The sequence below is a fragment of the Myxocyprinus asiaticus genome, chromosome 35 (assembly GCF_019703515.2).
Source record: "Myxocyprinus asiaticus isolate MX2 ecotype Aquarium Trade chromosome 35, UBuf_Myxa_2, whole genome shotgun sequence".
NCBI lineage: Eukaryota > Metazoa > Chordata > Actinopteri > Cypriniformes > Catostomidae > Myxocyprinus > Myxocyprinus asiaticus.
Window position 1 is genome coordinate 11409246 of NC_059378.1, and position 233804 is coordinate 11643049.

The 233804-nt window shown below is 38.2% G+C and overlaps 2 protein-coding genes and 1 pseudogene across 7 annotated transcripts; 2 read left to right on the forward strand and 1 right to left on the reverse strand.

Annotated features, from left to right (window-relative positions):
* Positions 1 to 45786: 45786 nt before the first annotated feature.
* Positions 45787 to 50621, reverse strand: LOC127426163 (protein FAM72A-like). 4 transcript variants are annotated; one of them, XM_051672758.1, is made up of 5 exons: positions 50489 to 50621; positions 49925 to 50120; positions 49729 to 49806; positions 49264 to 49388; positions 45787 to 47944 (listed from the first exon to the last, which is right to left on the reverse strand). In XM_051672758.1, the coding sequence occupies exons 2-5, from the start codon at positions 50068 to 50070 to the stop codon at positions 47850 to 47852; spliced, it is 444 nt and encodes a 147-aa protein (XP_051528718.1). In that variant the 5' UTR covers positions 50071 to 50120; positions 50489 to 50621; the 3' UTR covers positions 45787 to 47849. The 4 variants fall into 4 exon arrangements, 3 of the variants coding, with proteins under 3 accessions (XP_051528718.1, XP_051528717.1, XP_051528719.1); XR_007894749.1 differs by having other exon boundaries at positions 48061 to 49388; positions 49925 to 50621; XM_051672757.1 differs by having other exon boundaries at positions 49925 to 50621.
* A 478-nt stretch (positions 50622 to 51099) lies between these two features.
* LOC127426136 (SLIT-ROBO Rho GTPase-activating protein 2) lies at positions 51100 to 205954 on the forward strand. 3 transcript variants are annotated; one of them, XM_051672701.1, is made up of 24 exons: positions 51100 to 51175; positions 51621 to 52122; positions 126320 to 126512; positions 142507 to 142669; positions 152967 to 153029; positions 159216 to 159431; positions 162723 to 162851; positions 165478 to 165699; positions 167565 to 167666; positions 168481 to 168678; positions 173000 to 173084; positions 176503 to 176530; positions 177063 to 177093; positions 179608 to 179668; positions 180057 to 180134; positions 180291 to 180425; positions 180556 to 180661; positions 184253 to 184477; positions 190697 to 190776; positions 191090 to 191297; positions 192292 to 192438; positions 193017 to 193335; positions 201031 to 201500; positions 201854 to 205954. In XM_051672701.1, the coding sequence occupies exons 2-23, from the start codon at positions 52056 to 52058 to the stop codon at positions 201496 to 201498; spliced, it is 3324 nt and encodes a 1107-aa protein (XP_051528661.1). In that variant the 5' UTR covers positions 51100 to 51175; positions 51621 to 52055; the 3' UTR covers positions 201499 to 201500; positions 201854 to 205954. The 3 variants fall into 3 exon arrangements, with proteins under 3 accessions (XP_051528661.1, XP_051528663.1, XP_051528662.1); XM_051672703.1 differs by having other exon boundaries at positions 191117 to 191297; positions 201031 to 205954; XM_051672702.1 differs by lacking the exons at positions 51100 to 51175; positions 51621 to 52122 and adding an exon at positions 122865 to 122993 and having other exon boundaries at positions 201031 to 205951.
* A 2803-nt stretch (positions 205955 to 208757) lies between these two features.
* Positions 208758 to 232402, forward strand: LOC127425853 (inhibitor of nuclear factor kappa-B kinase subunit epsilon-like; annotated as a pseudogene).
* The last annotated feature ends 1402 nt before the right edge of the window (positions 232403 to 233804 follow it).

Below are 233804 nucleotides of genomic sequence, written 5' to 3' on the forward strand. Positions count from 1 at the left end.
TGGTTAAAATCTGCATATATACATTTCCAGGCAGTACACACTTGACTCAACTGCACATTCTAGTACAGAAACTGATTGTGTGGTGCAGTGCACACTTATTCATTAGACGGGACGCATGTCCTGGGCATAATAAACACGGGTGCGGATTTACTGTATGGAGAATGGAGACTTCACCCGCAAGTGTTGAGCCAGGTGTGGGAGAGATATGGGCAAGCTGCCACAATGTATCTCTTCGCATCGCCTGAAAAATGCTCACTCACTGTCATCTGAACATGCTCACTCAGTGTCAAAAGAGAAACCGCAGGAGAGACTCAGTTTGTGTGCGATTGAGACTAAACGGTAGCCAGAGAAAATAATAGTTTTGAGATTTTAAATTTCAGCAAATCAAACTTCAGCATTCAATTTGGTTTATATCTGTATGTATAGTATCTAATATTGCATTGGCAATGAACGCTTAAGTTTATCTTGCCAGTAAAGCTTGATATAAATTGAATCTGCCCATTGGATGGTGTTATTAAAGTCCACTGAAAAACACCAGAAGATTTTGCCGAAACTTTAATTACAGCATGCCCACTGATTTAATGTCATGTATACATATACTTGTATCAAAGCTTTATACATGTAAAAATGTGTCTAATGTAACTCTTTCCACAAAAATAAATAAATAAATATATTAACATTTTAACTAAGTAAATATATTTAGGATTTTATTTAAAGTTTGTTTTAATGTACCATGATTAATTGTGATTAATTACAGGAAACTGTGCGATTAATTAGTTAACCTTTTTAATTGATTCACAGCCCTAGTTCAAACATACTATTTAATTTACTTGAGTGAGAATCCAAAACAATAATGCCAGCAAATCCTTTTACGTTGTCTCAAATACACGCTTTCTAATATTGTTCTCAGGATTAATCATGGTTCATAGACAGGAACAGTAAATATTTAAGATTTTGCTATTTTGTTCAGATTGAATTAGTGTTTATCTCATTAAAAGCTCATCTTGAACGATGAAGCAGCCATGCCATGTGATTTCAGAAGTTTAGTAAATAATCCATCCCCTTGCCTTTGAAGTCTAATGACCTAGAATGGATAATGCTGTTTAGTACCCTCTGAAAGTAATGAGAGTTTGATTCAGTGATGTGTTGGTGAGCTGGGAAGACACACGCTGAACAAGAGAAAGTTTATCGGATACAACAGCTACAATAATTTTAGCTATATTCCCTGCCAAAACAGGCAAAGAAGTAAGAAAGAAACCCACCATCCTAGTATTTTAGTATCTGAGCTAACAAGTGTAAATGGCTTCAAATACTTACCCTGTTTTTTAGATTCCCAATATATCAAGCATTTCAAAGCCACAGTTATGTCAGGGGGTCTGTGGACATTAATGACCCTTTCCTACCTTTCAGCAGAGAACAAAGACCAGTGACCTTATTGTGTTTCCCCCCTCACAGACCACAGAATTAAGGTCAACAAGTGGACAGATGTCAGAGGGTCAGTGGTGGTGGATGGAGAGCATTGTTGCTGGAGAAAAAAAAGGTCCGGCCAAAGAATGACTAATGCACACATCTAAATCCTCACCCCACCCACAACACCAGCACTTCTACCACCTCAGACTTCCTCCATATCTACACCTCCCCATATTTCTCACTCCTCGTTTCCCCCTCCATCTCCTGTGTTTCCCTGCATGGTCCAGGCAGCAGTGGTGCAGCATGCTGTCATGCCTGGTAACAAGCTGATCAGAGCAGGCCAGGCTACCTCGTACAGACAGTAGCAATTATTGCAATCAACAGCTCGGTCCAATTATAACTTCCTGCTCATTATGCCCAAGGGGCCCCGTGGTCCAACTTACAAGAAAATTAAGCGGCCGCCTCGCTTTGCATAGCTTAATTTGAAATGACAGGGTGTGACATCAAGGGCTTCTGACCCTGCCAGCAACTGGCCCCATGTGTGGCAACAATTTACACTGCCAAATTGCTCCCAGGCAGCCCTTGGCCGAGAAAAGAAAGGATGAGCCCCCACCAACATGCTGGTACATCCCAGTACAGGAATCTTATGGCTCTGTGATTATGCTCTGCTCTTCTCTAGTTTATGGAGGAAGATGCAGAACAGAAAAATGGAGATCCATTTGAACAAAAGCTAGACTTTTACTAACAGGTACTCAAATTACAGACCTAAATGAAGTATACAGATATACAAATCCCTATACATGTAGACAAAGTCAGATATGATATGTAATGAAACTACTGTGGTTGGGGAGGATTTGCCCAGTAGCTGTACTCTATGAAAATGTATTAAAGTGCTTATAAGGTAGCACTGTATTGAAATACCACTTGCTTACGCTTCTATTTCTTCTCCACAACTTTCTGTAATTAAGTCAGTTTGAACCGCTTAATGTACGGACTCAATTTAAACTTTGTTTTGTACATAATTTCTGTATTAGGTGTGAATTAGTACTAGGTTTTTTTTGAAAAACAAATATATTTTTAATAGTTTTACATCAGTCACTTTCACACATACAGCCTTTTCCAGAAAACATACTGCAATTTTCAGTTTAGAGGTCAAGTGTTAACACAACCTATTCGAAAATACAGGTAAATTTAGCACTGGCTAATGAGAAGTTGTAACATTACCAGAAAAGTTTTGATGCTATGTGTGAGTTGTAAGATTAACGGTTTGAGCATGAGCTGACGTAAAACGGAGATAATTTAGTAACTCTGGAGTCAAAAATGTTTTCATCAAATTGGAAATATATTGAAATTATTCCATTTAGACAGAGGATATAACAAATATTTAATGTTTTAGAGCCGACTAAAGAGGAAATCTCGTAGTGTATAATGCTCCACGACTCAAATCTGAATTCATAAGGTGAGCAGCCAATGGAAATCGACCACGTGACCACAACACTGGTCCATGAAGAAATGGAGATGGCAAACAAACTCTCAAAGTGGAGTTAAACATGTAACACCACTCCCCTCCAACTCGTGTCGCAGTCTTCGTCTTTACACCCAAGACCGCACACAAATGCACTCGGCCCGTATCTTTTGAGACTTGGAACAGAAAAGCAGCAACAGAAAAACAGCAACATCAACAGCAGCGATCCCGTAAATCCATGTTTGTTTACACTGGTCAGCATCTCCTAGAGCAGGGGCTTGTGTTTCCACGTGAGTTTGTGATCGGATTGACTTGACGGCTGGAGAGATCCTCAGTCATTTAATGTGATGCCCAGTTTTTGTCTCTAGCCATTTGCATAGTCGGGAAGTGTGTGATACATAGTATTTTTAGATACTTTAAATAAAATAAAAAAATGCTTCTCTTCATCCGAGTGGATGAAGAAAATTTTTGACTGATAAAATAACTAACTACATCTCAGAGTTTAATGGCATTTTGGTGCTGATGAGTAAATTGTCACACAACGGTAAAAAAAACATGGAAACGGTTGCATGTGAATAGCAGATGTGGTAGATTTACCACTAAAAGTAATCCAACAATTTTACTGCAATTTACCAGGCTACATGTGTGAAAGGGGCTATTGTTAGAATGTTTAACATTCAAAATCAAACTGAAAGTGATGACTTCACTGTAACATTTGCATACTGAATTGCAATTGGTCTTTTTTTTTTTTTTTAACACATATTTGCAAACTGAATTGCGATTGGCCCTTTCCTGCATTTATTATTATTTATTAATTTATTATTATTATTAATTTATATTGCATATTACTATTATGTTACTAATAATGTGTGTGTGTGTGTGTGTGTGTGTGTGTGTGTGTGTGTGTGTGTGTGTGTGTGTGTGTGCGTGTATACCTTATATACAGTGCATTCAGAAAGTAATCAGACCCCTTCATTTTTTCACATTTTGTTGTTGCAGCCTTATGGTAAAATGCTTTAAATTATTTATTTTTTCACATCAATCTACACTCCATACCCCATAATGGTGGTGTTGTAGTGGACTAGAGCACTAAACTGATAAACAGAAGGTTGTTGGTTCAATCCCCACAGCCACCACCATTGTGTCCTTGAGCAAGGCACTTAAATCCAGGTTGCTCTAGGGGGATTGTCCCTGTAATCAGGGCACTGTAAGTTGCTTTGGATAAAAGCATCTGCCAAATGCATAAATGTAAAAAAAAAAAACTGATTTTTGATAACTTTGCAAATTTATTAAAAATAAAAAACAGAAATATCACATTGACATAAGTATTCAGACCCTTAAGTCAGTACTTAGTTGAAGCACCTTTGGCAACGATTACAGTCTCAAGTCATTTTGGGTATGATGCGACAAGCTGTGCACACCCGGATTTGGGAATTCTTTGCCATTCTTCTCTGCAGATCCTCTCAAGCTTTGTCAGGTTGGATGGGGACTGTCAGTGGACAGCCATTTTAAGGTCTCTCCAGAGAGGTTCGATTGGGTTCAAGTCCGGGCTCTGGCTGGGCCACTCAAGGACATTCACAGAGTTGTCCCTAAGCCAGCATTGTCTTGGCTGTGTGCTTAGGGTCATTGTCCTGTTGGAAGGTGAACCTTTGGCCTTGTCTGATGTCCTGAGCGCTATGGAGCAGGTTTTCATTAAGGATATCTCTGTATTTTGCTGCATTCAGCTTTCCTTCAACACTGACCAGTCCCCCAGTCCCTGCCACTGAAAAACACCCCCACAGCATGATGCTGCCACCACCATGCTTCACTGTTGGGATGGCATTGCGCAGATGATGAGTGGTGCCTGGTTTCCTCCAGACATGACACTTGGAATTGAGGCCAAACAGTTCAATCTTCATTTCATCAGATCGGAGAATCTTGTTTCTCACAGTCTGAGAGTCCTTTAGGTGCTTTTTTATGTGTCTTGCACTGAGGAGAGTCTTCGTCTGGCCACTCTGCCATAAAGCCCAGATCGGTGGAGCGTTGCAGTGATGGTTGTCCTTCTTCAAGTTTCTCTCATCTCCACATATGATCTCTGGAGCTCAACCAGAGTGACCATCGGATTCTTGGTCACCTCTCTTACCAAGGCCCTTTTCCCCCAATTGCTCAGTTTGGCCAGGCGGCCAGCTCTAGGAAGAGTCCTGGTTGTTCCAAACTTCTTCCATTTAAGAATTATGGAGGCTGCTGTGCTCTTGGGAACCTTCAATGCAGACGGATTTTTTTTGTAGCCTTCCCCAGATCTGTGCCTCAACACAGTACTGTCTCTGCAGGCAGTTCCTTAGACCTCATGGCTTGGTTTTTGCTCTGATATGCATTTTCAGCTGTGAGATCTACTATAGACAGGTGTATGCCTTTCCAAATCATGTCCAATCAACTGAATTTGCCACATGTGGACTCCAATCAAAGTGAAGAAACATCTCAAAGATGATCAAGAGAAATGGGATGCACCTGAGCTAAATTTCAAGTGTCATAGCAAAGGGTCTGATTACTTATGTCAATGTGATATTTCAGTTTTTTCTTTTTAATAAATTTGCAAAGTTATCAGAAATCTTGCTATTGCTTTGTCATTATGGGGTATGGAGTGTAGATTGGTGAGAACATTTTTTTTAATAATTTAAAGCATTTTATCATAAGGCTGCAACATAACAAAATGTGAAAACAAATTAAGGGGTCTAAATAGTTTATGAACGCACTGTATATATATGCTCACTTAGCACTTTATTAGGAACACTATGGTCCTAATAAATTGCCCAACGTGGTCTTCTGCTGTTGTAGCCCATCCGCCTCAAGGTTCGATGTGTTGTTCATTCTAAGATGCTATTCTGCTCACTACAATTGTACAGAGTGGTTATCTGAGGTTATCTGAATTACCGTAGCCTTTTTGTCAGCTCGAATCAGTCTGACCATTCTCCATTGACCTCTCTCATCATCAAGGCGTTTCCATCCGCAGAACTTCCGCTCACTGGATTTTTTTCGTTTGTTTTTGGCACCATTCTGTGTAAACTCTAGAGACTGTTGTGCGTGAAAATCCCAGGAGATCAGCAGTTACAGTAATATTCAAACCAGCGCGTCTGGCGCCAACAATCATGCCATGGTCGAAATCACTGAGATCACATTTTTTCCCCATTTTAATGGTTGAACATTAACTGCATTAAAAGCTCCTAAATGAGTAAATGTCAAATTACCTCACTGCATTCACCAAAAAAAAACTGAGTGGCAACAAAACACAATCATTGCTGTGAATGGTAGAAATTAATTTCACATTCAGATTTCACATTATCTTCAACTTACAGGTGAAGAAATAACATTATGAAACAGGTTTTTAAATCATTGCAAATTTTTGGTAAAAGTGTAAAGAGTCTTGTTTGCTTGTTTTTACTTGTGCTGAATAAAGGAGGCACGTTGGTGACAGTAAAAATATTCCCTGATTAGAACAAAGTGAAGGAGAAAAAAGTGATATATCACAACTCCTGCTGGCTCTCTCACGAGGCTCCTCGCTGTTTGGTTTCTTAATTATTATATTTTTCCCTCTATTAGAGAAAAAAGAGGGAAATAGGACATTTTTGTGAGTATCTTGGTGCAGCATGTTTCATTAATGTGAGGCTGATAAATTGTAGCCATCGTAATTAAAGTTAACTGATTGAGGACATACGTAGAAATGTTTTGTTAGCAGGCTAAGAGACGGATGAAGGCAGTGAGTAATTGCTTTGGATTAATTATTTGGATTTGGGGTACTTGTGAGTACACCGCTCCTGAGGGGGTTCTGGGATAGCTAAGGGCGGGATGGGGTGGGGGTGGGGGGTGTTCTGTATGAGAACGTGTCCAGCGCTTCTGTCTCACTGTGGGAACAGATATCAGGACAGAACCTCTGTTGTGTCTAAAACCAGGCTAATCTAGTTAAAAGTGTCAAAAAAAAACAAAAAAACAAAAAAAACTCATAATCGCACACTAAACCTATGACAGACAAAAACACATGACTTGTTTAGAGAGCTTAATCCAGTTGGAGAAAACACTTGGGATGAGAAAAACTAAAGACTTAAGATACTGAAGTTATAAAAAAAAAAAAAAAAAAAAAAAGGTTTCTTGGCCCTGTTGCTGGGGGGAAAGAAAACTTGATTTGTAATTCATTAAATGTAGGTCTGCCTATAATTTCAGTCCTCAATAAATTGATCTTCACACACAGGTCAAAAGCAGATTAAATGAAACAAGGCTACAATTTATATCTTTGTTTTAAAACTTTTTTATTTCATTGGCTTAGATTGTAGCATATTGTATGTGTGCATCTTTAAAGGGACAGTTCTACTGTGGAACCTCAAAAGTAGATGTCACCATTCACTTTTTTTTATGGAAAAAATATGCAATGAACGTGAATGGTGACTGAGGCTAACACTCAGCCTAAAATCTTCCCTCGTGTTCCATGGAAGAAAGAAAGTAAGTCATATGGGTTTGGAACAACATGAGGGTGAGTAAATGACAATTACATTATTTTCATTTTTGGGTGAACTATTCCTTTAACTGCTGCTGTGTACCTGTGTGTAAGAAACAACTAAACAATAAAAGACAGAAAACAGCCCCCTTTCACTTCCCTACTGGTTGAATAACTCTGCCCAAGCATTCAACCATAGCCTACCTTTCACCCACAAAAAAAGAAAAAGAAAAACAGAGGGAAAAACAGAATGAAAAATGCAGGTAGAACCATCTGTGCAAAATATCCAACCCAGATGTCAGGGAATCAGCCACCAGACAGGATCACCTTACATAAGTAGTTTACCACGTGAAGAAATAATTTAGCCATATTAATTGACGGTAAACTTTCCCAAGAATCCAGAGCCCTGGCTGCTGCCTCACAGGTGGGTTCTTTCACTCACAGGAACCAAGTGGGTAAGCGGACTCTGATCAAAGGGGAGACTGACATAAATAAAGAGCCTGCAGGAATGCATTGTGCAAACAAAATATGAACAGGGCCTCCAAACATTCCCCATGAGTGTGGAGAGAGTGAGAGGGCAAAGGCTGGGAGGGGGGAGTTAAGAGAGGAGGTAGTAAAAAAAATAAAATAAAATTATACTCTTTCATTTTAGTCTGTCCTTTTACATTGCCAATATCTTGTCTGCACTTTTTTGCTCATATGGTGCAACTATTTGACAGAGATGAAGACAGTGAATGACAAGTGCACTTTGAAGTGAGCAGATAACTGTGCATCAGAGCATGGTATATTGGGTTTCCCTCTTTTGTTGTGGTGTAGTTTTAATTTCTAAACACGAACATGGCATGTTTGAAATAGCACTGACATCCAATCCAAAATATCCCAGTAACTGATAGGGAAGCTCTGACCCCCGTGTGCCTCCTTAGGTTTACTCTACACAATACACAATGCAAAAGTGCCTCCCTGATACACAACACTGGCTGTAGCCACTGTTTGTCTCCATGTAAGGCATGAAGTCCATGAAAGAAAACAAAGTGCCAATGCTTGCATATACAATACCATAAGCGGATTTTACGGGTGATGGGGTGAGGTCAGTGAGCCTACTGACAAGCTGTCTACTTTTAGATTTTCCAAAACAGAGTAAAAATTGAAAGAAGCGCAAACACAATAAATAAAATAGGCAAGTATATATGAATACTTGTAAATGAACACCTTTTAGCAAGTTCAAGGAACCGCTAAGAAATCGTCCCCAGGCACTTGAAGATTTTATTATTTATTTATTTATTTTTTACTATTTTTTTAAAAGTTTTTGAAGATCTCTTAAGATTTTATCTACTTTTGTGACACTTTCTTAACACTGCACAACTCAGCCCAGAAGTTGAGTGCAATAATGACAGAGTGTGGCTCTAAAAAGTCGATGAAAGGGAATATGGTAACTGCAAACATTAAAATTTCCCAAGACAATCAAGATCAGACGGTCATTGCCGAGAGACTCCAAAGCAAGTATGGGCTCTATATTCAGGGAGTAGACAGGCTCCCCCTGATAATATACCTAGCCCTAGTGTCTATGAAGAGAGGTGCATCAGAACCCCCAGGAAAGGGTGACAGCCCCCTCAGGTGTGTGGGAGAGGTGGATCTGCCTGGTGGCAACCCTGGGGATTTACTCAAGTCAAGTCATTTTTATTTGTATAGTGCCTTTCACAACACACGTTTCAAAGCAGCTTTAAAGAATATCATGCATTAACAGAAAATTAAACTTTAATATCTATAAAGTCGAAGAGTCATCATTGTGTAGTTTGATTAAATATGATTGTAAATTGTGTATAAAAATAAATAATTAAATACAACCCCAATTCCATAAAAGTTGGGACAGTATGAAAAATGCTAATCAAAATTGTGATTTGTAAATTATATTCACCATTTGCTATATTGAAAGCACTACAACTAAACATTATATGATGTTTTACCATGTGAATTTCATTGTTTTTTTTGTTTTTTGTACAGTAATTTCAAATCAGATGATTGAAACACGAGACGGGGCAATTTAAGACTAATAACAATTTGACGAGTTAAAATAACAAGGCAATGTGAAACAGATGTTAAACAGGTGAGGCAATCGTGTCATATTATATAAGGATCTTCCAAAAACCCCAAATCAGAGGACTTAATGACTACAGACCCTTCACTCTGATGTCTGTGGTCATGAAGTCATTTGAGAGACTGGTGTTGGCCCACCTGAAGGACATCACTGGACCTTTTCTAGATCCCCTTCAATTTGCTTATTGAGAAAACAGGTCTGTGGATGATGCAGTCAACATGGGATTGCATCATATTCTGCAACATCTGGACAGACCAGGGATTTATGCAAGGATCCTTTTTGTGGACTTCAGTTCGGCTTTCAACACTATCATCCTAGCTATTCTCCGGACTAAATTACACCAACTCTCTGTTCCCACGTCCATCTGTCATTTGATCACCAGCTTTTTGACGGACAGGCAGCAGCTAGTGAGACAGGGGAAATCAACTTCCAGCACATATACGATCAGCACTGGTGCCCCCCAGGGATGTGTGCTCTCCCCACTACTCTTCTCCCAGTATACCAATGAATGCACAGCCAATGACCCCTCTGTCAAGCTCCTGAAGTTTGCAGGTGACACTACTGTCATCGGCCTCATCCAAGATGAAGGAGGTTGAACAGTTGGCTCACCGGTGCAGTCAAAACAACCTGGAGCTGAACACGCTCATAACAGTGAAGATGATAGTGGACTTTAGGAGGAACACCCCAACATTGACCCGCTCACCATTCTAAACAGCACTGTGGCGTCATTCAGGTTTTTGGGCACTACCATCTCAAGAGGACCTGAAGTGGGAGACCCACACTGACTCCACTGTGATAAAGGCCCAGCAGAGGTTGTACTTTCTTTGCCAGCTGAGTAAATTCAGCCTGCCACAGGCGCTGCTGATACAGTTCTACTCAGCAGTCATTGAGTCTGTTCTCTGCACTTCAATAACTGTCTGGTTTGGTTCAGCTACAAAATCGGACATCAGAAGACTACAAAGGACAGTTCGGACTGCTGAGAGGATTATTGGTTGCCTCCTGCCCTCCCTTCAAGAATTGTACACTTCAAGAGTGAGGAAAAGGGCTGGAAAAATCACTCTGGACCCCACTCACCCAGCCCACTACCTTTCTGAATAGTTGCCTTCTGGAAGGTGCTACAGAGCACTGAGCACCAGAACCGTCAGGCACAAGAACAGTTTTTTCCCTCAGGCTATCCATCTCATGAACAGTTAAAACTGCCCCATTGAGCAATAATTACCTCTTCTATTTAATATATATATATATATATATATATATATATATATATATATATATATATATATATATATATATATATATTATTGTTTTATTGTGTATTTCTATAGATACTTATATTTTTTTTTTTATTCTATTTTTTTATTATTATCTAATAATTGTCTTGTTGTATCGTTTGTGCACTGGAAGCTTCTGTCACCAAGACAAATTCTTTGTATGTGTAAGCATACTTGGCAATAAAGCTCATTCTGATTCTGAAAAACAGCCTAGTCCTTCAAGATCAAGGATCATTCGAGCCAACAGATGCTTCAGCAAATAATCCAGCACTTTGAGAACAATGTTCCCAAAGACAATTTGGAAGGATTTTGGGCATTTCACACTCCACAGTGCACAATATAGTTTAAAGATAAAAGACGAAAACCACTTCTGAATGCACATGATCTCTGATCCCTCAGACATAACTGTCTTAAAAAACATCTTTCATCTGTAATGGATATCATGAACATGGGCTTGTGATTACTTTAGTAAACCTTTGTCAGTCAACACCATTCGCTGCTGCAAGATGCAAGTTATGACTTTACTATGCAAAGCAGAAGCCCTACATCAACACTGTCCAGAAGCGCTGCCGACTTCTCGGGGCTCGGTCTCATCTGAGATGGAAAGTAGAACAGTGGAACTGTGTTTTTTGGTCCGATGAGTGCACATTTCAAATAGTCTCTGAAAAATACAGCTGTTGTTTTCTCCATGCTAAAGAGGAAAAGGACCATCCAAGCTGTTATCAGCATCAGGTCCAAAAGCCAATGTCTGTATGGGCCAGGGGTGTGTCAGTGCCCATGGCATGGGTAGTTTGTACATCTATGAGGGCAACATTAATGCAGACTGATATGTGCACATTTTGGAGCAGCATATACTGCCATCCAGCACCATCTTTTCAAGGGACGTCCCGGCATTTTCAGCAGGACAACTTCAAACCACATACTGGCCGAATAAGCAGAGAGTGCGGGTGCTAGATTGGCCTGCCTGCAGTCTTGACCATCTCCATTTGAGAATGTTTGGTGCATTATGACGTGCACAATATGGCAATGAAGACCCTGTACAATTGTGGTAAAACATCATATAATGTTTAGTTGTAGTGCTTCAATATAGCAAAGGGTGAATATAATTTACAAATCACTCCTTTTTGTTTTTATTAGCATTTTTCATACTGTTCTAACATTTTCAGAATTGGGGTTGTAATTAAATATAAATTAAAGTATTAAATATTATGTATTTAGAACCCCAGTGAGCAAGCCGAATGCAACTGTGGCAAGGAACACAAATCTCCATAAGATGTTTGTTAATGGAGAAAAATAACCTTGGGAGAAACCAGGCTAACTGTGGGGGCCAGTTCCCCTCTGGCTAAACAGCATGAATATAATGCTAATATTAGTTTTTTATATGCAGTAAAAGTCATGGTTTGAAATTATTAAACTAATTAAATGTTAAGGGCCAGTGTTTAAACAAAGATTTTTTATGAACTGTAAGATTAATTACTAATGTCTTTGAAGTTCATTCTGGATTAACTGCAGAAGATCACATAGATGCATTGTCCTTTGTTAGTTGACTGATGAAGGCTTTTGTTGGCAATTAATTGATAGTTTATGTATTCTATTTTAAGAGTGTAGTCCATCATTAGACCAAGGTGATGCAGGCAGAGATCAGTGAGGTGCATCGCAGTTCAACCGGCAGGTCGTTTCGGTGAGGTCTATCCTAAGTCCAAGGTGGAGGCAGTGGCATATGAAGTATCCCATGTCTTATGGTTGAAGCTGGCATCAGTTCATCCTCTGAAGTCCAACGGAATAGACTGAAGTGATGTCTGGCTGGCACCGGCTGCATTTAGTCGTCATCACTCAAAGACACGTAGCAGTGGAGTCCGACACCAAGCAGGAACGGAGCTGGATCTGGCCGGCTGGTCGATATGAATCCCGAGGTTGAGACAGGGAAACAAATAGATTAATATTAGTGTAGATTCCATTCAATATTTTGCAGAGTTATAGAGCATGATAAATGTTTCTGGTTCCATCAGACCTAACTAAAGCAGCCTAATTGTGAGTTGATGGATAAATTAGGTATATGCCTGGCTAAATTGATGAGTCTTTAGTTTAGACTTAAACTGAGTGAGTGTGTCTGCATCCCGAACAGTGTTAGGGAGATTATTCCATAGTTTAGGAGCCAAATAGGAAAAGGATCTACCTCCTGTTGTGGATTTTGATATTCTTGGAACTATTAACAGGCCAGAATTTTGTGATCGTAATGAACGTGATGGAAAATAACATGGTAGAAGGTCACGTAAGTACTGCAGAGCTAGACCATTCAAAGCTTTGTATGTAGCAAATAAAATTGTAAAAGTAATTCAAAATTTAACAGGTAGTCAATGTAACGATAATAAAATGGGTCTAATATGATCATATTTCTTGGTTCTAGTCAGCACTCTGGCTGCTGCATTTTGAACCAATTGAAGTTTTTATTGAACTTGCTGGACATCCTCCCATTAATGCATTGAAATAATTTAGTCTTGAGGTCATGAACGCATTAATTAATTTTTCAGCATCAACAACAGAAAGCATGTGTCGTAACTTAGCAGTATTTCTGAGGTGGAAGAATGCTGCTCTACAAACATTGGAAATTTGATTTTCAAAGGACAGATTGGTATCAAATATAATCCCTAAGTTCTTCGCTGTAGAAGGCGATGTAACAGTACATCCATCGAGAGTCAAATTATATTTTAGGGCTTATATCTAGAGGTTTTTGTCCAATAATTAGTAACTCTGTTTTGTTGAAATTGAGTAGAAGGAAATTTCTGGCCATCCAATCTTTGATTTCATTTACTATGGAATGCCTGCATTCTCTTGGCCACACTGGGGCAAATAAAACCACAAAGAAACACCCTAGTTATCACTTGAAGTATGGCAGAGTATGTTTGAAAGAGTAAGTAAAGAAAAGGAAACGAATGGAGAGATGGAGAGAGTGCATCCTAGACATTACTGAAACTTGTAACTTAAATGCTTTTATCTCATTTTGGTTCATAATATTGTAAATATATTTGGAAAAACTACTGATCTTCTACAGTACAATGAAAGGAACTCAACTCTCAGATGTCTGTCACATTCCCATTAGAGTTCTCTCCTCAGAAATGTCATGCTCAAAACACCCCAAGGTTTACAGTGGTCCATGAAAAAACATCACCTTTTTAAGAGAGAATAAAAAGCAAGGGAGGGAAAAAAAGAAAAACAGAGCATGTAAAATCTAATTAGGGAGGCGGCAATGCAACAGCAGTGTTTACTCTGAAACAATAAACAGTGTGTTGCTCAGCATCCCCAGATTGGAGAGGTGATATTGTGAGGCAGGGTAAGTCGATATTTTGTTTGCTTGCGTTGAGAGTTTTCTCAGAGGCCCCTCCGAAACTGAGAAATTCCTGCGCAGATGAATGGCAAATTAGTGTATACGTGTCTAATCTAATAATAAAACTCACCGTGTATGTCTAATCAAAGCCACACTCACACAAACAAAAAGCTGCCTGACCATCTCCAGAAAACCCAGATTTCCTTGCAATTTTACATATTAGCTACCTTTAAACATCTTGATTAATAGAAATGGGTCAGGGTGGTTGCTTAGTAGCTCAACAACTGAGCTAACAACGTTTTAGCTTGAATATATATATATATATATATATATATATATATATATATATATATATATATATATATATATATATATATAAAATATACAGTGTATTTATATATGCTTTTTAGATTGAATATTTATCTAACACTATCTATGCTTTAAGGTGGATCAATTTAGGGGTGCAAATTCTTAGACAGGGTTTAGCATGCTGACATGCCAACAACAGAAGTAACTGTTGAGATTTTACATATTAATTAGTCAACATTAGCCATATTATGTCAACCTATATATATATATATATATATATATATATATATATATATATATATATATATATATATATTCAAGCTAAACGTTGTTAGCTCAGTTGTTGAGCTACTAAGCAACCAAAACAGCGCCGACCTGCTGAGGTATGACTCTACAAGACCCCTGAAGGTGTCCTGGTATCTGGCACCAAGACATTAGTAAGTTGCAAGGTGAAGCTGCCATGTATCGGATTTGTTGGTCCAGCACATCCCACAGATGCTCAATCGGATTGAGATCTCTGGAATTTGGAGGCCAGGGCAACACCTTGAACTCTTCATCATGTTCCTCACACCATTCCCGAACAATGTGTGGCAGGGCGCAGTATCCTGCTGAAAGAGGCCACTATCATCAGGGTGAATACCATTGCCATGAAGGGGTATACCTGGTCTGCAACGATGTTTAGGTAGGTGGCACGTGTCTAATTGACGTACACATGAATGGCAGGACTGATTGTTCATTACGTGCAACGCATGTCCCGGACAAAATAAACACAGGAGCAGATTTACTGTAAAGAGAATGGAGACTTCCCTTACAAGTGGTGAAACGGGTGTGGGAGAGATACGGGCAAGCTGCCGTATCTCTTTGCATCACCCAAAAACGCTCACTCACTATCATCTGAACCAGTGTTAAAAGCGAAACCGCAAATGAGAGAGGACCAGCGTGTGCACAAAAGAAACTGTATAGCAGCCATAGAAAAAAACTGTTTTGAGGTTTAAAACATAAGCAAATTAAACTTCAGCATTCAATTTGCTTTATTTACCTGTATGTATAGTGTCTTATACTCATTGGCTATGTACACTTAAGTTAAATCTGCCCATTTGATCATATTATTAAAAAAGTCCATTGGAAAACGGCAGAAGATTTTTCCCAACTTCTAATTACAGCATTTCCACTGATTTTATGGCATGTAAACATATACTTTTATCAAAGATTTATACCTGTAAAAAATTGTCAAATTAACTATTCACAAAAAAAATTATAAAAAATAAAACATAAAAAATAATACTTTAAACGTACATAAAAAAAAACAACTAATTAAAATAAATGAAGACTAGATAGTTGCAAGTTCTTTTTGACAAAATATAAAGTAAAAATATTTATGGTTATATTTTAATGTTTGTTTTAATGTACCCTGAATGATCGCAATTAATCACAGTGTGATTAATTAGTTAAACATTTTTAAAATTGATTCATAGCCCAAATATATTTATATGTTAGTATTAGCCATATTGACATTGGCTATTTTGCAGATCTATCATGAGCATTGCATTTTTAAGACCACACCTCAAATTAAAGATTACACTTTTATAAAAATAGCCCTTTCATTCCATTATTTTGCACTATGTCCAGTTTTTATGTTTTTGGATGTAAGAATGGTAAGCTTCCTCTGCGATTGTCCCTTAAGAAAAGCATCTGATCAGTGTCTACTGTAGTTGACTTTTCAGACTAGTTTAGACAACTGACTGACTGGATAATTTTGAAAATATGTTATTTTGCACATCCCTATTCATGATATGGCACTAATAGACGATATCAAAACTACTAAAGCATGAACTTTACAGGCTATATGCAACTTTAGATAATTCAAGCAGCTTCAGTGCTTAAAACATGTGCACTACCGTACAGAGGCTGCAAAGACTTTAAAGAACGAATGAACTATAGTCACTGAGCCAGCCAGAATGCAGCCCAGAACAAAGCCCACACCAATCATCCAGACGTGTGCTGTCCACCTTCAGAGCATCTTTAATTCATGATGCCCCAGCTCCAATGACTGATTTTAATTGATGACATGCTACATAATGTGGCATTAGTGAGGTTTAATAAGGAACATGGCTTAATAAATTCCCTGTCGTGCTACACACATATTAATAACTTTGAAAAATGACATTTTCTTCTTGCCTCCATTTTTGAACACTTTTTTTTTTTTTACTTAACTTTAGGAAAACCTTACTTCCACAAAGAAGCTGATCCACTCTGCTCTCAGAGATCCCTGTTTGGTTATTCTGTAATGTCAAGGTCAGGATGGCAAGCTTATGGGATGTGAACAATGACATTTTACCAAATTACAGAAAAAAGAAACACTTTTATGTAGGTTTAAAATACCTTTTCAACCACTACTAATGTTATAAGTTTCATTTAATCTATAGGCAAAATAAACACTCACTCAGCACCAAATGTAAGCAAAAACAGCCTTTGGTGAGCAATAAACACAATATTTTCACTAGTTGACCAACAACTTTATTAGGAAATGCAACAATACATGGTTTCATCAAATTATCAAATAATAGTCTTACCCTTGCTGATGAAAGTGACATGTGTGATTTAAAATCAAACCATCTACTAATGAAGACATCCATGACTATTACGACTTGCATGTCTTCTAACAACTTTTAAATGTACCTTTATAAGTTTATCTAGGATGCATACATTCTTTTTTCCCAGAACTTTGTAGGGCTTTACTGGTTGTTTAGATCAGGGTTACTATCAGAAATAATTGATAATTATTTCTTTAGTTATTAATTAATATTTAAATCAATTAATTGAATGTAACTCATTAAAACCTCATATGGGGCTCCAGTAAATGTAGTGCGCTACGTTTAGGAGCGGGTTTGGTTATTAGCAATAGTTAATAATTATCAAAGATAATTATTAATTATTAAAATCAATAGAACATTCATGAGAATCAGTGTTAGCTTTTTTAATCTTTTAAATCAACAATTATCAAAGATAATCATTAATCATTAACATCTATGATACATTAATTAAAATTAACGCTAGCTCATTGATCCTTCAAAATCAACAATCGTCAAAGATAATTATCAATTGTCAAAAATCAATAGAATATTAATAAGGATTAACGTTGACAGGGCACCACCCTGGAATCAGGGACTAATAACCAGATAGTATAACAGTCTCAATATTAGATTGTTTTCTTAGGAAAATTGACATCCGAAGAATATCGATTTTCAGAAAAAAAAAACAATGAATGAAGGCTTGAATCCGAGCACTGACATCCCGTCAGCATGACACAGGTGTATGCAAAACAAACCAAAACACTTCTCTTTGTAATATAACAAAGTTTATTTATGCAGTAATATCAATTAATAATTAATACAATGCAGTCAATAAACTTCTGACAACTACAAACTAAACAGTGATATGATTAGATATGGAAACTAAAGTAATCCTATAACACATAAGGTGTGTGTGTGTGAGTGTGTGTGTGTGTGTGTGTGTGTGTGTGTGTGTGTGTGCGTGTGTGAGTGTGTGTGTGTGTGTGTGTGTAAGGAGGGACGCGCACAAAATGGCGGACGTGACTCTCGTGGAGAGTATGTCACGCAAGACTTCTGGCCAGGGAATATGGCCGCGAATGTGGGCGGAGAGAAACCAGTCAATGGTAACTTAGGGACAAAGCTGAGCTTTATCACAAAGCTATCTACTAGCCAAAAATGTGTGCCAGAAAGTTTGTGATGGGTCGTGTGTGTGTGTGTGTGTAGTTAGTACGAGAGAGAGAGAGAGAATTAAGTGACCGCCCCAAAGCCGATTTCGCGATCGTGGGAGAGAAAGCAGCTGTTAGTTTATCACTCAGAGACGCAGTGGACGGCTCGTAAACCGCCCCGCGGTCTTTGATTCTTTAATGGATAAACTCAGTTTGCCGGTCTCACCCACGATGGCAGAAATGCACAACAGTCCAGTGTGGTTGGACCACAATACAGCAAATCAAATTCGTGATAATTAATACGCTGAGTATTTATAATGAGCGGACATGGCCGTAAACTGTACAAGCAATAACCTTGATACACAAGAATAACACACTATAATATTCTATCTCTGCCCAGACGTAAACCTCTTACTTGAATCGCATGAGGATGCAGAATGTGTGTTCATCCGACCTTTAACTCAGACTCGGTTCCTCGAGGCTTGGGTGATGACGGGAGGCCGTTTCCTCGCTCTGTCGGTGGGCGGTACGGCTGCTGATTCTCAGCGGGCGGAAATCTTTTCTCTTCACTTCTGCAGGCAAACGGATGAAGATGCGGATTGCTCGGCGGTCTCCTTCGGATCCGTTAGAGTGTTCGGTGAATCACAGAGTAATCTCAATTCGTCCAGCGAGATGGAGATTGTATGGCCACAGTTTCAAGTCGGACGTTACTTCCTTGTGCCTCAAGGCTGCACTTGAGAGTAGCGATGAGCTGCGTCTACACACGGCGAGCAAAGTTGCTGGAAGCAAATCCCGGAGGCATTTCAGAGGTATTTCTCCTCCTGATGATGTCATGGTTGAGGTGCGTTCTGTCGTGTGCCTCAATAGGAGTTGAGAGTTCGATCCTTTAGTGAGCAAGGCTTCATGGGATTTGTAGTATGTTTTTGACTCCCTTTGGCACGATTTTTATCAGTATGATTTATGACTTGGTATGTGGGCCTGAGTTAGGTTTTAGGACTGTGTTAGGCCTGCCTTTGTCTTCTATCTGAATACATGAGGCCCAACAACTTCATGAGGTGAAAAATATGTGAAATGTTCCTCACCAAAAAAAAAAAAAAAAATTCTATCATAACTTAATAACCCTCATGTTGTTCCGAACTTGTATAACTTTCTCTTTTCCATGGAATACAAAAGGAGATGTTAAGCAGAATGTTTGCCACAGTCACCATTAAATTTCATTGCATCTTTTTCCATACAATAAAAGGGAATGGTGACTAAAGCTTACATTCTGCCTAAAATCTTCTTTTGTGTTCCATGGAAGAATAAAAATCATGTTTGGTCTTCATGCTTTTGTGACAGCTTTCATTTCGCTGAGAGACAGAGACTAGCTTTGGACAAAATTATCTGAGTCACATATATGCAGCTAAATAATTCCTTTGTCAAATCAAAAAGAAAAATATCTATATATATATATATATATATATATATATATATACACCGATCAGCCACAACATTAAAACCACCTGCCTAATATTGTGTAGGTCCCCCTCGTGCCGCCAAAACAGCGCCAACCCGCCTCTCAGAATAGCATTCTGAGATGCTATTCTTCTCACCGCAATTGTACAGAGCGGTTATCTGAGTTACCGTAGACTTTGTCAGTTCGAACCTGTCTGGCCATTCTCTGTTAACCTCTCTCATCAACAAGGCATTTTCATCCACATAACTGCTGCTCACTGGATATTTTTTGTTTTTGGCACCATTCGGAGTAAATTCCAGAGACTGCTGTGCATGAAAATCCCAGGAGATCAGCAGTTACGGAAATACTCAAACCAGCCTGTCTGGCACCAACAATCATCCATGCGATTATCTAATCAGCCAATCGTGTGGCAGCAGTGCAGTGCATAAAATCATGCAGATACGGGTCAGGAGCTTCAGTTAATGTTCACATTAACCATCAGAATGGGAAAAAAATTTGATCAGTGATTTGGAGCGTTGCACGATTGTTGGTGCCAGATGGGCTGGTTTGAGTATTTCTGTAACTGCTGATCTCCTGGGATTTTCACACACAACAGTCTCTAGAATTTACTCAGAATGATGCCAAAAACAAAAAAAATATCCAGTGAGCGGCAGTTCTGTGGACGGAAATGCCTTGTTGATGAGAGAGGTCAACAAAGAATGGCGAACTGATGAGTCTATGGCAACTCAGATAACCACTCTGTACAACTGTGGTGAGAAGAATAGCATCTCAGAAGTGCTGTTTTGGTGGCATGAAGGGGACCTACACAATATTAGGCAGGTGGTTTTAATGTTGTGGCTGATTGTGTGTATATATATATATATATATATATATATATATATATATATATATATATATTTATTTATTTATTTATTTTTCTTCAAACACCATTGGTATAAGTTTATTTGAGACCCTGACTGTAGGGGAATTGTGTTTAGAGCACTTTGCTGACAAATGGTCATCGCATAAGACTCATGGAGTTTTTTCAGCACTTATCACATAATTGCAAAGTAAGTTAGTGGTCACATTTAGGTTGCTTGCAGTGTGTCTGTATGCGTGTTTGTATAAGTTAGATGCAGATAGCTCCTCTTAAACACTCCCGGACAGCATGTTGTCGGCACGTGGCGTAAGTGGACAGAGAGCCACAGACAGCAGCACTCTAACCCAAACACTCCTGAGAGAGGCTTTTACATGTCCCAAGTAAAAACAAACCTCTGTCAGAGGCCTTTGAGGGTTTACAAAAACACACACATACTCATGCGAACACTTTAAAAGGCACTTTTACGAGAGATTACAAGTGGATGAGTCACGGGATGGTGGACTGTCCCAACACCACGGGCCTTGTTGGTACCTAATCATCATGAACAGAGTAAGAGAAAGAGGGAGAAGGGCTAGCAAGATGCCATTGCATTAGTGCATATTTGCAAAGAGAATGACCATAATAGGATACAATTCCCCCCAAAAGCTGCTTACTATAAACACATCACTGTGAAAGTAACTGTGGACTCTTTCTAGTGCAGTCCACACACTTAGGAAGATACCCTTCGAATTGTTCCTATTTGTAAGTACCAAACGCTAGGAATGTCCTAAAATATCGATATAGCAATTATTGATCGGCACGATATTTTCGATATATTTTTGAGGCATGGATATATTAAAATTAGTCGACATTTAAATTAGAAGCCAAATTTGCGTGCTTTCCAACTCACTCAGTTAGCCTCTGTTTAACAGTCTGGTGTAATAGCGGAGACCACAAGAGGGTTACATAACATTTACTGAAGCCTGTGGCGGTCACACACACACACACACAGGATGAGCTGATACGGCACAGCAGGTGGCAGTCCAAAATTATAAAGGTTTTTGTACTTCTTAAGAATGAACTAAGTGACATTGATGAGTTTGCAGGTTAGTGTATGAAACTGATGTAACTCCACAAACTGAACACGTAAAAATTATTATGCAATTTCTCTGTATGTAGCCTTGAATAGGTCTTTCATTCAAGCTGTCAACCCACAAAATGACATACTTGTAACTGAAAATACATATTGTAGGCTATATGAAACATACATAGAGTATACACAATATATTATCCAGCAATGTGAAAAATTAAATAATTTTTGTCCTTTGATAATGATTTGGGTTGTATTTAATGGAAAACCATGCTTTTGTTGCGCTCTGTGGCACTTCAGAATTTTGACGCAGAGCATTGGCGGTGCATACGTATCTTTGTAGAAAATAATTTTAGAATGCGTCATGTCGTCCGCCAGACACATCTGGTGTACCTATAATTTACCCTACCACTCACACTTTACCAAAGTTGTGTTGAGAAAAATGTTTGAAGAGATAATGACTATTGTTCAATGAGCAGCCCAATTTATATCTGGAAAAAAGCCTCGATATATATTGATAATCATCGGGAAAATCTTCAGATTATCGATGCGTGAAAAAAGGCATCGATCCCAAGCCTACAGAACACTTATTTTTTCATAAGAAACAGCTCATTATGAAGGCCAGTCAGACTGCATGAGTGTTTTTGGATGCCTAAGAGGTCCGATGACAGGTGTTGAAAGAAAACCTACTTGTTTGGAAATGATGGCTAAATCACCTCTGCGTACTGGCTTCGGTTCAGTGCTGGTATAAGGCCTGAGCCTCTAAGCTTTTTTTTTTTTTTTTCAAGTTCATTGTTTAAATTCTTTTATACATTCCTTTGCATTCCATGGATTTCACTTACATGCTTAGCTGTGTTCAAAGATCAGAGAGTGTCTTCAGTCCCAGACAATTTACTCCACTCACCGTATGAGACTTCCTGACCTCCAAAATGAAATACCACCAACCTCCACGGGACAGACGAAAACAGAGAGAGAGAGAGAAAATAGAAAGAACATGGAAAAATAAATACTCAAAGGTCAGGGCTAAAATTGATGAGTGGGCCTCAATGGGAGAAAATGCACCCAATCACAACAAACTCCCAAAACCCAAACTCCATCTAACACAAGAGTGAGAAGGCCCAGAACAAAGAGCTTGCAAATCAGGGGCTACAGGACCCACCTGTCTACCAGGTTGTTTTAATCACATCTGTAACTACCATAGTAGGACGTGTTAATGACAAACATGTGCTTGGTAAAATGTAGGGCAATCAAGTGTTTCTCTTTCCCTCTGGTCAGGAGGGCTATTACACCAGACCCCCAAAGGCTTAGGCATGGGCTTTGATAGTTTCCCTGACATTGGGATCTTTGGCTGACCTTCATGAGAGCCAATAAAGAAAATTCCACATAAGGATTTTCAATTTAGGACCAAAATGGCCAAACACCATAAAAATGACCAATAACACACTAGGAATACTTTATGCTTTTCACTCTTGTTACAGTATACGCAGTGTTTATTGCAATGCCGAAAAGGTGTTCGGTCAGTCAGGGCAAAATGAAATTCAACTTGGTTGAGCACATTAAAGGCTGTCAGGTAACTGCTTTTAAGTTTTGATTTTCAGGATATTGGGCCGGGAGAGAACAAACACAAATGCCATAACCATGCAAAAAAAAAGAAAGAACATAAACAAGGAGCAAAGGGTGAAAAGATCATTGGCAAGGCTCTGGCAAATGAATAGAGTTAACCAGTATAAATTAGGGGATGCATCAAGGTGAAGGCTGGAGAGATGACAAAGAATGAGGATGATTTGTGTAATCTCCTCAATGAAATTGACTTTTAAATACAATATTCAATTTGCGAGTGTCTTGTTTTGGATAATAATAACAAAATAATTTGCACGAGACATAAAAGCAAACATCAAAATGGCAAGAGCCCAGCTTAAATAGTGGAACGCTATTCCATGAAGCTTTCCCAAGGTACAAACACTCTTTTTGACGGCCTTCACTAACAAGTGCATATTGAATTAGTTCTGCTCTGGCCTTTCAGGTTTTATAATAATAACAAGGCAAAGCTTTGAATCTTGACAAGGTAGAAGCTTTGAAACATACAAGTACATAAAATCCAAAAACAAGCAGGGGCCTTCATGAAATGTCAGTAAGTGCGCCTGTTTTGTATACCGTCTGTCACAGCTGAATGTCATTAACGTATACAGGACACGGTCTAAATGTAATCATCCATGGCAATGAGCGAAACGGCAGCTTATTGTTTAAATAACAGTGCCTCTAAGTTTGAAAAATTTAATTATGCCTCGATTTTTCCACACAAACTATATATTTATAATACATGTGTTTATGACCCTAGCGAGCCCGACAGGACCAGGTAGTTGTCTCTAGCATTATTGTTAGGCCGAAACATTAAGCTCTCTATTGAGTGAGAGGGTAATCATTGGTGTTCATACTACAGCAGCAAAAATCAATGCGTCTCTCCGCCAGGCCTCATTAGGGCTAATAGATTGCCTCCTTTGTGATGATGGACCTGTTGCTAGGCCATCACCAATGAAACACAGGTGCGGTGTGGCCAAGCACTGCGAGAAATGTTAGCGCTGTAATCAGAGTGTTTACACCAACTTGTCGGGGAAAAAGCGGGCGCATTCTCTTAGGCACAGGCAAGAAAAACAGCCAGAGATAGAGCAGAGACCAGCACCAGACCCAAAATCACTCTTATTTCTCCCATCAAACAACGACTGAGAATTATACAAAAGTGTGAGACAGGCTAGTCAAACAAAAAGAGGACAAATGAAAGGGGAGGAAGCACAGTCATAAAATCCAGGAAGGTAGTGACAGATATTAAAACAGCACAGTGATCTTGGAAGGTAATATGGCAAGATTAGTGTGAGAGTAAAGCGAAGTTGGAGGGAGAGGTGCGGAGCCAGCAAGTTTAATTCGCCAGCCTGAAAGACACTAGTGCTGGTGAGAGCCAGCTGTGCAACAAAAAGGCACTGTGTTCCAACAGAAACCTAACAATGCATTTTCTTTTTCAATGCAGACAGATAGCAATCTCTCTCCTTCTGTCTCTACCACAGATTTATTTAAAGACACATATTAAAAGGATGGGGAAAATGAAAATTATATCTTCATTTACTTACTCTCATTTTGTTCCAAACCTTTATGACTTTCTTTCCTCCATGGAACACAACAGAAGATGTTAGGCAGAATGTTAAGTCTCGTCACCATTCACTTTCATTGTACAGAAAAAGATGCAATGAAACAGAATGGTGATTGAGGTTATGAGTCCTGAAAGGGATAGTTCACCCAAAAATGAAAATTCTCTGATCATTTACTCACCTTCATGTCATCCCAGATGTGTATGAATTCCTTCTTCTGCTGAACACAAACGAAGATTTTCCTCAGCTCTGTAGGTGGTACTGCAATGCAAGTGAATGGTGACTAGCGATCCAGCTGGTTTTGGGTGAGAACACACCATAATGTACTCCTTTTTCACTGTAAATCTTTTCAATGCAGTCTCTATGCACGATCATGATTTCAAGCTCGATTACACTTCCCAGTGCTTGACTCATGTGCAGAATGCTAGATGATACTGTAGGAAGTGTAATCGCTTGGAATCATGATCGCCAAGGAGACTGCTGTCAAGATGTACAGTGAAAAAGGAGTTATATTTTTGTCTGTTCATTGATTTTAAAACTGGAGTCTTATGGATTACTTTTATGCTGACTGTATCTCCTTTTTGGAGCTTTTGGAGTTCTGGTCACCATTCACTTGCATTGTGAGGACCTACAGAGCTGAGATGTTATTCTAAAAATCTTTGTTTGTGTTCAGCAGAAGACAGAAAGTCATACACATCTGGGGTGAACTAACCCTTTAACATTTTGCCTAACATCTCCTTGTTAGGAAGAAAGTAAATCATATGGGTTTGGAACAACACAAGGGTCAGAAAATGACAGAATTTTCATTATTGGGTGAAATATTTGTTTAAACAAAGATATGTTATACTGCCTCACGCCAAACAAATAATAGTTAAAATGTATTGCTTCTGAGTCAGTTTCTTTTCTTTATAGCACTCTTGGACAGATAAAACAGTGACGACTTGAACACTATTCACACAGCTTGTTTAAATGTTGGATACTTATTGTTACTATCTGTTGCTCTGGAAGCGTAACTTTTCCGCCATCAGTCTTGTTCTCACTTAGACAAGAGAGGCATTTAATGTCAGATTCAAGCATGCCTCTGCACTTGAGCATTGAGGAAAAGGCTGGAGAAGTCATATTTCAGCTAAGATTTATGGAAGGAACTTCACCACTTTACCGGTTTTAACATCCCTGAGCTATTGAAATGAACAAACTGTTCTCCAAAGATGTGCTCGTGAAGGCTTAGGAGAGGAATTGCTTTATCACTTTCAGTGACAGCAACAAATCAGTTGGCTCCTCGTCTACAGTGTTCCGCAGCACAGGAACACACACTTGCGGACAGATATGACAGCAGGCAATTTTACAATTTCTACACTTTTAAAAGAACAACACCATCATAATATAAACAGAAAGACCTGTGTAGTCATACTGATTTGCAAGTGTCTTCTGTTTGTCTGACAGAATGAAATGAAATCCCTTGCCCCTCTGAGGCTATCAACACACATATACCTTCAGAATACATTGATCAAAATCACTCATGCTTAATTTGAATATAATGGAGAGCCTCTCTTGGATGAGGGAGGCTTAATTATAGCTCTCTCCTGTGAACTGTTCGTACATTGACAAGCTTAATGTGAGGCTACTCTCACAAGCAATCTTCCCTGTCCAGGTTCTTGCCACCAATCATCCACACACTACAATTTGACTGCCTTAATATACGGCTCCTCACATCAGTGGGAATAAAAAGAACGACTCCCTCCTCAGACGCACATCCACCTTCCTTTGTGTTTTTTTCTAATGAAACTGAAGTTTCATCCCAATTTAATGCGACGGATCACGGTGGAGCTTCACAAACTGTTTCACAGGGTTCAGAATTGTTTGATCACATTGGCAAATGAATGGTTTATAATGCAAGGACAATTTCAGATGTCTGTAATGAGACAAGAATAATGTGAATTGATAACTGACAAGCATCCTGTGGCCCATGTTCTGAGTCACATCTGATTCTGTTCCTCTTCTCTCATCCCCTTTTTCTTGACCATAGCCATCTTTACACTGCAAAGGTGGCACAGATGCTGCATCTGAAGTGGCATTTAGGCAGGGCCTGTTCTGAGCATATGGGGGCCCTAACCAATTCCAGGCCCACCCATGAATAACAATACAGTCAAAATTGGAATATATTAATAGCACAAAATGGCAAAAATGTAACAATAAATAAAAAACTCAAAACTTTTATTAATAATTAAAAAAGACCTTTCTTTGCAGGGCCTTCTGGTGGCTCAGGGGCCCTAAGCGGCGGCTTATACCGCTTATAGCTAGAAACGGCCCTGCATTTAGGTGTATTTACACAGAACATTTAATGCCGCTCAAAGCAGGCATTTACACAGCGATTACAACTGCATAAATAATGTTATGATATTAATGTTTTAAATATACAATTATGAATATAGAAATATGAAATGAATGAGAATATGAAGTTATACTTTTAAATATGAAGCTAAATTATGAAATATGCATGGTTAGTGCACATGCTTCAAACACTTTGAGCCGTGGTGCTCATGCAAAAGATCCAGGTTTAATTCCCGCCTATGTAATGTCCTGAATTCCCAAAATCAGACTGTGACGACACAACTCAAACTGAATCTCAATAACATTTATGCATTGGAGTTGAAAAATTATCTGTGAAAATACCCTAGACTTCTGTCAAACATTTAGCCAAGCAAAACACAGTGTCTATTAATGCAACTTAAAATGTTATTTCACTTGTACATATTGAAAAATGAAAATCCAATGAAATAAAAACAGACTTTACATGAGTGCTAGTAAAATTCCACAAATCAGAAGCAGTGTATATTTTATGGTGAAAAACGACTATGCCGGAGGGCATAATAATCTATAACAGTACTGTATGTTCATCCTTCATCATTCACCTAATCAGTATCCGTACAGATTTACACACACTTTTCTTCCTGCCAGTGAGATGATAACTGTTTGTCTTCATTCTACACACAGAGGTGTTTGCGCTCATGCTTTGTGAGTACAGCTTCATCACCAATTGTGCTAACTGTCACACCAACATTTTCTATATCTGTCGTTTTCTTTTCATTTCTTTTTCTCAAGAAAGGCAAACATTTTTACAGGATTTTTGTTTGGCCATTCCGCAAAAGGTTGGAAGTGATAGTGAAGATAAAAAAACAAATGCATTACCGTAAATTCATTTAAGGGGCCCGGCAGTATTTATAAACACAGTGAGATGTTGTTTAAAATATCTGACTTAACAGATTACAGATATAAACTTTTTACAGGGGGAAACGAGTGGCGAAATATGCTATGTTTACACGGGTGGAGGAAAGGTACACACGCGTCTCCTCGGAGCCTTGAGTGGCACGTTAAAAAATGAAATAAACATTCATTAAAATAAACAAGGGGTGCTTGTGCACAGTTGGATGACAAAGGGTCTACCTTCTGGGGAGGGAGGGGTGGGGTTGAGGAAGGTGTGCAGAACAGAGTGTAAGGGACCTGGACACATAACATGCTGTCTTCCACCCTCGGGTGCTGTTGAAAGAACCAGTCCAGGATGAGATTCAAGCTGTTCGGAGTCTGGAGAGAGAGAGAGAGAGAGAGAGAGAGAGAGGGATAGAGAAGGAGGGTGGGAGAAAGAAAGGTATAATGCTACAACACTAATAAGAAATGCCTGAAGGGCACTAAAGGGCCCTGGAACTAAAGGATGCATACAAAAGCATTTCTTCGGGGTAGGAAGAAGGGAGGAACACGAATCACATTCAATTAAGGTGAGGTTATAGTTAGGATGGAGAGAGAGCGAGCAAATATTGCCTAAGCTCTGTGAGTATGTGTTTGTATTTGTCTGGCATGTTTGTTGTTTTTGTTCTCTAGAGGAGAGCGCCGTGAAGCTGTTGCTTTGGGCAAATGGACTTCCTGATCACCACTTACACACATAATGGCTGCCTCTATCCTAAAAATGACAGTCCATGCCAAGACCACCTGCCAAGCGGCAGTATGCGGTCACAGATCTAATCTCAGTGAATTATAACGGCCCCTAATCAAACACAACCAGTTGTAATCACTACAAACATAAAATGTACAGATTTCACACCAATAGCGTAGCCAGAAACGTTTAAGTGAGTGGGCCAAGAGAAATTATCGATTGCATGAGATCTGTAAACTTTTTATTTTATTTTATTTTATTTTTTTTATGTTTAGCTAAATGTTTGTAGGGCATATTTAGGACATTTAGCTACTTAAGGTGCATGGTCTACTTTAAGAATATTGAAAGATCAATCAACCTGTCACGTCTAGATGTGTTTTTGTTCATGTTTTGTGTTAATGTCTTTTATTTTGAAAAGTGTCTCCATGTCATGTTATTTCCTTGCCATGTCATGTGATTCCCTGTTTCCATGTCAAGTCATGTGATTATCCTGTTTCCCTCATGTTCATGTGTTCTGTTCCCATTGGTTATAGTCTTGTTATTAGTTCTGTTATGTCATTGGTTCATGGTCATTGTCTTGTTATCTTGTTTATTAGTTCAGTCTTGTGATTGGTTATCATTGTCATGTTTCTCCCTTGTCCATGTATTTAAGCCTCATGTTTGCCATTGTCCATTGTCAGGTATTGTTTTTGTAGCATTGTTGGTGTAACCTCGTGTCAAGTCCAGTCCAGTCCATGTTGATGTTTTGTTCACGTTTGGATTTACTGTTTTTGGATTTCACGTTTGTATTAAACTGCACTTGGGTTCTTCACATCATCTCGTCTTTGTCTGCCTGTCATTTCCAGCCACCATTACACAACCATATTCCTGTTTGAGTACATTCAGACAGTTTTTTTATTTTACATGCGTAACATATGGAACATTACAGGGCCTTGTGGCTGAGAACATATATTTATTATTATATGGGATTCCGTGGATTTACATTAGACATTTCTTTAAATTTAAAAACAGAATAGACACTTTAACTATAGAATAGACTAATTTTGGTAATTTTTTTCACAGCAAAATTTGCTGTCATATCTGGGTAGATAAAAATGACATAAATGAGTATTGTTGATATTTCTCTGCTAAGGTTTACAGTCAATAATAAAAAATAAAAATTCTCTGATCATGTCACTGCCTCACAACTCTACTCTAATTTATTTTGGGAGAGATGATGCTGCTGTGATAGTGTGGTAAGAGAGAAAAAGCATAAAGGAATCAGGGTCTGAATAGTATTCAGAGCTATCTATACCTGTAACTTTTCTATGACATACACAGTTCATAACTATAAATTCACACGTATGATATTTGGAAATAACCATTGTATTTTAGTCGTATGGAGGAGAAAAATACTGAGAAAATATTTTAGCATTCAAAATAATTTATTTTAGAGTAGCTTATTTATGCCATCAGGAGCTCCTTTTATGCAATGAATAGAAGTTATAAAGAATAAAATTCATAATCAGTTCATACATATGATATTTGTAATTAATAGGGCTGACAATTGATTAAAATATTTAATCAACAGAATTACATGGTATGCCGATTAATTAATCGAATATTGTTATAATTAAATTATAAATAAAATATATATTAAAAAAATTAATTAATACAGATAATTAAAATGCATTACATTATTTTGGCACACAAGTAAAGCATTACAAAACATACAAAAAGTGGCTTTAGACTGCAATATATTGTCCATATTATTGAAAATAAGTCAATCATTGGCCTACAGTCCATAGCAATGCATTTTGTAACTGAATTCACTAATCAGTCCTAGATTTATTATAAGGTCTTGTTTAAGGACGCGTCAATACACACCTGCATCAGATGGAGAGTCTCGGTTGCATTGCATCATAAACGTACCATTTTTTAGGTTGCTGTGTCAAGTTAAACGAAGTTTGAAACTTAGAAAAACACGTCTTGAGATCCCTGCATTAGGATTTGTGCTCCATCAAGCTGTGTTTGAACGCAAGAACGTGTTTTTATCTTATGTTGTCTGCCCTTGGTACGTTTGGTTTGTTCTCTGTCTGTATAAGCTGTGCGTTGCCTATACAGCGAGTTTCACTTACTGCTCCCTGAAGAAAACAAGTGGTACTCCAAGTTTAAATTACAGTCTGGGCCATAATTAGTTGCGTAAAAAAATTTTTAACACATTATTTATTTACCGAACTAACGTGTTAAATCAACTGCCCTAGTAATTAACATTATTTTATCTTAAAAAATAAAGTGGATGGAGTTCAGAGTTTTAGGTTTAGAAGTTATGTAATATTTAGCCTAATACAATTCATGATAATCAATTCACATATATGACCTTTGTTACAAATATTTTACTTGACAGGAAAAATAAAGTGGTTGGAGCTGCTGCATGATACGGGATGCCCATCAACTCAACGTGTGTCTCATCGTTGCATTGGGTGTTCTGTTTAATTAACTTCATTATAATGAAAGTTATCTAGTTTTGTTTTTTGACCAGCTGATGTTTTGATAGCTTTAATGCTGACATTATCCAGCCCAAAATCTTCTGACACAAGCTTTTGGCTGTTGGTGGAATAGGGGCTAAAAGACATTGATTGGGTGGGTGAATGCACCAGTCCACCCAGGCCCACCTGAGGCTATACCAGTGTTTCACACTAACCACGAATCACAACTGGCAAAGGCAGAGCACAAAAACTTGGTCAAAAAAGCCAAGTACATTGTTTATTGATTTTGGCTTCATCTTTATGCAAGGGTAGTTGACATGAAGTGCTTTAGTGAAGCTGACCTGTTCTGCAATGTGATGCTATACTCCATCTAGGGCTGCACAATTAATCAAAAAAATAATCGAGATTATAGTTATGGTTGGTGCAAATAACCAATCATAAATTTTTTTTTTTTCATTTTCTGTGCTGATTTAGTTGGAAAATGGAAACGTGAAATGGATTTAAACATGGTAAAATGTGTTAAATTGAGGCCACATCCACACTAATACGTTTTAGTTTGAAAATGCATCTTTTTCTCTACGTTTTGGCCTTCCGTCCACACTGAGACTACGTCTTTGACAGCGAAAACTGAGCTTTTCGAATATGCCCTCCCAAGTGGATAAATTTGAAAACATCGGCTCTCATTGGAGTGTGGACGGGGAAAACAGAGAATAACGTATTTTTTGTAACGTAGTCATGTGATCCATTCAACCCAAAACAATCAAGATGGCGGCGCATGTTGTACTGTTGTTGTTGTGCCTGTTATTTACTTTGATAGCATTGTTAAAGATAAATATTGCTTTGTATAACCTTCACAATGCATTCCCTCAAAGGCGAGGGGAGTTGCTGTCCTACAATGGAACACAAGGACAATTGCGTTTCAGATCGTACATGGAACGGCGATTTTTCAAATGCGCAGTAAGGTTTTTGCGCTGATTTAAGAGTTTTCATAGGTTTCAGTGTGGGCAAGTAACTTTTAGAAAATGCTTGAAAATAGCAGTGTGGATGGAGAGCGTTTCGAAAACAAAAACGTTGTTTTCAATATATCTCGATTAATATGGACGTAGCCTGAGTTGAGTCTTACGGCTGCTGAAATTACTTTAAAAATAATATTAAAAAAATAAAAAAAGACAGAAGAGGCAGGGAATATGTGGAAATTTGTGAATGATGCATGTCCTTGTGAAAATCAGCTGAGTTTTCTATGGAATTCTGAGTGCAGAGATTCCGTACAGCTAAGTCCTGTAGAGTGAATTCAGGGCAGTTTGATACATATTTTATGTCTCACATGAACACAGTTCTAACTTATTTTGGATGTGAAGCCTAAATACAGAATATGGCATGCAGTTGCCCTTAACAAAATATTTTTTATGTAAATTCTATTAATTAAAATTAATAATCGCAATTACCATATCAAGGGAAATAATTAACAACTATGATTTTTTTTTTCAAAATCAAGCAACCTTAACTCCATCTAAAATTTTGCTAATTCTTTTACAATTATGCATGCAGTTTTTATTTTCTCATTAAATGAGAGACTACACTGAATATTTGTCACAATGCATGACCATTCAAAATGAACTAATATAGGTTATGAAAAATGTGTATATTTTAGGTTTTTCCTAGTTCAATATACATCTTTCCTTCCCATAAATTCATAGAAATTTAAACATAAAATCTTGATGATGATAAATAATAAAAGCTCACTACCCACCAACAAACAGAAATTTAGCAGAATGGTTCTATTTACCACCTACAGTATATTCAGCATTATTCAAGTAAATATATAAGTACATAGAGCAAAGTTGTTTGAAAGACTAATATTAATATTAGGCAGCATTACTTGTTCATCATAGCACTACTCTTTAGCAGTCATGGAGAAACAGCCTGAAAAATGACCAAGACATACTGATCATAGAGCGTAAGGCAGAGGGAAAGACAGAGAGATTATGAGCGAAGGTGGAAAAGAATAGGTTGGAAAACAGACAGGTGTTGCTCTGAAAGCACACCCAGCTGTTTAATGTCTCCCTGACATTTCTGCTGCAAGCAAGCCAGATCCTCAATCCCTTCTTTTTTTCATCCTCTCCAACCAGCCCATTGGGGACATACTGAACAGAAAAGAGAGAAAGAGACAGCAGCAGGAGAGCAAAAAAAGTCAGATGAGGTCCAGAACGAGGCATGATTCTGTTCTGTCTATAACTCAAGCAAGGTTAGATGACCCAGACAAGCCAGAGGTCAGGGTTCAGCAGGGGGGCAGGGAAACATGTAGCCATAGCTGTGGCTGGATTAGATTTCACTGCAGCCTGGATTCTTTCTTTCATTCTTTGAAGGTTACAGTCGGGTGTTTGTAAAGTGCCTTGGAGAGCACCTTCATCCTGGTGTTGCATGCTTTACAGATAGCCCCCAAAATACCCAACAGATACAGAATAATGGTATCAGGCAGTCAAAACCTTAAAGTCCTGAAAGTGCAACAACAATTGCAGAAAAACTCAAATTCATGCACCCACACCGGTAGGCTAACTTGTTCTCATGACTCTTGTCAATGCAACAGCTTTCGAAAAGGTATTCTCCAACAATACAAACAATAATAATGAAAAGGTTTTAATGACAACAATCAAACGCTAATTAGGAAATAAAATCACTCTCCTATAACAAGCCTTGTATTGTGTTATTCTGGTGTGCAGGTGTATACGAGAAAATTAACTTGCAGTTCAGCTGTTTTTAGGAAACAACCCAAAGTAAACAGCAGTCATTTAAAATCTGGCTGCTTTACTTTATTTTCACAGCATGTGTCTACCTTGCTCGAGCTGTTTACATATCTGTCACAAGCTGTACATGGTGCTGCCAGGGGTCCACACAACCCTACACACACACACTTTACCCTTACTCTTTCTTTCCTGACATACATGCACACACATACGCAGCCCATCTCTCCCTCCCCTTAGACCTTTTCAGGGCTGCAAACATTTTAAATAACTCGATCAGCTCTAAAACAAATAGAGGTGGAATTGCTACCCCATGTCACATCTGTGTTCTGTTACTGGTGACAGGAAAACGAAGGGGAAAAGGCGACTGCTTTTGAAAGGCTGCCACTTTACAGAGACGTTTTCAAAAACACCATTGACCAGGCACGAAATTAGAGCCAATATGCAATGTCAGCAATGCCATTTTCCCCATAAATAAAAACATTTTGGTTAGGTCCTTCTGGCCTGGAAATGCACCAGACTGCCCTGAATGTTGCCCAGGACATTTCTTTTTTCACAATTGAAGCTATAGCATTCATAGCATATAGAAATGAATGCACAAAACATTACATGTGGGACTTTGTTGCAGAGATAGCAGGCAATAAACTTGTTTTTCCCGATCTTGTTTAGTTTTTTTTCTTTCTGGAAAACTATAGCATGCTGGCCGTGGTTGATCAAACAACTATCATCTGACCACTAGGCAAGAGTGACAGGGTGTGTGTGCGTGAGTATAAAGCATGCACTCTGACACTATGAATCATTGGCCAGATGTAGTGTTGGGTTACACACCCGGCTGGGACTATAAGGATGAGTGAGTCTTCACCCAGCTGACTCCTCTCTGCTGGACCACGAGAGTTGTTACTGGACAGAAACACTCTGAGGAGCCTAATTTTAACAAGAAGGAAAAATACTTTTTTCCCCCTTCTGCCCATGCACGCGAAAGTGTGGTGAAAAAAATAACTTTTTTGGTAATGCTTTAGTTGATTTTAGTTGCTTTGGTTGATATGATGAATGGGAACTGTGACGCTTTAATCTCCCAATGTCCACGCTGCATATTGCACTGACAAGTTCTGTTAAAAACCACCCTTAAACTCAGAGAACATAAAATAATAGTTCTCACACAAACATGAAACCCATCTTTGTGAATGCTTCACCTGTGCAAAGAATGACTCAGATAGGGCAGAGCATCTTTGTCATTGCTATGGAACTTTCATATAGCTCCACCTAGTGGCACAGCTGGATTCCCTCACAATCTGGTGAACACATTCAAACCATATCCTGCTACATTTGTATTTGTAACAACATCAGACATTTAATAATGTGTTTTGTTTTAATATATCTCTAAGCGTCCAAAATTTAACAATGAAAGTCTGCTTCCTGGCACAACTCCAGGATTTCTTCCTCCATTCGGAAGCACTGTCAAAACAGAAGGCCACAACAACTGTTTGTCATCGCTACAGCCCCTGGGAGCATCACTACTTTCTCTGAACAGGCATCTGGCTATTGTTAACCACAGCTGCTTCGCTAACCCTAAACTGTTGACATTCGGCATAACTTTCACAATTTGGAAAGATAGCAGGGATTACAGGCTGTTAGAACACAATGTACCTTTGCAACTCTGAGGCCATCTTCCAACAATGCTTTTGTCGCAGGTTGCAAGATGTTCTAAGGTTGAAAACCAGACCAGCAATCATTATTGATTTATTGGGGTAATGTTTTTATTGATTTTAAAGGTATAAGAAAGCTCTGAGGGGGGCAAAGAGCAATTTTTTTTTCTATAACCCTTATAGAAGAAATAGAGGGACTTGCTAGGCTATAGCCACCTGCAAATTACAACTTAGTACTTGAAGAGTTAAGAATGTGTTTCTTTCAGGCTATTGTTGAAGTACGCGGGTCAGGGGGTGGGGCGAACAGATTCTGGTAAGAGCCTTTAATCCACAGGCTGTCAGGCTCAAACCCTGCTTGACGCCCTATTGAAGTGTAACAGAACAAAACATTGGGCCCCTTGCTAAGCTCCTGCCTGGGCCCCATTCACAGCGACAGGAGAGCAAATTCTTCAGCTGCAAAGCGCCCCTTTAAAGGGGAACACACAAACTTCACAACAATGCAACACAGAAGAGGAACATATAAATGGCCAATCACTGTCGAGAGCGCATTTGGTGTGGGTGTGTGGGTGTGGGGGGGTCATGACATTTGTCATCCATAAATGTTTTACTGCTTTTCAAATCACAATTCCACTCTAAACAACATTGAAACAACTGCAGTAACACATATGTTAGAATAAAAAAAAATATGAAAATGTACCATTGCATTTAAAGCATTTCAAAGCTCTACTGTTTAAATTACTAATTATTTTCATTTAAAATAGATTCACTAAAAAACTGAAATTACACATATTTTACATTTTATACTACTTGAAGTAATCCAAACGAATAGGTGGATTTTAGAAAATGTACCAAACCTTTCAATATACAAAAAAAAAAAAAAAAAAAAAACTTCAAGCTGTATTGACCTTGTGCCATTTACATTCTTTTTTTTTCTTTTTTAAAGTAAATTAATTTTTTTTTTTTTTTTTGGTCTATATGTTTAGTCACATTTCAGTTGGTGGGCTGGAAAGTTTCATTTTTATAAGGAGAATGAAGAGAAGACCTTGCATTGAAAATAAATATTTTTGTCCTTTAACTTTAGAGGGTTGAATATAGCTACGAAGGCAGTACATTTCTATACACTTGGCCTGATTCAGACAATGGGGAATCAGAAATGGAAATACCAAATGTACAACAAAATATGACACGTTTTATTACATTGTAATTAGTGAGGATTATTTTACTCTCTTACGAAGAGAGCAATAATTTGATGAAAAAGAATTTAATACTCAGATTTTTCAACTAATGAAACCCCTCTGGAAATGTTTTGAATGTTAACTATGTATTGCTGTATTCAAATTAGACACTAAATTGTGCTATAAGTAGGCTCTTGCCGTGTTCATTTTTCTCAGACTGCAAAAATGAATTGAAACTGTCTTTGAAAACAAATAAATAAATTAATTAATAAAAATAAATGTAATGTAATATAATGTATGTGGAAATTCTATAGTATTCTTTCCAGTGATTTGCATTTAACTTAAAATCTGGTGCACTACACTAAGAACTGCAGTTGATGCAAGGTGGCCTGTAAGAATGCTTCTATGCATATTAGGCAAAACTTGCACTAATCACATAGAGCCACTACACAACCACATCTCCAGTGCTCTATGTTAAGAGATGCATATTCATTATACATGTATTCAAATGCACAGACATGACCGACTGACCCAACCCCCTACACATGAAAATAAACCCCCCTACCGCCTATTACCCCTTTAATTATAACACGGTGCTCCAGTATTAAAGGTTTGTTTAGATAAAGAAGAGCATCTGGTGAGATTAGCACTACATTATTCTTATGAATGAGAATGAAATATTAAACAGAGGACCAACAGGAATATGGTGACATTTAGGTTCCATCTCCACCATAAAAACCTCAAGCTAATATTAGCCAAAATTGTGTTGTGGCATGTTGATAGTTTTTAAGCAATAAATCAGATCTGTTTTGCATATTTTATACACACTGAATTTATGTCTTTCTCTAACTATACTCATGGCACTTATGGATCTGTTGGGTAAGAATTATGCTGTTTACTGAATGCAAAATCTGTAAGTAAATGTGTATAATCAGGCAAATACAATTACTGATTTATAATAATAATAATAAGTACAAATTCACATATTAATACACAATATAATTTATGTATTTACAGTAGGCCTATATATACAAAATGATAAGATAATGATAAGTACTAACAAAAAACTTTATCAATAAAATGCCGTTTGTGGTCCTTTTTATATCGATTTTCCAAGCCATAAAAATGTCTCTATATGGCAACACATTACTCAAAATAGAAGTTCAGATTCACTGAAATGAACAGGGATATTCAAAAATAATATATTTTAGCGCGATTCCCTGTATAGAAAATAAGCATGATTTAAAAAACGATAAAGAACTTTAATCCTTAATCATATAGACGATTATTCGCAAGTTTAGAATTATTAAATGTTTTTTAAATCAGAAAATTTTCCCACGCAATCCGACTGAAAAATAAAACGAGTTTCCTTATATATTTCTCAGGCTTTTGTATTTAACTTCTAATTGGATTTGTAAAGACAAAAATAGACAGCTTATCTTCTAAACGAACAGATGTACATGTAAAAAGAGCAGTAAATTCAAACAGTATATGCAAAGATCCTCGTCCATTGTAATGTCGTTCACTATTTTGCTGTACACAATTACTATTTCAAGATACTTACAACGCTTGAACGTGCATTTTGTAAACAACTGAAGTAAAATACCTGAGAAATATATTTTTTCTAATTATCATTCAGTCTACAAAGCCGGCAGAGCAAACGTGACTTTTTCAAATGTCCTTTGTTTAGGTTTAAGCGTGAACAGTTTTCCGAAAGTAATCAAATGTTACGTGTGTCTGAGCTTACGGTAAAAGCGGACGAGGCGATGGTTGAGTGGACTGGACCAGAAATAACTGCAAGGTTTGCCAGCATTCTTGTATTATGGCGGCCTCTAGCGGTTAGGTTTCACATCACATCAACATTGCGTTACCAGTGGGATATTCATCCTCTTTCCATTGGTACAAATGGTTTAAAAATACATTTAAAAAGTAAATAAATAAATAAATAAATAAAAACCGTCGAGTTAGGTCAATTGTTGTGCTGAAATAACTTTGTGGATTGATCCATACACTATTATTATATCTGCATGTATTAGCAGATCCAGTTTAATACTTTTTAATACCCTTTTGAAGACCTTCTCACAAACACAGTTGTCTTTTGTTCCAAACTGCAAATAGACTGTGTTTGATACAGTTTTACTATTAGCTATGTAGCAGATATTCAAATTAATCTTTAATTATTTGTATTTTGTGTAAAGCATATGAATATAATGTTAATTTCACTATATTGGAGGATATCCTAAAATAATCTATGTTGTAAAATATTTTATTTTTACATTGTAATTCATGTTCGTATTAATTGTAAAAATGTGTTTATTAAATCTAGGACTTTTAATTTGGAAATAAAAAATTGATGTCCAGAAGCGCGCACGCACACACGCACGCACACGCACACCAACGCATAGGACAGCGCCGGTTACAGCTACTTATGTACAAATTGTGACACGTTCCAACATTTGAGTCAGATGTATGTTTTGTTTTTTTTGTTTTTTTGGACAATAAATGTTGTATTTATGCTTTTTAAATGTGTGTGTGTGTGTGTGTGTGTGTGTGTGTGTGTGTGTAGAGAGAGAGAGAGAGAGAGAGAGAGAGAGAGATTGCGGCAGCTGGCCATTCACACAGAGCGGGGAACAACGCTCCCTCCAACGCATAGCACGAAAACGCATGAATGAACATCTGAGGTTACGGTACAATTTATTGAAATGCCCAGCCTGTTAATGTTGGAATGACAATGGAGAAAATGAATGGGGAATATCACACACACGAGGATCAATTCTAGTTTTCATTTGTGTACCCTGCGGGTAGACACTCAGAGATGGTATCCACAAGATCCTTTGAAGCAATTACCATTGGTGGCATTGGTGAGGTAGTAAGAAATAATATATATATATATATTTTTAGAACATATCTAATTTAAGTGCATAAAATAATACATGAACAAACAGTAATGAACCTGAAATCAACAGCAATGACATTGCTAGGTCAAAGCTATAGCTGCACAAATCCCTGCACATTTACTTTTAACCCTTACTACTTAATAATAGTCCATCACCTATTCCTAAAATGAGGTGCAGGTACTGTTGTAACATAAGCAGAACATGCAAAAAATGTTCATCTATGAGACTATTGCGTTTCGGGGTAAGAATATGATGATATTGATATGAAAATGATCAATAAATTATTAACAGTTTACTGCATTTGCCTTATTAATATGTAATCATGTAATCTATAAAAAAGTAACTGTAGTGTGATTACGAGTATTTTAAAATGTAATTTAATCCAACTACAAGAACTAGATTTTTTTGTAATCTGATTACATAATCTAGATTACATGTAATCTGTTTCTACCCAGCACCGATATCGACAGGTAAACTTTCTGAAAGTGTGAATGCGTCATTTAAAAATAAATAAATAAATGTATAAAATCAAAACCAAAACACATTGATGATTAAATTAGTCATTGACATATCAACATCCAAAGACACTGTGACATTTATTAAAAGATCGCTTTAATATTTAAGGGGTATAATTCAAGTAGCTTCTGCTGACACATATATATATATATATATATATATATATATATATATATATATATATATATAAACTCCTTGTTTAGGGAAAGGGCATTAACAAACCAAAGGAACCCAGCTAATGGGGTGAAGGCAAATTTAACCTGCATTTTATGAATAACCAGCAGATGGAGCTATTTACCATATATACGCACAACTAGTCAATTAGCCTAATTTTTAATGTGCATTCAAAGGTGCCACCACTGGTGTAAAAGAGTTGTACTTGCTTGTTTTGATTATTGGAGGGTTAAACATTAAAAAAAGGGTTTATTTTACAAATTGCTTGTTTTGATTATTTGGGGGGTTAAACATTAAAAAAAGGGTTTATTTTACAAATGATTTTGCTTTACACCCTTAAATTGATCAAATAATGTGAAAGTAGTAGGATATAATTTGTGTTTAGTGTCTAGTGCCATGGGGTCATAGTGGACACAATGGCATCATTCCTTGTGGAATCGAATCACACAATTGAATGTGATTTTAACTTCAATTTTATTCTATTTTTTATTTATTTATTTTTAATTATGAAGGTCACATTAAAACTGACTTCGAAAACTTTTCCCATGTCCTTATCATTTATTATGTTACTTTTCAAATGCCTTTTATGTTGGCTATAGATTGTATTGTTTTAGCCTTTTCCCACACCTAGACCTTCGATATTAAAACTATAAAAATCCATAATGAAAGTGCAATTTATTACATGTTTAAAACTATGATAATTTAAAACAAAGAATAAAATAAACAAACCATTTTATTGTGTGAAAATGATTTCAATACAATTTTCAAAAATTACAAATGGAGTAGTGGTGTCATTTCCACAACACAACATTTTTTTTTCTTTTCTTCCAAAAATCAGGTTACTTGTTAACCAGGTCGACAAAAGATTCAGCGAAGAGCATGCTAAGGTTAAATATGAGACATTGATGTTGAAGATTGTAATTTTGACTTGTAAGCAGAATAGTTTTATTAGCTGTCATTTTCAATAAAGCTGGAATTATGCCAAATTATGCAAAAAGAAAAAAATATCTTGGGTTTATTTAGGATACATAAAATGATAGCAATGTAATAATTCTTTGCAAGACAAAAATAAATTAAAAAAAGACAAAAATGACATAAATCTCATGTTATGCATGAACATACTCTGTTGGATATTGTTAGCAGATAAATTAAATTAAATGTGAAAAAGTTTTAACATGCCTTTAATTTGTAGTAGTTCAAGTGCCCTAAGTTGAAGTAACACCCAGCTATGTGTGCCATAGTATGGTACAGATGAGATGGTCTTAAATTCCTGTCAGAATAATATAATTCCGTTAATTCTTGTGTGGACACACGTTTAAGACATATAATCTTCTGCAACATTTATGCTGATTGAAATCTTAGCATACAGATGTTTTCTTGTTTCTATGTTTAACCATACTGTTTTTTAGCAACCTCTTTAACACTTAATTGTAAAACCTACAAGTGTAACAGTAAGTGAGCTATACTCTGCACTATACAAGACATATTTAATCAGTTTTGACCTTTTACAGACTTTCCAGAACTCCCTGTGGACAACACTATTCAAAATCGTAAATTTCACACAAACACTGACAAATCTTTTCAGTTCCCCTTTTCTTAAAATGATTTTTTTAACTCTGTTGACAGCTTCAAATACCAGTGAGTGACAGCACATTGAGCAGCCAAACCAATCCCCATACTGTCACACACCTTCTATGAAAGTATTCCTTTTGTAGACTTTCTGATGGTGCTACATGTTGCGAAGAGAGGTCTACCTGCATGCCATAAGCTTGATGAATCTCTATGTGCATGTTTGAACAAATATGCATGCTAGTAAATTAAATCACTGTAACAGAAATGGGCATCAACCTAGGCCAAAGCTTAATTGTTCTCTGTAAATTCGCTTTGGCATTTTTCCATTACCATTGCTCAATACTGCTTTAATACAGACATTATTCAAGACATTATGCAGGTCTATACCACTAGACCAGTCAGCAATTGAACTTGAAATATTGATTGTAAAAATTCCTGGTGTTTGTTTATTAGTTGAGGTGTGCTTAAGATGACAAATGCTTCGAAAGATGGGCCTCAAATATTAAAAGGTGCTTCTCAAGCAACATGTCTGGACAGATATTAACATTTCCCAGGGCCCAAAATATGACTGTAGAGATAAATGAGTTTATTCTGAAGTGGAAAATAACCCACGGTTTTGAGCTGCTGAAATAACATGCTTTTAGCAGTTCTAAGAATGCTCCTTATTAACACATTCCCCACATCTTCCTTTTGTGGGCAAACATGTTTGCTGATTTGAGATTATGGGCATGGACCTTGGCCTGATATGGCAGGAATCAGATGTAATGACATAGCAAATAAATAATTTACCAATATGATACTTAAACTACAATGCCTTCAGAGAGTAGCCCCTACCCTCAAACCTCTTGCTTGCCTTTTCTTTTTTCTTTTCTTCCTTTTTTTTAGACAGAGAGAGATAGGGAGTGAGAGACAGAGTTATTCTTTCATTGTTGATGTTCTTTGGGTAATTGTTCTGCTGGATACATTATAGCAGTAATTAAATACCCACTGAAATCAAAATGAAAGCTTTTCTGCTTTTAGTCCATATCAGTTAACTTTAAGGTAATACTAGTGCACTTCTAAACACTGACAGAATTAGTTTTCAGATGATATGAGCATTTCAAATCTGTAGTGTCTCTCATCTGCCTAAAAAGACTCACGATGCACCCCAAACCGCACTTCTGCACTGTTCTATGTCATTTTGTAGTGCAAGTAGTGCGATTACACTGAAAATGCAACAAAAAGAAGCATACTACGCGTTCCCGGATGATGTACATCTTCAACCATCAAAATTGTAAAAAATGTGGAATGTTGGACTCACCGCTCGTGGTTTGCTGTGCATAGTGGAAGGGGTGGAGTTTGTGAAAAAACTATTAATTATGTTTTCTTTTGTCATTGCAACACACCAAAGAGAGCATAATTGATGGGAATGAAAACTTTGCGAAGGCACTGAATATGCAGTTTTCTGAACTTGCAAGACATATCCGACAAAATGTTTAACACACTGAACTTCGATGACTCCAGGAAACATATACATGCAATATCCACATTAAAAAGTTTAATATCAAGACATTCAGCATACAAAACAACCCAAAGTTCAAACCAATAACATATTGTCAGTGCAGATCAAAAGTATACAAACCTTCTTCTCATCCTCACATGGTGCAAATTAAATCATCTCAGTATAAATACAGTATCATGTTTGTTAATAAATACATTCAAAACACAGATAACTTAATGCAAATAAATTATCTGTTTATAAGTTAAAATGCAAAACATACTTCATCGTTTCATTTTGGTCATAAATGCATACTAAAGATTACTTCAAGGCATAAAGGAGCCAATCCCTAAAAATACTTCACCTGAAAGCCATCACAATAGTGGATCCTTATTCTTTTTGCTACTGTTTTTACTGAAAATGCAAAACCACAATTACAAAACAGGCATTGTTGTGGTAAAACATTACAGTGGGGAATCATGCTTTTTTTAAACATTTCAAATAAACTGGAAAATAATTACACAGTGAAATGGTAAAAGGGGTTGTGGAAAAATTGCTACTGAATGACTGCATGTCTTTGTAAAAAAAGTTTTACAAAAATAATGAGAGATTCAAAACCATGAAGCTTAGATATTGTTTGTCCTTTATGTCACAGTTTCATGCAGAAATATTGTCTACAGCAATTAAGTGCAGTTGTTTTTTTCCTGTTGGTTATTCTCGTGATTGCCTTTATGACAGTCAAATATACTTAGCAAAGTACCATATAGTATGCCATCAAAAAAAGTTCAATCAATGTTGTTGAAATGTCAAATGCCATTTAGCTGAGACCTAACTACTCTACTTAAAGCTGCCATGTGATCTTCAGCCACATCAAACACCAAAGCTATGAAAAGTACAAAGGCTAAATATAGAAAATAATTTGTTGAAATTTAAGACAGGACTATGCATGGACAGGCCTTGTTTAGAATAAAAGTACTTTGTTGTATCAGTTTAACATTATGCAGATTGATATCCAGCTTGATGGTATAATTAGTAACATTCAATTATAATAGACAAATATGCCTGTAAACCATTAAAACATGGTAAATGTCAGCAATATTCTTCCTAATCCTTTCTTTCTATCTACTGTATCTATCTATCTATCTATCTATCTATAACCCCAGTTCCGAAAGGTGGGACAGTATGAAAAATGCTAATAAAAACAAAAATGAGTGATTTGTAAATTATATTCACCCTTTGCTATATTGAAAGCACCACAACTACACATAATATGTTTTACCTTGTGAATAGTTTTTTTTTTGTTTTTTTTGTTTTTTTAAATATACAGTAATTTCAAATCAGATGATTGCAACACACTCCAAAAAAGTTGAGACAGGGGCAATTTAAGACTAATAACAATTTGACGAGTTGAAATAAGGCGATATGAAACAGGTGAGGCAATTGTGTCATAATACTGTATACTGTATATTGAGCCTCCAAAAACAGCCTAGTCCTTCAAGAGCAAGGATCGTTCAAGGCTTGTCAATTTCCAAACAGATGCTTAAGCAAATAATACAGCACTTTGAGAACAATGTTCCCCAAAGACAAATTGCAAGGATTTCACAAAGCAAATGCAAAGCATTTAACCCTCTACAGTGCACAATATAGTTAAAAGATTCAAGGAATATGGACAAATCTCATCATCTTAGATGGAAAGTAGAACAGTGGAACTGTGTTTTTTGGTCCGAAGAAAAACACAGCCGTTGTGTTAACCAGGCCAAAGAGGAAAAGGACCATCCAAGGTGTTATAAGCATCAAATCCAAAAGCCAGTGTCTGTTTGGGCTAGGAGTGTGTCAGTGCCCATGGCATGGGTAACTCACACACCTGTGAGTACACCATCAATGCAGACAGATATGTAAAAATTTTGGAGCAGCATATACTGCCATCCAGCACCGTCTTTTCCAGGGACGTCCCTGCATTTTCAGCAGGACAACGTCAAACCACATACTGGCCGAATAAACCGAGAGTGTGGGTGCTAGATTGGCCTGCCTGCAATCCTGACCATCTCCAATTGAGAATGTGTGGTGCATTATTAAGCACACCATCCGGCAATGAAAACCCTGTACAACTGTGCAGCTAAAGACCTATATAATGGATGAATGGAGGAAAATTCCACTTTCTAAACTTAAACTTGTGTCTTCAGTGCCCAAATGCTTAATAATTGTGTGATGAGGAGCAGGGTGTGGCCGGGCCATGATGATGCATGCCTGACGCTGAGTTGCCTAATCAGCAGGAGAGCGATAAGGAGGGGCCGGGACGCCAGTTGTATAATGTTCTGTCATTAAAGTGTTTGTTGCTGTTCAGCCGGTTCCCGCCTCCTCCTTCCCATGCTGTAAAACTCGTTACAAAATGTTATTAGAAGAAATGCTGATGTTTCACAGTGGTAAACAGTACACTGTCCCAACTTTTTTGGAACGTGTTGCAATCATCTGATTTGAAATTACTGTACATTAAAAAAATAAACAATGAAATTCACAGGGTAAAACATCATATAATGTGTAGCTGTAGAGCTTTCTATATAGCAAAGGGTGATTATAACTTACAAATCACTCATTTTTGTTTTTATTAGCATTTTTCATACCATCCCAACTTTTTCAGAATTGGTGTTCTATCTATCTAAAGTCAGAAGTTTACATACACCGTAGCCAAATACATTTAAAATAGTTTTTCACAATTCCTGACATTTAAGCGAAGAAAACATTCCCTGTCTTAGGTCAGAAGAATTTGAAATATTCAGCTTTTATTTCTTTCATCACATTCCCAGTGGGTCAGAAGTTTACATACACTTTGTTAGTATTTGTTAGCACTGCCTTTAAATTGTTTAACTTGGGTCAAACGTTTGGGTAGCCTTCCACAAGCTTCTCAAAATAATTTTCTGGAATTTTGGCCCATTCCTCCAGACAGAACTGGTGTAACTGATTCAGGTTTGTAGGCGTCCTTGCTTGCACACACTTTTTCAGTTCTGCACACAAATTTTCTATCGGACTGAGGTCAGGGCTTTGTGATGGCCACTCCAATACCTTGACTTTGTTGTCATTAAGCCATTTTGCCACAACTTTGGAGGTATGCTTGGGTCATTGTCCATTTGGATGACCGATTTGCGACCAAGCTTTAATTTCCTGGTTGATGTCTTGAGATGTTGCTTCAATATATCCACAAAAATGTTCTTCCTCATGATGCCATCTATTTTGGGAAGTGCACCAGTCCCTCCTGCAGCAAAGCACCTCCACAACATGATGCTGCCACCCCATGCTTCACGGTTGGGATGGTGTTCTTCGGCTTGCAAGCCTCACCCTTTTTCCTCCATACATAAGGATGGTCATTATGGCCAAACAGTTCAATTTTGTTTCATCAGACCAGAGGACATTTCTCCAAAATGTAAGATTTTTGTCCCCATGTGCACTTGCAAACTGTAGTCTGGCTTTTTTATGGTGGTTTTGGAGCAGTGGCTTCTTCCTTGCTGAGCAGCCTTTCAGGTTATGTTGATATAGGACTCAATTTACTGTGGATTTAGATACTTGTCAACCTGTTTCCTCCAGCAAAGGTCCTTTGCTGTTGTTCTGGGATTGATTTGCACTTCTGAGCGGTATGATCGCTGCGTGGTCCCATAGTGTTTATACTAGCATACTATTGTTTGTACAGATGAACGTGGTACCTTCAGGCATTTGGAAATTGCTCCTAAGAATGAACCAGACTGGTGGAGGTCCACAAATTTTTTTTTCTGAGGTCTTGGCTGATTTATTTTGATTTTCACATGATGTCAAGCAAAGAGGCACTGAGTTTGAAGGTAGGCCTTAAAATACATCCACAGGTACACCTCCAATTCAGTACACCTCCAATCAGAAGCTAATTGTCTAAAGGCTTGACATAAGTTTCTGGAATTTTCCAAGCTGCTTAAAGGCACAGTTAACTTAGTGTATGTAAACTTCTGACACACTGGAATTGTGATATAGTCAATTAAAAGTGAAACAATCTGTCTGTAAACAATTGTTGGAAAAATGACTCGTGTCATGCACAAAATAGATTTCCTAAACGACTTGCCAAAACTATAGTTTGCTAATATGAAATCTGTGGAGTGGTTAAAAAATGAGTTTTAATGACTTCAACTTAAGTGTATGTAAACTTCTGACTTCAACTATATCTATATATCTATCTAGTAGCCACTTGGTTTCCTTGGAAAATGCATTTGTACCAAAGCACACCTGGATTAACAAAACTGAATTTAAATTGATGTAACACTGATGCTAATCTTAATTTGCAGCCTCCAGTTACTAAAAGTTGTAAACAGACATCACAGGATAACATCATACATATTAAGAGTCCTATTGCCTTGTTTTGTGCTACTGCAACCTTAAAGCAAAGACAACGGAAACTTGTTTACTTCTTTGGTAGTGGCACTCTTTCACACAAACTGATCTGCAACGATGCTGAAATGATGGCTAACTATGAATTTTGAAGGGAAATCATAAGACTGCAAATTAATAAAGGTGGGATGGTAAACACAGGCATTTTTCTTTTGTCTTTTCCCAGTCAGCTAAAGACTGGACAATGTGCTTTAAATGGAAAACTGTGAGAGTGAAAGCCAACAAGTTCACCACTGTCAAGAGTCTACTTCCTTTGGCCATCTGCTGTTTTATCTGAGGTACTCTTCTTCTGAGAAACTGTCCAGGCTCTCATCATCACTGTCCTCCAGCTCTGGTAGATCTCCCCACAACAGCAGATTCTGCCCTATGAAAGAGACAATCTTCTTTCACTGAATGCACCAAATATACAGTACTGTGCTAAAATCTTAGGCACATTAGATGTTTTAGAAAGGTGGTCATTTTATATCTTCATTTTAATACCCATTTTAAATTTCCAAACATTTCCTTTTGCATATCGAATAGAAGTGGAACAAGGAGTCCTGCAACGGATGGCATGGCCCCTACAGAGCCTGGATCTCAACATCCAGTCAGTCTGGGATTACATGAAGAGACAGAAGCAATTGAGACACCCTAAATACATAGATCTGTGGCAAGTTCTCAAAGATGTTTGGAACAACCTGTCTGCCACACACACATACCTGTACAAAAGAGACATGACAGATGGAACAAACATAACAAACTAAATCAAAAGTACTAAGACCTAAAGGTTTAGTAGAATGAGAATACGTTGATTTCAGAACATTTGACCACCAAGCTGTACTGAGCAGCTATGAGTAATTGGAAATTCATTCAAATTACTAGTAATTATCATAATAGATATTAATATCAATTGTAAAATATGTTATACTTAGATACAATTTCACAGAAATGTTGATTAAAAAAAAGATGTCTTCACATGTATCACACTGGTTAAAAAGTATTCATGGCTTATTATATATGATATATTTATATATACACACACACTCACAATACAAATTTTTTCACAACTGCTTAGAACTACTGCACAGTACTGTATGCCCAAATATATGCTCTTTAAGTGCAATTAAGCTTCATTAGATTTTAATTACAGATGAAAGGGAACATCATTAGAACCATTCTTTTCTAGTAGTTCAATTAAATATTTTAGAGTAATCAGAGAAATGTTCATTACTTTTTCCATGATTTTTTTTTTAGATATTACTAAATTTCATGCCTGTGCAAATTCTTTGATATAAACAGGTTTTTCATTACTGGAAACTCTAAATACTGTATAAAAACTTGTGCCCACTACTTTATTTAAAATCCACACTTGCCTGACCTGAACCATCTAGTGAGTGTGAGTCGACCCATGCATCATCAAAAGATATAACACATTTACGTGAAAAGCAAAAACATAGAAAATCACATGGGTTTGAAACTAAATTAAAGTGATTAAATGATCACAGAATTCTCATTTTTGGTTGAAATATCCATTTAAACGATTCTCTAAAAGTGTTTTGCGTTTATATTTCAATCTCAGTGCATATTTGAGCACCCAGTCCTCTGGGATTGCGCTCTCTAGCTGACTGAAAAGCTGTTTGAACATAAGCACCTCTGCTTAAACAGACAGTGGTTTTGCAGCAAATGTGGACAGGTGTCTCAAACCTGTTGCATCCAGTCTATTGATGGTGGACACAGCCTCACTGTTGAACATCCAGAAGTGACCATTGTTGCAGGAGAGCAAGCAGGGCTTGCATGGGGCCACCACGTGATATCCCACAACATTTCCACTGAATGTGCAGAAAGAGCCAGAGAGACAGACAAAAATACCTGATTCAAAATGCTTTGTGAGACACAATGAAACACAAAACAGCACATGGCTCAGTGAAAACAATGGACTGAGCATTTAAGCTAATGAGGCAAAATAACACAAATTTGATGCCAACCTGCAAGTCTAGATACACAAGTATGCTGCCATATAATAACATATTGTCATCTATGCTATTACTAAACTATATGTTTAGAAACAATAGCGGTCTCAAACTCTAGAGACACATCATGAGTAACTGAGTCATATTCATGTTACAGAACATTCCACATACATCATAAATTAAACAGTGATCTGTTTACCATTTCAAACAGGCAATGTCCCTTAATTTGCATTTGCAGCTCTCAGTGGAATAGCAGCTTGCCACGAAGTCAACTGTCCTAAAACGGGGGGGGGGGGGGGGACAGCTCTGGCATGTTTATGTTCATGCTTTGTATTAACCATAAACATACAAAATATGTGATTTCTGGTGTCAGTAACTGATCACGGAAGCCTCACCTGTTTGGGGGTATGTCGGTTGAGAACAACTCAGTTTCCGTATCGGCTAACAGAACAGCTTTCATCCCTCTCATACACAGCAGACTATCACAGTATATACAGTTGACTTGGGTCACACACTTATTCTTGAAGTTTGAAGTAGACATGGTTGCAAGTTGTTATCTCTTCAGTAAAAATCCTCACAAAACGCCGGGTCCTGCTTGAATAAAATGTGAACTACTAAATCAGCCGAAAGTGAATACTAGCTGTGTGACGGTTAGATGTTTTAAAAACATATGGACCTAGCAGTACATTAAAACCTGCACCTGGTTAACCAGCTATCTCTAGTCTATTTTTCACCTGTACAACGTCTGCAATGTCTCCAATTCTGAGTCTACTGATCACAAAACAAAATTAAACCCCAATCAAATTAACTTTATAAATCTAAATTCGTTTCTAAATCAGCTCATGCTTCAATTAGAACACAGAATAGCCAAGGGAACTGTTACCATTGCTTGAAAGGAAGCTAGCCAGCTAAAATATGAAGCAGTTATTCTACCAAGCATGCCGTACAATTATTCTGACCTGTTATCGGATATCAAATCGTTCGAGATCTAGGCTGCAGAAAAACACATTGTACACCGGTACAATATTTCCGCCGTTGCAACAATGCTTAAGCTTGCTAAGCTACGTTTGTTTACGTTCGCGTCGAAGCGGATATCCACTTCCTGAAACATTTTCAAACCGCCTCGTCTCTAAGTCTGATTGGTTCAAAATGACCATATCTCACATATGATTGGTCAGTTAAGATTTCCTGTGGTGATTGGTTACAGCGCTTTTCCGCAAACCACAAAGCCTCTACAGAAACTTTGTAGCACACACACACAAAAAAAAACGTGTGATTGTAGTAAGTATAAATGGAAGAAAAAAACCATCGATAATGGTCATTTCCGATTTGGTATTAGTATACCATATGAAATAAATGATAAATTAAGTGAAATAAAGCATCGCCAAAAAGGAAGGCTTTAAAAATGGCAGTTGTAATTTGCAGCGTGTACTGATTTGAAAAGATAAAACAGTGTTAAGCCCATGGAAAATACGTTCGTTTCGTGCTCGTGTGTTACAACCAATGACAATAGAGGGGGGTTGTTCTTTATCTTCCATGAAAAGAGGCGGGGTTTGAGTTTGGGAAAATTCAGAGAATAGTGAACAGTCTTGGGGGGAGAATTTTAGTAAATGAAACTATTTTAGAAATGGAATTCACCTCTCAAGGTAAGTGATGGGTCGATTTAACTGTATTGTATACAAAATAGGCGCATTAGGCACAAGACATTTGCGTTAATCTTATATATATATATATATATATATATATATATATATATATATATATATATATATATAATGAAATGTGGGGATCTCCTCAAGGAAAGCCCAGAACTATGCAGAGAGTGACTAGGTTTAGGTAGCGATCCTTAAATGTCTCTGAACTCGTTCTTTTGGAACATACTCTTTCAGTTCAATAGGGTCAGAATGGAAAGCACTAATAATTTCTCATGCACGGCTTGCTCTGATTTAATGTTAAAGTACTCTTCAAGGGCCTGCGTTTTAAGGAATTGAAACGGAGAGAGATAGAAAAAAGCTTTGAGGAAGTTTACTGAAAGGAACTAGTCTTTAGAAACTTAATCCAGTGAATTTTGTGTCTGCCCTGTCTGTGTAGTGTGATGCTGGAAAGCCCGAGGGTGATGTTAAGAGCGCTTTAGGTCTAATCCATGCCTTCATCGTTGACTGAGAAGACTCTGTAGCCACACACACACGGATGGTGTGTCGTCGTCTGACCGCTGGAGGAAAGCAGAAACTTTTGAAGGCACTGCGTCTGATAGTGCGGATCGTGTGTGTGTGTGAGTGAGTGAACGGTGGAATGAAACTCATCTGTTCTTTATTTCTCGCATGCTGTCGGAATATTTGGACACATTGCACCTAGGAAGACGACGACGGCAACTCCAACCAACAATGCGGCGAGACTAATCATCGACAGGAGACAATAACCATTTCCATTCTAACATATTCATCCTTGGATATCTGTAGTGCGGCGAAGAACCTTTTGTTCTACTGTGTTTCTCGCTGTAACGGGACTTGTTTCATTTAGATCGATATGACGTCTCCGGCTAAATTCCGAAAGGACAAGGAGATAATAGCCGAATATGAAACGCAAGTTAAAGGTAAGTGAAAGAGGTCTTTAATTGGATGTACATCATCTATAATGTGCATTCTTACACAGTCACTATTGTGCTTCACATTGGTTACACTGTATACATACGACAGCGGTCCTTACGGGATCAACACAATCGCAATAACTGTATTTATTATATTATTTATTTATTTATTTGTATTGATTTATTTTGACTTTGTGAGAAACAATTGTAGCGCATCTCCACATGTGGCAATGTGTCTAAAGGGGATGATAGATGTGCGATCGCTCAGTGAGTCGTAGCCGTAGTGATCCAGTGTTATTTCGCCAATGTGTGAAATAGATAAACTAACTCAAACCTTTTGAGTGCAAAAGGGCGATAATATGTCATTAATGTGACATAAGTGCTGCTTTTGTGTATTGCTTCGTCTCAGTCAACGTGTAGGTTGTACGTATAGACGAAGCAGGGCGTTTTCTTTCCCTGCATGTCTCTATAATACCACTGGTGTGGTGCTGTTTTAAACCTATTGATTTTTGGAAACATGTCATGTTGGCTTTCTGAAGCTGACATGGAGGTTTTACAGTTGGTCGTGGATTAAACAACACGTTGAACACAATTTAAAGCAGTCGTTTCGTAATTTATTATTAATGTTGAGTTTTAACTGACAGAACTGCTTGACTGAACTAAAGGTGTGATTCCTTGTGACCGTACGTTTGTGCTTATAATACTCTTAATTCATTGGCTACTATTGGTAGTACGCCCAGATAACAGTTTGTATTTCATTTTCGACGGGAATGAAAACGAAAGTATCAACGGTCAGCTGTCGAAAATATATATATATATATATATATATATATAAAATACAGAAATTGTTCAAATTCGATGTTATCTGGACCCTTACATTTTATACATTGCATGCCATTGAAGAGGATCCCTCAGCCTCGTTTTCATTCCCGTCAAAAATTCAATATGGCGCTACGCTAAACAATGTCTAAGACTGTGAGCGTGGCTTTTATCTTTTTGGGCACAAATGTATTATTTCATGAAGGAATTGTCACAATACATCCTGTATCTCTTTACTCAGCCAGATGTGGAGACCTTTTTGTTTAACGTGAGGGGTTCTGTTCCACATCTATCTGATGAAATGAAACAAAGTTGTTTTGTATTAAAGAAACAAATGTAATCATTTGTTCATTAATAAAGCTCTCTATCATGTTATTTACGCCTCCCGAAAAGGCATGTATGTGTCGCTGTATGAGTGTTCTCTTGCGTATTAGCGCGGTCACTGGCCCTTGAAATATGCCTTTGAGTTGCAATGCCTGTTGTTGAGTGTGGGGCAAATCTTTGATTAGTTAGAGGCAGTGAGTTTATCTTTGATAGTTTTATTCCAATAGGTCATTGAGACATATTATTGAACTACTTTTAGGGTCTCTAAATGCAAGTTTTGTAATGGAAATAGGGCCTGGCTCTTGATTTGTATTTTTAATATTGATTTATTTTTCAACATGAGTTGTAGCATTTTTATTAATCATAGTATTTCATCACTGGCCAAGTGTTTCTCATGAAGTTGTCTTCCCATTACAGCTCGAAAATAGTACATTGTAATGTTTTTATTATCATTAGCAGCATTTCCAATATCGGACCAAATGAGGGAGTGCTAGTACATGCTAGGGCCAGTTGCATTCCCACTGTCACTTCCATGGCTTCCTTGTGCCTCTTCGGGGCTTCCTCGGGGCCAACGGCCAAGCGCCTTTGGCCAGCTGATTATCCTTTGGGCCAAAGAAGGCCAACTGGGGATTGAGTCGGAGTTTAGCTGAGTCAGGTCAAAGGGTCAGCACCAAGATACTCATTTCCCAATTTTACATCTCTAGTTACCAGCTTATCTCAACAGCTCAACAGAGAATGGAAAATCATTAGTACTGGTCAGTAGACAAAATCAGGGCTCTACTGAATATTTGGGCTGATGAAAGTGTGCAACGTCAGATCGACGATGTCTGCCAAAACAAAGAAGTATATTGTCGCAGAACCTGCCAAGTTGTGTATCCAGTGCACAATGTTACAGGTGCGAAGAAATTTTTTTTACGTGCAAAGCACAAATCTGTGTTCATTTTGTGGGCTAGCTAGTCTCCAAAGTCTGATAGCTTGAGTTTCCCTCTTGCTTGTGAAATAGGTGGAGTGTGTGACGTTGGCACCAGGGTGGCATATTAAGGGCAGGTTTGAGGGCTATAGGCCCGATTGTGGTAATGCAGATTGATTTTGGTCTCGCGACTCAAGGTATGAGGCTTTTGGCCCCATCTGGCCATGTGGTGGAAAAGTGGCTATTGCAATATTGTCAGTATCAATAGTAGTCATACTATTTCTTGGCAAATTTTTACAAGCATTTGTGAAGTTATTATACTTGAATCAACAGAGGAACTGCCTTTTAAAGAGGTGTTTATGCTGAATAATGACCTCATTCACATCCTGGGGGAACTTTATGTCCAAAGCATTGAACTGCTCTCTGCCAGTAGAGATTGTGTTTCACCTTATAAAATAAATGTAAATCTATAAACCTGTTATTAATTTTGCACTATTGTTCCTCCTCCAGCTCATCTATGTCTGTGTTCATTATTATATCATCATTGAGTAGAGTCTTTTCCTTGCCAGATTTAACCCCCAGCTTCCCCAACAATGAAATCCGTGTTACCCTATCTCTTGTCTGCCCTGCATGAGAAAGAGAGTAAATGGTTGCATATCATTTTGCTCAACAATTTTGAGCTGACAGGCACTGGGAAGAAACAATAATATGCATGATTTCTTCTCTCTGGAATTGCAGTGGCAATAGAGTGAAAAATGGCCTAGATTTTGAAAGAAGCCATGCCTTGTGAAACATCTATGATTTGCCTAAATATTCTGTCACGAATTAGTGGCAAAAAGAGGTAACAGTAATTGCTGACTGATTTCTTTGCAGAGGCAACCAGACGTGAGAGAAAATCTGAAACCCAAGAAGTTATAGAGAAACAGATCAAAGATGTGTACAGTTCTTATTGGATTATCATTGTTTAATATCAGCTTGATGCTAAACATACTGTTCTTTGTTGCAACTGTGTTCTGCGTTCTCAATGCCCTTCAGTTCCTGGAGTTCTCACGTAAGAGAGTGAGCTATGATAAAAATCAAAGGTCTGTGCTTCAGGCAAACAGGAATCTCAAGACTCTGACTCAGTGCTGCATGAACCCTACAACAATGTTTTGCAAATGTCTGTTTGATTGACTGACATGTAGAGTAATTCCTATTGGCTTCACAGTGGTCTCATAAGTAAAAAACCTAAAGTAAACTAATCCACACCAATAGTGTACTTCTCTAGGTTCTGATCTAATTATTTACCCATCAATCTTGCAGAATGTATTTTGGCTCTGTGCTGCAATGTGGGTTCCACACTGTGCCATTTTATTTCATCTTTTATCTGCTGTATGTGATTGCCTTCTTCATGATTATAACAGGGAGTCCACCCCCACTAAAAGCAGATGACTGATGAGTGTTCTTCTAAAAATATTGAAAGTATTATTATTATTTTAGAATATAGGAAAAAAAAAAAAAAAAAAAAAATATATATATATATATATATATATATATATATATATATATATTATATTTGCTATTCAATTATGTATGATTCCTCAAAACATCTGGTTCTCCATTCAGATCTTTAAAAACTGAAGCACAAATGAAACCAACTCATCAAAAACTCATCAGACAGCACAAAGCAGGAGTCTCATACCTGAAAGAGCTAAGAGAGAGATTGAAGACTGGGCTTGACGTCTTGAGGACTGGCAGCAAACATACTGCTGTGTTTTTCAGCACAAATGGCTGGAAGGATTGGATAATGTAGCTATAATCCCCAGACATGGGGAGTGAGCCTGTCAGCAATTGAAAAGTGTCCATGCATATAAGGACTTTTTGAAGCTGTGGGAAACAAAATGATTGACTGCTCTAATTGGCACCAGTAATGCAAAGAAATGCCTGGAAGATACTTTATCCCTGTTTCATCTATGCTTGTTGAGTTTTTTTAACCATGATAAAGGAAACAGAAGGTTCTGGAGAGATTGTTTTAATGAACATTTAAAGGTGCTATATGTAAGATTGACAACAAGCGTTTGAAATGGGTACTGTAGTACAAATTCAAAATATTGGAGAGTTGTCTGCCCTGCCCCAGACTCAAAGCTCATGCGGGTTGCCAGAATGTTGATATGCAAGTTAGCCAACTCAGCATCCGTTTTAAAGGATTTCTGGGCTTTAAGCTGTCTCCATCTTCCGAAGGCATCACCAATATTCATCCTTGTTTTACTACACCTCTGGTCTTGGTGGTTTTTAGACGGATGGTGAGGCTTTTTAGGTCGGGTGGAATCTGTTATCTCTGATCCAGTTCGTTTGCTGGCTTCCATGACTGCAGCACGCAATGTTGTTTGCCTGCAAACTAGTTCAAATCTGTCAACCTGGCAGTGTCGAAATATTATTGGTGAGTGGGCAGTGGGCGGGATCACACAGGCCAAAACATAAACAGAAATTCCGGGCTTCAAAGTAACTTCAAAGTAGAATATACTGGCTGTAGCATTGTTATCGGAGAAGCCAGTATTTCAACTTGGCATGCTTCCTAATTCTCTAATGGCATATTATGGTCATTTTGTGATTTAGTACAGTAAAAATATTACATATAGCACCTTTAAAGATAAACATTCATATGACATTAGCTGCCGTAATTTATGGAGAGAAACTGCATAGTGCAAAATGGATTAGAGTAGGCAAATTTGGTTGATTAATTGATTTTAATAGTGATTTTGACACCAGTGTATGTAGGTCGCTGTTGCATTCTGTTTGATGTGCTAGTGCAATCATAGGCTTTGGGGGAGGGTGTGAAAGCCAAGCTCAGATTCACACTAACATTTTCTCTCTTAACATATTTCAGCAGAGCTCCTCACATTTCCCAGTTTGAATGTAGGTAATCACTAAGTTCATCCCGTTTTATTGCACGGAAAGCTAAACTCTACTCCTTGCTTTTGATCAGGTTCACACAATATTCTGGATGGCATCTGCTGGATTCTCATCTCAGTCATTGGCTGCGCATTTCTCATTTTACAACAGCATGTGTTTTTCCAACAAACATGGATGAAATGGTGGAGTCTTCAACCCCTGGGCAGCTGTTTGCTTTATCTAGCAAAAAGAGACAGAATGGGAAATAAAAAGGAAAGCCTTCATTTGGTTTCATTAGCAGTGATTTTGTGTATTCACACACAGTTTTTTGGAGCATGCTCTTAGCAGACAGACAGATTTATTGATTGGTTGTGGAGATGAAAAATGCAGAGGCTGATCTAATGAGAAACATCACGAGAGATGTGTGTTAACATTAGTGATATATCAGCCAGGCTGACTGATCGACCAATATTTGGCCATTTTTAGATATTTAGCATCAGCTGTGTTCACCGATTAACAGAAGGGATACCTCCACCTTGTGCAGTTACAAACCCTACAGACAGTCTTCTCAAAGGATATTCATGTTTTGTTTTGTGTTTTTTTTTGGGGGGGGGGGGGGGGTTACCGCCTGTTAAATCAGTGTTTTACAGAAGACTTATACAATATATACGTACATACCTAAAGGTTCACATACCTACACAGACTGATCTTACTGTGAATTCGGCAGCAGTAAGTCTAAAGTTTTTCAGCTGAAATTTCAGCTGTGCTTACTGAAAATCCAACCATTGGCCCCAGTGGCCGAAGCTGGAAGTGTTGTTAAACGTATGGGCTCATATGGTGCCTTAAGCAGTTTCTGTGAACGCGATTACTTCGTGGTTCCCACAGGACCAGAACCAGTGTCTGAGGCTGCAACGCCATTTGTTTGCACTATCAGTCGCATCACAGGAAAAGATAAACACATTCAAATGAGTGTAAAAATGTCAGATGGGAGATGTCACTTGTCAGTAACTCGGCAGAATGGGATTAACAACAGGGTACCAGAACATTCTTTGGCAACATGTCGACTTCCCATGTGATCGTGTTCACTTACATATGTGAGAAGATACATACAAAATCCACACAGCAAGAAAAAGTGGATTCTAGAAGCCCACCGATGTCAAAAGTGTCATTTTATTTCAGCAATTTTGTGTACATTCATTTGCTGTCATTAAATGCCAGCTTCATATCAGCCATCGGCCACCCTGCTCTCTAAATATTGGCATAGATCATTGAAAACCCATTTCAGTTTACCACTAGTTAATTTCCCTTGATTTTGACGGATTTTCTTTGAGTGATATGCCAGTGTGGTATTGTTTGTTATCAGTGACCACTCCAAGGGTCATGGCTTGGTCACTTTACAAGAAAGTGGCAAAGTGCCTTCCACGTCCCTCCTCCCCCATCCCAATATGTTCAGTTAATCTGTGAGGTTGATAATCATAAAGTCATTTAGTTTTATGGCTCTTCCGCAAAAGTCTTTGTTTACCCACACTGCAGCTGCAACAAATCGTTACACTTCCACTAATCCCTTCTTGTCCTTTTTAAAACCCTTCCCCATAAAGAGCATGCCTCAATTAGAACAGGCCAGCATTGATCTGTGGCTGCCGCTATGGCCAGGTCTCTCCACTTCAGCCAGGGCATAATGAGTCTGTGGAATGGATTGTGTGTCCCGTGCGGTGCTAGAATACAGAATGTAAATGTATTTTAAGTGTAAATGCTGACTTGGTCTCAAATAATCTTCCCCAGGAAGGATGTTTGTTTAAGGGGAAGTGGAGAGGAAGAACAGGGAGACAGTGCAGAGCACACATGTATTGTCGCTATTGTGTGCCTCTGAATTGGAAACTCACCCCCGATTTTTGGACTTCCTGTCCAGAGACCAGCCCAGAGGGAGTTGACCTGGATAAGGGTGAAGGTCTCTCATTTGACAATAAACAAGGGAGTTGTAATCAGGAAGACACCATTGAATGTGTAGTTTGGTGCTGATTTCAAACACTTGGTTTAATTTATTGATTTGGATAACTGGTGGGTTCATATTTGAGGCCATCATTTGAATTACATCAATAAGAAGGAAAAGTGACTCACTCTTGTAGGAAGTATTTGCAGTTTTTCCTGTACAATTGTAGTAGTTCTCCCATTTGTCAGCTCATTAATCAATTGAGCCACTCTGTTTCCAATAACGGTTGTAAACTAAAGGCTTGTTTCCCTTTGAACTGCTGGGATAATTTCTAGTTCAGTCCACCAATGAACAAACACAACCTAATGTTTATGGATACAACGTAAAGGCCATAATGGGAAACAGATGCCTGAACCCTCTAAATGCACATACTCAGACACTCAAACTGTTACCTGACAAGTCTAAGAAGGAAAGAAACCATTCCAAAATCACACCCCTCCAAACTCCATTATGGTGTTTTTACCGCATCAGCATAGTTTATTGCAGAAAATGAAAATGACTCTATTGACTTTCTGTATCCCCTAATTTGTCTTCCACCCTGCTCCTCATTATCAATTTATTAAACCACTTTAGGCAATGAATGCCAGGTGATTTCCAACCCTGAATGTAAACATTCTGCCCAGCCTAGATCAGAAACAGACAGAGCGAGTGATGGAGAAGAAGAGAAAGATCAAGGTGTTCGCGCTGTTTACCCGCTGTCTCCCAGGCTGAACACCGCTCAACCTGCTTCCACTTAAAACCCGCTCAGGGACCAGCCATTTCCAAGCCATCTTCCTACAGTTCATTTTAATTTTTATTAAAGATATTTGCAAGCATCCAAATGGAACACTCACACACATGCACATTTTCATGGCTCATCTCATTGATGGGTATCTCTGGGCTAAATAATGTGATTTTACTGTCAGTTCATGCTGAATGTCCTGCAGTTTTGCTCACCAGCAGACCCTCAGACAGGCAAGGTAAAGTCATCAAGCACTTTCCTGGCTTAGGGTTAGGGTTTTAGGTTAGGGTTTTGGGTGAGAACAGAACAAAATAGAACTCCTTTTTCACAATAAATCTCGACATCAGCAGTCTCCTTGGAGATCATGATTTCAAGCTTGATTACACTTCCTAGCATCATCTAGTGCTCTGTGCATGTGTCAAGCACTAGGAAGTATAATCGAGCTTGAAAGCATGATCGTGCCTAGAGACTGCAATGGAAAGATGTCAGGTATCCGATCGGTACATTCCTAATTTCTACTTGATCTAATCAGAACTAATCTGATTGGTTTAGTTTTCTTAGTGTAACCTAATGTATTGAGGTTGATTGAGTGATTAATATTATTATTATTTTTTTTTTACCTGAATAAATCTAGTTAATTTACATGTTACCATATGAAGCACGTTTTTTTAGGTACGCATTTTTTAGTCAGCTTGAACAGTGACTTGATCTGAATGAATCTCATGGTATTTGTCTTTATATTTGCATACCACCAACGGACACATTCCACCATCAGTTTGTCCGCTATGCAAAACCAGAATGAAAGTTCTTCACAACAAGCCTTGACAACATCATCTCTGGCTCTGCCGAGCTTCGCTGGGAAAAGAGGTTACTTTTCAAAATGAGGACGCATTGGCATTTGTCTAATCAGTCTTCCCCAAAGGCTGTTTTCAGTTCCTCCTCTCATTTAAGCCCAGCCATTGTGACAACTGAGTCCACGTCTCACACGGCAACAGACCTGAGACCTGTAGGAATGTGCAACATGAGTCAGGATCACAGTCTTCGGAGAGCGCTGGTGTCTTTTCTCTCTCCTTCTCTTTTCTTTCCAAATCTGCTGTGGTTCTGGTCAAACAATAAAAGCATTGTGTAGACCTGCAGAACCAAAGAGGCCTCTGTTCTTCTATTGTTCTTGTCTTCTTGGCCTGCTCACTCCTACTTTTCTCTCGAACCCCTGAAATGATGTAAGTCAGTCAGGATGAAATATGACACATTGGTTCTTTTGAGTTTTCTTCTTCTTTCCCCTCCAAAGGCAGGCTTTTAATAATTGTTAACACATGACGTTTTAACACATAGTTGACCACACGCGCATGTTGTTTCTCGGCTCTATATTCATTTCCATGTGAAATATTTCAATATAGAGACAGTTTCATGAAAGACCACGGGCTATATTCCCTATACACTAATTGTAATATACTTTATGTATATCCACATGTCTTGGCACTATTACCAGTAAATACTATCCAAAATATAGACAGACTTGCACTAATAGGTTGTTTTTCACGTTTAAAAATGGACAGGATAAGTCAGGAGCTATATAAAGCCTCATATATAAACATATCCATATCCTTAATTAAAATGTCAATAAGTAAAGAATAAAGGCAGCAGTTCCTCAAAATAAAACTGGTCTAAATGAAAAACAATTGAAACTGAGGTATTGAATGTCTGAGAAGTCTCTTGGGCCAGGAGAGGAAACAGATTTCTTTGTGTTAAGGCCTTCTTTGTTTCACTGCCTCTGATAGGCAGGCTCAGTTGTAGTTACTGACCATTATGTGGCTTTCTGGCCCATTTCCTTTTGGTTTAATCCACCTTTGTTCAGAGTAAAGGGAATAGTTCACCCAAAAATGAAAATTCTGTCATTATTTACTTTTCCCCATGTATTTGGAAACCTGTATGACCTGTATGTATTCGTGAAACACAAAATGATTTATAGTATTGTTATTAATAGTAGAATGTCTAAGTTGCTTTTTTCCATTCAATGAAAGTGAATTGTGATCATGGCTGTCAAGCAAGACTTTCAAGGCAAGGTTTTCAGTGAAGAACAACATCAGAGCTATTGAATGGCTACAGAAGACTCTGAAAATAACGCATGAGCCATGTGGACTACTTTTATGATACTTTTCTTTGTGCTTTTTTGTCATTGACAGCCCCTGGTCCCCATCCGCTATCATTGTGTTGAAGAGAGCAGCTCAGACATCCTGCTTAAATTCTCCTTTAGTGTTCCAAAGAAAAACAAATATGAAAGAATTTTCTTTTTTAGGGAACTATTTAAAGTAAAAATTTATGTGTGAAGTATGATGTAATGTCTTCCATTCTCACCTTAACATTTCAAATGACTTGTTTTTGTCTTGTGCTGTAGACTGGAAGAAAGTATGGCTTCTAACAATAAGACATCTACCTTAAGTTTTTGTAAATTTATGAGAAGAGGAATTATGTTTAGGTGTGTCTCTCTTCAGGATAATTAAATGTTCCCTCCATCTCAATACCACAGAGATGTTTTTCCCCCAAACCAAAACTTTTATAGTCATCTTTTTTCCCATAAAGTCTGCTTGCAAAACTGTTTTGTAAGTCTGATAAGCGAAATAGCTTCTCTGCAATATTTTTCATTTATCTTGCCATTCACTGCTATTTTTTTCACAGCCAGGATTCTTATGCTCTTACTAGCATCACACAGTTTTAGATTTATGTGGTTGTTTATGAGCTATTGAATGACTTCTTTAATTCATTAGAAAACACAAGAAGTGAGAGCTTCATTTGAAGGGTTGTCAGCTTTATTGATATTACGCTGAATTAGTCTCTCAGCTCTGTGAAAAGACCTTCTAAACAAGATGAACTCGCATCACAAACGTCCCTTTCTCATTGCAGCTGAATATGGTTGTCACCAAATTCACTTCCAAAATATTCAGGTAGTGACAACTGCATTTTCATTAAAATCACGTAGTGTGTACGGAACTAAACTGAACATCTAGTATTTAATAAAGTGATGCTGCTCACTTTTAGATACAAGTGTGTTTACTTGCACACAATACGCTGACAACTACCAAAAATCAGTTACCAATAATTCAAAAAATCAGACAACGAATGAAAACCGCATTTACATGAGATTTAAAATGATCAAGTTATTCTCTGCTTTTGACGTCAAAACATAAACAGGCATGCGCACACCATTTGTGCACATTGGGTAAACTGGTACGAACACTGGTAAAGGTGTTTGCATGCAGAGCAAACCTAAGTGTACACTACATGACTCAAGCTCATCTCCTTCGATGTTTTGAGTCTGCGACTGGTCTGCGACGAGAAGTCTCAGATCTTACGACCAACAGTCTTGTAGAGTGCGCACTCCTGCGATACGCCCTGACAAGTCGCAGACGCCACAGCCAACGAAATACAGAGAGCGCAAGAGGAGAGCAAGGTACTGGGAAGCAGGAGACATCACCCACAATAAAACATCACCCACTTCTCCCTACCCACTGTCTTTATTATTTTCAGCTGTTTTTTCTTTGCAAAAAAATGCAAAAATGGACAAGAGCCGATCTTTCAAGTTTGCTGGCATGTTATGAAGAATAAACTGCACGAGTTTGTGAATTAATTTCATTATCTAAATTTTAAGAGGCATTTTGGACCATCCATTTAAAATTGTACGACGCTAAAGTCAGCTGTATCAGCCTTTTTGTTTTTGCTAGTTGTGTACGATCTGAAGAGTTAAAAAAGCGAATGCATGAACATGCACAATAGGGACACAGATATGAGAAGCAGGCACATTAGAAGCTCAGCTAGGTACTGCACTAAAATAACTCTAAACGTCATGTTTGTGTATGGTTTTTAGCGCTTTCTTTTTCTTCTTGTTTTTACCCTTTATTATCATTCAGTAAAACACACTGATGTAATGATTGGTGTATGTCTTCAAGAAATCAGAGACTCTCCTCGAAATCCATACACAAGTGGTCAAAAGAGATGACCAGGTGTAACGATGATGTGTCTAGCTTGTACACTTGTACACGGATCACCCAAAACACAGGTGTACACATGGCCTCAATCAGGTATGAATGGTCATGTAGTTGATACACCCCATCTACATATAAAAATCTAGAGTTCTGGCAAACTAGTCACAAATTTGCCACTCATTATTTTTATTTTTTGCCACTCATTATTTTCACATGCAAATGAGCTTTTGATTTGCTGCAAATGTTTGCCAGAAGTTTGCAGCTCTTCACTGGTAGTGGTGAACCTGCAGCAAACCTTTGGCAACAATGGACAATTTGCTGCAGGTTTGCGGCAAATTTGCCATGAACTCTCGATTTTTGTAAGGGCAGCCTGTAGCCCTTACCCTGAAAAAGAGAAACTGTTTATGGCATTTACATGATTTTACACATTGTCGGCTTAAAGCATTATCATTGTAAGGTCGTTCATGTAAACACGCTCACTGATAGCTTGTATAGAATTTGTGTCTCCTCCATGAGTGATGCTAGCAAATCACAGAGAAGGTGGAATGGGTCTTGACAACGTTACAGCTCTGGTTGCTTATATTATTTTGGTAAAATTGATCTACCAGCACTCCCCCATTTCAAGTTGTCACACCCAAAACTTAAAAATTATGAGTGCTTACAGTATAAATGCTGAAAGACAAACTCTTTTCTGTATGTTAAGAATATTGGCAGAGATATAGCCCCAGTGATTAGCCCGAATGCATAGCACAGACTACAGTATCAGGTGTAAGATATCGGCAGGGTTTTCAGCATTAGCTGTGAGGTAAGGCAATGCACTGTTTCCACAAGCCTTGCAGCAGGGACATGGCTTGTCTGACTGGGTCACACTTCTAATGCTTTTTTAATGAAGCTATCCATTACTTCTCTTTGTTTTTCTCGTAATATGTGGTCTGATCCAATTTTTGGGGAGAGGAGACAAGCCAAGCTAATGCCTCATCTGTATTCTGATGTGCTTGCACAAATGACTCGAAGCCATTTCAGGTGTTCCGAAAAACCATGCAGGCTTATACAGTTGAGTTTTTGTTCCCCTCTTCATCAACTCTATTTTGCTTTGAACTTTAAGATAATGCTACACTCTGTGCCAACACTGCCCACAGTTACACACATAAACTCTTCAACCTGCGTTCAACTTCTCAAGCTCCCAAACAAAGCCTTAGGGAAATAAAATCATTAGCTCTGGATATCTGTCTGTGCACATACTGCGGACTTGAGTGTAAACATTCAATGGGGTGCATTTTACTAAACAGTAACACCACTTTTGTACATGGTATTTAAGCATAAAAACCTGCATCCTATTCACTATTCACCACACATTTTCTGCATTTTAAAGAGCTGATTCAGGTGTCTGGATTGCAGTGGTAGTGTGATGCTGTACAGTACCAGTAAATTATGCCAGATCGAGGTAGACTGCTGCATCCTTCACAACCTAGCACTCAGAACTGACCTGTAAGATCGTGAATTTCACTGTACACATTGCGTAAAATTGTTGACCGAGTTGTACCTTTACCTGATTTGCATAATTCCTTTAGTGAGTTGGGCACTGAAAACAAAGTAGACAGCACATGCAAAGAAACCAAAACTATCATCGGGTGGAATTAATTCTGAGTGAATTCCCCCTTGTGTGTTTTGGATAACCCACCCTTGACGAGGAGCCTTTGGGGGTCCTATTAAGATGGGGACAGGCGGATCTCAGCCTGCTGTGGGCTTTCAAGGCTCTGGCTCTCTTTTACTCAAACCAGATGTCTGCTTACCCTGCACATGAATCCATAATGAGAGCCAAACCTGAGCCGCTCATTCCTTTGCTTCATGCAAGGCTTGTTTTGCACAATATTCCTCCGTACATAATAATTTAGGGGCCCATTTTAAAGGTGGAAGGCGGTTGACCTCCCTTGAAGTTCCCGTACAGCCCCACGGCGTGCTTTGTGTGCTGTTACATGTTTGTGCTGTGCTGGTATATCCACATCAAGGCTTTGATGAATTTCCATTTCAATTAATGTAGACACAGAGATGATTATTCATATTAGAGTTAGGCTAAATCAGGTATGTCTCTATTAAACTCCAAGGTGCACTGAAAGAAATGTTTATCATTTTGATTACGGCAGAATTGTATCGCCCTGAGCTATAGCATTTTGCACAATTGCTCATTCTTTGAATCTTCTTTTGAATACAGAAGTCTAGTTATGAAACACAGACTGAATTATTTTCTGAATTTGATTCAACTTTACATGTGGTGTCTGTAATTCCTGTGTATTAGCACCAACATCTGAATATGCATTTTAAAGGTAAATTAAAGCTCATGCAACTACACTTGTTTATATAAATCCTGTTTAAAATAAGCACAGAAAAATCATACAGAAAAATCAACCATTCAAACCTATGTAATTGCTCGTTTTTTTTGCTGTTCTGCTGTAGCTGAAGTGGTCTTTCATGTTTACTGAATGTGTTTAAGCATGCCGAGAGGTGTAAGACTCCTTCAAAGCTGTTGGACAATCAATAATTTCTTGCAGACACCACCGCTACTGACTTTTTATATTTAAAAAATTCAGTCAAATGTGTCAGCAAAGTGATTTAGTTGTAGATCTGCAGAAATTCCTTGTGATTTCAAATCCACCCAATGCACTAATCTGCTTTATCAGCATTAAGACATGTCAGTTATTTCTGCTGTTGTTTTACTAGAAAGAATAGTTCACAGTTAATCAGTCCCTAAATACAGTAGTTCCAGACTGCAGTACCACTCAGCAGTGTGGTCAATGATCAAATGTAAATCCACTGGCAAGTTAGAAGTCTCTATTGTTTTTCTTTTGAAAGTTTATTGAGGGAAAAATGCCTTTGCTTTCAACCTCCCTTCTTTATGTGCTCTTTGGTATTTTGAGTGCCAGGTGACATCCTGCGTCTACACATTTCACACCTTAACTTAGTGGCAAATGAGGAACTGAAGCCCTCTGCCGTACCAGCCCTTTAACTCAGCTCAGCTGATCTTCTCCAGATAAGGTGGAACGGGGTGACATTTGGGGCCTTGATTTATCTATGTTCATTGCTTCTGAGTCCTGATCCTGGAGGCCCCCTAAAATTGCACATTTTAGAGCTATCAGTAATATGAAACACCCAGTACAGTGCTGGGGACCTGAGGAGCTGGATTGAGAAACTGATGTATGTACTTTGAAAAAAAAATAGTATCTTTCCATCATTAGACCGAACAGTAACCTTACAAGACTTTTAACAGTAATCAAGCATGAAACTCATAACACTGTAATTCCTCAACAGTAGACCATCAGCGATCAAGTTAAAGTTCTGTTAATCCACTATTATTAAAACAGACTTATTTCACCAGGTGATGTTAGAGATGTGCTGATGGAGCACGTTTCCAACACTTGATTATCTAATCAAACTAACAAAATATGAGCAAAAAATGCATGAAAGTGAATATCAAAATATGGATAAATATGATCAATTACAAAAGATATAGATATAGCAAATCCCCACAAGGTGTCAGTTGTTGTTTATATTTCTCCTCCAGAGGCAGCGGTCATATTCTTGAACCTTCCAATGCTGCCCACCGGAAAAATAATGTATCTGTGAACTACCGTCGATGATTTTTACCAATAAACGATACTTCCAAAAGCAACTATCGGCGGCAATTAAAGGAATAGTTCCCCAAAAATGAAAATTCTCTAATTATTCACTTACCCTGATGCCATCCCAGATGTGTATGACTGTCTTTCTTCAGCAGAACACAAATTAAGATTTTTAGAAGAAGATAGAGCTCTGTCAGTTCCTTTAAATGGAATTACAGGGGTGCCAGCACTTTGACAGTCCAAAAGTCATATTTAGGCAGTATAAAAATAATCCACAGGACTCCAGTCGATCAATGAATGTCTTCTGAAGCAAATAGATGTTTGTGTAAAAAAGAAATCGATAATTAAACCGTTATAAAATGCGCTTCTTGCCAGCTGCTGACGTGAAGCGTGACATAAGCGCGTCGGCGAGTTCACGCGAGAATTCGGAAGCGGCGCTTATTTACAACAGAAAAATGAACATCAAGCGAGAGTTCGGCCATTTCAAACGGAATCAGAGCCTTGGGTGGAAGCACCGATTTAAAGTTAAAAAAGTTTTAACTATCGATTTGTTTCTTGAAAAACCTATCGATTCGCTTCAGAAGACATTAATTGATCGACATGGATTACTTTTATGCTGCCTAAATGTGACTTTTGGACCGTCAAAGTGCTGGCACCCGTGTAATTCCATTATAAGGAACTGATAGATCTCTATCATCTTCTAAAAATCTTCAGTTGTGTTCTGCTGAAGCAAGACAGTCATACACATCTGGGATGGCATCAGGGTAAGTGAATAATGAGAGAATTTTCATTTTTGGATGAACTATAACTTTAATCGGTAAAACGGATACATCGGTCAACCTCTAAGAGACTAGTCTTGAGTTGCAACATCACTAATGCCATTCCACGTGCACGGTTCTCCTGTCCCGAGTATGGTTACGATTTTTACCAATAACGGAATACTTCCAAAAGCAACTATCACCATCAAATAACCATAAAACTGATAAATCGGGAGACCTCTATAAGAGACTAGTCTTGAGTTGCCACATCACTAAAGCCGTTCCAGGTGCACGGTTCTCTTGTCCTGAATATGGTTGGCAAAAAAGACAAACCATGAACAGTGTTCTAATGGAAAAGCTACTCATACCGTTACTTACACTGCCCAAAACTGTTCGGCTTGATGTTAGAAACGAACATATTGACAGCCTTCAATGACTCTTGGGAGCCAAGTACCACTTTTTCATCAAAATGGACAAAAATAGAAACAGGGTGTTCATCACCTGTAGACATGTTGCAATGCATGGGGCAGCTTTGTTGATTATAATGGGAGTGATTTGTGTGCAGTTTAGTTTAGTAACTAAACTATGGTAAAGGTTTAAACCTGTTTTTCTGCAAATATCACCCATTTATTTGAGCTGCATGTCTACAGATGTAAACATGTGCTCTGTCTCTGTCTTTCCCTCTGATTTTCCTCCTTTGAGTGTTCCATCCCCTTTACTTTACAAAGGCCCCAATGGAGAGGTTAATGCTCTGGACACTAAGGGGGCCCAGTCATTTGACCCCACCAGAAGTCCCACACAGGAATGCTGAGAGTATAGAAATCTCTCTCTTTATATCTCTGACTCTTATATTGCTACATGATTAAGTCACACAATAACTGTAAGGTATTTCTCAGGAGCTCACTGTACTGTATAAGTTATGGCAGGAAAATATGTCTGCCTCAAGCACAGACACTCTGAATCCATTCAATGTAATATAATCATGGAAAGGAGCACAGAGCTCTTTTGTTTTATGGATGGATTTATAGCAATAAGCATGTTTCATCTGATGCACGATAAGCATGGTTTTATTTCAGCTTTACTGTTGGTAATTCAAGGAATTTTCAGCCAAAATTTGGATTGAATAATAGTTATTAATCAATAAATTTTTGATCACTGTCCTCTATATGTGGGATACATTGATTGTATCAGATGGTACTTTGATATATACACCAAAGTACTGAATGATTACCTTATTCATGTAGCATGGTATTTACATGGAGCTCCAAGTTTAAATTTTTTAGTTGATTACATCAATATGTGGGGTTATCCTCATTTTTAATCAACATTTATTTGTATTTGTTTAGATATGTTAGTTGTTCACATTTGTATTTCTAAGTTTTCAGAAAAGACTTTGAAGGGCAGAAAACCCTGTCTGAAAATATATAAATCATATATATATATATATATGTATGTGTGTGTATATATATATATATATATATATATATATATATATATATATATATATATATATATATATATATTTTACTTAGGTTGAAGTCATTAAAACTCTTATTTTTTATTTTTTTTTTCTCCCCAATTTGGAATGGCCAATTCCCAATGCGCTCTAAGTCCTCGTGGTGGCGTAGTGACTCGCCTCAATCCGGGTGGCGGAGGACGAATCTCAGTTGCCTCCGCATCCAAGACCATCAATCCGCACATCTTATCATGTGGCTTGTTGAGCATGTTACCGCAGAGGCATAGTGCGTGTGGAGGCCCATGCTATTCTCCGCGGCATCCACTCACAACTCACCATGCGCCCCACCGAGAGCAAGAACCACACATTATAGCGACCACGAGAAGGTTACCCCATGTGACTCTACCCTCCCTAGCAACCGGGCCAATTTGGTTGCTTAGGAGACCTGGCTGGAGTCACTCAGCATGCCCTGGATTCGAACTTGCGACTCCAGGGGTCGTAATCAGCGTCAGTACTAGCTGAGCTACCCAGGCCCCCAAAACTAATTTTTTAACCACTCCACAGATTTCATAATAGCAAACTATAGTTTTGGCAAGTCGTTTAGGACATCTACTTTGTACATGACACGAGTCATTTTTCCAACAATTGTTTACAGACACATTGTTTCACTTTTAATTGACTATATCACAATTCCAGTGGGACAGAAGTTTACGTTAACTAAGTTAACTGTGCCTTTAAGCAGGAAATTATGTCAAGTCTAAAGGCAATGAGCCAATTAGCTTCTGATAGGCTAATTGGCTAATTGGAGTCAATTGGAGGTGTACCTTTGGATGTATTTTAAGGCCTACCTTCAAACTCAGTGCCTCTTTACTTGACATCATGGGAAAATCAAAAGAAATCAGCCAAGACCTCAGAAACAAAAATTATGGCCCTCCACAAGTCTGGTTCATCCTTGGGGAGCAATTTCCAAACGCCTTAAGGTACCACATTCATCTGTACAAACAATAGTACACAAGTATAAACACCATGGGACCACACAGCCATAACACATAATACATAGTTTTGTGCGAAAAGTGCAATATCAATCCCAGAACAACAGCAAAGGACCTTGTGAAGATGCTGGAGGAAACGGGTAGAAAAGTAACTATATCCACAGTAAGCGAGTCCTATATCGACATAACCTGAAAGGCTGCTCAGCAAGGACGAAGCCAGTGCTCCAAAACTGCATAAAAAAGCCAGAGTACAGTTTGCAAGTGCACATGGGAAAAAAGATCTTACTTTTTGGTGAAATGTCCTCTAGTCTAATGAAACAAAAATTGAACTGTTTGGCCATAATGACCATCGTTATGTTTGGAGGAAAAAGGGTGAGGCTTGAAAGCCGAAGAACACCATCCCACATGAAGCATGAGGGTGGCAGCATTATGTTGTGGGTGTGCTTTGCTGTAAAATAGATGGCATCATGTGGATATATTGAAGCAACATCTCAAGACATCTGCCATGAAGTTTGGTCGCAAATGGGTCTTCCAAATGGACAATGATCCCAAGCATACCTCCAAAGTTGTGGCAAAATGGCTTAAAGACAACAAAGTCAAGGTACTGGAGTGGCCATCACAAAGCCCTGACCTCAATCCGATAGAACATTTGTGGGCAGAACTGAAAAAGCATGTGTGAGCAAGGAGGCCTACAAACCTGACTCAGTTACACCAGTTCTGTCTGGACGAATGGGCCAAAATTCCAGCAACTTATTGTGAGAAGCTTGTGGAAGGCTACCCAAAACGTTTGACCCAAGTTAAACAATTTAAAGGCAATGCTGTTAAATACTAACAAAGTGTATGTAAACTTCTGACCTACTGGGAATGTGATGAAAGAAATAAAAGCTGAAATAAATAATTCTTTCTACTATTATTCTGACATTTCACTTTCTTAAAATAGTGATCCTAACTGACCTAAGACAGGCAATGTTTTCTACGATTAAATGTCAGGACTTGTGAAAAACAGTTTAAATATATTTGGCTAAGGTGTATGTAAACTTCTGACTTCAACTGTGTGTGTGTGATATATATATATATATATATATATATATATATATATATATATATATATATTTGTTCTATTAATGTAGCCTAGTTCTTTTATGCAGACTAACGAGGTGAAAATGTTGCTTAGTGCACTTTCTGAGAACTGAGGTCAATGGCGGGATGCCAGACTCCCCTAACAGGTGTCTGTACTGATTGAGTAGTGTTGTCAAAAGTACCGGTACTTCGGTACCAAGTTGATACTAAAATTAAAAAGATGTAACAATATCAGTGTTTCTGCAGTACCGGTAGTACCGAGCACTGACTCAGTCCAGTAGCGCGCAGTATGACTGACACACGACAGCTATAAAATGCTAATTTTGAGCATGTGCTTTGTTACTCCTTACACTGAAATTGACAATTTATCAAATGAAACTAAAATTGACATGTCCTTGTGTGATTTATTAAACCGCTAAAGGCTGCAATCTTCGTGTGGAAGAAATGTGTACTTTAATTGAATGTATAAATACAACCGCTCATACACTGGAAACTCCACAGACATTGAGAATCATTCACCACACATTGTATCAGATGACAGAGCAGAGCACTAATCTACTGTGAACCATGCAGCACATGTAAACTATATATTTATATAATTAAATCACAGCATCTGCACTTTAATCTCTCAACTCAACTTCATTTAAAACAAGTTGACTAAAGTCCTTTACATTAATAAAATTTAAAACATAACATTTCAAAATGACCACATACACAAACACCAGTAATCTAAAACACAAAATACAAAACACTCCAAAACTGTGTCCTACATTTCATTTGTCAGACTCAAAGTGTAAAGAGATGAGATTTCAGAAGTGACTTAAAAGTCTCCATGCCGCAAACTGTTTATCCGGAAAGTGAAACTTCCGGCAAGTTGAAGAAGCCCTGAAGTTGAAGAAATTGTGACAGAAATACATGTATATTGCAACTGTATAGTAAAATGTCATATTCACTGTAATGATGATGATAATAATAATAATAATAATTAGGTAATATATCACAAGCATGACTGCTGTTGAATAAAAGTTTGAAGAAAAAAAAAATGCAATGACATTTTTACTTGTTAAATCTTTAAGAATGAATTGATTAGACTGCCATTTTGATGATGAAATTAAATTAAACTAAAACATGGAGTTCTGGATAATAATAATAATAATAATAATAATAATAACAAAAAGGAAAACAAGATTTGGTAAAGAATAAAACAGATTTCAGTAGGGCGCTACTTAAAAACACTTAAGCATCCTTGATTGAAAAACACTTGAAGGAAACATGCATTTCTTTTAATTTATTATTTACACTGAAATGTAACTTTTTAAATAGGGTAAACGGGTGTGTTCAATAGTACATTGTCATATTAGCATATTTATGCTGTGGTACCAAAATTGGTATGGAGAACTGTGAAATTTCACTGGCATCGGTACCTACTACTGAAATTTTGGTACCGTGACAACACAAGTACTGAGTACATTAGTTTAGTGCCATTAGTTAACAGTATTTATTTGTGCCATTAGTAAAACTCGGGAAGGAGAGTGTGAACCATCTTGTGCTGGCTGTTGCTTCAAACTTCAAATGCATTTGTAGCGTTTGAGCAGAGTGACATCAAACAGCTTCCTGGTTGGAAGAGATTCCAGCCTCCCTTTACAGTTTTTCAGTTAAAATTAAAATTTTAAAGGAACAAAAGCAACCTGGGATCTCAGTTTTCTTCCTACCCAGCCAAACATTTTGAAGCAAACCTTTTGTGTGTGTGTGTATATATATATATATATATATATATATATATATATTAGAGGAAATAGCAGAAATGTTAAAGTTGATCTGTAGCTTGTATCTTCTTGGGGGTCAATGCATATGAAGTCGTATTACCTAGCAGTCAGTGTTTGTTTTCTACACCCCATCTGAAAAACAGATGAGGCAGCTATATCTCTGAACATTTGTGTATGTATCACACTGCTTGGGGCATCAGATCTGTGATTGTGAGTGTGTTTTCCATATACTAGCATTTCAGCTGGTGGCACAAAGCTGCCAAATGCAATCAAAGCCTTCAAATTCACCATTCATCTCTGCAGGTAGAGTAAAACTGTGCCTTTCTTCACAGTCTGTTGTATGTCAATCAATTTGTCTCTGTAGTTTTCTCTATATGAACATTTAGCAGTTGTGGTCAGCAGTAATTATCCTATTTTTCGATTTATTAAGAGGTGTTAAACTGAAATGTGTCTTGTCAATTGGTCAAGAAAGCTCAATTTTGTGTGTGTGTTTATGTGTTTATCTCTCTTTCTCTGTGGAAGTGCATTTCTCTCTTGCCCTTTAGCAGTGTGACAAGTGCATCAATAATTAAGAAGTAGACAAAAAGAAGACAATGTAGGCTGCGAGAGGAACTGAACATCTCCTTTCACTCTCACCTTTCTCCTCCCTGTTCTCTGGCTAGTACAGAGACATCCAATCCCAGCGTTTATTAGGTGAGGCTTTGCCCTTAGCTTCAATAATAAACAGTGCTGCCTGTTCCACAAAGCACTGGAGATTCATGAAAATAGGTGTGTGTGAGGAGAGAGGAGCTCTCTTAAAAGAAGGCTGGGGAGTTTTATGTTGGAGGATGGAGTGGTTAGCTTTATTTGTGTTGGCTAGCCCCTGTCCTGCACGAGGTCTCTGATAACACGGCCCCTCTACTGCTGGAATATCCGTCATGCGGTTTAATCTTATTTGTTCAGCTATAAGGAGCCTTGCGTTCCAGATCCTTCATCCTCCCCGTGATCTTCAAGTGACAAGAAGGAAAGGGTGTGGCTGTAAACAGAGGCCAGCCATTGTCTTGCAGTATCTTACAGTGGAACAGATATTTATCAGTTTGGGGAGGATACTTTGAAACTGTAGCTTGTCAAGCTACAAAGCTAATCATAATTTAAAGTACTTCGGCTATGCTGTAAAAGGTGTTAGCTTTTAATTGTTACCTTAAAGCTAAAGTATGTCATTTCTGCACCACCAAACAGAACTGCACACATAAACTTTGTTCTCTTCAGTGGTTAAACAAAGAGCGGGTCGCTCAAAGCAAACAGAGCTATTTATATTGCGCAACAGAAACACAGTGTTTACTCTTTTTGAAAAAATTAAAGCTGAAGTATGTTATTTCTGCACAACCAAACGGATTTGCAAAAATAAACTTCTGAGCGGGTTGCTCAAAACAGAGCAATTTTCATAGTGCCACAGAAAGACGGTGCTTACAGTTTTCGAGAAAATTAACCTATAAATGGCTTACTTATAGTTGTCTCTGCATATTAAGCTTAGATAGGAGAAAGTATTTTAACACTGAAAAAGTTACGTACTTTAAGGAGCTTTAAGGAGTTTTCTCTACCTGACCTAACCCTTAAAATTAGTTTTAATGATGTAACCTCATAAAGTCAGATTGATTCATACATATTAAATAATATTTTTGACTTGAATAAAACCAGTTAATTTAGATTTAACCACATGCAACACACTTTTTGGTTAACTTTTTTTCCCTTCAGTTTACAAGTTAAACCTGCCATAAAAAAATAAATAAATAAATAAATAAAAGTAGTTAGTTAGACTACAGATTGACAACTACATTGAAGCTATTTAAGGCTTCAAACAAACAAAAAAACAGATGGTACTACTTTATGTATCTGACACCAAAACATCTAAATTAGAGTGACAGCATTACATTGAACCTAACTTTACAATTAAAACAAATTTAATTATAAAATAATCTCTATTTTATATTATTGAGTTAAAAACATTATGAACAGCAGCATTTAACTAAATATTTCACGTAATAAACGACTTGTGGCGGGTTAAAACCAGGGTTATTATTGTGTTGAACTTTTAATTTAGTTTTTATTTCTGTTTTATTTTCAATTTGTCGTTCCAATGTTAAGTTTTAGTTTTTTCAGTGTTTACTAGTCTCAGTTTAGTTTAGTTATAGTATTTATGGCTGCAACAGCATTTACCGATATCATTTAAATATGTTTTACATTGTTAAATTTATCAGGGCAATCTTGTGTTATTGCCACCTATTGACATTTTATTGTTTAATGAAGGTGGAATGTAAAGGTTTTAAATTTGTATATTATACTGTAAATTTTAGGTAATTTTTATTTTATCTTAGTTCATTTTGGAGTCATGCAAAAGTATTTTAGTTTCAGATTTTTCCAACGATGTTAGTTTCTTTTTTTTTTTTTTTTTTGTTTAGTTAATGAAAATATTTTCATTTACTTTTCGTTTTCATTAATGATAATGACACTGGTAATCATTTATTTGATCTGTGAATCCAAAGGCCAATGTTTAGATATTGCCATAGAGCACCAGTGTTTACAATTTCAAGTGAATTCAACCTACACATGGCTTACTTCTAGTTATCTCTGCTTTATAATCTGGGATATGAAAAAGAATTTAAATGAAAAAAATTACCAGCTTTGTTACTTTTAGTTATTTACTCCTCAACACTGGTTTGTGTTAGTAACTGTTTTTATAGTAATGCTTTTTTGATTATTGCTGTAGCTGCCAGTGTCAGGAGGCTTCCTGTGCTTAAGATAGCATGGTACTGAATATATACGCAGTGCATCAATGCAGGCCTTTCTCTTGGAGACCCCAGACTCACGCTGTGTCCACTTTGCATTGTTTAATGATGCCTGTTGGGGGATTCTGGCATCCCGCCATTGACCTCTGTTCTCAGCGGCCCCGAACTAGTCAGTGCTGTTACTATGGCAACAGAAGACACCCAACCACAATGGCTAGAAACAATTTACTGCATTATCTTGCTGTAGAACAAAAAAGAATGGCACAACAGAGCTCTTGGTGCAGTCGGTGCAGGATGCATATCATCACGCTATTGGTCCATCTAAACTCTGTTTGCTTTGGGGGTTCACATGTTGCAGTATTATATGCAGTAGACTGTAAACATGAATGTGATACAGAGATCGTAACGCACCCTACAGTTCACCTCCCTCCACCAACTTTACAAGCCTGGGCTTGAGCTTTGCCTCATTTGGCAGTCTGACTCCATTGCTTTGGAATGAGCTTGTTTGCATTTTCTACCAACAGTAAGTAGGCAAGTTAGAAATTACCCATTGCCATTCTCTTTTATAAACATATCAGCTGCATTTTTTAAGGACAAAAGTGATGACATATTTAATTAGATTTTGCCTCAATAGTATCTTGCATCCGAGAGAAATACTATTATATGTCTGAAATTGCAGAGTGATAAAATGAGTACAAAGGAAAACATGCTTCAGCTTTTTTCCTCAACTGTCCCACCTCAGATGCTCTCGCAGGACCCCTCCTGCAGATCCAATATGTTGCGTCTGCAACGCAGTGGTCCTCCATAATCCTGTTCCACCCCTCCCATCTTCCTAAACCACATTAAACCATCTTGAAATGGATGTATATAGAGTAGATTAATGCTATAGGGACCTGTTTGTTCTCAGTAGTTTTTTAAGCTATATGGAGGTTAAATAGTATGCAGACATATGCTGATTCTCCAAAGCGAAACTGAGTCTCATATAGCCAATCACAGAGAAGCTCAGCTAAGCAGTTTGCCTTATAGGTATTTTAAGTAGCAGAGTTTTCCTGAGCCCTTGCAGTGGGAGCTTTGGAAGTTTAACTCATCTCAAGGGATCTTTTAAGCAACCTTACACGCAGCTGAGTAGTTGCCTCTGGAAACATAATGCTACAAACAAATAAATTGTCATTCAGCTCAAGTCTCCAGTTGATTCTGGCTGGCTTTGGCAAAGGTTAACAATTCCAACACTTCATAATATGCCCAAAATGTTACCTTCACTTATTAACATAATGTTTATTCACAAGTAAGCACTTTAGCATTACCATAATTACCATAATCACAGCAGGCTAATCAGGTTTTGTGGTACTCTAAATTGCATTTTGCCATCATGTGCGCAATGTAGAGGAATTTATCGCTTGTAAATCTGATTATTCAAGTTGGTATTATGCATAGTATTATGCAGCAACACTGAAACAGTAGGGAAACAGTCCCAAATGCCTCTTAGGAAAAACCTTGCTTATGTATAATCTGTTTTGAATGGATTCATAAAAGCCTGGTAGAAGTTTATCTGGCTAAGGGAGAGATGATCTTTGTGCTGGGCTGAATTCTTACAGTCTGCTAAGTTACATTAGAAAGTGGTCCCTGTTTACAGACATCACTGTGGTTCTCATCCATTTGAGTTAAAGCTAGGGTGTGTAATCCAGAAAGGCTAGCAGTTAGCAAGCTATCTTTGAAAGCATAGATCCCGCCCTCGCTTCAGAGGTGTCTCCAAAGCCACGCCTCCTCTATCACACATCAAGTAAAAACATGACATTGTACTCACTGTTTTGGGAGAGACTGATGAAATAGTCGAAACCGTTGGTGGTGATGGCCTTATGAATCCATGCACCAAAGTTGTGGATGTTGCAGTGTTTTATATAATAGTGTTTTATACTATTTATTATACAAAAAGTTTCATTTTACACTGTAGCTGCTGTTAGCGTTGAGATAATTCGTAAAGGTACACAAACTACATGAGCTAAATACTTCATTACAATAACAAAATATATAAAAACAAATCAAACCATGTACTTACCTGTCCAAAAGAAAAACAGCAACCATGGCGTCATTTTTCAGACCCTCTGAGTCCCATAGTTGCCTCCAGCGTGGAAAAGCAACGGCAATGTTAATTCTGCTTTTAGCATGCTCTTGATCCAGACGTTTTTCATTGTAGAAGTTTCTAACACGGTCTTTCTTTTCTTGTTTCCTTTTACTGGTGGTTCAGGAGGAACATAAGGTAGCTGCCTTCCATTCTCGCGCTCGCTCTGCACAGCGTCAAGGAACCCGCGCTGATGATGTGTGATTTTCTGCATGAACAAGTTGTGCGGCGGTATGCAAATATAGACTGACAGATAGGAAGGACATCCTATCATTACATTTGGAACGAATGCAATGATTGGATGATCATTTTTTAGTCTTGTCCCTTCCACAGAAGATATATATATATATATATATATATATATATATATATATATATATATATATATATATATATATATATATATATTATTATTATTTTTTTTTACATTTAGACCACTTAAATTATTGATTGCTATCAGGATGTGAAGAGACTTTCAACTAGTATAACAAAAAAATTTTCTGGAAAAGATTGCACACCCTAGCTTTAAAAGCCAGATAAATTCTCGCAGTCTTTCAAATATAATCATGCCTTGCTTGCCTCATGCTGCAGACACACATGGCTGTTTAGTTTTCTGTAGCACATTATAGTTTAACCTACCCCTGATTAAACCCAAAAAGAAGATTAATTTCTCCTAATATAGCCCAAAGTTCCACACTGTTGATTGTGCTTGAACTACAGCTGACACGTTGCATCACTACATGTTCTCCTCCTCCTTTTGTTTCAGTGTAAATTAGATCTCTGCAGTTTGTGCCTGTGTTGTTGCAATATGAAATCTGGCATCTCTCTGTAAATGCCATGGTATTAAAGAGCACGTGCAGTCACCTAATGGTGCCATCCATTTCATTAAACAAACAGGTGGTGTGATTTCTGGAAGAATGTGTCCTGATCACTCCCTCCTGCATTGCAGCTTTCTGTGCTTGAGGCTGCAGAAACTAGAACATCTCTAGACATTCACCAGCAAACAAGAAAAAATTAAACCTGCGTTGAAGTGAATTGTGGTGGATCTAGAAATTTATAAAACTGGTTGCAAAAGATTGCAGAACTTGCAGTTCAAGCCATAAATTAGCATGTCTTTCATGCATGATTAAAAAACAGGTCAAGTTTTAGATGTTGCTTCTGGTTTTTATTACTCAGAACTGCATGGAAAAAACATGAAACTCATATCTAAATATAATTCTTTATATATACAGTTGTGCTCAAAAGTTTGCATACCCTTGGAGAATTGGTAATATATGTACCATTTTTAAAGAAAACATGAGTGAGCAGGCAAAACACATTTCTTTTATTTCTTATGGGATTCATATTCAACTGTAGGTTATAACAGAATGGTACAATCATAAAACAAAACATTGCAACAAAGAAAAAAATGAAATGACCCCTGTTGAAAAGTCTGCATACCCTTAGTTCTTAATACTGTGTATTGCTCCCTTTAGCATCAATGACAGCGTGCAGTCTTTTGTAATAGTTGTCTATGAGGCCCCAAATTCTTGCAGGTGGTATAGCTGCCCATTCGTCTTGGCAAAATGCCTCCAGGTCATGCAAAGTCTTTGGTCGTCTTGCATGAACCGCACGTTTGAGATCTCCCCAGAGTGGCTCAATGATATTAAGGTCAGGAGACTGTGATGGCCACTCCAGAACCTTCACCTTTTTCTGATGTAACCACTGGAGGGTCAACTTGGCCTTGTGCTTAGGGTAATTGCCATGCTGGAAAGTCCAAGAGCGTCCCATGCGCAGCTTTCGTGCAGAAGAATGCAAATTGTCTGCCAGTATTTTCTGATAACATGCTGCATTCATCTTGCCATCAATTTTCACAAGATTCCCAGTGCCTTTAGAGCTCACACACCCCCAAAACATCAGTGAGCCACCACCATGCTCCACATTGGGGATGGTATTCTTTTCACTATAGGCCTTGTTGACCCCTCTCCAAACATAGCTTTTATGGTTGTGACCATAAAGCTCTATTTTGGTCTCGTCACTCCAAATTACAGTGTGCCAGGAGCTGTGAGGCATGTCAAGGTGTTGTCGGGCATATTGTAACCGGGCTTTTTTGTGGCATTGGTGCAGTAAAGGCTTCTTTCTGGCAACTCGACCATGCAGCTCATTTTTGTTCAAGTATCGTCGTATTGTGCTCCTTGAAACAACCATACCGTCTTTTTCCAGAGCAGCCTGTATTTCTCCTGAGGTTACCTGTGGCTTTTTCTTTGTATTCCAAACAATTCTTCTGGCAGTTGTGGCTGAAATCTTTCTTGGTCTACCTGACCTTGGCTTGGTATCAAGAGATCCCCAAATTTTCCACTTCTTAATAAGTGATTGAACAGTACTGACTGGCATTTTCAAGGCTTTGGATATCTTTTCATATCCTTTTCCATATATATAAAGTTCCATTCCCTTGTTACGCAGGTCTTTTGACAGTTCTTTTCTGCTCCCCATGGCTCAGTATCTAGCCTGCTCAGTGCATCCACATGAGAGCTAACAAACTCATTGACTATTTATACACAGACACTAATTGCAATTTAAAAAACCTCAGGTGTGGGAAATTAACCTTTAATTGCCATTTAAACCTGTGTGTCACCTTGTGTGTCTGTAACAAGGCCAAACATTCAAGGGTATGTAAACTATTGATCAGGGCCATTTGGGTGATTTCTGTTATCATTATGATTTAAAAAGGAGCCAAACAACTATGTGATGATAAATGGCTTCATATGATCACTATCCTTAAATAAAATACAGTTTTTTTGCATGATCAGTCATATTTTCAAAATCAATGCCAAAATTTCACAATTTCTGCCAGGGTATGCAAACTTTTGAGCACAACTGTGTATAAATATAATGTCCACATTATTGTTTTCTGCGCCAGGAAAGTGCAATGAAAAAGCATCAGACACAAGCACACTGTCTAAACAGGGCACATCCGTTGATGCAATGTGACGCAATGGTTTGACGCTCTCTACACTGGACGTGTTGACACAGATGTTCTAACCATTTATACAGTTCTGTGCAAAAGTCTTAGGCACATAACATGTTTCACAAAAACATTTGTCTTAAGATGGTTATTTATATCTGTTACTTTAGAGTGTCAATAGGAAATATACATTTTATTATCCCAAACATTCCTTTTGCAAATAGAATAGAATAGAAGAACAGGGAGCCCTGCAACAGATGGCATAGCCCTCACAGAGCCCCCCCCCCCCCCCACTGAACATCGAGTCAGTCTGGGATTACATGAAGAGACAGAAGTAATTGAGACAGCCTAAATAAATAAAAGAACTGTGGCGAATTCTCCAAGATGCTTGGAACATCCTATTTGCCAACAACCAAGAAAAACTAAGTCCAGGTGAAAGTAGGAGAATTGGTGCTGTTTTAAAGGCTCTTTTTCTGTTTACTGGACTTTGTATGACGTTAATTAATTAATGAAAACTATTTATGTCATATATTTTTTTAAGAAATCCTCACTTTGAAAGTTTTTCACAAGTGCCTAAAACTTTTGCACAGTACTGTATGTGTTGTTGGCTGTAGTAGTGCCAGTTAGTGCAGCATTTGATTTGATGGATAGATATTTTAAGGTAATGTAACTCTCTCGCTCACTTGAGTACTGAGATTTGTTACTACCATTGCAACGGTAGAACGGCTATTCATTATATGTTCAGTGGGACAGTGCACTTACAATGTGCTGGCCAAGCTTTTGCATCTGCATACTTGCGTGAAGTAGGATTCTGGCCTAAGGATCCTACAATCTGTGTGATTTTATATATATATAATATACAGGACTGTGCAAAAGTTTTAGGCAGTTGTGGAATATGTTGTACAGTGAGGATGTTTTAAAAAATAATTAATAGTTTTTTATTTATCAATTAGACTAACTTCATACAAAGTGCAGTAAACATTAGGGGTGTAACTGTTCAAATTTCTCACAGTTCGGTTTGTATCATGGTTTTAGGATTACGGTTTTGGTACGGTTCAGTATTTGCTATGTTCAGAAAAAAAAAAAAATTACGGCCAAATCCAAAGTAGGAATACTCTATTTGGTAACAAACACTTCCAACAGGTTTGCCCTTGTGACAAGGTCTCTTGCTTTGTCTTGAAGGAGAAAGCGTGGGCCAGGTAAACGGTCCATGTAAATCTTTATTTTACACACTTTTTCTAACACGCAAAGGATTGCTTTTCAGCACACTAATGACACACAAACACTGGGCTGCTGCTTGCGTCTCTCGCTTCCTCTCTTCCAGCGGTTCGGACTGCCCTTTTATCCCTGTCAGTCCTTACCGTTCTTCTTCTCTCGGCCTCGCTCTCCACAGACGTCGCTCTGCCATGCCCACATCACTACAGCCCTTAATAAAAATCATGGTTTTACTACAGTGACCATAGTTTAATCATGGTATTTGTAGTAAAATCATAGTAACCACAAAATCAACATGGTTAATGTCATGGTTACAATACTATAGTCAAATCATGTTTAATTTTCGTTATAGAGCTTAAAAAACAAAAAAACATCTAATTTCTAAATCAACATTTTAACTTAAATTTCACTATTACACTACATGCATCAACATAAATTGCATTTCAAACTCAACACAACACATAGCCTATTCCACATTCGGAAGCTGTACATCACTATAGAAGGAACCTTGCTATTAAAATGGATACGAGAACGGTCTGGGATGTCGCGGCTCGAGTGTTATAATCATAAGCTGAAATCCCACATCTTCATCAACAAAGTATGGCAACATAACTTCATGGCAATGAAAAACCCAAGCACTTTATTTATTGTTTCATGTCTGCGAATGAGTACTGAGTGCCTGCTTAAAAATGAAGGGAATGTGTGCAGTTTCGGCTCACCTGCGGCTCTGTTTGCGCCGCGCACTCATTCCCCAGGTGATGTCACCATAAATTATTAATCATATATCGATATATTACCAGAATATGGCACTTGTGTTGAGTGATTTCTGCAAACAGTCCCTGATTTGTAAATATTTTTTGACCATCACTATTGTAACTGACTACAAAAAGAAAACGTTCCCAGACAGGAGACTTGAATAGTGCAAGGGGCTCACTGAATAATGCTAGCGGCTCATTTTCATCGCTTGCAATTTTCAACTACGCAAAACGCGTGCAGAACTGTGATGTCATCAAGTTGACCTATGTGAAAAACAGGCGGAGTGTATCCATTTACAGATCCATTCAGGTGCATTAGCAGTGGTTGTAACTGTGTCTGTCTATTTGATGTTTTGTTTTTTGCCAAACCTTGTGCTCCAGATGTGTCATTAAACTTGAGGTGAACCGCGGTGCCAATGCTTACCGAACCGTGGGTGGTGAACCGTATGGTTTGTTTATTTACAGAGAACATTTACACCCCTAGTAAACATAAAAAAATCAAATTTAATATTTGGTGTGACCACAAATCTGTGTATCATTTGTTCATTCCATAAACAATTAAGAATCCAAAATCGGAAAAACAAAAAATGACTTGTTTCATGAATCATTTTCAAAAGCAATATTAAAAAACAAATAAAGATTTTTTTTTTGTACTTTCGATTTTATGCTCAAGTTAAAAATAGGAAATTGAAAAAATGGCCACGGGACACTGTGCGTTTTGATCATTTGATTTTCCATCTAAAAAGAAACTAAAAGAGATGAAAAATTAATTTGCACATGTGGGTGGCCCTGAAATGCCCCTTTCTTTTGATTGGTCAGCCTGCACTGTCATCTGTTCTTCCTCAATGCCATAAGACAGAATAGTTCACTACTGTTAAATTGTTCAGATGAATTCGTCTTAGTTAATATTACCGAAATACCAAAAATAACCATAAATCCACAAAACTAAATAAGCATAGACCTACACTGTAAAGAAATAGGCTTGCATGAATGCTTACGTGAGAGCGAGCGAGCACTTACAGGGCGTTTGGGTGTGAGCGGCTTGCTTATCATATGACATTCATGAATGCTCGTCTCTCAAAAGCTTGACCATTGCATTTGAAAGCAACATTTACACACAGCCTTCAGATTTGTCCAATAATAAAAGGCACATAATACTACCGCGTAGTAGCCTATTATTCTACGCCCCAGTATAGGCTATAATAGGCTACCCATATACCCATTTAAAAACATGGGTGTCGGAATGATCTAAGAGCTTGGCTCTTAAAATCATATAGACTAGTCCTATCCACTGTTATGTAAATAATTATTGTCTTATATTAAATATAATAATATCTTCCAATTTATTATTCGTAATTTACTGTTGCAGCTGTTATAATCACTGCCATGAATGCAGCCTATAAATTGAATCTGTCTCCTTGGATGCGGCCGTTAGACTGTATATTTCCTGAACCGCATTTCATTTTATTCATAGAACTGCAATATGTAAAATGACAATAAACCTGACTGAAGCAGCCCAGTTAACATGCATTTGACTAAAATAACGGAGAAATGCCATAATGTTTGTTATGATAGGCCATAATTGGCAGAAACGGTGCCTGACTTTTTTCACTCTTTTTTTAAATACTTTTTGCACTACATCATGTAGTAAATACTGACATATTACCATATCATAACATTATTTATGTTATTATGCGCTATTTAGCATGACCCATTCCTCCTCGAGTTTGGATTCTAGCAGGTAATTCTTTTTTCCCCCTGGTCAGACAGACAGCAGCAGTTATGGGAGGCGGCGGAGGCGAGGGAAGTTTTGTGCCAGTAGCCACTTGGAGAAAATTACCCTAATGAAATTGCTTTGAGTGATTCTTTTGTTACTGTTTACTGGTTTCTCATGTTAGAAAAAGCACAAAACAGCGATGCCAATTTAAAACGCTTATTTAAAGTAATAATTATTGAGACAAAAGGCATCCCGACTCTAGGTCTATCGGGACGAGGTACACGGCTTATAAAATCGTGACTATCCCAGGATTATCTGGACGTCGGCCACCCTAACTGCGAATGCCATACCCAACTGTATTGCATGCAATTGCATTAAGGAGCCAAATGGCTGTTTTGAGTCACCAAATCATTTAATTGCTTGATTTATATTGTTGTCCTGAAACAAGATAGAAAGCAGAAGAAAAGGAAGACTGCTGATAAACCATTAATCAGAGGTTTAATAAACAGTATATATAGTTGAAAATATACGCAAGTTTGCATTCGGAGGCTTGAGCCCTGATAGATCCAGGGGGAGGGGGGTTCAAAGAGGAGTAGTCTCTCGTCCAATGCTTACAGTTGATGGCGGTAATACACTATTTTAGCTTGCGAACCACCATTAAAAAAGAAGACTCACTCGCACTGGGTTTGTTGTTGCGTGCGGTACTGCAAGCTCGTCAGAAACAGAACAGGTGAAAAGCGGTGCAAAACATACTGGTGCACACTCTAAAGATGTATTAAATAACTCTCAAGATGATATCAGACGAAACCGCATGTGAACGCACACAACGCCAATGGCGACTAGATTTTAAATTTTCGTCGCAATCAATTATTTTTGGTTGCATTTGTGACCATTTTATTCGCAGTCTGGATCCAAATTGGCCCAGTTGCCAGGGAGGGTAGAGTCACATGGGGTAACCTCCTCGAGGTCGAGATTAGTGGTTCTCACTCTTAATTGGGCACGTGGTAAGTTGTGCATGGATCGTGGAGAGTAGCATGAGCCTCCACCTGCTGGGAGTCTCCGCGGTGTCATGCACAACGAGCCATGTGGTAAGATGTGTGGATTGAAGGTCTCAGAAGTGGAGGCAACTGAGACTTGTCCTCCGCCACCAGGATTGAGGTGAGTAACCATGCCACCACAATGACTAGTGGGAATTGGGCATTCCAAATTGGGAGAAAAAATAAAAATAAAATATTGCTTTTTTAAATGATTAAATAAGTTTTTTGTTTTCTGATTTTGGATTCTTAATTATGAACGAATGATACATGGATTACCACCCTATGCCTTTAAAACAGCACCAGTTCTCCAAGAGACACTTGCCCAGTTTAAAAAAATATATATATTTTTTTTAAGTTTGTTGGCAGATAGGTTGTTTCAAGCATCTTGGAGAACTTGCCACATTTCTACGTCTTAAGGCTGCCTCAGTTGCTTTTGTGTCTTCATGTAATCACAGACTGACTTAAAGATGTTGAGATCTGGGCTCTGTGGGGACCATTCCATCTGTTGCAGGAATATTTGTTCTACTTCTTTTCTATTCTATTTACAAAAGGAACATTTGTAAATCTAAAGTTTATATTTCTTAAAGCAGAAGATATGAAATAACCACCTTAAGATTTCAAGAGATTTGAAGACAAAAATAATTGTTCTCTTTAACTCACTTTTTCAGATTTTGTACTTAGAGGTATTTTTCCCTCTACTGACCATTTTCCTATTCCAAGAGATGCTTTGTTTTGGAGAGGTATTATTGAGCATGCCAGAGTAGATTTCTGCTAAGGTGTTGTAAGCTTTAGTTCGCTGCTCCCATTCAATCTACATTGGCCTACTTTCTGTGTGTTAGTGAAGCTGCATTATAAGGTGAGGACAATGGAAGCATCGCCTTGTGCAATGTGGCATAGTGTGACAGGTCATAGGCTGACAATTACCAACAAGGCAAAGGTTGTTTAAACCTTGTGGCCATTTTTCAACTCCAATACCTTGGATCCTTTTATATGGTGTCTTTGATTCACTCGCTGATTCTGACAAAGTCTGCACCTATTGCAGTTGCAACATACTCAAGCTCCGTGCTTGACTGTTTGCTCTCACAGCACCCCATCTCTCCTGGTGACTGCAGGCTTTCCTCCAACTCTAAATTGCTTTCGTATTTCACCTTGCATGTGGTGTCACAGCCGCCACCCTGCCCTGAAAAACCTGCTGCTCTTCAAGTCATTATAGCGACATGCAGCTGTTTCCCAGTCGAGTGGCTAAATCACTCTCACACACTGCAGGCTGCTGGGATGAGTTATACCACCCAAGAGTGAAGGGGGCAGAGAGAGGAGGCTGCTGGGTGATTAAGAGATTGCAGTCATTGCAACAACTAAGTCTGATTCAGCTTTTTCTTTTTGCCCTCTTCGTTCTCCATGGGTATGAGAAGGCTGTATATTACCATGTCGGCTCTACTCATTTAAAGAGATTGTGGAAGATAACTTAAGTTTTCCTCCCTATAAAGGCCAAATGTTTTGTTCCAACACCACAAGCTCTTCACGTTGGTTTTCTATGAAGGTAAAAAAGTAGCACAATTCGAAAGCTTGTAGATTTGAACTTGAGAACTTGTACAATATATATTTGTTCTTGTAAGTTGAAATTTACACACAGCCTGATGTGAAAACTTGTAAAATAAAGTGAAATTGAATGTTAGAATCAGCACTCACAGACAATAATTAAAAACCTTTGTTCTGAATTCAAAGTTGCAGGCAAATAGTCATGAATGTGTAAAATGACATTTACATAATATCAGCTTAGAAGTACAAATATTTATTTTACAAGTTCTCAAATTCAAGAGTTCTGGCAAACTTGCCGCAAATTCGCCACTCATTATTTTCACTTGCAAATGAGCTCATTGTCGCCAAAGGTTTGCTGCAGGTTCACCACTACCGGTGAAGAGCTGCAAACTTCTGGCAAACATTTGCGGCAATTCACAAGCATGTGATAATAATGAGCGGGAAATTTGCAGGAAGTTTGCAGCAAGTCAGAACTCTTGATTTTTTGTAAGGGATTTTACAACTTTGGTATCATGACGACATAATGCTGTTAAACCGTATAATCTGGTAAACTGTGTAACGCCAGAAAATCCCTGATTTTATCACACTAAAACCATGTTAACATGTATAATGTGTATGTCTTCTGCCTATACTTTTTACACAGTGTGTAATTGAATGCTAATGCACTGGCCATTCACTTATATTGTAAGTGCCTTACTGTAATCGCTGAAATTACTGAAAACTTCCCAGTTCAGAAAGGTTATTTATTAAATGTGAGCTTCAAAAACATGTTCTGAAATCATTATACATATGTGTAAAAAATGGGTGGTCATCAGTGCCTATTCGGTGTTCAGAAACTTGGCCTTCCCTGCCACGGCCAGGTAATAAGAGGAAATGTAAATGTAGTTCTATCAGGAAAATCTCAGGATTCATTCTATCAGGCATCCCATCCAATCACAATAGAGCCTCTGCTTTATAAGCCCTCTCAGCTGTCTATCATTGTTGGCATACTTCTATTGTTTTCACCCCCCTCCACCCCATCAACACTAGTTGAGGTCCCGTCCTGGGTGGGGGAAGCTCCACTCCCCTGACGTCATCGCTTCCGGCAGGATCTGACAGTTCAAGCAAGTATCCGAGTGCTGAACGGAAGGACGGGGTATACGCAAAATTATATAAGTATCCTTAAATTCGTATTAATCCCAATAATCTCGAGTATTTCTGATAGAAGTAGTATAGATAGTAAACACCAGAAGAACTAATGACAATAAAAAGCCAATTTAATTCTAAGGTCAGAAAGAGAAAACCTTGACTAACATTATTAGTGGACCTCAATAAAACAAAATAATAAAAATGTATGTATGATAAGACCCCTTTAATTAGCTGCACGAAGCAAACACCACTAAACATTTTTAAGATGAGAAATGCTTTATTGATTTAAGGAGCTTGAAGTACCTGACCTAAATCTTCACAAGAGAGCACCATGACTCTTTTATATCCTGTCTAGTTTATGATTACTCAGAAGCAAATGTTTTGCAGAGGATTTTGGCAACTCAGTGACTCTAAAGTCCCTGGGTCAGGTAATAGAATTGCAGTTACTGAAAAGGCTCCACATGTTCTTGGCACTTCGGGCACTTCAGAATGGGCGCTCCACTCCAGGGCCGACCTGCTCGCACAATGCAGGCCTGTGTGTGAGGTCAGGAAGGGGTTTGAAGTTTTACAGGAATTATAATGCCGGCCTTGTCAGAGCTTAGGAAATACCACAGTTCTGAATGAGTTATGGCATACAGTGCCTGACCTCTACTACGCTCCCCAGTCGTTCTAAAGGCAGGGTTTGTGAGCTACTGCCACAACCACTTAAAATTTAATTTGTAAGAATGTTATTACAATTATACAAGAAATATGCCTATTTTCTTTTTTCCTTTTTTTTGTTTTTTTTTTTGCATATTGATACTCTGTGAGGCGAACTCTCTAAACAGTTGTGGTACTTTTGCATGCAGTATATTTCAGCCCAAAAACCTGCATCTTATTCACTAACCACCGACAATCCAACTTAACCAGGCGCTAAATGTGCTGATTAGAATTGAGTCATCAAAACTGAGTCAAGCTCAGATAAGGACATAAAAACCTCAATGAAAGCAGCATAAATGTAGTCCATATGACTTGTGCATTGTATTCCAAATCTTTGGACAACACTGGCCAACTTTCAGTGAGGAATATGCTGAAATTTAAGTCGTTTTAAATTTCAAAAGCATTTTTATTTTTCGGTGAACTATTAATAATGTATTAACATAAAATTTTGCCGTGAGAGTGTGTTGCGTTTTGAACAGCACCTGGTTTGAGTGACCAGAAATGACTTGGAATGCAAATTTTATTGACCAGTAGCTATCCGGTTACCATGCTTTCTGACAATCACTTAAAAACAAACAAGAAACCAAAGTGAGTTTTTATTGATTGGTTACAGAGCTGGTTAATCTGTTTGTGGGTGGATTGCAGATAATAAATATATTGGACGTCTGTTAGCCGTCTTGTATGCTATCTACATCCGTGTTATGAACGTGTAGCTGGTTGTAGGATTAGGATCAGTCAGCTATTAAGGTAAACTTGATGTTCTTCCAATGGTTATTACTGTAGTAGACATATGAGAGGCTGCCCTGTGTCACAAATAGGATATTTCTGTTTGGAATATTGGGTTCCAAACTAGGACTTCCGTGTTGTCTTGAAAAACAGCTGTCAACCTGAAATTCTCCACTCTTTAAACATGCTCATGTGTTGTCTTTTGCAATGCATCAGATCCTTATTCTAACAGGATCAGAATCAATATATCTGACAATAGAAGTCTCAAGTGATTCACTTACTAGTTATGTTTAGACTAACTTTAGGTTTGCTTGGAAATGGTGTTTTCAGGCTAGTCTTTGTACAGTCAGGTGTTTTGTTTGGTATAATGCCAGCTCTCACACTACTTATGGCCCTTTTATGCTGAGAGTGAATGATCTTGCATACTCAAATCGCAACCTTACAGTTGTGTAACCTGAACAGGTTGTATTGATAGTCTAGCGCTCACCAAGTTTGAATGCAAAACTTGAAATCGAACCCCTTTTAACGCATTAAATTTTACGAATGGCACATTTCCGTGATCCGATGCTTGAAAACGGTCTGCATAAGCATGTGAAAAGTTTTTGTTTGATTGTTCGCTCTTCTCACCTGGCATTGTAGTCTTGTGTGTTTACATGTAACTGATTTTGCAACATGCCTGATTAATTCCATTGCCTTAATTTCCATTCTGAGATCAGCTTTTAAACTGATCTCGATCTCATGCTGTCTCTCTTCCCTGCTGTCTGTCGGCTCCTGTGTTGACACATGGCTTATGTTTGCTCAGATGTGGGTCTCGGTTAATGCACAGTGGGACTGTGTTCTAGTGCATGTAAGCACACTTACAGTAGAATGTGTGCTCTTTTCGAACAGTTTGCTTTGGTAAAGACAAATGTCTCTGAGGAAATATACCATGAAGTGTTGAGCTCAGGTAAACCGCAGTGGTCCACATCAGCTCACCGACACAGTTCACCACTGTTCCCTCATACAAACACAACCTCATGCTGGAATTCAGCATACGCCACTGCTTTGCAGGGTGTGTGTGGTGTCTGCTTTGAGCACAGTAATTTAATAACCTCTTTATTTATGTAGTATTAAAAGGATGTGTGGCTCTGAAGCCTTCTCGCCCCTGTTACTAAATCATCATTACTGTCTAACCAACAGCATGCTTTGAAAACTTAATGCGCTTTTCGACCGTGACTGACAGGGCAAACTAATGCCCTCCTCAACACAGTGACATTGTAGGTTAGAGAAATAACATTCCAAACCCACAAAGTTTCAAATTACCCAGCCAACACCATGCAGAAATTAAGATGCTTATACTGAGGTATGTGGCTTTTCTGAATATAAGGACCTGTGAGTTTGGTGTAGAGAGCAGTGAGGTCTATTATCAGCTGCTATATCGAACCAGTATGTGTTTGCTTTTTCAGTGTCGCCCTGGTTAAAAACTGCAGAGTGAGCAAAGTACGCAGCTACTTCTTGGAAAAGGCGTTAAATAGTTTTGTTAGAATACAAAATATTGAAAAAAAAATTTTACCCTCCATATAGTGTGTGAGAAAGTTTTAGTTGGCTTGGTATTATAAAGTTTGCTCAGAATATTTATACCTAGACAGGCAGAATGTAAGCTAGACTGGCAGGTAGTAGCTGTTCATGTGCTAGGCCAAATCCAGTCCATTTTTGTTTAAAAACTCCGCATTAGTCTGTGTATTTACACTGTGGTAATGCTCAGTTGATACAGGGTTCCCACGCATCCTGGAAAACCTGTAAGTTTGCAATGCAGTTTTCCAGTCATGGAAAAGTCATGGAAAATAAAAAAATATCCTAAATGTCCTGGAAAATAATAATTTGTCCTGGAAAATATTTTAGTATAATAAATCTGTTTGACTGTGTTGCTTACATGTACAAAAACGTGGTAACGATCGGGATATGGGATAGGTGTCAAATACACAAATTCATATCGCTTTGTCACTACTGGTGGCTGCGTGTTGTGAAGCAACGTCAACGGTTGATTGTCATGAATGAAGGAAGCCCTGTCAGGTACATTCTCTGCACATCTTTGTCGTCTCTCCTTTACTCTGATGAAATAGTTTAGGAATTGATCAAGTGCAAAATATGATTTTTTTTTTGTTCCAATATTGCAGTTGTGTTAACAACAAAAACATTTGAGTTGTAAACTTTAGACAATGACAAAGGTCGAAACACTGATTTAAAAAAAAAAAAAAAAAAAAAAAAATGAATTCAAACCCCAAGGTGGTAACATGGTGATTCAGCCTTTACACATGTGAATTAATTTTTAATAATTCAACGATTCAATGAATCACTGAATCCAGTCATAAAAATAGCATTAGTTAAAAAATGTGGTATGTCAAGGAATTTTACATAATTGGGATGAAAATGTATGTTTAAATGCATAATTAATCAAATTAAAATCGCGATATGTCGTGGTGTGATTATTTAAGTGCAAAAGGGTCAGATTTAATTAAAAAAATAAATTATCTGCATGTGCTGCGTGCTTCAAAATTAATGTTTGAAGCCTTCCGCGACAACACCGAGTCATGAGCATCAGGTCAGAATGTGTGTGTAGTTGATGCAGGGCTGTACAGTGCGACACTTTGGCTCGTATTTGCGATTATAATGTGTGAATAGAAATTTTAGCCCATTCGCACATGTGCAACAAGTTTTAGCTCTTGAAAAATCCACAAATAATGCCTATTAACAGCGTTGCAACAAAAAACATGTAAAATAAATCTGATGTCTACTTTGCTATTGCGAAATCTCAAAAACTCGAAATTCAGCACATGGCCATGGATGCGTTTTCAGGGTCAAAGTAATGTTCCCTTTGTGCTTTGTGCGTTTTAGTTAAATAAAATAATTCTCTTTTCACCATTTTGATAGTAAAATGTAATTAAACTGTTGAATACGGAATTCAGAAAAAAAATAACCATCCAAAAACCACAATATACATTATGACCTCTCACATGTTTTTGCTTAAATTTTACACCCGATGGGTACATAAAATGTCTTGGAAATGTCCTGGAAAATTGTGCCGTGAAAAGAGTGGGAACTGTGATACCTTAAGAATCTATTTCTACTTGATCTAACCTTTTAAAAACTAATTTTGTTATTGTAAACTAATGTACAGTCGGTTGATTTTAGACTGGATTACATTACATGACTTTTAAAACCTGAACAGATTTCAAAATACTAAGCATTATACACTTACCAACTTTGAAAATCACAGACAAAAACTGGGCATCACCAGGGCCGTATTAAGGTGTGTGTGAGGCCTTGGCGTCTCCAGTGAACGTGTTTGCATGCGCTCCTCCTGCGAACACCGCCGGGGGAGAAATTAGTGGTGGATGCCACCAAGGACTGGGGATCACATACTACCCAACTTTTAAGTCGATCCAATTCGGTCACAAACTCACGCAGAAACATGCGCCCTCCTGTTATAGGACATACATGACAGATGTAAACAAACATGGATACGGGAGCTGACTGCTGTTGTTAATGCAGGTGCTACTTGTGTGCTTGTTGCTCACATATGACTTCGAGATTTCCATTGTAGTCATGGATAGTCGGCTCAAACAAGTTTGATATACTCAGACTGGATGGAATCATAGTTGGAGGGTATGAAATCAGACTAGGCACCCATCATACACTACTCTGCTGAAAAGACCAGCTGGTCACCAGCTTATGTTGTGTTTTGGGTGCAGGTCCCCCACCATGGAATGCTGGTATGCTGGTGACCCCACCAGGCTTTTAAACTAGCTTAACCAGCTTCATTAAAAAGTCCATGCTGATCAACCAGCATCACCAGCAATGTTTTGTTGGTAAAAAGCATGGCTGTGCTGGTCCACCAGCTAGACCAGCACCAAATCAGCACTAACCAGCATAAACCAGCCTAGACCAGCATGGGAATGGCATGCTGGTTAAGCTGGTCTTTTCAACATGGTAGGCAATTTTTTCCAACTTTGACCTTGTTAAAATCTGGAGCCTGGACTGGAGCAGACTAGCACCAATTCGGCCCCACTTAAAATCGGTGTTAAAGTCGTGTAATGGATTAAACAAGTTAATTTAGATGTTCCCACATGAAGCACATTTTAATCTGACCAGACATTTTTACAGTGTACTTAGCTATACTTTGGGGACAAAATTATCCTCACAAGTTAGCTAAATCTGACAAAATCTGTCCCTTTTGGGAGATCTGGGGACATCTTCAAAGATAAAAATGGTTAAGACAAGGCGTTAGTATGTAGTAGTTATAATTAGCTTCACATAAAAATAGAAGTCTGTGGTATGTCCTTATTTAGAAAACAAAATAAATATGTGTGTGTTTGTTTGGCATTGTTAGCTCATAGCATGAGTGTGATGAAGAGGATGACAGCGAGAAAAAGACACGTCATCTCAGGACTCGTACCTGGCACACAAAGGCCCTAACCATGGGCTCGTCAACACCCTGAGTGGATGCGATAATGCAGGCATACAATGGGCAGACAATGGGCACCAGGCCGTTCTGTGCCCCGCTAATCCCGGTTCTGCTTTCTAAGCAGCCAGTGCTATAGTCTCCACAGCAGCAGGAGGGGGTGATCCGCCTACCAGCTTACCTCACACGTCCATAAACATCATCACAGAGCGTGAGGAGAACAAGACAAATGCTCAAGCTGACTGCAGGTGCTCACCAGCCAGAATGGCCATTTTGTTAAAGCTGAAGTGACATTTCTACAGCATGACCGTCTCCAAATGGAATTGCAGAAGTAAACATTGTTTTCAAACAGCATTTTCAGAATACTCCCTGTGCCTGTCATTCTTCGAACAAACTGATAGCTCTGCCCCAAACTCACACCATTGGTTGAGTTAATTCCTTAAACAATGTTTTGATAGCACCACAGAGCTAGTGTTAAAACTTTATGGGGAAATATTCCTACAAATGGTTTCCTTATGTTTGTCTCTGCATAAAAATTTGGCAAAGGAGAAAGTATTTCAACAGAATACAATTACACAGATCAGCATTATTTTACTAAATTTCCTGTATTTGTCTCTAGCATAATGTACATGTCGAGGAGAGAGATACAAGATCATATTCCTCCACTGATGGCCCACAGTACATCAGAATTAAAATGATTAAGTATAATTTTTTTGATCATTAATTAATGCATATTAGAGGCATTGCAGGCCCCGTTCATAGAGACAGCGACTTAAAAGCATTTCAGTAGAATGTTTTAAGATGCATCTGGTCTGTGAAAGCCCTGTGGTTAATATCTTTAATCAATACAGACATCAGAAGAGAGATTTGTGGAATGTTTGGAATGGAAAAAGATGCCTGTGCAAGTGAAATGGTTTTCATGGCAGTGAAAAGACTACCTCAGCAATGCCTTGTGCTTTTGAGTCAGATGAAGGTATGTTAGATATTCCTTCTGCCTTATTTCTGTTGGATATTATGAGCTTGTCTTTAAACACTCATGCAGATGGCAGTGAATCAATGAAAACATGACCTACTTGAAGAATATAAGGTCTTTCTCAGGGCTCCAGACTGCGACTAAAATGGTCACAAATGTGACCAGAAATAATTGATTGCGACAATAATTTAAAATCTAGTCGCCACTGGTGCCAGTCAATTTGTGTTCGTTCATATGCGGTTTCATCAGATATCATCTTGTGAGTTACTGAATACATCTTTAGAGCACGCACCAGTGTGTCTCATGCCGCTTTTCACCCGTTCTGTTTCTGATGAGCTTGCTGTACCGCACGCAACAACAAACCCAACGTGAGAGACTCGTGAACAAATGACTCTTTTGAACCGGATCTTTTTCATGAATCACCCAAAAAGAACTGCGGGTTTGAACTCAGGAGCTCAGGTTAGCAGTTTAAATCAGATTCACTTTCTCAGCAAATCAGCCGTCAGTGAGCTCACAACTCGGAGTGCAGACATTTCAAAATAAGAGTCCCATGCGTATTTCAGGCTTTTTTATATTTTAAAAGTCCTGTATTGTGTACCACTTTTTTTCTTCTGGTAATTATTAATTGGGATTGGGGTAGCACAATAAACTGCATCTGGGATTTCATTCAATTTGCACTCTTGTAGTCTCTGTGTCTGGGGCCATCCGGTAACAGTAAAGAAAGACTAAGGCAATATTTTAAAACAATTAAAATTGTGTGTGTATATATATATATATATATATATATATATATATATATATATATATATAATCAAGCTTTTGACACTTAGGACAATTGAGGGACTTGTACACAAATATTACACAAAGTGCAAACATTCATTGATGCTCTAGAAGACAACACACTTTATATATGCATACTATACTTTATGTAAATATCTGTAATGTAGATTCTGAAGAGCAGTACTAAATAAAAAAATCTCTTATATTTGTATAAATTATGAAAGGGGTGTGAACATTTATGAGACAAAGGGAATGCAAACTTATCTTCTCAACTATATATACTGTTTATTAAACCTTCGATGTATGTTGACTTTCTTTTCTTTGGCTTTCTATCTTACAATAACAATCTAAATCGAGAAAATCTGTGATTTGGCTACTAAAAACAGCCATTTGGCTCCTTAATGTTTCAGTTTAGGATAGGGATGCACCGAAAGCACTTTTTCTCTTCCGATCTCTGTATCGGCCGATACCGATCCCGATCGAATACCAGTGTTGTTTTTTTGCATAATCAGTTTAAAATATCTTTACATTATTGTGTGGAACTTTACATAACTTTAATATGTAAAGAAACACAAATATCCTAACTACACATTATTTCAATATAAATATATAGCTTATTAAGAAAAACTTTATTGTTAACTAGTATACTGGATAATGTAGCAGCAAAATTAACAGTAATTCCAGTATAAGTCATCAGTAGAAAAGAAGCCGTTTTTGGACTTTATCCAACTTGTATCTGGACATTAAAGGATTCAGATCTCTTTTTTTGTTCAATTCAGTTATAAGATATCAGCTCACTTTGCATTCACACTGTTATTTTTTGGAACCCATTCAACTTAAATATTATTATAATTTGTAAACTTTTAAACCCTCATACTTTTACTTTGACATTCTGAACTCTCCAGGAAGTCCTTTGTGTCTGTTTGTAGGCAAGTTCAAAGTAGTTTAATTTGCTTCTTATTCAATTCTGGTAAAAAAAAAAAAAAAAAAAAAAAGCACCTCCAGTGCCATTCTAAATGCATATTATAAGTGAACCAAACTTTTGAGCATCTACATCTGAGATGTTGTTCGTGAGTAGCACTCAAATATTGCGCACTGTGTGAATGCTAAAAATAGCCGCGAGTGTGTGTGTGTGTGTGTGTGTAAACAGAGCAGCGCCATTCAATAATGCGCTGGAGCTGCACGTGCATTTTATATATTTACTTATTAAACACAGCCTTTTGTGATTCACAGAGCTATTGCACGTCTTCAAGTGGCTTTGAATATAATGCACTAGTCATATGAATTACTTTAATGGTGTTTTAATGGTTCTTTTATGTCATTTTTTTGAGCTTGACAGTAACGAACATGACTAACACACAGTATCAGATTTGGATTGGGCTCGTCAGACCGATACCCGATCTGTCTAAAAGCTTCAGTATCGGAGCTCTCTTTCTATTTGTCTGTTCTCTCGTTCCTAATTCTGTCGCTTTGTTCCAGGACTGCCTACATAGGTGTAACGAGGCAGGTGAGAATTGAGGATCTAAATGCAGCTTTAATAAACAAAGATAAACAAAGCAACTCAGAATATAAAGAAAACAAATCACAGGGAACCAAATACAGAACATAACAAACACACGCGAAGACCGACAAACTAACCAGGGGAAACAAGGGCTTAAATACACAAGGAAAAACAAGGAACACCTGGAGAAACATTCAGGGAATGAGGAACACCTGGAGAACCAATCATGAAATAAAACTACAAAAGGACTACAAAACTAACACAGGAAACAGGAACGGGGAACTAAACAAGAATTTCAACTTAAGTCTAGACAAAATCAGGGAATACATGACAGAGCCCCCCTTTAAGGAGCGGATTCCAGATGCTACACAAAAAAAAACTAATTGTCCATGGGGTGTGGGGGAAAGGGGGAAACAGGTAGTTCAGGGGGGCACAAGGGGCAAGGGGAGCAGATGAACATGGTCAGGGAGGCTTGAGACCAAGGCGGAGCCAGAGGGATGGAGAGCCAGGGTGACGCTGCAGGCTCGGAGGACCAAGCTGGAGCCAGAGGTTCAGAGGACTGAGGTAGAGCTGGGGACTCGAAAGACTGAGGCAGAGCCGGTGGGAGTGAGGACCAAGGAGACCAGAGCAGATCAGGCAGATGGCCAGGAGACCAAAGAGACCAGATCAGATCAGGCAGAAGGCCAGGAGACCAAGGAGACCAGAGCAGATCAGGCGGACGGCCAGGAGACCAAGGAGACCAAGGAGTCTCTGGGGGAGCTGGCGGAGCCGTGGAAGACTCTGTGGGCGGAGACGTGGAAGACACTGTGGGCGGAGCTGGGGGAGACTCGAAGAAAGCGGGCGGAGCCGGGGAGGCTCGAGACAAAGAGTCTTGGATGACTGGGAAACGACCTCCATTGTTTGCGAACATGGGAAGAGACTCGGGAACGACCTCTGTGTTCGTGGGCACGCGCAGTGACTCGGGAACGACCTCTGTGGTAGCGGGCACGCGCAGTGACTCGGGAACGACCTCTGTGGTCGCAGGCACGCGCAGTGACTCGGGAACGACCTCTGTGGTCGCGGGCACGCGCAGTGACTCGGGAACGACCTCTGTGGTCACGGGCATGCACAGTGACTCGGAAACGACCTCTGTGGTCGTGGGCATGGGCAATGACTCGGGAATGACCTCTGTGGTCGTGGGCATGGGCAGTGACTCGGGAATGACCTCTGTGGTTGTGGGCACAGGCAGTGACTCGGGAACGACCACTATGGTCGTGGGCACGGGCAGTGACTCAGGAGCAGAGGCCTTTCTTCTCCTCCTCCTCTTCCTCCTCCGGATGGCCGAAGTTGGCAGTGCTGGCCCTGGGACGGACGAGGCCGTGGCAGGCGTGGAGCAAGGAGCCATGGAAGGCTTGAACGAGGGGGCAGATGATGCAGGTTTTGGCCTGGGGTTTCCACCATAATCTACTGTGTAAAGGGATTCACAATGTTCCAGAGCCTTCTCCACATATTCGCAGAGCATCCAGTAAGGATCAACCAGAGGCATCAGTTCCTTCAGTGCACTATTCAGACCGGTCCAGAAGAAAACCACCAGAGAGCGGTCTGGATAGTGCACTAAATTTGCTAGCTCTAAAAACTCATAAGATCCTCAACTGGATGGTCCCCTTGCTTCAGAAGCAAAATTCTGACAGCCGCTAGATCCATTTTTGGTCAGTCTTTCTGTAACGAGGCAGGCGAGAAATGAGGATCTAAACGCAGCTTTAATAAACAACGATAAACAAAGTAACTCAGAATATAAACGCAACGCTATGCCACACAACACAACACAACACAACACAAGGAACCAAGTACAGAGCATAACAAACACATGCGAAGACAGACAAACTAACCAGGGGAAACAAGGGCTTAAATACACAAGGGAAAACAATGAACACCTGGGAAAACAATCAGGGAACGAGGAATACCTGGGGAAACACTCAGGGTGAACCAACCATGAAATAAAACTACAAAGGACTACAAAACTAACACAGGAAACAGGAACAGGGAACTAAACAAGAATTTCAACATAAGTCTAGACAAAAACAGGGAATACATGACAGTAGGCAGCATTTTAAACCATCATAGGTGTGTTCCAGACAGAAGTCTGCTTAGTTTCGTTCTTGTCTGTTTAATTTTCTCTTTTGCACTTTCTTTTTTGATGATGTTGTTGTGAGATTGTAGATGTATATGATTGGAGACAGGTGATGGTATCAGTATCCCACGTCACACTTCCACTACAGAGTGGCTCCAGTGCCAGCTGTTATCTCCTGCATGGGAATGTGACATGTGATAAGCACCCTTGCGTCCCTGCACCCAGACTCCAAACTCATTTATTTATCCATACACATCGGTTTATATCGCCCTCTTCTTTCTTTTACCATGCCGTCCTCTCCAGACTCACCGTCTGCCTGTTCTTGCTCAGTCATATAACTGGATAAGATCTGCTGCTGCAACAGTGGGATCGTAGAATGTCGAAGTATTGGACTCTTTTTTTTTTCTTTTTTTTCTTTTTTTTTTATCCCCTTTTCTCCCAATTTGGAATGCCCAATTCCCACTACTTAGTAGTTCCTCATGGTGGCGTGGTTACTCACCTCAATCTAGATGGCGGAGGACAAGTCTCAGTTGCCTCCGCTTCTGAGACAGTCAATCCGTGCATCTTATCATGTGTCTCGTTGTGCATGACACTGCGGAGGCTCATGCTATTCTATAGAAATGTGAGCAACCCGTGCTTTCTGCTTTATATTGTGGTTTTCAGGGGTCAGAGTGTCGATTTTAACAAAAAATCATTCTGACTCATCCTTCATTTATTAAAAAAAGGCACTTACAATGGAAATGAATAGGGCCAGAACATAAATGTTAAAATACACAATGTTGCAGCAGTATACCCTCGTAAACATGACAGTGAAGTTGTAATATTGGATATAACTTTACACAGATAAAGATAGTAAGCACGTATTTTTTGTCTTGTGGCTATACTTTGGAGGACGTGTGTATTTTAATGTTTATGCTCTTGCATTGTAAGTACCTTACTGTAATTGCAAAAAAAACAACAACAAAAAACAATATCTTTTATATGTGGTTTACAGTTTGTGTATGACCTGATAATGGGTTATTTTGGTGATTTTCTCACTTGTAAAGTTGTTTAGTCAGAATGACACAGGCATAAGTAGTGGCTTAATCCTTTAGATTCTCCACACGGAAGTGGCACATAAACTGTGAGTTTAATGAGATTGACTATCTACTGAGAGGAACAGGATATCCCCTTATCAATCCTCTTTCCATACGTTACTTTTAGCTGAATTGAGAGGAACAACAAAAGTGTCATGTCTTCCGTGAGAAGTACCTGGATTCCTGTAAAGGATCAGGACATGATGTTCAGTGAAAAATAGTCTGAATGTCAGCTGTCAAGTGTATTCGTATTATTTTTGGTCTCTCTCACCATTTTGAACAGACCAGTCACAGCACCAAAACTAGACACCTTCATATACATTTTTTATCAAAAATGTAAAATCAGAAGTTCATGAACCTATTTTGCATCAAATATTGGTTTGAGTTTTGCTGCATTTGACAAAGTAAAAATAAACTTAGGAACTTAGTAGAGAACCAGGTGAAGGGTTTTTCTCACTCCTCTGCAAAGAAACAGACGTGACCACAAACTCAAAAGACTGGCAGAGTTCCTCAGTTCTCATGCCCTTACAAAAATCGAGAGTTCTGGCAAACTGCAAACTTGCCGGAAATTTGCCACCAGTTATTTTCACATGCAAATCAGCTTTACAGCAAACTCTTCATTGTTGCCAAAGGTAATCTGCATGTTCACTATCACTTGTGAAGAGCTACAAACTTCTGCCAAACATTTGCAGCAAATTGCAAGCTCATTTGCATGTGAAAATAATGAGTGGGAAATTTGCGGCAAGTTTGCAGCACATTTACTGCAAGTTTGTCAGAACTCTATATTTTTTTGTAAGAGTGAGTACAGGGGTCATGACTCAAGATATTTTTCAGGGTGCATAATAACAGTTATTATTTGTGTACTCTGAACTTGACCTCAGTGATGATGGGGGGTTAAAAATGTCTTTTAACACATCCTTGGGTCTTTATGTGTGTGTGTTTGTGGCACTAGCTGTTTTTTAGCACCAACAACTTCCTGCCAAAGCTTGTGGATTAACACGCCCCCTCCCAAATCCCTGGACCGGCGGCAAAGCTGATTATTATGCTTTGGCCATTTGTAAACACAGACTGTGACCATGTCTAAGTTCATCTGGCTTCATGGTGGAGTCTTGAATATGAACATGTATGTGTGTATGAGAAGTGTTTGTACTGGGTTGTCTGAATGTGGGAGTGAGAATTGTATGGCTGCCCAAAACTCTGAATGATTTGAGCAAAAGCCTCATGTTTTTCCTTCAACATCTGTTTGAACAGATCACTGGATTCACTTCCTTCTTGCATCTCTTAGCCTCCTTTTCTCTTGCCACCAGAGTACTACACTTGATAAGATGTTCCTCACAATTAAAAACAGTTTTTCTCACAGATAATCACCAAAAGTTAAATTTTAGCTCTACAAGCAGCTGTCATTGTAGACGAAGAGTGGCTGAGGGGTTTTTCTGTTCCCAAAGTGACAAAATCCAGTGGAGTATAAAGTTCAACTACCGGTAGATTTCTTTTTAGTGGTGCTTACCCATGTACAAGTTGTTGCTTTGATTGCATGGAACTCGTTTGGTTGTTTCTAGGATGTTCTGGGTGGTTGCTAAATGGTAAGTTACTGGCCAAAAGAGCCAAAACGCCAAGTCTTTTTGATATTCTGGTCATTAGATATAACTGGGATCTTTCATTCAGTGTAAGTCAAAGGAATTTGTTTGCCCGTTTTATCATCCACGAGGCTTAGAAAAGTAATAGTGCACCTCTCCCCAGCAAGCCTCACAATTTGATGCTTAATACTTTGAGTAAGGGGTTTGTTTAAATTTGTAACCGTTAAGTGTGATAAATAGTAATAGTAAACCCTTTAATAATCCCTTCGGTGCATTTTAGTTTGATACTTTCAAAGGTTTCTCATTAGTTTCTCATCTTTACCATGCTTACCTGGCCAGGTTATATTAGTATGAGTAAGCCTCAGTATGCGATCCTGTAATTCCTGGCTACGGTATCTGTCTTTCCAGATGGCTGGCTAGTTTTAGGGTATATAGAAGGATTGATGCGGTTCACAGGCACACTGGAGAGAAGAGCAGGGGACCAGACTGCAGCACAGATGGCTGTGTCCACTCATGGCATTGGGTCTGGGGAGGGCTGGTGAAGCTGGGTGAGGTAAGGAGGTGGCACCAGTGAAACAAGCCCTTAAGTCTCACTGAAGGTCAACTCATTATTATGGGAAAAAGAAGATCAGCCACATCATTACTGAAGATGTTTTCTTTTTAAGAGCAATTCTGTGTGCATGCGGTATGAAGCAGTTTAATGAAGTCCATGCAATATGTTTGAAACAGAGAACAGAGCACTAAAATTTTGTTTGCCTGGTATTATTATTAAGTATTGTAGCAGTATATTAGCTCTGGCTGGTTATGTTCAGAATAGCACACTAGCATACTACTCTGATTATTTCTGTGGTACAGTATATAATATGTATACTGTGCATAGTATGCAAATGTATGCAGCATACAGTGTATACTGCTACAGTATATAGTAACAAGTTTAACATTTTCCATTCATACAGAAAATTGCTTACGGCGCACACAATACATACTATATACGAAGGTTATGTAACTTTCACGTTTATGGCACCATCTAGTGGTTATTTTTGAAAAAAGTGGTTTCAATGTTTATATCGATCCATTTAAAATGGTGGCAAACTTGCATGAAAAGTGACTCTTACGTTGTAGAGGTCTGCAACCCGACCCGGGCCCGACGGGACCCGAGAACCCGCCGTTCGGGTCTGTTTTTCAAGTAGGACTTCGGGTTGGGTTCGGGTTTGTAATTAATGAAAAAATAAACAGGCTTTCCGAACTTGTTTCGCGCATGCGCGCTCACTCAGACACATGCGAACGGATGAGTTAGGGGCCATTCACACTGAATGTGTTTTTGCGTGGATCTGTTCTGTTTTCCTCATTGTTTAAACACATGCTGGATGAATGTCTTCGACATTTGCACAGCGTCTCACTTTTTCTTCAGTATCTCATGCAGGACTGGCATATTTTAAACACCATGTCAAGTTAAAAAGAACTTCAAATTTTCAAAAAGGCATGTTGAGACACCTGCGCACTGTTTCATTTTTTTGTGCTGCATCTAGACTGTTTTCAGCGCAGTTGTCACAAAGATTCAACATTCTAAACAAGTTCAGGCTGCATAGAGGGGACTGTTGCAGTGTTTCATATTATTCCAGATTGTTCTGCACCAGGTGAAGTTTCAGAAAATAAACGGTAAGGCAAGGCTTTTTTTGCCTTCTGCTCTAGTGTACTAAGGGGCTGCGGTGCCTTGTTCAGTACTGTTACGAATGTTGCCTATATGCTTACATAAAATATAGCCTAGTGCAACAGTACTTGCTATAAGAAGAAATTCAGGTCGGGTTCAGGCCTAAAATCTGACGATATCTATGGTAGTATGTCTCTGATCACTGCACGTTTCCCCCAAGGCTCTACTTCTCCTCAAATAATACATGAAAATTCTGTATTGTCATTGGTTGCCTTTGAGTGCCTGTCAGAAGTAAGGGGCGGAGTCAGTAAACATGACAGGGGAAGGTGATTGATCAGGAACGTTTCCTTTAATTGATTTGATTGAAGACTGCTGGGGCATGCATGTGACCTCAACCCTAAGTGAGAAAGAACAACACATTAGAAGTAGGATTGAGGGAGGAACGAGGCTGGAAAGAGGAAAAATACCTAGTTAAACTTTATTAACAGACACTTTGATGTGAACACACATATATCAACTACGCCAACCACCAGCTATATTGAAAACAAACAATATATTTTTTTTTTACTTAATCTGTAAAATTAAAACATTTTATAGTCATCTATTCAAGTGAAGCAGTGATTAAAGGTATATATCATATCAATCATATCAATATATATCAAGGCCAACAAATGAGCAAGAATTTGTGGCCTGGGCACTGAAATAAAGTTTGAGGGTAAAAACGGGATTTCGTTTTGAGGTTATTTTGTTTATGCTTTACTATTGGTTTGGGTTAGCTTAGTCTGGCTATAGGAGAGTCATCTCAATGTTTTTCTTCTTTACCACTAAATGGAACATTATTTCCATATAGTGCAGCCGACAGACTACAATGCAATGTCTCTGTGTACGTCACATTCAGTTTTTCTGTGAAGAATGTATTCTGATGAAATTGGAGGAGAGAACAAGGTCTTTAAAAGATTGTAATTTGAAGTTTAAGAGAAAAATACAGCAGTTTGTAAAACAATGCCCATCATCATTGGCAGACGGGCACTCACACACTTCTCTCATTCTCTGTCTAAGCAACCCATCATCTGCTGAGCTAATTGGCCCGGCTTCTCTTCTGGCAATTTCACAGAAAGAAAAATACATTTAATGAGAGCTCTTGTAAGAATATCTAGTGTACAGATGCCTTTACTCCTCTAACTGTGATGTGATCTCAAAGACAGTTTGGCTGCTGTCACAATGAAAATTCAATGAAAATGTTCAAATAGACTCAAACTTGACTGAAACAAGGATTTGAAATGTTTTTGCTCACTGTCAGGAGTGTGTGGTGCTTCTCCTGGATCTTTTACAAAGGGAAGTTTTATATTTTGTCTCAAAACTGGACATCTCAGAGCCTGTGATACCATCTTGTCATCAGGCTCTAGGCCCGCTTTTTAAAGCAGCCGTGTAATTAAAAATACTGAATTTACTTTCTTAATACACATTCTTAGTCTTATTTGCACAATTCAACATTGCATGTTATTCCAAAGAAAAAAAATGTGTCTGTAATTTTTGATCAAAATAACTTGCTCCGCTTCTGAAACAACTTTTCGGCTGAAGTCACCTAGGCCGTATAGGCTACTGGTTAATGTTGACCAATACCCAAATAGATATATAATACCCAACTAGCCATTTAGACTTTCTTAAAGGAATATTTCAGGTTCAATACAATTTATGCTCAATCGACAGCATTTGTGGCATAATGTTGATTACCCCAAAAATAATTTCAACTCATCCGTCCATTAAAAAAAGGAGGGAAAAAAAGGTTAAAATAGGCACATGTGAGGCTAATTATTTTATTGCACTTTATTTTTCTGTTAAAACTTGTGTATTGTTTGAGCTGTAAAGTTGTGAAAATCGTAATTTTTACGATCATTTTAGGGTTTTAGGCTTTACAGCGTTCCTGCTGTACATCATCATGGCAAGGAAGTTGTAAAACTGGATATAGCATTACACAGAAAAGTTTAATAAGTGTTTTTTTTCCACACTGAAATCATGTTAACACCCTTATTGTTTACATCTTGTGGCTATAGTTTTGAAACAGTGTTTATTTTCTAACGTTTACTGATTGGCCCAATTCAGATTTTTGCATGTTTTAAAGAAAAGGAGAGGCAAGTTGAAATATTTATTTTTGTGGTAATCAACATTATGCCACAAATGCTGTCGATTGAGCTTAGCTTGTATTGAATCCGAGGTATTCCTTTAAATGTTGCCAATAGGTCATTTTAGTAACGTATGTAATGTAAAAAAGGTTACAGGAATAATATACAATTATGATAGATGCCTTCAGTGATTAATTTGACCCAGTCAAAATGCCTCCTCAAAAGCAGGGGCTTGCAATGTTTCAGGAGGGAAGTAGTCCTTCACAATCGGCATTAAATTCACATTCAGGTCCGGCTTCATTCTGGTATGGAACGCCCACTTTTCACGATCCAGTCAATTCCCGATGGGTAAAATCCAGTTTCTTTCTTGTTAAATATCCTGTTTCTTGTTAAATATGTCATATTATACAAGTTAAATAGGTTGTGAATGCCATTTCACATTGATTTTAACATGCTGAGCCAATCACCCACAGAAGTCGTTAAATGACCTCAGTGACTTCAGCAGTCGATATTTGTTATTGGACTTCTGAAAGTGTTAACCGAACCATGTTCCAATCACTAATTGGAGATGTCCAGCTGCAGTCCCTGGCACTAGATTATAAAAGTCAACACTTTATGATTAAGAGAGAACAGCCAATCAAGAATTCGACATTGAGCCTAGAGTAAAGTTTGTGGAAGTCATCACTGCTGGCACTATACAGGCTTGTAGAGCAGAGTAAAGTTTGACTTCTGTTTTCCTAAAAGCCTAAGAATTTTCCCTTTACTCATGCCCAGAGTTAGTTGGCCCGAGGCCTTACTAAACAAGAATAGACTAGGAAATGGAATCTGCTAGTGTGGATGTAAACTAACTTTCTTTCCCCTTTACTTTCTTTCTCTTTCTCTATTTCTTTCTTTGTCTGTTTCACTCATTCTTTCCTGCATTCTTCATAACATGACCTCCTACCAGGCAATTTGGAGGCAAGTAAGCTAGCATTCCCTTCTCCTGAGCTCCACCACAGACAGTATGAGGAGGAGACTGGTCACTTGTAGAATAATGAATGCACAAAATCATAACGCTCAATATGGTGGCTGTAGGAATTGAAGTTATGCCTTTTATGTTAAAGGGATAGTTCATCCAGAAATTAAAATTCTGTCATCATTTACTCAATCTCCTGCTGTTCAAAACCTGTTTGACTTTCTATCTTTTGCTAAACACAAAAGGTGGCAGAAAAACTCTGTGTGTGCACCTTCCTTTGTTTCCACCATCTTGTTTTTTATGTGTCCTTTTTGTTATCCATTCTGTCTGTTCTGAAGATGTTTTTCAAGTTACAAAATCCTGTTAAATGTGTACACGTAAACTAATCTTCACATTGTACAGATGAGTAGGTGACAGCTGTTTTTTCACCCCATGAGCTCACATGGAGTAACGTCAGCTGTGTAGATGGACCATTTTTCCCAATAGTCTCTCCTCTTTTAAAGAAAAGCCACACTATGTTTCCCAATCCACACTGAACTGGGTTAGTGGTGCAGGAGGAAATATGGGTCACCATTATAAAGCAATTATCTCAGTTAAATGTTTTAATGATTAATCAAGGGACTTCTGCGAGTGGTTATGATTTTCAATCTCGCTTCCCTCACCAATCACGTGGAATGTGGTTTCCACAGTAACGGGTGTGATTATGGAAATTGGGGAGAATGAACGCTTTCATAATGTTCTGCCAGCTTGAGTTTATTTTTGAGCCTGATGTCTCACACACACACACACACACACACACACACACACACACACACACACACACACACACACACACACACACACACACACACACATCCAATCACACACTTCCTCCTCTTCTTTTGTTCCACCGGGATGTTTATTTTGTCCTGACAGCTGCCCTCTAATGGGAGCATGTCCCTTTTGATCTATTCATTCTGATGTTCATTGGTGTAGTTGATGCTGGCATGTCAACGTGGTGTCATTCGTTTGCCTGGATTCCCTCTTCCCCTTCCTTCATCTCTCCTCATCTCCTTACACATGCTCTATTCATTAGAGCCATGCTAAAAGATCCTTTAGATGGAGAAAATCATCATAAATGAGGCTCTGCCTCATCAGTATAATGATATTTGACATGTAATGGTGCCATAATGTTCCTTAAGTATCATTCATCACCAGTCTTGTTTAAATTTGAAGCTTTGTAACTGAAGTAATTTTCCCTTTTTCGACTTTCATCCTCTTGATTTTGTTTCATCATCATCGTCATGTCTTAGGCATGAATTCATTATGCCACATTAGGTATTAAAAGACCACAGGAAATGGCTTGACAAGCGCAGTTTTCTTTCCTGTGTTGACGTATTTTTGTATTGAAATAGGAAGTTGGTCCCATTCACTTCCGTTGTAAATGCCTTAATGTAAGGGGCAATTCGAAATGTATTTTTGTGGTAATCAACATAAACCACAAATGCTGACAATTGAGCTTAACTTGTATTGAATCCGGAGTATTCCTTTAAATGTTGTCAATAGGTCATTTTAGTAACGTATGTGTAAGGGGGTTCAGTGGAAAGGAGGCGGCGAGAACCGGCTTGACAACTTAAATAATAATTTAATAAACAACTTAAACAAAAACACACAACCATAAACACACAGTACAGCTGCCTGCAATTCTCTCTCTCTCAAACTGTCGTCCCCGGCCGCCTTTATCCCTCGCGCACCCCATCAGGCTGATTGGGGACCGGGCGTGTCTCATTCCAGCCCGGCCCCACCCTCCTCGGCTCTACACTCCTCCCCCCGGCATGACGTACATCCCCCTTCCTCTCCGGGGGGGCGTGCCTTGCGCCCCGACTGCCGGCGGGTCATCCCCGCCTTCCTCGACCTGGGAGGAGACAGGAGGGGAAGAACAACAACAAAACAAAATAGGTGAGGGAAAGGCCAACACGGAGCGACAGAGAGAGGAGAGAGAGAAAAAGAAACTCACCGGTTCTCTGATGCGCCGTCGCGTGGTCCTCAATCACTCCTTCACCCTCTTAGGCGGACGGCAGCCGCTCCTCCCCAGGCGGACCGGAGTCAGACCTCCGACCCCCAGCAGACAGAACGCCCCTCCGCGTTCCCGGCGTCCCGTGGGGACACTCCTCCACCCCTGGCAGCGGCCCTACCACTCCAGGCGGTCGGGGAGTCGCTTCCCTCCTCCCCCCAGGGACGGCGGTCTTCTCTCGACCCCTCCGCGTTCCCGGGGGATGGCAGGGCACTCCTCCGCCCCCGGCAGTGACTCCCTCGCTCCAGGCGGTTGGGGAGTCCTGTCCCCACTCGCCTCGCGGACGGCGGCTGTTCCCCACGTCCGGGTGGTCGGGCTACTCCGTCCCCCGTCGGATGGCAGCGGCGCTCTCCTGGGTGGACGGTAGTGTCGAGGACACTGCGACGGGAATCCCTCCTCCTTCCCAGGTTTCGGCACCAGTGTAAGGGGTTTCAGTGGAAAGGAGGAGGCAAGAACCGGCTTGACAACTTAAATAATAATTTAATAAACAACTTAAACAAAAACACACAACCATAAACACACAGTACAGCTGCCTGCAATTCTCTCTCTCTCGAACTGTCGTCCCCGGCCGCCTTTATCCCTCGCGCGCCCCATCAGGCTGATTGGGGACCGGGCATGTCTCATTCCAGCCCGGCCCCGCCCTCCTCGGCTCTACAGTATGTAATGTAAAAATAAAATTAAATTATAATAGATGCCTTCAGTGATGAATTTGACCCAGTCAGAATGCCTCCTCAAAAGCAGGGGGTTGCTATGTTTCAGGAGGGAATTAGTGCTTCACAATCGGCATTAAATTCACATTCAGGTCCGGCTTCATTCTGGTATGGAACGCCCAATTTTCATGATCAAATCCAGTTTCTTTCTTGTTAAATATCCTGTTTCACTCGGTAATATGTCACATTATACAAGTTAAATAGGTTGTAAATGCCATTTCACGTTGATTTTAACATGCTGAGCCAATCACCCACAGAAGTTGTTAAATGACCCTGGTGACTTCTCAATGATTTCCTTTTCAGCAGCCACTATTTGTTAATGGACTTCTGAAAGTGTTAACTGAACCATGTTCCAATCATTAATTGGAGATGTCCAGCCGCAGTCCCTGGCACTAGATTATAGAAGTCAACACTGTATGATTAAGAGAGAACAACCAGGCCACAAAACAGGGAATGAGGGATTCAAGAATTCAACCTTGAGAAGAGAGTAAAGTTTGTGGAAGTCATCACTTCTGGCACTATACTGGCTATACTTTCCTGTGTTGACGTATTTTTTTATTGAAATAGGAAGTTGAAGTGGGACATAACAAAAGGCTTGTCCCCCCTTTTTTTTTTTTTAAATGGCCAATAACCTTTAGTTTTTGTCATAGTTCAGCTGCGAACTAATTATTGACTACTTGTTAATGCTAGTCAGAAGTATGTGGTATTAGGGGAAGGGGACTTTCTCATTCTAGTGAGAATTTTATTGGACAAACATTTGGATACACCCATAAGTGCAAGGTATTTTTTCAGGCCATTTTCTCAGAAGAGAAAGACTAAATTTTTTATTTGCTAAAATATAATTTTGTCCACTTTTAATAGAACACTAACATGGCCTCAAAGCTAACAGACATTCACTTCATTTACATGCACTTTTAAGAGTGCTAAACTAAATGCTAACAGACCCAGATAATGTGATACATGTTAATTGCATACACAACGTTAAACGGACCACAATTGGCCTCTGCATTGTACTCATGCTCTGAAAGTAAGTGGTGGCGTACGACTTGTGTAGCCTATTTAAACTGGAAGTTGAATGCAAAACAAACAAGGTAGCGGTATCATAGCAAACGCTAGAAACATACATTCTTGGATACGTACATCATGCATACAGTGGACAACGTATCTGATTTGCATCAAAATTAAAGCATAAAAACCTTAAGAAGTGTGAATTTTTTTTCTTTCTTTTTTTTGGTATTGCATGCTAATATGATGCTAAAGGTCATCCAGAAAATGTCTACGTCACTTCTTCAGATTGACATCCTCCCTTCGAATATTCGATTATGCATTGTGTCACGTATACTTGGAGAGATAGATGAAGACTGTTGCTTGACTATGCAAAAACTCTCTGTAGCTCGATTATAACTGCGCATGTTAATGAACTGACTGACTAAAAGTCACAAAAATCTTGTGGGTGGACAAGTGCAGCGTATGATGAAATATTTTCTTTCCATGTATAATTTTACCTCCACCTCTCCTGAAACTACTGAAACTCTCATATCCCTACTTCCTGTTCCCGCTTTCCCTCGATAAAGAATGCATCTTTCATTTGAGGATTAGTTTTGTCATGTCTGGAACTTATAAAATCCACCCTGCTGAAATATGTTACTGAATGATAAACAGGCCAAAATAGGGACCTGAGGCATTGTGCCACATATGACTACAAGCCCAGTGGAAGCAACATGGAGTGAACACCCTCAAAACAGTAAAGATGATTGTGGACTTCAGGAGGAACAACCCCCACACACACAATTCTGAACAACACTGTGGCAGAAGTGGAGTTGTTCAGGTTCCTGGGTTCTACCATCTCACAGGACCTGAAGTGGGAGACCCACATTGACAGAGGTTGTAATTCCTTCACCAGTTTAACCTGCCACAGGCACTTCTGATACAGTTCTACTCAGCAGTCATTGAGTCTGTCCTCTGCACTTCAATAACTGTCTGGTTTGGTTCAGCTACCAAATTGGACATCAGAAGACTACAAAGGACAGTTCGGACTGCTGAGCAGATTATTGGTTCTCCCCTTCCCACCCTCCAAGAACTGTACACATCCAGAGTGAGAAAAAGGGCTGGAAAAATCACCCTGGACCCCACCTGGACCCCACTCACCCAGCCCACTACCTCTTTGAACTGTTGCCTTCTGGCTGGTGCTACAGAGTACTGAGCACCAGAACTGTCAGGAACAGGAAGTTTTTTCTCTCAAGCCATCCATCTCATGAACAGTTAAAACTGCCCCATTGAGCAATAATTATGTGCAATAACAAGCTTAGTCAATTATATTTATTTAACATATCCTACCTCTTCTGCACAGTACATTCCCTTGCACTATATGCATATAACAGATTGCATTTGTGTAGACGTATATTTTTGTGTCTTATTGTATATTTTTATATAAACTTTATATTCTTTTCACTTCTTTTTATTATTTTTTTTATTATTTCTGTCTTGTTGAATTGTTTGTGCACTGGAAGCTTCTGTCACAAAGTCAAATTCCTTGTACAGGTGCATCTCAATAAATTAGAATGTCGTGGAAAAGTTCATTTATTTCAGTAATTCAACTCAAATTGTGAAACTCGTGTATTAAATAAATTCAGTGCACACAGACTAAAGTAGTTTAAGTCTTTGGTTCTTTTAATTATGATGATTTTGGCTTACATTTAACAAAAACCCACCAATTCACTATCTCAAAAAATTAGAATATGGTGACATGCCAATCAGCTAATCAACTCAAAACACCTGCAAAGGTTTCCTGAGCCTTCAAAATGGTCTCTCAGTTTGGTTCACTAGGCTACACAATCATGGGGAAGACTGCTGATCTGACAGTTGTCCAGAAGACAATCATTGACACCCTTCACAAGGAGGGTAAGCCACAAACATTCATTGCCAAAGAAGCTGGCTGTTCACAGAGTGCTGTATCCAAGCATGTTAACAGAAAGTTGAGTGGAAGGATAAAGTGTTGAAGAAAAAGATGCACAACCAACCGAGAGAACCGCAGCCTTATGATTGTCAAGCAAAATCGATTCAAGAATTTGGGTGAACTTCACAAGGAATGGACTGAGGCTGGGGTCAAGGCATCAAGAGCCACCACACACAGACATGTCAAGGAATTTGGCTACAGTTGTCGTATTCCTCTTGTTAAGCCACTCCTGAACCACAGACAACGTCAGAGGCGTCTTACCTGGGCTAAGGAGAAGAAGAACTGGATTGTTGCCCAGTGGTCCAAAGTCCTCTTTTCAGATGAGAGCAAGTTTTGTATTTCATTTGGAAACCAAGGTCCTAGAGTCTGGAGGAAGGGTGGAGAAGCTCATAGCCCAAGTTGCTTGAAGTCCAGTGTTTCCACAGTCTGTGATGATTTGGGGTGCAATGTCATCTGCTGGGGTTGGTCCATTGTGTTTTTTGAAAACCAAAGTCACTGCACCCGTTTACCAAGAAATTTTGGAGCACTTCATGCTTCCTTCTGCTGACCAGCTTTTTAAAGATGCTGATTTCATTTTCCAGCTGGATTTGGCACCTGCCCACACTGCCAAAAGCACCAAAAGTTGGTTAAATGACCATGGTGTTGGTGTGCTTGACTGGCCAGCAAACTCACCAGACCTGAACCCCATAGAGAATCTATGGGGTATTGTCAAGAGGAAAATGAGAAACAAGAGACCAAAAAATGCAGATGAGCTGAAGGCCACTGTCAAAGAAACCTGGGCTTCCATACCACCTCAGCAGTGCCACAAACTGATCACCTCCATGCCACGGCGAATTGAGGCAGTAATTAAAGCAAAAGGAGCCCCTACCAAGTATTGAGTACATATACAGTAAATGAACATACTTTCCAGAAGGCCAACAATTCACTAAAAATGTTTTTTTTATTGGTCTTATGATGTATTCTAATTTTTTGAGATAGTGAATTGGTGGGTTTTTGTTAAATGTGAGCCAAAATCATCACAATTAAAAGAACCAAAGACTTAAACTATTTCAGTCTGTGTGCATTGAATTTATTTAATACACAAGTTTCACAATTTGAGTTGAATTACTGAAATAAATGAACTTTTCCACAACATTCTAATTTATTGAGATGCACCTGTATGTGTAAGCATACTTGGCAATAAAACTCATTATGACTCTGGTTCTGATATTCCTACAAAGTCACTGTAGTTTTGGCCTAATTTAGACTCCATCCTAGCAAGCTGTTCTTCCCATTCTCTGTAGAATTTTAGACAAATTCCCCTTGTATTGTGGAGTTTGTTCCAATATTCCTCCCCTTTCCCTCTCCCTCTATAGCACGCTGCACAAACTAACTTCCTGTCAGGTCCCTTCTGCTTCCTGTTTGCTTAGATGAATGGATGGTTTCCTTCAAGCTGGCTTCAGTGACGCAAGAAAAGTACTCCATCTGACCAGCCTCCTGAAAACAACTGGTCCCTTTTGTTCTTTTTTTTTATTGTATTGTATTCCATAAAAGTTGTGAAGACAATAGCATGGCTCAGAGCTGCTCAGTGCTCTTTTTCACACACAAACACGAAAAGAAAATGAATCTTCCTTGCTGTCTTCTCACACTCCAGCTGTGTGACAAAAACTATGCCTCTGAAATAAAGAAAGCAATGTACAGAAGAGGAAAATAGCGTACAGTGGCCCCAAAAAGTTTTTGGACACTGAAGCAGAAACTGCTAAAAAGTGAAAGTAGTTCTGTAAATAAAAGTCTACTCTAGTACAGTGCTGTGCGGTACATTTACGATCTTACACATTGCAGGAAAGTTGTCAATAGTCCATTCGTTTGAAGAAAATAATGTCATTTGGTTTCTTCCCTGAAATAACACATCTGATTAGTCAGATTTTCTGTCACTCTGCTAATACAAATGAATCACAGAACCCTTCAAAAAAATCCTGTGAAGGGACACGTTGTGATGAAGCTCTAAAGCGTGATTTGATTGGCTGTTATAGACCGCTTACACTCTATCAGGAGAAACAATGCAAGATATTTGAGGTAGTCTACATTAAATTTAAGTTGTTTTTGAAGGTTTATATTTCTGTATTTTAAAGCATTTATTTATTAAATGCATGTACATTGTGGAATAAATGGGGGAAAGAATGTTTCATAGTTTGAATAATGTTTCCGTCTCAATTCATGTCACCCCTTCTCTGAAGGGTTTGAAGGGCCTGACTGCACACCACTGCTGTAGTATCATTTGTTTGCCGATGACACTTGTATTTTTTTTAATCTAATGAAATTCATTCATTCATTTTAAATTGTAGCTTAAGTGTCCAGATACTGGGTGCCACTTTATAGAAAGCCTTCTACTCTTAAATTAATAGTTCACACAAAAATTAAAATATATTCTTTCTTTTGTCATCATTTACTCACCCTTATGTCGTTCAAAGTGCATATGACTTAATATTTTTCTGCAGAACACAAAAAGAGATATTTTAAAGGATGTCCTGTTTGCTTATTACAATACAATGGCAGTTGACTCACTTTAAAAAAGTTTAAAAAAGGACCCAAAAGTGTCATAAAAGTAGTCCATGCGACTCATGCAGCATATTCCAAGTTTTTTGAAGGCATACAATATTTTTTGATCAGAAACAACTCGATGAGAGAAGCTTGTTAATGTTTACATGCGAGAACTAGCATTTCTCCAGGTTTAAGGAGAGCTATTGTGAACAGGCTTCTCTCATGCACTCTTGAACATGCAAAGAGAGCTACATTGCAGCATCCTTTGAACCCAGTGCCAAATATTTCTTAATCATTAGGGCTTGAAGTAAATAGTTTTCCTGGAATCAATCTTTTACAATATTTTCCGAATTAAAAACACCAAGTGGGCTTGTTAGAGACACTAATATGACATCAACCTCTGCATATGCAGTTTGATCTTTCTGTCTGGTATGAGTGTTTCTGGGACAAAATCTTTCCTCAAGATTATTCCGATTATTCTGTTGCTTGACGAAGCCAACATACTCTACAAATTGTGTTCACATTTGTTTCAAAATCCCTAAACCGAGACCAAAATTTCTAACACTTACTCCTCCTAGAGCTTTCAAGCTGCATCCACCAAACTTGACACAGCGGATGATAAAATCTTTAAAAATCATTGATGAAAACATTGATGGAATGTTCAGACAGGCCATTCCAGAATGTTAATTAATTCAACAGAATGTTAATTAATTCAAACTGTAACTGTGAAAAAGCTTGTCTGCCATAATGAGAAATAAAAATGAAAAAATGCAATATGTAGGAGACAGTGTATTTACTTGTCTTGAATATACAATTTGTGAATACTTGTGAATACCTCAGACATCCACTTACCAACCCTGTGAGCATGAGTAATGTCAAAACAACAGGCTTGCTAGGCTGTTCGTGTCTTGTTTTTAAACTAACATGAGTTTAACTCCTCCTGTTCTCTCAGTGAGTGTTGTCCTCAATCCGTTTTAGATGTCGGAGTGCCCCTGTTGGCGCTAACCTCGCCTGCTTAGTCACCATGGCAATGGTGTTCCAAAACTTAGAGTATGGCCACCATTTCTTTAAGGACAGCCGTATTGCCGTCTACCTCCTGGTGATTTCTATCTCCTGCTTGATTTTAAAGCTCTGGCGACAAGCTGTGAGTGTGGAGCCTTTGGCCAGGACCTGTAATGAGATATGACAGATTTGGGGTGGGGTTTTAAGGGGAGCCAACTGAGACGCTCTTAGGGAAATGAACAGAGTGACAGCTGGGATGATGAGGGGAGGACAGATTTGGCCTTGAAGAGGCTGCACCAATGAACTGTTAATGAACATGGTTACACTGGGCATTAAACCTTATACCTTATTAATTTAGGTGATTTAGGCCAGTGGTTCTTAACTGGTTTTGTTTCAGAACTCAGATTTAACATTGGGCATCAAGAAATGACCCAACACAGTACCAATAATGTACAAAATTTAGATTTTCGGGTTTCATGCTCTCGACAGCCAATAATTCCCAATAATAGCTGATTGTGACTAACCTTAAAGGAAACAAGGATCAAAAAGTGTCATAAAAGTAGTCCAAGCCACTCATGCATCATGGTCGGTACAAACCATGTTTATCCTCGTTGTAAGTAAACTTGTATTTAATGTAGTCTGCCTCATATTTTCTTCAGATTCATCTACCTGTGATTTCGCCGACAGTAGGTTGAAAGTTCTGCCGTTTTCACCCCCAAATAATCTAATCGAAAATCATTTTGTTTTTACTGAAAAAAATGCTTTTAAAAGATTAAACTACATTTTCGTTCATCTTCATTTGATAAAAAAAAAATTTGATTTTAAAATACAATGAATACTGAATGAAAAGTTACACTTCACTCCAGGTGGTGCTTGGTGCTCAGAAAACCAAATCCTCCATTCATCCGAATTTAACTACCAGAAAGTTTTATATCTCATTGGGACAATTTTACTCTAGAATAGTTAATTTTTAATAAAAACTGATAATTGAAAGGATTCATACCTGGAAATAAGCTTCAGCAGTATTTATAAAAGTTTTTTTTAAATCCTCATCCAGTAGTAATAAATGACTTTGATTGTTGCATCCTAGCCAGTGCTGGAAAAAAAAAAGCAACAAGTATCACATGACAGCGTCGTCTACATGCTTTCGGTAGCGGATTAATAATACTGATAAACTTTAATAAAAACTGACCTTTCTACCATCATTAACTCACTCATTTACTCATCGTTCAAAATCAGTATTACTTTTTCATCTGTGAAACACGAGATTGAGGGACGAGATGATCGTGTTTGTGTCTGTCCAAGCTCCGAAAGCACACATAAAAGCGCCATTAAAGTCATCCATAACACTCGTGCCTTAGATTTCAATTCTTCTGAAGCCATATGATAGTGTTGTGTGAGGAACAGACTGAAATGTAACCTCGTCACTCATTTAAAACTGGCACGCACACAAGAATGAGCTTGTTTACATGAGCGCACCTGACATCAGTGCTTTGGACCGTCAAGAGCTGCATGCACAGGATGCGCTGCGGTGCCAGGCGAAAGTTTAAAAAGGCTGGAGAAAAGACAGAGGAAAAGAAATTGCGCACATCGTTCTTATGTGTATTTTTACTATTTTTGTTGTATGTGTGAAAGTGAACGAGATTTGAGGACAGGTCAGTCTTCCACGCCCCCCTTACAATATCTCCACGCCCCACCTATGGGGTGCGCCCCACACTTTGAGAACCACTGGTTTATGTGAACACTTATGTGAACTACTTCCTAGTTTCCATGGGACTAGATCCCGTGTCTCAGAAGTTGCTCGCGCAACGCCCTGTCAGTAGCTTAATAGAGAAAGGTAATCACGCTATAATGAATGAAGAAATGTCTGATGGGGGATGCCGCTTTTCAGTAATTCCGAAAAATGGGGTTGATTTTAGGGTACATGAACTTTCGGAAGCAACTTGCCAATATCCAGTATGATCATATTATTTTCTTTCAATTTACATTGTTGTGTTTATGGTTTTTAAGGATATCTTGGCTTTTCTCAACAACAAAAGATATGGGAAGGTCGGATATGGGGAAAATAATTATCTGGTGGTTGAGCTCTGATACGTTTCGTGTCTTATTTGTTGCTGGGTGTGCATTGCATTGAGTGGGCACTCAAGTTTTGTCTAGTCCAGTGTTTGTGTGAGAATACATGGCATTGCTTTATTGTCATTGTCATGTATTCTCTTGTCCTGTCATTTTCTGTTGACATGAGTGCATGTTACTTGTGTTTTCCTGGCGGCATGTGCTCGTGTCAATTGTCTGTGTAGGTCATGTGTTAGTACATGGCTTTGTTTGGTTTCCTCATTGCCATGTGCTTTTCTGTCATGAGTGATACCCCACCCTCTCGTTTGCCTTGTTACCTTGTTATCTGTTTCACCTGTTCTCCCTCCTTAGTCTGCTTATTTAAACTCCTCTTGTGTTCAGACTTGTGTCTCATATGATGGAGGAGATGATGAAGAAGAATGAATAATGGAATTAAGGAATTAAGGAGTACAGTATTAAGGAGTTAACAAATATGTCAAGTTGGAAAAACAGTAGAACTTTCTTTGAATTCATAAGGAAAACAGGATTGATAGGTAGAATGTAAGCTCTGTTCCACACTCCGGAGCAGAAGGTGGCGGTAATGCACCATTTACGTTGGATGCCACCCGCCGTTAAAAACCAAGAAGACTTGTGTCTGATTATTTTGTATTAATTACTGTTGGTGTGTTCCCTGTTTTACATGGTTGGTTTTTAGTTTGAGTTTTCAGTTCTTGTTTATCTCCCTTGTGAGTTATTGTTTGCATTTTGTTTATAATAAAACTTAGCAAAACTGCCTCCTGTGTTTGGTTCCTTCTTTACAAACTGTGACATTAAGCCTATTTGTTTTGCTATTGTTAGTGTATATATACACATATACACAATTTTATGTTTAGTTGTATTTCATTATTTGCATTTCGTTTTTTTTTTTTTTTTTGTTCTCTGTGACCCTATCAGAACAGATCTGCTACCAACCAGTTGAGAACCATTGCAAGCTGAACATTCCAGCTTGCAGTGTTTATCTCCTCAGTGTAATCTTCAGTTCCTTGTTTCTCTTTTGTCCAGTGCCAACTTGTCTGTCTGTCTGTTTTGCTTTCTCCTGCCCCTTCCACCTCATAACTAAGAGGCAGGAGAATCAATAATGCATGGCTGTGTAATACTCTGACTGGGCAGATATCTCAGCAGGAAGCTATGATGATTGTAGTTTGGGGACCAGCATATATTACTCAATGCTGTGCCTTTGTTCTGTTTTATAATAAGATCTGACCACTTTCCTGCAGCATCTGTGTCACAAAGATTACAGTGGAATTAGTTTTTTAACATAATTCTTGCTCAGCAAATACACACTGAAGATGATGGGTCACTGCTGTCTGATTACTTTGAGATCGTTTAATCTTTTGTGTTGCCTTAGTGTTTATGGGATGCTCAACTAATGATTCTCAGTCAAGTATGCACTATTTGAATGAAGGTCAATTGTCCTTGCTTGTTGATTCAGTGGAAAAATGAAGTGCTCTTTCTTCAAATGAATCCCTGTAGACGCCACAAATGCAGCTAGGTAAGGAAAGCTTTTGAGTAAACTGCAGAAGTGAAACCACTTCTTCCTCTCTTGTGTACAATGTACACCCGTCATATGTTCCAATAGATACGCACAACACACAAAAACATCTCTGTAGAGGTCACAAATATAATTGTCCTCTTTGGTCCTTTAAATAGTAAAGGCTCTCAATGCAATAATTGTATGAATAAAGGCTTTAAATGTGATAACGGCCCAAAATTTTTATAGTTTTTGGTTTTAAAAGATACATGTTTTTTTTTTTTTTTTTTTTTTAGTTCACACAGTAATTTGCCTGTTTTAGTCATCTTCTCTTTCTTTTTTGTGCTGTCTCAAAGAAAAGATGAATATAATTAGAATTTCTTTAAATCACTGATGTACAATATCTGTAAAATTACAAGACTGTCAGCTGGCTAGCAAAAAGAAAATACACAAAATTATTTACTGCCCTTAAGTTGTCCCTCACTGTGTTTTTACCCCCAGTAGAAGCTTAACACAATCTTTTCTTCAAGAACCTGAATGCTGCTCTTTTCCATACAAAAACAGTTCATATTGACCACTACTGTCAAGGTCCAAAAAAAAAAAAAAAAAAGCATTATTCATATACCATAAAAGTAGTCCATTCAACACAAAGCTGTTGTGTGGCCCCAGAAAGCTTGGAATATAGTGCACAAGTCATATGGACTACTGTTACGATGTCTTCATACTGAACCTTTAATGATGATTTATAGTATTTGTCCTTTATGAAGCTTGACAGCTCCTGCTCACTATAAACTGTTATTTTATGGAAAACAGCTGCTTAAAATATCTATTTTTATGTCCCAAGAAAAAGTAACAGCATATGGGTTCTGAACAACATAAGGGTGAGTAAATGAGTGAGTAAAAGTATATTTTCCATTTTTAGGTGAACTACTCCTTTAACTGGTGGCTCATCCTCAAAATAACGATGGTCTCTTTTAAAAGAACTCTCAGGAGATGCTGTACGAAATTCAGAATTAAAGACAAAGAAATTATTTAGAAAATCTTAAATTAATTTTTAATTATTACTTAATAATATTTGCATTAAAAATATATGACGGTGTCCTTGCCACAACCTAAAAACTCAATTGAAGCCACAAGTCACGGGTCTTACCATGTTCTAGTTCTAATCTGAGGGTGATAATGCTCTACATTGTGTTATAGATAATTTTCTAAGACAATATCAAGTTACATTTATTAAAAGCTACTTCAGAAACTTGCCAGATATCCACATTCATTCAATTCCTTTACAATATACAAACACTCAAATGACAATCTGGCCATATCTGATTATTACTTGAACCCCACAATGTATATTGTGGTTACAGCCCTGGTGTTTAGCACAGCTGTGAATGCTTCAGTGTTATAATGCCATTAGTTTTCTTGGAAAGTTATAACAGTAAGTCTATTAGCAGACTAAAGCCGTCCCCGTAAAAATTCAGATCGAACTCACTAATCAGTTAGTCAACCGTCCCTATTAGTTTACTAGTCCCTATAAGATACACATTGGTTCACATTAGCTACACATTATTAAGAGTTGCTCTTGTTTATTTCTTTTTCAATTTTTCTTGCAAAACTGTGTGACAACACAGTACTTTATAATACATAAGTTTCCCTGTGAGTGTGGTTTGATTATACTCTTTCCCTGCTGTAGATGACATTGGTAGCTTTTACTGCACTTCTCAAATCTCCATGTAAAAAAGAGGTCTTCGCCACATTATAACCCAAACACAGCACAAAAGCAACACAAATGGATAATTTTTGAACAATTTACACAGCTCTTGTCCATAAGAAAGCACCGTATTTTATTTTAGATCTAACTGTGCCATAGTTGATTTGAGAGCTGCAGTGAATGGGGAATGCTTTTTAAGTGAATAAAGAGTTCCTCACACAAATCTTTTTTATAGAAAAGAGCTGTGTAAAGATTCTTAAAGATTCTTATCTGCCTTTTGTGCTCCACAGACAAAATAACAGCTTACTGGTTTGGAAAGACATGAGGGTGAATAAATAATGACAGAATTTTCATTTTTGGCGAAATTTGCATTTAAACTTCAATTGATCCTTAACACACCTGTGGTGGTGCGTTTATTAGCTTGTCATGCCCAGCACAAACAGTCATGATTATACTTTTATATTACAGTATTACTACTCCAACAGAGTCTCAGTTAGTGTGAAGGGCTGAAATTGCCTAAGAGGGTTTGGTTTGCGCATAGACGTACATGAACACATATACACTATTTAAAATATATTTCTCTGTTTTCTTTGATTTCTTAGTTTTATCTCCATATAAATAAAAAATGAGGTCATAATTGCTTCACAAACCGTGAAGTCCTGACTGCTTGATTGGCCATGCTGTGTCAGGGTGTCTTTGCATGTTTTGAGACGCTTTGTCTTGTGCTAAAATTACAGAGCTCGCTTTGCAAGCAGAGGCATTATGATACACTGACTCATTTCTTTTTATAATAAATTATATAGAAAGCAGAAAATTACATGTGTCTACGGTATCGACCCATGTTGACAAGGCTTGACAGAAAGAAGGCTTGACCATTTATTTTCACAGACACCTAATTTAAGAGCCATCTTACAACATAGAAGTTGCCTCTCATAATGGTGCCATACGAAGTGGGAAAAGCCCTAGTCTGGGGTTTCATAGCGCTAGTCTTGATTGAACCATGTGAGCTTGTTATGTTTAGTTTAACTGAGAGACAGGAACTGTGGAAATCCCATTTTTCTGTCATGTCAGAGTGAAAGTGTGCTCTCAGCGTTAAAGCACAATAGATTCAGGACAGCTGGGTATCATAGCCCTGGGACTGCTGGGTATCACACCACACTCCGCTCTATTCTGTGGGCTGGGATATGGAGGCAAAAGTCAGCAGGTTTCTCTACAGCAAGGAATGCAAAGGTACTTTGGATTACATTTTGATTCTTTAGGCTAGGACAGTTTGTTTTCTTGTCATTTGGCTAGTGACACTGGTTTCACAGCTAACATCTGACTTGGCATCAATACATCAATTAAAAAGTGATCCTGCAGGTGTAAACTTTGAAATAGACTAGTTTGAATCTGAAAGTGCGAATTTGTAATCTTCCCTGTTTGAATGAAGGATTCTGAATTGCTTTGGATAGTTCATCTTTGATTGCCCTACTGTATCATATCATAATTTTTTATTTAGTTGGAGCTTTCATATGCAGGACTGGCAGCTCTATCCACAAAACCCAGGAGATCCCAGGAGCTCACATAAACACCTTAATTAAATATTTCAATAGGCTGTCTGTACTGAGTGGAGTAATTAGTTTGGAATGCTTGAAAGCTCACCGGATGTTGGACAGGGAGAAAGAGACAAAGAGAGAGAGATGAAACACTAATCGGAAATGAAAAGCTTGGATAAACTCTCGCTGTTTGTCATCTCTCTTTTCAGCTGAAGATGTCCAAGTTGAAACCTTGCTGACAAGAAAGCTATGATACTTGACTCTCATGATACTCTGCAGTGTACTCTTTTTCTTATAGTTCAATGATAATTATCAAAAATGATAATTCTCTCATAATTTACTCTAATGCCCCCTCAAACTCGTATGACTTGTTTTCTTCTGCGGAACACAAACTAAGATTTGAAGGATGAACGAGGTGTTTATGTCCATACATTGCAAGTCTGTAGGGTTCAAAACTTTTAAGATAAAAAAGGACATAAAGGCAGCATAAAATTTATATCACTAAACTGGTCTTCTGAAGATATACAATCGCTTTGGGTGAGAAACAGACCAAAATGTAAGTCTTTATTCACTAAAAATATAGACTGCCAGAGAATTCCTTGATGCAAAATTGATATTTTGATTCTTTGCTTGGATCAGAGTGTGATCATGTTTTAGATGTTATGAGTGGTCATTCATTCTGTATGGATTAGAAAGCTAGTCTGGACCAGTTAAGTTGTCCATTTTGGAGCAGACAGCGAACAAGCAAAGGCATTCCAAAGCCTTTTCATCCACTACAGGGGATAAAACTTTATGTTGATGTGATCAGGTTTCTGATGCGATCAGGCCTTACATCAGCAGATGCCTTTTGACATCAGATAAAACTGAAAAGACAATTTCTAGGCACCTTTTAGGAGACAAAGGGACCTGCAGAGAAGTAGATGGTGAATGCTTAACAACTATTTGTGACACAACGGTTCACTCAAATTGAACAATTAAGGTGTAAATTAATGCATGGGTAATAGTTCAACCTTTCAGCGTCATATTTGGACTCTTTACGTTCAAAACAATGACAGGATTATTTTAGAAGTGGTTCGGAAAGTGAACAATGCATATGTAAAACCTTAAAGGCACTTTTGTGAACTTTAAACTATGCAAATTAGTTCCACACAGAGACAGAAGGGTGGGCCACACTGTGTGTGCCAACTCTAATGTCAAAAGCCAATCAAAACACTGGATCAAAAAGGCGCCAAATTGCAAACTCCTCATCAAGAAGGGATAAAAGTACCCTTTCAACAGACACACACAGCTGGCGAGGTAGGAGGCAGTAACAGATTGACCAGATTCTGGGTCTCCCTCCAAGAAAGAGAGCAACAAATACACCAGGTTATGTGTCTCCCCTCCAAAGAGACACTAAAAGAGTATCCAATGTTTTGAGTCTCAGCTCCAAAGAGACAATGACTTTCCTGCACCTGCATGTTCCAGATAAAGGAACTTCTGCACCGACATCAGGGCTTCATCTGCGTGTTCCAAATTGCAAGGAAGCTCCCAGTGTTTCAGAAGCTAGGGCTGGGCTATATGGCTACGAAAAGAATCCTATATCTCGATATTTTTCAGCCTATTGATGATGTTTGATATATATCTCAATATTTATGTATTTGCTCTGAAATGCCTCAAAAGTGATTTTCTTTTAAATCACAGGAACCATTATTTCATCCAAACAGCCATTGTTGCCAAGTTGATTCAATATTTTTAATTCATTAAATAGAAATCTTTTTCAAAATACTAAAGGCATGTTTCCCCACAGTTTTTCACTAAATGAAAATGAGGGAAAATTAAATCTAATAATTTGCATTGATATGCACTTTTATATTTATATTTATATATTATTTACAATTATACATAGTAGCTTAATAAAAATAATTATTTACCTGCATATATAAAACAAAAAACAAAACAAAAAACAACAATTGTGAATGATCAAGGTGTGCAAAAAGTACTTTTATATTATGGTTTATATAAAAGTAATATAGGTATTTCCTATTAACATCACCTTCACCTGGAGCTTTTATTTTGACACTGAAAGTGTCAGGGTGTATTTGATAGTTTACATTGTTCCTCATCTGGTGAAACGCTGTCATCTCCTCCTTTTCTGTTTTACAATATTCTATATATCGCTCAGCCCTACCAGGAGCTAAGCATTCCTCAGCGCTTTGTTTACAAGGCTTTTTTAAATGGAATCCAGCTCCTTTCCCACTGCAATGCACACCAGCACGACCAGTAGAAGACATCACTATAGCAGAGCTCATCAATCGATCAAACAGAAAACCTTTTTATCTTTCCTTAAGATAATAGCTATATACTTGCATCTTTCTATCCTGTGCACTTAATTTTCTTATTCATTCATAGTCTCATTTAGCATATTAGTACCATTTAGTAGTTGTTGCTAGTTACTCTTGTTTATCTTTTGTAATTTTATTTTATTTTATTTATTTATTTATTTTTTCAACTATCTTCCTTGTTTTAATAATACAGTTAGAGGCTTTAAAGGTTAGGCAGAATTTCACAAATTCCTTCAGATTATTCAGATGACCAATTCCCTCCAATTTACATATTTCTAATTTATTGAATGGTCCATTTGGATCATTCTTATACTGTTAAATTGAGACTCCTTAGCTGGAGGGCCATCTTACATTCATATACATGCACACACTTACAACTTAAGTGATGTGTGATCAAAAATCACCACCTACTTTGGTGTCTTGTGTGATGTCCACTACATAATTGGGTGGCTGTGTGATTATCACTACAATTGAGATATCATTAAATAGCAATAGTAAAAATAAAAACACATTTCTATACATTTGAACTTGCATATTTGCAAGAGTGTGTTGATGGTGATGATGATGATAGCAGTTATTATATTTCTTTTTATCAAATGTACAAAATTGGTAATTGATTTAAAGCACCTTGTTTTTTTGTAAACCGATGTGTGGACTACTGTAATAATGCTACATCCTTCTCTCCTTCTCTGATTGGCAGAAATCCGTGCCCAGCTGGTAGAGCAACTGAAGTGTTTGGACCAGCAATGTGAGCTTCGTGTGCAGCTCCTGCAGGACCTGCAGGACTTTTTCCGCAAGAAGGCCGAAATTGAGATGGACTACTCCCGCAACCTAGAGAAACTGGCCGAGAGGTTCCTGGCCAAGACACGCTACACAAAGGACCCACAATTCAAGTAAGAGTAGATTGGGAGCTTATAGTATTTCACTGTATTTCTTGCAAGCCTTTTTGTTAGTATAGTGTGATTTGGTGATCCATGCCCTTAACATTTGAAATCCATATGTTTATCCATGCTTTTTGTACCTCACACACTCTCCTAATTACTTAAGAGCTGTTTTTCAGTGAAAGTTGAGAAGCCTAAACTCTCACTAAGGTCATGCGATATCCAATAGAAACTCCCTTTGGGGTTATTCATAGACATTAGGCCCTTTCCCACCTACAGTCCTGTACCTTTCCTTTAGTAACTTTCAAGATGAGAACTCTTACGAGGAATGGAACACCCGAGGAGACTTTTCCCCTGTTGCATTCACATTGCGAAAAGTTACCACTGTAGTTACGTAATATAGTATTGACCATTTTTGTTCTGACAAGGTTGGAACGCGCGATTCGATATAAACAGCAACAACAAAATCAACAACACCGACAGAGGATGCCAGGATTGGTGTTACACTTTTGTTAGGGCTGTTTTACATGAACTTTGGCTGCATCCGAAAATGTAGGCAGCTACCTAATCAGTTAATGGTTTAAATGACAGCGGTTTTGTATGAATGGAACTCTAAAGGAAACTGGTCTCATAACAGTTTAAAAAGCACCTTATTTCATCCTACCTCAGCCCCCGAAGGCAGGATTTTCCCATGTTCGAACGCAGTCTTTGTCTTCATGTTACAGTTTAAACTGGGCGTGAGAGCTCTGTGTGCTGCAGCCGGAGTGAGAGATGAGACGAGCAGTCAGACTACCATGCAGCTCATGTTGAAAGCACTATAAACATTTTTATTAACACAAACTTATGCAATAAAGACTTTTATGACTCAACATAAATTACTCTACTGAAATACTCACTCATTGACTTAAAAATACATCTTGATTCAAGTTAATCACAGAGTAACAGGCATGCAATACTTCCCTCATGTAAACTAGATTTCATGACGGTTTAGTGTATAATAGAGTTCATTTACCTAAACATCTGATTATTTATATCCATCATCCCAGGAAAAATTTGATATATTAATCCAGAAATCACTTTATTTTCTGTATAGTCACACAGTACAAACAGTATAGATGTAATGGAAAAAAAAAAAAACTCAAAGTGTGTCTCCTGATGAAGTCACACACACACACACACACATATGTGAAACGGGTGATCCTCTTTGTATAATTTGTTGGTTTTATTTTATTTCTGTTAAGGGAATTGTAAAATTAGCACAATCCTCTGAGTAGCAGGCTAGCGGCTAGTTGTTTACAGTGGCGGCTGTGGACTCCTCTCCTTTCTCACTGCTTTGTGCGTCATAGATTTTTGACCCATCACAGGCGGCAGCACCTCCCACAGTCTCCAACAGTTCCTATACGCCCCCAAAGTACCTACTCCAGAGTAGGAGCTAAAAAACAGCTCAGAGGAACTATATAGTTCCTTAGGTGCAAAAGCGATGAAAAGTACTAGTCCCGGGGGAAAGTACCTAAAACGGGCTTTAGTAATGCCAGTGGGAAAGGGCCTATTGACAATACATACAAAACCCCAAAAAGAGTGTTTCACAAGACGCCGCTGTTGTATAAGAGGCTTTGTTTTATATCACTGATGAGATAGAAGCGGGGATTTTGATCATGGAAAAATGTCAAGTATTTTCTTTGAATTATTTGGTTTTGCTCCAGTGGCCCATATTTGATCCTGATATTGTAGCAGTTTAGAGTTATTATGCTGTATTATGATGAAATAGCTGGTGTAGCCTTATGAGAAACAAGTTAAAATGCATAAGTGGAGCATTTGTGTTCTAACCCAATATACTGCATTTTTTACTTTGTTTTCTTACCAGTCGCCTGTTTTGTTTCTTTCCTATCTGATTAAAATGATTAGCTTGTAATACTGATCTTAAATGCATGTTTAGTGTGAACAAAACAGTCTTTTGTGTTGTATCAAAGCAGCCCTGATGTTGTTTTCATACATCGAACAGGATTTCCAAGCATTTTAATGCTCAGCTGCTATGAAAGGCAAGGGGCAATTATGCGTTCTGAAAGCCACAGTCAAGCTTGACATTGAAAGAGCATTATAAACAGGCATTAACTGAACAGAGCTTTCTCAGATTTCCTTGAAAAACTTGTTGAGAATGAAACCAGCTATGGCAGGTTTTTCTGTCTATTAATCAATGTAATATATGGACCAAGCGGATCTTTGTGGTTACGGTACACAGTTGAATCCTGTTGGTTTCAATTTAGTCTGTTTCTCTTGATCTCATTCACAAAGAATAGCAATACTTTGAAGCTGTTGGTATTTTCTTTAAGTATGCTTCACTACTGGCTCATATTTGCATTATGCCATTATGAGAGAAACAGGAAATAGTGCAAATGTCTTGTTAATTGAAGCAATATGTGATGAGATCCTTTATGATGCTAACAAGAACATCTTTCCTTTCCTGTGTCCGCAACAAAAAGTTTTCCGGCCACTATAAAGCAAACCTTTCAGCTACACTAAAGGGATAGTTTAACCAAAATTAAAATTCTGGGTGCTTTTGTAACCCCCGGGGCATTTGGAGTCGATTGGTGTAGGTGTGTGGGGAGCGTTTTTGGGGGCCCGTGGCAGGCTTAGGGTCAGGCCTTAGGGTTGGGTTAGGTTAGGATATAGGGATGAAAACCACCATGCTCATGCCGGATTGCCATAACTTTTGCCGGGAATGTGACAGAGGCACAAAACCGTGTCCATACCCCCCCCCCCCCATTTTCGAGGGCGCTCTGTCCAATGGCGCCACCGCCGAGTCTCTCCAAGTTCGGCAAGTGCCTCAACCTGATTGACCCTTGTAAGAAATGCCGTTTACATCTGAGAGACTCGGCACCAAGTCCTAACCCCCCCTTTGGTCCATATTTGTTATGACACATTGTTGACCCCTCCATCATATCACTGTGCTTTCTATGTAAATAGGTTAGACTGGATTTAACTGTAGAGTTGTCTTCCAGGTTTTAGTATGTATTCCAAACATTTGTCAGTCGACACAGGTTTTTTTTCTGACAGTTTTGCCACAGGCGCTGTTTTGACAGTGGGGAATATCCAACACTTGAACTTTCCCTTTCTTTTTTCATATGTTTCTCTCATTTCCCATCTTCACATTGTCTTCTGTGTCATTTCTTTTTTCTCTTCCTCTTTTCTGTCTATCTGTTCACTTTATTTTGATAATTTCACTTGGCTCTACAGCTCCCATAAGGCTGTAAGGCTCTTGGAGTTCTGAAGGGTTCAAGCCTGGGACAGTCAACATACGGTACTCTGTCAGCTACTAGAAATGATCAATAATTGGCACCCAGAGTTTGTGAAGGCATAAGATTTGTGCAAAGGTACTGTGCCCTTCAGACCACTGTGCACTGTGTGACCCCTATATACCTCAGACCCTGGGGGATGTTCAGTTTCTCTGCTCAGATAGAGACCTACATGCTGTAGTGTAGGCATGGGCTGTATAAGCAAAAAAATATATCACCATAATCTTAATGTGTTCAGTATTGTATCATGGTCTAAAATTTTTATGGAAAAGGGGTTCAGCAACTATTGTAAAAATAATGAAAAGTCCTTAAGACTTACAACTATATTCAAAGGTAGGCCTATCTTTGGACAGTTATGTACAACTGTAATGAAACAAATGTATCAAACGTGAATAATTTTGATGTTATAATACTTTATTTTTCCTTCTTTTTGGTTTATAACACAACATTGGTAACAGTAACTAAGGGAACGGGGCTTAACTGAGGGTCAGTTCCAAACTACAGAGGTTTTCCTACAAACTCTTCTTCATTTTCTCTGAATGTGAAAGGTGGTGGCTAAATAGTAAAACTTGCGTGAGATTCACCTAATCCTAACCAAACCCTAACCCTTACCGGTCTTGCAAGAGTTCTGGAGAAAAAGGTTTACTCTCTGGTCAGAACAAATGTAAAGACATTGGAATGCCTATTTTTTACCATGCAGTTGTGTTTTATAGATCTCTGAGAGGAACAATATTCAGAACAGTTTACCAGTTTATTACTTCTACCAGTATATCATTGTAGCCCTACTTTAGCGAAATATATTACAGGTATGATTGGCACTAGTAATATATTTACGATGAAGAATTGTGTCTTTCAGTAGACAGTAGATCTTGGAGATTCTTTTCCCAATTCCTCTCTGAGTTTCTGAGGACATTCTTCTGCTAGTCTCCAGAACTCCTCACAGCTGTCATTTTGTTTTCCCATAATAGACCTGCATTACACCATCCTTGACTTTCTGTATCTTAACACCCCCTCTCTACACCAAGTCTACAATAACCTATGCTCATGGTCACTCTGATCCCAGTGACCCCCACTGAGATAAAATTTCTAAACAGCTTGTCATTCCATCCAGTCTAAATGCCATTCCCTGCCCTCCCTGGATCCTAGGAACCCCAGCAATCCACTTCCAACATCTGCATGTTTAACAGGCAAAGGCAGCATCTGGTAAGATGATGCCATGATGGAATGTGAGGTATTTTCCGGCCCCCGCTCCTCCAGCAGAATGTGGCTGTCAAGGAGGCCCCAAATTTGAGGCTGCCAAAGTTGAGGGGCATCTATAGGGAACAATCCTTTGGAGGCCGCTGATATACTGGATATGTTGTTAGGCCAAGTCCACACTAATCCTTTTATAAGGAATAGTTCACTCAAAATTTCTCATCATTTACTCACCTTCATGCCATCTCCAACTCAAATGACTTTCTTCTGCAGAACACAAACAAAGATATTTTAATGGAGATATGATGTGTTTTTATTCTTACTATGCAAGTCAATGGGGTTCAACACTTTTAACCTCTAAAAAGAACATAAAGGCAGCATAAAGGTAATCCATACAACTCAATTGGTTTAATCCACATCTTCTTAAGCAATATGATCAGTTTTGGGTGAGAAGCAGACCAAAATGTAACTCCTTTTTCACCATAAATATTGACATCTGCAGTCTCCTTGGCACATTCTTGATTTGAAGCTCGATTACACTTCCTCACGCTTACTTTTTTTGAGACAACATAAGGGTGAGTAAATTATGAGAGAATTTTCATTTTTGGCAGAACTATTCCTTTAAGTTTGAAAATTCAGTTTACTGTGGAGAAAAACACTGTTTTAGCTAAAGTAATGCTTTTTTAAATGAAAACGTATTAGTTTGGATGTGGCTTAAGTCCGATGGTTGACTTGTTAACTAGGGAGATTTATTTAGTTTATCTAGATCTTTCCTTAATTTTGATACTTTCAGTGGTGGTGCTTTAGCTAAAATGAATAATGTGTTGTGCTTCAGCTGCTAGACAGTTTGCACAGGACAATCCTCTCTGAAAAGTGTGTCTTTTATATTCATCCCCTTTAAAGCACACCAGCTACAGCCATTCACATGCAGATGGACTTCTTTGGCTATTGTGTCACATCTCGCACTCGTTTTGGAGCATCCCGTCACAAATGTTGCGTTTTTAAGATAACAGGTAAAGTTCAAATAAGTCCCAAACTTTTCAAAATGTTTCAAAAAGAGTTCATTTGCACTCTGTCTAGCTGTTTTTGAAAGCAAGAACATGTCTTATGTAAACTCCCCCTAAGAAATGCCTCCTGTTGGGGTCAGGTGACCGGAAACCAGCCTAATTATACAGGGCATCCTTAAGATTCATTAGATGACTAGTAATTCAGACAACCCAATGACTAGTTGACTTTAAAAAATATGTAGACTCATATGTAGATTTGACCATCCCTAGTTCTTCGAGAGAGAGCTGAGCATTGTGCCTTCTATACTACTAGTCAAGGGTGGAATGGGTTTAACTTTAATGTGTGGTATAACAGTGTGCGTCATTTATTCGGCAAACCAGCGGGAGGCCCGATGACAAGTCACCCTGCAATAAAGGAACAGTATGGTTAAGAAACAAGCAGCTTGGAATGATAACACCGTGGTACTGACCTCATTCCTAGCATGCCTGGTTTCTCACAAATGGATTTCATACAAAGAAGCAACAGAGACTGACCACAAGCTCTGGGCTCATGACAAGTAAGAAGGGTGGTTGTGTCTGTGTAAATAATCTGTGTAAAGGGTGACTGTGTAAATAGCAATATCATGCAAATCTTAAATTAGCCAAATATTGAGCAATTAATCGATCTAGCTGATATACAAGTCTATCAGTAATGCTTTTTTGTCTAATAATCTGATCCAATATTACACAATGAGACCGTTCTCTACTTTTCTCTTCTTCCTAAGGAGGTCAAGAGGAAGAAATAATGTACGACCGAGGTTTCGGCATTCCAAAGTTTTTAAAGTTCTATCATGTGGTGCTGACATCTAATTTTCTAACATCTTGTAATCCACTGGTGATATTGTGCCTTTCAAATCCATTTGTCCATGTGCTGATGACCTTTGACATCAATATACATTTCGTAATGTTGCTTGTTCCGCAGTGTCCTGTCACGTTACTGGCCTTTCTATTTGTGTGGAGCTCAGGGTCAGTTTGACTTGAGGAAGTAAGTCTGTCTGGTTTGGTGTGCATGCCTGTGTCTGTACTTGTGTGTGTTTGTGTGAGATTGTAAGAGAAAGCAGGCAGAACAAGATTAATTTCCTCTCCATTCTGACTTGGTTGACTGATATCTTCCCAGCGTCATATTTGGACAGAAACCAGGACCTTGTAAATCACTCCTCACCTGAGTGAAGAATTCCCCTCAACACCTCTTCTCATGTACTTTCCAAATGCGAGACATGGGAATAAATCGGTGTCTGGCACTGTAAACGGCAAACAAAAATATGGCCACATGGCGTGGTCAGTTTCATTGTTTAGCCAGTCAGAAGACTTTGAGGCACTTTCTGTCTTTCAGTCATTTTGAGCATTCACAAGGCAGCGCATATATGGGAAACAAGAAGCTGATAGTGTAGTAGTTAAAGCGGATCAAGTTTTATGTTATAAGCAGTTGTCAGTCGTTAGATTGTCATGCGAGTTCACTATTTTGCTAACACTAAGATGAATACTACCTACGTGACCTTCGAAATCAATACAACTATTGTTGTGTATTTTTTCTGTATTTTTTCTCATTTTGCTTTTCTCTTTAGATATAGAACACTTTGAATATTAAGATAAATTGTCAAGATTTGCTTTCAGTATTCATTAAAAACATTTTACAGACCACCAGAGTCCATATTTGAAATCTGCTCATGGTCCATGCATAGAGTCGGGACTTCACACTTTTTGTGTAGTTCTATCATCCATCGGTTCCTTTCATTTTAGTCCAACCAAATGTCAAGAATTTCTTAATATCCTTAATCTTTCTGAATTCTTCAAATACCACCATGTCACATCCCTGGTGTATGTCACCAAGGAAGTGGCCCTTCTTGGCTTTGCTAAGCGTTCCTTTGGTGAAAGACTGGCTCTGTCCGCAATGACCTTGCTGTTAATTGGGCAATTCCTCAGCTCATGTGACCTCAGCTTTTTCATGGCCTTCCACACATGACCCGGAGCTCCCTTGTCTAAATGGCCATTTAAGAAGCCTTTCCATTAGCCAAGGGGCCAAGCTAATCTCATCAACGTTTCTTTGTTAGTTTCTCAAGAGGAATTGTGTTTCTCATAGGACTCCATCTTATGTGGTGAAGCATGTGTTTTGCTTCTTTACATATGAAAAGTAAATTAGTGTGTTTGGGAGATTTAGGATGTTTCTCAGGGTTGTCTGTGCCTCATATTAGATGGTTGTTTTCAATTAATGGTTTCAATTCTGTATTTTCAGTCTTTACACATAGTTCAGTGTTGCAAAGATTTCAAGAATGCCCACCCTTGCATTTTGTTTGAATATTCTTGTTTTGTCCATTTGATCATGTGTCCTTGACCAAACCCATATAAATTCCTTTCTTCGGTGGAACAAAATATTAGCTTTTCTGAAGAATCATGCTGGTCTTTTCCATGCAACGACAATTCATACACTTTAAAAATGTGTGTGTTAACATTAAAAAGTAACTTTCATTCAAGTCGAAATTGTATTTAATCTGACTAAATCTCACAAAAATAAGCAGAAATAGATCCATGAGGTAACAATGGCAGGTTACTACTTTTTTCAGTGTAGTTTATTGACACACTTTGTAAATGGAAAAGCCCAGTTTTGAATGAATTGTTTAGTCTGATTTGTAAACTGGAACAACCAGTTTGAATAGAGCCATCTCAAAGGAACGATTATTTGTTCACAGATCCGGTTCTCAAGTTCATCTCACAGATTTGATGATTTTTGGGTGATCTGTTTTTATTTTATTTATCTTTTTAACATCTCTCATCAGTCTGTGACTTACCACAAGGGACTTGCCTTACATGAACCCTTGTTGTGCAATACCTTCATTTTTACTTCACTTTTTCTGCTACATGCTCAAACTAGTTTCATTCTTCCCTGTTTTCAAATTTTTGCTTTATGCCAATGAGTTTTGCGACCGTTGGCAGGGCAACATCAAGATTTCATTCCTCACTTTAACTCAGCTGTACCCTCCAGACATCTAAATGCAATTATTTCTAGTTGCCACTATTGTTTAGATAGGGGGAAAAGTTTTCTAGAAAGATTTGAGGAGGGACACACTTGTTATGGGTGTTGTTGTACTGTTGAATTTGAAGTTGGATTGTAACAGTTACCTTTCTCATGAGGTTGTGATTTCAAATATGGAACTGCTGTATGTTTCCCTCTCACCTGTCAACCTCCAACACTACCACCAAAACATAAAATTGCACCTCGCTTTAAATGTACACTTGCATTAAAAAGCCTATTATGGGCTTTTATGCAAAAAAGTATAACAATAATGGGGCACAAATCTATGGAAAAATGGAAAATATAATATACAAAAATATCAAACCTTTGTTTGGTCAACAAATATTGTAAAATATTGCAAAATATTGATTAATTTTATACATTTATGACATTTAAAACATGCGTGACAACTTACCCTGTTTTGACATTAATGAGAAATACCATTATCCTGAGAACATAGTTCAAAATTTCAGTTAAAATCTGCCATCATCATATACAGTAGTTGACCCTTGCCTGAATGTATGTCAGTGTTGTTTTATTGGGTTTACTTGTTAACCCAACACCTATAGCAAAAATATGATGATATTGAAATTTTAGTTTGGAGGATCAAATTCACAAAAATGATTCTAAACAATATATTTTTTTTAAGGATTACTGGGCTATGTAAACAAAATGATGTCTTAACGTTTATTGCTTCCCTTTATTGCTTGTAGAAATACTTGGGCTGTCTGATGAGAAAAAAAATATTTTTTAATCTAATCTCATCATAAAAGAGTTGAGTGGGCAGAAATGAAGTGAGATGTGTCCTGTTCTTTTCTCCACACTGACAGATGTTGAGCAGGGGGAACGGGTTGTGATGTACCTTCACAGAGTCCCCCGCTGAGCTCTGAATGTTGGCTGATTTCCATTCTCTTTGAAGTCTTTGGGAGGTGCGTCTCTGTGGAAGTCTTGTCGGCAGGCAGAGCCAAAGGGAATGTCCTGTACAGAACAACAGGGTCCCCGCTGAGTGATTTGATTAATCCAGTGCACTCTTTAACATTGAAAACTGTGTCATTCAAGTGTTAATACATCTATTCTGTACATGTACATGGCTTGAGGTTTATTACCCAGACAAGACTAATGCAATGAAACATACAGGATATCCGTGGTGCTTCGTTTCACCCCAGAATCTTTAGGTGAATGCAGTTGTTTCCTTTTTATGTTTTTTTGCAATGCTGAAACAAGATTGCATGGAAATACTCTACAATAAGGTTGTATTTGTTAACATAATTAACTACATTAGTTAACATGAACTAACAATGAACAATACTTTTACAGCATTAATTAATCTTGGTTAACATTAATTTCTAAATACACTATATTGCCAAAAGTATTCGCTCACCCATCCAAATAATTGAATTCAGGTGTTCCAATCACTTCCATGACCACAGGTGTATAAAATGAAGCACCTAGGCATGCAGACTGCTTCTACAAACATTTGTGAAAGAATGGGCCACTCTCAGGAGCTCAGTGAATTCCAGCGTGGTACTGTGATAGGATGCCACCTGTGCAACAAGTCCAGTTGTGAAATTTCCTCGCTACTAAATATTCCACAGTCAACTGTCAGTGGTATTATAACAAAGTGGAAGCGATTGGGAATGACAGCAACTCAGCCACGAAGTGGTAGGCCACGTAAAATGACAGAGCGGGGTCAGCGGATGCTGAGGCGCATAGTGCGCAGAGGTCGCCAACTTTCTGCAGAGTCAATCGCTACAGACCTCCAAAGTTCATGTGGCCTTCAGATTAGCTCAAGAACAGTGCGTAGAGAGCTTCATGGAATGGGTTTCCATGGCCGAGCAGCTGCATCCAAGCCATACATCACCAAGTGCAATGCAAAGCGTCGGATGCAGTGGTGTAAAGCACACCGCCACTGGACTCTAGAGCAGTGGAGACGCGTTCTCTGGAGTGACGAATCACGCTTCTCCATCTGGCAATCTGATGGACGAGTCTGGGTTTGGCGGTTACCAGGAGAACGGTACTTGTCTGACTGCATTGTGCCAACTGTGAAGTTTGGTGGAGGGGGGATTATGGTGTGGGGTTGTTTTTCAGGAGCTGGGCTTGGCCCCTTAGTTCCAGTGAAAGGAACTCTGAATGCTTCAGCATACCAAGAGATTTTGGACAATTCCATGCTCCCAACTTTGTGGGAACAGTTTGGGGATGGCCCCTTCCTGTTCCAACATGACTGCGCACCAGTGCACAAAGCAAGGTCCATAATGACATGGATGAGCGAGTTTGGTGTGGAAGAACTTGACTGGCCTGCACAGAGTCCTGACCTCAACCCGATAGAGCACCTTGAATGAATTAGAGCGAAGACTGCGAGCCAGGCCTTCTCGTCCAACATCAGTGTCTGACCTCACAAATGCGCTTCTGGAAGAATGGTCAGAAATTCCCATAAACACACTCCTAAACCTTGTGGAAAGCCTTCCCAGAAGAGTTGAAGCTGTTATAGCTGCAAAGGGTGGGCCGACATCATATTAAACCCTATGGATTAAGAATGGGATGTCACTTAAGTTCATATGCATCTAAAGGCAGATGAGCGAATACTTTTGGCAATATAGTGTATATTAATACATTTTTTAAATAAAAAAGTGTAGATGTTTAGTGTGGATGTGGCTGTAGTCTGTGGCTGCTAAGGTAACACTTGCTCAAAAAACTGCCATCGTATTACCATGTATTTGGATACAGTATATACCGTGGAAATGCCATGGTCTTTAGTATACCTTAAAGAGGCCCTATTGTGCTTTTTGGGATTTTACCTTTCCTTTAGTGTGTAACATAGCTCTTTGTGCATGTAAAAGGTCTGCAAATTTACAAAGCACAAAGTCCACGCAAAAGGGAGTTATTCTCTCCCACAGAAAACACTGCTCAAGAACTACAAGAAACAGCTGGATTATAGTCCAGCCATTTCTTCCGTAAAGTATCTACATCACTATGTAACACATTTGCATAATGCATAATTGCATAAGGGCTACTTTGGCCCGCCCTCATACAAACGTAGTTACAGTAGAGGCCAGGATGAGCTGGTTAGTGTTGTCGCCATGTTGAGAAGACGCAGTTTTCTTCACTGCGAAATCAAAATCTCTTTGTTTGGACTTCCAAAGGCATACAAATTGAAGTGTCAGTGGTTAAAATGTATTTTTACCATTATTCCTCAGCAGTACTACCACAACCGATGCCGTATTTTCAAGTCGGTTACTCCTGAATGATGGTGCAGTTCTCACTCTGTTGGGACAATCTGGCGCTTCAGAATCACAGCCTGTAAGTAGGCTTGATTATTTGTGGATTTATCTGCTACCGAGAGTTCAAATGCACACATTCCAGCAAAAGATGACTAACTTAGATGCACTACGTGTCTTTTACTTGCTTTGTTAGGTTCACAGTAATCAACGGTGTACTTGTAAGAAAGCTACTAAATTAAAACTTACCACTTTTTCATTATCGTACTCGGGCTAGAGCTGGTACGGCAAAAACCGACGCCACTGTTACCATAGTTACAGTAGTGTTTACAGCTGCTCAGGAATACTCGGGAGCTGAAACTCAGTTATGGTAAGGGCCGTTACATTTCCGACACACGCTCTACGCAGATGACCAATCACAACAGACTAGGCCAGCTGACCAATCAGAACAGACTGGGCTTTTCGGAAAGGGGGGCTATAAAGAGACAGGAGGTAAATCGGAGCGTTTCGGCCAGAGTATGAAGAGAGGAGAAAAGCAATGTACAGTATGAGAAAAATAATGTGTTTTTTGAACATTAAAGCATGTAAACCTATTCTAGTAGACCCCCAAAATAAAATTATGAACCTGTAAATTGGCATAATATGGGCTCTTTAAACTTTGGAGTTCCTTGGAGTCATGTGTAAATACCGTAGTATATTAATATTGTAATCATTCATTACCATTCTATATATATTAAAACAGGTGTTTTCAAACTTTTTTGATGCCAAGGACCCCCAAATATTACATGTATAAACCTAAAAAAAAAATCAGTTTAATTGAAATTCGATTTTAGTCTTTAGAAAGCAGAATGAAACACTAATATTGCCAAATCAAATGTCTAATGATGTACTGTAAAATAATAAAATTGTTTTCTCTGAAATTTTCCATGGACACACAGCATCTCCTTGTGGCCCCCCTGGGGGTCCCTGGACCCCAATTTTAAAACCCCTGTATTAAAGCACCATCGTATTACCATCCGATTGCATCATTGTACCATGGTACCACTACAGTACTTACCAGGGTTAAACTTGATTGAATGTGCTCCAGTATGGTTTGCTTTGCTATAGAGCTTTAATTTTCAGGATATTTTCTATCTTCGACAAACAAGATTTTTAATGGATTTGAAATTGCTGTTTTACCATGTCAATTTCAAATAGTGACCTGTTGCAAAACGATGTACCACAATTGCAACAGGGAGGAAATTAACATTTAAAAGTGACAGCTCTAAAAAACATTTGAAACTACCTCTCATTATATCCATTTAATCCTCTCTGGGAAAGTAAAATGAGAGAGGAAATGAATTTGCCTTTGCCGGGTACTAGTTGTTTAGCACTTAAATCAACAGGTTTGCATAATGCTGATGGATAAGGGTGCTGGTTGTTTGGGTAGATGTGATAAATGGTGATTAGATATTGTTTTAGTTCTCACAGATGCTCGGCGCCAGAGTTTACATCAGGAACAAGGTCATGTGTTAGCTGCTTCTTTGTAAATAGTTTGCCTGTAAAACATTACCAGGGTGCAGAATGATTTCTGTCTTCTCTGGAGTCATTTTACAGTCATTCCTGATGGCCAGCTTAGGTCAGCATGAATTTCTTTGCTGCTCCAGGCTGGTTTATGCAGACTAGTGCTGGTTTAGTACTGGCAGACCAGCGTGGCCATGCTGTTCATGGTGTGTTGAAGCTTGTTAAACTAGTCACACCAGCATCCCATGTTGAGGAGCAACATCCAAACCCAACATATGCTGGTGACCAGCAATGCTAGTAATTTCAACAGGGTTCCTCTTATTGGTGCCTTGAGGATCAGGAGGATCTCTACAGACATTTCAGACTGTCTGGTCTGAAGACACATCAGGTTCTGCCCCACCCATTCAGAGGCATTTTGGCAGCAGGGTATAAGCCCCGCCTCAACGGTTTCTACGAGACCCGCAGCATCAGCTGTCTCCTCTGGCATTCACATGCCGCTGGGTCCAACCCTCCAGCATATGCCTTGAGTAACGCAGGGCTCAGCAGAATTCCTCTTCAGCAGGGCATCCAGTGCTGTATAGTCTTTGAGTTACCTCCAAACAGAGGGCAAAGGGTTTATCAGGACAGATCTAAATGCATCAGTGGGGTTTTCTCTGAGGAGGCAAGGGAGGTGGTGCATCCTCAAAAAATTGGGATGAAAAAAATAATCGACTGTGCATAAGTGAAAGAAAAAAAATATTACAAAATGTGAGCTCAAATAATGTGCATAACAGTCATAGTTCTAAAATGACACCCTCCACAGTGACACCGACAGATAAAGTTTCAGAGGGAGGTATTGCCTCTCTCGCCTCCCTTCAGCTCATTGCGATCTCATTGAGCTTCTAAAGCATGTGTGAATGTGAGTGGGGTAACTGGGGAATATACAGTACTGTGCACAAGTTTTAGGCACTTAAGATGTTTCACAAAAACATTTGTCTTAAGATGGTTATATCTTCAGCTTTAGTGTGTCAATAGGAAAAATACATTTTAGACTCCAAAACATTACTTTTGCAAATAGAAAAGATTTGAATAGAAGAACAGGGCACTCTGCAAGAGATGGCATTGGCCCCACAGAGCCCCCCACTGAACATCGAGTCAGTCTGGGATTACATGAAGAGACAGAAGCAATTGAGACAGCCTAAATAGAGAGAAGAACTGTGGCGAATTCTCGCCAGACATCCTCGCTATGCAACATTTTTCACAAGTGCCTAAAACTTTTGCACAGTACTCTAGGTGAAAATTCACATGTGAGGAGGCTATGTCTCCACTTTGAGTTGATGAGTCATTACCCTGTCATTCACCAGCCCACCTGTCATGCTCGATGTGGATCCACTGATTGCCGTGAATGGAGCGTACTGGTGGAAGCGGGCGGACTAATTACAGAGTAAACGACTAATCGACATGGACAACACCACTTCTTGTCACTTCAGAATATGAACTTGAAATGATTTGAAATAGATAAATAGCCGGTTTTAGTGAGCATTTCTGTTAATTTAAAAGCTTACCTTCATGCCATCACAACACCTGTGGCTTACCGAGGAGTAAATGATCCGAAAATAAGTTGCCTTAACTTTTTTGGAGCGTGTTGCAATCATCTGATTTGAAATTACTGTACATAAAAAAAAAAGTTCACAAGGTAAAACTCATATAATGTTTAGTTTAGTGCTTTCAAAATAGCAAAGGGTGAATATAATTCACAAATCACTCCTTTTTGTTTTTATTAGCATTTTTCATACTGTCCCAACTTTTTCAGAATTGGGGTTGTACATATATTGTGATCTATCATATTTTTTTATGGGTTTCGCCTGAAAATTATGTAAACATTAAAAGAAACTGAAATATGAATTTACTGTACATTAGAAGAAAAAAAAACAAACCCTAACACGGCACTCCTCATTTCAAAAGTCCACCACACACCACTGCTATGCATATATACCCTTTTTAACCATACCAGGACTGCATTGCATTCATGCAGCCTTTAACATCAAGGGCAAATATCTGATCACTGTAGGAGTCAGCAGTGGTTTTGAGGGGGATTTGTCTGTAGTGCTGATGTGTTTGTCACGCCTCATTTTCTTTTGCGTTTCCATCTGTTCATCTGTTTAAATGTTTTTTGAGGTGAAATAAGCACAGAAAAAGAGTCAATTACATAAAGGCTGGATTACACAACACAATTTTAAGACTGATCTGTAGACTTGATTTGCAGTCGGGCCAAGTCAGTGGTAGTCAGCTCCAGACTGCAGATTTTGGGCCAGTCGGAGTTGACGTATTTCACAGAAAATTATGTAAAATATGATGGGTACACACTTTGATTTCTTACCTTCCTTGAGACTTCGATTCCATCTGGTGTAGAAATATATCCTTAAGGTAACAGTTGCATGTTACCACTTTTATCAGTGTATTTCACATTCATGTCTTATGCAAAATATAATTCATGACCGATTTTCCAGCAAAGACATGTTCGACGGAGACTGAGACAGTAACACATCGCATCATTTAGTTACGAATCATAATCGAATCATTGTCAGTGCAAATATTTGCACCCTACTGCATAATACAATAAATTGCCTTTTAGAATTGTATATGATGAATAGCTGTATTCTTTTAAGATGTGTGACGTAATAACAGCCTGTTTCAGCTAGCCTTGCTGCACTCTACTGTTGATGAATGATCACAAATGTGGTTGTTGTTTGCTCTTTTCCGCAGGAAAGAGCAGAATGTGTTATCTCCAGTCAATTGCTGGAACCTTCTGTTGGCTCAGGTGAAGCGAGAGAGTCGAGACCATGCCACGCTTAGTGACCTCTACCTCAACAACATCATACCACGCTTCGCTCAGGTCAGCGAGGATTCAGGACGCCTCTTCAAGAAGGTGAGAGTTGGTTTAGATCAGCCTATTCCTTTATTAATTCTCACTTTCTTCTAAACTGAGTTCAGTCTGTCTTTCAGAATAAAGACAGAGTAAAAAATGTGTGAGTTTTTTTTTTTTTTTAAAGTGAAAGCACATAGAGTCACATGTTATAAACAGATGTGGCTTATTTACCGTGTTTTTTCATGAAACATAAACAGAATATGAAAAATGGTTTCACACGATTACTTGAAGGAATATTATGGGTTCAATAAACGTTAAGCTCAATCAAAGGCATTTTTGGCATGATGTTGAATACCACAAAAATGATTTTGACTTGTCCCTTTTTTTTCTTAAAAAAAAGCACAAATATGAGGCACTTACAATTGAAGGGAATGGGGCCAATCCATAAATGATAGAATAGTCACGGTTTCAACAGTATAGCCACAAAACGTAAGCAATATGCCTGTTAACATGATTTTATCGTGATAAAATCGCTTACTAACCTTTTCTGTGTAAAGTTATACTACATTGTTGCCATGGCAACATAACGCTGTAAACACTAAAACCTAAAATGATCTTAAAAACGATGAGATAACTTTAGTGCTCAAATAATGCACAAGTTTTAACAGAAGAATTCATGTAAGTGCTTTTTTAAATATTATAAGCTTCACATTTCTGCCTATGAACCCTCCAAAAATTGGCCCCATTTACTTCATTGTAAGTGCCTCACTATAACCTTGTTTAATGCGTTTTTTTAAATAAAAGTTTTTGTGGTAATCAACATTATGCCACAAATGCTGTCGATTTAATTTAACTTGTATTGAACCCAAAATATTCCTTTAAGCAGATGCTCCTGATTTAAATAAGCCCAAATACAATACAGATCTTGAGATAATCTTCACAGAATGAAAAGGGAAGTCAGCTACTCCTGGGTCCTGATGCCTAATGCAACCACTGTCAGTGTGACTTGTACATGGATGTGAATTTTCTGTTTTTTTCCTCTCATCAACGCAATTTTGACCAGGTGTGACTTATACTGTATTCAGGTGTGACTTATTGTCTAGAAAATACAGACAATTCTGGAAAATAACTTTGTACTTATGGTGTTGCTTGTTTTAGACTGATTAACATTTTTGACATTGAGACAATTATATTCTATGAGATGAGGTTTTCTGTAATACTCTAACTGAAATATCATATACTGTCTGTCACATTTGCTCAGATGATGTCAAAAGATATGACCAAGCCCCAGACTTTGGTGTCTCATTCCTGTCTGCTTGTCTAGACTGGTTAGACAGGCAGCAATGCTCATGTAGACCCAGAGCTGTGTACACTTTGCAAGAAGGGCTTTCCAATCCACTAGACTCACCTTGTAGGTTACCTATACTAAATTATACTCTTAAGAAAAAAATGAACAAAGTTCTTGGGAGATGAGAATGACAGTCTTTTCAGGAATATGAAATATTCATAACTTTTTTATTATTATAATTATCAGAAAATAGAAGTTAAGAAGAACTGTATTCCTAAGAATGTTCCATAAATCTGGTCCCTGGTCTGTCTAAGGTCAAATTCAGGCCTTGAGGCAACCTTATTTAAAGAGAATTATAAAATAGCTTTTATGTATAATTAAATATTTATAACTTTTTTTTTATTATAAAATTACAGTTGTTGCACTGCTACTGCACATGGCACAAATCACTTGTCACTTTTCACTTTTTTCTTTGATACTTAGCACCAGTTACAGCTTTATTATCCACAATGTACATATGTACATGTGTACACTGTATTTGACCCCTTGCTCGTACTGTTTTCGTATTTATTTACTGTTTATTGTTTAGTGATTTTTTTTTTTTTTTTTTTTTGACTGTGTTTTGTTTACAGTTGAGCAATAGCATTGGAAAGATTTATGTATACTTTTAGGTTCAATCCGATTTTGAGGAATTAAATACTATAAAGAACTATGAATCAAAGACAAAAGAACTACATTTTTCCTTCTAAACCAAGAGGGAGAAAGAACTCGCTTCAGTCTTAAATCTTTTTCATAGTTCATTGTATAACAGGCGGCAAGAGTCCCTCAGACCCCAATCAGCACCTCTTTCTCTCTCGCTGTCTTGTTCCTCACTTCCCACGAGAGAGAGATGAGCCTCCCTTTAAACATTCTCCTCAACTCTTTCTCTCTCCCATAGTCTCGTTTACTCAGACCTCTGTGCTGCAGAAATAACAGGCCTCTAATTGCACGCTCCCAGCTGGCTGCTCTCTGGAGGCTTCCTGGGACTCACTGAAGTCTGTGCGATTGGACTTACCCCACATCCCAGAGTCGTGCCGCTCTCACCTCTCTTAAAATCTTGATGACACGCTGGTGAAATTCTGCACTCTAAATGCAAATGCAGTCAAGGGAGCCGTGTCCGGAGGAGTCTTAAGACTGTTGAACAGGAGTTAGAGACACAATATAATAAAACTCTTTCAGAACACAAATATAGCAGTAAAGTTTTGGATGCACTGTCACCGTCAGAAGTGTTACAGTAGGGGTGACTGAGGGCAAATTTAACAGGAGGTAATTGTGACCCACTAGATTTCTTTAATAACAAAAAAGCAAGAGTGATGACCGATTGGGGAGTAACTGACTAAAAGTAGTAACTCTACTAACTTCACTGCATTTTTCCAGTAATGTGACAATAGTTCAGCTATTTTCACAATAGTGCAGCTTTTTCAGTATTAAGCTACTGTTAACAGTGAAAAGCGGTATAGTGTCACAGAACACTATTGTGCATGCATAAATGGAGCTGAGGCGCTAATCAAACGTGCTCACCTAAACTGTTCTCTCTCTCATATATAGCAGCGGGAAACCCAAATCATTTAAGTGAACCTGTTCATTCAGACAGTTCATCTAAATGAACAGGTTACACTAAACAATTCACTTATATTCAGTGTTGTGAACTCCAATTCATTTTAGTGAGTCATTTTAATTTGAAAAAGCATCTATTTCTCTACGTTTTGGCCTTGTGTCCATACTGAGAGAGCGTATTTGTCAGCGAAAGCTGAGCTTTTTCAAAACGTCTTCGCGTTTTGGTGTGGACAGAGAAGACAGAGATATCTGAAAACGATGACGTATTTGTTGTCATGTGACACAGTCATGTGATCCATTCAACCCAACACGATGAAGATGGCGGCCCATGTTGTAGTGGCGTTGTTGTGTCTAATATCCACTTTGATAGCATTGTTGAAGAAAACTGTTACATTGTACAGCCTTCACATTGTATTCCTTCAAAGGCGACGGGAAGTTTACTCTGAATTGCTGTCCGGTGACGGAACACGAGGACAATTGCATTTCAGACCGTACATGGAATGGTGATTTTTCCGCTTGTGCAGTAAGGGGATTTAAGAGTTTTCATTTGTTTCAGTGTGGATGAGCATCTTTTGGAAAACGCTTCAAAACGGCAGTGTTGACATAGAGCGTTCCGAAAACGAAAACGCGTTTTTTAAATTTAGCCAGATTTATGTAGACGTAGCCTTAAAAAGCTACTATTCAAGATTTTATCATGGCTGTAAAAATGTTGAACTTTTTAATCTGTAAAATAAATGTTAAGCATAATTTCATTAAAATATCTAGTTAAAGACCTTTTTTGTCAGCTGGTCACTTGGTCAGCTGGTTAATATACAGGTATAAATGTTTTTTTTTTGTTTTTTTTTACAATTATAATGTAGGAAGGTACTATGAAGATTTTTGAGCACTATATAAACAGGTAAAAACTATTCATCAAAACTTCCTAAGTATTAAAGCAATGATTACTTTAAGGTGCACTCTTATTTGAGACACAGTAGGAAATTTTCTTTTTTTTTTTTTTTTTTGCCCCCAACCACTGTTGCAATGTAACGGGTGGCAATTGTAACTCTTACACTTGTTAAATTAAATTCAATATTGTGATGTATTCTTTCTCAATGTAAAGTAAATATTATAATAGTACTGTAACTGTTGGCATATATTTTTTAGACCAAAAGATTCCAGGAAAATTTGTACAGTAGTAAAAAAAACTTTAAAATGTTGCAATCGACCTTGGTCTCCCCTATCATCACTATCATTATTAAAGTAGATGTGAAGTATATAGATCACAGAAGACCCTTGTGTATTTTGAATTGAATTATTCTGCTTTATTTAAAAAAGACACTGGAGTATTGGCTGTCCTTCGAACTCCAAATAACCAAAAACATAATTCATTCTTGTCTTTTTTTTTTTGCTGAAGTAGCTCCAGAGTGGAAAAGTCACTATGCACCAACAGCATTCAGAAAGCCTGGCCCCACCAAGCTCATTTTGGATGCTTGCATTGTTTTTGCAGAACACTTTGACAGACTTAAAATCGAGACAAAGAGGGTGCATCAATTCAAGCATGTGCTCATGTTGTTTTGTGGAATTAAAGGATTTAATGCTGTTCAGAAAAGCAGAGGCCTTTCTGATAGGAACAATCCAATGACATGTGACTAACATTTAGCGCTAGTAAGCCAATCACTCTGCAACATGCATACACACACTCTAAAGTGTCGATCCAGTCTTTTTGCTGTCCTATGACAGGTTTGTGCCAAACCAAATCTCCTCTAGGCTCACAGACAAAACCTGTGATCTTTTTCATTTAACTTGTGCAACTCTTCATTAAGGCTCATAAATCAATGTCCTCCCATCCCACTGTCTCTCCCAGTTGCCCAACAGATTTATAGCTTTTTATGGAAAATCAATAGTTTACTCCCATTTTTTGAGCTCTTTGTGTGTGTTGTGTGTGTGTGTGTGTTGTGTTTTGTTTGGAGTGAATCTCAGAGCAGATGGAGAAAAGGCAGTGCTGCCTGCTCTGACTACACTCCTGAAGATCCATTTCACCACAGGAGTGTTATGCTGCTTACAGGGGAAATATTATACTGTATGTGTGTCTGTGTGTGTGTGTGTGTGTGTGTGTGTATACGTTCTTAATGTAGCTATTGTTTGGGGACTACAGCTCAAATTTCCCCCAAAAATGTTTAGAATATAAAACGTTTTGAAGATGTTCTTGTTTGGAAAGTGATTAAATGAAATTAAGAATATTTATAAATTCTTTGTGTGTGTATGTGTGTGTGTGTGTATTAGGGGCAAAGTTACACTCGAGTAATTATAACTATAAATAGAGATGCAATAGACCCAACAATATTAAAAGAAACAGCAGACAGCAGAATAAATCCATTGACCAAGCATATTCCTCATAGCTGATCTGAAGTCAGTTTGAGTCTTGATGAGGACAGACTGGAGCCAGCACCCCAGTGCACATGTCTCCCCCAGCAGGTCTCCTGCTACAGCTCAAGCACAAAATGAGCTATACAGTCCTCAGCTGAGGAGACCATATGCTTATGAACTCTCTCCCACACTTCAGTATAACATTCACACATGACAGCTAAATATAATGAGATTAAATGCTCATTAATAAACTTTGATTTTGAATATTTGTTTGGATGTATTTTTAGAATACCCCTAAAAATCCTCTATCCTCTAGTCCTAATACTTTTTCCTTGTTTTAAGCATAAATATACCTAAATAAATGCAGAAAGGTGCTGTAAGTGATTTTGTTCATGGACAGTTGTGCAAAACTTTGTCCTACTCACTTAAAGATATTAATGAAATAAGTGTCATGAGATATCTCACCTGTCTCTGTGACAGCACTAGACTGTAAACATCAAATAAAAATGTGTCCACGGTCCGCGAACAATGACGCTTTCGACCTGTCATATTTAATATTTTGTAGGCTGAATTAGTTTTTTGTGTTTTTGCCCGATATACATTTCTATACTTACCCATCTTGGGCAAAATACAATTTGAGTTTCTAATACCTCACACATGAAACTCTGAATCTTCAACCAAAATTCTTGGATATTAACACACCCTCAAAAGACGGGTTGTGTCTCCATCTTCTGATTGACATCGCCAGCAGGTGGGTGTGCCTTCAAGACCAAGCCTATACAATCTAGAGGGGGTCCAATAGAATCTACTGTATGTAAAATCTTGAATTGCATAAGGCGCACCCTTGCATCTCTAGATGCAGACTTGATGTTTTTTTAGAATCCTAGCCCACACTCCCTCCTCCAAGACCAAATTTTAATCTTTCTCCCATACTCTCTTGATAGAAGTTAAAGCTCCATCCCCCAGACTCTGAATTAGCAGGGAGTAATACACTGATGCCTCATGACCTTTTCCAAAAGCAGTAATCACCTCTCCCAGAGTATCTGCCGCTTTGGGTGGGGGTGGGGGGGTGTAAACTACTCCCAAAAACACTACAGAGTAGGTGGCACAGCTGTAAATACTTATAGAACTGAGATCTGGGAATCCCAAAATGTTGAACCAAATTCTCACTCTCATATAGGTCACCAAGTGTAATAACCCCCCTCATGATCCACTCTGACCAGCGAAAAGGGGACTTATTAATACATAATTTGGGGTTCAGCCATATGCTCGAGGCAACATTTAAATAAAGGTCCGAATTAAACACTCTGGACGCTTTTGTCCATACCGAGTGCAAATGCGAGATAACGGTTGTAACTTAACTTCTCCGGTTAGTTTGATAGAAAGGCTTTGCAATGGCGAAATAGGGGCAAGAATTTCCTGTCCAATACAAAACCAGGCAGGGGCTCTCTCAGGTGAAAGGGTCCAATGTGCCAAATGTCTGAGACCCAATGCATAATAATAAAACAAAATCTTGGGTAGGCCTAGCCCACCTTTGTCAATCGGCCTGTGTAACTTACTGAAATGTAATCTGGTACACTTACCATTCCAAATGAAGGACTTCGCTATGCTATCAAATTGCATGAAATAAGAGAGGGGGACATCTGCAGGGAGAGACTGTAGCAGATAGTTAAAATTTGGAATACAATTCATTTTAATAACATTAACCTTCAATCTTGAAGACTTAATTATGCCTTCTGGATGCAAAAACATGTTTGAATAATGATATGAGTGATGTAGCTATTATTACTGTATATGCACTGCCTGGCCAAACAAAATGTGCATACTCTTAATATTTAGTTGGACCACCTTTAGCTTTGATTACGGCGTGCATTCATCGTGGCTTTGTTTCAACAACCTTATGCAACGTCACAACATTTATTTCCGTCCTGGGTTGCATTAATTTTTGGACGAGATCCTTTATTGATGGCGGGAGAGTCAAACCACTCCGTAAAGTCTTCTCCAGCAGACTTTCAATGGGGTTAAGGTCAGAACTCTGTGGTGGCCAATTCATGTGTGAAAATGATTCCTCATGCTCCCTGAGCCACTCTTTTTCACAATTTGAGCCCAATGAATCTTGGCATTGTCATCCTGGAATATGTCCGTGCCATCAGGGAAGAAAAATCCATTGATGGGATAACCTGGTCATTCAGTACATTCAGGTAGTCAGCTGACTTCATTTTATTGCCACATAACATTGCTGAGCCTAGACCTGACCTAGAAGCCTAGAGGCTTGTACAGTGGGCACTATGCATGACGGGTGCATCACTTCATGCACTTCCCTTCTTACCCTGACATGCCCATCACTTTGGAATAGGGTAAATTTGGACTCATCAGACCACATGACCTTTTTTCATTGCTCCACAGTCCAATCTTTGTGCTCCCTAGCAAATTGAAGTCATTTTTTTTATGATTAGCCTCACTAACAAATGGCTTTCTTGTGTCCACACAGCTGTTTAGTCCCAATCCTGTAAGTTCTTGTCGCATTGTGAATTCTATTGATGGTTTTACGATGTGACTTCACCAAGCGTTTTAGTGATCTCTGATAACAATCATTCATGATTTTTTTCCGACAACATTTCTTCCACAAAGCTGACGGTTCACTACTATCCTTCCAGGTTTTAATAATGCGTTGGACAGTTCTTAACCCAATTCCTGTGATTTCAGCAATCTCCTTAGTTGTTTTCTTTGCTTGATGCAGGCCAATAATTTGCCCCTTCTGAAACACAGTAACATCTTTTCCATGACCACGGGATACATCTTCTGACATGGTTGTTTAAGAAATGAGAAGCTACACACTGCATCAGTTAGGGTTAAAAGAATTGTTGCCAGCTGAAACATATTAATCACTGCAAAAATTATCCAATCATAGGCTCTTAAGGATCTGCTTATTTAAATCCAAATGGCGACTTTTGTTTTTGGCCAGGCAGTTTATAAGAGAACAACAGAGACACTGCCTCCTTAATAAGAAAACATAATATGTTCAAATGTAGAACAACTCAGTATTTTTAAACAAATCAGGTGAGTCCACTCTCTGCTACAGAAAATGGTTTAGGCACCATTCATTAACTTCCAACTGCAATAGATGGATCACAGGCTAGTTTAAAAGTTTTAAAAGAATAGATTGAAATAGATTTAAACCTTTTAGTGTGTCTTTCATTACTTAATCCTACTTTCTATGAATTTTAAAATGTTACATTTGTCAGAATGCCACTTTTGAACTGTTCTCAACAATACATTTATAATAAGTATCAAAATCAGATAAATGATCCATTGCACTTTTTTCTTAAGATCTTAAAAACAATTTTAATTCATTTGGAATTTACAGTATGTGTACAATTTAAATGTTTTCTTTTTTTTAATACTGAAAAAAAGAAATGCTGTCCCTATTGCTGTTGTCATTATATCACGAAAGCATTTTAGAGAACAACTTCAGAGTTTCGACTGAAGTTATGATGGAAATGAGAAGTAAAAGTGAAGTTAGGCATCCTATGTACAGGAATACGGGCTGTTCACTGGGGGGAGTGGTTGTTTCTCAACTTAAGTAATTAACATGTTCCTTTCTGTAACAGATTACAGTTACACTTTTTTTTTTTGTTTTTTTGTAACCTGATTACGTAACACTGTTTCAAGTATTCTGTTACTCCCCAAGCCTGCAGATAAAACCCATTAGATTTCGATTATGAATGGCTCCCCAAAAGGATCTCCAACGGGACACTTTCTCATTCATCTCTGCATTCAAAGGGTTAAAAAACTGAGCTCTGCTCTTTTTACACCCTGGCCAACAGGAAGGATGCTATGTGGTCACATGGTTTGTGGATTAAGGATTTATTATGATTTATAATTTATTATGATTATGGATTAAAGATTTATTATCTCACCCACATTTATTTTAAATGTATAATTTTAAAGTAACAGTTCACCTAAAAATGAAAGTGATATGGGTTTGGATTGATATAAGGGTGAGTAAATCATGACAAAATTAAAATGTTTGGGTGAACTATCAATAAGTCGGTGGTCTTCTATGCCCGTTCACACACTTCCATCTCAGGAATTATTTGTAATTTCAGTCACATATTTCCATCATTTGAATCACTTTTTCTCCACATGAATTCAAGAGCTTATTGACCTCTCTCCAAAAACAGCAAAAATGTCATTTTAAGAACTTCGAAAAGTAGAAAACCCCACAAAAATGTCTATGAAGGGAAAAGGAAAAAAGTGACTTGAGTGAAAGCCCTCTGTTAATGCTATAGACTTCTTTTTGGCTGGCTCTCAAGCTATCAACCCACAGCGATTGAAGTTGGAGAGTATTCAGTGTCGGGCTTGAGACTTGCTCTTGCAAGCACTTAATTTTCATGTCATGCTGTGCCATCATTCCAGAGCTTCCTCTTACAAGACACAGAATCCACCAGAATGGCAAATGCCATTTCCATTTCACAAAAAGTTCACCAGTCCACTTTATTCTACAGGCTCTGAGAGGAAGTCTCATTAAATTAATGAGAAATGGTTTTCAACTTCTCTTCAGCTGCAGATTTGTTGACTTTCATCATAAACTGATTGACATTTGAACAGAAATTCAATGATTTTTTTTTTGTCTACACCAGCGTTTCTTAAAATATGGGTTGCGACCCAAATTGCGTCACATAGCCATACATGTTGAGTTGTGATGTATTTTGATATGCATGTAATTATTTTCTTTAGTAAAAGTAACTGAAATTGTTAAGAGCAAATATGATAAAATAACCCCTGTGCAGTGTGTTCCAGGATAATCTTTTGAACTGGGCAGCAGTATAGGTTGGATTAGATGTGTATGAAGTTAGCTGGCGCTGAACTCCATTACTGAGAGGGCAGGTAGCTGTCTCATCAGTCTGTCTTAAAGTGACAGCCTCAGGGCAAGAAAACCAAATTAGCTCCTCCTCTGCCATCATAAAGGATAGTTGGTTTGGGCAGCTCTGGACCTGTCTGTCAAGTAATGGAATACAGGGCAATACTGTTAATCATAATATACCCTATCATCCCACTCCCTGTCTTTCTATCTCTTGCTCCATTATTTGTCTTTTACTAATGTTTTTTCTCCTCTTACAGAGTAAAGAGGTGGGCCTCCAGTTACAGGAAGATATGATGAAAGTCCTCAACGAGCTGTACACGGTAAGATAACAATACACTAAAACACGTTACTCTACTGAATTAACTCAAAGGTCTTCGTTTTTTTAAGATAGTCTATTTTGTCTACCAGTCAGTCTAAGCTAGTTTAAATTGGTTTATGCTGGTCTACCTGGTGTTTCCAGCCTGGCAAAGGTGGATTAATCTGGTCTGGCTGGTCTCCCAGTCTGACCAAACTGTTTTAAGATGGTTTAGCTTGTCTCCCAGCCTGACCAAGCTCATTTAAGGTGGTCTAGGTGGTCTTCCATCCTGACAATGCTCATTTAAAACGGTCAAACTGATGTTCCCACCCTGGCCAAGCTGGTTTAAGATGGTCTCCCAGCCTGGCCAAACTGGTTTAAGCTGGTCTCCAAATCTGACCAAACTGTTTTAAGATGGTCTAGCTGGTCGGCCAGCCTGGTCAAAAAGGTTTAAGGTGGTCAAACTTATGTTCCCAGCCTGGGCAAGCTTATGTTAAGATGGTCTGCCAGCCTGGCCAAGCTGGTTTAAACTGGTATAGGTGGTGTTCCCAGCCTGGCCAAGTTGGTTTATTCTGGTTTCCCAATCTGACCAAACCATTTTAAAATGGTCAAGCTGGTCTCCCAGCATGGCCAAACTGGATTAAGATAGTCAAACTTGTGTTACCAGCCTGGCCAAGGCTATGTTTAGCTGGTCTAGCTGGTCTTCCAGCCTAGTCAAGCGGGTTATAGCTGGTCTAGCTGGGCTCCCATTCTGGCCAAGCTGGTATAAAATGGTTTAGCTTGTCTTCCAGCCTGGCCAAGCTCATTTAAACTGGTCTGACTGGTGTTCCCAGCCTGGCCGAATTGGATTAAGCTGTTCTCCTGGCCTGGCCAAGCTGGTTTAAACTGGTCTCCCACTCTGACCAAACTGTTTTAAACTGGTCTAGCTGGTCTACCAGCCTAGCAAAGATGGTTTAAGATGGTCAAACTTGTGTTCCCAGCCTGGACAAGCTGATGTTAATATGGTCTCCCAGCCTGGCCAACCTGGTTTAAACTGGTTAGGTGGTGTTCCCAGCCTGGCCAAGCTGGTTTAATCTGGTCTCCCGATCTGACCAAACTATTTTAAACTGGTCTAGCTTGTCTCACAGCCTGGCCAAGATGGTTAAGATGTTCAAACTTGTGTTCCCAGCCTGGCCAAGCTGGTTTAAGACAGTTTAACTGATGTTCCCAGCCTGGCCAAGCTGGTTTAAACTGGTCTAGGTGGTTAACCACCTTAATCTGGTTCAAGATGCTTTTTTATGCAGGGTTCATCCACTATTCTCAGCACTGCCGGCAGTAAATCTGAGACGATCATCTTTCTGCAGTGTCTGCAGCTTTTCCACATTTCATTATCTTTTTGTGCCACTCTCTATCGCAGACTTCAAAAGGAGAGCAGGTTCACAATGTTCTCTCTCTCCCTTTCTCTCTCACTCTCCCTTACATCACCCTGCTGCAGCTATGAAGCACTGAGATTTGAGTCTCCGCCTCAATCGAGTTATTTTGGTCTCTTGTTGTTGTACTCCAATCAGTGTTTTTGAGGCATAGATTTGGCTAGAGTTATTCCTTTTTCTTCTTGTCGAAAACATTTTGTGAGATTTTAGTCACTGCCTTCCCTCTGTGTGTGGTTGCATTACAGGGTGTGTCTTCGCTGTCTTGCCTCAGATTTCTAGAATGGAAAGGTTCTAAAGAAACCATTAAACTGCTACTTAATGTTTTGTGCCTTGGAATGGATGTGTGTATTTGAACAAGTCAGTATAATCCCTTATCCGACAACAGTTCCTTAGTTTGAATAAGAAGTAGTATTAAATGATAGTAATTACAGTCATCGGCCAATAATGAGTTTGACTTGCTTGCATGATAGCCGACTGTTCATGTCCTACCTAAATCTCTAACACTTTGTCATAACGGGTCCCAGCGGTAAAAGCTATCTCTTCCATGCAAATCTTGAGTTTTTGTCCTAACAACCACAATAAGTGGTGAGCAACAGGACATTTCGGTAACACTTTATAATAACTACACGTTATAAAGTATTTGTAAAGCATTAGTTTGTAGTTAATTGATCATTTATAAATTATTGTTCCTACATTATTAATACATTAATAAGCTACATATATATAGTATGTTATTTGTTTCTATTCACTTTATCAAATGATTTATTATTGTTTAATAATTTCATTTATAGGCAGTTTGATAATGTTTTTTTTATCCTTAGTAAACTACTTTTTAATCATACCTAACTGATGCATTTTAGTTGATGCAAACCAGTGGTAAAGAAGTGTTTATGAGAACATTAAGAAAGCATAAATTCATAGTTAATAAAGATATTAAATATGTAATGAATTGGATAAATTTTTCTGCTTAATTTATGTGTATATTAATGTTTTTGGGACACTTACTATTAAATCAATTAATGCTTAATAAAGATCGTAATAAAGCACTTACTAATGGCTAGCTAAGCATTTTGCTTGACCTAATCTAAAGTGAGAACTATATATGCCTTATTAAACATTTATTAACATGGTTCAACAGTAATTATGCCAGCTTGCCGGGGCCAGTGTGAGAGTTTCACTCTTTCGGGCCAGTACTGCATTGTCACTAAATCTTCCGTTGATCTGTAAATGTGTTGTACATGTGTCCTAGTCTGATTATTAAACCACAACAGCCTGCAATTTCATTTAAGAAATATCCAGTTCTCTTGTGTTGCACACTTCAAAGTGATGTGTGAAGGCACTGACCTGCTAAAAACATTACATTATGACTTCTGTAATCTGTGTATCAGATTACAGAAAGTGAATCGCTCATTTAATGCGAAGCATGCAGCACATTCCAGACAATTTATTTAATGAAATTGTAGCCTCTTACGGTATAACAATCAAATGACCACGTAGCGAACTTCTGCTTATCCAGAAATGTGAAACTTCCATCAAACAGACACAGAAACTGACACAGTGATCCATCAAAATGCTCTTTCCTATTTCTGTTTTTTTATTATTTTTTATTTTTTTTTGCCATTTCATCACTGTCATGTGACCGTGGTGGCGTGCTGGCTGTTTCCACAGCTACTAACTATCAGTGGGATTTTTGGACTTTCCTTCTGGAATTGAATAACATTTTATGAAATATTTATAGGTGGTCCACTGGTAAAACTGAATTAAACAGTCATTTTAATTGGCAATAATGAGAACAAGTCTGCTTATAAAGCTTAATAGGATGGAAAACGCTAAAGTGGTTTTTACTTTAGTGTCTTTTGAGCCTTTGTGATTGAGATGCTGTGGAGATGGTTATTTCAGGGCCAAGTTTATGGTAATGGATTAATGGATCATTAATAAATGTATAATTAGGCATATACAGTTCTTACTTTAGGTCACGCAAAATGCTTAGTTAGCAATTAGTCAATGCTTTATTATAAACTATATATTAAGTAATAATTGATTTAATAGTAAGTGTTGCTAAAACAGTAACACATACATTAATTACATTTAAATGTAAATCCAATTAATTACATATATAATTTCTTTATTTACTATGAATTCATGCCTTGTTCATGTAAAAAAAAAAAATAACATTATCAAACTGCCTATAAATGAACTTATTAAACAATAATATATCATTTGCTACAGTGAATATAAACAAATAACAAACTATTTGTATGTAGCTTATTAATGTAGGAACAATAGCTTATAAATGATCAATTGACTATAAACTAATGCTTTACAAATACTTTATACCGTGTAGTTATTATAAAGTGTTACCAGGCATTTCTGTTGGTTTCTGTTTGTGCAATGTTGTGCTGTGTAGCGCTGCTACACAGTCAAAAAGACTCTTAAACTCATGAGTGAAGTATTTTCAAATCTTTCAAATGTTGATTTAAAAAAAGTCCATTAATACGTTATACATCAACTACCATGAACAGTCATTAGGACCAAGAAACACTGGGATATAGTGAACTGTTTTTACAGTGTAATTCTAGCACAAAAACCTGTATTATCACTTAACCTCAGTTTTAACCCTAAATAGCAGTGTGATTACAGTTTTATAGACTAAGCATAGCAGTATCCGTACCACCGCAGTGACCCATGTTCCTTGGCATGCCGAAATTAGCACTAGTGCATGGAAAATCTAGGGATGATTCAGTGGATCCTTATTCATGTTATTATCCTGAAGTTAAGAGCAGTGCATTAGTGCTGCTTTCTTATACATGGCATAGAGTTACATGGGGTTTCCTCTTGTGTATGCTTTTAATTAGCAGCTAAATAATCCTAATGATTTCAGAGTTTTATTTTTGCTGGGAAAAGAAATAAAATTAGAAACACTCTTTGTGATTCTGCACATATTTCTGTGTTCTCGTACTTACGGGGGGAAAGGAATAGTTTGGGGTTTTTGGGGTGGGGTATTCTGGGCTTAAATGTGGTCAGAGGAGGGCTCGTGATACTGGCTCGCTTTGAATGGTGACTGAATTCCCCCTGTACACATGCACACATGGCCTTCTGGGAAATGTGTGTAACCCATTTCAATAGCTCATAAAAAGCAAGCAAATCCTTTAATTAGAGAGTTAAGGATGGTGAAAATAAACCTTGCATCATTTTTAGTGACATCTGTGCTTTATATAAAGAAAGGGAGGAATGAATGGAAAAGCTGAGGATGATTATCTCAGCCTTTTGGATATGAGAGGAATCCCTTTGGCCCGAAAATGGTCAATGGGGTGAGTTTCCTTTTTGCAATCTCAAGCATTCTTCCTCATTAACTCAGCAGTGACTTAAAGGGATGGTTCACCCAAACACATAAATTCTGACATCATTTATTTGACCCTCATGCCGTTCCAAATCCTTACGACATTCTTTCTTCCATTGAGAAATTTTGAAGAATGTTGACGCTGCACTTTTTTCCATACAAGTAAAGTGAATGGTGACTAACAGTATTCTGCCTAACATGTCCTTTTGTGTCAAACATATTTGGAACAACATGACTGTGAGTGAGTGATGACAGAATTTTCATTTTTGGGTGGACTATCCATTTAAGAATGGAAAAGAGCATGACTTGGCTATGCACTTTACAAAAGCAAGAATGAGGGAATTGCAGGTAGCCCCCTCCTATGTTTGCCAAATTCCCCTCATAAATGTTTTCTATTAATGATGACATTTCAAAGAGCTTACTAAATGTATTATACCCATCATAGAGGCTGACAACCTTATAAAAGCCAATGTAAATGGAGGGAAATGGAGTGCATTAACTTCCTCTAAGTCTAGCAGGAAGTGATGGCTTGGCATAATTTCTCTAGTTTGATTGCAAGCACAAAAATGGCGTCACATTATTTTTAAAGGAGCAGGGCTTTGGAATGAGCTCCTGCCTTTAATCACATTCCCAAATTTAGCATCTGCTGAATACTAACTATCCAGTTTGGTGGCGTCTTCCATTACTTGGCAACAGTCACGGATGATAGAACAATGGTGTACTCATTGGGTGATAGTTCACGCAAAAATAAAATTAATTCCAAAACCGTATGTCTTACTTTTTTCTGTGGAACACTAAAGGAGGTATTTAGCAGAATTTGTTCCAAACAATGAAAGGTTAATGGCGATCATGGCTGTGCCTGGTGCCCAATCACTTTCTTTGTATGGCATAGAGCATCTTGGAAATTCTGCTTTAGCTTATTTTCTTCATTAGTGCGGCTACACTGGAAATTTAGTCCTCGTGCTTGAAACCCATGGTGAAGTAGTCATATCGCTTACTCTCTGCCTCCACAAACACATTGGGCTAAAGAGGAAAAACTGTTTGTCTCTGCATGCCTGACTGTGAGTAGACACTATTTGTGCAAATGATTTTGGAGCGTAGCAATTTCTTTGATTGCGTAGGAGTTTTTGGTGTTGTGAATAACTGTGTGTTGTAAAGGCTGACAGGTCAGTAGTTCAAGTGTTTTCCTGTTCTTGCCTGTTATCTTTCCCAAAGCAGTGTGAGGCATGCTAAAAAATACTCATATCCCAAAATCTAATCAGGATATCTAAAATAATAATGAAATTCTTAAAGCTTTTCATGGTTTAAAGGAATAGTTCTCCCCAAAATAACAATTATGTCGTCTATTACCCTCTTTTTCATGCAATGAAAGTGACTTCAAACCAGTGATTTGAGCATGAGACATTGGCTCTATGTGTAAAGTACGACTTCCACATTTAACCTCCTCTTCCTAACCCCACAGGTAATGAAGACCTACCACATGTACAACATGGACAGCATTAACGCGGAGAGCAAGCTGAAGGAGGCGGAGAAACAGGAAGAGAAGCAGATGAGCCGTAACGTGCGACACGAGGACAGGCAGACCCCACGCTCGCCCGACTCCCTCACCAACATAAAGATTGAGGAGAAACACGTACGCCGCAGCTCCGTCAAGAAGATCGAGAAGATGAAGGAGAAGGTGAGAACGAGGGAATGGCGGAAGGAGAACAGCAAGTAGCATGTACGTTATACGGATAGCTCTGAATTCTGATTGGATGAGCCTTGTCCGAAGCCATTGTAAAATGACTCTAAAGTGCACACCCGTGACCGCACATTCTATATTAATGCGCCAAGTTGCTACCTTGCTTTTTTGGCCAATGCCAAAATCCTAAAGTTTAGGACAATGAACTATATTAACTGGTGGAACAATTCTTTATTTCAATTAATATTACTGTTAAATTTGTAACTGTTTATTGAACATTGTTTCTTTTATCATATTGCTATTGCCGCTGTTTTATTAAAGCAATTTATGATGCCAAATTGCCGTTTTAGTATAGAATAAAGCAATAGGCCACTATTCTCACTATGCTACAGTAAGCAAACTATATAAAAGGGGGCAATGGAGCACAACAGTTTGGTTCCAGATGTAAAAATCCCATTCATTTTTCCCATAGGGCAGTTGTTTTTAACAATATTGGTAACATTTTCAATAAGGTTGTATATGTTATACTAATAACATTTTACAGCACTAATTAATCTTGGTAAATTTCAATTTATACTAATACATTTTTAAATTTAAAAGTTGTATAATGTTAACATTAGTTAATGCATTATGAACTAACAATGAATGAACAATTGTGTTTTTATAAATTAACATTAACTAAGATTAATAAAGTCTGTTAAATATTGTTAGTTGTTAGTTCATGATACCGAATGCATTTACTAATGTTCATAAATAGGATTTTATTGTAAAGTGTTACCAGAATAACCTTTAAAGACAGACCTACCGTGAGCGCTAAGGTTGTTCATTGATATTATACACTTCTGATAAAGCCATCAGTCCGTGTTATTTCAACTTCTTTTTTAAAATTTTGCACTTAATTGCAGAATTTGTGATGAATAACTACACTACCCATGATCCTGCAGAGAAAAATCCACCAATCAAATAGTTTTGGAAAACAAGGCACGCCAAAAGAGCCATGCAATGACCACCCACTTCCATAATGCACTGACATTCACTCTCTAACTACTTCTGTATTTGTATATATCTGAATATTTTGCAATAAAATGTAAAATATGCTGTTTCTATACTTATAATGAACAACTTTTAGGGATTGTAGTTCACTCCCTCATGAAAAACATTCACAATTTTTAAAAATGTGTCTTTTTGTCCGATTTTCAAATATGTCTTTGCTTCAATTCAAAGTTTGTAATGTTGTGATTCACTTCTGAACTGGTTGGTTTGGTTCATGACTTGAAATGGTTTCATGAAGGATTTTAAGAAATCCATATGGAAAAAGTGAATGGGAAAAATACTTCCAGAACCAAGACGGATAAAAAAACGTGGGGGGAAGGCAATGTTGCGCTGTATTTGCTCTTGTAACTCAAAGGCGGTTATCTTGAGTGTTTTGATTTTTCCTGTTCATTTATCTATGATCGGTTTATTTCTTCCTCCTTATACTGGTTCTCGTTCAAATAAGAAAGAGTAACAAGAGCTGAACGAATGGAGTTAGAAGAGTTAATGGAATGAGGGATCAGAGAGCTGGAGATTTTCTTGGACAGTTGAGGCAAAATATGTGGAGGAAAGGTGAACGTAGGCAAAAGAATGAACAGATGGAGAGAGATTTCAGGGAAATGAGAAAGGTAATTGAGTAGGAGCTGAGAGAGAGTGGCAGAAAGATAGAGAGCAGCAGAGAGCAATGAGGTGGTGAGAGGTACAGAGCATGTCGTCATGGCCAGATGGTGTTGAGGGTCCTAAACCTTAAGCTGGACAGCTTTAATGACCTGTTGATGATTCCCATTGTGGCTTATCGGATATATCACTTAATAAAAAAAGGATCAGCTAAATAAGCATGATAAAAATAACCATGCTTTAACATTCTGCGATATCAGTGCATTCAGAAAGTATTCAGACCCCTTCTTTTTCATACAATGTTAGCAATTATGTTGCAGCCTTATGCTAAAATGCTTTAAAGCATTTTGGGTTTTTTTCACACTAATCTACACTCCATACCCCATAATGGCAAAGCAAAAAAAAAAAAAAAATGTTTTTTTGATAACTTTGCAAATTTATTAAAAAGAAAAAACTGAAATGTCACAATGACATAAGTATTCAGACCCTTTGCTATGACACTTTAAATTTAGCTCAGGTGCATCCCATTTCTCTGGATCATCTTTGAGATGTTTCTACACTTTGATTGGAGACCACCTGTGGAAAATTCAATTGATTGGACATGATTTGGAAAGGCACACACCTGTCTATATAAGGTTTCACAGCTGAAAATGCATATCAGAGTAAACACCAATCCATGAGGTCAAAGGACCTGCCTGAAGAGCTCAGAGACAGGATTGTGTCTATATTGACCACTAAACTTTATAATTGACCGTCCCAAGCAAGCAGTTTCTTGCATTACTCTCATTGGTCTCATTTTGCTTGTATAATCTAATAATTCAGCAACTCAAATCAATATTTTATGTCCATTTATTTATTTATTTGGTAAGTAGCTGTGGTATAATTTACAGTCAGCCAGTCATTATCACAATCTAAAGCCCTTCACGGTAATACAAAACCCTTCGCTATTTTGCATGACCAGCTGAATGTATGCTTTCCCTTTCATGGGCTACTTGTCTATCACAATGACAAATTACAGTGTGCGTTCATTTTTGGGGTGCTTGTTAGTATGTGGGTGTAACGTGGTATTTCTTAGATTACAGGCATACATTTCAGCAATGCCTGTTTCAGTATGGTAATGGAAATATTCTGACCAATAATCAGCAGTTTAAAAGATGGATCCATCAGGTCAGTATACACTGTGTTGAGAATGTCACTAGATGATGTAATTAGATGACATAAGGTCAGGGGTCAGGGATTAACATGTCTGGTCCAGCTTCTGTGTCGATCCTTGTCTTTGTTCTTGTGGAGACCTCTGGTTGCCATCTCTGTCCAGTACCATCATTTGACAGAATGATTGATGGAATCATCACTGGGTTGTTCCACCAGGGCCATCTCTGTTTCCACAAGCCCAACAGCAGCTCCTCTATGTGGAACCCACTGGAGAGAGGTTGTGGTCACCCTGGCTGCCCATTTACAGAAGAAAACTTGTAATGTTTGTGTTTGTGGTGCCAGCTATAACATTCCCTGAATAACAGGGGCTTGTGGAAGCCAAACAAGGTGCCAACCACAGTGAGCTCATGAGTTTGATTTCAAAGGTTTAATTCAGAGTTCTTATTGTCTCATCCATCCTTGTTGGGTTTACTCTTTTATTCTCAGCGGCAAGCGAAATACACTGAAAACAAGCTGAAAGCTATCAAAGCCAGGAATGAGTACCTTCTGGCACTGGAGGCCACCAACAGCTGCGTCTTCAAATACTACATCCATGATCTGTCTGACCTCATAGACGTAAGTCCACCTTTATCACATTACTATAGCTGCCTGTTTGTGAATCTGTTTGACAATCTCACTTTAGCTCTGGTTCTTAACCTAGTGAGCTGCCCTTTCAGAAACAGAATTAGCTTTATTGCCAAGGAAGCTTCCAGTGCACAAACAATGCAGCAACAAGACAGAGATAATAATAAATAAAAAAAAATAGAATAAAAATAAAAAGTGAATAGAAAATATAAGTATATATAGAAATACACAATTTGTCTACATAGACAGCTTCTTAATATTCATGGAACCTCTTAAGTAACTGATTTGGAATGCTGTGCATAGGCAGAAATAGGGCTTCGCGCATGAGAGTCGGCTCGCAATTGTTTTCAATAGAGTTTGACGTTAGCATGCTGCTAAGCTAACAATGTGGTAGTCTAATCAGAAAAAATACATAGCACATACAAATAATGGGTGAATAATCCATTTTTAATTCCATTACCGCATACTTTGGAAAACAAAGGAAACTAAAAACAGAGTTTTCAAACGAAAACAGTTTGTGTGGATGTGGCTCTAGGAGCCGTTCAGACCGAATGTGTTCTTGCGTTAAAAATGCTAGACGTATTGCAACTAATAGAACAGAAGCAGTTTTTTTAACAGTTGAAGTTCTTTTATCTTGACATAGCATCTAAAAACACAGCACTCATGTGCGAGAAGCTGAAAAAACAGTGTGACGTAGCGTAACAGTCAAAGACGTCCATCTAGTGCATGTTTAGGCTAAAAAACAGTGCAGACCAATGCAAAAACACATTCTGTTTGAACAGCTTTTTAGAATGTCATGAGGAATGTAATTTTCCTTGATTTTTTTGACATAAAAGAGGTCATTGTCCAAAAAAAAAAAACCTTACTGTAAGTTTCAGAACTCAAAACTTCCTCTCTAGTCCGAAAAGTGCATTTACTGTTTCCACTCTGCAAAATCTACGGATTTGTACAGTCGGCCGTTTTTGTCGGAAAATAATCCATGATCAGGACTCCAACGGAGAGAGGATTACACAGTTTTACACAGTTATTTACCAAAGAAATACAAAATTGCTCACATAATATTAATGTGCCATGTGAGTTATTGTGTCACCAAATCTTGTATGCCTGAAAATATAAGTATTCGGAAGAAACAGTATTCCGACTTTGTTTAGTTTTTAATTGTTATTTCAGTCAGAACAACTGTAGTAGTTTGATTTCGTGCTTCACATAAATTGGAACATATAGATATTAATGATTGATGGACAGTGTGCTTTCAGGGGATTTTGTAAATCACTTGTATTTTGTGCTTTTTTCATTCATGGAAAAAACAGTTCCACGAGTGCTGGAGGGGGGAATTTGCACTTCAAAGATGTTAGTCAATCGTAACACAGTGGGCATGGATATTCAAGTCTTAAAGGGGATAGCATAGAGTGTTTCAGACAGAGGGCCAGAGACAGGTGGAAAAATGTCATTTAATACTATATTATGACTGTTTTTTTGTGTGCAAAAACCTTTACTAACATTATAAATGAACCTCAAGGAAAATTAATGGTAAAAAAAAAAATCATCCTGAATGTGTCTGCATAGAAAGTGTGAGCTATCTCACTTTGTAGTAATACCCTGTGACAGTGTGACAGCGTACTGCTGTGTACAGTCTGACCCCAGGTAGACCTGCAGCAAGCCCCCTGGGTGAGCTCCGCAAGAGGGCCCACTTGTCCCATTCTATCAGAATCACACTTCTTGTAGCAAGGCAGCCACAAAGTGGTCAAATCTCCTCTTCAAATTACCCTCATTTGCTGCACGCTGGGGTCCACACACTTCTTGAACAGAGACTTTTTCTGAGTAAAGAGATGTGAATAGGAGCGATGGATTTACTCTGAGCAGTCTTTTATTTTACGATTTCAGAGTGTGGAACTGAAACTGACAAACTCTATAGGGGTTAATAAAAAAAAAAATGGTGAGTTGGTTTCTCAGTGCTCAGGGGGAATACGGGGGCCAGGCCAGGTTACCTCCCTGTGAAAATTCAGGAATGTTCTGTGTTTTGATTGGACGGCACTGTTTTCACAAATAATATGTTGGTTTCAGCTTGAATTTTACAAAAACAATACAGAATCAGGTACGGTGGGATTTAAAACTAAGAAACCACATGTGAAATGCTCCTATTTTGCATTTTTCTAATTAAATGCAAGTTTAGCATTTTATTTCTTAACATTTGGTATGTCCCTCTTGGCATGAACTGGCATGGACTTCTGGCATGGCATGGTTTTTACAAAACCTGATGATCCATGTTATTCTAGCATAATTTGAGAATGTTCCAAAGAGCATCTTGTGGGCTTCAATGGAAGCAAGGAAATCTGACCTTTTTAACATAGGAATGATTATCAATGCCACAAATTTGATTATTTGATTAGTCACCATGAAATAGTGCAAAATCCCATACTTTTGGACCCCACTCTATATTGTGTGTGCTATTAAAAAATTAATGTTGTCTCCTGATTGGAAGATATAAGATTGCCATACCTTCAGTAAAAACTCTACATATAGCATAACATCTTTCATTTATTTGGAATGCATTTCAATTCTTGACTCAACAACCCAAAATACCAAACAAATTCTCTTTTTTATTCCCCTCTCTCAGTGCTGTGACCTGGGCTACCATGCCAGCCTGAACCGTGCACTGCGTACCTACCTCTCGGCCGAGTTTAACGTTGAGACTTCCAAGCACAGTGGTCTGGAGACCATCGAGAATGCTGCAGAGAACCTGGAGGCCAACGCAGACAAACAAAGGCTCATGGAGACCTATAACAATGTCTTCTGCCCTCCGATGCGATTCGACTTTCAGTCTCACATGGGTGATATGGTCAGTATGTGTCAGATTGTTATGATTGCTTATGACATAGCACTGGCATAATAAAGGATATGCTAGGATGTGGTAATTATTTTTAAGCCTTAAGCAATATACTGTACCAACAGCCAAGTCAAAATACTGGTAAACACTAGTCAGGTTTCATCCAAGTTGCGAATTGTAGTTATGCGAAAAATCGGTATATCAGCGAAACAATTTGCGAGAACAAAATCGCCACTTCCGAGGAAATTACCACCGAAAATAGAAATGAAAAGCTGCAGCTGCTGGGGTAGCCACTGTGGCTCTTTTATTAAATGTAATAAAACTTAATGTTTGGTAGCAGTTGGCAGCAGATGCCTTATGTTCTTGGAGGAAATATTAGCCAATCATTTTGATGACAGGCTTATGAATTGTTAAGGTAAAGTCACATGACTTTATTGATGTGCATCAAGGAATTTATTTGGTAGGCCTAAATGTGCTTTAATCGTAGTTTATGCACGTCTTCTTACCGTGAAAAAATGTGTCCACCTCAACCGAGCTTATACGTTTTTATGTGCATTTTGGAAATTGTATTTGCATAAAAATATGTGGATGGAAACACAACTACTGACATTCAGACATTCTTAAGCAAGTCAGTGATGCTGTACTGTTTCCAAAAAATGTAAATGCTTTTGAATGCAATACATCAAGCATTTTAATAACATCAAGAAATCATCCTAACTAAATGCCAGTTATTACTGTTACACAATGATCTGCATTGTCTCTCTGGTATTATATGAGAGTCTTGCATGTCCTAACAAACCCAGGCACCTCAAGAGGAATGAAGCGATTCTCAATCAGATTGTTACACAGGCATGCCTGCTGAGAGACATCTGTTACTTAAGTCCTGTAAATTGAAGCTGTCATGATATTATCCAGTCATTGTAAAACTGATTATCCACCTTTTTCTTGAATGCATAAGTGTTCCAACATTCATTCTGTCAGACCAACCAAACTCATGCCACTGGTTGAGACAATGTTGCTATGTTGGGAAGTTTGGGATGCTCAGACAAACAGCAATTTTTCTATAGCAGCACAGTGTTTCACTTTCCATCAGAATTAACCAAAAATGGCTTATTTATTGTTGTCTCTGCATATTAAACTGAGATGAGAGAACATATTTTAACATAGGGAAAAAAAATATAATAATAATAATAAAAAATATATATATATATATATATATATATATATATATATATATATATATATATATATATATTAATAAACATTATTGGAGGGAAGATGGTAGAGTGAAAAGTGGTAAAAAAACATTTTAAAATAAAAAAAATTGTGTGCTGCAATTTTGTTTTTGTGTTATACTGTAGTTTTCTTTCTTTTTTTTTTTTTTTTTTTTTTTTTTTTTATGTGGTGCTGAAGTTTTGTTTTAGCAGTTTTTTTTTTAAGCAGCCCAAATCCTTCGGGAGCTTCAGAAGTGTGTGTGTGAGTTTGTGTGTGTGAGTGTGTGTGTGTGTGAGTGTGTATGTATGTATGTGTGTGTTTGATTAACAGTGCAGCTGGTTTTCTCCAGTGCATATGTGCCCTGCTGTGTGTTCAGCCCTCAGGGAAAGGGTGGACCACAGCGGCCAGATGTTCCTCAGCTGTTAGGGGCAAGACAGAGAGCAAGTGTGTGAAAGAGAGAGAGCGAGAGAGACAGACGGGGCAGATAGAGGCTAGTTCGGGTTACTCTTTGCTTCCCCTCTGTGAATCTCAGTTTTAACATTTAGCTGGAGCACATGGATCAGGTTTGTGATCACTGCTTGAGATGGTTTTGCTTTAGTTCTCCTTCATTCCTTTTGAAATGTTGAAAATCTCAAGCTCTTTTCTCTCTTTCTTTTTCTCAGTTTGGAAACATGTGTGCCCAGCAGCCTTTGCAGGGAGAGATGATCCAGAGATGCCAGCAGTTACAGTCCCGCTTGTCCACACTGAAGATAGAGAATGAAGAGGTGATGATCACACATACAAAAGCAAACCTACTTGTATAAATGCTGTCACAAAACTAGAGGCACTTATAAACAAACACATACTGTACATAGTTGCATACAAATACACATACCCATGTATACTCTTCACCTCTCACACTCATTGGGATTCATAAGCAATCATCTCTTCTACAGTTGTTTACACATTCTGTCTCTGTGTATATACTGTAAATGTCTCGTATATAAATATCATCTGTCAAACTTCACTTAAAAAAAAAATTCACACCAGCATTTTGTCTGCACACACACATTGTTTCAAAGCAATACAAAGACAAGCTACACAGATTTCTGCAGAATTGAAACACAGGTCCTTAGTAAAATTCTACACAGAATTCTGCAGTTTTCCCCCAGAATCAGCATAGAAAATATAAAAACAAGTCAGCAGATTTCACCTGTGCTTGCACATGAATTTTTAAAGTGATTAAGTAGCTTACTGCCAAATGCTCAAGGGTTGATTGACCTAGTTATTGAAGCTATCTCTTTCCTGGTATCCAAATTATACACTTTTCTAGCATTTATCATAACCATTCTGATGGTTGATGTGAACATTAACTGAAGCTCCTGACCTGTATCTGCATGATTTTATACATTGCACTGCTGCCACACTATTGACTGATTAGATAATTGCATGAATAAGTAGGTGTACAGGTGTTCCTTCTTGTTTCCATCATATATCCCATTTAAACCATCACCATCCAACAAGTGTATTTTTTCCAATATTCCCAGTATGTCGGGACTGTAATTAGTCATGCTCTATCCATCTGTTGCCTTCCTCCAGGTGAAGAAGACGATGGAGGCTACTCTACAGACCATCCAGGATATGGTGACCATTGAGGACTTTGATGTGACCGATTGCTTCCACCACAGTAACTCAATGGAGTCGGTCAAGTCCACTATTTCTGAATCTTACATGAGCAAACCCAGTCTGGCCAAGAGACGAGCCAACCAGCAGGAGACTGAACAGTTCTACTTCACGGTAATTGAGATAAAGAGACATCAGTTTAAAGGGATAGTTCACCCAAACAATGATGGCACAGTATTTCTTTTTGTTTGAACTATCCCTTTAATATGGGTCAGAGAATTGAAAAAGGATGTGATTGATTCTCTATCAAAGCCTTTTAAGAAACATTTGATTGTGGGGATGGCAGTTAGAGGAGATTGCAGGACTGCCACAAATGACTGCTGTTCATTGATCTATCCTTGTTTGTTGTCGACTGAATCAGTGTTACATATTGTAATTCTCAACATAGCAATACAGAGAAATCTGTACTCCAGTCAGATGACTAAAACATTTCTCTATATATTCTCTGCTTGTAGTGATCTTTGTCAAGGCAAGCATCACTATTAAAAACAAAGTATACTTCGGTTAGATGTGAACACTGTGTGTCCGAGTATAGTACAGCAAATTTCGTCATCAGCAGAGTGCATGAGCACTGAGCGCGTGCAGCCCGATTTTTCTAACTTTTAATGCCTGGAATTATTTGCACTAATTAATGAGTCCACAAGTTGGCAACATTCACATTTGAGCCAGTGCTGTCACAAAGAAGCACTAGAAGATTTAATAGTCTTTTAGGACATCTACTTTTTAATGTAAATTTTAGTAATTTAGTAAATAGTAATTTTTCCAACAATTGTTTACAGACAGATTGTTTCACTTTTAATTGACTATATCACAATTCCAGTGGGTCAGAAGTTTACATATACTAAGTTAACTGTGCCTTTAAGCAGCTTGGAAAATTCCAGATAATGATATCAAGCCTTTAGACAATTAGCTTCTTATAGGAGGTGTACTGAATTGGAGGTGTGCCTGTGGATGTATTTTAAGGCCTACCTTCAAACTTAGTGCCTTTTTGCTTGACATCATGGGAAAATCTAATAAAATCAGCCAAGACCTCAGAAACAAAATTGTGGGCCTCCATAAGTCTGTTTCATCCTTGGGAGCAAATTCCAAACGCCTGAAGGTACCACGTTCATCTGTACAAACAATAGTACGCAAGTATAAACACCATGGGACCACGCAACCATCATACCGCTCAGGAAGGAGACGCATTCTGTCTCCTAGAAATAAATATAGTTTGGTATGAAAAGTGCAAATGAATCCCAGAACAACAGCAAAGGACCTTGTGAAGATGCTGGAGGAAACAGGTAGACAAGTATCTATATCCACAGTAAAATGAGTCCTATATCAACATAACCTGAAAGGCTGCTCAGTGAGGAAGAAGCTAATGCTCCAAAAGACTACAGTTTGCAAATGCACATGGGGACAAAGATTTTACATTTTGTAGAAATTTCCTCTGGTCTAATGAAACAAAAATTTAACTTTTTTTGCCATAATGACCATCGTTATGTTTGGAGGAAAAAGAGTGAGGCTTGCAAGCCGAAGAACACCATCCCAAACGTGAAGCATGGGGGTGGCAGCATCATGTTGTGGGGTTGCTTTGCTGCAGGAGGGACTGGTGCACTTCACAAAATAGATGGCATCATGAGGAATTTTGTGGATATATTGAAGCAACATGAGCCATGAAGTCTAAGCTCGGTCACAAATAGGTCTTCCAAAAGGACAATGATCACAAGCATACCACCAAAGTTGTGGCAAAATGGCTTAAGGACAACAAAGTCAAGGTATTGGAGTGGCCATCACAAAGCTCTGACCTCAATCTGATAGAAAATTTGTGTGCAGAACTGAAAAAGCATGTGCGAGCAAGGAGGCCTACAAACCTGACTCAGTTACACCAGTTCTGTCTGGAGGAATGGGCCAAAATTCCAGCAACTTATTGTGAGAAGATTGTGGAAGGCTACCCAAAATGTTTGACCCAAGTTAAACAATTTAAAGGCAATGCTGCTAAATACTAACCAATTGTGTGTAAACTTCTGACCCACTGGGTATGTAATGAAAGAAATAAAAGCTGAAATAAATAGTTCTCTCTACAATTATTCTGACATTTCACATTCTTAAAATAAAGTAGTGATCCTAACTGACCTAAGACAGGGAATATTTTCTACGATTAAATGTCAGGAATTGTGAAAAACTGAGTTTAAATGTATTTGGCTAAGGTGCATGTAAACTTTTGACTTCAACTGTATATGCTTCTGCTGAATCAGTCAATCTGTGTCATTTCAACTTCATAAATTAAAAAAAAAAAAAACCCAAACGTGTTTAATAGAGGAATTTCTGATGACAAACTACACTACCTATGATCCTGAAGGAAAAAAAAAAACAATCATTGAAAGAGCCTAGCTTCCAGAATGCAATATGAATGGTGCAATCAATTCAAGTCTCCCTACACTTTCAAACTACTTATATATATATATACAGTATATCTAAATATTTTGCAATAAACTTAAAGTACAGTATATTGATTCTGTACTTATAATCAACAACTTTAAATCAATAGTTTTATATTTTTCCATTGTTTTTAATTTGATACTTCATTTGCAATGCTTTATGGGATTGTAGTTCATTCCCTCATTGAAGACATTAAGTACACAGTCTTGTACCTTTGTCTTTTGGTCCCATTTTCAAATACTTATCTGCTTCAAATCAAAGGTTGTAACGTTATGATTCACCTCTGAACTGGTTTGTTTGGTCCATGGCTTAAAATTCTTGTGAAGGTTTTTATGAAATCCATTTTGAAAAAATACTTCAGAAACTAAAAACCCTAACCCGATGTATTAAACTGCTGGCATGAATGATACCTCAGATCATGTTGCGTATTGAGGAGAGTTCTGTTCTTTTCATAAGCTATTGATTTTAACATTTTTGCCAGCCACATGTAAAGTAAGTGTGGAAAAAATCCCATACACTTGTGCATGAGTGCTGTGCTCTTAAGATAACTGTCAATCCATCATAATTTAAAACTCTGTCTGTCATTTTGACAGATACAAACAAGCAAGAAATGGCTATGTGGCTTCACTTTCCCTCGGTTCTGCATTGCGCGTGTGCGTGCGAGAGATTTCGCGGCCATGTGAGAGTGAGAAAACTCCACTTTAGCTGCAGAAATAACTAACACGAATTTTCACTCGCAAATGCAAGCTCTGAAGGAGGGACCCAAGCCATATCTAGGGACTAAATTATCATAGAGACTTGGGGGTGGGCTCTTCTGACTTTAGACAGAAAACAACCGGCTAACAACTACCCTACCAACCACATAGCAATGCTCTAGGAACCACCCAGAACCCTCTTGCATCATGGCGTCAAGTTGTGCATTGGCAAATACTAGTCACATTTTATTTAGAAAATGTCCAAATCTAGCTACGTATTTGTAAAAATAATTTTTTACAAAAGTATTTGATCTTTTTGTACTTGTTATTTTGTGTTTTAAACACACTAGGGATAGATAACAGTTATTATATGCTGTAGGATTGCATGAAGATTAATTTTCATTTACTCTGGCCACAGACGATCAATGAAAGCACAGGACTCCATTGATTAGCTGGAGGAGGTTTTGTTTTTGTCATTTGATGTTGTGCAGGCTGTTTTAGCACATCCCCTTTACATCAGATTATCAAACCTTCTGCATTCCTCCTTCACCATTCCATTTCTCTTTTTTGTTTAGCTCTCAGTGTGCTTTTCCTTTCTGTTTGTCTCTTTCTGTGCCAAAAGCACTAGTGCATGGGTGTTAAACTCAGTTCCTGGAGGGCCTCAGCCCTGCAGAGTTTAGTTCCAGCCCTGCTCCAAAATGCCTCCTTGTAATCTTCAAGCACTCCTGAAGACCTTGATTAGCTGCTTCAGGTGTTTTTAATTAAGGTTGGAGCTAAACTCTGCTGGACTGTGGCCCTCCAGGAACCGAGTTTGACACCCCTTCACTAATGCATGGCTCCATGTCTTGGCCCTCCTGCTAGAGTCTGCATTACTGTTATGCCGGTGTGGCTGTGATATATGACGGATGACGATGTAAGCATCTGTCAGACTTGTTCCTCTGTGGTTCAGGTTTTTCTCCATCCATCTCCCTGTCCCTCTATCTGTCTCTCTGCATTCAGGTTTCCATCAGGTCAGAGTTTTTGTCCCTAAAGAGCTAGAAGCTATTAGAGCGCATAGATCCAGGGCTGCCCTGTGCTCCAGTGGATCAGAAATTAATGTTTACGCCAACAAGATTTATAGTCTCAAGACTACACAGCAAATTGAAAGAGGTGGAGAAATGATTTTTTGCCAGGGTGGGGAAAAGGAACAAAGATTGATTGTAGGGTTCACTTAATAGCCACCTAAGTGAAATGCTTTGCAGTGTTTATTCATACGTTTGTGAGATGATCTAGCAGTTATACTTTAGTGTTAACTCATGTTACATTCTCTGTTTCAGAAACTGAAGGAGTTTCTTGAAGGCAGGAACCTCATCACCAAATTACAGGCTAAACATGACCTGATTCAGAAGACTCTGGGGGAAAGTGAGTTATCTTATTCTGGTGTGACTCTTGCATGTGGGTTCGTTTAGCTATAGTTTGGGGACAGAATTGTCCTGAACCATTCATTTAATTTGACAAAATATTCCTTTGAGGATATCCGGAGACATCCTCAACTGGAAGAAATGATTCACAAAAAAAAAAAAAAAAAAAAAAAAAGAGTTTATTTTATTATTCTAAAATACCAAAAGTATCTTAGCTGTACATTGGGCACAAAATTATCCCAAGAAGTTAGCTAAATCTGACAAAGCCAAAAAGGCATAAATGATTAATAAACAAAGTAACAAAATTTAATTTATTCTTGGGGAAAGGTTGGGGTTAATGTGTGGTTTATGTATGTATGTATGTGTGCATTAGAGGGCAGTGTCAGGCAGAGAATGGACTGAATAGACAGTGTGTGTGTGTGGATGGTACTGATGTCATCAGTCTTTGGCCATCAGAACAAAGCTTTAACAGGAAAGGGTAGTCTTGTGCTGCTGTCTTCTAGGCCCTACCACGATCTTATCCACTCACTTATTGGCAGGCCTGGACGGTGGAGGTCAAAGTTCATATGTTTTGCACGGACTACTACAAGACAGAATGTGATCTGGAGATATGAGTCTGTGTGTGTGTGTGTGTGTGTGTGTGTGTGTGTGTGAGAGAGAGAGAGAGAGAGAGAAAGAGAGAGAGAAGAGTGCAATGGGGATTTCCTGGACTGTGTGTGTCACACTCAACCCTCCAGAATAAACTGAACTGCCAGATTGGACCTTCAGTCAGTTTGGACTCCATTAGTGAACAGGAAGTGAATTTGAGAGAATCTGACTGATTGCACAGAGGATTATGAAGGCAATAATTATGATTGAGATGGATCCGATGAGAGAGTAATGGTTTTGATTACTTCATCATTGGATAACGAAAGTCTAGAAAGATGGGCACATATCCATAGCGACACGTTTCATTTGTAGTACAGTACAGTGCCTTAAGTTTACATTTTGTATACATTATTTTTCTCATCCAACGTGAATGGATTACGTGCTGTTCAGACAACATGTTCTTGCATCTATTTAAGTCTCTGAACCAACAGAGTGCATTTTATAAAAAGCCAACTTTCTCCACTTGTTTTTCTAAATATTAACATGTGAAATGCTAAAAATGTGATGGCAATTAGACAGTAGATTCAGAGTTTATATACAGTACATGCATTACCCTAATGCCGTTAGTTTTTGTTTCTACGTAAGCTCAGGGTGAGTGAAAATTATTTGTACTGCTTTTTTACTTTTTATTATTCCACTTTTATTCATACGTATTGTTCATTTAATGTTTTCCACCCTAAAGAAAAAGCATAGATTGAAACCGTTTTTGGTAATGTTTGTGAATAAAACAAAATATAAATTTTACGTTTGTGTCATACTTGATATTTTTAACGTACATTTTAATTTACGAGTAATCGATTACTCGTTTTTTGTGGGTTAGAGGACTCTACTACAAAATTACTTGAAAATGCCCATCCGTAGTTTACACAGAAAGACAATTAAAAACAGAGCTTTGATGTTTAAAATTTCATCTGGTTGTTTGCTCATCTGTAATATATCGCTAAAATATATTGAATAGCAATCAGTTACCAAGAAAAGCTTAAGAAAACAGCTTATTCCAGTGTATTTGCAGAAAGCGATGTTTTGAAATGTCATGTAAACTAGAATAGAGAAAGCGGTTTTGCACATCTGGGTTTCTCCCGGAGAACGTGACTTATGTGGCAATGTAAACACATAAGCAGCATTCTTACAGGTTTTTGAGGAGTGCGCATGTGCGTAAACAGACCGGATAACAAATGTCATAGGATGGCGCCCAACAACAAGTCAACACAGCAGATTTTTTTTTTTTTTTGTGCGAAAAGCACATAGATTATAAACTACACCCATTTATACACACACCAATGTAAAATATCGACTGTCCCTCACATTAGCGTATATGCACACGTGCATTGGGGGAATCCCAGAGTTTTACATAAGAGGGAAACCCCACTATTGCAGCATAATTCCGCTGCAGGTCACGATAGAAAGTTAAGGAAACAAATGCTGCAACAACTCTGGAATATCTGGAAAATAAAGCGACGCAAGTGTCACGGGGAAATTACGTTGCTGTGGAGAAAGCTGCTAACTGACAGAGCCGCAAGTATACGGGAGTAAAGAGTATGCCGCTTATACTGTGCATGTAAACTGAAACGCCACTTTCACGCAATGAGAAGCTTTCTGATGTAAATGTAGTGAATGATTTAGAGTATGCAAATCCACTCTTTTTGATTTGAAAAACACTTTTAAGATGTGTATCTGATGTTCGGAGACAAATACTACACTTACAACACAATTCTTCCAGATGATGAATTCTTTTATAGACATTTTAACGACATACTGTTTGTTTGACTACTACGGATGGATTCAGATGCACCTATTTTCTTATTAATTTTGTCCAGTGAAAACTGATTTTAATGTCAAAACGCCTTCGCAAATCAGGCCTGCAGTGAGAAATGGTGCTGGACACAGTGTGTTCAGGGCCCAGCTTCTGTTATTGAATAAACTGACTGAATATTCCTGCTTAAACAGAAGGCAGAGGAAGATTGAGAGAAATAAAGTGGTTTACATGATTAGCTCTTTGATGTCTGTTGCACGTTTGGCTTGCGCTACAGTTAGTTGAGTGTTTGTGAGCTGCGGGGTTATTACAGTTTTAAAATATTAATGTAGTATCGGTTTTATTTTCACATTTCCCCTTTAATTAAGTTGCATTCTCATTTGTTTTCACTCTGTGAATGCTAGTTTTGTTTTTGTTGTGTCAGTGTTGTCTGGTTTCATTTCAGATTTATGTTTTTCAGGATATTTGGTTTTCATTTTAGTTTCATTTTAGTTAGTGTTTAAGGGCCATTTTCATGTTTAATGAAGGCAGCTTGTAAAGGTTTCAAAGTCCTCTGTAACATTAAAGATAAGGATAGGAAAGAGGGTTTTACTCCCAGAGGAAACCATGCCGCTTTACTCTCCAGCTGTGGCCGCTTTGTCATACATCCAGCCTTCCTTTTACATTATCTCTCTTCAGAAGCATCATCCCCATTCAAATCCCTTCGGATTTTTAAGCCAATTAAATTTTGAACTTCTAAAACCAAAAATAAATAGTTTCCTAGACAGCACATGTGCATCTCCAAAATGTCTGTTTAAGAGTCAGTAATTAAATTGCTAGACGAAAACTTGACCACTAGACTATCCTATCTTATAATCTTAAAAAGAACCCCAATGGTCAAGTCGTATCTTGCATAGGGCACCAAGTGAGCCAGAACTGCCACAGGTGCTCCCTCATAAAAATAATAAAAAAATACATTTAAAAAAGTGGTGCATGATGCCCCTTTCTCTCTAACTTTTCTGCATCTCTTCCTCTCCAGGTCAAAAGACTGACTACTGCCTTGCCAGGTAGGTGCCCTGGGAAACAGCCTCCACTAATACAAATATGGCGCATACCATTTACTCACAAGGCCTTAATATAACACACATATAGATGTTTGAGGGCAGTTTAAAGATAAATATCTGGTCTAGACATATTCATCTTTTATTCACATCTGCTGATTTATTTATTGAGGCTGGGGGTTGTTATTCTAAGGTTATTATTCAGTATGGAAATTGGAACAGACCTCCAAATAAGAGTTCATAGAATGTCATAAAACCAGTACTCTCAAAACAGTGTGTGTGTGAGTGTGTGTGTGTGAGTGTGTGTGTGTGTGTGTGTGTGTGTGTGTGTGTGTGTGTGTGTGTTTAAGGCCAGTATCTTAAAATAGGACCCTTCTCTGGAGGGTAATTTCTACTGGTCTAATGGCCACAGGCATTTTGTGGATTGAATGTGGGGGGAAAATTAGAGCAGTTTGAGGGAAAATGATTCATCGTAATGACAGAGCTTTCTCTCGCTTTCTCTCTCCCCATCTCTCCCCCTCTTTGTCATGGCCATCAGCGGACGGAGGAATTCCACTGTGCGGAAACAGGTAATTATATTTGTGCATGAGGTACAACAAGTGTTGATGATTTGTCTCATCATTTATCACAGCTCTTTTAGGGAATATTTACAGTTGCATGTAGTCAGTTTCCTGGCAGTGCCACCCTGCAATCATTTAGCACATTGCATTGGGTTAAATTTGCAAACTGGGCCAGCGAGATAAATTTAGTGTGCCCGTTCTACCATCTAAACCTTTAAAGGGGTCATGTCATGAGGAATCAAATTTTCCTTGATATTGTGACATATAAGAGGTCTTTCTACTATAAAACATACTGTAAGTTTCAGAACTCAAAACTTAATCCCCAATACAATAAAAGCATTTATTGAAACCAAGCTGCAAAAACACCTCGTTCTGTACTTCCGCGACTACCCTACGTCACTAGGGATACATTAATTCATTTTCCTCTACAGCGGAAAAACGTCAATGCCTACTTCACATCATCACACCCTGGCCCCGCCACACCGTGCTTTGGATTATGTATGTGCATCATGCGGATGTGTCTTCAGCGTATTTCAGCGTGGATTGCATGTTTTTTTCGGCGATCAGCATGGATTTCTTGTGAACCAGTCATAAAATGATTCAAGCTTTGCAAAAGAATTGTTATTACAGGATGGGGCCATTAAAAACACTTGGACCGATTTGAAACAGTAAATAAACAGTTCCATTCATGAATATTTAAAATGTCATGACTGTTTGATATGTTCTGGTGCTGACACCCTGTTTACACTGGGCGCGTCGACACGAACATTCTAAACTGTTTATTTGTGTTCTTGGCTGTAGTAGTGCTATCGTGTGCAGTGCAAAAGAGAACGGGACATCTGTTTACTGTCGCCAAAACGCGCCGCAACGGACGCTTCTATGGTAGACAGCATTATTGATTTCAGTATAATGGTTTTATTGCTTTTGACGTGACGTAGACGTAGTTGACATGTAGACAGTGTGTGAGTGTTAACAGTTGTGCTTGAGATGAACAGTTTAATATATTCAGATGCAATGTGTTGGGTGCGTGTTATGTGTAAACCCTGAAATTTAGTTATATAATGTTGTGGAGCTTGTTTATTCTCTTCTGATTTAGTTTCAAATATGGCGGAATTTGAGGGGCTGCAGAACAGTATATATATATATATATATGGCTAGATGTCAAATAATTTGAGAAAACAAAAGATTTGAGCAATTTTACAACATTTCAGTTTAAAGGAATATTGAACAACAACAACAACATTTTTCACTCATTCCACCTTGTGTACAATTGCACTATGACCAAACTCCAGACTTCAACTGTATATATATATATATACAGTTGAAGTTAGAAGTTTACATACACTTAGATTGAAGTCATTAAAACTAATTTTTTAACCACTCCACAGATTTAATATTAGCAAACTATAGTTTTGGCAAGTTGTTTAGGACATCTACTTTGTGCATGACATGAGTAATTTTTCCAACAATTGTTTACAGACAGATTGTTTCACTTTTAATTGACTATATCACAATTCCAGTGGGTCAGAAGTTTACATACACTAAGTTAACTGTGCCTTTAAGCAGCTTGGAATATTCCAGAAAATGTCTAGACAATTAGCCAATTAGCTTCTGACAGGAGGTGTAATGAATTGGAGGTGTACCTTTGGAAGTATTTTAAGGCCTACCTTTAAACTCAGTGACTCTTTGCTTGACATCATGGGAAAATCAAAAGAAATCAGCCAAGACCACAGAAAAAAAATTGTGGGCCTCCATAAGTCTGGTTCATCCTTGGGAGCAATTTCCAAATGCCTGAAGGTACAACATGTTATTAACATATTGACCATGTTAAAAGGTCAGATCTTCTTGCTTCCATTAAGCACACAAGATGCTCTTTGGAACATTCTCAAATCATACTGACAAAAAGTATACATAAAACAAAAGAGGGCATAACAAATATTTTTTACTAAAATTTTGATGCTAATAATATCATTTGTAATTATTTTTAATTGTATTATTAAATTAGAAAAATGCTAAATAGAAACAATAGTTCACCTTTCGCCCCTGAAGGGTGATGCAACTTTTGCTATTGTTTGTTCAATGGCATTGTAATTATAATGTTGGTGTATGTATTATTCTCTGTAACACACGTCTTAGCCGGTGTTTGTTAGCGTGAACTCCACACAGTTAGGTTCAGGCCATATGTGGCCCAAATTCTGCTTCACTTAGCCATTTCCTGTTCACCTAAATAAACAAAAGGAAGCTGTGGAAAGAAGCTGTTACCTAGCAACCGTTACCTCATTCCCCCATGGCTCAAACTGGGCTGCATTTTCATCCCTCCTAAATTCTAATCCCGGCTTCCCTTTACAAATATTATTATTTTGTGAATCCTGTACAGAGAAACAGAGAGCCTTGTTCAAAAAGGTTTGCTGCAAAATGTCCAGGGACTCCCCCCCCTCCACATCTACCACCACCACCTGACCAAACCAGAATATTTTCTTCTTCATTTTATGCTTTCTATTTTCTCCTCTCTCCCTCTCTTAGGAGTCCAGCCAAATCATTCCCCTGATGGTGGAGAGTTGTATTCGCTTCATCAGTCGGCACGGTGAGCTCCTTGCTCTCCCTTTCTCTGCCTGTTTCTCATTCTCTTCCTTTACTTTCCATGCCGAAGGCACTATTTTGTGCTGCTCTCTAGTTTCTGACTAGCCAAATGAACAAAATATTCAATATTGCTTTTTTGCTTTTTTTCTACCATCTCTATTCTCTACCTATTCCATTATCACTCTCATTAACCTCTGGGCATGGTACAGAAAAATATTTGGCTTCAATGTTCAAACTACACCAATTGCTTTTGCTTCAAAACATAGTGAGCTGCCTCGCTGCCTTCTGCCTATTATATCTATATAGCGCATATACTTTAAAAACCAAAGAAAATCCACACAGACTTTCTGTCTGTACACTATGTTCACAATGTCACGTGTGTGCCTGTACAGGTCTCCATCACGAGGGCATATTCAGAGTCTCTGGCTCCCAGGTGGAAGTCAATGACATTAAGAATGCCTTTGAGAGAGGTGAGTCTGGCTGGACTGTCATCTGCTTAAGAATTCCTTTGCCTTATTGTCTTTTTCTGTTTTTCAAATCAAGACAGCACCCTGCATTATTAAAGGGCTCAGTAACTGTCTTCTCCATTTATGCTGAGTATTGTGATCTCTCTGTTTGGGTCTCAGGTGAGGACCCGTTGGCTGGGGACCAGAACGATCATGAAATGGACTCCATCGCTGGAGTCTTAAAGCTCTATTTCAGAGGCCTGGAGAACGCCCTCTTTCCAAAGGAAGTCTTCCATGACCTCATGTCCTGTGTCTGTGAGTGTCCGCTTTATTTCCTACACCCACGGTTCATGTGCATACTTCAAACCAGGCTTACCATATGAGACAATGGAGGAGTTTTTGTCCTAAATGAACTCATTTCTTGTTAATGTTGTTTTTTTTCCAGCCATGGAAAACCTCCAAGACCGAGCTGTCCACATCCGTAAAGTCCTGCTGTCTCTACCCAGCAACACCCTGGTTATCATGAGATACCTGTTTGCTTTTCTCAACCAGTGAGTGTTGTCACTTACCAAAGCGTCATCTGGAAAGTTCATTGTTTTGGGCAATGCTGCATTGTTTCAGCTGAAGTCATTCAGTTCTTTGTTTATCTGTGGTTTATCACTGATATCTCAAGACCATATGTCACCTCTCCTCAAGGGCCATTAAAGGGGTAGTTCACCCAAAAATGGAAATTCTCTCATCATTTACTCACCATCATGCCATCCTAGATGTGTATGACTTTCTTCTGCTGAACACAGTCTAAGATTTTTAAAAGAATTTTTCAGCTCTTTAGGTCCTCACAATGCAAGTGAATGGGTACCAAAATTTGTAAGCTCCAAAAGGACATAAAGGCAGCATAAAAGTAATCCATACGACTCCAGTGATGAAATCCATATCTTCAGAAGTGATATGATAGGTGTGTGTGAGAAACCAATCCATATTCAAGTCCTTTTCTTACTATAAATCTCCACTTTCAATTTCACAATTTTCTTCTTTTGTTTTTGGTGATTTGCATTCTTGGTGCATATCGTCACCTACTGGGAGGGGAGGAGAATTTATGGTAAAAACTGACTTAAATATTTTTCTGTTTCTCACCCACACCTATCATATCGCTTCAGAAGATATAGATTTAACCACTGGATAACTTTTATGCTGTGTTTATGTGCGTTTTGGAGCTTCAAATTTTTGATACCCATTCACTTGCATTGTGAGGACCTACAGAGCTGAAATACTCTTTTAAAAATCTTTGTGTTCACCAGAAGAAAGAAAGTCATACACAGTTGGGATGGCAGGAGGGTAAGTAAATTATAAGAGAATAAAAAAAAAATTGGGGTGAACTATCCCTTTAAATTGTAAGTTCACACAAAAATGAATATTCTGTTGTCATTTACTCTCCATCATGTCATTCAAAACCACTATGACTTTCTTTCTTCCGTGGAATGCCTAGGTAACTCTCTTTCATACCATGAAAGCGAATGGGGGCAGAAAGTGAAAAAGGCTAAAGTGTTCTGAAACCATTTGATAGCTTTGTGAGAGGAACGCACAAACATTTCTGTAATTATTCTCTGAAAATCTTGCGACACATGATACCAAATGCTACTGATTATCATGTTTGTCCTAAACAATCATGTCACGCCAGGTTTAAATATGCAGAATTGTGAATAAGATATTAGAGTTATGACTGAAGGAAAGATTTTACACAAATAAAAGTAAGTCATACTGGTTTGGAATAACATGAGGGTGAGTAAATGATAGAATTTTTATTTAAGGTGAACTATTCCTTTAAAATAGTATTCAGAGTTCAGTACAACAGCATTTGTGGCATAATGTTGATTTATTACTAAAAATTATTTCAACTCGTCGCTCCTTTTCTTTAAAAAAAAAAAAAGAAAAAAGAAAAAAATCGAGGTTACAGTGAGGCACTTACAGTGGAAGTAAATGAGGCCAATTTTTGAAAGGGTTTAAAGGCAGAAATGTGTAGCTTATAATATTATACAAGCACTTGTTAAGTCTTCTGTTGAAACTTGCATATTATTTCAGCTGTAAAGTTATTTAAATCATCGTTTGTACGGTCGTTTTAGGGTTTTAGTGTTTCCATTGTAAGTGCCTTACTGTAGGCCAGATGCTTTTTTTAAAGAAAAGGAGGAACGAGTCGAAATTATTTTTTTGTTAATCAACATTATGCCGCAAATGCTGTCGATTGAGCTTAACTTAAATTGAACCCTTAATGTTCAGTGCCATTTCTAGTGGTTTACTAGCGTTAACCTTACCCCCAACTTACAAAGAGCGTATATACTTTCTAAACTTACCATTTTACAAGGCCTTATAACTAGAAAGTTAAATATTCTCTTTCCTGAAAGCGAACATTGGCCAAAGACCAACCTTAGCTGAGGGCTACAGCACTTTTGGAAAACTTCCCTCTATAGCTCTACCTTCCCTTCACTTTTTTCCAATCTGTGGTCTTTTTTTTAAAGACCCTCCAGACCACAACATGATCTTAGCTTTACTCCAGCCTGCTGGTGTGCATGCAGGCGTGTCTGCTGTTCCCAAGCCGATTGAACCCTTTCCAGCTTGTGTATCCCAGCCAAAAAGGGGAAGTGAGAGAGAGAGAGCATGCTGAGGTATGGTGTTGCCATCAAGCCCCCATTAGGGCTCCCACGCTGGACGTCTAGCCCTCAGCAAATAGCCTCTCTGTTTGCTCTATGGCCGATAGATCTTTCCTCCACTATAAAAGTCAACTGAGGTGCCAGAATGGGTCTCTAAAGAACTGCTGCTCTCCTAATTCTCTCTGGCCTGTGTAACTGCCAAACACACGCATGGTCCATAGGTATACATGAATACACACTTACAAATATACAGATGAGTTAAGAGAAGTCACTCGAATGGCAGAGAGTGTTGCAAGACAAAGAGAGAACGACTGAAAAGCGAGAAGAGTGGGTAATTGGAGACCCTTGTGCAGTTGTAACTGTCTAGGAAGGATATCTCCCATAAATTTGGGTTGGAGTCTCTCCATGTGGACATTTATGTGACAAACTACTTTTGTCCCAACGCCCTCTCTTTGAACCTATGTTCACTATTGGGGACATACCATAGATAATAGTTGTTGTTATATAAAGGTAATTATAATGATTTTAGACTTACCCTACCCCTAAAAGAAAACATTGCATTTTTAGAATTTAAGAAACATTATTTACTTTATATTTGAATTGTTTTTCCAAATGAGGTTGTCCCTAAGTGTCCAAAAGAAATGTTTGATCAGATTTAGTTAACCTTTGGGGACAGATTTGTCCCCAAAATGTAGCCAAGCAAACCGAAACAAACACAAATAAGAATGTTTTATGGTCACATCAGAGTTCTCATTCTTTTGAGTGAGAATGTGATGAATTAAAAGTGTGTAACTGTGCCTGGGTAGTTAAACAGACACATGTACAAACACATATGTATGAGAGAAAGCTGGCTCGGGCTTATGATAAATGAGCTGTCGTAAGGAAGTTTAGTTCGATTCTGAGTCTGCAGCTCAGTCTGTTTTTCGCATTAGTCCAGCAAGAGTCGGTCTCTACATGAGAATATTCACATGAGCAGCGCTCATTTTAACATGTTTATGGATAGTACACTGTTTTGTTTTTGACATTTGATGTACTTCAAATCATGAATCAGCTCTTTGTTTATTTTTTGTTTCAAAGTATTTTATAGCCATGATATTATGTGTACAGTATTGCCAAAGAACAAAAAACAGTGACAAAAGTAGTCAAGGTGTTTTAATGAAGAAGAAGAAGAAAAAAAAAACATTTTAAATTAAAAATTTTAAATGAATAAAAAAGAATTAAAAAATAAGTAAATAAGGTGTCGGTAGTCTTAAAATGCCAACGATATATAAAATAAAATTCAATAAAATATTAATGGACCTTAATAGACATTAAACGCTCCCTACTAATTAGACACATAATTAAAAAATAAAGACGTGCCAGTAGTTTTAATAAAAATTATAACTACATATAAAATAAAATAGATTATTAATAGACATTAATAGACAAATAGTGCTCTTATAGCCACAGTATCTCCAATGTTTATCAATCTCTCTCTGTCTTTCTCTCTTTTACTAGTCTGTCCCATTATAGTGACGACAACATGATGGACCCCTACAACTTGGCAATCTGCTTCGGCCCCACTCTCATGTCTGTGCCCGAGGACCATGACCAAGTCTCCTGCCAGGCACATGTAAACGAGTTCATAAAAACCATCATCATCCACCATGAGAGCATCTTCCCTGGGCCCCGTGAGCTGGAGGGGCCCATTTATGAGCGTGGAGGAGCCACTGAAGAATACTGGTGAGCCTAGAACCTGAGTCTTGAGTCTATTTTAATAGACTTTTAGTAAGCTTTTAATCTTGGCACTGTGCAATTTTGGCCCAATGTTTTATTGAGGCAGCTTCTCAGATGAACCGCAAAACCAGAAATGAATGAGTTGGATCAGATGAATACTGTATGATTTACAGTAGTACGGAACAGGTCAGACATGATGAATAAATCATTAGAAAGATAAAGAGACATTATAAAGACCAACAGAGAAACAAATTACATTCTACACTTACAGGATCATGCTCATTAAAACTGTCAGTTTAGTGGTTGAAGACCAGATACATTGGTTACCCCCAGCGTGTGTCAACTCAGCACACGACCTAGACTCCCGAGAGATGTCACAAAGAAAGAAACCAGAATTAAGGCAGACAGCCAAACCCATAATACATCATTATGAAAAGTCTCTTCTTTCATTTTAAAACAAGGTTATCCTCTCTGCTAAAGGCCAAGTGCTGATGAAATGCCCTCCGACAGCATTTTAATAACTGTTTTGGAGATGATGGAGGAAATAGCTTCAGATTGTGGTGTCACTGAGAGAAGAAATCTACGGGTCTAGATCAGATTTGTTTGTGAGTTACAGGTGAAAAGACGTGAATTGTTTTATTTGGTTTCCGTGCTTGGGATTGTTTGGATTGCATTGGCGCTATGTTTTTAGCTCAGGGTTTAGTCTGTGTTATTTCAACTTCCTGAGGCTTTAAGTCACGTGAAGTCGAGACATGTTAACCACTGTAAAAAAGCAACAACAACTACATAAATCTTGCTATTTCAACTTAAAATATGATTCCTTGCTGCCTTAAAATTTGAAGTTGTGTCAACTTCAAAGGGCAAGTTGTTTAAACAGAACATAAAGTTGACTTAAATCAATAAAAGGTGTTAAATGAGCTTGATGTCTTTTTAAGTAAATTTGACTTTCTTAGTTCAATCAACTTCATTCTAATTCAGTTGAAACTGAATATAGAAGTGCAATTACTTATATTATCATTTGATTTGATTGATAATCATAGAAGTAGTTAGGACTATCACATTGTCAGAGGTAAATGAACTGTCATTTCATGGAAAATGGCCAGTTGATGATCAGAGACCAACATCTGGGGGCCCTGGTAGCTCAGCGTGTATTGATGCTGACTACCACCCCTGGAGTCATGAATTCGAATCCAGGGCATGCTGAGTGACTCCATCCAGATCTCCTAAGCAACCAAATTGGCCTGGTTGCTAGGGAGGGTAGAGTCACATGGGGTAACCTCCTCGTGGTCGCGATTAGTGGTTCTTGCTCTCAATGGGGCGTGTGGTAAGTTGTGCGTGGATCGCGGAGAGTAGCATGAGCCTCCACGTGCTGTGAGTCTCCGCGGTGTCATGCACAGCGAGCCACGTGATAAAATGCGCGGATTGACGGTCTCAGAAGCGGAGGCAGCTGGATTGAGGTGAGTAACTGCGCCACCACAAGGACCTACTGAGTAGTGGGAATTGGGAATTCCAAATTGGGGAGAAAATGGGGATTAAAAAAAATTTAAAAAATTAAAAATAGACCAACATCTGATCCATCAATCATATTTAGACTTAAGCTTGTAAAGGAGACAGGCATCGGCCAAAACACTTCACACGCAAATCACGATGGTGACAATCATCAAACACATCATTGAGTAAAAAGATGAGCTTGTCAAATAACTGAAATTGACTACAAACACAACAACATACAGCACAAATAAAAGAAGCAAACAGTAAAAGAGGAAAGAAAAGACAGTAATACTGAAATTTGCATAATTTATTCATGTCACCATGCATGCTGGGAATCCAAATATGTGAGCATGATGTTCTCTTGACTTATGTTTTTGATTTCAGCTAACTAGTTTTTCTAAGTTCAATAACTTATCACAAGTTCAGCCAACAAAAACTGGCTGAATAATTGAGTTATCTCAACAAAATCAATCCAGGGCAGTTATTCTAACTCTACATTTCAAGTTTTGATAACTTAAAGTTAACATGCTGCAAACTCTTGGCATGATATAAGTTGTTGTTCATTCTATACACCATTAAAAACTTTTTGTCTGACAACCTAAAATGCTTTAATGCTTCATTCTCAGCTACTCCGCTATACCTACACCTATTTAGTGGCAGTGGTAGCTCAGCGGTTAAGGCTCTGGGTTACTGATCAGAAGGTCAGGGGTTCAAGCCCCAGCACCGCCAAGATGCCACTGTTGGGCCCTTGAGCAAGGCCCTTGACCCTATCTGCTCCAGGGGCGCCGTATCATGGCTGACCCTGCACTCTGACCCCAGCCTAGCTGGGATATGTGAAAAAGAAGAATTTCACTGTATATGTGCAAAATGTATAATGTGTGATAAATAAAGAAAATTATTAATTATCATATCGCTTCTGAAGATATGGATTAAACCACTGGAGTCTTATGGATTACATTTAGGTGTCCTTTTTGTGATATTTGGAGCTTCAAAGTTCTGGTTTCCGAACTTGCATTGTAAGGACCAAGAGCTTAGATATTCTTCTAAAAATCTTCATTTGTGTTCAGCAGAAGAAAGAATGTCATACACATCTGGGATGGCATGAGGGTATGTAAATGAGAGAATTTTCATTTTTGGGTGAACTATCCTTTTAAGCTCACATGCAAACACACACATTCGTCCACACATCAGTGCCGTTTGTTGTCCGGTGACCAGCAGAGTATCACTGCATTGACAGAGTGGCAATGCATGTATGCTTTACGTATGTCTCATTAGACATGCCAGACAGAGATTAGCACATCATATATTCATATTCCAGAGATCCCTTCTGTCTCAAACTGCTCTTTAATGAAACAAAGCTTTTCATTAGCCTTGGCTTTATGAGTGCCAGCTGTCTATGTAATGGACCAGGATGGCCTTAGTGAGATATATTCCAGCTGGGTAGGGAGTCCTGCACATTTACCCCATTGAGCTTCAATTTCCTGCAGCGCATGTTATGAAAGGAACAGATTTTATTGGTATATTGATGACAGTAAATTAAGCAGAGTTTTTGGTTGAGTGCTCAATGGGAGATCAAGTTGTACAATTCAGTTTTATATTAAATTAATGTCAGGGTATTAGAGGGTTTCTTGGCCTGTGAATTGCATAACAGAGCTGTTATCGGCACTGATGCTTGGATGACTTTGGTAAAGAGCCATTTTCCTGTGCATTAGTGCAGTGGAATTGGCCGCATTGGATTCCCCAGTTGAGTTGTGAGAGCAAGTTCATTTTGGTGTCAGAGGCCACGGGAAGGTCCAGCTTTGATCCTCCTATCAGTGTTCTGCTTCCTGTTTTGCTTCAAAGAAACATGAACACACTGTTACAGGCCTAAAGAGAGAGAGACTTGAGAGAGTGACTTAAAGAGCTTATTTTACTTGACCTCTTATGCTTTTTCCCTCAGAGACTAAAATAATTATTACATTTTACATAACATTTAGTCAGTTAGCAGACACTTATATCTAAAGCCACTTACAAATGAGGAAAAACACAATATTAGCAGCGACAATACCAAATTTCAAGAGTAAACCAGAGTATGGAGTACAAACGCTAGAGCAGAAGTGTGACTGCGGAAAGGTTCAAGGGAGAGTTCACCCAAAAAGGATAATTCTCTCATCATTTACTCACCCTTATGCCATCTCAAACGTGTATGACTGCGGAACACAAAGATATTTTGAAGGATGCATGATGTGTTTTGTACACATAATGTAAGTCAATGGGGTCCAAACCTTTCAAGCTCCAAAAAGGACATAAGGCAGCATAAGGTAATCCATACAATTGAATCCATGCCTTCTGAAGCAATATGATTGCTTTGGGTGAGAATCAGACCAAAATTTAAGTCCTTATTCACTATAAATCTTGACATCCGCAGTCTCTTTGGCTTGTGCATGAGAGTAGCTTTTGACAATGCACATGTGCATTTTGGTCTATTTTGGTCTGTTTCTCAGAGGGAGATAAAAAGGAGATTCTGTTTTGATTTTGGTAGAAAGTACCTTTATTTATGGTTATGAATTAGTTACAGTGGCATGCAAAAGTTTGGGCACCCCTGGTCAAAATTTCTGTTGCTGTGAATAGTTAAGTGAGTAGAAGATGAACTGATCTCCAAAAGGCATAAAGTTAAAGATGAAACATTCTTTTCAACATTTTAAGCAATATTAGTGTATTATTTTTATTTTGGTGAAAAAAGGGAAAGGAGCACCATGTTAAAGTTTGGGCACCCCAAGAGATTTGAGCTCTCAGATAACTTTTACCAAGGTCTCAGACCTTAATTAGCTTGTTAGGGCTATGGCTTGTTCAAATTCATCATTTGGAAAGGCCAGGTGATGCAAATTTCAAAGCTTTATACATACTCTGACTCCTCAAATCTTAACCCAACAATCAGCAGCCATAGGGCTCCTCTAAGCAGCTGCCTAGCACTCTGAAAATTAAAATAATTGATGCCCACAAAGCAGGAGAAGGCTATAAGAAGATAGCAAAGCGTTTTCAGTAGCTGTTTCCTCAGTTCATAATGTAATTAAGAAATGGCAGTTAACAGGAACAGTGGAGTACAAGTTGAGGTCTGGAAGACCAAGAAAACTTTCAGAGAGAACTCCTCGTAGGATTGCTAGAAAGGCAAATCAAAACCCCTGTTTGACTGCAAAAGACCTTAAGGAAGATTTAGCAGACTCTGGAATAGTGGTGCACTGTTCTACTGTGCAGCGACACCTGCACAAATATGACCTTCATGGAAGAGTCATGAGAAGAAAACCTTTCCTGCATCCTCACAACAAATTTCAGCATCAGAAGTTTGCAAATGAACATCTAAACAAGCCTGATGCATTTTGGAAACAAGTCCTGCAGACAGATGAAGTTAAAATATAAGTTTTTGGCCGCAATGAGCAAAGGTATGCTTGGAGAAAAAATGGTGCAGAATTTCATGAAAAGAACACCTCTCCAACTGTTAAGCATGGGGGTGGATCAATCATGCTTTGGGCTTGTGTTTATGCCAGTGGCACATGGGAACATTTCACTGGTAGATGAAAGAATGGATTAAATTAAATACCAGCAAATTCTGGAAGCAAACATTACACTATCTGTAAAAAAGCTAAAGATGAAAAGAGGATTGCTTCTACAACAGGAAAATGATCCTACACACATCTCAAAATCTACAATGGACTACCTCAAGAGGCACAAGCTGAAGGTTTTGCCATGGCCCTCACAGTCCCCCGACCTAAACATCATCGAAAATCCCCCAAACAAAAACTGAAAGACACTTAGTTGGCTACAAAAAGCTTTTACAAGCTGTGATACTTCCCAGGGGGTGTTAAAAAGTACTGACCATGCAGGGTGCCCAAATTTTTGCTTCGGGCCCTTTTCCTTTTTTGTTATTTTGAAACCGTAAAAGATGAATATAAAAAAGTACAATTGCTTAAAATATTAAAGAAATGTGTCATCTTTAACTTTAAGCCTTTTGGAAATCAGGCCATCTTTTGCTCGCTTAGCTATTCACAGCAACAGAAATTTAGATCAGGGGTGCCCAAACTTTTGCATGCCACTGTAGATACTCAAGGAAGAGGTTTGTCAGTCATTTGGAAATTTGGATTGATTTTTAGATATAAGTAGGTTTTGTGTGTTGGATAAAATTCTTCATTTAGAATGTTTGTTGCCATTTCGAATTTATGGCAGTCTTTCGTGAAGGTTTCCACTAGTAATGGAAGAAAACAATGGCCGAGTTGGGAATGGCATACTACCATACTACTCGTACTATTTCTGCCATAGGCATATATGGCTGAAGTAGTAAGAGTAGTGTCATTCTGAACTCAGCCAACCTCTCAGAAACCTCAAATCAATTGCTTTGCAAAACGAATAACTGTTTTGAACTGCTCAAAACATGCACACTGAGGACATCTGCTGGAAATCTAAAACCATGTTTGAATCAGTGCGAGTTAAAAACTGACTCAAGATCAGTTATAGCCATACATTTAACACTAGTTCACAGTGCTAAATTTTGAAACCGTATGTTGCAACAAACCATCATTAACAGAAATCTTGTAGTTTAGCCAGTTTGATCCGCATTCCCAAGCATTGGTTTAAAAAAAGAAAAGAAAAAAGATTCATATGGAATTCAAGGTTTTTAAGGCTGTGCTAAATGCTTTTTCAAGCCAACCCATCACTATTTTCCACTAATCTACTGCATCTTTCTTACTTTAATTTCTACAGTGATAGTCCACACATTGAGCCCCCCCTAGTGGATGAGCCTGCACCTGACACCACCTCTGAGATCCACAACAGTGATGATGGTGAGTCAAGATTGACCAATCAGAGATCCTACTAACACATGTGCGCACAAATCTGAGCGCTCTGTTGCCGCATGGCATCGAAAGTCTTGTATTATTCTAATAGATATACAGAGATTTACATGCCAAGCCAAACGCAATCTGCAAGCTTAAACTCCTATCTCACGCCCTTGTGTGTCCACGCACCCGTTGCAGCTCCAGCCCTGTTTCAACAAATGTGCTCTAACCTGTCTGGCTTCCCACGCAATAACCCTTCCTCTTTCCCTCTCGCTCCTTTGCTCTCTTTCTTTCCCTATCTTCTCTCGTCTCTGAATAGTAAAGTCTGGGTCCTTGAACGTTTCAGAGTCTGACCCCATCGAAGCCATTGCACGTTTTGACTACACTGGACGCACCAATCGTGAGCTTTCCTTTAAGAAGGGGGCGTCTCTGCTGCTGTACCACCGTGCCTCTGAGGACTGGTGGGAGGGTCGCCATAACGGCACAGATGGACTAGTGCCACACCAGTACATTGTAGTGCAGGACATGTAAGCTGTCTAGTTTATTGACTTTAACCAGTCATATTGGTACATTCATTATAAAAGCGATAGTTCGCCCAAAAATGGAAATCCTGTCATTATTTAAGCACTTTCATGTTGTTCCAAACTCGTTCGACTTTATTTATTCTATGGAACACAAAAGGAAAACCTCAGTTGCCATTCAAGTGGATGGTGACTGAGGTTGAGCAGTCTGCCTAACGTCTCTTTTTGTGTTTTACGGAAGAAAGTCAAACGGGTTTGGAACAACATGAGAGTGAGTAAATGATGACAATTTTTCATTTTGGGGTTGACTTCCTTTTACTGATCTTCTGAAGACTTATTCAGTATCTTTGTAGTAGTTAAACAGGCTTTCATAAGGGAAATGTTTATTTGTAATTATGTACATATGACCATTTTAGGTTTTAATTTGTTGTTTGCTAGAATTTTTGCTTTACTAGTGTAATTTTATTTATTTATTTATTTTTTGGATTTTTCCCCTTTTCTCCCTAATTTGGAATGCCCAATTCCCAATGTGCTTTTTAAGTCCTCGTGGTCGCATAGTGATTCGCCTCAATCCGGGTGGCGGAGGTCGAATGTGGTTTAGCCAGTTTGATCCGCATTCCTGCGCATCTTATCACGTGGCTTGTTGAGCGCGTTGCCGTGGAGACATAGCGTGTGTGGAGGCTTCACGCCATCCACTGCGGCAACCATGCTCTACTCACCATGCACCCCACCGAGAACGAACCACATTGTAGCGACCATGAGGAGGTTACCCCATGTGACTCTACCCTCCCTAGCAACCGGGCCAATTTGTTTGCTTAGGAAGCCTGGCTGGAGTCACTCAGCATGCCCTGGGATTCCAACCAGTGAACTAGCGAACTTCAGGGGTGGCAGCCAGCGTATTTTACCACTGAGCTACCCAGGCCCCCACTTGTGTAATTTTTTTTAATTCTAGAGGCATTTGTGAGTTATAGCTGTGTTTACTGTGTATTTCTCACGGTAGGCCGGATGGATGTGCAGGCAGAGGAAGTCCCAAAGCTGACCTAGAGGCATCCCATGATGCTGTGGAAGAGAAGGTGTCCACCAGAGCCAGTGCCAGCTCGCCCACTGGAGGCCATGTGGCTGATATCTACCTGGCCAACCTCAACAAGTATGCCAATTCCCCCTACACGTTTTTTTTTTCTTTTTTTTTTTTTTCTCGATCCCCCTGTTATCGTCCCCTTTCCATATTTCCATACACCTCATATACAGTATCTACATGCATTAACATATCTTACTGCTATCATACTGTTTAATATCATAGTATGTTTTTTTGAAAGGAACCCAAAAATGAACATTGTCATCATTTACTCACCCTCATGTTCCAAACCAATATGACTTACTTTCTTCTGTGGAACACAAAAGGAGAGGTTAAGCAGAATGTTAGCCTCAGTCACCATGCACTTTCAATGCACTGGTTTTGAACAGCATGAGGGCGAGTAATTGAAGACAGAATTTTCACATTTGGGTGAGTTTTTCATTGAAACATTTTGTTGTATTGATTAAAAAAAAAAAAAAAAAAAAAAAAGCAAGCCAATTTAGCATGAGCATCCTACAGTATAAATAAAAATGGGACCTAAAATGTTAACTTTATAAAGTCTTTTGAATAAAATGTTTGTACAATAATGAGTACTTTCTCTTAAACCATTGCATCGTCAAATCATTTAGCATATACTTACTCCATTTCAGGTTGAGGAAACGTCCAGAAGCAACCAGTATCCGTAGAACATTCCGGCCAGTGGAGGGGATGGGAGAGGGCTCTTCCGGTGCAGCAGTGGGTTCAAAGACCGCTTCAATGCCAGCAGGAGGACTGCCCAAAGAGGGGACAGACAAGCGTCCAGTCAGCGCTCACAGCATCCTAAACTCCATCACCCGCCACTCTTCTCTAAAGACTAAGGTCGAAGGTCCTCCGCTCCGTAAGAGCACGCCTGCAGGACGATCAAAGAGTTTCAGCAACCACAGACCACTGGACCCAGAGGTCATCGCTCAGGTGGAGCACAGCTCACAGGTACAAGAAGTCTAGAATATGGAAACTTCCATCCACAATAATACGTTTTCAGTTGAAAACGCTTTGATTTTGCTACGTTTACACTTTTCATCCACACTGGAACAGCGTTTCACTAGAACCAAAATAAAACGTTCTCCATTACTGCACACTTTGGAAAACGATGACGTTAGGAAACTGAAAACTAAGTTTTCAAACAAAAATAGAATAGTGTGGATGTGGCCAGAAAAGTGAATTGTGTAATTGCTGCTCCACTAGCATTAACAAGCGGAATTGCAAAAATAATGGCTTATTTTCAAACAGGTTTCCCGAACACTACCACCCATGTGCCATTTGTCAGATAGCCCACCCCAAACTTATGCCATTGGTTGAGCCATTGTTCCTGTTTTGGGTTGGATGGGATGCTCAAACAAACAAAAGTGTGATTTGATAGTGCCACAGTGTTTACACTTTTTAGGGAAACCTATTTTAGGCTGGGATTAAAGAAAGAATTAAAGAATTCTATTTTAATAGAATTGTTTTATTTTTTTTCACACAACTTTGATTCCTAAGTGTTTTATCAAACAGCTGCACTGTAAACCCTAATGTTGTCATTACTGGAAAACTCAAGTTCTCTTAATTAAACATTACTTGAAATGTCATGTTTTGGTCTTAATACTCAAATATAATATATTTTTTTAATACTAATTTTTCTTGAAAATCCATAGACTTGAGATTTTTATTTTTTTATTTTTTTAAATTTCTCCCAATTTGGAATGCCAAATTCCCAATGTCCGGGTGGCGGAGGACGAATCCCAGATGCCTCCGCATCTGAGACCATCAACCCGCGCACCTTATCACGTGGCTTGTTGAGCGCGTTGCCATGGAGACATAGCGCGTGTGGAGGCTTCACGCCATCCACCGCGGCAACCACGCTCAACTACCACGTGCCCCACCAAGAACGAACCACATTATGGTGACCACGAGGAGTTTACCCCATGTGACTCTACCCTCCCTAGCAACCGGGCCAATTTGGTTGCTTAGGAGACCTGGCAGGAGTCACTCAGCACACCCTGGGATTCGAGCTAGCGAACTCCAGGGGTGGTAGCCAGCGTATTTTACCACTGAGCTACCCAGGCCCCTAAGATTGTTAGTTTTAATAATTTCAAACATTAAGTGCAATATTGTGGCTATGGGGAATACCCATAATGCCTTTCTTTTGAATTATTTAATTATGTTTCCTTGGTCAAAGGGAACATATGTGGGCTTTTAAACAGTAGTTATTTTGAACTCGTAGAGGTATTAGCACCTTTTGAATTCATATTTATTTTGTTTTGTTGCAAATAGTTGTTTCGTGTGGTGTCACAATTAGGGTGATGTGTCCTCACTTTGGACAAGTTGGACCCTGTTAACACTATCTCAGTTGTCTTTGTGCATGTACAGTACAGGTGTCTATGCATTTCCATGGACAAATAAGTTTATTTAATCTTCTTTATTTAAGCTGTCCCTTACAAAAAATCTAGAGTTCTAGCAAACTTGCCACAAATGTACAGCAAATTTGCCACTCATTGTTTTCACATGCAAATGAGCTTGTGATTCGCCGCAAATGTTTGCCAGAAGTATGCAGCTCTTCTTTGGTAATGGTGAACCTGCAGCAAACCTTTGGCAACAATGGACAATTTGCCGCAAAGCTCATTTGCATGTGAAAATAATCAGAGGCAAAACTGCAGCATGTTTGCAGGAGCTCTCGATTTTTGTAAGGGGTGTTATTGTATGACCTAAATTTGAGTCAGTTCAATTACAGTTATTATGTAGAAACAGCAACAATTAAAATATCAAATATGAGTCAAGTCTACTTGCATCTAGTTACATTAACTTAAATAGTTAAGTTCATTCTATATGATCGCCAAGTTAATTAAACTTAATCAAACAAGTTTTGGAGACGCCATCACTCAATTCAATTGAGGGAACATGTTTACTCAATCAATTAAGTGAAGTTAACTTATTAGAGTTTTTAGTGTGTGCAGTACTGCCAAAAACAAAAATAAGAACATTATCAAAAATATGTATTTTCATTAATCACCTTTGGGTCTGTACGCAGAACTGCAAGTGGCAGCAAGGCAGCTACAGTTATTAGTAATATAGCTACTCGTATTTATTTTAAAAAGAAGGTGTAACAGATAAAGGATGGGCAAGGAGGAGGCAGGAACTGGCTGAAGAGTAAACAAAGTTTAATAAGAAATGCAACATAAAACAAACATAAACACAGACATGCATGCAACGCGGCCGTCTGCGTCTCTCTCTCTCTCTCTGCGCCTCCGGCTCCCCTTTATCTCGCTCTCCCGCTGATCAGCTGATTCAGCGCAGTCCGTGCCTCATCACAGAAGGGTTGTCATAGTAACCTTTAAATTAACAAACATTCAAACCCTGCCAAAGTTTTTACTGATTACTCTACGACCAGCGGTTACAGTTTATTTAACTATTTTTTATTTTAGCTAATGTTCTTATTTCCGCTAGCATGATGTTTCTGGTGAAGCTTTTGCATGCAAACTTACACTGAATTAAAATGACACACAGGTAAATAGAGAAAGTCAATCTCACTTTTACAGTTTGTTAACATGCTCCTGTGGAAAAAGTGCTGATGTCTCTAGAAGAGCCTCTTGTGTTTTAGAGTGTCCTGTTTGTCTTTCTTTGAGCTGTAATTTCATGGTTGGGTAGAGGTCCAGGATCTATCCATGCTGTGGTTGTAATTGAGTTGGAGTGCTTTGCATTCTAGGGATCCTGAGTGTGGACATCTCACAGCACACTGTGCTCTCTTATACTGGCTGTACAAGGCCACTATTGGAAGAGACTGACCTTAGCTGTAATGTTACCGGTTAAATGCCATGGGTGTTTATTAAATTAAATGTCTTTGTCACATATTCCCTGTTTTTGTGTTGACTTTTATGTTTAAATTCTTGTTTAGTTCCTGTTTCCTGTTAGTTTGTAGTCCTTTTGTAGTTTCATTTTATGATTGGTTTTCCCCTGATTGTTTTCCCCAGGTGTTCCTCGTTTCCTTGTTTGTCCATGTGTATTTAAGGCCTTGTATCCGCTGGGTTTTTTTTTTTTTTTTTGTCAGTCTTCACATGTTGTCATGTTCTGTGCTTGGTTTCCCGTGTTTTTGTTTCATTTTATTCTGAGTTACTTTGTTCATCTTTTGTTTTTCATTAAAGCAGCATTTAGATTCTCATTCCTCATCTGCCACGTTACAGAGATACTGGAATATGGTACTATAAAGTGAAGCTGTATCAATTGAGGATTAAAGGGATAGTTCACCCAAAAATTCTCTCATCATTTACTCACCCTCATGCCATTCCAGATGTGAATGACTTTCTTTCTTCTGCCTGAAAACAAAGATTTTAGAAGATCTCAACTCTGTTGGTCCATTCAAAGCTAGTATATGGTGACTAGAAGAACTTTGAAGGTCGAAAAAGCACAACAAAGTCAGCATAAAAGTAATCCACATGACTTCAGTGGATATTCAGAAGCGATATTAGAGGTGTGGGTAAGAAACGGATTAATATTTAAGTCCTTTTTTTCTCCCTATAAATTCTCTTCCCTGCCCAGCAAGTTGCGATATGAGCAAAGAATGTGAATCTTCAAAAATAAAAGTATGTGAAAGTGGAGATTTAGTTAAAAAGTACTTAAATGTTGATCTGTTTCTTGCCCACACCTTTCATATAACATTATGAAGATATGTATTTAACTCGAGTCCTATGGATTACTTATATGCTGCCTTTTATGTGCTTTTTGGACCTTCAAAGTTCTGGCCACCATTCACTTGCATTTTATGGACCAACAGAGCTGAGATATTTTTCTAAAAATCTTAGTGTTCTGCAGAAAAAAGTCATACACGTCTGGGATGGCATGAGGGTGAGTAAATGATGAGAGAATTTTCATTTTTGTGTGAACTATCCCTTTAAATTGGATTTGATGAGTAAATAAGGGAGTAAAGTGTTACTGGCCAGTTTTTATTGGAAATTCACAGTGTTTGTTGTAAATACTGAAGCGAAAGAATTCCTTTGTCAGCTCCTTTTGTGTATGTATACTGTAAAACAAAATTAATGACCTAATGTGCTTAATGTGGTAACATCTAAATTATTTGATGTTATTCATTTAAAAAATATTAAATATGACTGAATTAACATGACTACATTAGCACTGTGAACTTCTAGAAATGAAAACCTTGTTAAAATTTTTTTCACACTCTCACCATTTTATTTATTTATATTATGATTTATCTACTAACAATATCCAGCACTGTATGAACATGCATCACCGGAGGTTTGTGTCATTTTTGCCATTATTTTCTGAAAGTCATGAAAACACCCACCCCAGTGTCATTTCCACCACATCTCAAATTCTGTGTTGTGTTTAATAGAATTTCATGGTGAAATTGACAATGATGGAAATTTAATTCAACAATTTTCAAATGACATTTTTGAGTCCTTTGTCTTGCTAAGACTAATTTCATAGCTAACATTTTCTGCATCCTAAATACACACTATTAAATAATATTTTCACACTTTCTGCATAATATGGTAAAATTACAGCTTGATTGACAATGACACAAAAAAATATTCTGCTTACAGGTGATATTTAACTTGATTTTTCTTTGATTTCTTCAAACATCATTTGTCTCATATTTCATCTGAAGCATGCTCTCATTGACACTAAAATAATGACATGGTGTGTTCTAAAATTAGAAACAATTGTTTTCTATGAATGTACGCACACCGCCACCGACAGACACCCAGCTACGACTCCGGATGCTTCCCAAATTTGTGCCGCGCCACACTGCGCAACTCGCATAGTTTTCCATTAAATTCAACACAAATCATTTTCATAATGATTATATAAGGACAAAGATTATTTACTCTAGCCATCACTGGATGTTTCTTTCATACAGTATAGTCTACAGTATATATTTTTGTGGTTTGACCACTTGAATGAAGCCCATTCAATGCTACAGATAGAGAAATTGACTAATTAACTTCGCCATTTCTAATCGTTCAGTTTGCGCAGGTACACCAGCTTCATACACTAACCTGCAAACTCACCAACATTACTTTGTTCATTCATGAAGGGAAAAACCTTGGTAACCTCTCATCCAGTGTATGACCGCCTTCCGTACACTAACTTCTGGAAGAAAAAGAAAAATTGTTTGGAATTGTGGAAATAATTTTTGAAACATTTAAAGAAATAATTTTTACATCATAAATATTGAAATGGTTTGTTTATTTCACTCTTTGTTTAGATTATCATATTTTTAAACATGTAAACATTTGTATTTTTAAAGTTTAATAAGGCTAAAACCAGGGTTCGTACAAGGTGTTTGAAGTACTTTAATTTGGCTTTTTCAAATTTAAGTCCTGGAAAACCCTTGAAAATAGCCATTTTTACCAAGAGGTATGTAAAAAGTGCTTGAAATACAGAAAATTGTTAAATACATTGCTTAAATCATTTAATAAATTAAAAATTTTTATTTTCGGAATTGTTTTTAAATTAAAAATTACTCTCCAGAGTAAAAAAATTAGATGAGATGTAAAACTAGAGAATGCAGCGCCCCCTTGTGTAAAGAAAGCTTTGTGTCTCACAAAATAGGTTATTTCTGACAACATTTGGATCAACATCAAAATATGTTAACAAACATGTCTCCTGACTTTTTTTAGTCATGAAAAATCTTTCAAATAGCCATATATATATATATATATATATATATATATATATATATATATATATTATTTAAAGGTATCATTATATAACCTAACCTTTAATATGTAATGGCTAATTTTTTAGAAAATATATTGGAAATTGTCAATTGCCTGAAAAAAAATCCTTGTTCCCTTCATCTGGTACACCACTTCTCTGACATTTAAAGTTATTTATGTTTATTTTGTACTTATTTTTAATGCAAGCATTAGTGCAAGGCTGAACAAGTGTGCAAAAAAGCTAAACAAAATTATTATTAATCATTTAAATAATTTAAAAAGAATGTTTGTCCCTTGATTTCACGGCACTGATGTTATCAATGTAAAAAAAAAACAATAAATAAATTTTGTTTAAAATAATTATACAAAAAGTTGTGGACAAGAAATTTTAAGGTCAAAGTTCAGAGGCTGCTTAAATATGCATAGTGATTTTTCCGAGCATGTTAAAAAGTTAATTCATATTTTAACTAATATTTTCACACACAAAGAATTGCTGTTGTAACCCATTTAACCCTCAAAATTTGGTGTTGAAACCCATTTAACCCTCAATTTGGTGTTAAAACCCATTTAACCCTCAAAATTTAACCCTCAAAATTTGGTGTTGAACCCATTTAACCCTCAAAATGTAACCCTCAAAATTTGGTGTTGAAACCCATTTAACCCTCAAAATTTAACCCTCAAAATTTGGTGTTGAACCCATTTAACCCTCAAAATGTAACCCTCAAAATTTGGTGTTGAACCCATTTAACCCTCAAAATGTAACCCTCAAAATTTGGTGTTGAAAACCATTTAACCCTCAAAATTTGGTGTTGAACCCATTTAACCCTCAAAATTTGGTGTTGAACCCATTTAACCCTCAAAATGTAACCCTCAAAATTTGGTGTTGAAACCCATTTAACCCTCAAAATGTAACCCTCAAAATTTGGTGTTGAACCCAATTAACCCTCAAAATTTGGTGTTGAACCCATTTAACCCTCAAAATTTAACCCTCAAAATTTGGTGTTGAACCCAATTAACCCTCAAAATTTGGTGTTGAAACCCATTTAACCCTCAAAATGTAACCCTCAAAATTTGGTGTTGAACCCAATTAACCCTCAAAATTTGGTGTTGAACCCATTTAACCCTCAAAATTTAACCCTCAAAATTTGGTGTTGAACCCAATTAACCCTCAAAATTTGGTGTTGAAACCCATTTAACCCTCATTAGTGTTAATTTAGAGTTAAATTGCTTCGTATAACGAAATTATATAATAAAAGATAGAACAACAATCAAGTTGTCCTTTATGAATAAAAATAATGTCAACATGTTACAAAATGTTTACCCTCAGCGTTTATGGGCAAAAACTGAACTGAACGGAAAATTTCAACATTTTCTGAGAATGGCTCATTTGCAATTTGGGTCAGTTCCTCACACAAATCTGTTGTGTGCCTTTAGAAAACATGGAACATAGCACATCAGTCATATGGATTACTGTTTACAGACCCAGTTATTCATTTTTGTTGAAAAGAGAAGTGCGTTTTAAGGAAGCACACTACAACGGCACATCAGTTTCATCATGAATGAATCAAGAAGTGTTGCTGTGAGAATGTGTAGTTAAAGATGCACATTGAGATATGTTGTACTTGTAATAAGTGGTGTTTTATAAAAATCAATTATCTGAATGAATAAAATATTTTTATTTAAAATGAACAAATAAAGAATTTGTTTTAATGACATCTCGAGCATAGTCCTTGAAAACAAATACAAATGTGTTTGAAAAGGCCTTGAAAGTCCTTAAATTTAACTTTGAAGCATCTGTACGAACCCTGGGCTAAAACAATAAAATATATCCATAAAAGGCATTTGAAAAATGGTAAAAAGTTTCAAAGTCAGTTTTAATGTGACCATCATATAAAAAATACAAACACTAACTCTGTATTTCTCCCCTTCTCTTTATATCTTTTTTTATCTTTTTCTTTCACTCTTTCAGGACATTGAGGCAACGATGAACACGGCTCTAAGTGAGCTGCGAGAGCTGGAGAGGCAGAGTAACGTCAAACACACTCCTGACGTTGTACTTGACACTCTAGAGCAGCTGAAAAGCGGCGGGACGTCTGAGCCCTCCAGCCCCCTCCATTCCCGCCTGCTCCGCGAGGCCGATTCTTCTCTGTATCCTCTGCAGCGCAGTGCCAGCTCGGCCAGCGACATGCCCTCCTCCTTCCGGCCCATCAAGAGCACCGGACCCAAGTCCCCTCTGTCATCCATGTCAGCCACAGGTCTCTCTGCTTCTGGCTCAACCTTCAGAGATAGCAAGCCCCCAGCCACCAAGCCCAAGCCTGTGGTTTTCCCAAAGAGCGGTTCTGCCGGTGACAGTCCTGCGATGGGATCCCCGACCACCACCATACCCCCAACACCTCCACCCCCTCCTCCACCCAATGACAAGTCCTGCCCTGTCTGAGGGTATACATCCTCTGTTTCTTAGTAACTCCAAGAACATCCTCAGTGAACTGAAATTTAATTTTTTTTATCTTAATGGACAACTGCAGACTCAAACTGAGATCGGAATGCTTGCGTGAGTGAGCATGATAGAGAGTGTGTGTGGAACTGATATACGCCTGTGAAAATACTGGAGTGATTTTACAGCACTGTTTAAATTTGAACATCACCAGTCCCTATTTTCTAATCCCGAGTTAGTGTTCTGGAGTTGTGTTAACCTTCTGTGTAGACTTGATTTTGTTTATGGCAAGGGCTGAAACCTTAAGGACTAAAGAGCAGTGGATATTTTTTCCAAAAATACTTTCTCTTCCCCTCAGACTCAAAGTGGAGCTGGTTTTGGTGAGACCACAGAAGAAGCAAACTTGAAGCAGGTTAAAGACTATTTTTCTATCCCCTGTTCGGGGAAACTGGTTGCTGTCTCCTCCTGGAAATATCTGCGACATGTAAACAGCTCCTCACTGCTTGTCAAGTAAAAGTCTCTCTCTCTCTCTCTCTCTCTCTCTATTGATGCCAGCATAACAATTTAGCAAGTTTTCAAATCTTTGTCTGTCTTCTTTATCCATGATGTTGTTCAATGACTCTCTTATTCAATAATCAATCAGTAGTTACAGTTCATTTATCAAGATATTGCACTGTAATCCACATCGGCACAAAGAATCTAGTTTGAAATGCAAGTTATACGTAGATACCAAGGAACATACAGTAAGATTGACATAGCCTATCATTGCTGCTTCTCTGTTTGCAAATCTTGATATTCGGCACAACATGTCAAATAAACACAGCAAATAAAAGTGTTGAAATAACTTTGCATTAGACCAGCTAACCAGTACTGACAAACCTGCAAACTAGTCTCACAGGGTATTTGCATGGTGAACACACTTATTCTTCCCTGGCAAACTGATTTATTCATCTTTGTATTGGACTATTTTGTGAATGGTCACATAACAGTGCAAAAAGGAGGTATTGTTTTATATACAGTTGTGGCCAAAGATATTGCCAACCTTTTTAAAAATATGTCTTTATTGGTTATCCTTTTGATTTTTTATTCAAAATATTAACAAAAATCTAACCTTTAATTGAAGTAAACTAATTGAAGTGGGGGGGTCTCATAATTAAATAAATATTTTTCTCCAAAACATGTTTGCCACAATTACTGGCACCCCTAGAAATTCTTATGAGTAAAATATATCTGAAGTATATTCTCATTCATATTTTACATTTTTACTACTCCTGGATAACTAGAAACATGAAATTGTTTAGCCATGACTTCCTTTTTCACATGAGTAAAAATGTGTGGTAACACACAGGCCAAATTCCCTTAGTCATTCCTCACAATGGGTAAGTCCAAAGAATATAGTTATAATTTGCTGCAAAATGTTGTTGAGGTTCACAAAATGGGAAGTGGCTATAAGAATATAGCTAAAGCATTGAAAATGCCCATTTCCACCATCAGGGCAATAATTAAGAAGTTCCAATTAACTGGAGATGTTACGAATCGGCCTGGAAGAGGATGTGTGTCTATATCATCTCCACGCACGGTGAAGAGGATGGTTCGAGTGGCCAAAAATTCTCCAAGGAACACAGCTGGAGAATTACAGAAATTATTTGGGTCTTGGGGTCAGAAAGTCTCCAAAACTACAATCAGAAGTCACCTACATCACCACAAGTTGTTTGGGAGGGTTTCAAGAAAAAAGCCTCTGTTCTCATTCAACAACGGTTAAAATACCTCATGCCCACGGTTAAATATGGTGGAAGATTTTTAACGTTGTGGGGCTGTTTTTATGCCAGAGGTCCTGGACATCTTGTTCGGATACATGGCATCATGGACTCTATCAAATACCAACAGATAAAAAAATAAAAACCTGACTGCCTCTGCCAGAAAGCTTAAAATGGGCCCTGGTTGGATCTTCCAGCAGGACAACGATCCAAAACAAACTTCAAAATCAACACAAAAAATTGTTCACTGACCACAAAATCAAGGTTCTTCCATAGCCATCCCAGTCCCCTGACCTGAACCTCATAGAAAACCTGTGGGGTGAACTGAAGAGGAGATTCCTGCAACGTGGACCGCAGAATTTTAAGGATCTGGAGAGATTCTGTAATGAGGAATGATCTCAGATCCCGTGCCATGTGTTCTCCAACCTCATTAGGCATTATAGGAGGAGACTCAGAGCTGCTATCTTGGCAAAGGAAGGTTGCACAAAGTATTGAATAAAAGGGTGCCAATAATTGTGCCACACATATATTTGACAAAACTATTTGTTTTGTGATAAAACTTGTGTTGTGTTTGCAATTGTTTGATATCCGTTAGAGGATAGATTTTTGTGAATATTTTGAATGAAAGATCAAAAGGATAAACAATAAAGACATATTTTTCACAGCCTTCTTTGCTCATATTTACCAAGGGTGCCAATATTTTTGGCCACAACTGTACATTTCAAAAACATGATTATAACTGGAAAAAAAAACAAAAAAGACCTAAAATGAGCAATGTCCTGTTAACTTCTCAAGCACAACATTAGTTATTTACCTACCATATATAAAAATAAAAAAAGATAAACAAAAAACTATTTTATTACATTTTCCTTAGGTCATTATTCACAACTTGGTCTGTATCATGGTAATGTTGTATTAGTATGTGTGTTGTACGTATGAATATTATGAATTTTAGCAGCCTAATAGCAGCTTTTAGAGATTTCCAGCTTTATAATGCGAAAAAGGGAAAGACTTTACCCACCTCAGAGGATACACTGACTAAAGGGAGACACTTGCTAAATTTTTTTTATATGGCTTTACATGACCTGAAAGATACCAGGCTCCTGGTAGAAAGCAGCTGAAACGTGTGCAACAGAGAATCTCGTGACAACTTTTACAGTTCAGTGCTCCATTTCATTTTCAGCTTTCTGAAGCCACTCTGTTGTTCATTTGACAATCTAAGTCCTTCAATTGATGCCTGTCCAAAGTCCATCATAGAACTAAATTTCTGCCTGCTTATGCCTTGAAAAGATTGCACAAGCCTGTGTTTTTCTAAGTGAGGCCTTGTTATCAAAGAAGATGAGCTAAGGTGGTTTGTGAAAGTATCCAAGTTCTGTAGCCAGCTTCACTTTGAAGCATTTTTTCACTTTACTAGCCCTGTTACGCATAGTCTTACATGCATGACTGACTGTGACAATATCCTGGAAAACATCTATGGAGAGACCAAGCTGCAATTGTTTTAGTAATGTCAACTTTGTTTTAAGACAAGCCTATTCCTAACGTGTTATTTTCTGAACTGTTCAATGTGTTGTTGTCTTGCATTATGGAAAAGTCTTAACAGGTGGTAACATTTGTTTATGTGTTAAATGATTGGAAGTAAATTCTGTAATTGTTGTTCCTGATACCTCATAAAGGCAACTGGAAACTGTCTTATTGGAGTTTGGAATTTGTGGGCAGGACTTTGACATGCAAACTGCAGCAGGTAACTCATAGAAACTGCTTTATGATGTTTATTGTGTATTGTTAGTAGTATGCTGTTGGCTGAGGCCTTCGTTTACATACTTTTTTTCTTTCTCTAATTTGGTAAATTGAAAATCAATCAATATACACTTGAAAATGCATTGTATGTTTGTAAACAAATTAAGTGAGGGTGGTGATTTTCTTTCTTTTTTGTAATCATAACTATTGTTAAAATCTAATTTCTGTCCATTTTAAACAAGACTGTAAAATGAATTGTCTTGTCAGATATATTTATAGTTGTCCATTCAGATATCTGTTAACAGAGAAACATGTTCAGATGTACTTTGTATATACAATAGTGTACATTACAGAGGTACATTCTTTTTTTTTTCTTTTTTCTTTTTTTTTGGGGGGGGGGGGGGGGTACAATATTGTACAGTTAAATATACATGATATAATTCCTTGTGTAGTTCTTGTAGTAAACATTTTAAAATAAAAATTGCTTGTTATTCATGTCTTTGATTTGTTTCGAGAGAGAGAGAGAGAGAGTGTGTGTGTGTGTGTGTGTGTGTATATATATATATATATATATATACACACACACACACACACTATACAGCTTGACAGCTTGTGGAAATTCTAGAATGGCTAAAATCGCTCACAGCACCTTTCAGTGGTTTTAGTTTACAAAAATATAATCTCAACAATAGCATTACTATTAAGCCTTGGCTGTCTGACTTTCTGAGCACTTTGTTAACTAATGTAGCCTCAAAAAAGTCTGTAATAAACCAAATAGATCCAAAGGAGAAATACAACCAGGAAGTGAGACTGCATCCCTGTCCATCATGGCCATTTGGTAAGTTAGATCGCATCATTTTTAAAGGTGCATTCAGTCATTTTTTTCCTCATTAAAAAAGTTTAACTCCTAAAGACATGAATTGCAATTTTGCAATATATGTAGGAAATCATGATCACTGACATTATAATGAAGACTCAAGTCATATCAGTAACCTTCTAAAAGCTGTTTTATTCTACATGGAGAGGGTCCGCACATGGGGGCTGCCATGTTAGAATCACATGACCAGCCGAATACATTCGCTTAATCTCAGTAACCATCCTGTTATTAGACACTTTTACTCACTGATTAAAGTAATCATGGCTGACACTGAATACTAAATTTCTACAATGGCATATGAAACTGAAAACTATTGATTTTAAATTATGCTACATCCAAGACACTAGGTGTCAGTGTAAGTCCAAGATGACACAAAGACAAAAGAGTGCACCTTTAAGGAAATACTCCAAAGTCTGAAAATCAGTGTGTAACTTTAAGAATTGCCATATGTCAGCACCGAACACATATTTTCTGCAATTAGATAGGCTTTTTGGGGTTTTAATCTCAAATATTATGTTTTTAATGTATGTACAACTGTTCAAAGCTGTGTGAACAAGAGCCTCGAGACACCACGTGGCACAGGGCCAAGTTTTTTTAGAAGTGCATTTTAAATGTCTGCCATTAGATGGGTTTGTTTCTTTTTTTTTTTTCTTTACTTTATCGCACATATTGTGGTCGAAATATATAGTGTTTTGCGGAATAAAAATTATCGAAATGACAATATTTTAAAGTTATGTTTTCAAGTTACTAAATGCATTTAAAATAAAAGGCATCCTTTCAGACAAAAATACAGCAGTACATTTAAAAAACCATTAGATGATGATTCAACAAGAAAGATCCTGACAGAAATGAAAGTTGCTGGTGAATTTCCATTGCTCTCATAGCTTCTAATATAGGTGTGCTGATGTATTTACTCTGTATAAAGAAACTCGCTTGAGTTGTTAATGTCGAATTGAAGAGGAAATGTGTCGGCTTCTAACGCACAAATGGTTTTTTTGTTTATGTAGTTTTCATATGTTTTGAGTCAGTCACAACACGGCAGGTTATCCACAGCATAACGTGTTTCCTTTCCAGACCAGCTAAAAATTGCCCCAAACCCCTCTAAAACCAGCCAACTGACCAGGGCTGGCTGACCAATCAAGATTAGCCAACCAGCCATGGCTGGTTTTGTCATCAAGGTTTGTAAATTTTAGTAACAAACTTCACACATTGTGTTTGTGGTGGTAATTAACAAGAGTTTAACTCATTGGTCACATGCCCATGATTTACATGTTACCTGAACACAGGTATAATAACTGTTGCTGTTATTGGGCCACAAGGAGTGATATGAAAGCTAAATTTCCCATATTTGGAAACCTGAGCCACACTTAAAGCTGAAGTATGTAATGTCTTTGCCACTATGCACAACCAAATGGAATGGAGTGCAACAGTGCACCACTTATTCAACCGTCTTGGTTCTGGAAGTATTTGTCCCATTCATTTTTCCCATAGACTTTTTATAAAATCCTTCATAGAAGAGTTGTAAGCCATAAACCAAACCAACCAGCTCCAAGGTAAATCATAACATCAGGAACTTTGTTTTGAGGCAAAAAAAATAGATTAAAAAAAAGTAATTGAAAATCTAAAAAAGATTCAAGACTGTGTACTTACCGTCTTTTATGAGGGCACGAACTACAAGCCCGCGAAGCATGGCGAATGATTTCACTGAATAAAAAATATGGGAATATGTAAAACTATTGACTTTAGGTTTTTGATTAGAGCATAGAAACAATATATTTTATTGCAAAATATTCAGATATGTACAAATAGATAAGTAGTTTAAGGGTGAAGAGACACGACTTGATTATGTCATTCACAGTGCATCATGGGAGTGGGCGGTCGCTCCAAGGCTCATTTTACGGGCTTGGTTGGCCGCGGTTCTCTGATAGGTGAAGCTTTCTCTGCTGAACCATGGGTAGTGAAGTTGTTTACCATGAATTCTGCTATCAAACATGATTTTTTTTAACAATGAAGTTGAAATAACACAGACGGATGGCTTCAACGGAAGCATATACCATCAATGAACAACTTTGGAGCTCACGGTAGGTCTGTCTTTAAAGGTTTATCATTTATCTTTGAAAATCAATTTGTCTATGGAAAAAAAATGAATGGGATTTTTGCTTCCGTAACCAGAATGTTGCGCTCTATTGCAAAAATAAGCATTATTTTAAAACAGCTTTCTGAATACGCCCCCCGTCTGCCATTGGTCAAACAAAAAGATAGTCCTCCCGCCCACAACTCATGCCATTGGTTAAGAAACATTGTTGGGGTGGGTCTAAGCAGGTCACTCAAAATGATAAGGAATTTTCAAAGAGCCACAGAAACCCAGTGCTTACTGTTTTTGAGAAAATTAACCTATGAATGGCTTACTTATAGTTGTCTATGCATATTAAGCTGGGATAGAAGAAATTATTTTAACACAGATAACATACTTCAGCTTTAAAAATGTCTTTGTATTAGATAACAAAATATCAAACCGAGCAGCATCTATTTTAAAGACTGATATCACATGCACACTTTTCAAGCTCAATCTTTCACAAAAAGATATTTGTTAGGTTTTAAATAATAAACAACAACAACAACAAAATAGATATGATGATGATCTACACCTATGGTTACTCTGTGGGACACCTGTGTAAACTTGAGATTAACTGATTTCTGAATACTGAAAACTATTGATTTTAAATTATTCTGCATCTAAGCCGCTAGATGTCCAAGATGACACAAAGACAAAAGTTACTTGAGTGCACCTTTAATCTCTTGTCTTGGAATTATTACTCTTTTAGAGACTCTTAAGTTAGGTTTTTCTCTTGTATACAGATTCACTCATGTTATCCCCCTGAGTTAGCACTATGACGGCAAGTACAGCAAACCACCTTCGGTCCCTGGATGATGATGTTCTTGGTCAGGGAACAACAGCAACTGTCTACAAAGTACAAAATATTGTACTTGAACATTATCACTGTTTAGACATTACCATTCTCATCTGTGAAAGGTGTCTGAGATTGTGCGTACTAATGCCACATAGACTTGCCATTTTAGGTTAAATTACTATAATGCTTTGCTTGTTTGTTCTTGTGGAAAACAGATGAGCTGGTCGCTGTGAAGGTTTTTAAATTGGTAAGCAACAACAGGCTTTATGAAGTTCAGATGAGGGAGTTTGAGGTGTTGCAGAGGCTCAATCATGTCAACATTGTTAAAATCTTTGCTGTAGAGGAGGTATGTATTTGATGTGGTTTGTGTTGCTGCTCAAGGTTTTCCACTTACGGCACTTCTGACTTTTCTTGCGTCGCTTTGATGTTTCCAAAACATGTGTCTTGCCCTGTGATTCACTGTGTTGGGGTCATTTATTTCCAACTTTTTGCTAAATCAGAGAAATACTCAAATAAATTGAATTCTACAACTGTGATAGTTTAAATTAATTCAGGTTTGAAGCTGTAACTTTTTTATTCTTACTCTTATCCCACCTAAATGAGCAGAGTCAACTATTAGTAAGCCATTTGTAGGTTGAATTCACCTAAAAGTGGCACTATCAAAACATTGCTCTGTTTGTTTGAGCATCTCGACCAGCACAGTACAGCAACATTTATTTACTCAACCACGGCTTGTTTGTCTGACCCAACACAGGTGGAGGGTTAGTGGAAACCTGTTTGAACCCACGTATTAGAATTCAGTTTTGGTTTGCTTTTGAAATGACGTTGTTTTGGGAATGTAATTTGATAGTCAGATCAGTAATTTGCCATTACACATGCCCTAATCAAAGATCTCATCCAAGGAATGAACCACCTGTGGGAGAACGGGGTAGTCCACAGGGATATCAAACCTGGCAATATCATGAGGCAAGTGGGTGAGGATGGACACTCAGTGTACAAGCTCACAGACTTTGGTGCTGCCCGTGAGTTGGAGGACAATGAGAAGTTTGTGTCAATATATGGCACAGAGGAATACCTGGTATGGCAGAAATAATGTGATTAGTAGAATTTGTGAAGTGGCATTATGTGCAGTCAAAAATGCCCATTTACAGTAATGTTGGCATCCGTAGATGCCCATTCCACTTTAAAGGAATATTCCAGGTGTGGCATAATGTAACATTTGTGGCATAATGTTGATTACCACAAACAATTATTTCAACTCATCCCTCTGTTTCTTTAAAAAAAGCAAAACTCGAGGTTACAGTGAGGCACTTACTATGGAAATGAATGGGGCCAATTTTTGAAAGGCTTTAAAGGCAGAAATGTGTACCTTATAATCTTATAAAATCACTTGCATGAATTCTTCTGTTAAAAGCTATAAAGTTGTTGAAATCATAGTTATTTTTTTATTAATTTTTTTTTACGGTAGTTTTAGATTTTACAGCATTATGTCATCATGGCGACAAATTCGATATAACTACACAGAAAAAGTTGGTAAGCGATTTTTATCACACAAAAAATCAGATTAGCATGCATATTGTTTACATCTTTTGGCTATACTTTTGAAAAAGTGAGTATTTTAAAGTTTTTGAGTATTTTAAACTGATTGACCCCATTCACTTCCATTATAAGTGCCTCACTGTAACCCAGATTTTTGCTGTTTTGTTTAAGAAAACGGGGGACATGTCAAAATAAATTTTTCTGGTTATCAACCTTATGCCATAAATGCTGTCGATTAAGCTTATCATGTATTTAACCCAGAATATACCTTTTAAAGATCTCAAAATTTAGCTAGCATGTATTTTGTTCTTTCAGTGATTCACCCGTGCAGTTTCTTACCAAAAATGTAATCATTTTTTTCTTTTTTTTTTTTTTGGTGTGGTTCCTTTTTTGTCTGATTAGTATCTGAGATGATAACTTTTCTGAACTGTGTTTCTGTGGTTCAGCATCCTGACATGTACGAACGAGCAGTGTTAAGAAAGCCCCAGCAGAAAGATTATGGTGTGTCTGTGGATCTTTGGCACATTGGTGTCACCTTCTAACATGCTGACACTGACAGCCTTCCTTTTATACCATATAGAGGCCCACGCAGAAACAAAGAAAACCATGTAAATAACCTCATCTATTAATCACCAAAAAACATATTTAGTATTTATATTTTTAATAATAGACCCCAGCTTAATATGCAGAGTCAACTATAAGTAAGCCATTTGTTGGTTGGTTTCACCTAAACGTGTAACACTGTGGAATCAAAACAGTCCTCAGATTGTTTTAGTGGCTCATCCAGCTCGACCCAGTAACACTGTCAGAATCGACCAATGGTGTCAGTTTGGGGTGGGGCTTTCTGTTTATACAACTAATGGAAAGTGGCGGTAGTTTTTTGGGATCTGTTTAAAAACTATATTGAATATATTTGCAATTCTGTGGTATTTTGTGTATAAGATCACGACAGAGAAGCCAGAGGGAACCATAGCAGGTGTACAAAAGGTTGAAGACGGCCCTACTGAATGGAGCGACAGACTGCCACACTGCTGCCAGCCCTCAGAGTAAGTTTGTCATCTGACCAAGTTTGGTAAGAACATAGTGGATAGTACTGACAGTAGTGGCAGAAATGACACATTTAAGTGGTCATTTCTCTCATGCTTTTATTCATCATGATTAAAGTAATATTCCGGGTTCAATACAAGTTCAGCTTAATAATATTGATTACCACAAAACTTAATTTTGATTTTCTTTAAAAAAGGCAAAACTCTGGGTTACAGTGAGGCACTTACAATGAAAGTGAATGGGGCCAATCTGTAAACATTTAAAACCTCACTGTTTCAAAAATATAGACACAAGATGTAAATAATATGCATGTTAAAATGATCTTAGTCTGATCAAATCACTTACTAAACTTTTCTGTGTAAAATGTGGTGATTTCTGGAGGGGGCCTGGGTAGCTCAGCAAGTAAAGACACTGACTACCACACCTGGAGTCACAAGTTCAAATCCAGGGCATGCTGAGTGACTGCAGCCTGGTCTCCTAGGCAACCAAATTGGCCCAGTCCCTAGGGAGGGTAGAGTGACATGGGGTAACCTCCTCATGGTCATCATAATGTGGTTCTCGCTCTTGGTGGGGCATGTGGTGAGTTGTGTGTGGATGCAGCAGAGAATAGCATGGGCCTCCACATGCACTATGTCTCCACAGTAACACACTCAACAAGCTGCATGATAAGATGTGTGGATTGATGGTCTCAGACATGGAGGTAAATGAGATTCATCCTCCGCCACCCAGATTGAGGTGAGTCACCATGCCACCACAAGGACATAGAGTGCACTGGGAATTCCAAATTGGGGAGAAAAGGAGAGGGAAAACAAATGGTGATTTCCAGGCCTTCAAAAGTCATGGAGATTAATAAAATCTTAAGTCTTGAAAAAATTATGAATTGTTTTTTATTTATTTTTTATTTTATATATATATATATATATATATATATATATATATATATATATAGTTAATATATTTTTATTTATTATGCTCTGTCATAAAATATTTCATCAGGGTGTTCTGTTGCACTGGATTAAAAACACACAGTGAAGAGTTTAAAAGACTGTATATCATGTTATTTACAATACCTGATCAATTAAAGACAAAAATATATAAAAACTTTGTATAGATACAGCTGTTTACAAATCTGATTCTCAGAATAAATTGTCAGTCTCTCTGGGACTCACTGAATTCTCAAGGCTTGACTTAGTTGCATAACACATTCTGACAATTCCCTGAACTCTGCAGTGTGTTCATATGGATTAATTTTAAAATATGAACATATCAAACAAACATGTGGTTTTGTTTTTAACAAATTTGCGATTATGTGATTTTGGTGCTATTTTCAGAATGAAAGGCTAAATGTTTGTGCATGGAAATTAGCTTTCAAGTCATGGAAAAGTCATGGAAATTCATTGGTTGAAAAGAATGGGAACCCAATATCCAGTATTACAACTTTGTTGCCATGATGACGTGATGTCATCAAACCCTGAAATGACAGTAAAAAATTATGATTTAAACAACTTCACAGCTCAAAAAATACACAAGTTGTAACAGAAGAATTAATGTAAGGGCTTTTATAAAATTATAAGCTTCACATTTCTGCCTTTAACCCATGAGAAAAAAATAATAACTGTCAAAATATTAATAACTACAGTTGTGACCAACACAAAATATGTATATGTTCCGTTTTGATAATTTATAAAAAATAAAAAAAAACTATAAATAGCCATGTGTCATATGTTGTTGGAAAGCTCTCAAAGTGTAGAATACAAGCAGCCTATTTGTTTTATTCACAGACAAAAATATAGCAAGTAATAGCTAAGTATATGCCTTTGACAGTTATGTTGGTGTTGCTTATATGTTTTCGCTTATAACTTCACGAAAATTAAACGGAACATAAAATATCATATACCATTACTTAGAGGAGGTGATTATCTTTCAAACGAGTCCACACACAAGGTAATCAACACAAAGCACAATATTACATATGGCCACCAGATGGCGCCAAGTAAATAACACTGTGGAAGTGGGGCCGTGGAGAGCGAGACTGGGAGATGAGAGTGGTAAGGAGTTACACCTGTGGGCAGTGTTGCCAACTTAGCAACTTTGTCGCTAGATTTAGCGATTTTTCAGACCTCTTTAGCGACTTTTTGGACAAACCTTAGCTATCTTCCTTAGAAGAAAGTCGACAGTACTGCCCCGCGAGTCGCGTGGTCTTGCTTTCCTGCCTGGACTCGGAGGCACACCTCTTTCTACGTCTACTCTGTTCAGTGAGACTGACACAGAGAGAGAGAGGTGAGCAGGCGAGAAGACTTTTGAGCAGCACAATCAGTTGAGCGCACGGCAGCTGACGTAGACGTGAATGAGCTGCGCATGTGCAAACAGCATTGTCAAGGACCAATCACGAATCTGTATTTTTTTTTTTTTTGTAAACATGCATATAATGGCTTGTTATGGCTGAGCGCTGTGTGAGAGAAAAGATAAGTTTCTGTCGCTTCTAACTTTCTCTCTGAGTGATTGATGGATGTAGGGAATTAAAACGGTAAGCACAGAGAAGCAAACACATAAAGGGCGGACACTATGCAAAATTCAAATGAGACGCGATGACGTAACGAATAGGCTAATTAGCGTATGACCTCATCTAGCGACATTTAGCGACTTTCCATTGAAACTAGTTGGCAACACTGCCTGTGGGCATTTTTACTAACAGCTGTTCTGTGTTGCAGTGAGAGGCGACGGAGAGATAAAGGGAAGCTAAGAGCCACAGAGGGGAGAGGAGAGACACGCGTTGGATGTGTGTGGGTTTTTGTTTATAAGGACAGTTTGTTGTGTCACTGATAAATGCTTTGAGAAAAAAGACAAGAGAAGGTGGAAATTCATTGGCTCCCTCTTCCTCATTTCTGGAGAGTCAAGACCTTGTTAAAAAAAATCTAATGATGCAGAATCATTGAGTCAAAAGGCACTCATTATGTAAATTCTCATTACTAAAATCATGTGTCCATGCCATGCATACCTTTAGTGTTTGTTGTGTTTGCATGTGTAATTAGTTCTTTTGTACAATTATTATGTTTTATTTGTTTGGAGAGTCTTTTGGACACATGGAGAAGTTTTTGGACACTATGATAAATTATATGTGTAATGCTACAACTTTTGATTGCTTTGTCGTATCAAAAAAAATAAAAAATACATTCTCAGATACAGTTTACATGATAGGGAACAAAACAAAAGCAGTTTTTCGGAGCCACCTTATTTACACCTAGAGATATTTAAAGTCTAATAAGAAAAGTACATTTTTGGCTAAATTTTTTTATTTATTTATTTTTTCAGCAGTTTCTTAGGCTGAGTGTATCATAATCTATATCATTAAAAAATTGAAAAGTTTTCTTTACAATGATACCAAACACTTGAGTTATAAACCTTTAATTTTGGGTATGCCATTGAAACAGGGAATCTTTAAAAACACCTTCAGAGCTTGAAAGGTTAAACCCTCCAAAAATGGGCACCATTCACTTCCATTGTAAGTGCCCCAGAGTAACCTCGATTATTGCTTTTTTTAAAAGAAAAGAACGGATGATTCAAAATAATTTTTTGTGGTAATCAACATTGTCACAAATGCTGTTGATTGAGCTCAACTTGTATTGAACCCGGAATATTCCTTTAATGTGCTGTTAGCCTTCATCTTTTAAATGAGAAATCCGTTATGGTAATCATTGTTTTCTAACAACATTATAACATTTAGTAGCAGATCACTAATGGCTCTGTATCTTTTATAGGGGTTTGAAGACCCAGCTGATCCCAGTGTTGGCCAGAATACTGGAGGCCAATCAGGAGAAGTGTGGGGGCTTTGTCCAGTTCTTTGCTGCCTCCACTGACATCCTACACCGCATCACATTCCATATATTCCCTCTCCAGCAGGCCACAGCTCACAGCATCTACATCCACTTTCACAACATGTATGTTGTCTTCCATTCTTTTGCACACATCTAAAATGTTTTATATATTTTTGTCCACGTTTACATGGACTGCAACATTGGCAGTCCATCTTAAATAGGACTAATTCATATTGACCAATAAATACATTTTCAAGGAACATGATTGTCGCAAGCATCATGAAATGCTGAAAAAATTCATAATCCAATTTAGGCGTTTAAAGGTATTTAATAATGCAACTAAAAAAGTACTTTGTAGAGCTATTAGGATCACTGTGACAACCGCCCCACTGTGGTGGTGAAGTGGCAGTGATATGTACATAAAGGCATCAGCTTATAAGACCTTGCAAAAACCTGGAATAAATTAATGAAATAGTAGAATATCATCAGTGTAATTTCCTTAAGTATTAGATTCTTTGTAACTGTGTTGTTGATTCTTCATGGTAAATACTTTTTTTAGAGACTTTAAGATTTTGCGCAACATAGTGCATTGTTACGGCACCAGCCTATTCACAATGCAAGTTACGCACGGCCCACAACTTTTTAAAGTTCAGCTGTGCAATCGCTTTATTGTCTGTACAGATGTAAGTGGTAATATTTTCTTTATGTTGTTGATATGGCTGAATTATGTCAAATAGGATATAGGATGCATGTGGAAAAAAAGGTGAGCTCTTTCAGCTCCCACAGCTTAGACAGGCAATCCTTAAAACACTATGATTGGATCATTTGTTTTATTCAAACAAGATTTTTCTTCTTCTAAAATACTGTTAGTGCATTGGTAGTGTTATTCATTTCTCATAATATCTTTGTCAACAAAATGTTTAATTATCCTCATGATGTGTATTTTTACATCTCATCTTTGTTAACAGAATAAAAAACACCTCATTAATTTTTGTCAGTAATTTCATTTACGAGATTAATACTGTTTCTGAACATGTATTTGGTGTGGCTGAAAACGTCATAACCCCAGTGAAATCCTCTCAAAAACCAGACAATGTTTTTTTTTATTTTATTTTTTTTCTGTTGAAAAAAATTAAAAACATCTGACAATTGAAAATCTTTCAGCCAAGGTAGGACTGAACCACCATTTAATTATTGTCCATCTACAGATATTTAATTGTGATGAGATATAAACAGATTTTGACATTCTGGAATATGTTTAGCCATTGATGTATACATGTTAACGTCTTATAAGATAGGCTATTGATGTAATAACAGACAGACATTTTAAAACCAATGGAAATTTTTTTTATTTATTTTTTTTTATTATTTATTTTTTTTTTTTGTGGGGGTATTTTGTGATATTTTACAAAGAGTTTAATTTCTCTTCACCCTCCCAATAGGGGCAGTGGTAGCTCAGCAGTTAAAGGCTCTGGGTTATTGACCAGAAGGTTGGGGGTTCAAGCCCCAACACTGCTAAGATGCCACTGTTGGGCCCTTGAGCAAGGCCCTTGACCCTATCTGCTCCAGGGGTGCCGTATCATGGCTGACCCTGCACCCTGACCCCAGCTTTGCTGGGATATGTGAAAACAAATATATGAAAATATATAATGTGTGACAATAATAAAGGCTTTCTTCAATAAACACATATTTCCACGCACCTTCAACCCGACCCCTAACACTCAACTTTATTTATATAGCACATTTAAAACAACATAGTTGACCAAAGTGCTTCACAATTATATAGTGTATATATATAAAACACAACATTGTAAAAGTAGTATATACACAAACACTAGTAATCCATAAAATACAAACACTCCTAAAAAACTATCCTACAGTTCATTTCTCAGGTTCGAAAGGCCAATGTACAACACCGTTCACCGCCGGGGGTTGGCTCTTAACCACCGCTGTGGTAAAAATTTGGCACTGCAACAGCTACAGTACTTTGTAGGTCTTAAAGGAATATTCCGGGTTCAATAAGGTCATTCGACAGTATTGTGGCATAATATTGATTACCACAAAAATACATTTTGACTTGCCCCTCCTTTTCTTTAAATAAAGCAAAAATATGGGTTCCAGTGAGGCACTTACAATGTAACTGTAACTTAGATTTTATTTTATTTTTTAAAGAAAAGGACAGACGAGTCTAAATAATTTTTTTGTTGTAATCAGCATTATGCCACAAATGCTGTCGATTGAACTTAATTGTATTGAACATGGAATATTCAGTTATCTCTATTCCAAATGTGACCGCATTTAGGGGAACTGAAAATTTTCTTAACTTTTTTACTATATGTTAAATATTCAGATTATTGAGGTCTTGGGTATTGAAAGTACCCAAACTATATAAATTATATATATATATAAATATACAATTGCTTAAATATGTATGTATGTCTAGGGTCTCAATTTTTTTTGAGGATGTTCAGGCCCAGACTGGTATTGAACCCACAGCTCAACTTTTCCTGTTTCAGGGTCATCCTCTCATATTAGAGCCAAGCATGAAAGTTGTCAACCTTCCCCCCACCAGTCTAGAACGCCCTATCATTCTGATCAGCCGACGGCCAGAGAAACTTGTAGGACTTCCATACAGGGAGCGTAAGGACCCAATAAATGTGTTTTATCAGTCTGTTGCCACAAGACAAAATTTTCCAGGGCCTATATAAAATACTCTCACACACACTCTCTGTATCCTGAGTCCTCTTCCATGCCCACAAAGTTTGACGTCATGGCAGATTACACTTTTTCCAAGGTAAGCAGTATAAGTGTCGATCTTTATTTTGAATAAAGCAATTTGCAGTACTGTGTCTTTAAGGTTTACTTTTTTGTCTAGGTTGAAGAGGATTTGCAGCAGATGTACGGCAATGGAATCAGAGAGTTCAAGAATCAACTGCAGCACCTGTATGTGATGCTGTCTAAACACTCAGAGACACTGGCTCAGGATAAGAGGTGATACAACCTGTTAGGATAGTTTATAAATTACACAGCATTACAGTATATGAGGTTATTTATTTATTATTAATACTTATTACCAATCCTAAAATTGTCAAAGCAGCTGAAAGGCTGATGTTTGCTTGAGCAAACTGACTTAAATAATGTTGCAGAAAGCATTTTAAAATCAGTAATCAAACAGTCAATGATTGAAAATATTGCTTGTTTTTTAAAACATTAAAAAAAACAATTGATGGTGTTAATATTGAATTGTTGTAATTGTATATGATCAAAAACTATTTTGTATTCTATTCTATAATATATTATATAACTACTGTATATCTGTTCTATTATTTTGATAAATTTGCATGGATTAAAGGGACAGTTCACCCAAAAATGAAAACTCCCATCATTTACTCACCCTCATGCCATCTAAGATGTGTATGACTTTCTTCTTCTGAACCAAAGATTTTTAGAAGAATATCTCTGCTCTGTAGGTCCACACAATGCAAATGAATGGTGCAAAAAGCAGATAAATTAAGTTTAGAAGTAATCCATCTATACGACTCCAGTCCAGTGGTTTAAGCACTGCACATCTTGACTGCAGTCTCCTTAGCCATCATAATTTCAAGCCTGATTGCACTTTCTATAGTGCCATCTAGCACTTTGCTCATGCGTCAAGCTCTAGGAAGTGTAATCAAGCTTTAAATCATGATTGTGCCTAGAGACTGCAATGGCAAGATGAACAGTGAAAAAGGAGTTATATTTTGGTCAGTTCTCACAAAAAAAAAAAAAAAAAAAAACTAGATCACTTCAGAAGACATTGATTAAACTACTGGAGTCGTATGGATTACTTTTATGCTGACTTTATCTCTTTTTTGGAGCTTCAAAGGCCTGATCCTCATTCACTTGCATTGTATGGACCTAAAGAGCTGAGATATTCTTCTAATAATCTTTGTTTGTGTTCAGCAGAAGAAAGTCATACACATCATTATGAGAGAATTTTCATTTTTGGATGAACTATCCCATTAACGAATAATTTACTCTTTATCATTTACAGTATTTATAACTTTTTTTTAATGCAGCATCCAGAAGATGCTTTACATCAGCAGTAATTGCAAAGACAGTGACAGGGAGTGAGTGGATTCTTATTTCTCTCAAATGCATACAACACCAACACAAATACATACATGTAGTTGGTATTTACACTTAATAACTACTACTGTTCAACCGAACGGATAGCTATGAAAAGACCTTAGGTGTGGTTTAAGATGCATATAAGACCAGACTCAGCCAAGTGTAAATGTGTAGTTGACTTAAAACATGTCCATGGACTATTTTTAAAATGAATATCAAAATTCCAAGTTCAATTTTACATGAATATATAAAGTAAAGTGCATGTCTAAGGACCTGTAATTGGTCACCATTTCATTTAAATTTAAGCACCTTTTTGTTTGTTTATTTTAATGTTCTGCGGTGTGACAGATTAATTTATAAAAAGATAAATATATGTAGTCTTTTATTTGAGGTCAGAAAAGCTGCAGTGCATACTAATTATAACAGAATTAGCAATGTGCTGTTTAAAATAGTTTTAGATGAAGTATAGCATGCCATACAGCATGGCTTGTCAACTTCACAAAGGTATGTCAACTACCCAAATGCATCTGGTTGTTCAGGCCACATACGTAAACGTTACATCTCCCAAATGGAACTATCGTGTCAGAATACAAAACTTAGAGAGCCCCGCAATTTTAGCCACCTCCTGTTTTTAGTTTTCATGAGCAAGTGCACCAAAATTTCCCTTCCCAGCATTAGCATCATGACATTGAAATTAAGTGTAAATTGGCCTAAAGGTATTTTAGATGATTGCATTTGCTAATCTATGTCACCTGTCAAAGTGCTTCTTTGCAAGATGCAAAAGGACCGTTTTATCTTTCTTAACTTCTGCAAAATATGTATGTAAATCGGTAAACCCTTGATAGAAGTTCTTCTCGTCCAGTCTTGTGGTTTCTAGATGCTTGAACACTTAGCAAAAATGCACTGTATTCTGTGAGAGTGTATGGATGGGAGTGAGTGACCCATTTCTGTCACTCCCACTTCTGGAAGCTGGAAGTGGAACTTGATAAGTGGAGCCAGTACTGAAATTAGTAGATTAGTACTCAGAACTGTGCTGATGGCTCCCACAACAAGGAGGGAAAGCACTGTTGTGCTGCCTTATCTGTCAGTGCGGACCATCCCAGACAGGCCAGCATGGATACAGAAAAATCTAACCTCCCTTTCTGCCTGGCTGCATTGATAATGTTAGATATGGCTCCGTCGAGAGACCAAATTTCCTGGTTTGGAATGCAGAATTAAACTATTGCAGGGTAAACTTCTATTGCGTTAAATGGGAGACCACAGCAAATATTATTTTTGCTTACCCTTTTGCACCAACAGCAACTGTTGCTTTTCCACTACTTTCCACACAAGATAAAAAATGCAGAGCGCTGGATTATGACAGTAAGAAGAGAGAAGATGCTCAATTTACTGTCACTCCCTCAGCAGCTGCATTAGAAACCCCATTGCAGCTGTGGTAGCTAGTATTTTTAAACAAATTCGAGGGTAATATAACACAAAGCATTATGTTATAAATTTACACTTAATAATTCCAAAATGTAAAATGTAAAAAGTTGCTAAATAAGGCGGGAACGCATCATCACAGTCTGTTAAAAGGGTCCATAGAGCTTATCTGCAGTCATACAGAAAAGAACTACTGGGTAGCAGGGTTGGGATTTCTAAATATTGGTCAGATTTATCATTTGTTCACTTTTTTCCCCAGAGCTCAGCTATAACTACTAACAGTTTGAAAAGTGAGTATTAAACATTAGCAGCATCTTTGATGAGTGTATATTCTTACTGGTAATTAAACCTAGAAATGGGTGTAAGTCATTTCATGGCTTAAATGGCTTAAGTCCCTGCAGACTTAATCTGGCTTCATACATAAAGAAGGTGAAGACTGTTCAAGGATGACTGTTTGCAGAAATATCAGTTCTGATGGCTGTTGGGAGTTGGAACGGGTGAGAAAGAGGTACTATGGACTATACCATCCACTGATAATTGCTAATGATTCATAGCAGCATGAAGAATAAATCAGGACTTTTAAACATGTAGTTAGTTGGCATGGATATTTTCATTCAGAGTGACTTTAAATGCCAGTTAATTTCCTCTGAAGCAGAACTGGTTTAGTGCACAATGATAAAATCACACAATTGTAATTTCAGTAACTCTTCAGTTCTTGGGTTGCTTCTTAACTGTATGTTGGGAAGCCATCATACAGTAGGACTGAACCTGTAGCCTTTGTGTTAGCAGCACCGGTCCTTAACCATTGAACTAACATTCCCCTTATGTCAAACATATTTGATACACAATTTATTTCTGACAAGAGGTGCTTTTGTGTCATAATGCAGCAAAGAAAGAAACATATGTAGCTTACCATGTACGGTACGTGTTTGTTGTTTCTACTACAGAGTTCTATATGAGATGCAGATGAGTCTAGAACACTTCAGTGGGATCCTGTGACAAAGGATGGGAGATCTGCATGTGTGTGAGGATCAACAGACCAAGGTCAGCTGTATGCCTTCCACAAAAGACAGAGTCTTCTCACATTTTATTCCTTTCTCCTTCTCTATCTTTATTCTCTTACTGTTGTATGATAGCACAAGCCATGATACAATTTACTGTATAAATGCATTACCCATAACAACCTTAACTGCAATACTTAATTTGGCATGAGATTACAACACTACCAACTGTGATAAGCCCTCCAGGGTTAGGGAAGACAGACAATTTGTACAGATTTCAATTTTCATTTTAATCTATCATTAAGAATATTGATGAATCATAACTAAAATGCATAGGTACAGCCCACTTGATTTCATAGCCCCAAAACTGTTTGCAAAGATTTTTGTGCTGACAAATACAGGTGCATCTCAATAAATTAGAATGTTGTGGAAAAGTTCATTTATTTCAGTAATTCAACTCAAATTGTGAAACTTGTGTATTAAATAAATTCAGTGCACACAGACTGAAGTAGTTTAAGTCTTTGGTTCTTTTAATTGTGATGATTTTGGCTCACATTTAACAAAAACCCACCAATTCACTCAAAATATTAGAATATGTGACATGCCAATCAGCTAATCAACTCAAAACACCTGCAAAGGTTTCCTGAGCCTTCAAAATGGTCTCTCAGTTTGGTTCACTAGGCTACACAATCATGGGGAAGACTGCTGATCTGACAGTTGTCCAGAAGACAATCACTGACACCCTTCACAAGGAGGGTAAGCCACAAAGATTCATTGCCAAAGAAGCTGGCTGTTCACAGAGTGCTGTATTCAAGCATGTTAACAGAAAGTTGAGTGGAAGGAAAAAGTGTGGAAGAAAAAGATGCACAACCAACCGAGAGAACCGCAGCCTTATGAGGATTGTCAAGCAAAATCGATTCAAGAATTTGGGTGAACTTCACAAGGAATGGACTGAGGCTGGGGTCAAGGCATCAAGAGCCACCACACACAGACATGTCAAGGAATTTGGCAACATTTGTCGTATTCCTCTTGTTAAGCCACTCCTGAACCACAGACAACGTCAGCGGCGTCTTACCTGGGCTAAGGAGAAGAACTGGACTGTTGCCCAGTGTTCCAAAGTCCTCTTTTCAGATGAGAGCAAGTTCTGTATTTCATTTGGAAACCAAGGTCCTAGAGTCTGGAGGAAGGGTGGATAAGCTCATAGCCCAAGTTGCTTGAAGTCCAGTGTTAAGTTTCAACAGTCTGTGATGATTTGGGGTGCAATGTCATCTGCTGGTGTTGGTCCATTATGTTTTTTGAAAACCAAAGTCACTGCACCCGTTTACCAAGAAATGTTGGAGCACTTCATGCTTCCTTCTGCTGAACAGCTTTTTAAAGATGCTGATTTCATTTTCCAGCAGGATTTGGCACCTGCCCACACTGCCAAAAGCACCAAAAGTTGGTTAAATGACCATGGTGTTGGTGTGCTTGACTGGCCAGCAAACTCACCAGAGCTGAACCCCATAGAGAATCTATGGGGTATTGTCAAGAGGAAAATGAGAAACAAGAGACCAAAAAATGCAGATGAGCTGAAGGCCACTGTCAAAGAAACCTGGGCTTCCATACCACTTCAGCAGTGCCACAAACTGATCACCTCCATGCCACGCCGAATTGAGGCAGTAATTAAAGCAAAAGGAGCCCCTACCAAGTATTGAGTACATGTACAGTAAATGAACATACTTTCCAGAAGGCCAACAGTTCACTAAAAATGTTTTTTTTTTATTGGTCTTATGATGTATTCTAATTTTTTGAGAGAGTGAATTGGTGGGTTTTTGTTAAATGTGAGCCAAAATCATCACAATTAAAAGAACCAAAGACTTGAACTACTTCAGTCTGTGTGCATTGAATTTATTTAATACATGGGTTTCACAATTTGAGTTGAATTACTGAAATAAATTAACTTTTCCACGACATTCTAATTTATTGAGATGCACCTGTACAGCATTGACATCATGTTTTTCTGCATAAACAGTTGCAACATCCCAAATTGAGATAATGTAGTTTTATACCTGATACCCAGAATGCTTGGATTGAGAGGAACCTGACCATGTTTTTCATTTTTGCAGGTTCTGGACAGAGCTGTAGTCAGAGCTCTCCAGCAGCCAATAGGAGCTGAGGGCATGGATGGACCAAAAAAAGATGACCACATGATCCTCAAGTATGGAATAAAGATGAGGCAGCAGTTACTGATCACTAATTTCAAATGCAAAATTATGAAAACTTGATTAGACCCTTGTTTTGTTTTTGTGTTTTTTTTTTAATGAAATTATTAAAATATGAGATGGAGGCTGTGGCACAGGAACAACAGAATAACAACATCATCATTGGAAGGTATAGTGTTATAAGACTTAGGCTGAGTTTACGTGGCAGTGCACAGTCCAACTGTTTTACACTAATGTCCCATTAGAATATCTGCTTTCAACTTGAATTATGTCTAATTTCCGTTAATATGGTACAGACTGTACACTCTAAAGGGTACTACTGATTTAAGGACTAAAGGGACTAATCTATACTCACTGAGCACTTTATTAGGAACACCTGTACACCTACTTATTCATGCTATTATCTAATCAGCCAATTGTGTAGCAGCAGGGCTGCATCGCTTATCTAGCTGTTTTCAGCTTTTAAACCTTAACATCTGCCATTTTTCAGTGTGCATCAGTTTTTCCCCCACATTATTCTCTTATCGCGATTCAACTGCGTGCATTTTCCACGTGCATCCGCTTTCTATTTTTAGCACGATTAAACTGTGTTTAGCGCACCCGTTTTTATCCTCTGTGCTACACGGATTGCATCGATCTCAATGCACCGCTTATCAGGAACAACCATAACAAACAACTGCATGAGGGATTCACATCGATCTCAAACCCTCACCGCTCAGGAACAACCAACAACAACAACAAACAATTGCTGTAAGTCATGGCATCCGTTCATGTTATTTCTTCTTGCATTGCATGTCACATGTTTATGATAGCTTCTTCCGTCAGCAGTGAAGGATTCACATGTGATAAATGTAAGGAATTAGTCAGGCTGACGGAGAAGATTAATGAGTTAGAGACATGCATCCGAACACTAGTGGAGGTCAGTGAGAAAGAGAATCCGGTAGATACTGTTTCGGATGCGGCTAGTACAACGAGCAGCACACATACTTTGGTTCCGGCTCTAGAGCCCCAGCAGCAGGGTGTTTGTGTGATGTCTTGGCGGCATACTCGCTCAGCAAAGCGACACCACTCTCCCATTCCTGTTAGGGTTTCCAATCGATTCTCCCCACTCAGTGATGCACCCACTGAGAATCATGTTGAAAGAGCCCTAATAATTGGTGATTCTGTTGTAAGGAACGTGGAAATAGAGACTCCAGCCACTATTGTTAAATGCATTTCCAGGCCTCGAGCGTCTGACATCAGATCAAATTTACAAGTGCTGGCTAATGCTAAACGTAGATTTTCTAAAATTGTTATTCATGTCGGCACTAATGATGTCTGGCTTTGCCAGTCGGAGATCACTTGAGATAATGTTAAAGAGATGTGTGAACTTGCAAAAACGATGTCAGACACTGTAATATGCTCTGGCCCCCTCCCTGCTCATCGTGGTGACTAGGTTTATAGTAGATTAGTGTCACTGAATGGCTGGAATAATGAAAGTATCTGACTAACCGGGGCACAGGTCAGGAAGCAGACAAACTGGTTAATCCAAATGTTTTCTAGCTGCATTGAGACGTCACACAGGTCATATAAACTACAACACATAGAGACTGTATCACCTAGATATCTCATAGAGACTGTGCCTGTTCCCTGAACTACCAAACACAAAACTCTCACTAAATCATTTAGAAAAAATGTGATTAAAGTCAAACTTGAAAAAAACAAAAAAATTAAAGATAAACATCATATGAAGGTAGGACTACTAAACATTAGATCTCTTTCTACCAAAGCACTACCAAATTTCATTGTAAATGAAATTATTACAGATCATAGTTTGGATGGGCTCTGTTTGACCGAAACCTGGCTTAAACCGGATGAATATATTAGTTTAAATGAATCTACTCCCCCAGGTTATTGTTATAAACATGAGCCTCATCTGAAGGGTTGAGGAGGAGGTGTTGCTACAATTTACAGTGAAGTTTTAGGTGTTACTCAGAGGACAGGATATAAGTTTAAGTCTTTTGAACTAATAATGCTTAATGTGACACCATCAGTTATAAATAAAAAATACTCTGTTGTCTTTTGCCCTTGCTACAGTATATAGATCACCCGGGCCTTATTCTGATTTCCTTAGTGAATTTGCTCATTTTTTATCAGATCTTGTAGTTACTGTAGATAGAGCTTTAATTGTTGGTGACTTCAACATTCACATAGATAATGAAAATGACACATTGGGATTAGCATTTATAGCTATTCTCAACTCTCTTGGAGTCAGACAAAATGTGACAGGACCAACTCATCACCATAATCATACACTAGATTTAATTCTGTCATATGGAATTGATGTTGATACTATAGAAATTCTTCTGCAGAGCGATGACATCTCAGATCATTACCTCGTCTCTTGTATGCTGCGATCAGATAATGTTACTCAATCTACACCACGCTATCATTCAGGTAGAACTATTCTTTCCACCACTAAAGATAGATCTGGAAGATTATTAGTGAAGCTATCTCATACAATCAATAAGCCCCAGAGTCTAGAAGAACTTGATGAAATAACAGAAAATATAAATACAGTCTTCTCTAGCACTTTTGATATTGTTGCCCCCCTTCAATTAAAGAAAATTAAAGAAAAAAGCTCCACACCATCTCAAGAGAGCAGCTCGGAAAATGGAGCGCAAGTGGAAGAATACAAAATTAGAGGTAATTCGTGGTGCATGGAAGGATAGTGTCTGTAGCTAAAGACAGGCTCTAAAAGCTGCCAGGTCAGCATATTTTAGCAAACTCATAGAAAATAACCACAACAATCCTAGGTGTTTATTCAGTACTGTGGCTAAACTGGTTAGGAATAAAGCCCAACTGATCCAGATATTTTGTCGCAGCACAATAGTAATGACTTCAGGAATTTCTTTACTGATAAAATTGTAATAATCAGAAATAAAATTAAAATGGAATTATTCAATCATCTGTCACACTACCTCAGAAAACAGTGTCTCATAATTTTCCTCATGTGCAACTTCAGTCCTTTGCTGTCATAGATCATGAAGAGCTAACAAAACTTATCGAAACATCAAAAGCCACATGTACACTGCCATTCAAAAGTTTGGGGTCACTTGACTAAAATGTTTCTCATGATCTTAAAAACCTTTTGATCTGAAGGCGTATGCTTAAATATTTTAAATTAGTTTTGTAGACAAAAATATAATTGTGCCAACATATTTATTTCATTACAAAACTAAAATTTTATTTAAAAAAAAAAAGTATTTCAATTGAATGACTTAGACTGAATAATAAAGAAAAGCAGCATAGATGAGAACTCCTTTAATACTGTTTTAAAAGCATCCCAGTGGGATACCTCAAGAAGTTGGTTGAGAAAATGCCAAGAGTACGTTTCTGCAAATTCTAAGCAAAGAGTGGCTACTTCGAAGATGCTAAAATATTATTTATTTTGGATTTTTTTTAGTCACAACAAAATTCCCATAATTCCTTTTCTGTTATTCCATAGTTTTGATGACGTATTATTCTAAAATGTGAACAAAAATTAATAAAAAGAATGAGTAAGTGACCCCAAACTTTTGAACGGCAGTGTATGGTAGATCCAATACCAACTAAGCTCTTAAAAGAGGTATTCCCTGTAATCTCAGAACCTTTTCTTAATATTATTAACTCATCGCTATCCTTAGAACATGTCCCAAGAAACTTTAAAATGGCAGTTATCAAACCGCTTAAGAAGCCACAACTTGTTCTTGGAGAACTGGCTGTTTATAGACCGATTTCAAATCTCCCGTTTATGTCGAAAATGTAGTCCTCCCAACTTGGTTAATTTCTACAGAGAAATAGTATTTATGAACAATTTCAGTCAGGATTTAGGCCCCATCACAGTACAGAGACTGCACTTAGAGTTACAAATGACTTGCTCTTATCATCTGATCGCGGCTGCATTTCAGTTCTAGTGCTTTTAGATCATAGAGCTGCCTTCGACATGATAGATCACGATATTCTCTTGAATAGGCTAGAGAATTATGTTGGCAATTGTGGACTTGCATTAGCATGGTTTTTAGCAGACCGCTACCAGTTTGTCTATGTAAATAAGGAATTGTCAAACCAAACAAAAGTATGGAGTGCCACAGGGATCAGTTTTAGGGCCTCTGCTTTTCTCCTTGTAAATGCTTCCCCTGGGAGATGATATCAGGAATCATGGAATAAATTTCCACTGTTATGCTGACGATACCCAACGTTATATTTCTTCAGAACCTGACGAAATTTCACAATTCTCCAAATTAGCAGAGTGTATCAATGAAATCAAAGATTTGATGGCCAGAAATTTCCATCTACTCAATTCCGACAAAATAGAGGTACTAATTATTGGAACAAAAACCTCTAAAAACAAGCCGCTAAAATATAATTTGATTCTCGATGGATGTACTGTTACATCGTCTTCAACAGCGAAGAACTTGTTATATATAACTGGTGTTATATTTGATACCAATCTGTCCTTTTGAAAATCAAATTGCCAATGTTTGTAGAACAGCATTCTTCCACCTCAGAAATATTGTTAAATTACAACAAATGCTCTCTTGTTGCTGATGCCGAAAAACTAATTCATGCGTTCATGACCTCAAAACTAGATGATTGTAATGCATTACTGGGAGGATGTCCAGCAATATCAATAAATAAACTTCAATTGGTTCAAAATGCAGCAGCCAGAGTGCTGACTACAACCAAGAAATATGATCATATTAGCCCCATTTTATCATCGTTACATTGGCTACCTGTTAAGTTTCATATTAATTTTAAAATTCTGCGAGGGATAAAGGCGGCCGGGGACGACAGTTCGAGAGAGAGAGAATTGCAGACAGCTGTACTGTGTGTTTTTAGTTGTGTGTTTTGTTTGTGTTTTTTTTAGTTAATAAATTGTTATTTAAGTTGTCAAGCCAGTTCTCGCCTCCCCCTTTCCACTGAACCCCCTTACACTGGTGCCAAATCCCGGGAAGGAGGAGGGATTCCCGTCGCAGGATCCTCGACACTGCCGTCCACCCAGGGGAGCGCCGCTGCCGTCCAACGGGGGACGGAGTAGCCCGACCACCCGGACGCAGGGAACGGCCGCCGTCCGCAATGCGAGTGGGGACGGGACTCCCCGACCGCCTGGAGCGAGGGAGCCGCTGCCGGGGGCGGAGGAGTGCCCTGCCGTCCCCCGGGAACACGGAGGGGTCGAGAGAAGACCGCCGTCCGCGGGGGGGAGGAGGGAACGTGGAGGGGCGTTCTGTCCGCTGGGGGTCGGAGGTCTGACTCCGGTCCACCCGGGGAGGAGCGGCTGCAGTCCGCCTGAGAGGGTGGAGTAGTGATCGGGGACCACGCAACGGCGCATCAGAGAACCGGTGAGTTTCTCTTTTCTCTCTCTCCTCTCTCTCTCTCTCTGTCGCTCCGTGTTGGCCTTTCCCTCGCCATTTTGTGTTGTTGTTTTTTCCCCTCCTGTTTCCTCCCAGGTTGAGGAAGGCGGGGAGGACCCGCCGGCAGTCGGGGCATAAGGCACGCCCCCCACCCCCCGGAGAGGAAGGGTGGGGGGGATGTACATCATGCGGGGGGCTCCCCGGCCTGAGGCAACGCCGGGAGGAGTGTAGAGCCGAGGAGGGTGGGGCCGGGCTGGAATGAGACACACCCGGTCCCCAATCAGCCTGATGGGGCGTGCGAGGGATAAAGGCGGCCGTTGACGACAGTTCGAGAGAGAGAGAGAATTGCAGACAGCTGTACTGTGTGTTTTTAGTTGTGTGTTTTGGTTGTGTTTTTTGGTTAATAAATTGTTATTTAAACGGTTCTCGCCTCCTCCTTTCCACTGAACCCCCTTACACTGGTGCCGAAAACCGGGAAGGAGGAGGCGAGAACCGGCTTGACAACTTAAATAACAATTTATTAACCAAAAAATACAACCAAAACACACAACTAAAAACACACAGTACAGCTGTCTGCAATTCTCTCTCTCTCGAACTGTCGTCCCCGGCCGCCTTTATCCCTCGCGCGCCCCATCAGGCTGATTGGGGACCGGGTGTGTCTCATTCCAGCCCGGCCCCGCTCTCCTCGGCTCTACAATCTAAATCCACAAAAGGTGGTAGATCCTTTTCATATTTGGCTCCTAAACTATGAATAGTCTCCCTAACACTGTTCGGGATGCAGACACACTCACTGAGTTTAAGTCTAAACTAAAGACTCTATTTAGCCAGGCATACACCTAATTTATCCTTCAACTCACAATTAGGCTGCTTTAGTTAGGTCTGCCGGAACCAGAAACCAGCAACATCAAAATCATGATCTATAACTCTGCAATAAATTGAATGGTATCTATGCTAATATGATTCTATTTGTATCCCTTTCTCAACCTCGGGACTCCTATCCTGAGGTCACCAGAACCGGCTGGATCCAGCTCCATTCCTGCTTCATGTTGGACTCCACTGCTACATGTCTCTGAGTGATGACGACTAAATGCATCTGGTGCCAGCCAAACATCACTCCAGTCTATTACGATGGACTTCAGAGGATGAACTGATTACAACTCCAACCATAAGACATGGGATACATCATATGCCATTGCCTGAACCTTGGATTTAGGATAGACCTCACCGAAATGACCAGCCGGTTGAACTATGATGCACCTAACTGATCTCTGCTTGCATCACCTTGGTCTAATGATGGACTACACTCTTATAATGGAACACATAGACTATCAATTAATTGCCAACAAAAGCCTTCATCATCCAACTAACAAAGGAAAATGCATCTATGTGAACTTCTGCAGTTAATCCAGGATGAACTTCAAAGACATTAGTCATTAATCTTACAGTTCTTACAAAATCTTTGTTTAAACACTGACCCTTAACACTTAATTAGTTTAATAATTTTAAACCATGACGTGCACTATACATTATTAATTAATACTGGCATTATATTCATGATGTTAGCCAGAGGGGAACTGGCCCCCACAGTAAGCCTGGTTTCTCCCAAGGTTATTTTTCTCCATTAACCGACATCTTATGGAGTTTTGTGTTCCTTGCCACAGTCGCCTTCGGCTTGCTCACTGGGTTTCTTAATACAACTATTATTTAATTACTTATTTTTAAACATAATTCACAATCTTATTTTATCAAACTACACAATGATGACTCTAAGACATTATAGATATTACAGTTTCATTTTCTGTTAATGCATGATTTTCTGTAAAGCTGCTTTGAAACAATGTGTGTTGTGAAAGGTGCTATACAAATAAAATTGACTTGACAGGGCAACGCATCAAATCATTCAGATACAGGTCAGGAGTTTCAGTTAATGCTCACATAAACCATCTGAATGGGGAAAAAATTAGATCTTATTGATTTCAACCATGGCATGATTGTTGGTGCCAGATGGGCTGGTTTGAGTATTTCTGTAACTGCTGATCTCCTGGGATTTTCATGCACAACAGTCTCTACCGTTTACTCAGAATGGTGCCAAAAACAAAAAACATCCAGTGAGCAGCAGTTCTGCAGATGGAAACGCCTTGTTGATGAGAGAGGTCAACAGAGAATGGCCAGCCTGGTTCAAACTGACAGAAAGGCTACGGTAACTCAGATAGCCACTTTGTACAATTTTAGTGAGCAGAACAGCATCTCGGAACACACGACACGTCGAACATTGAGGCTGATGGGCTACAACAGCAGAAGACCACATCGGGTTCCACTTTTGTCTGCCAAGAACAGAAAGCTGAGGCCGCAGTGGGCACAGGCTTACCAAAACTGGACAGTTGAAGACTTGAAAAACATAGCCTGGTCTGACGAATCTCGATTTCTGCTGAGGGACACGGATGATAGGGTTAGAATTTGGCACCAACAGCATGAATCCATGGACCAAACCTGCCCTGTGCCAACAGTCGAGGCTGGGTGCAGTGGTGTAATGGTGTGGGGAATGTTTTCTTGGCACACTTTGGGCGCGTTAATATCAATCAATCATTGCTTTAATGCCACAGCCTATTTGAGTATTGTTGCAGCCATGTGCATCCCTTCATGCCCACAATTTATCCATCTTCAAATAGCTACTTCCAGCATGCTAACTCACCATCACAAAGCAAAAGTCTCAAACTGGTTTCATGAACATGACAATGAGTTCACTGTTCTTCAGGGGCCTTCCCAGTCACCGGATATGAATCCAATTGAACACCTTTGGGATGTGGTAGAACGGGAGATTCACAGCATTAATGTGCAACTGACAAATCTGCAGAAATTGTGATACAATCATGTCAACATGGACCTCAAATCTCAAAGGAATGTTTCCAACCTTTTGTGAAATCCATGCCACGAAGAATTAAGGCTGATTTGAGAGCAAAAGGAGGCCCTACCCAGTATTAGTTTAGTGTTCCTAATAAAGTGCTACGTGAATATTCAGATTTGCAGTAACAATTTTTTCTGTCTTCGTTTAGCCTTGGAGCAGTTACCTCTATGCTGCCAATGGAGAAAACAATACCTCAACCCAACAAACCATGACATTCTGTAAATAATGAAGATCAAGAATATGGAATGCACCACAAAAGAGAAAGCAATACAAAACAATGAGAATCCAAAAGACTTTCTCGAAAGAAAATTCTGCATTTCCCCTAACTCACAGACACTTTACAGTTTTGGACAAAAACCATTTGGACACATCAATTCATGCTTATAATATCATACATTAGATAACAATATATTAAACTTAGTGGCATGTGTTTGTAAAAGAAAGACAGCACAAGCACACTTTTCAAGCAAAACATTTCACAAAAAGAAGTGTGTTGTTATTTAACATTATAAAACACTAGATTATAAAACAGTACTGTTTTCAAAGTATATGGCCACTTTCTGGTTGTCAAACTTAGTGTGAAGACTAACGTGGTTACTCTTATATGAATGACTTTGGTAGTGAAGAAAAGCGAAGTTAGTTCTGAGAAAAGGTCTGTTTTTTGTTGTTTATTTGCAGATGCCACTTGGTTTTATATATATATATATATATATTATTTATTTATTTATTTATTTATTTTTTGTCTAATGCAGTGCATTCAGACATTCTGAAGGATGGCTTAAATGCCGAAACACTTTTTGGGGACACTGAAATTGTATATTTCTTGGCCAGGGTTGGGGAGTAATGGAAAACATGTTTGGTCCGATTCTAGGTGATTACATATTTAAAATACAAAAATATTAGTACCGGTATTCCACTACAGTTACAATTTAAATAGGTAATCAGAATACAGTTACATTCAAGAAGTATTTTGATTACTGAAGAGATTACTTTGCATTTTATTGTCATTTGTTTCATTTAATATTTAGTCTTTTCAGCTGGAAAACATTTATCCATATAAATGATACGATCCGAGGAGTGTTTAAACAGCCGAGAAACACTATCTTATGATGCATTACATTCATACTAGCAGACAGAGGGCGCTTTCACACTCATTAAAGAACTTGCCCTTTGATCAGAAAAAGATGTTAGTCGAGTTTGGAATGGCATACAAGATATATAGATAGGGCAGAAGTAGTACAGCAGTATGGTTAGTATGCCATTACGAACTCAGCCCCTTTGTACACTATGTGGGGTTTTGACATTATAGTTTGGAGCAGCAGAAATAGTTAACCTTGTGTAAATTGTCATGTAAACATTTAGCTTTATGCTAAGCTAAAATGCTATTTCTAACCCTTTACATGTACCTGTTACCAGACTTGATTATATATACAGTGTGTGTGTGTGTATTATCAAGAAAATTCACGTTAGAGCTCTCTCTCTCTGTAATAAGACCTTTGATGTCAGGACAAAGATGTACTGCAAAAATCATATTCTAGATGTACATTTTTTTATTGTTTTTCTATAATATATAAAAATCCTTAAAACAAGATAAATTCACTGTATCTTGTTTTA

What these genes read in the sequence shown, in the direction of transcription:
- LOC127426136 (XM_051672701.1), top strand. Translation starts at nt 52,056, where the DNA reads ATGACGTCTCCGGCTAAATTCCGAAAGGACAAGGAGATAATAGCCGAA. An exon ending in ACTGACTACTGCCTTGCCAG is followed by an intron (nt 176,531 to 177,062) that starts GTAGGTGCCCTG and finishes CATGGCCATCAG; the next exon opens with CGGACGGAGGAATTCCACTG. An exon ending in AGGTGGAGCACAGCTCACAG is followed by an intron (nt 193,336 to 201,030) that starts GTACAAGAAGTC and finishes TCACTCTTTCAG; the next exon opens with GACATTGAGGCAACGATGAA.
- LOC127426163 (XM_051672758.1), bottom strand. Translation starts at nt 50,070, where the DNA reads ATGTCTACTTCAAACTTCAAGAATAAGTGTGTGACCCAAGTCAACTGT. An exon ending in ACCGACATACCCCCAAACAG is followed by an intron (nt 49,807 to 49,924) that starts GTGAGGCTTCCG and finishes CCCCCGTTTTAG; the next exon opens with GACAGTTGACTTCGTGGCAA. An exon ending in CAATAGACTGGATGCAACAG is followed by an intron (nt 47,945 to 49,263) that starts GTTTGAGACACC and finishes TCTCTTTCATAG; the next exon opens with GGCAGAATCTGCTGTTGTGG.